Source organism: Stegodyphus dumicola, chromosome 9 (genome assembly GCF_044657685.1).
Source record: "Stegodyphus dumicola isolate Sdum_Otavi_A_Nest chromosome 9, ASM4465768v1".
NCBI lineage: Eukaryota > Metazoa > Arthropoda > Arachnida > Araneae > Eresidae > Stegodyphus > Stegodyphus dumicola.
Genome location: NC_140776.1, coordinates 25,223,366 through 25,467,158, shown reverse-complemented (window position 1 = coordinate 25,467,158; position 243,793 = coordinate 25,223,366). Strand labels below are relative to the sequence as shown.

The following is a 243,793-nucleotide window of genomic DNA, read 5'->3' as shown; positions in this document are numbered from 1 at the left end:
GAAGCTTATGTTAATTGATTAACAAGTTATTTATAATTTCAGTCTTTACTATAGTTTCTCTTTTAATTATTCCTCACCAGAATGTAAATGAGTAGCGAGTATTTAAACTGAGATTTTTTGGATTTTAAAGCAGAGATTTTTTTTCTGGCATCGCCTGAGCGCTACGTTTTTAGTTTCCTGGTAACTCTGATAGTTGCAATCATTCGGTCTTGCAGTTTCTCGCTGCTGACATTTTAATTCTGACTCTTAGGTAGAGTTAATGAGCCAGCTTCTAGTATGATGTCTTTGGCTACTGTTCCATATTTAACTTAAATTTGACTGCCCTAATTTGCATCATCATGAGTTGTGGTTATATTGTACTACAAGAAAGTGCCCTTGTGTTTTAAGTCCTCTTTAAATAAAAATGTTATTTTTAACCTTCTCACGACTTTCTTGTTGTTTCAGACATAACGATAATTCGCTTCAGATCTGTTAGGGTTACTGGACTAAATAATACTGCCAGACCACGTGTAATTCTATAGCTTTCTGATTCATTAGTTTCTTGTAGATGCATTGTTCTTTTTCTGGTAGGTTTCGGTTTCTATTTATATGATTACCGGCCTTACAGAGTTTTCAATCGGGCGTCCGAGATATGTCTAGTACTTTCTGCTTCCTGAAATAACTGGAAAGCAATATGAGGGTAGAAATACGGTTGCAGATAATTTAGTGATCGATTACATTTATTCAATTACAATATCTATTTTGGTGATACAGGGACCGGACCGAAATGTTGCCAAATTTGACGATTTTGGGCCATTTCTCGCTAAACTTAACGACAAAATAAATCGCCATAAAATAAACTGCCACAAATAAAATAAATCGCCAGCTTGGCGATATCTCGCCAAATTTCCAAGATATCCATTTATTGAATGTTAAATGCACGTGCCTCTGTATTCTTACTTTTCTGGCATAGCTCGTCTCTTTAGATTTTCCATGTTACATTACGCAGCAAAATACAACTATTTCACAAAGGATCGCACTAAAATCATGTATGTACAAAATTCGTAACAATACTTTTCAACTAGTGTAAAATATTAAAGCTTTTTGATTCACATTCAGAGGAGAAAATATATCTTAGATTATAACTTACACCCGCGATACAACTGCATATCGAGACTGAGTTTCTACTCTGCAACGAAATAAAGGAAAAATATAGCGCTCTTAACAATGAAAATAGGTTAATGAACATAATTTCCAGAAAACTTTTATACAGATTAGATGTGAATCAGTTAAAACTTTGAGCGGCATGTATCAAATTACTAAGAGAAGTGAATGCAAGCTGATGGAGGAAATTTTTGTTCCAAATGGTTCGCTTTCACAGATTTTACTCCATCTGCTTTGGTTGAATGGTTTTGGATTTAGAACGGTTAAAAGGGACATAAAGGAATGCAATTTCACAACTCCGGCTCGCATTAACATGGCGCCGTCTATGCCATGAAGCATCCAAAAATGGAAATCGCACCGACACTTCGTGCATGAATACAGATATGCAATTTAAAATAGTATAAGAATATGGAGATAAGGGAAACACGAATATTTCGAATCTGGATTCACGTTCAAGATAAGATTCTTATTATGATTCTTTCCTAAATGCATTGCGTTATGCCCATAAATTCGTTATACAGAATTCGCAGAAATGAAAAATTAAATGCTTTGAATGCAATCCAGTTCTTTGAAAATACTACCCCACCCCTTCCACAGAAAAGTTACAAAATTTAATATTTACGCATAATTCGAGGTCATAGAATCGAAGTATGGAAAACAAATCGATATATCATTTCAGAAAAAGCCAGATTTTGTGTCAAAATGCCTATGTTAGAACGGTGCTATATATAAATCGAATATCGCGCTTTCGAAACATGAAAAACGCAAGTTAAATTTCGTCAATTGGCACAGTAGAATGGAAGATTTTGCGTCGAATCATTAAAAGCATTGCATCATTTTTCAAACTGTTGTCACTAAATATTAATGCCCTGTACTACATTTAAAGAAATTAAATAATGAAGAATCTCCATTAATGTATGTCTGTTTCTAGCATTCTGGAAAAACAGCGGTATATAGAGCCATCAAATTTTGAGTAACTTAGTCCTCCATCCGAATATCGGCACCTGGAAGCCCGAATTTTGAATTTGTTATATCATCTATTTCATATTTTGTAAAACTTTAATGAAATTTTGACTAAAAACTCCACGATTTCAAAGTAAACAGTGGTAGCACTGGGTGGAACAAAACATTTTTATCTCCAGCGCGAGAGACTGTCTATCGGAAATTAAAAGCATAAGCTGTTTTCAAATATTTTTACCCAAATGCTCTCGAAATATGTATTTGTGTATAAATGTAAAAGAAAGGCCTCTCGGAGAATGATATAAAATCTGAAAGCTTTCAAATTTTATTTATTTATTTATTTATTTATTGTACGCAGTGTACATGTATTGAAAACGAAATTGAAAACGAAACGCTTATAGGAGCTGAATGTTTTATTCAGCAAATACCGTTACAAGAGGGGGGAGAATCAATAAGTAGTTAGACCACCTCTGCCCCTGATACAAGCTACCCAGCTGAGCACTGACTGTAGAGTTGGTGGACACCTTCTAGCATGATTGCTTGCCATACACGTTGCAATTAGCGAGTTAGATTCCGTGAACCAAGGAAGGTCGGTGAGGCCTGCTCATCAGAGCCCAAACGTGCTCTGGTGCAAGGATCTAGCGATCGCGTCAGCCGGGGAAGTATTGGAGAAGCACAAAGACAAGCAGTAGAAAAGCATGCCGTGCGCAGCAGGCCATTATCCTGTAAAGCACATGAGTCGAATGAAAAGAAAGGCTACAGGGCCATTCACATTACGGTTTATCTGAGCTAACAGATGTTACTAGCAATTCTGGTCTCAGAGGCTTTTCTATCGATGGATTCCTATACAGGAAATTGGTCGCCAAACTATGGGCTTAAATACGAGTTAAAGAGGTAAAGAATAAGAACCTTTTGCTTTCCGTGTTTGTTCTAGTGACAATAAAATTGTTTCCCTTTCCCTGATGAGACCTTGGCCACGGGGTGGTCTGCAGGAATAGCCTTTTGATAGACTCTTATGGCGATGATGTGTATGCTTCGTAGGTTAGACTGTTTATTGTGCAGGCGGTACCTTTGTAAAATAAGTCTTGAATGAATATTGGTGCTAGTCTTTGTTATGTATTGCTTGATCTGTGATGCAAACAGAATACGTAGAGAAAAATGTATTGTTCATCATAGGAGACGTTTTGTTGGGGCGCGTTGATTTTCGCTTTTTTTTTTCCCAGGAAGAGGAAAGTACCCTGAAGTTTTCGCACGAAGTTAATAAAGAAGGATGTGCGGCGCCTACTCAAACTTTTACGGAGTTATTATTGGCTGCGATTCACCAATTAATTTGAGATGAGGCGTGGTTACGTCAATCGTTGCTGTAATCGTTGATCGTTAATTATGCGTCTGATCCAATCATCAATCAACGTCTGATCGTTACGTTAATTAGGCGAGAAGTTAAATGAGGAAGATTTGGTTGAAAGGGGGTCAGACTTTCCTTGAGCTACTTGTTCTGAGTTGGATGGTGAGAATTTTCGTCAGCTACTAGTTTTCAGTTGGATGCAAAGTTGGTAAAACTGAAGAAGAAAAAAAGGAGGTAGATTTTGTCGAAGATGGTCGGCTAAGAGTTTCCTTCAGCTGCTTGTTTTGAGTTGGATGCTCAGAGTTTTTCGTCAGCTAGTTTTGAGTTTTACGCAGAGTTAGCAAAAATAAAGAAGAAAAAAAAAGATAGATTTTGTTAAAAGTGGAGAGCTCGGTGAGTTTCCTTCTGCTACTTGTTTGAATAGAGACAGCAGTTTTAGATTAAGGTGACGTGTTCCAGTTTCTACATTTCAAGAAATGATTTCGACAATTTACGAATAAAGAAAGATCATTGGCTGAAAGTTGTGCACGGAGTGAATGGAGAAAGAACTATTTATTGACATTGTCTAGAAATAAACAGATTGACAATGAAGAAGAGAGCAGAGAACTATGGTGACGACTCTCCAGCATATGTGAGATAGAAATAAACTTGCAAAGCAGTCTCAGCCTCGAGGAAGATGACAAGCAGTATTGAATGAATAAATGTGTAATGTAAAAAGAACACAGGAACTCATAAAACGCCTGAGAAGATGAGACAAACTGTGCAATGTTCTCGACAGATGTTCCAGTTGCCGAAGCCTAAAGAGACATTCCGGACCCATAAGATATCAGCTTCTGTTTCTGATGTACCTTTAAGAACCAGTTCTGAACTGATATTTAGCATAAGAGAGAAAATGGCTCCACTCTGTAAGCAATATCAAACAGCGTTATGTACAAAAGGTATTTCTCCCGCCTTCGTGGTGTGGTGGTCTGCATGTTGGGCGCGTATTCCAGAGGTCCGGGGTTCGATTCTCGGCGGTGTTGTTCATTTTTCATCTTTCCTGCTTCCAAAAAAATCCTAATGTCTCTACAGTGGTGGCCGATCTAAAAGGGTGTTGTATGATGATTCTCAACGCCCAAGATTTGGCGATTGGATCCCCTAAAAACCTCAATCGCCCTTTAAAAGGGGAAGTATATAAGGTATTTCTTCCGCCTTCATGGCATGCCGATTCGGAGCCGGGACAGCGGAGGAAGTAGGTTCGTCGTTCGAGATTGTGCCTGCCACTCAGATCCTGTCGGCGTATACGTCCGTCTTGCGCAATTCGATAGTACAATCACGTGCATTTTAGAATCTGATTGAATCAGCATTTTTAAATGCTAATCGTCGGTTTGTATTAGTTGTGAAAGTTATTTATGCTTTCACTTATTTTGTATTTGATCTTATTTAACAAAATTCAGAATTATTTTTCACACGAAAATGCTAAATTGGCTGATTGCTGGCTAGCGCGCTAGTTAGCCATTTTAAAGTATTTTGAGTGATTTTCTGCTAATAACCAGATAAAATTAATTTAATTTAATTTACTTAATTTGATTATTTTGGATTGGATAACACACGTAGTTACCCCAAGCTCTCGCTTCAGGTGATTGTCAGGGACCTCGTGTGTTCTTCACCCACACATCCGTCTGTGAAGTGTATAGTGTCAGGCTTCATTCCGGGGTGTGAGACTCCGATTATTCGGGCGCTGGATTTTCTCATCGTTTCTAATCGCTGGATTTTCCCACTGCAAGTAAAAGTCTAGAGGAGAATGACAGGGCTAGAAGCCCAATAAATATTAATGATAATTATGACACGAGTGATACTCACGAAAAAACATTAGATGAAGACACAAGTTCAGAGGATGAAAAACAACATAAATATGGCGACAAAACAGTTAGAACTAAGTATAACAGGGCGAGTATTAAGAAATTTAAACTTGATACTCACACTCAGATAATATCACCGATTATCGCTAAAAATCAGAATAATGACAATACTGAAGTACAATTAAGTAATGTAGTTACAGCAGATAATGATGTACAATCTGAAATCATAAACATGGACAGCACGGCCGCTGATACACAGCTAAATGACTCAGAAGAGAATAAATCCGATGCACATAATGCCCAAACTGCCGTAGTCAATGAGCAGAAGGCTTATAGACTTCATCCGATTATTTTAACGGAATCCAGATTTACTCTGGGTATAAAGGGTATATTTCACCAACATAAATTTGATTTTATAAGAAAAAGAATACAAGGTGAGATAAAAGTTACCACTAACAGTCTGGAAAGTTATAAGGGTATAATGAGGATATTAAAGGAACTGAAAGTGGAACACCACTCTTATATACTACCGCAAGATAAAAATCTTAAAATAGTCATTAATGGTTTATTACTCTTTACTGAAATTGAAGAAATTAGGACTGAATTACAAGAATTTGGCTGTAGCATAATTAACTTAAAACAGATGTCGAGACGTCGTGAGGAAAGAAGTTACCATGGTTCCACTTTTCCTCGTCACACTTCCCAAAAATGACACTTCTATACGAATTTATCATGAAACTCATTTATGTGATCTCGACATCAAAGTAGTAGAATACAGAGGCAGACAAGGCCCGATACAATGCTATCGGTGCCAAGGTTTCAATCACACCCAGGCAGGGTGCAACTACGAGCCGAAATGTGTCAGATGCGGTTAGAAACACACAATTAAAGACTGTCCTGATAAAAATAATAAAGACAAGCCATTATGCTGCGCAAACTGCGGCCAAAACCACACTTCAAGTTATAAAGGTTGTATTAAATATCCGAAACCCAACATTGATAAAACTAGAACATTTTCTAATATAATAATTGAAGGCAAATCTTACGCCAAAGCCCTTTCCGCAAGAATATATACCGATACTATAAGCGCGGAGAAAAAGGTTTTACTCGACTTGCCTGAATTGGTTACAGTCATCAAAAGCGCTGGATTTCTCCAGCTAACGCAACATGTTAAAGAACTTAATAAAAGCAATCAATAAAACACTTCTACAAACAACGATAATGGGTCCAACACAATTAATCAGGCTCCCATCTTGATCATGGCGTGGAATGCACGAGCCGTGCAAAATAAAATTCATGAATTATAAGATTTTTTACTTACATATGGCACAGGTATAGCTATGATCACAGAGACGTTTGCGTGCCCTAGCTCTAATATTAAAATTATCGTTGCGCTCGTATGAGTCACAGAGGTGGGGGGGTCGCCATTTATGTGAAGAACACCCTTCAGTCTTGTCTGATGAACGAGGACCGCAGTAATGGACACGAGTCTATCAATGTTTCTGTTCGAGTCCCACTTTATGGCATTGTGTACATTGTCGCACTGTACAATCTGCCTAGAAGTGTTTTGGATAAGAAAATTTTGGAAAATTTATTCCCAAGCAATAAGCACGTTATTTTAGCTGGCGATTTAAATGCCAAGAACGTTGAATGGGGATGTAGAAAATCTAACTGCAACGGTGAGAAGCTTTATAACTTTATTAATAACAATCCAGTCTATTTCTACGTTTCAAATTCCTACACGTATCTCCCTAGTAATCCCCGGTGTGGATGTATTTCTGACTACTACCTCCATCCCAATGTACTTGGAGACGAAAATAGAAATGACTTCTGATCACATACCAGTTGAAGCCACCTTAGGCACCAACAAAAGCAATGAAAAAAACATAGAAAAGTACAAACTGGGCAGTATTTAAAGACGCCATTCTTAATAATCCCCTGGATATCACTAGCCTCAAGACGACAAAAGATATCGATCATGCGATAGATAATTTAACTAATTGTATCAAAATCGCTTATAATGCAGCCACAAAGAAAATCCCCTGGGATTATGACTCAGATAAACTCCCGAGAAGAATTCGCGACAAAATTAAAGATAGAAATAAAATACGCAAAAGGTACGTTACGATACATCCTGGGATCCCAGCATCAAAAGGAATCTAAATAAATTAAATAAAGATATCTGAAAAGAAATTAGCGCTTTCCGAACAGAAAAATGGAACGAAAAAATTAGTAGTTTTAATGAGCCTAACAATGAATTCTGGACATTTGCCAAAAATCTCAAAAGAAAACCTGCATGTAATAAACCTCTGTATGGAAATAATACTATAGCCATGACAACCAAAGATAAAGCGGATGTTATGGCACTGCACTTAGAACAACAATTCAGGCCCAACTTGGATCCTTGTAATCTCAATTTTGCTAATGATACTTGCAATTTTGTTAATGACTGGCTTAGCGGTCCCAACGTGAAAAACAAAACGGACTATACTTCTTCCAGAGAAATTCAAGAGATTATTCGCAGACTAAAAAACAGAAAAGCCCCTGGCTTTGACGAGATTACTAACATCTCCATCAAAAATCTACCACTGAATATTATTGCAAAACTTACTAGCATACTGAATACATGTCTCGAAAATAACTACTTCCCAGGAAAATGGAAGACTGCAAAAGTGATCCTGCTTCCCAAACCGGGAAAAGACATAACAAAGACTGATGGGTTTAGACCCATCAGTCTACTCCCAGGCTTCAGTAAAATTTTTGAAAGAGTGATTCTTAAAAGACTAGAGCCCTATTTCTGCAAGATTCCCCTGGAGCAATTCGGTTCCAAAAGAAACTCAGTACCACAAAAGCAGCTAGTCAGACTAGCAAAGTTCGTCGGCGCTGCCATACACAATAATCAGACCGTTGCCTTACTCATGCTAGACATGGCGAAAGCTTTCGACCGCATCTGGCATGAGGGGCTTATTCAGAAGCTTATTTCTCTCGACTTTTTTTGCTCATACACTACTTTACTACGAACAGAAACTTCTTTGTAAACATTGGAAAAGACAACTCTGACAGCAAAAAGCTCAATGCCGGCGTCGCACAAGGATCCGTTCTAGGTCCTGTTCTATATATTTTCTAGGTTGCAGACTTCCCCAGAATGAGAACCAAAGAAAATTTTTTCCTTGGATGTTACGCCGATGACACGGAGATTGCGATCAAATCCTTTAACTCTGATAATGCTATTAAAAACATGCAAAAATTCACCCCTGAGATCAAAAATTGCTGCAAAACATGGCGCATAGCCATTAACGCAGAGAAATCGCAATCGATAAAAAGCAATTGAGAACTCCTTCCAAAAGAAGCCTAAAATTTTTTAATATTGCAGCCCCTACAGTTAAAGAAGCCACGTATCTCGGCACTGATTTAAACAGACAGTTTAGATCAGACCACATTATTAAAGTCAGAAGTAAGTTGCACCATGTCATGAATCATCTTGCACCCTTACTTGGCAAATCTTCAAAGCTTGACCTTTCACGAAAAAGACATTTGTATACTGCCATAATAAGGCCTATTTTATCTTATGCCTCCCCCTCATGGGCGACATCACTGAAAAAGACATTTACAAGCTACAAGTATTACAAAATAAATTTATGCGACTCATCACTAATGCACATTATTTTGTGTCCAACAATACCCTACATAGGGATCTTAAATTAGAAAAAGTTGAAAACTACCTGCATAAAATGAACAAGAAATTGTTTCGATAAAGCACTGAACTGTGACTTTCTACAAAGCTTCAAAGTTTTCGATTATATACCTCTGAAAGAGGACAGTACTATCAGACCGTAAGCGGCCCACCTCACCCGTGACGCTAACTTTCCTACTTAAGATCGCACAGGATTTCAAAATGTTGTATATAGTGTTAATATTTTTCTCTTATTTACGCTTATTTGTATTTATATTATTTGTATATCAGTATTTTCATATTTTTATTCTTGTATTCATGTACTCTTAAGATATCAGATGTTGGTATTAAAATTATTTCATTGTGATCCTTTTGTTTTCCTGCCACTTACATATCACGAGCCCACCAGCGGCCGAGCGGTAAAGTCGCTGAACACTGGTAGTTCGGTCCAAGGTTCGAATCCCGCGAACGAGCTGGCTGCATGGGTGTTTTCATGGTTTTCCCCATGTGTAACGTGCATACAAGCCAGTTTCCCTTAGAAAGTCCTCCACGAAGGCATCCCTCCCCTTAGGCAGATAGCCCTAGTGTGCTTTGCCATAATTAAATACACCACACCACCACATATCACGAACCCATACTTCCAGATTTCCACTAAGTCTTAGCCTCTATTTGTTTGCGGCAATCATGGTTCCATCTCCTCCTTGTGACTTTGGTCACCTCCCCTTTTTCAATTCCGACTCCTCCCACTTTCGCGCCCTAACTGTTCCACGTCATGTGCCCTTATGGGAAAAATGTCATGAGTCGGGAACATCGCTTTTAAAATAGTGACAGTTCAGCATAAGAGTTTATTGATTGATTGATTCATGGCATGCCTTCGTGGTGTGGTGGTCTGCACACTGGGCGCATATTAAAGAGGTCCGTGGTTCGATTCCTGCCGAAGGTGTTGTTCATTTTTCATCTTTCCTGCTTCCAAAAATACATAATATCTCTACATACTGTAAGTGACTATGTTAAGGACAGATTACATGTGCTCATTCACAGCCTGGCTGTCAGAAAGTCATCATACTGCATTTCTAAATTTGTTCTGTTTCTTGAATGTGAGGAACCCTGAAGTCGGCAGTCATAAGTACTCTTTAGTTGTAGAATTTTATTTGAATGGTAAACATTTATTCAGGAGTTTAGGACAAAGTTTTTATTTGTATGGTTATTGTGACTCTAATATATTCTAGCAGAATGTAGGAAAACATATTTTAAAAAGAAGAAAGAAATGAATAATTTTGTAGCTACAAAATGTTTTTGTTTCGAAATGTATTTTTTGTCCATGACAGATCCAGCTAATGAAATGTAAATAGAAATATGTAAATTGAACCTGGGTTAGTAAATCAATTTCACTTGTACTGTGCATAATTATCAAAATGTTCATTAGGTAGTAAGATCAAAACTTCGTAGTTATCAAAATTTTTGGCATTCACACCAAAAATAATTTCAATACAATACTGAGACATCTAACACAGCCGATGCTGCTCCATGGTGCGGTAGAACACTTTTTCTTTAATTGAAAATATAGATTTCACATATAGTGGAGCTAGCCAACATATAAGAATGCATCAGGGTCTGAGAGTGTCAACTAGACAATCACTCTATCCTCATATTCTGTCATCGATCTTGTTGACCACAATATTCTTGACACTCTGCATGGCCAATGGTTCACACATTGCTGCCAACATTGTAGAATGATAGTAACACCCCACCCAAAATGTCTAGCGATCTTGCAATTTGACTACCCTGTTTCCTTTAGTTCATTTATGCATCCTATGCATCCTCTCCAAATGGTAACATCCTCATACTGTCTACAAGGCAATGATGCAGTCCATGTGGGTTGAAGAAGCCACATTGACATGGAAATCATGTCTTAGCACTGGAATGTCTTCTGTTTTATACATTATCGGCATGCTCCATTGTAATGCAGTGGAGCTCCAGCTAGTTAATCTTGGGCTGCCAAAAATTAATCATTTGTATATTCTATCATAAAGTACAGGCATATGCAATTTTTGTTCCATTCGGATAATTCCTTCTTGATGTGCTGCTTTTTATGTTTTAGAGCATATTCTTAATTTTTTGTATTTATTTTCATAGTTAAAAATAGTGGTTTAGTGGTACCATCTACAAATTAAATACATAAATAAAAGTTGTAGATCACATTCCACATCATCACTGATAATTTTTATAAAAATTTCCATTATCTTTTTATAAAAATTTCCACCATCTTTTCCATTATCTTTAACTAATAAAAGTATTTCTAATGATAATAAAATGTATTTGTAACAGAATAATCATTTGCATGCCGCGTAGCAGGAAGTCTTAATGATCGAAATGTCATATATGAGACTTTTTCAAATGCAAACTACCTAAAATTACTACCTACTACTAATTTTATGTAGTATGCCTTTATTATTATTAACCACTTTTCTCTCATCAATGTGATTGTCATGTGTTGCCAGTGTACAAAACATTAAGATTTTTAATCTATCTGCATGCAAAACTGCAAATAGCAAGTTCTTAAAAATACTAAAATATATCAAATCTTAAAATATATCTTAAAAGCTTTAATTTACTTTTTATAAATAATACTTTTCTAATTTCTTAACAAATTGTGTGATCTGAAAGGGAAAAATATATTTATTAATAATTTAAATTTGTAATTTTTAATAACATATCAAACTATTTTGAAAAATATCAGTGAACTTGAACACCTAGACTAAATAGAAAAGATGACAAAAAGTTTGAAGAAATTAATGCTCAACATGTTAATTTCTCCCTTTTTAATGATGTTTATTTTTCTGTTATTTGTAGTATGTTCTTTTTATTTTGAATACAGATTTAATTTACATAGATAAATAAACTTATTATACACATCAAGTTGATTGAAAAAATAGATAAATTATTAACAGAATTTTTTTGTTATAGCTTGTTATTAATATGAGTTATTACTCTTACATATGCTTTTAACTGCTTTCAGATTAGCTGCCATTTTGAATTAACCACAGACATCAGTCTTGGTATTATCCTAGTAAAATGGGATTTGAGTGAATAGACACATACACACAGTTACATACATTAAACTATAAGCTTCCCAACACATTCTTTGTAAAAATATATTCTTTATTTAAAATTAGAATCAGGGAAAAACAGTCAATCATTAATTGCTTCTATACAGAGATGCAACTTACTTAGAACACTATCAAAATAAAACGTCCTATAATTAAGTTTTTCAATACTTTCTATTAATTTCTTTGCTTGGCTTTTGAAACCCGACAATGTTTTTGAGAAAGGAACAAGACTAATTATAGCTTGAATTCGCTGACATATCTGAACAATGTCCTGTTCAAAAAGACTATCTATAAACGGAGATAATACTTTGCGATTAATAATATGCTCAGCAATTGCATTTGCATCTGAAACACAAAAATTCAAAGCATCACTTAAAGTATATTGTGTCTTCTGTGTCTGAGATTTCCAACAAGATATTTTATCAGTTAAGATAAAACATTCATCTTCCTTCAAGGAATTAAAGTACTCAGATATATGTTTTGATGCAAGTTTTGTAATTAATAGATCTTCTGCAAAAACATTCATTTCTCCTTTGTCAAATGGTTGCTCATCTCTCTAAAAATATACAAAACATGAAATGCATGGTTATCACAATTTCTAAATAAAAGTTTTTATTTTATTTTATTTTATATTCTCAATGTTAAACATACTTTTACAATCTGTTATTTAACTCAATGTAAATTATGGATGTCTTTTAAAAGTATAAAATAAATAAAGCAACTGAGTACCAAATAAAAACTCACAAATTTTACGATTTTTGCATTAAAATTTAACACATGACTAAATAAAGGAAAATAATTAGAACATACAAGTAATAAATTACTACCTTTATATGAAGATAATCAACTCTGATAAATGATTGATTTGAATAGCATATTAGTGCTAATTTAAACAGAATGTTAGATGTGTTTCAAAGAGAGGTAAAAAAAAAAAAAAAAAAAAAAAAAAAGAATTTCTGCTTCAGTATTGAGAGTAAACCATGCCCAAATACTGACTGAGGGAAAAGAAAAAAAATGACAAGAACTTTTTGCCAATGAATTTATTAGAAATGGTTTAATTAAGGTAGCACTAAAATTCCTAATAACAGAACATGACTCTAAAACTATGAAAGCACTATGAAAGGAAAAAGAAATAAAATATCTAGATTTTACCATGTGTAATTTTTCATGCTTTGAAATTGAAGAAATAATCTCTCTTTTCACTGTTTTATTATAAATTCAGTTCAGACTGTAAATCAGCTCACTTTTGACCTCAAAATTCAATTTTGAATCTTAATTATACATAATAAATTCAGTTATAATTCTAGAGTAGAATCAAACCTTTTACTTTATTTCTTCCTATTTAAAATTTGATACTCTTTAAAAATAGGGGGAGTGTTTTTTTAATCAATAACTCAATTATTTAAGAATTGCTTCTATTGGCTTCTTATTTGAAATTATAGTGCCCAAGCAGTGAAGAAATTTTCTGTTTGGCAAACAAAAACAAAAAACAAATCAAAAAGTTTTCCTACCTAAAAATTTTTTATTTTATTTTGACTCATTAACAAAATTTTATGTTTTATTCTCACAGTTTACAATGGTCTTAAATTACTGTGCTTATAAGACAATTATTTTGAAAAAATATATATTTTATTACTTAAAGTTAATATTTTTAAATTTAAAAAAATTATTTAAAAAATTTACATTTATATACAAAAATATTATTTACAAAAAATCACATAATTATTATTTATTACAAAAAATCTATACATTACAAAAAAATTACAAATTACAAAATTTATTACAAAAAATTACAAATTACAAAATTTATTACAAAAAATATTTATTTTTATTACTAAAAATATATTTATGACAAAAATATTTTATTACAAAAAATTACATAATACATTAATTCACTAGCTAAAGATAAACTGCTTTCTTATCTACGGAAACTAAAATAAAGGGAGGAATTCAATAATGTTAAAATATACCATGTTGTCAAAAGAGTCCATCTGACAAGAAAGCATCCAGTTGAGAAGCATACTGATGCAGTAACTTGGCAAAGCAGAATTTGCTTTCAAGAACAATACCATCATATCATCCAGAGCAACACAGGGAACAAAACATAAAATTCTTGTATCTGTATTAAAAACATATACAATATTAAAAAATAAAAAAGTAAAATGATATTTCATGCAAGCATTGCAACATCCAAAATTTTCATGACACATATGTAACAGCTTACTCATAACACCTTGTGTAATTATCAAACTTCATAAAGAATAAATTTCAAAACTGTTTTAACTGGAAAATTTTAACCAAAACAATTACTAGTGTAATTTTTTCATTAACAGTTGCAGTTTTTTTAAAAAACTTTACATTTCTTAAAAGGAGATTACCACACTGCTCCAAATGCAAAATGATTTTCTTCTTTACTTAAAGCTGACCTTTGAAACCAATACTTACCTTCAAAACCGGCATTATGAAAGCTTACCTTTAAAATAAAGGTATATTTTTAAATGCTAGACTGTATTCAAAGCCTAGCATTTAAAAATATACTAATATAAATTATAAGTTTTAATTTAATTAGTTTTATTATTATATATATACTGCCTGGTCCTCCTAAACTTTAATCTCAAATGTAAGTACTGCCCTCTAGAAGAAGGTAAAATATGAATAGGAGATTGACTCACAGGAAAAGCCGGATGTTCAATAGATCAAACTATGTAACCAGCAATTCTGTTTCTGTTTGTATAGGTTTTTTTAAGTGTATATAAGCTATGTAGTGTGTAGTAAAGAAATGAAAAAGATTAATCTTGTTATCATTGACTGCATACAAGATATCACAAATTAAGCTTATGTTGATACAGTAGGATGTGAATCGAAACTGTATGTCTCAACTGAGAAAAGATAAGTGATTTAAGCTTACCGATTACTTTTAAAGAAACTCTGATTGCATATTATAGTTACAAAAAATGTACAGTGAGATAAATTAGAAGTTACTATAATAATTTGAAGTAATAAATGATATTTTAAAAAAGCATAATAAAATCACAAAATGTTCACTGTTAAAGGTCTCAAAAAACAAGATTTGTTGCTATTGGCTAAAGATTAGATGAGGATGCTGTTGAAAGTCTTAAATTCATGGAACTGAAAGATAAAGTTATTAACAGTTGATCAAATCAATGCTTATATCCATAATTGATGATAGAAAATCCACTCAAGATTGAAAAAAATAGAATCACACAAAATAGAAATCACACGATTTTATGTAATTCTAACCTCTCAGAAAACATACTGTTAGAAAATTTAATTAAGAGCATAAAAACTTTAACGATATCCATTCTAACTTGATAAGAATCATGGACACTTTATTTCTCTTCACTGGAATGAGCATTTAAGATTAAAAATGGGTCAGAAAAGTGAAAAATGCACCAAATGCTTTGATTTATGTTACTGGAAATGCCAAAAATTACGAAGTATTTAAGAATGAAATCTTAAAAAAAAGAATATCAGCCAACTGCTCAAGTATGTTTACATATTTTTTGAAAAGCTAAATGCCAGTCAGGGAAAACACACACAGTTTGCAGCTCTGTAAATGGCATAGTGTATTATTGCACGTTAAGGAATGTGAATGATTTAAATGCAATTAAATTGATGCAAACTCTTGATCATGAGACAGTTGGTTAATACCTGTGGAAACTAAAAAAATTTGTGATACATTCTTTTCTTGCAAAAGAAAATCTTTAAATGAGACTGGTAAATATTCTCTGAAAACGAAAAATATTGAGACCAAAAGAAATCACTACATACCCCCATAAAACCCAGATGTTTTGTCCCAAAATAAAGGTAATTATATTTGTGGATCTTTCCAACATGTGGCTAAAAATTGTCAGAAAAAATTTAAACCTGAAAATCAGAATAAAACTAGTACATTATAGAAAACTGATGTTGTTGTAGCCAAAATCAATACAGAATACATCGACCAAAAAAGTTGAAATTCAGTCTCTGCAACATGTGAAAATACTATTTGAAAATAAAAAAATTGATGCTATTATTGACTCAAGTGCACAAATTCTGATATTAAACAGTAATATTTTACTGCAAAGTGATCAAGATAATAGAAAAATCAAGGTGATATCTGCACCTGGTGAAGAAAATAGAAACAAAAGTAATAAGATTTATTTATATCTTTGAAAGATGAAGATTCTGATTTTCATGTAAATAAACTAAATTCCTACAAATGCTTTTAACACTTCCATTATGAATAAATTAAATTTCTGAGCATCAAGTGGTAGGGTACACTTTCTTCTGCCTAGGCTGTCAGCTATTTAAATTATGATTGATTTAAAATCCACTGGCATCTCCAACATTTTGCAGGTAAGAAAGTGTGCTTGGTTCCAAATGTTCACATAATTTTGGTATTGCAAAATATTTCATCCCACTGTTGACAAAGTCTTTCTTGAATTTAATATTTTTATACTTAAAGTTATAATTTATTTTTGAAATAAATTCTTCACTCATAAATAAAATTCTTCCATAACACAAAAATTCGTGCATTAAAGTTTAGGTACTTAAAGTCTAGCAAGGTGCACAGCCTGCTAATGAAGATTAGTTTATTCTTTCTTGGACAGATTTACAGATTGCTGCACATTCAAAAGATTTTTTGTTACTCAAACGTAATTTTGCCGAACGGGCTTTTGCCAATCTCTGTTCATTAATTATTTTTATTATTAAATATATATGGTCATAAATTTATGCATTAACCACTATCAAAAACTTTGGGCTTATTTTTGCTTACTTATTTTTTCATCATAGCCTGCTTTTATGTTAAGTTTGACTGAAATAAATTCTTCACACTAAAGAAAAGGAAAAAAACATGTGTCTAATAGGATTAGCATCCTTATGTCTCCAGACTCTGCTAACACTGTTCTATAAGTGTTATGATATGAATTTCCAGGATGTGGTGATAGCTTTTATGGATGTATATGTTCATGTTTGCACATATATATGTAAGTATGAATGTATGTGTTTGTACATATACACACATGTGCATACATTCATACATTTCTGAATCTGGCCCTAATAACAGAACAGTACCTCTCAACTTAGAGCTTTACTAAAATGTTTACCATACACTAAAATTATATAGTTTATTATAAATATATAAGATTTTTACTGTAATAAAATTGTGGTTTTGTTGAATAAATCATACATAAAACAACTCACCAGAAAATTCACTGCCTTTTATAGAAGCAACAATTTTAGAAGCTGAATTTTTAATTTCAGGTTCATCATCAATCAGTAGATTCAGAAGAGCCTGCCATAAATATGAGGTTCTAGATCCTATGGAAAGAAATATTTCTTTATTAACTGATAGAAACAAAGCACACATAAACTGAATAATAAGCAAGTGAAGAAAATGTAAAGAACTACATATTATTAGAAATTCACTCAAATTTCTATTTTGTACATTCTAAGCATAACAAACAAATAATTGACATGATGATAACTGATGCATTAATAACAATATTTCCCCCCCTAGATGTATCCCAAAAGGATGAAGATAATTTGAATACATGCTTTCATTTATGATTCAGTTGATGTTGCTTGAAATCTGCACATATCTCTAACCACACCCTAGTTAATCTCAATCAATACTAAAACATTTTACAGTTATTTTATAAGAACAGTGTAACATTCACCACAAAAAATAAATTCAAAACATTTTTTAAATATAAAGCATTATTTATTAATATGTTTATTCATCAATTAATTATTAAGTAATAAACGTAATGCAGTAATTAATGCTATGGAAATTTTATTTAGTCTATTACATATTTGCTTGAATTTAATATGTACTATAAGTTATGAATGCATAGGTAGATATTTATATACATATTTGGTCTACCAGAAAGTTCTGACTGTTTTGGGAATAAAACAAAATACAAATTTTTCTTACCGTCAATAAACTTTATTAAATAATATAATTGACATTATTATTAATGACTTCTTGCCAGTGTGAGGGCAATTTGTATATCCCATTTTTGAAAAATGTTGTATTTGATATAAAATACTGAACCAGTGCTTGTTTGATGTCTTCTTCATTCTTGAATTTTTTGTCCTTCAAAACATTTTGTAAGGACAAAAACATATGATAGTCGAAGAGTGCTAAGTCCAAGGAATATGGTGGATGTGACAGAATTTCCCAGCCTAGTTCTGCAATTTTTGATGAGTCCCCAAAGCAGCATGGAGTCTGGCATTATCATGATGCCCTTCCTATTGAACATCACTAGCCTCTTTTCTTGGACAGCTGTTTTTAAATTATCCAGTTGATGACAATACTTCTCCGAATTGAATTTTTCATTCGGTTTTAAAAGCTCATAATGTATTATTGGTTCTCGATTGTCCCCCCATATACACAACATTCTCTTATTCATAGTCAAATTTGGTTTAGAGGTGAAAGGGCTGTTTTCCAGGTTTACAATGTGCCCTTTTCCTTACAATGTTTTCATAGGTAATCCACTTTTCATCGCCAGTTATCCAATTCAAGAAGGGCTCAATTTTGTTCCAAGCAAGCAGAGATGTGCGTATGAATCATCCAAATTCTTCTGACTTAATTCATGTGGCACCCATCTTGAATACTTCCAAACCAATCCTATATTCTGAATATGGTCCAAAATGGTTTGCTGAGCTTTCTCCAATCTCCAGTGTTATCAGAAAAGGATCTTGCTCCAGCATAATCTCAACAACTTTGTTGTCAATCAAAATGGTCGCCCAGAATGTGGCTTATCAGAAGGGTCAAAATCACCTGTTTTAAATTTTTTGAACCATCTTCTGCATGTCCTATCAGAAACTGTACCTTCACCAAACACTTTCAACAAATTTCTACATGTATTAGTAGAATTTCTTCCTTGCTGAAATTCATATGAAATAAGCAGTGTAAATGAACTTTATCAGTAGCCATGGGTACACTATCACTTCCCACTTAAGACTAGTGTGAATCAACTTTTAGTTAATTTGCTCAGTATGTATACATTAAGAAATAAGTATAGAGAGCCAAACCAAATAAACATGTGCTTACATGTCAAAAATTGTTGTTATAGAAACGGACAGAACTTTCTGGTGGACTGAATATATAGGTTCAAGTTTTGAACTATTTTTTACTTTGTATTTATTCATATATATATATATATATATATATATATATATATATAAGATATGGCAGAATATGATAGCTGTTTCAAAAAAATATAATTGGCAACTTCAAAATTAACATTCCAATTTGGTGATCTGCCCCTAAATTCATCTCTTCTCACAGGTTTCAGATTTTTCTATCTTACGTAACGTTTTAATACAGATACCTCTTGTCCAATCAGATTAATTGTAAATCAAAACTCTGAACTGAAACTTTTCTGACTCCCACCTTTCTTCTTCTGAAGCTCTATGATTCTCTCCCATTTTTCGCATAAGCTCTCCTGCTGGCAAGACGCTTTTAATCCATGCTGCTGCCACTTACTTGCACAAGATGATGTCGTACTTCAGATTGGAACTTACTGTATTCAAATATAATTAGGAAACATCTTATCTGCAAAAGGATGTTTTGATATACGTAAAATAATAAAGATTGTGATTTTTCAAGATACGTTGTGCTAAATTGCGTCATCATACTTTTCACTCTGCCACCTTCAAGGCACTACGGTCTTCTCGGTCATCTACACAGTATCCAAGCTGTTAAAAGTTCACTGTTTTCATCTATGTATTTTAAAATCATTACATATATACAAGGTCCTGCTATTAATTTCCAGGACTCATGGCATAACTCGGAAGGAAAAAAGATTAAACACATAGCCATTTAATATGATTCAAAGTAATCCCCATCAGCCGTAATGCACGTCTGTGCTCGGCTGTTCAAATTTCAGAAAGAAGTTTTGAAGTCCTCTTTTGGAATGCTCTTTAATAGTGACATTACAGTTTTCTTGATGGCTTTGACATCCTGAAATCTTGTTCCGTTCAGCAAATTTTTCAGCTTAAAAAACAGGAAAAAGTCTGTGGAGGCTAGGTCTGGAGAATATGGTGGATGCCGCATTTTAACAACACTATGCTGGGCTAGGAATTGCCTCACAGGTAACGCAAAGTATGGGCAGGCATTGTCATGTAGCAGCAGACAACTCCCATTTTGTTGAAAATGAGGCCTCACTCTATGAATTTGTTTTCGAAGTCAGTCAAGAACTTCTGTGTAACTGTCCATTGATAGTCACGTTAGGAGAAAAAATTCATGATGAATGAGTCCATCGCAAACGAAAAAAGCGATTAACATGACCTTGATTTTGGACTTTTCAAATTAAAATTTTTTCTCCCTTGGTGAACTTGGAGACCGCCATTCGGAGCTTTGATGCTTGATATTGATAACACCAAGACTTGCCTCCCGTGACCATCCTATCTAGGAACACAGGGTCAGCATCAGCATTGTTTATAAGTTCGCCACATGCATCCAGTCTCAACTGCTTTTGTTCGTCCCTTAAATGGTGAGGAACGAATCTGGAACAAATCTTGCGCTTGCCTAAGTCTTGCATCAAAATTCACCAAACCGTCTCTTTGTCCATGTTCAATTCATTGGCAAGTATTCGAATAGTCAATCAGCGATCACATTTCACCATATCCCGAACTTTTTCAATTGCTTCCGGCGTGCGTACGGACTGCGGCTGACCTGTGTGTGGATCATCTTCGATGCCTTCGCACCCATCCCGAAAGCATTTAAACCATTCAAAAGTTCTTGAGCAGGATAATGCTTCCTCACTGTAAACTTGTTTTAACATTTTGTAGGTTTCCGCAGCTGTCTTGCCCAATTTGAAGCAAAATTTAATGTTAATTCTTTGCTCCATTTTCACTTCGGCAATAGGAATTTAAGAGCTACGTTTTAATGCGTCTTTCCACAAGAACCACTTACTTCAGAATGGCACCGATTGCACTGCACATGCACAAGGAAACGCTCTTCAATATGCAATCATTAGCACCATCTTCTGACTTTTCGCTCTCCTACAGTTACGTCAATCCTGGAAATTAATAGGCGGACCTTGTATATATATATAGTTAAGGAAAACTTTAAAATTAGCGAATTTTAAAATTTATTTAATAGGACTAAAAAGTAAAATCCTGCACTATGCTGCAAAGATAATATTTAATTTTATAAAGCAATAGAGACTATAAATGAAAATTATCTTCTAAGAAGTGTGAAGAAAATTTAGAAAACAAATGTGTATTACTGTGATAATTATTAATTGGAATTTGTAAATAAAATAACACTGGAATTGCCAAATATAAGTAAAATAAAAGAATAAATTAAGAGAACTATTGCTGATTCCATAAAAAGATCCTGATTTATCAAGTGGACCTAGAACTTCTCCAGACAACAATTTCTAGCATTTTGATAATACTCATATTAAGGTTATAATTTGTAGAAATAGTCTGAGAAGTAATACATAAGTAGGGAAAAAGATTAAGTAAAATTAGTTAAAATATTTTCCCTAAGAGGCAGCCAATTAACGACTGCTCACTAAATATTAGTGCATACAAATTGGGTAAGGAATTTTTTAAGAAAGTAAGAGATTTTTTACGTGAAATTCTCAGGAAAAATTCAATTCGCACTTATGCAGCAAAATTAATTAAAATATTAAAATTTTCATCAAAAGCCTTTTAATATTTTCCCATACTTTGTTTTACGCCTAATAAAAATTATAAAAAAAAACTTCTTAGTTTAAATTTTATGTTCGATTTCCCCACTTAATTTTAAGAAATTATTCCAGCAGTTTACATAATTTAATGTGCATTTTTTCAAGCAGATATAAAATGTATTTATAAAAATTTTAATATTATTAATATTCTATCATTATATAAACAATTTTCATGTGTGTGTGTGTAATTTGTATGCTCCTCAGCAGTAGTGAAATCAACCATGACCTTAGGAGTACATGCAAAGTTGCTAGTAAATAGTAATAAAAAAAAATTAAAAAATCTTACTTAATGTAAAAACTTTTTTAATGTATACTTTACTACAATGAGCTTTTTTAATTAGAGGTCCTGACAAGTCCACTGATGGTATATGCTGAACATAAAGAATAAAATATACGTATAGTTTATAGAACTTAAACATAATATTTATATCTTTTAATAATACCTAGTATACTTGATTTAAATAATGATGATTCACTGAGAACGCTCAAAGTTGAAACAACTGCTTGTCTTTTTAACACGCTGTTTTCAGGTTGAGAAAATTCTTCTATTAATAGCATCCACTTTTCAACGACACTTAATGATTCTTCCTGGTGGGAAGATGAATATATTTTTTAATATCAATGTAAATACACATTTAATTGCAATAATAATAATAAAGTATATACATAGCCTTAATAAGTAAAAATTTAAGGGGGAAAAAGTTACAGTATAGTACTAGAATTCTTAGAAAAAATCAAACAAAAATATCTTCTGAATTAGATAAAACTTGAAAAAAATGTGAAACAAGATTAATATGAATTTAAACTGGGAAATAAATGTGAATCACCAAGTCCTCAGCAGTAGTAACTAATCAGTTTTGTTGTAACATTTCAAAAACTGGCAAAGGAAAGAACTTCTTTCTTTTATTGGAGAAAATAAATATGTTCTTAAAATTTGCAACCAAAGGGTAAACCAAGCAGGAGAAAAAATGTCAGATTTAGATACATAAAATTACTCAAATAAATGGGTTAAATTTAATTATTAACTACTAAAACATCAAAATTAAACAAAGACTATAATCTAATTCAATATGTAACTGATATAAAATATTTAGAAATATTCAGTTACCTTTTCAGCATTCGTGTCTAAGCCAGAACATATGTCTAGGACAAGTTGCGCAGAAAACAACAGTATGTAGCAGGAAACATCGTCTCTACAAAAAAAGAAATAATTTTACCTCTACATAATTGTAAAATAGATGTTTATAACAATGTATCATTGCTCTTTTCATAAAAGACCTTAATGATACAATAAAATAATTAAATAAAATAAATAAAATTAATCATACTAATTTTAGTTACAATGAGTTTTTAACAATTATAAATACAAATAATAAAACAGAAACAGCTATCAAAGTAGCATACTCTTTAACCATATATGAGTAACAGATAAAAAATTTCCATGAAGTTTTCTACCATTATTTTCACTTAATATTTTTAATATTTTGTTCCACTTTTGGATTCTATGATGCACATATTTGGTATATTTTCTTAATTCAAAAATGCAGCTGATGTCACATTCTGTCACATACTTCTTCAACGAATTAAAATTTTTAAGTTATATATGCAGAACTTTTTCCCTGAGGAGATTCATATGAAAATGTCTCCGGCCCAAACATTTTGTAAATTTAATACAAGAAAGTAAAAATTTTAAAATGCTAAGCTAACTCCAAACATATTACAATATGATTTGTTAAGCTTTACACAATACATGCTAGCAACAAAAATACACTGGTCATCAAATTAAAAGATAATGATAGAAATAAAACTTAACTGATACCTAATGAAAAATTATTAATAGAAATTTGTATAAATGCATTAGTTAACATAAATTATAATGTTTAGCAGTTGATTATTTGCAAAATATTGAAATTAAAATCAAATTCATGGAAATTGAAAAATAATGGAAAAATTAAGTCATCTCTTATGGAAAACATTTTTCTTTAATGTGTATGGTCACCTTAGACACATATGCATACTTCACATCTTGATTTCACACACTCTGACAAAGTCTCAATCAAGTCTTGTGAAACTGCATGCCACTCTTCTAAAAATGCCCTTTTCAGCTCTTAGAGGGTCCAAGGAGAAATTTGTCATTCTAAAATTTGGCACCATAAGACATCCCACACATGCTCAACTGGGTTCAAGCCGATTGAGTAAAGTGGCCAGTCCATTCGTGCGATATCTTCTATTTGCAAGTACTCTGTCACCACATATGCTCGATGAGGCCTAGCATTGTTATCCATTAACAAAAATTTCAAGTCAACAGCACCCCTAAAAACAGTCTAACTTGGGGTTCCAATACTTTGTCCACATATCTGCGAGCGGTTACAGAACCTCCTTGAAAGACATAAAGCTTGGTGCAGCCATTTGTCATGATTCCTCGCATAACCATTAAACTGCGGTCATGGAAATGAGATATATCACAGACAAGTGAAGGCAAGTTGCATGTTCCTTCCTCTCTCCAGATCAAAATACATCTACAATCATTGTCAGAATATATCTGGACTGGTCAGTAAAACAATACTCGGTCAGTAAACAATACTTGGATCCATTGAACATGACAACAGCACTAGTGCAAACAGGCTCCTCTGTAACCTGGAATGAGTGAGACACAAATCGCATACAGTCCAATCTTATTAAGATTCCGTGCAGCAGTAGAATGAATAATTTTAGTTCCTGTGGCAGCCTGAAGGTCACCAACCAAATCTCTTGTAATCACTTTGTGGTTTCTTTGAGCTGACAACGACAGAAAACAGTCTTCTGATGCAGTTGTTGCTCTTGGTAGCCCTTGACCAGGCTGTTTGTCAAGTGATCCAATGCTTAAAAAGAGGCTTCAAACTTTTGATATGACACTTGGAGGAGTATTCAAATCTTCGGTGACCACCATTTTTGCTTAGTTTCACATGATTCTACCAATTATTCGACATTTTTTACCTTCACCTATATGATGCCGTTGAGCCATGACTACTGAATAATGATCACTCTCAGAAACTACAGTCACTTTAAACAACACTTCAGACCCCAATTCCAATATATGCCCAATGTGCACCACATTTGCAATCACTGAATTTGCATATTCTGGCATTAAGATATGCATGGAAGTGCAATTTTGTGTTCAATTGTATTTAATTAGCATAAATAATTACAGCATCGGGCATTGGTTCCACCGTAAACTTGGTGAGTATACTTTATCTCATTATCCTTTAATTTTGATGATCAGTGTATTTAGTTACATTTAAGCTTGGAAATCAGAATTGAATTACGAAACTTTTAAGTTTCGCAATTCAATTCTGATTTTGTTTTAGATGTAATATTTTCATGTATATGCATAGTCATACTTGCCAACCTATGACACTCAAAAATCAGGAGTTTTTTTAAGAAATCGGGAGATTTTTCACAATGTTAAAAAGACTTTTTAAATGATAAAAATACGGTTTTTAATAATGAATTAACTTTAAATAGTAACTAATTCTTAAATGCAAGCAACACAAAAATACCTTACACATAAAAAACATTTTTATTACTTGCATCGTTTAAAGGGGGAAAAAAAGGAGGGAATTTTAGTTTAGAAAATTAGGAAGTTTCTTTCAGAAAGAAACTTCCTAATTTTGTTCACTGTAATTGCCACGTAGGCCTGCTTTCGCTAAGAAAAGTTTTTCTAATGTGTCATCACTAATATTAGATCTAAATTTAGTCCTCGTTTACGCAACAACACTGAAAATCCTCTCATACTCTGCACTACTATGGGGAATTGTCAAGATGGACAACACAGTTCTAGACAGTTGACTATATTTTAAAATTCCATCAGCACCTTTCAGTTTTCCAATTAAACTCCACTGGGTGTCAATCCTAGCTGATTTCATAACTTCATTCAAGTTTTCTAATTGTAAACTGCTGTTATGCAGCTGTTGGAACTGTTTCAATTTTTCCTTCCTTTTAGAACTCCTTTCAAGATAATAATATCAACAATGTGTTCATCCACATTTATTGGTAAAGACGCTGCCCCTTTTTCAGCTGCTAAATTTAAGAGGTGACAGGTGCACCTCATAATCTGCAAATCTGAATTTTCCTTTCTTAAGATGCTTGCAACACCAGTCTTCAAGCCTACCAATACCGGTGCATTATCGGCACCAAGTGCTAAGCAATTATCCAGAGGGCCTGCATTTTCTTTTAAAGTTTAATAATTAACTGTGGTATATTAAAGCCTGTCAAATGTCCTTCTAAAATGGGGACAGAAAGTAAACTGCACTCAATTTCTGAAGAATCTGGATTAAAAAAAGAAACAACAATTGGATACAGTTTTGAATCGGTATTATTGCTTCCATCCGTAGAGAGGCAGAACGGAGCTATTTTGTGCAATCAATAACTGAAGATTTATTTTTCAAACCCATTTCTTTAACAATTGCACCTGTTTTGGTTCTTGCACTTGAGTATTTCTTAGCCATTTCACTATCGGGAAACATTTTTCTAAATAAAGCTGCAGCGTGATCCGATGCATTCAGTGGCAGGTTGTGCTCCAGTAAAAAGGCAGAGAACAGACATTCTGCATTAATAACTTTTTGGTCCTTTGTTTTCGTTTTTTTAAAAAACAACTCATGTTATCCTTGTGTTTTTGTGTTCGCACATGTTTGAGAACATCCGCCCTTCCACACTGCGAATTCAAAAAATCGCAATGACAGACGGTGCACATCGCAAATTTATTACATTTCCTTGAGGAAATAATGGAAGGAAAGTCAACTGTACAATTTTTGAAACGTACACGAGTATTTCATTCTCGCAGACATAACAAAAGATGATAATTTCTAAAACTATTTCCTGAAGGCACGTGCACTCACACAACTCAGCACAAATTGAACGAAATAACTAAAGAACATCCAAATAACAGCTTGCCTTGTCCTCATTGGCTAATATATGCCAGCTGACACGCAGTGGAGTTCGATGCCCATTGGAGAACTGGAGAACGATGTTTCTGGGATACGTATAATGCTCTCACTCACAAAGCAGAAGTTATCTGATTCTTAAGGTTTTGTTTTAGATATAACCTAGAGAAAATTCAATTGCTTTCAGACGTCCAAAATCACTTTTGTTCATATAACAAAGTATTAAGCCAAGTTCCATAAAAATCGTGAGAAATTTTAAAAATAAGAAAAAGTCGGGAGAAATATATTGTAAATCAGGTTGGCGGGAGATCGGTCGAAAATCGGGAGTCTCCCGCCTAAATCGGGAGAGTTGGCAACTCTGCATAGTGTTACGAAATGTAAAGGCATGGTAAGATAGCTTCCCCGCAAAGCAGTTTTAGGGTTGCCATAAAATAGAAAGGGAAGGCAGGGTTGCCATATTTGGCGAGAAATCGCCCATTTCGCGACAAAATTGGTGATATACCATGGACGGTTGGAGAACCTTCTGGAACGAATTCTTACCGGTTTAGCCCAGAATGTTGTCGAACACCAGTCAAAAGCTATATAAACCCTGCTGGTACGCGGAGAGTTAGTTACGAGTTAGTGTGTGTCTCGTCTAGCAAGTCAATCCCTGCGGAGTCGATCAAGTTGACAGACAGGCAGCAAGTGCCGAGTGGGTCGTTGAGTGCACCAAAGAAGTCTGTTAGTGTATCGTGGTTTGTGCATCGTCGAGAGAGTGTGTTGAGCTCCGGGAACGACTGAACTGAAGAGTCAGGAGCCGTGCTCGTGTGTCGTCAAGTGCATCATGAGTTGTAGCGTGGAGAGTCTCGAGAGTACGTGGAGTTCCGAGAACGATCGAGGAGAGTCGGGAGCTGTATTCTGGTGCTTTGCAGTGAAGCTCTCTCCACCGTGATAGCCTGATAACCTGAAGGCTATCACGGTGGAGAGAGCTGATTAGGCTGAGTCACTGATTGTTCCAGCGAGTGTATATAGTAGATCTCCGACGACTGTAAAACGTGACTTTGGAGCTGTCCTGACAATACTGGCAAATAAAGTGTGTTTCAATACTTCATCAAGTGTCGTCGTTATTCACTCTAAATCCACACGAACATGAAGGAAGAAAATAACATAACAACTGGTGTCAGAAGAAAAGAAAAATGCAACAATATCTATTTGCGAGTGTTCATTTCTTTGCATATAGTATCAAGAATAGGGTGCAAATGCTATTATATGCAATTTTAAATTATATGCTATTTTAAATAATCATGCAGAAATAAATAGTATATAAGCTTGAATCAATTTCCCAGATTAGTTCAGTAGTGTGCCAACAAATAGCAGAACAAGGTTGCACTAGCAGCTATAATAATTTTCAATCTTGAATTTCTTCAATCTAAATTTACTCACTGCTCCACACATCGTGAAGCTTTAGTAGCCAAAACAATTCCTGAAAGCCTGAAAGTTGTTTTAAATCAAGCTGCGAAAATTTTTAACTTTATTAAAAGTCGAGCTTTAAATTTCAGAATATATATGATTTTATGCCAAGAGATGGGCAGTGAACATGAAATGCTTTTGTTACATTCTGAAGTAAGGTGGTTATCCAGAGGCAAAGTTTTAAATTGTCTTTTTGAACGTCGATCAGAAATTCAAATTTTAATCTGTGATTGAAAATTTGAATTGCAAAAATGTTTATTTAGTGAATTATGGTTGGCGTGTTTAGCATATTTAGCTGATATTTGTGGAAAGTTAAATTAATTAAATTTAGGATTACAAGGACAAAATTTTAATTTGTTTACTGTTAGAGATAAAATAAAGGCAATGATAAAAAAACTCGAGCTAATAATCAAAGAATTGGATAATAAATATATAAGCTTTTTTCCACTTTTAGAAAGTTTTCTAATGAAAAATAAGTTCAAAAGAGAAGAAGAATTAGCATCCAACATTAAAAATCATTATTTTTCACAGATAAATAATTTCAATATGTATTTTCTCAAGGATTATGAAAAGAAAATTGGATTAGAAATCCATTTTGTTCAAATATACTTGAAATTTCATCTCATGAAGAAAAAGAATGATTGATAAAAATTTTCTGTGATCAAACTCTAACTGAAGATTTAAAAAAAAAAAAAAAAAAAAAAAAAACACTTAACTTTTGGCCTAACAGAAAAAAAGAATTTAGAAGCATTTCAAATAAAGCTATTCAATTTTTATTGCCTTTTTGCACAACTTACACGTGTGAACAAGGAGTTTCTTCCAGGTTATATTTTAAAAATATGTACAGAACAAAATTAAATGTGGATTCTAATTTACACTTAAAACTAAGTGAAATAAGACCAGACATAAAGAAATTGATTTCTCTTAAAAAGGCCCAAATTTTGCACTAAATGTTAGAATTAAATTACTATTTTAATTTTGATAATTAAAATGGTAGCCAATTTTAATCTAATATTTTCATGCGTGTACATTTAATTCAAACAGCCAATAGGTTGTACAAATGGCAAAATATTTTTTAGCTCAAGAGGCGTTAACCCAGATGGGCAATTAATTTCAAAACGGCATTTTGTGTCGATTCACTTTTCAAACTGTTGCCAACAAATATTATTGGCATGCATTATATTTAAAGAAACTAAATAATGAAGAATCTGCATGAATGAATTAATGTTTCTCACCTAGTGAAAAAACGGCACCTACAGCCATCAAATTTTGAATAAAGTAATCCTCCACCGAATATGGGCATCTGGAAGCCCTAATTTGAAATTTGTTTTATTATCGATTTCATATTTTGTAACACTTTAATGTGTTTTTATTAAAAAGCTCAACAATTTGAAAGAGAGCAATGGCAAAACTGTACGAAAAAAACATTTTTATCTCCAGCGCACGAGAATGTGTATGGGAAATTCTAAAGATATGCTCGTTTTAAAATTATTTTGCGATATTGCTGTTAAATTGAATTTTATGGTTTAAGTGCAAAGAACATTATATTTAATAAATAAAGGTACACACAAAAGGTTAAAAAAAAAGATCCCTTTAAGTGTAATGTAGAATCTGTAAGCTTTCAGATTATTATTGTTTTTGTTATTATTTTAATATTTCTATTCATAAATTGAAAAATAATTATTGTAAAATTATTGTAGTGGAGGTACTAAAAGTTTTCATTTTTGGTTCAGATGATATGTGTTAATCAAAAGGTTGAGAACCGCTGCCTTAGAATATGCTTCCAATATTAAACAAGCAATTCCTGTGCAACCTTAACCCCTTCAGGATGGGCGTCCCATATACTCATTCCCTAAGAACGTCTCTTACAGCCGGCATCCCATCCACGCATCGCTAGAGATTGCATTCAGAAGACGGGTGATGCGTATGTGCAATTTTAAGCTGGAACGTTTTTCTGAAGGCCACTAGATGGCATCCTATGCCCATTAATTTTGAAATTAACACTTTTAATTCCTAACCTTGAGTTTGATATATTCTGCTTGACTTTGGTATTTTACTCATCAGCTCTTGCGAGGGTGGGGAGGGGAGGGGAGGGAAAACATAAACAGAGGAGAGCTCTTTAAATCGCTGCGTGCTAATGAAAACATATGCATGTCTGATTTATATCCAATTTTTTTTATTCTATTTTTTCTTTACTATATACGGTCTTTTAGGGTTAGTATGTGGAGTACTGTTACGTTTTGCATTGCCCTTCAGATATATTTTCCGTTTCTGCTCTTTTTATTTCGGAAAGCCTCACCTTTAGTCTATTATAGCGGAAAGGCGTTATTTATCAGAGGAAGAATACCCTCGTATGGTCAATGAACCATTTAATTAATGCAGATGAGAGTGATGATTAATTTTCTTAAGTGTTAGAAAGTGATACTTTTTCTAAGAGTTAGAAAGTGATATTTCTCCATACTTTGAGATTTACCACAGTCTTCATTTTAAATTTTGTTACTTCTTACTGTAATGTCTCTATGTCTTGTTACTTCTTACTGTAAGGTCTTTATGTCTTGTTACTTCTTACTGTAATGTCTTTATTTAGTCTTTATTGTGTTGTTTTATTAATTTAAAATTTTATTGATGGATTTTATCAATTAAAATTTTGGAATAATTTGAATAGTGCTTCTGAAAATTGTTTTACAAGACAAGCATTTTTTTAAGTATATTTTCATATAAAATAAAGAAAAAAAACGTTATTAAGTGCTAATTTTAACATATATAAAAGCTCACGTAATAATCTAAAAGAATACAAAAAATTACGATGCTAGAAGCGAAACTTTTTTTTTTCTAATCTTTTTTTATAAAATTAGGCTTAGCGATGCAAAACCTCCATCCTGTACAGTGACTGCCTTTGATTCCCTTCCATCCCGCACGAGCGTCTTAAACAAAGGTGAGCTGTCGCAAAAAGGTTAAGAGAGATTAGAATAAAAGTGAGAATACAAATGAGATAAATAATCAAATCAATCTCTTGCCAGCACTGAAGAAAATAAAAAAGTCTGACCCTTGAAATATGTAAATGTGCCTATCTCATTGATAATACTGGTCAATGGGGATTGTCACAGAGAGAAATCTTAGTGTCATATTTTGTGATGCTGATTTCAACTATAAATTCAGAATTTCTCATTCACCCTGATGGTTTTTGGAAAAGAACTTCCTACCAATACTATTGTTTTGTATCAGAGGTCTATCAGGCTTCTTTCTCAATAATGACTTACACAGTCTGTCGTCAATCTGACTTAAAAGACACTGAAGGAAATATATATATACATTCAGATTTAAAGGAAAGAAAATTGTTAATTACTTTTCGAGTGAGTGAAGTGACACAAAAGTGAAGACATTTAAAATTTAAAAACACAATTTACAACCTGCAATTTAAAAAGAATAAAAAATCTCCTTCACAAGAAATTTACAAATTTCTTGTTTCAATTTTTTTAACACATGTGCTATTTTATGGTATGTGTTTCTACTATTTTAAAGTACAGCTTTTCAATGAAATTTCTTTTTCTATTTAAAAACGACATAAAACAAAAAAGCAATTATCATTAACTTATATGGGATTTCAGGTCCAAATGATAACTTACCAAATTATACCAAATATCAGTAACATATAAGTGTAAATAAATGATAAATTATCTATTCTATAAAGCTTTACTTATATAAAATAAATAATATACATAAAATGCAACAGAAATAATGTATTTACAACCCGTATATAAAGCACACATAATATAGTTTTTAATATCTATATATCCAAACCAGAAAGATAGTGGTTTCTGTCTTGTTCAGCAATATCAGAAACTCCTCACTGGTATTAACATAATATTATTTAATAATAAATCAATTTTAAATATTGCAGTTAATGACAATGAGTTTTAATATTAATAACAGCAATAATTCCTAATTAGTTCATATATATTCTAATATACTTTTAATGAGAAAGGTTTCAGAATTTCAATCAATGTGCCATCTTTAATTTATGATTATGAAAAAGTTTGCCAACTAAAAAAGACAAAACATTTTTAAAGCGGATATAATAATTAACAATTATACAGTGCAATCAGTTTCAAAACTCTTCAGTTTAAAAATATTTTTCTTCAATAATTAATATGTTTCTTTTAAAAGAATTTTTTTTAAAAAAATAATAAACTGACTTAGGTAACTAAATTAATATTAAAAACACATGCACTTGTCAGGATCTAACAATAAAGTTAATATTGCATTTATTAAAAATTCAAAAAATTACAAATTTCTTCTTTAGGAAAAGAAAAAAAAAAGTCATTCCAAAAGCATATTTACCTTCTGCATGCTTTTAAATGGGACAGGATATATTCTAACTTCTACAGAATAAAATACATAAATAAATAAAATGTAAAAACAGAACAGATATTACACAACTAATTAACAAAAATGATATTCAAACAAATGATTCTAAACCATAATTAATAAGTCTCATAAAAACATAAAAAGTCAAACAAAAAGCTAAATCTTACATTTATTTGATGAGAATTATGTCGTCCATGAATAAATTCCCAAACTTCAGTCACAGCACTTGGAGTTACACACATAAGCTCATAAATCTACAAATAATGAAAAGTGAACACACATAAGTTCATAAATCTACAAATAATGAAAAGTGAATCATATATCCCAATCTTTCAAGCTACAGATTAAATCCTCGGAAATTAGCTTAAGAAGCAGTTTGAAATCATAATGGCAATAAATACAAAACCTAGTATATTCCCTTATTTTATACTATGCAATATTTTTACATAAAATAAATGAAATTTTAATTTTTTACTTTTGCCTTATTTGCTTATGATTACTACCAGCACCTAATAACTGTCCTGTTAAGTCCATACTTTTAGTACTCATTTATCAATGCAAACAAACTTTTAAATGTTTCATTTTAGCAAGATATTTAGCATATAACACACATCCCCATCCCCTAGCTTGTTAGTACCAGGTTTTGCAAATTTTAAAAATATTCACATAATTTTCTCCTTCTTAAAGCATTAAAAAAAAAGATTTAATTATAAAGTTGTTAATTACTATATGGGCTTTAAAAATGTTGTCTTTTTTTAGTTGGCAAACTTTTTCATGATCATAAGTTAAAGATGGCATATGGAGAAAATAATTAAGAATTATTGCTTTTCCTAAGTGTTAAAATGGATTTGTCCACATAATGATTGTTTTCACCTTTAGTAACAAAAGCATAAACTACCTGTGAAGATCATTCAAATCTTTTCTTTCTAAATGTTAAACTTTATGCCAACCTAATACAAGAATCAACCAATCACAGCAACGTAAACATGAATTGTCATTCAATATATGATTTGGATGATTCAATTGTTCATTCAACTTCTCTAATTATTTACGGATAATTTGAGGCCTAAGGAGTAGCAGAGACAGCAAGAAGAATGGGCAAGATTTAAGTAACAGGAAAGTAAAAATAAAGATATCTTATTAAGTAATGTTAATATTGCTTATTATGCACTAGTCAGGAGTAGTCAGAAAGTGATGAAATTCGGCAAACAGAGAGAGACAGAAACGAGCAATAAGCAATCTTTATTTCAAAATGATATGCATAATACAGAGCGAGAACAGCATTGGCTCATTACATTGTATGACCACATAGAATGGTGATACACAAAGCAAGATGTATAGGTACAGAGTAAATGAGATTACAGATGGTGTCTTGAGGAACGGCTCTCCATTCATTGTAAACCATTTGCCACAGTTCATCTTCTGAATGCGGCAATGGCAGGGTCTGCAAATGACATTCTTTCACATTCAAATGTGTTTGATTGGTGAGAGATTAGGAGAGAATGCTGGGCATAGAAGTATCTGTACATTTTTGCAGAGCAGGTTGGCTGATGCGACCTGTGTGAGGTCGGGCATTGTCCTGCTGATAAAGAGCATTGGGCACTCCCTGAAGGTAGGGGAGGGTCAACAGCCACAGCACATCATCCATGTATTGTTGGACATTATGGTGCCCTGAATACAAACTAGAAGTAACCTGGAATCATACACAACTGCGCCCCAAATCATGATGCCGCATTGTCACTTGGTGGGGATGTTCTACTGTTCCTGCTGGATTAGACATGTCTCTACATTGACACACACTCGTATACGGCAATTATCATTGGAGAAACATAAACATAACTCATCTGAGCACATGACTCTGTGCCACTCCATCTTCCGCATCCCTCGAGCCCAGCATCATTGCAGAAGTTGGCATCTATGATTTGGAGTCAATGGCAGTCTTCTTAATGGCCACCATGAGTGCAGGCCACTATCCATCAATCAATGGTTCTTGTCAATATAGGAATATCCAAGGAGTCTTGAACATGCTGCAGAATGGAATTAGAAGTGGCTTAAGAGTGCCCCACCGCTTATCGGCAAATCCGTCAATCCCTGTGTGCTGACGTCACTTTGGCTGCACCAGCACTGCCCGAACTTGCCACATTTCCTTGTTCCAAATATCATTGCCACAGCTGGTGCACTGTAGACGCATCCAGGTGTGTGTGTAAGCTGAGATTTGCCATATGGACCAACCTTCCCTTCTCAGTCCTATCACCATTGCCCCTCGTAAAATCATCTGTCTCCTAGAACTGCCTATGTTGACAACAGTTTGGCATTCTCTGCTATTACATGTGTCCTCTGAGAGAAGAATAAATTTTCTATGATGATTTCCTGAGCAGAAATAATAGCACGAAAAGTAATCATTCTGCAGGTTCCTTCCCTTATATCTTCTTTCAAAGTATGCTGGACAGCTGCATATTTCACATCATTTGCATAACTCAGTGGCATGCATCTACCGTGAAACTAGCATAAATTTCGAGCCACTCCTTCTTGGTGTTATATTTTCGATGTTGGGTAGTGTATATTGTTAATATTGCTTAATATAATATAAATTGCAAAGTTGTTTATATTTCTCGATATCTTATTAGAATATAAGTTTCTTTTGAAAAAAAAATATTCTGATAATTACCCGCAGTTTAAACATAATTATTTTTCATTTATTGTGCTCTTAATGTAACCCCATCCTTTCAAATTGAATTATTTGTATAATTTTCCATTCTCAATTTCAGGACACTAAAATTAGTAAAGAAAAGGGGGAATACAAGAGGAAATATGGTATTTCAGTCATACAGTTCTGTATCTCATTTATAAAAACTTTGAATACTAAATACAAATTTACTTACTTAGAAATCTTTATATAGATAAGCGGCTTAAGTGTGTGTCACCGATAGTTTATTGTTGCCACTCGGAAAAATGAGCATGGAAATGAACATTTCCGCTGTTTTTAATTAATATCTCGGTTGATTAAAGTCATACGAAGATGAGAACGCTATCGATGGATTCGGAGAATATTTTGGAATCCGAAGATACGCGTCTTGAATTTCAATTCGACGCCGTTTGGTAGATATTCGAGAAAAAAGAATTTGGCACATAGCCGAATTCCTCTAATAGGGAACACCCAAGAAAGAACGTGGAAAATGTAGGGAAAACGTAGGAGGAAATTAGTTTTTAATTAATATCTCCGCTAATTAAAGTCCCAAGAAGACGTGAATGGTCAAAATGGTGTGCCACGGACCTGCGGAATCCAACAGTGTGCTTCGCTAAGCCCGGGAACCAGCCGTTTTGGAGGAGATGATGTTACTTCACCCCAAATATATATGAGGCTTAAGTGTCTGTTTGTTGCCGATAGTTTATTGGTTGCTTGCGTAACTGTACTAGCCAATGGAGTGAAGTTGCGACAGCACAGGGTTGCCATTTAATTGAGATGTAGACAATTTCCTGTAAAACTTGCCTTTGCTATGATCATCAATAAGTCTCAGGGCCAAATGCTTAAGTGTGTTGGCATTTTTTTCCCCTGAGCCTGCATTTGGACACGGTCAACTTTATGTTGCCTGTTCAAGAGTTCGTGAAAGAATACACGTAAAATTAAAAATAATTGATGGTTCTCTGCAAGGTGAGCTTAAAAATGATGCCAAGATCTACACAAGAAATGCTGTGTACAAAGAGATCTTTGACATGTGAATTAATACTTTATTATTTAAATCGCCTTTATGTATTGAACTAGCGGTGGCTCTTAAGAAATGTACTGTCAGTGGTTTCCTTCACTGCACTCTAAACAATTAAGCAAGTAGAAGGAGGAAACACCTCGGGGCAGTAAGCAAAGGGGTGTCCTCTCTGCCTGCCCTGGGTAATTCAGTTTGAATTAGCAGACACTTTTGCACAAATCATTTTAATTATAATTTATAATATCTAGAATGACGGTCATTTCGTATGACAGCAGGGTTTTTTAGTTTATATATAATGAGCTATACCACATCAATCTAAATACAAAGAACACAACTGAATGACTGCAGGCCTCAATCATTATAACAAGATAAATTATTTCTTGGAATGCACTGAAATCATACAATCATACCAAATAACTTTACTTGCTGTAAAATGATTCAATTACTTTATGAAATCTTATAAAATTTCTAGTAATTACTTTAAACAGAACAGTCTGTAAGACTAATTAAAATCAAAACTAATTCATGTTTAATGAAGTATGCATTTTATTTTATCTTTGAAAATCTTTAAAAAAAACTAAGCTGCAATAATTTATTACATGCATATATATGCAAAATACATAATTGTTTATTACATATTGCTTGTAAAATATTATACTCAAATCAATTATTAAAATATCACTAGGGAACTGAATAATGAATTACATGTCTGATTAGTATCTTTTTTAATTTAATAAAAATATAACAAAAAATAATTTTTTAATTATAAAAAGACTAACACAGTATCTTCTAACCAACTATGGAAATTACTCATTTTTTGTATTAAGAAACATGCCATGTGGGAAACACTTGCATAAATTTGCTAGTATGCTTGCTATTTGGAAGTCTTTCTATATTTTTTTTACTCATTATGTTTCACTCATGTTAATTGTTTCTACATAGGCTAATCATATATAGATTATGTCTCAGAGGTAAACTACACTCTGTTACATTTAAAATAGGAACCTCAAGGTTATTTTCTGCAGCCTGGTTTGGCTCATAACCATGAGTACAACAGCTGAAGATAAAAAGTTAAGTCATTTAATCCCCCCCCAAACAAACACACACTTGATTTCCATTTAGCATGTTATATTTCATAAAAAGCACACATATAGAGAGAGGCTAACTTTAACTAGAGCCTCAGATGATGTGGAGAAAATAAATGCTGTTCACTGATGAGGACATAAATTATAATTGCAAATTAGAGGGCAGGTAATAACCTTGAAGTTCATATTTTAAAGTAATAGACTACAGGCATGAAACAGATTATGCATGCATAATTGATTGAGAAAATAGACTATGCTTGCAAAACTGACTCTGAAGAAAGTAAGGGAAAATGAATAACAAACAAATGATTATTAAATGGTGATTGGCAAGGACAAACAAACTTTAAAATAAGACAGGAACTAAAATAATATTTGAAAAGCAGTCTATCACAAAATACTGTAGAAAATATGGTATAATGTTCAGACACTTGAAAAATTTCATTAATTCACTATTCAGTATTAAAGTACATCTATATCCCAAAGAAATTGCAAAATTATTCAAAAAACTGTTTAAAAGTATTTTCTTCAGATTAAAAAAAAAAAATTGCTACTGAATTTTCTTAAAAAGGTTTATTAAATACAAATGCATTTAAAACAAAAAGTTACATTGCACTACTATATAATTTTCTCCTAAATGAAAAAATAATCTAACCTAGCAACACTTACTGTTGAAAAGGCCAGAAATTATAAATAGCAACTTTCGTATTCAAATATTTTATCATGGTACCTAAACGAACCTGTTTCTTATGAATGTAGAGATTATTAATCATAATTCACAAAAACACTAATATTAAGTGCAGGTCTGGGCCACTCCACAACACTCATATATTCGACAAGCTGATCAAACTGACTATACAGGAAGTACAATGAAATCTAATACTGTTATGGTAATGAAATATATTTTAATTTGAAAACCAACTTCAACAAAATACTGAATGAAAATTCACAAACAATTTTAAATTTGATGATACAAATTGTTTTTGAAAATAAGATTCAAAGAGACAAAAAGACTCACCTTTCCAATGTAAGACAAATTTGACTCTTTTCCTAAAATTTTTGTAATACTTTCACAATAGTTAACATTTTGAAGAGATTCACATCCTATGACTTTATATTTCTCTATTAACATAGAAACAGAGTTTGATAAATCTCTTAAGAAAATATTATCAGCAGAAGAATCTAAAACACGCATAGGGAAAAAGCAGCCATCCTGACAGATCCATGTCAATAACTGGATAGTTGTGTATCTTACAACTTCAACATCACATTCTAAAAATTTTAAAATTAAAGTCGAAAGCTCAGAAGCACTAATCTCATTCTGGCATTTCATTTCACTTGTTACTCTGTGTTCAGTATCTGTGCATAAAGGCATATTAGATGATGATATATTTTGTAGCTGAATCATTTGAAATAGTATATACACAACAGCAAACGTTAAATAATGATCTTTGTCAGGAATAATAGAAATTATTTCAAGTTCTGTTAATATAGCATCCAGCACTCTTCTCATTAAATAGAAATCTAAAAAAAAGAAAAGTACATATTTTTTATTATTTTCTCAAGTATTAGCAAAGACTAGCAAGAATTATAATACAGCCATAATCAATTTTGCATATACAAAATTAATATTTTTAATCAGTACTTAAAATAAAAGCACATAACTCTCTCAACAGTGAAAACATTTTAGTTTGCTCCTAAAATATGTATTCCTTTCATAAACATAACCTTCAGAAATATATTACTCTCTTACTTTCTTTAATGATCTTTAAATAATCTTTCTGTAATTTGTAAATCATTCTCAAGATAAATAGGTTGTCAAAATAAACAGTAAAATATCCTATGAATTAAGGTATATCAAGCATATAATTGAAGTAGCTCATAAGTGGTTCCTTTAAATTTGATTCTTGAAGGGATAAAGAGAATTTTATATGAAATATATTTCGCACGAAATAACTTACCCAGTGGCACAATATTTAACATCATTACAATGATTAAAATTTCCATGAATGCAGCTCTGATGCTGTAACATGCATTTGATCTACAAAAGAGATGTAAGAAAAGATCAAAAAAGTTGTTCTTAATGAACTAGCACAAATGTAATTGTAATTGCAAAAAAAAAAAAAAAAAAAAAAAACATATGTAAAAGCATAATGCATAATGTATAACAATGAAAATATAAGCCAGTGATCATAATGAAAATACAGTTTCTGATTTCTGAGATCATTTCTCTTATAGACATGCTGAGCTGATTATAAGTCATCATATAATTAGAGCCTGCACTTAATAAAATTACCAACGTGTTTACAAAAATGTAGATTTAACAAAATCTATCACACATGCTTAGATAGCATGTTATTTACTTGCTCTATGTATGACCTAAAATTCTATCATACTTTGATACAATCTCCTTTGCTCATATACTATTATTAAATTCTGTTACAAAACAGCAATGAAGTCATTGGTAATCATGAAATAAAAAAGATGACACAATACCTCAAATAATTGCATCATTCTGTAACTGATATCCCTTAAATAAGTTTAACCTTTTAAAGTCCCAACTGTAATGTTTATTTAAAATAACAAGTCATAAAAGTATTATTAAATTGATTTCATAGAATGTACTGAGAGAAACTTTTTACAATCTTATCAACTTATGTTGCTTGGATATGGCAAAAGCACATTAGGCTAAAACACATACCAACCTGCGGGGAAGAGATACCTTCATGGAGAAATTTCTAATGAAAACTGGCTCATACTCACATTACGCATACAGAAAACCATCAAAACCAGTTATGTGCCAGCCTATTCACCTGGAATCAAGCTCCCAGCATTCTTAACCCATGGATGAATCCAATCTCATTACCATGATATGATTACAAGAATTTTATTCTTGCCACATGAATACATTTACTTCAAAATTAAATATGTACATGAAAATATTTACCTCAGCATTACATCAAAATGTGATGAAATCCACAACTGCAAATTGCATTCCAAACCTTTCCTTTGAAAAGATGGAATATTTAAACATTCTTTCAATATATATAAAATCTGCAAAGACAGACAGCAAATTATGGAAAAGAACAGCATAAGTTATTCAAATAATAATGTGGAACTAAGCATATTTGAATTTGCAGAATTACGCAAATAAAATATCAAAGAAACAAAAATTACAGAATTATGCAAATACACAAATAATCAGTTGTTCAGTCAGTGTTCATATAATAAAATGCATGCTCGTTTATTTTCAAAATTATCAGTAATTAAAAAATATTAAAGGCCTGGTGGCGGATAGTGCATCGCAAAGCAGCAACACGGGTCCGGGGTTCGATTCTCAGGCTGGGCAAGGTCGACTCAGCCTTTCATCCCTTAGCTCAATAAAATGAATACCAAGTTTGCTTGGGGACTAAACACTGGGGGTCCTGTGACAAGCTGACCACTTGGTCAGGGCATATGCTTACACACCCCAGGGCCCAAGGTCAAAAAAGCAGATTTCGGGCACTGCAGGCCTTGGCCCATTAGGGCTGTTACGCCACTGGGTTTAGTTTAAAAAAATATCAAAGTCCATTTAATAGCGATTATATACATTAGTCTAATAAGATTATATAACATAGCCAAAAAAGGGAAAATAATTCAATATATAGCATGTTCCTGAAGCTCTCTTTTCCCAGATCTGAATACACCAATTAAATATTAATATGAATGCTACCATTTCGATAATCATGCTGCTATTATTGCTAAAATAGATAGTTACATAAAAAATCCCACTTTAAACTGAGGATCCAGTTGAATGGAAAACTATATATAGACTCCTGCAAAATATGATATACGGCAAGAGAGTAAAGAGTGAATATTAGCATGTATAAAATGGTTACCATGAGACTGAAATTTTTATAAATCTATTCTCAAAGCACTTTGTGATGTAGAACCTATATAACAATAATAATAATAATACACTATATATGAAAGGCCCATTATTTTGAATTAAGCAATTTATTTTAATTACAATAACACCTAAAACCCATTCATTCTTTTAGAGCTGGTACATTTCTCACCAAGCCACCCAGACAGTTTAGTGGTTAGGGAAGCCTGACCTGTGATACCGAAGGGCTCAGGTTCAAAGCCCAGAGAAGGCATGAATATAAAATTATCTGCCCCTTCATTCCCTTCCTAAAAGGTAGCAGTGGCCGCATATTAGGTGCCTTTACAATAAAATGGCCAACACTTCTAGGCTTAGTAGTGGCCAATGCTGTTATAGGCAAGTGACTGCCATTGGCAGAAAAAAAATTTTACCAAATCTTCACTGAATACACATTTTTATACATGTGTATTTAATATATAATGCATACATATGCAAAACGTTTTTAATACTAAGAAATATGCATAGGGTGGTTTCATTAAGCTTTAAAATTTTTTCAATGACTATGTTAATATGTGATATTAATGCAATGCTTGAAATAAATTGATTAAAATAGCTTTTAAAAGAAAACATTTAAATTTCATCAAAATTAAACAATCTTTACGTACTTGCAGTAATAATCCATGAATCATATTGTTGCTAAAATTTATTTCTGCATCAGAGGGTATAGAACAAAACAGAGATTGGAGAGTAGCAGTTACATTTTCAATTGAAATCAGAGGAACTAAAGCTTTTGCTGACAAAATTCTAGTCTTCCACACAGGACTACAAGCACATTTACAGAGAAGAGGAATGAAAGATGCTAAACGTGGATCAGATTCTCCAGCAGCTGGGTAAAGTCTTCCGAGTATCAGAAGAATTGGATACATAGTGGGCTCAGTAGAGATACTAAATAAAGAAAAAAAATTTTATGAAAAACTGCATAACTATAACAATAATAAGTACAACAATCACAACAGCAATACTCTGGCACTGACTTTATTAGACTTCTAAATATAGTTTAAATATCTACAAAATATATATGGCTATATTAAAAATTTCCCAGATTAGTATGCGAACAAATGACAGATCAGGGTGGTATTAGCCACAATAACCTTAAATCTTGGTAAACTGATATGCCAAGAAACACTGTTTGTTAGCACTGGAAATTATTATAGTGGTGATTTTGGGATTATGAATGTGTGGTAGTCTGCATTTGCATCATAGAAAGGTAAAAGAACATCCCTTGAAGACAATGAGTAATATGGAAGACATTCTAGGAACATCATATTAGAAAAAAATGAGGAATGAATTTGAGAACTTCTGCATGCCAAATATTAGAGGATGATCCATGACACTCGTATGAAAATCATATTAACAGCTTAAAGATGTGGCATGTGCAAATAGATTCTCCATGCCAGTAATGGACCATATCAAAGTGGTCCTAATTCATATTTTTTTTTTTTTTTTTTTTTTTTTTTTTGCCAGCCACAACATTTTATTGCTTATGCACCTGCTCTTCTCACCAGATTTAGTTCCTGTTGACTTCCTCCTTTTGCAAAGGTGAACATGCAGCTACACCATCATCAAGATTCAGCTTGAATCATAAAAGATTACGGACTTGTACATGCAAAATGACTTTGAAGTTGTATTCTGGCAGCGACGGGAACACAGGGACACACGTATATTGCTCTCCAAGGTGAAAAAGATTCAAACTGAGGTAAATAATGACTTCTTTGCAGGGCTATGGAGTTGGAATCAGAGTTGGGTAGATTTTTGGGTAAAAGGAGTCGGAATTGGAGTCACTAAAAACATGTCAACTCCAATTCCAGTTTTTGCTGGAGAGTTTAAATTTGAAATGAAATTAAAGTGAATTGGAAAAAAAAAATTAATGACAAACTGAGTTAATATTTTTATTTATGGACTATATACATTAACAAATAGTTATTTTCTATTTTATTGACATATTAATAAATAAATATAAGGGAGCAGGATGGACGTGATATTCGCCATTATTGATTAAACTGATTCATTTAGTTACAAATCTCATTGTTAAATTTAGGTAAGCAGCAACAGCAGCAAGAACTCTCAAAATTGATGCCATTTTTAGGAAGCAAGCAGAAAAAGGAGCTATTATTGATCGAGCAACGTGATGAAGAAGTACATGTTTGATGATATGGTGGTTGTTAGAATTAAGAACTTTTTCAGAAGATGTAAATAACCCTAATGTTTCACTAACAGAAAGACTGTGGAATGATCTTGCAGAATTGGAAAATCTTCTTTCAACACTGTATATAGCCACAAGAAAGCTACAATCTGAAGAAGTAACAGGAGGCGAGAATGTTATAAGATGTAGATAACCCTAATGTTTCACTAACGGGAAGACTGTGGAATGATCATTTGAAGAATTAACAGGAGGCGAGAATGGAAGAATGTGATGTTTTTTTCTTTTTGAAATGGAGGGTTAATTGCAGAAGGAATCCTTTCTTCAATGAAGAAAAGAGAAACTAGTTTGCTAGACAATAAGATCTTGCTGGGTTCAGTAGATCCAAAACGCCGAATTTTGTTGGATGATGAACAAATTAAAAAATGCAAAGAAAGCCACCTGTGAACTTTCATTAAAAATGAAATTATTCTCAGAACAACTGGATTATTCAAATCAGGGCAGTCAAACTGCAGACATTGCAATTGAGTCTCTATCATCCTTCTTCCACTTAGGAATTATATTTTGAGAAATATTTGGATAATATTGAGGGTAAGGAAAATAAAGAATCAAGAGCCTTTAGATATAAAAATGAAAAAATACAAACAAGATTTATACATGGCAGAAGAGAAAGAAATTGAAATTGAGAAGAAATAGAGAAATATGATTGCTCTTGCAAGACACCTCTTTTAGAACTTATAAAAATTATTTAGAACTTATAAAATTACTTAGAACTTATAAAAAGTTAAAGGAAGTTTTTATAGTACAGTAACAGCTCTTCCTCCTACTCAAGTTAGCGTGGAAAGACTGTTCTCAGTTCTGAAGTTTATCAAATTGAACGTATGGTCCTCTAACAAAGAAGATCTTGAAGTTATACTATTTCTTAGAAATTACTAATGCCAGTTTTTCCATTTCACAATAAATGCTAATTAATAAAATAATTTACTATACATCAATTTTTTCTGTAGCATCTATTACTTCTTTTATATTAAAAAAATAAGCTGTAACCCATGTTTACATATATATGAGGGAGTCAGAGTCGGAGTTTTTAAAATTCCAAGAGTCGGTGTCGGTCATTTTCCTTACCGACTACACAGCACAGCTTCTTTGTTGAGAGAGCTAGGTCAAGAACTTTTTTATAAATCTGAATAGATCTACTACAGTAGAACCTCTCATGGAGACAACATCCGGACCTCAAAGCCACCACCACCCAATTTTTTTTAAGGATTTTTTTTTTGGGGGGAATGCCTTATGTATGTGCATTTGATTCTTTCTTCCTCTTAATAAAACATGTGGAGGGTCCCAATTCTTAATCTCACTTTGTCACTAAACAGAATGACTCATTATGAAGAAATAATCATTTTTGCATAAATTTCTGTGATCAATAATTTAACTCCGTAGCAACGTATCTGCTCGGCATACATCTCAAACCGAAACATTCTACTCAGAAAATATTGCTACAAATAGTGAAGAAAGTGGCAAAGAGGTTACTGAGAAAAAAAAATTTGATTGACAAGTTAGGCAGAATTCTTGACAGAACAATTCAAGGACCTGAACAATTAGTAACTGAACAAGAAATTATACATCCATAAAATTAAAGAGAAAGTGTTAGCACAAAAAACAAAGGGACTTAAACAACTTAAATTGAAAGAAATGTTTAATAAAGTAAACACATAAATATTAAGCTCCTTTTTTAGTCCAAAGGGGCTTTGTCCCTGAGGGACAATCATTTTCGTTTTGGCATTTTGTGTTGAAATACTTAAAAGGCTCTATCAATTTTCAAATTGCTGCCACCAAATATTATCGCCCTGTATTATATTTGAAGAAATTAAATTATGAGGAATCTGCATAAAAGCATGTATGTCTCTCGCATTGTGATAAAACAATGTTACCTAGAGCCATTAAATTTCGAATGACGTAATCCTACTGCAAATATGGGCATTTGGAAGCCCAAATTTGAAATTTTAATTTGTTTTGTTATCAATTTCATATCTTGTAAAACTTTAACAAATTTCTGATTAACAAACTCAAGGATTTCAAAGCGAGCGATAGCAACGTTGTACAGAAAAAACATTTTTATCTCCAGCACGTGAAACTGCGTATAAAAAATTCTAAAGATATGATCAGTTTAAAATTATTTTGCGATATTGCTCTTGAATTGAATTTTATGGTTTAAGTGCGAAAAACATGGTATTTAATAAATAAGGGTAACACACAAAATGTTGAAAAAAAAAAAAAGCCCCTTTGGATGTAATTTAAAATCTGAAACCATTCAGATTTTTATTTCATTTATTTATTTTTTATTTGATTATTATTATTATTATTATGCCATCTTAGTAGATTTAAAATGATCTACTATCCAGAAAAATACCAAATCCGGGATCACCGAAGTCCTGACGAGTCCGGATCTCGGATTTCGTACTGTTCAGAAAAATTATACATTCAAGACTTTTTAAATGAGAAAGTTAAAACATATATTTTTACTGAATTGCAAATAATATTGAAATAATATAATAATATAGACAGCAACACAATTAATGCCAAAAAAAGTTGCATTAATTTTAAACTTTTTTATAATTTAACTTTTATTCCTTTTAATGAAGTAAAATCATTAGCAGTTTTTTTAAATGGTCTATGTCCGGAAGTTTTCTTGATGAAATCTTGAATATTCTTGATCTTCTTGCTCTTATGTAATTTTTTTAATTACTGTTATTTTAAGTGCAATGAAACATCTTTCCCTGTAAGCAACATTAAAAATATTTTTAATGCTGCTTTCATGTTCAGATACCATTGAAGTAAACCATAGTTGTGAATTATTTTAAATGTTCTAAGCTTTTAAACATGTTGTTTTAGTATCTGAAAACAGTAAAATAGTTTGGTTTTTAATACTAGATATTTCTGACTGAATTTCTATAGTACAGTCAAATACCGAAAATCCACCGACCCCAAATCCGCCAACTCCTGAAATCCGCGTTGCCTCTCAAAACATAAACATTCAGTTTATAAGTTTATAGGTTCTGGAAATCGCAACATGGAGTACGAAATATCGAAGAAAAAATACTTACCGAATAATGACATCATAATTACTGAATAATAATGAGTCATAACAGAAATATCAAATTATTGACATCATGATAGAAGTTTTTTTCCTCTCCAATCTGCATCGAGGTAAATAAGCAGACGATTTGCTCAACTCTTCTTTCAAGTTCACGTTTCACATTCTTGTATTTTCTGAGCTGTTATTTCATGAGATTGCTTAGTGCTGTCTTTTTTTTTAATCCAGATATTTTGTGGATAAATTATGAATATTTTTAATTTCAGCGCTTTTTAATACATTGAAAGATAAGAAATGCACTTGTGGTTTTACTGCTTGAAACGTTGAAAAACATAAACACGTGGCATTGACAGTGATGCAAAAAGTGGAAATTCTGCAAAAGATAGAGGCAGGTGCTTCTCCTCGGTTTATAGCAGAATTGTATAGAATTGCGACACAGACTATGTATGATATATGGAAAAATAAAGACAAGCTGTTAAAATTTTAGAGCAACAGTGATTCTAACACTGGAATCTGAAACCAGAAATCTTTGCATGAGGGAAAATCAAAAAAACCTTGATGCTGTCTTCGAGTGATTTTGGCAGCGGCAGAGTGATGGGGTACCAATTTCAGGACCGCTCCTGAGAGAAAAGGGAAAGCAGAATCATGCTGTTTTAAAAAAGAGAAGCTGTGCTGATTTAAAAATAGAGGAGTCTAATGTAAATGAATAATATAATCAATTTATATATATAATAATAATTTAATGCATATAATAAATTATTGTAATATATATAATAATTTAATTAAATGCATCTAATATGCCTTATTTATTTTGCACTTTTAGTCTGAATATTATGATTTATCTTTTCTGTCCTGAAATCCGCAAAATCCTAAAATCCGTAAAACCTCTGGTCCCAAGCTTTGCGAATTTCTGGACTTCTACTGTATTTATATTATCTGGATAGTTAAGAGTTAAATACATAAGTTGCTGTCTTTAAATTATCTAAATCTAATTAAATTAATTTTTCATATCATGATTTCAATTCTGAGATTAAAACATATAGTATTTCTTTAATTTTTTCACTATGAAAAACTGTCATTTCAATAATGGTAAAATTTTTCTGAACATATAAAATATCTCTATTAAATGAATTATTGGCAATAATTACTTTGAAAACAAGAACACTAACTTAAGACATAAGAATAATACCCTTAATTTAAAAGTGGCTAATACACAACTCTCGTACATTCATTTTTGTATAAAAAAAATTGTTTGGCCATGCTACCTATAGCAAATTATATCTCATGCATCAATACTAGCTGTGGTTTATTAATGCCTCAAAATCCATAACAACTCTTAATTTATAGTAATAATTTTATGTAGATTATAACATTAATGCAAAATGATTATGATTTTCATGGTTAAAACCATTTGATTTCTGAAAGGTATGAATAAACACATGCAAAGTAAGCATGATTTTTCATGATAAAAGCATTTGATTTTCTGAACGACACTCGAACATGGTTTGATCTCTGATTTGAATTCTGTTAAGTGCAATGAATTCTACATCATCTTCGTTTTTCTTTAATTCACCTTTATTACAGATCAGCAAATAATCCCTTTCAATATATTAAGCTTTCATTTTAAGAGATATTCCTGATAACAAAAATCCTTTTCAGCAACTGCTACACAATAATAAGTTCTTGCTTTTTCATTAGTATTCGTGTCCACAATTAGCTGAACAGGTAACACTGATAATGTTTCTTGTTATGGCTCATGACAATTGGATTGGCAGAATATAATTCCCAGATTTTTTCCCAATATATAACGTCAACAGAACATCCTTCATAAAAGTATCCCTCCTAAAGTAACTAGCCCCACATGCTTCATTATAAACAATTAATCAAAAAAAAATAGTAGTTAATATTTACAACCTTTTATCAGTGAAATGAATATTTATTGTAAGAAAGGTTTATTAGTTTCAGCACAACTTTATATAACATCTAATTTAAAGATGGCCAGGACAACAGCTGTCAGATAATACTTTTATAGATTGAGGTTCTGATCATTTTTTCACAATATAATCAAAACTTAACAAGATTTAATCAAAATTTTAAAATTAACAAGATTTAATCAAAATTGTAAAATTAACAAGATTTAATAACACTTCATACTTTCTCTTCAATTTTATCTCACCTCAACAGATAGCTCAAGGGGCTTCAATGTATTCATGACTAATTTTTTTCACAGCAGTAAACAGATTTGCCACCCCTGCTCTAATTAACAACCTAACTTTCAATAAATACATTCTTTCTATCAGTTATCTTATAAATAATAGAATGAAATTTAACTTTTTAAAACATGTTCTTTTATATCGATATCAGTCATATTAGAATTAGCCAGAATGATTTTTCATACATTCCACAAAAACTTAAAATTCTAACCTCTTTTTTTTATAGTTCCTTCATATTAAACAACTCGATCTATTATTTTATTACAAATGACTGAACAACACATAAAGAGAATTCATGGTTTACCTTATAAGTTTAGATTCCATTCTTGACAAAAAGTGAGAAATTTGAATAACGAGCCCATTCTTTAAAAAATCTGTCCAGCAACATGTGTAACTGCTCCAGATATGTAATTATCAAGCTCACAGTGCTGGTGCAACAAAACAAACTCTCGAACTAACCATTTTGTTTGGTAGCCAAATTTACAGCTACATTGCATTTTCAAATATTCTTTTTCTATGCATTCCTTGTGGGTAAACTGTAGGCAATTGAGTTGCCATCCATAGTCGGTTACAGGACTTTGGAGAGCTTGTTATAGCAATATAAGATCAATAAAAACTATATTTGAAACTACAGGGAGGTAGTGCAGTATTACTAATGCTGGCAGTAAGGTGATTTTTAAGCAAGTTTAGTCTTTTGCATTCAACAAGTGCAAATGAACTGCAGTAGTTTAATTCCAACAATAAATTTTAATGTTAGAAAATAATATATATAATATTGTGAAACCTCAGCACATTTCAAAATAAATTAATGTGATTAATTCTTCTCTTGATTTAATTGTGTTAATTATGACAAACTTCTTTTGATGCATCTTGATATGTTCAAAAATTGAAACTTAATAATCATAATTTCTTCTTTACAATGAACTTCTAAATTTTTATAGTTAATTTGCCACCCCTTCTAGTTGTTCAACTCAGGCAAGTGCCTCAATTATCTTGCCCTTGTTCCGACTCTGTAAAGGCAAATAAAAAATTACCATGAACTGAATAAAATAATAATATCAAGAGAAATAGTTTTACACTATTACTACTGCTTTGAGAGCTCAAAAGCTTTTTAAGTATTTATTAATTTTTTGTGACATTTAAATAAATTCACTGTAATTAATTTTTGGCATTATATATTTTAATAGTGTAATAATCCATTAACTCTTACCTTCTTGTGTTACTCTGATTAAATGAGAGCACACACTGCTCCAATTCATCATGCAGGAAAAAATACATATCTTTATAATTTGAAAAGAATGCTTTCCCAGTTAATCTGTTTTTCTTCCCAGCCTCATCATGGGATCGGTTAACACCAAATATTCTAATCATTAATGCACTAAACAGTAAAGTTGAGGAATTCCGTACCTATAAAAAAGACACTTATAAGTAAGTACTTTAGTAGTTACTGAATACTGTATAAAATTACATGCATATATATTTAAAATGCTTATTCATAAATTCAGAATTATTCTAATCATGTAATTTAACAAGTAACTGCTTCTATATATTATGAGACCTTTAAAATAAATTATCAATTTCCCTTCAAAAATTTTACCTAAAAGTATTGTTTCAATTAGAAGAATAAAACCCCAATACTTACTTTCTGACTACATGATTTATTTTTTGAAATTTTTACATATGTAGAAAAACTGCAAACTTCTTCCTGATGTAAAAATTATCAGTCTCCTTTCCTGCATAATCAGCCTGAATGCCACACATAAAAGCAATAATTTTGAACTAATTACTCAGAAACACTTACTGTGATGTCATTTTATGACTTCATTACATTACACATAACCGCATTATTTTACAAAAACAAATACTTCTGAACAGAGAATTTATGTTTACATTACAGAGATTATTACAGGGTCAAAAAGAAAAACTTCACTAAGGAATACTTCTTATTTTACAAAATCAGGAATTTTTCATGCAGAATTCTTTCTAATATAATTCAAATACAATATAACTTAACAAACTAGCATTCACACAGAACATTAATTCATATATTAAATTTCAAGAATCAATAAGAAATATGAGGATAATTACATTGTTGAATATGATAATATACTTTCATTTGAAAGCTATACATGAAAAATTTAAATAAAAAATTGCATTTCCATTTTTATTCATAAATATTTTAAAGAGAAAGCATTTAATATTTGAACAAGAAAAATTCTCTCAGAGAATATGAATGTAAACAATAAAGAAATAGATCTGCAAAATAACAAAGCATTTTTAAAAATATTGTTTAGTTGAAAAGAAAGATTAACTACTCACTGCCCAAAGAGGAGACTTGAAACCTAAAACAGATATTTTCAATCCTTGAGATACAAAAGGCATTACCACTTCTCCAAGATTTGCATCTCGAAACAAAGCTCTTAATATGTTTAAAGCATGAACCTACAATTTAAATACATTAGTTCATCAATGAGTATACAAATGTAGTATAAGTTACACTCAATAACAGAACTGCAAATGATACAATTTATATTTTGACTTAACATCTTTAGTGGAATCCTTTTTTTGAATCACTACTTACATTACAAGTATGTTACATTGTGCTACTATGACTTGACAAAAGTAGCAAAATATGTCATTGCTGATAATATGGGCATACACACAAGTAGTAAGTATTGCTATTGCAAGGGCCATAGCCTTTACCATTCACATGGCCTGACAAGCAACCAGTTTCCAGAATGTTGCCATTTGGTGCAATGTAAAATTTTTATCTTTCAAATTATATTTGCTTAACAAGCTGATCAATTTGAAAGCAATAAGCGTCTTAATAATTAAAATCACTATTTCATTTAATTTAAAATGTATTTAATTTATTATATATCATATAATGATTATGAACATTTGCATTATTTCTGTAATTAATAAAAAAAAGTCTCTAAATCACATATTATGTACTTCAGTACAGAATCTTTAAGAGGAGGAAGATGCTTCTATTTAAATTTTTAGAAGAAATTTTACTGGATTTCTTGCTTAAAAGAAGTCATAAAAATGTTACTGAACTGTGAATGATTATTCGGGTTATATTTGCTTTCATTTACTTTTATATTCAAAAACTATTCATTCCACATCATTGCTAATTTATTATTCCTGATATAGAAATTAACGTCTGTAAATAATCTGCTGAAATTACAATCACTTTACTTAGCTTTTTCAGTGATTATTTAATTGAGTCATACATATCTCTACATAAACTTATATAAACGTTAAATGCACTCTTCTGCTATACCATACATTTTCCAACAAATTATAAAATAAGAGTTTATTCTTAATATTTCAGTCCCTATAATATTTTATGTTTCTTTTCCAATGTTTATCCAATATACAAAATATTACAGTAACCTACAAATACAGGGTTTGTACACATTTCTGCATGTGGAAATTAAGTACTTTTAAAAAAGACTGAGGACGTTCTGCTAATAGGAAGTGAATAAACTAAAGCAATTATCTGCACCTACACTTCACTTTTGTAATTTTTAAGAATAAAGTAAATCTGCAAATGGAATGCATTGTTATTAAACTTATTCTAATATCCAAATTAATAATAAAACAAAATCAAGAATAAAATTAATTTCATAATTTTTTCAAGTAATTAGCATTAAATTATAAAAATTTTTTTAAAGATTTATATTTTGCATTTATAACAGTCACACATATTTTAAAGAAGATTAGTGATTTTTTATTTAAATTGTACTAACAGCTAGCTTTATACTTATTCTTTCTTTTATGCCTCATTTTGTCAGACACTTGCTCAGGCCAAAGATTTATGCAAATTTATGTCTGAGATAAGTTACATTGAAAGGAAAAATAAGAATTAACATAACTCATAGCAGAAGTTTAGCTGCTGCCTCTGGCTGCTTGCTTAGAGAGCCACTGTTCAGAAAAGACAAGTATGCCTGACGCTGATACGGTTGATAAGTGTTGAAATTTAGCTGTGCTTTGTCTGACTCAGTTAGTGTCATTGCTTTGTGCAGGTCTGCTGGAGTTCTAACCCAGTTAATAGTATAGAGTATTTAAAACAAAGTTCAAATAAGCTGTTGAAGTACCAGAAGTGATAGATTGTTTTGTATTACTTCCAAGTATCATTAGTTATAAGGAATAAAGTTTTATATTAATTTTTACATTTTTGTGTTGTATCTTACATCCACAGTAAGGATTAAAGAAAGAAAATAACTCACTTTAACATAGAGAGATAACTTTAAGGTAAGAAGTTAGTTATAAATAATTAAAGGTAAGAAGTTAGTCATAAATAATTAAATTACGAATCCTTAGTATTAAATATCCTTGATCATAAGAGATTTACACAGTTACAATTATGATTTATTTTTGTTCCTAAAATATATCCCTTAAAAAAGCACTAAGAACATTTCACAGTAGTTATAATTGATTAATTGGCCAGTTGATTGTAAATTGATACTCGTACAAACATTTAAATACATTAAAAGCTACAAAACATTTATATTTTGTACAGGAAAATATTTATGCATTTTTTTTTTAATTTGGAAACTCTCCAGACATTTTAGGTTTGGTTTGGTTTAGTTTATTATGGCAAAGCTTGTTAGGGCTATCTGCCTAAGATAGGACTTTCTAAGGAAAACTGGCTGGTATACATTACACATGGGGAAAACCCCGAAAACACCCATGCAGCCAGCCCGTTTGCCTCGATTCAAACCCAGGTCCAGACATTTTATGTCAATTTACTTACATCAATTTCCTTCACTTTAGCATCTTCTTGCTTATTTGTTTCAATAAATAAGTCAAGGTTCCAACTAGTCTCTGCTTCATCTCCTAATTTTGTAATGTTTCTTTGAAGTCCCTGAATGCACCTCTGAAGAATAACTTATTCTCTTTTATAAAATATATTTCTTCTTCAATGAATTTCTCCTTAATTTCAGAATTTTCTAATTTAATTAAAGATTTCAGTTGCTTGTATTTAGAATGCATAGAAACAACTCTTAATAATATGAGTATTACGAATAAATCTGAAATAATATAAGGTCAGGGCCGGCAAGAGAGCCAATAGGGCAGAACTTTTAGAATTTAGTGAAGCACCAAGCAACAAAATCTAGGGATACCAAAAACTTTAGAATTTAGGGCAGGCACTGAGGTAGGTATAGTGTACTGAGACATATAAGATAAATCTTTTAATAAATTGTTAGTTTTCAATTTCTTTGCATTTTTTAGTGCTTCTGTCTAATGGAAAAATAAGAAAATAAAGTAAACATGCTAAAAGAAATACTTCTCGAATCAAGAGGAGAAAATTGAAATAATTTTGTTTTCACTATTTTCCCAAAAATTCTTCAAAAGATAAGAAAATCATCATAAATTTTCTATGAAACACGTCCATTAAGTGTTAATATCTTGAAATTTTTCTGGAATTGTACATCTATAAATCCTGCCTTTAAATCCTTCTAAATCTCTTGAGATGCTAGGTTTAAAATTCTTACCAACTCTGTAAGATCAAACAGCTAAATGATATTTTTAGGGGTAAAAAATTTATGAAAAAATTTAATTCTGAAGAGAAAACTGATACACATTTAGATATTTTGACACAATTACAAGAAAACTCTTATAAAAAATATAAAAGAAGACAAATGAAATTAAAATATTCTCAAGAGAGTTTCAGAAACAGCTTTTTATTTATAGCATTTATTATTTTGTTTATTTTTCAAAATCAAAATAATCCTAAATCACAAACATTAAAAGTAATGTCAATTTAAAATAAGGCAGGAGAAAATAAAAATATTTTATTTTAGCATTATTTCTTTAATATAATTTTAATATATTATCATTATTTATTATGATATTTATCAACGTTATTATGCTTGTAAAAAATCGCCCAAAAATTCACAAATCTATAAACAAAACATTTTGTATGCAAACTGATCATGAAATCGCCAAATTTAACACTGCATAATAAACGAACTCATATTTCAAAAACAGGGAAAAGCTTTCTTGATGTAATATTTTATGAACTATTCATTAAAAAAATTAAATAATTTCAAAGTGTTTATGTTTCAAACAAGGAAGGGCATCGTTCCTAAAACTCAAGTATTCATGATATTTAGTAAAGAATTCAAATGCTAACCCATCAAATACATATTTTTCAATGCATCGCCAAAAAATCCTCAAAATGTTAATTCACACTCATAATGTCAGTTGTAAAAAAACTGACAGAAATGTCCGATAAGTAAAATTAAGGACTTTTCGCCAATTTTGGATGAAATTAACCAACAATTATTTCGAAAACATCTAAGGACTTTTAAGTACTTTTAAAGATCATATGGATCCTGAAATAACAAACATCCAATCAAATGGTTGTCTTATCCTATTTAATAAAATCTAAAATAAAAACTTGAGAATTTTTATTTTTTTTTAAATTCTGAACTTTTCCCTCCCTACTAAAGACTGTGCTTATATAACTATTTCTATGGGAAGGTAAAAGTTGAATATGAAAAATGTATTCTTAATCTAAATGAACCACACTTTTCTTAAATTTTTAGAAATCTTATTCATGTCAGATTTTTACATTTCTCTGCATCTTAAATAAATACAAAAGTTATGAATTTTTGCATGAAAAATTAGCAATTCAACAAAACATTTTGAAACATTTGAAAGTGTTGAATATAATTTGTAATACGTACCCTTAAAGAAAACATGCTATCTTAGAGCACAGATGAATTTTAAGATTATTTAGACATAATTAATCATTCACAGAACAATAAAATATAAAATGCATCATGTTCGTTTAAACTACTTTATTATAACAAAGTTAAAACTGAGATTTATGGGAAAATTTCGAATTTGAAAATTAGTCTAATTTGAATAAAATGTTTCTGCAGAGATAATACATAAACATTAATAAAAATCTTTTAATATCTAAAAGAAAAATGAAATTATATTATAAAAAAATAAAAAAAGCTTATTTCATAAACTAAACTAATTAGTTAGCTAAATTTAAAACAATAATTAAAATATTTTACTATTTTTTACACATTGTAACATAAAAGCAAGCTGTAAAAATTGTAATCAAAAAGAAAATGAGAATTTAAGCTAAAAAATAAATCAAATAACATGTTAATCAATTTCTTGAAATGCTTTTTACTTTTCAGCTAAAACTAAAAAACTAAACTAAACTCGGTGCCACAAACATGAGAGCCATGGCTGGCAGTACCCTGATATCTGCTTTGTAGACCATGGACCCGTGGCTGTACATATTGCCTGGACAAGTGGTCAGCTTGTTACAGGACTTTTTAATACTATATAAAAATAAATATTCTTAATCTATAAATGCTATTAATTATAGCACTTCAACATAATAATAATACTTTATTTTATAATTATTGGTTGAAAAGAGACTTACAACTATTTATCATAATATTAAGCTTTGAAAATACTAAAAATCTAGAATGCAAATTAAATTATTAAAATAACAAGACTTAAATCTGAAAATTACGAGGAAAAAAAATGAAAAAGAAAGAAATAGAAATAAAAAAAATGTGAGAATTTTTTTTTTTTTTGAAATTATTTTGATTTTTTAAATGATTTAAAAATACTTATGTTACTCACATGCTAATTTATTTTTAACTCATTAGGAAAATATTTTAATATTGCTTTAAATCCATTCTAATTTGATAAAAACAAAGTTAGCAGTTGTATTCAATAGCTGCCCAGATGGGATAGTGGTTACTGATGTTGACAGCCATACTGATAGATTCAAATGGCAGGGAAGGCATGGAAAGGTAAGTGTATAATATCTAGCACTTAAAATACATGATCAATCTTCTCAAGAAGTTAGTGGTAGGAGAACAGGGGTGAGAGACCCTTGGAACACCCCTCCCCCCAGGTGTTCCCTCTCAGAATTCCAAAAATTGAGGCAGAAGCTTAACAGTTAGCTAGGTACAGCAACACCTTAATCACCTAAGACACTACAGAAGTGCTAGCCTAACTTCTACATGTACCTATTCAAGAGTCTGAATTTATATTAAATAAATTTTGAATTCAATTAAATAAAATCTTGAGTTACATCATATTACAAAACAAATATATTATTAATTAATCTTCTTGCACTAGCATCATTATTAAGATGATTTCATAAAACTTTTTATCTAATTATGAATTTTAAAACATATTACATCATACTTGTAAAATGAAGAAGATACAGAGTCAACTGCTATTTTGCAGAAAGTTGTTTAAATGAGGGATGGATAAAAAAAGGCTTACCTGTGCATCAGAATTATTTTGGTTTTCATCGTCAGCAAGACTGAGGAAAGTAGACATAGTTTCCTTAAGAAATGATGAGTTTCCAATTCCAGGTTCAGATGCTAACAAAGCCTACCAAAAAAAGAAAAAAAAAATTAAATGCATTGTCTGCAAATTTTATTTTTGTAATTATGGGCTATAGCATATGATTATTAGTTTACTTTTCTGTATGGAACTGAAAAGCAGAAATTACATGCTCACTCATTTCTGCAAAAAATTAGTGTTTTACATATTGTAATTGATATAATGTTTAATAAAAACACTTAAATGCAATTTTTCATCATTTCTGATTACTGCCTGAAACAATATCAAGTGAAGTTAACTACAGAATTTCTTTGCAAATGATTAGTTATTATTCACTATTTAAAATTTAAAATTTAAATAGCAGATTAACTATAAAAATAATTAAATAATTCTTAAAACATAGTTCTATAAACAATGAAAATATCATTATAAACATGTTATTACATGCAGAAATCAAGTACAACTACAAAACTCTACATGCATGTACACTCAAGTTCCAATTTCACAAATTTTTATTTATTGGAAGAGAAACATGCAAGTTAAAATTTTAAATCTAGCAAAAAAACACCCTCCCTCTCCCCCACAGAAAATTTGGTACATATTTTGAATAAACTCTATCAGTTTCATGGGTGATCAGACATAGGTCTCTCTTCTTCAGAAGGAAAACAATGTATTTGCTCCTGCAGAAAGCATGGATATCATTAAAAGTGGTGAATTACATTCAAACAAATCAGCACAGATAATTTTAAAACTTCAGTTAAAATGCCACTGTTAAGCTTAAAAAAATCTTAAGCTGAAACTTTATTATTCATTTTCCTATAAAATGTGATAACAAAACTGGCTAAAATAAATACAGGGACATTATTCATCTGTATGGAAAGAAGAAGAATGACCTGCTCCCGATTGCCCTTGAAACTGATAAGAATTTTATTCAAAATCTACACCAAGCTAAGGTTGCTTCGTTTTCTTAACCCATTTCCAAATTGTATTTACTCTTCTCAATTTAATGAATTTTTTGGTTATAAATTACAACAAAAAATTTCAGTGTAATAAATATTTCCCTCCAATTTTACAAACTGTCAAAATTTTCAAAACTTTTATATTTTTAGGGATTTGTAAAAAATTTTGCTGAAAGTAATCTAAGATGTTTTCCTAGACTGAAGATGGCCTTGCTCAAGACTTATGCAACTAAATGGCATCAAATGCTGTCAAGAACAATTTCAAAAAAGCATGATTTTATTACAAGGTCAATCAAATATGATTTACTTCACTATAACAAAGAAATGTGAATATACTATGAAAGAGCAGAATGAAATTTCACAGGTCTATCAATTTTCAGATCATGCATCATTTGATACATAATTTATCAATTCTGAAGATATAGTGTGATGACAACAAAATATGCAAAGAATCTGATATTAGGAAAGAGCAAAATTATATTAGGAAATGATATTAGGAAAGAACAAAATATGCAAAGAATCTGATATTAGGAAAGAGCAAAAAACATAATAAATCACGCAAACAGCTTACTTCTAAAGACTGAAAAAAAAATCCATAATGAAATAGGAAAATGAAGTATTTAATGCCTTCTCCCTCTAAAATAAATAATGGCAAAGAATTTTGGAGAATAAAAATCCTGAAACAAGTATACATATATAATGATTTATCTGTAAATAATCTGATGATGAAAGATAGCTTGAAACTATTGAATAGATGGAATGACATTTGCTGAGTTCAATACATAATTTATTCCTGGACATTTTTTATATATATTTTCAATCACACATTATTAATTTCTTAGGACACTTATTCTCTATTTTCACAACACTGTGGATGCTATAAGCCCCCCATAATTATATATATATGCATATCTTTAAACGCTAGATGAAAACAGTGAAGCAATTAATTACATGTTTTCAAAGCAAGAGCAGCTGAGAAAAGTGACTGCATACATTGCGGCTGGGGCATTTATGGACCCAACTTCTTTGCTTCAGTTTTGAATGGTGATTGGACTATAGCATTGCAGATCACTGCAGATGAAATTAATGACATAAGTGATGCAGTCCAGATTCCAAGATGGGCATGTAGCCAAATTAAAAGAGCTATTGTCAATTAAGTTAGAAATTTGTTAGTTTTCTAACATATATACATAAAACACTGTAAATATTTTCTTAAAAATTAAATACTTATAGTATAAATCTGAAATCTTATACATATATGTGTAAGATTTATAAGTATTTACAGTATTAAGCAAAAGTTTATGATGTAAATAAAAGTGTATCATTATGTTATATTTCAAATATGTTTCTTTTATTCATTTTATTGAAAACTTAACAAGTAGCTAAGCCACAATTCTTTGTTTCATTTCATAGCTAAATGACTATTTTAATTTCACCAAATTTAACAAATAATTTCGATTCAAAGAGTTTCCGTAGTTCATTCTGGGTCATTCATCAAATCTCAATTCAACAGTAGGCACACTGTATTTCTTTTAAGAACTGTACCTGTTCAAGCTATATTTTTGGACAAATATGTGAATGAATATTCTAATGGCCGATTCTAAATACACAGGGAGATATATTGCCGAACAAGTGTTTCTGCAGAAGTTGCAGATGTTGTTGAACATCTGCAACAGCCCATCTACACAAGGAATCATATCTCTGATACGTCAGATACATGTCTACGGTGCCTGGGCCAAAAGTAGTGCTCATTGTTCATAATAGGATACAAAGTTGTGGCACAGTTACAGCAACAGCGAATGAAAGTGCATACGGAAATCACATGTCCAAAAAGCAATGATGAATCAGCATTTTGCTTACTAAATAAATAATGCCACGTATTGTTTGGAGTTTTGTAACTAATTTAACAAACGTAATTTATGATACAATGTTTATTTCAAATCATAATTTCTGATAGATTTCTTTAAAAATGATAGAATATTTTTTATCACCTTAATGCAAGTGATTTGTTATTCTAAGTTATAAAGCAGATGTTCTCAACCAGAAAAAATTATCCCCCTTTTCAGGAGTAAATACAGTCAGCCTTCCATTTAGCTGTTAAGCATTTAGTTTTAATTTATGAATATGAAAAACTACTTTCATTCAAGTTTTGATATTTATCAACATTTTTGTTTTTAAATTTATAAAATATGTTAAATAATAATCTATATTTAAATACATGTATATATGTAACTTTCAAGTTTAGAAAGGAGTAGTATGATCTAACAATGGTGATAGGGCGAAAAAGGCTGAGAACCACTGCTATGGAGAAATGTATTTTTTTACCTCATTTGTTAACATTAACTAAATCTGGTAGAATATTTTTTCCTTTTTAACCCCTTCCAGCGTGCATCCCATATATACATTCCCTACAAATGTCTGTCCTAGCTGGGCATCCTACCCAAGCATCCCTAAAAAATTCGCCAGGATGGGTTTGTGATGCATATGTGCATTTTAAGCTGAATCCTTTTTTAAAGATGATGGCATCCTGTGTCCATTACTCTTGAATATAGCATAGTTTTAGGATCCTGACCTTCAATTTTATCACATTCTGTATACCATTGGTGTCAGCTGTTGTGGGGAAGGTGGGACAACATAATGTAAATAAACAAAGCTCAGCTCTTTAACTTGTTATGCGATATAAACATCCATGCTTCTGATGTCCCCTTTTAATTCTTTTTTTCATTATTATGTAGGGTTTTTTAGGGTTACCATGTGAGATTCTGTTATGCTCTGCATTGCTTTTATCGCTTACATTTTGTATACTTCCTTTTTATTATGAAAAGCCTTGACTTCAGGTAATTATGGCAAGCTAGTGTTATCTATCAGAGAAAAGATTTATTTGCAGGATAAATGAGTTAATCGGTGACATGCATGAGAGTGATAAATTATTTTCTAAACAGTGATATTTTTAGTGAATCTGATACAGACATTTTGTCAGAGATTGAGCTCACTAAGTGCCTGCCTTCCATAGTCTTGAAGTAGTTTTATTAATTTTAATGTTTATTAATGTACTACTTTGTCAACTGAAACCTTAAAATAATTTCAATAGCATTTCTAAAAATTATTTCTCAGAGTAAGCAATTTTTTTAGTAATTTTTATTTTTGATTTTCTGTTCATATTCTGTTGTTAATGATGATTTTTTCAACTTTTGGACTACATCTATGTAGCTTGATCACTTAGTATATCTACTAATTAATTAAATTTTGCATATACCAGCAGATTATGAGTTTGAATTCATCTGAGTTATACTCCGATTTTTCCACTGAAAATAAATGTTTTATTGTTTCAGCAATTAACAGAATTCTCTTAATATAAAAATTGTTTACATATAATGTATAATAATGTTATGTTATTTCACTAATGCATAAAATTTTATATAATTAATTCCAATAATTACATAATAATTTTATATTAATTGTAAATAATTATTTAATAAACTGAAAAAATACAAACTTGAATAATAAAAGGAAGACCTGCACTTCTTCTTGTTGGACACAACTGTATGTTTTCTTTTAATCCTCTAATTGCTAGCAAAAGGTCCCCTAACCACACTTTTGGCAATTCTTGAAGTTTCAGAAAAGGTGATCTATAAAAAGACATCACAAAACAAGATATGCCTAAAGAGTTTAAAAAATCAAATATGTATAACATAAAATACCATCATATTATTATTTTAATCAGTTTATTACTTAAAAGAACTAATCTAGAATTATAATCCACTCCTTTTCTTCATATATAAACTATAATTGGTAAAGTTATGCTTTAAAACATTACATTATTCTGATTTAAGATCTTTGCTCGCTCCCTCAATTTCTAGTCATATTTCGTGACTTTCTTTTTTAAATCACAAATATTATTTAATTCCTTTCTTCTATTTTTATGCAATGATATATGAGAAATATAAGCAGCCATAGGGCTGATAATTATTAAAAGTAGCGAAATAATTTTCAGAATAGCAGATATTTTATTAACAATCTTATAGCCATTAAAATGTAATACATTTGACATGTCATATAACTTTATATAAAAAGGTTCAATTTTTCTACCCAATTCAACAAATAAACTATATACATAATTTCCTCATAAGTATAAATACAAACAATCCTTCATAAATATCAGTACGGTAAGGGGGGAAGGACAACTAGTGTATAAACAATACTGTACACCAATATTCAAATCATTAATAAATATTACACAATAATATCAAAAAAATTAATGGATAATAATAAAAAATATAATTCTCATAGTTTTACTTTTGCATACTTTAAATTAGTAGAAATTATGCATAATATCATTAAATTTAAAATTTCATAAATTAAAAAAAAAATTCTTACCTCCAAAGCTTACCACATAACTTGCTGAAGCCAATATATGCTTGTTCAAATGCCCCCTTGTGTTTTACCAAGCTCATCTGGCGAGTAAAATACTCGCCAATTTTTTCAACCTGGAATAAAGTTCAACATTTTACATAATTTAAACTACCTTCATATAAAGTAATACTGAAATAATTTCAAATACCTCAGTATAAAGTAATACTTAAATAATGAAGTTGATCACTGATAATTCAGGAATAAACACATAATTCAACTCCCATTTTATGACAATTCAGTTTTTGATGTACCAGACATATGCTGACTTAAAAATGAGCACGAAATGGGGAGAAGGGGGGATTCTACTTAAAATAAAAAGATTAGGGAAAAGAAAAAGTAACACATTAAACACCAAGCCTTTCCCCCCCCCTACAGCTGGTCTCTACAAATTGACACACTATTTAATAGGCATTTTGTGTAAAAGATTAATTATGAACCTTGTCCATAGTCAACTCTTAACAGCTAAAGTCTTTGATAACCTATCCACGTCATTCCAACCAGCTTAATTTGAAATCATTCAACATCACAATTAGTGTTCAGCTGTAAATGAAGGCATTAGCTCAACCTGTCGGATTTCAAAACAATGAGGTTTGTATTTTGTATTTACTTTCCTTTAAATTATACTTATAATTTTACAATACTTATTACTTTTACTTTTTGGCCACTAATAATTGTTGTTAGTTTAGTTTCATGAGAGTGGCAGCAGGGCAATTCATAGAATTAGGTAAATATGTTTCTTAGTTAGTTAGGCTTATTGAAGATTAATTATATGTTATATACCTGAGTGATGTTTTATTAAATAAATGAATACTTTAGAATATAGTAGTCTCTTTAGAGTCCTTGATACGCTGATAGCGTAATAGTTTGATGTGTAAGTGAACATTTTAGTGGTACCCTCGGTGGGACACAAGAGATGTTAGTTTGGAATTCTAAAGTATAAAAATGGAAGCTATTAAACTTGAAAAGAAGATTCACAGAGCTGCTTTTACAAAAGCCTTCAATGTTTTAGAAGAAATTTTAAAGAAAAGTGACATAAATTCTTCTGAATTACAGTCGGAGCTTAATGTTTTCGCTTCGAAAGTTCAACGTTTGGAAGATACGCACGTACGTTATCTTAGCACGCTGTCCGGAAACGAAATTGAAGCAGAATTCGATATTATTGAAGATTATTGTGACAAGGGCGTTAGAATCGAAACTAAAGTGAAAGATATTCTTCAGAATCTACGAAATGTAAGTACTTCAAATTTAATTTTGAATGAATCTGTTAATGAGAATGCATGTAAACGTACATTTAAACTTACAAAGCTTGAATTACGAAAATTTGATGGTGAAATTAAGGAATGGTTATTTTTCGAGTCAATTTGAAAAAAATAACAAAGATACTATGATTTCTGATAGTGATAAATTTCAATATTTATTACAAGCGACTGTTGAGGGTTCGCGTGCAAGGGAGGTTATAGAAAGTTTTCCTCCAACATCTGTTAATTATCCCAAGGCCACAGAATGTTTGAAGGCTCGTTTTGGTCGAAATGACTTGCAAGTGGAAGTTTATGTGAGAGAATTGTTGAAATTGGTCCTGAAAAATGCAAATTCTAGTAATTTCTGTAATAACTTATGTGCATTATATGATAATTTGGAACAACAAATTCGGGCTCTGGAAACCCTTGGCATCACTACAGATAAAAGTGCTGCATTACTTTATCCTTTGGTTGAATCTTGCTTGCCTGAGGATTTTTTAAGGGCCTATAAAAGAAGTGCAAATGCTGACCATGGTCCAGACCCTAAATGTAGACTGGACAGTTTATTAAAATTTTTGAAATCAGAAGTAGAATCCGAAGAATGCATAAGTTTAGCTATGGCTGGTTTTGGTTTGAAGAACGAAGACCTGGGGAATTAAATCTATGAAAACTGTTCACGATCGACCATCAAGTGCGTGTTTTGCTGCGGAAAACATGATTCATTTAATTGTTTTAAGGCTAAAAAAATGCCATTTTCAGAGAGGCAAAAACTCTTAAAAGATACAGGGCACTGCTTTCGCTGTTGAAAGGCTGGTCATTGTGCAAATAAATGCAGAAGTTCTATTAAATGTGCAATTTGCCATAAAAATCACAGCGTAATTATGTGTTTAGAACTGCTTAAAAATAAAACAAATGTTAAGAAGCCTATGTTAAACAGCAATGAAAAAGAAACTAGCAAGGAAGAAAGTTCTGTAAATCTTTCTAGCATTACCAACACACCACAAGTACTTTTGAAAACCCTGAAAGTAAAAATAATTGGAAATAATTCTACACTTTATGTTCGAGCTTTATATGACACAGGATCTCAAAAATCGTATTTAAGGATAGATTTAATTTCTACTCTAGGCCTGATACCTTCTAGACAAGAGATTTTAAGTCACGCCCCTTTTGGAGGAGAATGAACACCTGAAAATGTGCATAATGTCTACAAAATTAAGCTAAAGAGTTTAGATGATAATTTTACTTGTACTTTTGATATTTATGAGCAAGATACAATTTGTGATGCTGTACCTTCTGCCTTAAATGGACCTTAGATTAAAGAGCTCCAGTCCATGAATATACCATTTTATGTCACTGAAGATTCATCAGGGCCTATTGATCTTTTAATTGGTGCAGATGTGGCTGGTCGACTTTTCATCGACAGAAAAAGAGTACTTTCTAGTGGAATTGTAGCCATAGAAAATTACCTGGGCTGGACATTGATCGGTAAAACATCAGTGAATGCTGAAAGGGAAGATATGGTGATGACGGTTGTAACAATGTTTGCGAAAGATGCCAATATTCCTGACCTTTTTTCCTTACATAGCTTAGGAATATCCGATACAGTCGAAGTAAAATCACGAAAGGAAAAAGAATTTATTATGAAGAAATATTTTCAAGAGAGACTAAGAATTAAGGATGATAGGCCGTACGAAGTTGCCTTACCGCAGAAAGATGATCATTTGCCTCTCCTCACTAACAAAGATATAGCGATAAGAAGACTTGAAGTCTCAACAAAAAGTCTGAATTCAGAAAAATTATTTGATACCTATGATGATGTCTTTAAAAAAGGGACTGAATTGGGAATAATAGATAATGCCAGAGATGAGCATTCACACCTTCCTGGGATCCAGAATCCAGCTGATTTGTCTTCTCGAAGATGTTCCGCTAGACAACTGTTATCAACCAAATGGTGGGAGGGACCCACTTGGTTATTAGAATCATCATCTAACTGGCCTGTCACAGAACAAAATATTGATGAATATTCTATAGCTAATGAAAAGAGAAAAACAAAATCTGATGAGCACTCTTCTATCTGTTCTCCAAGTTACTCAAACACTTGTAGCCTCAAAACTGATGAAAAGTAAAATAATGGATACAGACATTACAGATTAAGTTGGTACAATTATTATTTTTCAAGCTATGACAAAGTGACATGGTTGATTGCTTTGATAAAAAGATTTATCTTTAATTATCTAAATGCAAATTCTTTGCGAATTATTGGCGAGTTTTCTTTGGGTGAACTGACAAAATATAAAGTCAGGAAAAAAAATTGTGGCCCCATCCAAATACAGTTGAAATGTATTTTGCATTTTGCTGAAGCAGGTCCTTTTTCAGTGATTGATTATTCAAGATCAGATTTATGGACACCAGGAACAGTAGCATATGGAATATATGGAGGACCCAATCCTTTTCGTTCGGTAAATTCTTGTTTGAAAAATGACTCATATGATGAAAGTGATTTACCTCCTCTTCCATCAAAAGCACCACCAGTAATACAGAAATTTGGTCAGAAGTATTCTGCATTGAAAACCAGGAGTGGGTGAGAAGTCAGGACTATCCAAAGAATAGACTTATAGACTTGACAAAATTATTGTACTTTAATTCAGTTCTTTTATGTTTTTCCATTAAGTTTTTCTTTAATATTTCTAATAGGTTAAGTTGTTTCCCAACAACTTAAGGTGGGAGGATGTTGGATTTCAAAACAATGCAGTTTGTATTTTGTATTTACTTTCTTTAAATTATACTTATAATTTTACAATACTTATTACTTTTACTTTTTGGCCACTAATAATTGTTGTTAGTTTAGTTTCATGAGAGTGGCAGCACGGCAATTCATAGAATTAGGTAAATATGTTTCTGTAGTTAGTTAGGCTTATTGAAGATTAATTATATGTTATATACCTGAGTGGTGTTTTATTAAATAAATGAGTACTTTAGAACATAGTAGTCTCTTTAGAGTCCTTGATACGCTGGTAGCGTAATAGTTTGACGTGTAAGCGAACCTTTTCCTGAACCTTATTCGAGAAGGCAATAACCTATCCATGTCATTCCATCCAGCTTAATTTGAAATCATTCAACATCACAATTAGTGTTCAGCTGTAAATGAAGGCATTAGCTCAACCAATATTACAATTCCAAGCATACATTTAGCACCCTTTTTGTTATTACAAAAAAAAAAAAAAAGTACTTTTTTAAAAATTGTTTCATAATCAGAAGCTAAGATTTTTATTTATTACTTTAAAATATAACACACACATATATTACAAACAGCCTTAAGTTTTCTGACTAAAAAACACTAAACCAGTCACTCTTTGCTACGTATCAGTACTCTAAAAATGAAGAAAATTGAAATGATAGCTTATTATTAATACCAATCTAACAGAAACCCAATATGTGGATAATTAACTCTATTAATTACTATTTGAAATCAAAATACTATTTTGTTTTTCGTCACATACGACTTTGTGGATTTGGAGTGAATGACAACAGCACTTGATGAAGTATCGAAACACAATTTATTAGCCAGTATTAATCAAGACAGCTACAATAACATGTTTACAGTTGTCAGAGAAATACTATAAACACACTGGAACAATCAGCGACACAGCCTCCAGGCTATCAGGCGATAACGGTGAAGACAGCTTTATGGCAAAACAGAGTACAGCTCCCGACTCTGCTCGGTCGTTCTTGGAGCTCAACACATTCTAAGATAAAACTTGACAATGCACTAACTCACGATACACTAAGAGACTCTCTCGTTGCACTTGACAACCAACTAGACTACAAGACACTTGCTCACTGACTCTTAGCTGACTCGACTAGTCACTCTTTGACTGACTATCATCTCGATAGACTCCTCACTCCACATACCAGCAAGGTTTATATAGCTTTTGGCTTGTATTTGAGAACATTCTGGGTAAACCAGTAAGAATTTGTTCCAGGAGGTTCTCCATCCGTCTATGGTATAACGCCAATTTTTTCACCAAATGGGTGATTTCTTGCCAAATATGGCAACCCTGCCTTACCTTGCCATTTCCTAACCAACTTTGCGGAGAAGCTATTTTACCACGGCTAGACATTTCGTAACACTGCCCCTTCAAAGGACTGCATGTTCAGGGCAGTACAATCCTTTGTCAGAAGCCAAATTCGATACAAACAAAACGTAATAAAACAAATAACATAACTAAAGAAACAATATTTACACTATGTACAAGTTATATACACAGATTAACCACAAAACAATTTTAAATTATACAAATTAAAGTTCAGAATGACTTTCAGTCTCAAGCTTTTCATTAAGTTATACCCAGATCAAATACTTTTTAACACTAGTTCTCAGATGTATTTCTGTTTTGTATATCACAGTCTGAAGATTCAGTCCTTCCAGAATTTTCATCCACAGGAAGATCTGAAACAGTTTGTTCACCACTCTGTAGTTTATTCGCATCATGTAAACAGTTCACCTCGGTATTTTCAGCAGCTGATACATGCTCATTTTCCCCCTTTTTCTGGGAACCAGCTCCAAATTCTGCATCAGAGTCAAGAACTGAATCTGATTCTTTACAAACACAAATATCCTGGTTAAAAATCTGGTCCGTATCTGCACAGTCTGTATTTAGGAGACACACACTTAGTTTAAGGAGTGGGTGAATTTTCTTGCAATACTAGAGCACACTGCTTAAGTTGCACACCAGCTTCTCCCATCTCTGCATCACATGCCCTTTCAGATGGTTCAACAGTTGCTGCCAGCAACTTCATAACTTCACTATCAGTTTCTACCGACTTAACAGTCGAATTTTAAGATTCTTCCATTTCTAATTCAGGCCCATGAGAATCCAGAACTACTTTCCTGTCTTTCATTTCTTTATCTTTTCGATCTCTGTCTTTAAACTCGTTAGATGTTTCATCCTTCATTTCTTGATTTTTTTATTCTTCAGATGCCACGTCCACATCTTCTTTTACGACTATTAAACTTTTACGATGTCATGTCCACATCTTCTTTTATGACTCCATTTTCTTCTGCAAGCTCCACTTTCATCTGTTAGAACTGCTCTTACACCTTTTCTCGGCCGGCTTTCATCTTATCTCGTCTGGCCGTCATCTCTCCCAGTGCAGCTTTCATCTCAGCTGTCATCTTTTTATATCCAGCTTTTATCTCATCATATCCGGCTTTTATCTCAGCCAGTTCAGTTTTCATTTCAGCCTTCATCTCTTCTCGCCCAGCTTTTATCTCTTCTTGCACGGCTTTTATCTCAGCTTTCATCTATTCTCACCCAGCTTTTATCTGGGCTTTCTTCTCTTCTTGGAGTTCATCAAAGTCACCAGCCGGCTTAATAGTTTTTCCATCACTCTTGTCACTGGCATTCACCCTCAAATCCCACTTCAGATACCAGTTGTTACGTTTTTCTTCACGTATGGGCTCGGGGATTCGGTGTGAATAATGACAACATCACCTGATGAAGTATCAAAACACAATTTATTAGCCTGTATTACTCAAGACAGCTCCAATAACACATTTACAGTCGTCGAAGATCTACTATAAACATGTTGGAACAATCAGCGACATAGCCTCCAGGCTATCAGACTAGTGAAGACAGCTTCATGGCAAAGCACCAGAGTACAGCTCCCGACTCTCAGTTCAGTTGTTCTCGAAGCTTAACACACTCTAATATAAAACTCGACGATGCACTAACTCACAATACACTAACAGACTCTCTCGGTGTACTCGACGACCAACTTGGCACTAAATTAAGAGACTCTTAGCTGACTCAACTGACCACTCTCTGACTGACTATCAACTAGATAGACTTCGCACTCCGTGTACTAGCAGTGTTTATATAGCTTTTGGCTTATGTTCGAGATCATTCTGGGCTAAACCAGTAATAATTCGTTCCAGGAGGTTTTCCATCCATCTATGGCATATCGCCAATTTTGTTGCTAAATGTCACCAAATGGGCAACTTCTTGCCAAATATGGCAACCCTGCCTTCCCTTGCCATTTTCTGACAACCCTAAATTTGCTTTGCGGGGAAGCTATCTTACTGTGGCTATACATTTCATAACAATATTAAAGAATTCTCAATTTTCATAACCTCATGCATTGCTTTGGCCATGAAATGGCTCTCTCAGTGTCCAACATGACATTTTCAATCCCTTGTGAGATTAGTCACAGTTAGAACTACCATATATGCTAACCATTGCCATTGAAAATTCCAGTTTCCTTATTAAAATGTTTCTAGATTATTTTCTATGTTTCAGTAATTAACATTCACTATATATGACTGTTACGTCAAAACTGAAGTCTCTGTGTGTCAAGATGTGATTCCATCCATTCAGAAAAATAAAATGATTCCGCTGAAAGGCTTACTTACTGAAATGTGAAATGGTTGCAAGATGAATAAGTCATTCATCATATGCTGCCTATTATTTGTTTCCTCAAAACCACATCTGGCAAAATAGATAGAGAAAAAACATGCATGGAAAAATAGTATACAATATTATCTTCCAATAAAATCAAATTTTTTTAACATTAAATAAAAGTCAATTCTAAAACCATTTCAGTTTTAAAAGCTGAAACATTTACTTTATTTCATTGCATTCCCTTATCACATACTGCATCACAAATATTAATAGCTTAACCAATAGCTCATTTTCTTTTCATGTCACCATTACATTATATTACTACATTTATAATCCCCATGGCTGTTCAAGTGTTGTCATTTCATAAGGCATAGATTTTTCATTTATCATCCATATGATTTGATAAACAGCCATTTTCAGAGGCATCACCATTCAATATTCTATAAATGTCTTTATCATTGAAATTAAATCAGTATATTGTTTAACTACCTCAGAGTTTAAGTAATATGCATATTTCCAAATAAGTTATATCCTTTATTTTTAATGGTACCTCTAACTGATATAATTCATAATAAATTTAATTCATAACACATCTAAATGATAATTCTTATAAAATTGTAATCTACACACAGCTACAAAATTTCACAAGTACCACTAGATTTTATTTAGATGCAGATGATACTGAATGCAAGTAATCTTAGAAATTTCATAACCTATTGAGATATACATAGGTTGTTCGCACATTTTTTAGACGATTTTGGTAAGCGGTAATAAAAAATCGTTTGCTGCAAAAGAAGTAATTGCAATTGTACTATGTTTTTGTCAAGTCAAAATTATTGTCTGTGGCTTGAAAGTTTTGTTTTTATTCAAAATGGTGAATTTAACAAAGCAGTGGTTTGAAGGTTACATTTATGCTCTTTCCGAAGAGAAATATGCATACTCCGTTATCCAAAAACGATGTGAGAGTCATGGTTTTGTGAAATCTAAAGCATTGATAGGTAATATCATCAACAAGAAAGGAAAAAAACGTCAAATTGGAGCCTCAAGTGAGACAAAAATTTCAAACAAGTATCCAAGGAAAAAACGGATATCTTCGACTATTGCAAAGATACCTTGTTTAATGTTAAAAGAAAATCCTCCTAGTCAAAGGACAGTTGCAAAATCATTAAAATGCTCCTTGTCCACTGTAAACAAAATGATAAACGTTGATTTAAATCTTAAGAAAGCGAAAAAACGCAATGTGCATCGTCTTCTTTCAAAGCATATTGCTCAACGCAGGACACGCTGCAGAATTCTATATGAGAAACACTTATCCAAAGAAAAATGGAAAACAATTGTCACAATAGATGAAGCATGTGTGTATTTAAATGATTGTAGCAAAGAAAAAGAGCCATTTATTATCATAAAAGGGGAGATAAAATTTAAGTACATGGTTCAAAAAATCGAAAGAAAGTTTTTCTAAGGGATTCATGATTGTTGTTGGTTTTTCTTATAATGGCAAGTTAAAAATAAAGAGAGTGCAAAAAAATTTCAAGATTAACTCCAAAAACTATCAGGAACATATTTTATCGCCAATTTTTTAGAATGAAATACCATCGCCTTACCCACAGTGTCATCAATCTGTGAGACTCCATCAGGACAAAGCTAGAAGTCACACATCAAAATCCACTGTAAATTTCCTAAAAGAAATGGAACAAAAAACTGGTATCAAGGCCATACCCTTCACTGATATCCCTACTAAATCTTCCGATGTGTCACCTATGGATTTTTGTGCTTTCGGACTTTTAAAAACTGCATTATCCAAACGTTGTCCCAAAACCCTAACAGGACTCTGGAAAGCTGTTCGGGAGGAATGGGAGAGAATATCTCTTCTGCCACTTCAAAAGGCATTCCTGGAAATTGCGGTGTCGAAAGATAGTTCAGAATAAGGGATGTCAAATAGAACATTTAAAACACAAGAATTTTATGTAATTAGTTTTGTGAATACAATATACATCATCTAAAAAATGTGTGAACAGCCTCTGTATAACATTACAAGGCTTTAGAAACATTAAATATAGCAAGAGCATACAGTTAATAACACTTGCTGAAAAATATTATTAAGTATGTATTCCTTTTGAATGATTCATTTTGGTTGATAAACAATGCACATTTCACATAAAAATAGACTATTATATATATATAATAGTATATTTTATATAATAGTCTATACATAATATCTATATAGACTATCTATATTAAAGTCTATAGTCCCATATAGTCTATATATATATGTGATGTATCAGCTTTAGTCGTAGCTTAAATAATCAGACGATAGTTTTAAAAACAGGATCCATTTATTATTATTCAGGAGAAATATCAGTTACAAAAATCAGATATCCAGAGTAAATAAAAAAGAATTACTAATAACTTTTTGTATGAAGTTTACCGCATCGTGACATTTAAGAAAAAGCTACCGATATTCCTTTTGTGAGTCTTTTTATAGCCTCTGGAAAAGGGAAGCTTCCAAGAAATGACGTCAGCCTCGTCAGCCAATCCAGTTCGCTTTAAATATCTCCAGAACATTCTAAAACTGTACGTGTAGAAAAGGCGGGAAAAACAACTACGGGGCTATGGATTTAATTCCACGTACTTTCAAATAAGAGAACGTCGCCATTAAAAAATAAAAGAACATACAGTTAGAATTTTAAGTGTATTCTTGACTAAGGAATTATATTATTACATATATATATAATGATCTTGTGCTTCATCAATTGGCAATAATTTTGTATTTTGCCAGGACACAAAGTTTAACTTTCAAGTAGTAAACATAATAATACTTGATTGCAGGTGCTAGCATGACTTTACTAAGAAAAAAGAAGGCAAAAACAAGAGACCTTTTGTTTGATCTTCAGCAAAACAACCAGGTCTTCACATCCCACTCCATTTTCTGATAACCCAAATGATCCACAGTCTCTTCCTCCATCCAGAAACTGGCCTCTCAAATATTTGTGATAAATGATTTTTATTAAATTGATTATTTAAATTTTAAATTAAATTTTTTTCGTGGGAATATTTCTCATCTTCCACTTACATAACAGATTTCCTTACAGAAACAGCATCTGCATAAAATGAGAGCTGGTTATATATTTATACTTCAGAAAGCCATAGTTAAAATATGACTTCATTTAAATATTTATACTACACTACAGCTTTCTAAACCAAATTTAAGTACTATTTTAATAAAGCTAATTTATTCAATATAGGAGAGCCTCTGAAAAGTTTCCGACCTCAATATGTAGATCGTAACTGAAGGGGATTCTGAATCGTTATTTACTACTGTGAAATTTTGGGCAGCTAAATTTAAACGTGGCCGTACCAGCTTGGATGGTGATGAACATTCAGGACAGCAAAAAAATGCAACCACTGAAGAAAACATTACTAAAATCCACCAGATGGTGCTGACAACCATGGAATTAAGGTTTGAGAGATAGCAGAGGTTATTAGTATGTCCAAAGAATGAGTTTGCCACATATCAAACCAAAATTTAGATATGCGCAAGCTGGCTGCATGTTGGGTGCCGCATTTGTTCACTTTGGACCGAAAACGTGTCCGAATGAACATTTGCACCATTCTGTTGGCACAATAAATCAGAGTTTTTTCTACTGTTAATTATTGTAGATGAAACCTGGATTCATCCTTACAGCCCAGAAACAAAAACACAGTTAAAACAGCAGACTGCAAAGAGAGAATAGGCTCCAAAAATGGCAAAAATTCTTCCTTCTGCTGGGAAAGCTTTGGCAACATTTTTCTAGGACAGCCATGAAATTGTCTCAATAGATTATCTTAAAAAGGGAAAACCATTACCGAAGCATACTATGCAATGTTACTTGACAAGCTGAAGGCAGAAATTACGGAAAAACGGCCACATTTGCTAAAGAGAAAAAAATTGTTTAACCAAGAAAGGCTCCATCTCAAACCTCAACAGTTTCACGAGCGAAAATTCATGAATTACGATTTGAACTGCTTTACCACCCATCCTATTCACCAGACCCAGCACCAAGTGACTTTTTTTGTTCCCTAAGCTAAAAGAAGCACTTGGAGGGCAAAGATTTTTGTCAAATGAGGAGATATTACTGAGAAAGATTCCACATATTTGGGCTGGTTAAAAGGATGGGAGCATCGCTGAAAAAAATTTATAGGCTTACAAGGAGACTACGTCGAAAAATAAAGTTAATTTGGAGAAAAAATGTCTTTTTTCTTTGTTAGGTCGGAAACTTTTCAGACAGCACACGTATGTAACATATTTTACATGAGCAAACACAATAATTTGAAATAAACCTGAGTTGCATTTAAAATGCCATTTTCATTGCTAACTTCAGGAAGGAAAATAGGAACTAGTTCAGCTATTTCCCCAAAAAGCAGAGAAATTTCTTTATGGGTTCGCCAACAACAAAGGAGTAACATCTGTGCTGTCACTGCATGGGTTTTTACAAAATCTAAAACAACTGCATCATCCACTTGAAGACCACCGTTTGAAGATTGTTCTGATGGTTGAACTAAAGCAGATTGAAATCGACATCCAATTGCTCTACGAACAGCAGCTTGAAGTTGTATAATATTTTCTATATTAAGCAAAAACAAAAGAAATAAAAATAAAACTAGTTCCAAAACTTACTATATTACTTTTATGTTTTCATTTTATGAAAAATATTTTAATAGAATAGTATAAGTTATCCTGTCCCATTTTTAAGACGATGAAATTATTTCACAAATACAATAAATATAAAAATATAATGATAATTTCATATTTTGTGAAGTTAATAAATATGTAAAAAACATGCATTTTTTACATGTAATCTTAACAAAATAAATAAATGTTGACATAAATTTCATAAATAAAAATTTACTGAAATATGTATAAGAAATAAAATTCCATTTTTAAGAAATAGAAAATTTAATAAATTTGCAAATATTATGACTTATAATAAGATAAATTTATTTGTTGTGAAGAAACCATATTTTACTCACAAAGATTAATCTGTTAAGAATAATCTATACCAGTGTTTCTCAACCTGATTTACTTGTAGGACCAGTAAAATATTTCAGTTTTTTATTATTGTTCAGTGTTTTGGAGCAGTAAGATTGGCAATTTGGACAATTGGCATAATCTTTACATATACAGAATTGTGGAACTTAAAACGATTGGAAGGACCAGCAAATAGTGTTTGCAGACTGGTTGCAAAACAAAAACACTGATTTATACCATATAAGGTACCTAGGTAGTTTCATTTAATAAAAATCGTATTGAACATATTTCTTTAAAATGACATGTTCTAAACTAAACAGAAACGCTCATAGGTTTGCCCTTATTTTATTGTCTAGTTTGAATGCCTTATCTGCAATACTAAAAATTATATTTATTTTTAAAAATTAATAAAAACTCAAAAATTGTGTAAATGCTTAAAATTAAAGCTAAATTTTTAGAATGAAAAAATAGTGCAATTTTTAAATTATATGATTATTAATAACATAACTTATAATTATATATTTAAAATATTAATAAAAATATATTAGAATTAAAAATATAAACACATTTTTAAGATATAAAATGTAATTATTTTTATCATACAATTTTCAAGAAACATATAAATTAAAAAGTTAGTATATAATATAAGTAAACATATAAATTAGCATAAAAAATTACCGTGGTCAGCATCCATAGGCAAATGCCCTTCAGGAGAAGAATTGCATACAACAGGTTCAACTGAGCTCGCAACTTTAATACTTAATGTAATCAACTCCAGTATCAAATCATGCCACTGTTTTAATGAGTAAGTATCTTTAATATTGCTGGAAAATAATTAAGTTTTTTAAATTAATGCATTTGCAAATTGGAGATGTATTAAAAATGAAAGAAAATATATTATTTCTTAGATATAAGTTATACATATATTAAATGTCTTAAATGTCTTTACTTCTAAGATGATACCACTAAATTGCTATTCTTAAATTTGAATCTATGATAAAACAATGTGAAAAAGAAATTATTATAACAACAACCAATTTTAGTGCCACCATCTAAAAAATAAATAAATAATTAAAGTTATAGATCATATACAACAATATCACTAATTTTCGAAAACATTTAGACATTACCTGAGCAACATCCATTTGCATATATTTCACTAGCATAAATTTTAAAGTCACTTGAAGCACCCAGGTATTGCCCAAGAGTCACCTACTTAAGAGTGCTAAAAGGTTAAAAACCCTGTTCATAGATACATTAATAACCTTCATTTTTCTTATGCTAAATTAAACATAAAAAGAGGGAAAACAATCAGAATACCTAAAAACTGATTATATGAAAATCAGCTACATGAAGCAAAGCCCAATCAGTGGTTGAGTGGTTAAAATCAGTGAATGCTGGTATAGTTCGACCGTCTGAAGCGCAACGCTGGTTGGCATTCTGCCAAAACACATAGACTCGTCCTAAAGGGGCGGTATTACTTGCTGCGACATGAAAGGTCTTCTCTGGGAAAAGCTATACTGGAGGGAAAGAATGTCCCCATCCTTCCACCCATTTTGAGAACAATTCAGTCCGAATGGCGCATGCATGTTTGCGCTCATGGTCGCGGATGAGGCGGTCGAACTATAATTTGACCCAAGTTCAAACCAAGGCAAATGGACTACCTGCATGATTGGGCTTTGGGGTTTCCCCCCAGTGCAACATGGATATAAACTAGTTCCCCCCCCCCAGAGAGTCCTTCACAATGTCACTCTTACCCTTAAGCATATAGTCTCACTACATTTAAATACCCTAACCTAACCTTAATTTAAGTGCAAACTTTTAAACACCATAAAAACAAGATAAATATATAGATTTTTTACAACCAATACAATTCAATCTTTATTTTAAGTAATCCTTCTTTAACTTCAAATGGAAGAGCTTTGTATATTTAAAAAAGTAAATGATCTGTCTTCAACAGAGTAATTATTTTCTGTAAATACATTGCTTTAATCACCATTTAAAACAAGGAAAGGAAGATTATAATAGAATACCATTTCAATATATAATATAACAGCTTTTTAGTGAATTAAATATAAGTTGAACGGTATTTGACATGATGTGACATCTCTGTAAAATGAAAAAGAACTTTTTTTTACATAAATTAATGAAAAAGATTTTTGGAAAAAGATTAAATTTGATTTAAAAAATAAAACAAAGTGGAAATTTTTAAAAAAATTATTACATTGTTTATTATTTAACTTTTACAACAATATAACTTTTTACTTAACTTTTACAACAATATAAATTTTCTATAATTAATAAATAAACCTAGCTATGTATTTCAACTAGCTGATTATGTGTTAATATAATTAGGTGAGTATGTGTTAATTTGTTAATTAACATTTAAAGATAACTGCAATATAAAACTGCCTATTTAATTTGGATTTCAGATCTTACTATTTAAACATAGACAAAATTTTCAGATTATCCCTCCCCCAAAAGCAGTATTTTTCATGCCATTAAATTTAGTTAACATATAAAAATTCAAGTACAAGAGTGAATATTATGAAATTTGGAAATATAATAAATGTGAACTTATTAAAACAAAAAGCATAATACTAACCTGAATTTCACCTGACATAGAACACTTCGAATACAAGTCAAAATTCCATATAATGGAGCCCGAATAGCAGCTTCCAGTAAATTTTCTAGGGCAAGTTCTAACTGCTTAGTTAGCTCACACATCAGCATTAAAATTGTAATAAACAAAGTAGAAGAATCTATTTTATCCACACTTTCTTTCTCAAATTGTAAAGGACAAAAACCCATTTTTATTAAATATAACAAATAATCAAATACCAATGAATAAAAATTATCACACTGCACCATAAAGGCATACATATAAGCTGCAGTAACAGTATCTGGTGGTTTAGCACTTGAAGCAAGGATTAAAGCTGTTTGGAATAGAGACTTCCTAAACCTCTCATCCTAAAAGAAAAATACACGTTTTGCATTACTCGAATAACACAAACATTTATACTGACACAATTTAATACAAATATTACGTATATATGAAAGTAAGCATAAAATCTCTATTACGCCACTGTGATTAAAAAAGTATCAGAATTAGAGCCATTAAAAAAAAAAAAAAAAAACACTAACATTTAATCTTTTAGAAAATATCTAAATATGCTGTATTTTTCGGCATATTATGTACACTGGTGTATAATATTCATCTATAATTTCAAGCTACATTTTTTAATTTTTAGGTATATTCGTCATAAACGTGCACCCAATTCTTCATGAAGAAACCTAAAAGATACATGTGCAATGCTGTTATCTTTTGAGGTCACTTATTCAAACATTTGTCCTAGACTTTCAAACAATTAAACTGCACAGACAAGCGGTAAGGGGAACAATATGTGTGTGGGTTGAACGCTTGAGGGAGTAAATATTCCAGCAAAGAAGGTGGATTGTATTCAACGTAATCCAAAATAATGCTATTGTAGAGCACTTCCAACCTGAATGAATTCGTAGAATTAGGAGTTAACCTGTTTTAATAATTAATAATGTTTTCTCTTCCTATAGTCATTTGAAGTCGAGATTTTGAAAAGAAAATCTCAGGCTTTAGTAAACTGCATTTGCTTTAGTTGAAATACAGTTGATCTGGTGCTCCTTTCAGTAGTAAATATGGCTCCTGCAAAAAGAAACAAACACAGGTTTGTTTCAAATAAAAAAATTTGGTTTCAAATAAAAAGCCATTCATTTTGCGAAAGAAAATGGAAATCGTGCTGCAGCAAGGTGTTGGTGGTGTATTTAATTATGGCAAAGCACACGAGGGCTATCTGCCTAAGGGAAGGGTAGCCTTTGTGGAGGACTTTCTAGGGGAAACTGGCTCGTATACACGTTACACATGGGGAAAACCACGAAAACGCCCACACAGCCAGCCCATTTGCGGAATTCAAACCTCAGACCGAACTACCAGTGTTCAGCGACTTTACCGCTCGGCCACTGGTGGGCCTGCTGCAGCAAGGATGTTTGGTGTTTTGTTAAAAGATGGAATAGACAACGATTATTTATTTATGGATCAAAATAACAATAATGATGAAGATGAAACAAAAGTCTATGATACGCCTGAAGATACAATGGAAAATAAACATGACGAACTCATCATATTATCCAATAATGAAAATGTTTAATTTTATAAGGTATGCCATTTCTTTTAAATAAGCAGCATTTTGGTGGATGTAAAAATCTAATTTTTTTCCTTATTTTTAAGCTATCATTTTTATATCCAGCATATAATGCGCACCCATATATTTTGATCCTATCTTTTGTTACCCATATCTTTTGTTACATTACCCAGAAAAATACAACAATTTTACTTATAGTTCTACTAAAATTACCTAAGTACAAAATTTGTAATAATGTTTTTTTTCTTTAGAAGAAATTTTTTCTTTAGAGATATATGCACTAATTTAATACTTCTAGAAAGAAAATATACATTCAATATACAATATACTTTTAGAAATAGAAAATATACTTTTTTCAGCTCATTTCAACTATGGTCAAAATTTTCTAAACATAAATGTATTTCTTAGGATAGTTACAAAGAAAGAAACAGAAATGGTATACTTAAACAACCTTTTATTGGCAAGACTTACTTTGGAAATATGAATACTGCTGCAAGTGATAAAAGAAATAATTGAATTTAATAGTACTAATAGGAAATGCTGGCACATTTAATAGTACTAACAGGCAATGCTGGCACATTGGCATATATCTTTTGGTACATTTATGTTATAGCAGCTACAGCAAGAAATAGAAACTGGCATGTTTCAGCCTTGGTAAGAAGTAAACAGTTACTGATACACACAAGGAATTCATTCAATGTCTGTTGTACATATGCACGCAGTTTATGTTTTTCTGTCTAGTGAAAATTTTTTTACTGTTCTGTTATCAGGACCAGATCAGAAATGTATGGATGTATTCATATATGCATATATATATTTAAGCACGAATGCATGTGTGTGTATGCATATACACATATATTATTCATACATATCTGAATCTAGTCCTGATAACAGAACAGTAACAAATTTTCTCTTTTTCTTTCCTAAATACTTGATATGTTTCCTATTCATAACTAGTCAAAACAGTTGGCTTCAATTTTCAATAAAATTCCAATGATTTTGAGGGTGATCAGCCACATGTCCTTCTTCTACAGCAAAAAGAACTCTACAGAATGTCTTTTGTTTCTCTTGTAATTTGAAACTTACTATTTTCATTCTTCATCTTATGAGGATCAACAAAATGGCAATACAAAAAGCATAGGAGAATATGGCTCATCATCACCTGCAGTCCTACCTAGAAGAGTTTAAAAAGACATCACATTGGCCAGGATAATGTATTTGAAGCTTTATCAACAACAATTATTAAACTGTAGCCACCAGAATGTATTGTTTAAAATGAATTTTGAATATGTTTCCATATGTTGTTTATTTGAATAAATTTCTTATAAAACTGTATTAAAGAAAATAATAAAAACAAACTTATATTATACTTCTATGTGTGTATATTGGTGCATCGTAGACATTAAATGAATTGCTTATCTGTGTGCATAACAGACTGTATCTCAGCAAAACTGATTCCTTTTCTCAACACATGGTTACTATAATATACTATCTCAACATATGGTTACTACAATATCTTACACATGGTTACTATAATATAGAAGTAATCTTCACACATAATATTGTTTGGCATTTGTTGTCATATAAGAGAAAGACTCATATCTTCTTCTACAAATACCAGGATAAGAATCATCTAAACATATTACCTCTAAATATGTGGAAGAAATTTTGCTGGATGAAAGAATTTTCATCACTAGCAATTTGTTATTCTCATAAGTGTCTTGAAGAGCATACAGTAGAGTTTCTGCAGCAGTTTTAGAATCAACTATATAAAGCAAAAAGAGTAGGAATTTCTTAATAAATATTACAATTACATCACCAGAATCAAACTGTTAAATTAAACAAACACAATAAAAAGAAATAAATACTAACTTAAACATACTGACTGGTGAAGAATTGAGTTCAGAAGAAAGAGGAGATTCAAAGTTGTCACACGACATGGGAAATTTGCACCAGGATGCAAGCATGAATAGAGATACTGCTTTAACCAACACAGAAAGTCCTGAAAAAATAAGTAAATGAATTAATTACATTAAATAAACATTATATACATTAATAATGCAGAATATACATTAATAATATGGAATACAAAGATAAAATTAAGCATTCAGAAACTTAATATGTCTATAAACCATAATTTACTATGCATTTCTTCATTCATTGCCAAAAATGCATTCTAGCAATATAATAAATATCAAATTTTTTATAAGGATTAGTTTTAATTGAACTGCACAATTCCTTTAGATCACTTAAAAGCTCTTACATTATATATAGATATATATATCACCCCAACCTGTTTTTAAATGAATTAATATGATGAAGAGAAACCACTCAGTAGAAAATAAAATATATTTTCGAAAAACTAAATGTTAATTTTGAGTTAGCTATGAAAGTAAAATCTTGTACTTTATTTTCAAAAGTAATTCTGAAAACCTAATAGATTTTAAACCATATTACTGCAATATGACCGCAAACTCAATTCAGCAATTAACAATTAATTAACAATTTATACAGATCACGGATTTTCAAGCTAAAGTTTTTGATCCATTGGAAAAGGTAATGGAAAAAAATACTGGGAGTTGAAACTTTTAAATTCTTATTTTTATGAATTAATAGGTAAGTAGATGTTTTAATCTATTCAAATAATATTTATGGTGCAAATTATACTTAAGATATTTACAAAAATGTGAGTTTCCATACAAGAAAGTGATTTCCTTTTACCTCTTCACAAATTTACGAGTTCTATAATAAACAAACTGCCCTTTTCAACCAATTAAATAGTTGGTTCTCAATCTCATGAGTTAATCAGAAATAAAATAAAGAAACTGGAAAAAATTTTCCTTGATAAAAAAATATAATGAGTAAAAAAAACCTGAGAAACCTTAATATCAGGCATATGAAACTCAGTATCTCAAGAAGGCTAAATGTTATCAGAATACTAGTCTGGGTCGTAAGGGGAAAAAAGCCATTTTCATGCTTAATGGTCTATTTACAAAAGAAGTAAATGTATTCATACCTAGTACAGTCAAAAGTCGTTAATTTGGACACCCATAATCCGGAATGATCTATAATCCGGACCTCAAAGCTAAAAACTTTCTGCACATGCGCATAGGCGTTTACGCGTGCGCGTAAGACCTTTACGACTGTGCATATGCGTGTGCGCAAGTGCAGAATACGTTTTCGCATGCGCGTTTAATGTATAACGGACGGTATAAGCTAAAATTATCTAATTATCTATTTCAGTTAATGTTGATGATTGCATTGTTCCTTAATCTTCGAACTAGATCTGGCTTATTACTTTTTTCAGACTGTAAGAGCAATTTTATAAAAGTAAACTTGAACTTTCGATTATGTCAAATAGAATTTCCGATGCTGGAGCTCCCAAAGGATCTACAAAACGAAAGTATGTTTCGATGTCCATCAAACAAAAAGTGCAATTGCTGCAAAAAATGGATAAAGACATGAAGAAGGTGACAGAGAGGTTAGTGAAAACGAAAAAATTTCGATTGACAAGTTAGTCGGTATTCTCGGCACAGCAATTACGGGACTTGAACAGCGGAACTTTGTAACTGAACAAGAAATTATGTCTGTTTATAGAATTAAAGAGAAATTATTATCACATAAAACGAAGCAACTTAAACAACTTACATTGAAAGAAATGTTTAATAAAGTAAACAAATAAATATTAAGCTTTTTTTTTTTTTTTTTTTTTTTTTTTTTTTGTAAATTTTGATACCCTTTAGATCATAATTGTTCTTTATTTCATAAATTACAGTTTCATAGTTTTAATTTTAAAATTTCTACATGCCATCTTACGAGATTTAAACTGATGATCTATAATCCAGAAAAATCGATAATCCGGAATCGCCGAAGTCCCGACAAGTCCGGATTAACGACTTTTGACTCTATTGTAGTTCTGTAAAAAAGCAAGAGGAACATAAAGATAGACATCTATTGTTTCTTTCCCTACACCTCGCATCATTTCCTGCAGATGGCTTTTGAATATCTGAAGACATGTTGTTCGAATGAGCAGGTTTCAGAACAAAGATCGGATGAATGTCTGTTTAGCCAGAATTTGCTGAGACTTGTTCATTTTCATTTGTTAGAAAAGTTGGTCATACTGATATATACTATAAAACGTGAAAATCCTCTGAATCATACCAAAGATGGAAATCTACTCCCACCAAACGAAGGAGGACATAAAGATGAACACCTATTGTTTCTTTCCCTACACCTGGCATCATTTTCCTGTAGCTGGCTTTCAAATAAATACCTACAGACATGTTGTTCATATGAGCAATTTTCAGAACAAAGGTCTGATGAATGTCTGCTGAGACTTGGTCATTTTCATTAGCTAGAAAAGTTGTTCACCTGATATGTACTATCAAAGATGGACCATCATGTATTATGCAAATATGCAATAACCCGAAAAATCCCTCAAGCAAAATGATAGGGTATCCTTTTCACTAAAACTTGTTTTAGAGTTAAGTTGCACTGAATCCCTCTTAATTCTAGCAATAAATGGTCAAAATACTTTTGTAAAAACTTTACAAAAATGCTTTATAGCAGTGGTCTCAAATTGCAGTGTTAATTGTATAGCAGTGGTCTGCAGAGGGCCACATGAGGCCCAAGAAGCAATTTTATTCAGTCTGTGAATACTCTTCTTGTAAATTAATTAGCACTATTATGACAAGAATTTGAAGAAAAACATTTTAATGGTTTTGAATGCAATTTTACGTTACTTTTACCACCAAAAATGAAAGTGAGTAACCCTCCAGAATGAATAAATAGAAGCTAATTAATCTACAGTCATACAAATCTTATTCAAAGATTTGAAGATACAAATTTTATCTACTCTTAGTAGGACTTGTCAAATATCCTCAGCTATGAATTTTTGCAATAAAAATAATCACTTTGTCTGGCAGTACATTTACATGTGAATAGTTTTTGTCAGAGTTCAAAATTAATACGTCTATGAAAAGAACCAGACTGCCAAGGAGTATTTATATATATATATATTTTCCTTCCAAGATTATGAACCTTATGAAAATCAAAACACCATGAGGTGTTGCAGGTGAAAGGGGTAGTAAGAAATAAAGAAATTTATACTTATTTACATTCAAATATTATTTGTTCTTTATGCATCATAGAAAAATTTAATAAATAAAAGACAGTAAGTTTGATTATTTATCCTATTTAGTCTACCTTTCCGAAGTTTTATATATTTCTTTTTAGTTCAAGTCAAAAGTAAGTTACTTAGTGGTTACTTTAATACATTAAAATTATTTAAATAAATATCAATCTGAAAATTTTAATATTTAGCTGTTAATGCATTTGAATTACAAATTGTGACCAATGAAATTGCTTGCAGATACCCCAACACCTGGCATCATTAGACTTATTAATATTTTTAGATTTCAGACAGAAAATAAGCATAAATTAATATTTTTTTCTTTGCATTATTTTTATGTTTATGTTTTGACAAATGTACAGTAAGACTTTTTAATTAACAAATTTTGTTTCGTTTAAAAAATTTCTTTTTCTCTTTGTCCACCCCGCCTTTTATTGCAGCCCCTTGGCTACTTACAGATCATACATTTCGCCTATGTGCAATTTGAATTTGAGATCACTGCTTTAAAGCACCTAAGTTAGTGAATACACTTGAATATTCAGTGAAATTCCAATTTTTATTGGTTGCACAGTGCATTCAAAAAGTTCCAAGACTAACTGCATACAGATCATAAAACATGAAGTGCACTTAAATCTAATATAAAGCTTCTACAGTCCCCTCCTAATTTGATCCAATGCTCGGAATAACTGCACGTCTCTAAATGCCTTCTGGAATATCTCCAATTCAACACTATTCAGTTTTCATATCACAGCTACTTCAATCTCTTTTCTCAATTCATATCACTTCGCTTTCATCTTCAATTTCAGTTTAAGAAATTAGTTGTCTGGAGGGATACCTTTATAAGTATGAGGGGTGTTTGATGCTCACAACCAACCTCTTTGCCAAAAACTGCTGCATTAATATGGATTTGTGAGATGATGCATTATCATGCAAGAGGTACCAGTTTCTACCGCCCAACAAATCATATAGAATTTGCAGAATGCCCCAAGCCATAGTGACAAAATTTTCAATGAATGATGCTCCGACTGTCAAAAAAAAGTGATCAGTATCATTTGTATTTTTGATCACACAAAGAGTTTCTTTTTCCCTTCCTCAAATCCTCCATCATGATCTTGAAAGCAGATTTAACACTAGTGCTTAATGACTATGAAGTATTTTTTATTGTTATTCAGCACACAGATCTCGCCAACAAGCTCATCATTTTAACTCGAATATTCACAACCTAATCTCTCATCATCTTCAGTCGAATCTCTTCCAGCTTTAAATAAAACAACAATAACATAATACTTGCAAACAACTTACAGATTCATCACCATATACAGATTTAATCGTTTCATATGTTTCTGTGAAAAGTTTTCAATTTAAAATAAAATTTGATGTTCCTTCAATGCTCCATTTTTTTCAATGACAATGACGCACACACACTTTATGCAAATGAATGCTGTTAAGTCAAAAACAAGACAGAAATGAATGTAACCACTTGATATGAATGGCTAGAAGTCATTGCTACGTCAGATTTTGCCCATATAGCACCACTTGTACTTTTTTTACAAGGAGGATTCTGTAACTTTTTTAATACACAGTGCATTTTACGTTTTTATTAATATTATTTTATTGAGGTAAACTGAGGGCTACATAAAAATTAGTCAAGAGCTGCAAGTTTGGCAATGCCTGATGAGGATAATTAACACCAAACATAGTTACATAAATATTGCAAAACATTTTGCAAAAAATGAAAATATAAATTTTACCTCATAATTTCTTAGGATGCTTGAAGCATTGTTATACTCAACTGCATTTAATGTCTCTTTCTTCTTCAGAGCATAACTGCTCTCAGCTATTCGAAAAAATAACTGTAAAAAAAATGAACAAAAATACATACATAAAACTCATATACATACATATGTATATATATATATATACACACTTTTTATTAAAACAAAACTTAATTTTTACTAATTTTACCTTCTTCATATAAGAAATTAGCTGCTGCCTGAACGATGGAGACTGACAGTTGATGTTACGTGGGAGGCTAAATTTAACTAATTTCAGTGTTTCAAAAGGAACAGGAGCAGTTGTTTTTTGAGTTTCACACAATAATGAAAAAGCAGAGAGGCGTATCTATATTTTGGAGGGAAAAAAGTACTAAGAGTGATGCAGTTTATTCCGAAAATAAAGAATACATTTCTAAAAGATATTTAACTTTTAAATAACAAGATTTAAAACAATGTAATCATTTATTCATATTTCAGTTATAAAAAATAACAAAAAACAAGCATTGAACATAAAATTTATAATATAACAAGATTTGAAACAAAGTAATTATTTGTTTCATTCATAATAAAAATCAATCTATAAATTCTTCACTAAATCAGATACAAAATAAGAAAACTGAAAAACTGTTTAAAAATTATATTTTATGATGTTTAATAAATAATTTAAAATGTATTTCTTTTTTATATAACTTAATTTTATTGGAAGAAATCATTCTGAAATATAAAACTTTGTATATATAATTTTGTAAATATTAAAATACATTTTAATTGTATTTTTTTTTTTTTTTTTTTTTTGTTGTTGTTGTTGTTGTTCATTTTGGTGTTTTGAATTTGTAGAAGTTTCATGGTGAGGCAAGACACAAGTATAAAATACATAAACTTTATTTAACACATCAATAATGACATTCTGGTGAGAAGGGGAATTCCCGCTTCATGCACATTGCTGTCTCCTCGCCATCTGCCACTCTTCCGAGGCGGGCATGCGCAAAACTCACAAAACTTTGTACGGTTTTTCCATAGTAACACCACAGAGTATCCTTCCAGTGAGGGAGACCGAACGATACACAGAAAAATATACAGAACTTATATTATACAATGATAAATGTGAAGGTAAAAGGTACAATATAAAACACATAATAAATTAAACTGCATAATGAAATTTGAATAAATAACAATATATATAAATTATATATAGTAGGTGGTAGACAGATGTTGAGGGAATTTCACATATCGTCCAGATTTTGTGATAGTTTTAGGAACATGTGACATGGTAGGTTTCAGTGTGTCTGTCTTATTGGAAGGTTTAGTGTTAGGGACAAGGATTTTATCACTAATGAAAAATGCAGGTTTGAGTTGATCAATTGAAACAGTTTGATTTTTACCATGCACAGAGCTGATAAAGGTTTTATCATATCGCTCAATGACTGGATGAGGACCTGAGTATGGTTGTTGAAGAGGAGGCTTGATGGAGTCAATTCTCAAATAAACATGAGAGAATGATTTTAAAGATGGATGAATGTGGATAGGCTCTGAACAGTGTTTTGATATTGCAATGGGAATCAGAGATTGCATGCTAGATCGTAAACGATTTACATATGTTGGTGTCAGGGATGGCGGAGAAAGCTGATCTAAGCACAAAATATCTAAAGGCAGTCTTAAGGAAGTACCATAGAACTCAGAACTCAGAACTAAACTCAGAACTCAGAACTAGAACAAGTTGCTTGGATGTTGTCTTTGACGGAAGATCTAATACCCAAAAGTATAAGAGGTAACGATTCTGTCCAGTGAGGATTCTCTTGCGATTTTATGCTGTTTTTCAGTTAGCGATGAAAACGTTCAATGATTCCATTTGATTGAGGTCTATAGGCAGTGGTACGAATACGATGAGTGCCCAGCAAGTTTGTGAACTCCCTGAAAAGGTGCGATTCAAAGTTCTGACCCTGGTCAGTAGTGATAGCGGAAGCGCATCCGAAACGAGCTATCCATCCACTAATGAGAGCTTTACAAGTTTTTTCAGCCGACATATCAGATGTGGGAATTACTTCCGGCCATCGTGTGAAGCGATCGATTATGGTAAAACAATACTGATAACCTTCAGAAACTGGTAATGGGCCAATAAAATCTATGTGGATATAAGAAAATCTGGCATCAGGAAGTAAAAATGTCGAAATGGGTGATTTTGTATGCTTGTGTATCTTGCAACATTGACATTTCTCACAAACCTTCACAGAGTTTTTGATAAAAGTGTGCAAGTTAGGCCAAATGTAACGTCTGTGTATCAATTTTGAAGTGGCAGATATACCTGGATGCGAAAGGTTGTGAATACTTTGGAAGATTATAGGTCTAAATGAAAAGGAAATGAAAGGACGAGGGACATCGTGAAGTCACAATAGAGATAAATATCTTCAAGCAGAAAATACTGTTTGGAGAGCTTCAAAGAAGATTTAGAAGTTAGTAATTGTTGTACTTCATGGTCTGTGAGTTGTGCTGAATCTAACTGTTTGAAATCTAGAACAGGTGAGCGAGAAACAGAGTCTACTTCTATTCGGGAGAATGTGTCAGCAATAACATTTTCCCTACCTTTAACATATTGTATATCAGTGGAAATTGAGAGATATAGTCAAGGTGTCTCAGTTGTCAAGGAGAGCACTTTTCTGCTTTTTGTCTGAAAGCGAATGTTAGTGGTTTTTGGTCGGTAAATATGATGAAGTTGCGACCTTCTAACAGGTGCCGAAATTTCCTGATAGACTCATACATTGCCAAAAGTCCGTGGTCATATGTAGACCATTTCCATTGACTGTTATTAAATTTTAAAGAAAGGAATGCTATTGGCTCCCATTAACCATTTTAGAGTTGTCTTAGAGAGCTGCCTATAGCAACATCAGATGCATCGGTCCAAAGACTGAGTTGAACACCAGGAATTAGGTGTCTTAAGAGGGTAGCTTTTGTAAGAGTTCTTTAGCTGCTAAAAATGCCTTTTTGGCATCCTCGGAACACAGGAGAGGATTTTCAGTCTTTTTAGTTGGACAGAATGATTTCTTTTTGTTAGAATGATCTTCAAGAAGCTTAATTAAAGGTGACAAAATGTGCGCTGCATGTAGCACAAATCTGCGATAAAAATTGAATAGGCCAAGAAATCTGCGAAGCTGTGTTAAGCTTGTTGGTCTAGGAAATTTAGAAATGGCATCAACTCAATCCGGAACGGGAGAAATACATTTTTTAGAGACTTTATATCCTAAGAAATCTAAGGTAGGAATTCCAAATGTACACTTTGAGGGTTTGATTGCTAAACCATAATGATATAATCTTTGAAAGAGAGCTCTTAGATTGTTAATATGCTCTTTGTGGCTTTTTGAGGCAATCAAAATATCATCAATAAATGCATATACACTGGTTAAACCTCTCGTCACTTCATCGATAAACCTTTGAAAAGTGCTTGATGCATTGCACAAACCAAATTGCATCTGAGTACTCTCGAAAAGTCCAAATGGTGTGCAGATAGCAGTTTTATGGACATCCTCGGGAGCAATCGGAATTTGATGAAATGCTTTAACTAAATCTACATGGGAGAATATGTTGCACCCATGGAGTTCACTTGTGAAATCAACAATACTAGGGATTGGACATTTGTTTTTTTTAGTCTGAGCATTAACTGCTTTAACATCACCGACAGGACGCCAATCAGACCATATGCAATGACGAGGCAAAATTGCTGTTGGATGGGCGAATGGGGCCTAAATCTAACAGATGCTGAAATTCCATTTTGGCAATTTTCAAACGATCGGGTGCAAGCTGGCATAGTTTGGAAAAAACGGGAGAGCCAAAAGTTTCAATATGATGCTGAACTGAATGTTTGACAATTTGGTTTGCACAAGGAGCTTGAACAATGCGAAGAAATTCATTTGACAACTTAGCATAATAATTATTACAAATTACACATTTTATTGAATATATACTAGCAACATGTAAAATACCATAAAAATTTAATTTCGTGTAAGTATCGTTTAAGCGACGGTTTCTAAGATCTGGTTGCAGGTTAAAATAATGCAAGAAATCTGCACCGATTATAGCAGTTTGAACATTGCATACATAAAAAAAAAAATAAATAAAATAAACAAACTGTTTCTTAAACCTAAATCTAAAGATAATAACTTTTGTTTATATACATTTATCTTAGTACCAGTTGCAGTCAGAAAAGTTTGAATAGTAGTCATTTTATCAGATCTTGAGGCTGGAATTAAGGAACACTCACCACCTGCATTAATTAAAAAATTAATATTGGTTTTGCGATCACGAACAAATAGGTGAAGAGAACTAGAAGGCAAGGCGTATGTCGCCATTACTCCTTGCCCTGGAAATTTCCCTGAAAATTGCACGGTGGAGTACACTTTTTTGCTCTAGAAGCACATTTTTGGTGGTACCAACATAGATCAGACAGAGGATTTCTCATGGTTAGTTGCATGACAAAAATTACGATTACGACAATGACTTCTTGAACGTCATAGAAATGCAACTTCCTTGCAAAGCGATTTTATCTCTTTAAGCAGTTCAGAGTTCGGTGTAACATTAGATGATGCACAAGAATCAGAAACTTCACTTACCTGAGCAGATGACACTTCCATTATTTTATCCGCTACTTCAGCAGTCTTTTGTGTGGTTAGACGGGTGATTGATGCTAAAATAGATTGCACATTTGTAGGTAGTTGCTGCAGAAATAATTCCAAAACAAAAGTATCCGTCACATTATGATTTTCTGCACGCCGCTGCATAAGGCATAAGAGTTCAGATGTCTTTCGATCCCCTAGTTGCTCACCAGCAAGTAAGCAACATATTTCCTGCGATTTACTTTCACCACAGTGAGAAATTACTTCATTCTTCAGTTTCCTATATGAATCCGTTTGGTCAGGAGAAATGATGATATCCCTCACGGTCATAGCGATGTTGAGAGGTAAATGCGCCACACAGTGGTTATACTTGGTTCTGGATTCTGTTATAGCCTTTGGAACCGCTAATTCAAAAGTAGATTTCACCATCGTGAACCATAGAGATGGATCAGAAGGAATGAAAGGAGGTATTTTCACTGATGATATTTCGATGTTTTTGTTTAGTTCCGTTTTTGTATTTTGTCCAAATTCCAAGAAACGATCAAAAGATGTGCGTTGTCCAACATCGGTCACCAATGTAGAAGTTTCATGGTGAGGCAAGACACAAGTATAAAATATATAAACTTTATTTAACACATCAATAATGACATTCTGATGAGAAGAGGAATTCCCACTTCATGCACATTGCTCTCTCCTCACCGTCTGCTGCTCATCCGATGCAGGCATGCACAGAACTCACAAAACTTTGTACGGTGTTAGCAACACCACAAATTGTTTTATTTATTTACTGTTCTTACATTGATAATTTTTTAGTTTATCTTGTTCTTAATTTAATTAATAACCACATGTCTTGCATTTAAATGTTTATATGTAACACAGAGTCCTAAATCTTTTAATTTTGAATGCAGAAATGTTGGAATGATAAAAATAGCTGAATTAAAAAGAGGATGGAAAGCTATATGTGTATGGAAAAATATACTGAAAGAATCACAAAAACACATTTTTTAAGACCTACTGTTGCAGAGATTTCCAAAGCCCAGGCATAAGTACAAAAAGAATACAGAGAATAGAAGAAAGATGGAAAGCAAGTTCAGGTGTGAATCAGCTATAAGATTTAGCATTTTAGTCAAATTACAGGTTATCTATCATAAGAGTGATTTGAACTCTATGAGATAAGCATTAATTGCTGAACACTCCTGTTCTCCAGTTATTTTCAGCTACTTATTGTGCTGTATATGCTATTTATTGTACTTATTTTCACAATAAATTGTTCCTTTCTTCCAGCTTATCCAGACTTATTCAGAAGTCAAACAATAAAAATCAGCGTTATATTTACAAAATTTTTACAGGACTAGTTTCGATGGTTTTACCGAACCACCATCTTCAGCTGCAAAACCGCAAATGAAAATTTTGTAAATATAACGCTGATTTTTGTTGTTTGACTTCTGAATTAGTATTTATTCGGCATGTTATTGTGTCTTAATTATCCAGACTTATTATTTAAAGAAACATCAATGATCCTATAGCTTGCAGCAATGTGCTGCACACACACATATATATGTGCATTGAAAAGACAAATTTGTACATACACTATTCACCACCTGGTCACTTCACCTTTTGCATGGATAACATAGCAAAACATCTGGGAAGGAATTCAATGAACTATTGAGGGCAAGGTAGTGGTATTGTTACCCAGTGATCCTGCAGTTTCTGCCATAAATTTATCCCAAAGCATGGTGTTGAATACAGAGAGTAAAGAGACCATTTCAGCTCATCTCACAAATGATCAAGAAGTTTTATATTTGCAGACCCTGCAGGCTAGATGAGTATTCCAACCTCACTTTTAAACTTGACTAATGTGGTGATAGCTACCATCCAATGGTGGCATGATTTGGTAGACTGTAGTCATAGCAATTAATGTTTTACCATTAGCAGTGGAACCAGAGATGGTCATCAACTATTTAATCGAGTTGTATCAGTCACTGACAAATGACCTTTGTGCAAATGACCTTTTCAAATCTACAGTAATCTAACATACAGTTGAGCTTCTTGCTATCAATACAATAGGACTGAGTATCTGAGCACCTCAAAACATCAAACTCTAATGTGTGGCCACATTTTGCACAATTCCCACTATTTTTCTGCTTTTAAGGTATTTTTGGTATACCCATGCCACAGTACTGCACAACATGCCCAATAATTCACTGGTTGCTGATACTGAACAACCAGCCATGCAAGCACTGACAATTTGTCCAAAAACAAATTTGCTTAGATTGCTGATTTCTGTGGATACAGGGATCTTCAGTGCATCCAACGAAGCTTTGATATTTATACCCTGTAGCACCAACAACAGCCAGACATTCACAAGTCATTCATTTCCATTGTACAAATTTATATGGTCGCAACACAGCTGTATATAATAATTTGTCTTCTTACTGAGTGTATATGTGCGTGTATGCGATGATTTAAAAGTTGTTGACATGGAGGTATAGGTAGTTGAGTAAGATGTTAGCAGTCATGTCAATTTCGCATTTATTTTTTATTCTTAAGAAGTATATTTGTAACTTGAAATATAAAGTGCAATAGATGCAAACTGCACATTCATTTCAGATCAGATTTGTGTTTTTTACACCATTAAAATAATAAATTTCAGTGGAGTAAAGTAAGTGTAGCAGCACATAGAAAACAAGTTCATAAAATGGAAGACAGAGAGAATGCAATTTATTCAAGACATAATCCCCACTTGGAGTGATTTATTTTTTGGTTCACCTTTATTTTGCTTGGTAATTTCAAATGTCTGAAATCATTATTGGTTAAAACTTTATATATGTATGTGCATCATTAGCACTATGCAAAACCCATATGACATGGATAAATTTCAAAATGATGCAATTTAGAGGGATTTATTACATGCAGTTATTGTTATTAGAATTAAAAGGGAAAACACCCAAATAAACACGTAAATTTAAGACACTATGCAAATTAAAGTAAGAATTTTGATTTATATATTTTTCGTCTTACACCCACAAACACACACATATAAAACAAAATTCTAACTTTAATTTTGCTAACTCTTTAAGTCTTCTTTTTATTTTGACTGTTTCCCTACATATTCTAAAAAATAATGATATTCTTATGAAAACTATTCCTCAAATGTGTTATTTTGAAATTAATCATATCATATGGTTCTTATACCAGTTCATAATATACATCACATAATTGCTAGACATAAATCTAATATTTATCATAAGTAATTACGTTGAGATTCTAAAAATTATCGCAATAAGTTTTGTTGATTGGGCAACTCAAATTATAAACATAACATTGTCCCTGCCCTTTTCTGTGGATATTTCTTTTAAGAAAATTAGTTGTAACTTAGTTGAAATTAATTATTTATTTTAATACATTATTATCTTTCTAAGACAGGGGAAAATAAAAAGAAACTCATATAATTAAAACTATAAAGAAGCGATAAAAAAAAATTCGTCACCTGATCATCAGCATGACACAATGCTTTCATTAAAATTTCAGTTGATAACATCTCATTACTTTTGGAAATTTTGAGCTTTTCAGAAAATTTTACACAAGCGATTAAGGCACTAAAGCAGTTTCCTGTAAAAATTTATACCCCAGTTACAAATTAATATATAATCTTATTTCAATTAAAATTTTCAAGCTTACAAACAAGAAATTAATTTTCAGTGATAGATAATAATAAGAAGGAGTTAATCCTCCAGATCACAAAGTTTTTCTTAAATGATGAGAAAATAACAACAAAGAAAAAAAATTTCATCTATAGTTGTCGCTTCTTGATTCCTTTCTTTTCAAAATACCAGGTGCATCATAAATTCATGCAAAGTTCAAAAATTCGTAATAAAAGAAGGAATGCATGGAAAAATTTTCTGTTTGCGCCAATATGGTCAGAAAGACATTGGATTTTTTTCCATGCAAAAAAAAAATAATAAATATATGTTTCAGTAACCAACAGAGGGTGCTCATACGTCATACTGAAACGTTTTATTCAAATCAAGCAAACAGAAACAGACAATCAAACAGATCACAATAACATGACACTATGCATTTATTTTATGGTAACAGATGTTCAACATCGCCATCATAAGGTAATAGGCAAGTGAGGCGCATCACTATGCCCATTAGAGTGGAGTGTAGCATGTTGCCATTGATGGCAGCGACAGTCGGTCAAATGGCATTTTTCAGTTCCACCAGTGTGGTTGGGGAATACCGGTACACACAAGACTTTAAGTATTTCCACAACCAAAATTCTGCAGGGTCAAGTCTGGTGAGCTTGAGGGCCACTGAATCTTACAACGCTACTTATCACTCGGTCTTCGGTTAAAGATTCCAACAGAAGCGTCTTCACGTCGCGTGCAATGTGGGACGGGGCACCATCCTGCATAAAGGTGACAACAGCTAATACATGTCTTTCCTGCAATGCAGGCACAATGTGGCCATGCAAAAGCATAAGATACTGTGCTGCAGTGACTGTACAGGTTTTCACACTGGATACAGGATAGGGTTCTTCAAACAAGAAAGGGTTCACAATAAAAGATGCGGTGAAATGACACCAAACAGTCACATGAGAAGAATGCACTGGCTGGCTCTGGTACTCACGAGGGTTTGACAACAGAAGAAATTGAAACAGAAATTTTTTCTGCACATTCCTTCTTTTATTACAAATTTTTTTAACTTTGTACGAATTGTGGGTTACGTTCCATTTGTGCCAGCACACATGTAGCAAACTTTTGTCTTGTGTCTGTATCTGCCGGTAATAACTGGTGAAGTCGCAGGATTTTGTATGGATACAGATCGATCCAACATTCCGTGCAGAATACGTCAAATCAAAGATTTCGGAATCCCCCATTCTTCTCTCAGCTTCACGAGCACTGCTACTCCCCGTTGATGTCTTGGCTGCCATATCTTTCATGACACTTGGACACGGTCCGCTCTCAAGGGTGGTCTGTCACTTCGTTGACAATCCTTCAAACTCCCCATTTCCTCAAAACGTCGTACTAAATTCCGTATCCCATTCAATGGAATAGGGCTTTTTTGCGAATTCAGTCCTTTCTCTGTGCAAAACTTTTGCAATATAACAGTTGTGGATTCACCATTCTTGTACAACAATTTCACCACCAACGCCCGATATAGCATACTGCCGGCTTCGAATGACGAATCCGCTTCCAGCCAAGTGTTTTACTGACAACCTGATTTGCATAAAACATCTCAGTATGACGTGCGAGCGCCCTCTGTTGGTTACTTTTGGAAACTTTTTTTTTTTTACATGGAAAAATCCAATGTCTTTCTGACCATACTGATTGAAACAGAAATTTTTTCTGCACATTCCTTCTTTTATTACAAATTTTTTTAACTTTGTACGAATTTATGACGCACCTCGTACATTTACAAAAATACTTTCCTGAAATTTCTTAAATAACTAAAGCAGAAATATGTTACAAAATTCAATTTTTCAGATTATAACAAAAATGCCAATACATAAAAGGACATAGCTATTATATAGTGTATGTATTTAGCAAAACAAAACACTATTAGTAAAAAATAAGTATTTGCAATGTTAATAAATATTTGTAATAAAAAATCTGCTGAAATATGAGAGAAAGAAAGCTTGAACATATATATATATATATATATATATATATACACACATACACATACATGCATATATAATTTAATATCAATCGTTTCAACTGAGATAAATTCATGCAGAATAACAACTCTTACTTTCATTCAATTCTGAATGTTATTCTTGTACAAGATAGGGAAGCAAAAATCTGATCATGCAAAAGGAGAACAGATTTGATGATACAAAATTTTGATTTAATAATATTAAACAAAATGCAATTGGGTATTAATTTAAAAGATAATTTATTTCAATAAAAAATATTTCATTTTTTGAGAATTTTCCCTGCAACTTACTTCAAATAATCTCAACTACATTTAAATTTATTATTAAGTGCCAACTGATTTTATCAGCACTTATTAAACTTTTTAGACTGAGCAGAAACAACCTCTTTAAGCAATTAGAATATATACAAAACAAAGAATAATTTTCATAAACAATATCAAAATACCAAGCAGCTAGTGGTTTTACTTTTCCACCTTACTTCTCTTAAAAAATAAAAGCTATATAAATTCAATTTTCAACATAAAAAAGTATGCTAGTAATACTTACCAATATTATTTTCCCACATGTAGGATAATTCAGACATTAAGAAATGTATTGAAAATGGCTTGACTTTCAGAAGTTTAGGAAAAATATGCTGAAATGAAACTATTACATAAAGATAAAAGCACTTTTTTGAAGAAAATACTTTTTTGTAAATAAAATCTAAATATTATATATATATTGATAAGACTATGCCAATTGCATACCAAACATTATATATACTTCTTCTTTTCCTTTACTGTACAGTATATAGTAACAAAAACCACACCATTTCATTTAACATCAGTGCTATAACAGTCATTTAAATAAATTCATCAAAACAAAAATTTTCAAACTTAAATCTAATAAAAACACACTTTTTTAGAGTTATGTAAACTCTTATTACATAGACTATTATTAAAGTTTTACATAGTTATGTAACCTTTTTTAAAACTACATAGACCTGCAGCATAATTTGTCCGTAGTAACTGCCCAAATGACATTTTTACAGCTTTGAAAATGTGCATTTTAAAGTACATTTTTAATTAATTGTTTATTAATTTTTAATTAACCATTAAATAAAATTAATTAAATTATATTCAACTTAAATTCTATAAATATAAAAAATGAATAATAAAAAATATTTCTTGTAAATTATATGCACATCTAGTTAGAAATGTTATTACTTATTTATTAATATTGCTTATACTTATTTAAGAAATTTTATTAATTATTTATTTATGTACATATAATCATCAACAAAAATATTTATAATTCTTTTATAGCTTACAAATGTAAAGATTTATAAGTAGTATGATTTGCAAGCTTAAATTCTGGATTAGATAATTTTTTTCTACAAAGTTCATTTGTCTGCAAGTTAACTTTGTCAATGAGAACAGCTTCAAGAGTTTTTGTATCTGAACTTAGTCATGGTCGAAAGCAGAAAGAATTTTATACAGTTCATTACAGTCAGAGCAAAGAGAGTAAAATTTTAATTAATAATTAATTTCAAATCTCTGAAATAATTTAATTACTTCATCCACAGCAATCATTTGTTCTTTACTTCCAGAGCACAAACATTTTAAAAGGGGATTCAGCCAAACATGCTGAAAGTTCAGTTCATCTGCAGATGAATGTTTAAAGAGGCTTTCACAAACATCAGAAATCTGCAAAATATATGAGTACATAAGTTTTAGTCACATAAAAATACATCATTTTTATTTTTTACATTTAAAAAAAAAATGCTTTTTATCAATATGCACATAATATTTTCCCACTACATACATTTTTTAATTAAAGAAAACTTAAATGACAATAAATTTAAAATATTTTTAAAAAATATGTAAATGAGTGTAAAATTTTTGTTATAAGTATATTCAAATTGACATGAACAACTCCAACAAAACTCAAATATGCAGACACAGATCAGTCACATTCCTCATCACTTTAGTAGTTAACTTGTATAACACTATTGTTTCATGAAAAGCAGTTCTCATGCTTTTGGGTCAATGATTTATTACTACATTTTAAAAGGATTTTTTTTTAAATAAATCTGAAATCATTAGTTAGTAATAATGTTATAATACTGAGTTATTTTAGAATTTTTTTAATTTCTTCAGTATTTTGGGAATTCGTAAAGATACAATATTATATACAATGTTACTTTAAAAAGTTTTTAAAACTTTGGAAATATTTTCATAAGAAAAATATTTGCAATCAAACATATATTTATTAGATACATACATATAAAATATACACATAATTAAAAAGGTTATATAAAATGTTGTCAATACAAACAGAATTAAGCATCTTAAGAGTTACATGGAAAATCATTAAAATTAAAAAAGTGACAATTAAGGATCTCTTCATAAAAGATTCAAGAGAAAGTAATTTAAAAAACACTTTAAGTGTTACAAGGGTTCATGCTTAATGTCCAAACCTGGCTACACAAATGCATTTACACTTTTGCTAAAAAATAGGAAGGAAGTGGTTGTTTTTGATGAAACTGAAAATGTGTATAGTTCATACACAGATAATACAATGATTAAAAAATCAAGGCCATAGTACCTGTTCACGGCTCACAATTACCCATTGAGTATTCAAATTAGTAGTTGATCAAAACGCCCCTGGCGTTAATACATGCTTGAATTCGTTGAGGCAAGGAGTGGTAGAGGTTGCTAATGTCATCCTGCAATACATTCTGCCAAGCATTCATCAGTTGTTGCTCCAGATCTGCGACATTTCGACATTTTGTGGTGCCCGAATCTGGCGGCCTACCATGTCCCAAACATGTTCGATTGGTGAAAGGTCTGGTCACATTTCTGGCCAAGGAAGAGAATCAACAGCATGAAGACAGTCCATAGATATGAGAGTGGTATGTAGCCTGGCATTATCTTGTTGGAAAATGGCCCCAAGATGACATGCCCGGAATGGTAATGCAGCCAGCCGCTGGATGGTATCAACATATCATTGAGCTGTTAAAGATGTACGGAAGATAACTAAAGATGACCTGCTGTCATAAAAAATAGCACCCCACACCATCCCACCAGGGGTTATGGCTGTATGCCTTTGTAAAACAAAGGCTGTTTGGAACCCCTGGCCCCGTCCTATCCAAACACGAACACGGTGGTCATCTGCTTGAAGAGCAAAGTGGATTTCATCGCTGAACACTATACGATGTCAGTCTGATAACCGCCATGATGATTGGCTACGATAACACTCCAGAAGACTCTGACGATGTTGTGGGGGTCAAAGGCAAACATCTTAAAGGCCTCTGTGAGCGTAATCCTGCCTCAGACATGCGCCGTGAGATGGTGGACGGTACCACAGAAGATATAGATGTGGCTGTAGTGTGTTGAATACTCAATAATGATACCGTTGGGGCAGTTCGGGCCTGGCGAACAATCGTCCTATCTTGCCTCGCATTTGTGCTCCTTGGCCTTCCAGAGCCTTCATTTCATCAGCAATTTCCTTGTAGCAAACATTGCTGCCAACATCTTTGCACAGCAGTGTCTGTACACTGCAGGTGGCGCCTATTGCTTGGCATAACAACCCAGCTTCAAGCAACCCTACAATGCGACCACATTTGAAGTCGTTTAGTTGTCTGTAAGGTTTTCGATATTGTCGTAATGGCATCTTTAGTTGCTTCTTTATGGAAATAAAATGGCAGAAACAAAAAAAGATAAATTTTCCACCTCTGTTACTGGTTTTACACTTTGCAAATTGTACACTGGAAATGTGTGCTATAATCGCAATTCCTGTTCATTTGCCTTGAAACTTTGATCATTTGCATGTTCGATCAAGATGCTTTTGCATACCAAATTTCATCACGATCGCAAACGTTCTTCTTAGTGCTTCGATTTTTTTTGGAAAAGAGTGTATTTAATAACCTCTTTTCTAAAACAAGGAAATACTTATAACGGCATTAAAAAGATACACAAACTATATCCTTTTACATAACAATATATAGTCACATCACAATATAACTAGTGTATGAAAAGATAATGCATTTTTACTCATATAGAATGCTGCATGCAATTTCTGACATTCATAGTTCCTAACTTCTTTTCTTTTCTTATATTCGTGTTTTTTTTTTTTTTTTTTTTTTTTTTTTTTTTCCCAATAAAGTGTCATTATTTTTCCCCTTCCCTGTAATGCAGTGAATAAAATACAGCAGGAGTATCAAAGATATAATTTTTTACATCAGTAGAACCTGCATATTAAAATTTAAAAATATGCAGGCAGCTTTTTTTTAACAGCCCAATCTCGAAATTTAAATAACTTCAAAAATATTAAAAATATTTGTGAATAAATGAGAAATCTTAAAAATAAACAAAAAGGATTCAATATTTTCTAATGATTTTTCACACATCCCCAACCTATAACTGTCAACAAATTTTATTATGAGAAAACTAAAATAAAAAAAAGATGAAATATTCACTATAACAATGAAACAAAACAAAAAAATTCTAGAAGAAAATGCATTAATCTTAAAAAGCATTACAAATAAATTATCATAATAAAATAAATGATTACAAAAAGTGTAGCATGTGTACGTGTTCATAATAGCTTGAATGCACAAGTTCATAACAGCTTAAATGCACAAGTCCAAGAAAAAGTTAATAAAATTTTTTCTTATCACAAGAAATATAGCAAAATGCTGGAATTTTCCTCAAAGATATTCATACAATATCACAATATCATGCAATATAATCAGTAGCTATACTTTAAACTGCTAAAAACGTTAAATAGAACACAAAGCACAGAGAAAGCTATTCTGATCAACATAAACAACAACAGCTCACTAAACAAATGAGCTGAGATGTTCTCTCTCTGGCTTTTTTAAACCAACCGCACGAGACAGTTCTAGCAATTTCTGGAAAGCAAAAAGAGTAGAATTATGGTTTCAGCTAACATAGGAGTCAATTACATTTATTCAAATTAAATATCAATTACAGAGTTAAACTTTTCTTCAATGTTAAATGCATATGCTCTTGTATTTTTACTTTTCCGGCATAGCTTTCCTTTAAAATTTGTCACGTTTTTCTTTGCACAGGGTAATAAAAAGATTTTAATTAAAGTTCTACTAAAAATATCTAACTAAATACAAAATTTGTAACACAGCCCCCTTTTTAAAGGACTGCATGTCCCAGGCAGTATAATGCCTGGACAGAAAGCCAAACTTACAACTAAGGCATCAATGCAACAATAAACATTACATTACAATAACAAAAAACATAAACAATAATTGCAATAAGTAACTTGAAACAAATCAAATACTAAATAAAAATCAAATCGAATACAAAGTTAGAAACAAAAAGGACCATGGCCTTATACTGCTAACCTGTTGTAATGAACAACTTTAGGTTTAGAGTTTGATGACCACAACGTCGTTCAACCTGTTTAGGACTGTATGTGTATGGACCATCCCAAGGTGACTGTAGCTTAGGACAGAGTCCTGGACCATCCCAAGGTGACTGTAGTTTAGGACAGAGTCCTTTCCATCAAGTCGGATTCCACAATCACAACTTGTCTGCTTCGTTGAATCGATGTCCAGTGGCTCTCATGTCATATAGGGGTCTTCATTTTCTCTGTCGCAAAGTTGACTCACTCTCGTGCAAAATTGTGCATCACTTCAAACCAGGCCTGGAGATCTTGGATGTATTCCTATGGGATGAAGGCACATCTGGAGGGCGACCAGACAAGAGATCATAAAGCAGACAAAGATCATGACCGATGAGCATCTGAAATGGAGAATAGCAGGTAGTCTCGTGCTTCTCTTTGACCCTAGTATGATTTCAGCAGCTCCCTGAGCAGGGTCTTGCAGACAAAGTGTTGGCATTTCCAGATGAGGATCCCTCCTAATGATGGATAGTTATGTCCTCTGATGCTGAAAGTAGTTTGTTATTTTTGAAGTCCAAGGAAAACTTGTATTTCCTTAGAAAGTTCAATCCGAGCATGCAAGGATCTGTATTATCTGCTGCATATGCCCTGTGAGAGTAAGCGGCACTTCCAAACATGATGTTCACATTTAACTTCCCATCTATGTTGATTTTATCACTAGAGGCAGTCTGGAAGGTAGCACAGCATGGCGTCCAAATGAGTTTATCTTTAAACTGTTCAGCTAAACCTTCAGCAATATTAGCTCTGTGTCAATGGTCACATAGCAAGGAACTCCATCTATTGATGAATAGTCCATTAATGTTGCCACTCACTGCAGAAATCTTGAGCACTTTAAAATAGGGTTTTTCACTATCATTCAAACTCCACTCCATGATATGGTCATTAATTTGTTTCCTGCATTATTGCTGAGAAATGGTCTTATTTTCTGTGCCCTGCAGTTCCTTCATGTGAGGCCTTGAGCTCTGCAGTTCCAGCACTTCTTTCACTTCTTTCTCCAGGTTTCTTGTCACTCCTTTTCTGTCTTATGTCATTTAACTGTCTGTTTAAATCGTCTGTGTTCTGGGGTGTTCTGCAGTTCCTTTGCATGTGGCCTTCAGCACCCCGATTCCAGTACTTAAGGGTCAGTTTCTTGTCACTAATATTCTGTCCCAAGGAACTGACTTGTCTGGCAAAATAAATTGTTTTATTTTCCGTCCCCTTGGGTGTTCTGCAATTTTATCGCATGTGGCCTTCAGTGCCATATTTCCAGCACTTTACAGCCAGTTTGTTCTCACTCCTACTCTGCATCAAAGCACTGACTTGTCTGGATCAATCATCTAAACGAGCCATCAATTCTCCACTGGCTCGTGGACTTGCACAGCTCTCACTGGTTGGCAGTCTCTACAAGTTGCTTGCTGAGCTGCCTCTAATTTCATGGCATACACCAGAACACTTTTTAAGTCCTTGACATCCAACATTTGTAGAGCTTTCTGTACTTTAGGATCCCGGATGCCGTCGATATTCCTTGTACGACAGAGCACACTCTGAAAAGGCAAGATGTGACAGCCTTTTAACATCCGTGGCAAGTTCCTGGAGTGTTACCGTGGGGTTCTGTTGATGGAATTTCTGCCTATGAGGAAGAATGTCTTTATAGAAAGCTTTCTGAGGGAAACTGGCTCGTATTCATGTTATTCATGCGAAAAACCAACCATACAGCCAGCCTGTTTACCTGGATTGAAATCCAAGCCATGTCAAACTACTAGTATTCAGCAGTCTTAACTACTCAACCACTGGTGGGCTTCTGTATTCAATCCAAAAAGAAATACTACTAATAAAAAATAAACACTGAATTTCAATTCAGTTAATCCAAGTGTACTAAAACATACATGTGCAACAGATATCCCTGGATTGCCCCATAAATTATTTTTGGTGATATTATGGCATAAATATTTGGGGTGCAGATAATAAGAAAGTATCAAATAATAATTTAGTTTTTGTAACTAATATGACAACCAACATAATGGAGATATGCTACCCTTAAAACATTTAATTTAATAAATATAATCTGGACCAACAGTTATATGTTACTTTTCCTACTGCAAGCTGCAATTATGGCATACTCATAGTATGCTGCCCAACAAGTATAGTGGTTAGTGTCGCTGACTGCCATGCTGAAGGGCCCGATCCAAATCCCAGAGAAGGTATGGATGGATGTTTGTAAATGTATAGTGTCCATGCGGCATGGAGGCACTCTATGCAGCAAGTCAAAAGTTCTCTCAAGAAGTTGGTGGTAAGGGAAGAGAGGTGGAAGACCCTTGGACCTCCCCCCCCCCGAGTGCTCTCCATCAAAATTGAGGACGGAACTGAGCTCTTGCACTGTCACCTGTAAGGTGCTCAAGGTTGTTGTCAATGACCAGGCGTATCTTGCACTCCTTTCCACAAGGAATTTCATTAGCTTGGGTTGACTATAGGTCAGACAAGTGAGCATTAGTCAACAACAGCAACAAAATCCATAGTATTATTTGGAATGATCTAAGACAGGTTTTTGGCACCATTTGGTGCTGATGTATATGTCTTTGTTGCTGTCTTAATAGGTGACATTTATTTAAACAGTAGCTTTGCTATGGTAGTAAGTGATAAAAATTGAATTCTTTATCTTTTGTTTAGCATTCAGTCAATTAGCACACAATTATGAATATAATGCAATTTAAAAAACTAAACTATTGTTGGATAAAAACATTTACTATAACATAGCAATATTTTCTTGTAATTTTTCTTGACTGTAATTGTTATTTAAAAAAAAAATTCTTGTTACAACTCAATCAACATTTAATGAAGCAAAAATCTCTGTTACTACCCTGAGCTATAATCACTTATGTCTATTGCACAACATGAGCACATAAATCACATTTTCAATCCTAAGCAAAATTTATTTGCCTATTTTAAATATAAAAACTCTTTAATACCTTCAGATCAGCACTGCTCAAACAAACTAAGTTATGATTATGCATCTTAAAATAAGCTTGGCATAAAGTAGTCTGTATGCTAATAAAAAAATATCAGTATTACATAAATCTGTTTCCCTGATACTTTTACTTTTTTACATAAAACATATGTCGTAACAATTTAAGATAACATTACGAATTGTTTGAAAACTTAAATCTTATAACATAAAACAATGGCGATAAATTAGTCAACAATCTATGCCAAATATGATACAAGAATTAAGCACATCACTAAAGCAAATTACAAATGTTGAGTACTTACATGGGTGACAAGACTGACTTCTGTTAATGCTTTATACAATTCTTCTGGTAATGATGGATGCCAAATGAGAATTTGTTCAGTTCCAATTATTTCAACAATGCAACTTACCAAACCATACTTGCCACGGTTATGATATGGTAATTCTTTTAACAAGAAAAGTGCCAGTTCCTTTATCAATGGACTTTGGCATGCTTCTAAATTTTAGGAAGAAAAAATACACAATAGCTTAGGTATTAAAATGCAAATATATAAATTACAAGTGGTAAAAATGGTAGATTAAAAAAAAAATTTAATTAGATTCAATACGAAATAACTATATAAAAACTATAATATTTTTTTAGATATATTAGAATCTATCTGATCATTTTTGTGGGCTGATTAGTTACTAATGCACTTATTTTTAAACTTTGTATACATTAAGATTTTACAGCAAAATAATCTGATGAATTTAGGGAAAGGAAAAGTTGTTGCACTATTGTACAAATCAATAAATTTTAAAGAAGTAACAGTAAAAGAATACTTTTTAAATTTTCTAATTACTGTAAATGGCAACACAATTTGATTCAGAATTTTCAAACCATCTTATGTCATTAGATATTGCAAATATTTAGCTTAATTTAATTTCTCGATTACTGTTTTATTTAAGATTTTTGGCCTTTTAGGCATCATCCAGGTGCCAACCGTGTGCCAATGGTGTTTATTAACGATGTGCCAATGGTGGTATTCTACTAGAACAGAGGATCTCAAAATCTTGTTTACCTCACACACTCCCTTTCACCATTCCTAGATCATCATGCCAAGTTTATTTGCCCAAGTTTAATAAAAACTATGATTTTTAAATATGTAGACTTTTAAAATTTCATAACATTTATTAGTACAATAAATTATAAATAATTTTTAGCAAATATAACTAAAAACATCCTGAGAAATACTTGTAAATTGTGATTAAAGAAATAATTATAAACAATAAATACACAGTGGATGATCTAAAAATAACAGAAAAAGTAAAATTTTAGTAATCTGAAAAGTATAGATAGTAGCGTGAAGTGGTTTGCATTTTGCATTTCTTTAACTATATGTCATTCCTTTAAAACTAATAAAGAATCCATTTCTTGCTGGATGTTTAATTTAGCATAAGTATTTTAGGTAAAACATTTATAGACATACTTTAGCAATTAAATTTATTTTTTAAATAACTGACTATCACTATTTCTGAATGAAATGCATTTTATGTCACAAATTAGCATTCATTTTATACAATTTTTTTGTTACGGTTCTATGCATTACACCTCAGAAACATTTGCATGTGAATACACAAGGAATGAATACTCATACCAAATTACATGAAACAATTTATCAAGCTCATTCAAATATACAGTACAAAGTCTGAAATCTGAAATGGTTCAAAATTCTGACCACCAACTTTTTTTTGTTTTTTGTTTTTTGTATGCTTTACACTAGTGCATTTGATATTTTTTCATAGTAAAACATGGAGAGCCTCAATTCTTAATTTCACTTCAACACTAAATAAAATACCTCTATATTGAAGAAGCAATCATTTATTAACATACGTCTGTATAAACAATAATTTGACTTCGTAGTCACCTTTCTGCTTGCCATACATCTCAAATTGAAACATCACCAATTTTACGCCTATAGAATAATTTATATCCCTGACCACAACATAACAAATCATTATTTATTATTTTTTGCTTTCATCACTCCATGACTATCAACACACTGTAGCTTCAGTAATGATTCATGCAGTGATGTCCACAGAAGTGACTCACACAATAATGTTTAAACATTTTCTTTTTAAATACTAGTAACTAAACAATAAAGAGCATGGTAACCTTTTATGTTGGCATTATGCTTGACAACGATTACAGACTTCAACTAACTCCACTGTGAAGTGTTATGTTGACAAGAAATTTAACAGAAATCTTTCCATATGAAAAAAAAAAAAAAAAAAATTGTAAATGATACTAATAGGCCAAAAGATTAAATCTGTGTTGTTTAAATTCAGAATGACAGATCTGTTATATTCAAATAGCAGATTCATAAAATAAGCCCAGAACCAGTGGCAGAATTTAGGGAAGGCAAAATTTTTAGAATTTAGGGAGACACTTGGCAGCATAATTTAATATCCATCAGGCCTGGATAGTCCTAAAGTATACAAGAGCATTTACTTATTCAGGGCTCAGATGAACCTTAACCCCTTCGATCCTGACAATGGCAAATGAAGTTCCTCCGTGTGCCTGTGACCTTAGCCTAAAACATCACTGTGTGCTCAAGCACATTTTGGAATTAAACCTAACATGTGAAAATAATTCCTATAAAATTTTCAAATATTTGGAATCTTGCATATGTTATTTAATTGTTATTTCTTGTTACATAAACAAAAAACCCTAATATTTAAAATTCAGAATAAGTTTAATTTCAATATTAAGAATAATGAAGATATCCCCACATTTAAATTATTTCGTTACTATAATAAAGATATTTTAGAATAAAAAAATTTTGATTGACAATTACCGTAATTTCTGGAAAAAACGCCGTGACGTTTATGTGTTTAAAACTTAAATTTTCAGTGGGGGCGGCGTTTCTACCCATGCGGCGTTTAGGTGCACTAAAAATAAAATATTTCCTATGATGGTCATTGTACATAGTTTGGATGGCCTTGTCATTGTGCATAGACTGGTGCTGTTCCCACACAAAAGACCACTCAGTTGCTTTTTGCGAACGTTATTTTGTTTACATTCTTTCCCTTGAACGGACCTACATGCCTTATTCACCCTAAACGAGATCTCAGAACAATAACATTCTTCCCCCTTTCAAATCAACATTCTCATCAGTTTGAATAGTCTCTCTCCTCTGCCATTCGATGAATCTTCCAGGACCCATCGTCTCCCCACCCCTGCCTTTTCTGCAATTTTTTTCAAAGGCGGATACGACTCCACCTGCCTCGCAATAATGAACTCTGATGTATTTCCCCTTCAGCATGAATGGATTTTTCTTGGCATTCTGCCAAATACAGATCCCATCAGTTTGAGTACAAGTACAGTCAAAAGTAGTTAATCCGGACTCGTCGGGACTTCGGCAATTCCGGATTATCGATTTTTCCGGATTATAGATCATCAGTTTAAATTTGGTAAGATGACATGCAGAAATTACAAAATAAAAAATATGAAACCGTAATTTACGAAATAAAGAACAATTATGATCTAAAGGGTATCAAAATTTACAAAAAAAAGCTTAATATTTATTTGTTTACTTTATTAAACATTTCTTTCAATGTAAGTTGTTTAAGTTGCTTCCTTTCATGTGATAATACTTTCTCTTTAATTCTATTAAACAGACATAATTTCTTGTTTAGTTACAAAATTCCGCTGTTCAAGTCCTATAATTGTTTTAAGTCATATCAAAGACGGAGTACATCGACATGAAATACTACATTTAGTAAGGAATTATAAGCCAAATAAAATAAAAACATCTGCCGTGAAGATAAGGATAGTGCTGACAGATCAACTTCCAATTCATTATGCGTCACGGCGTTTCCCGCCCTCCCCCCGCCGCAGAGCAGCGTGAAATTGATAAACAGATTTCGGATTTCGAAACATACTTTCGCTTTGTAAATCCTTTACATATTAGTAAATATATATTGGAAATTCTATTTGACATAATCGAAAGTTCAAGCTTACTTTTATAAAATTGCTCTAACAATCTGCAAAAAGTAAAAAGCCGGATCCAATTCGAAGATTAAAGAACAACGCAATCTGCAACATTAACTGAATTAGATAATTTTAGCTTACCTTTTACCGTCCGTTATACATTAAACGCGCATGCGCACACATATATTTGCAGCCGTAAAGGTATTACGCGCACACGTAAACGCCTCTGCGCGTGCGTCAAAGCGACGCATGCACAGAAAGTTTGTAGTTTTGAGGTCCGAATTAACGACTTTTGACTGTACTTGTTGAATAGTTTTTAAGTAAGAAGGGAGCGGAAAATTTTTGAAAATGTCTCTAAACGGCACAGAAGCTATACATTTCTTACCTTTAATTTATTTTCGAGTTATGGTTTCATTTCATGCATTTTTCATAACTGGTATGTCATATATCAGGACTTAGGTTGAGTTTTTGCATCTATACGGCCCATGACGATGTCACGCGCAATTTAATCTATTGCGGCATTTACGCTGATGCAGAGTTTCTGTGTAATTTTAATTTTTTTCCCGACATTTTTCTCGAGTGCGGCATTTATGCTGATGCGGCCTTTCTTCCGAAAATTACGGTAATAAAAATTCTCAATGTGGCAATTACATGATTTGAACAGTGGAACTCTGTAACTGAATAAAAGGTTATCTGTAAAAGAGAAAATATTAGTACAAAAATACAGCAACTTAACTAACTTACATTGAAATAATTTTGTTTTTTAATTTTGATTCCCTTAAGATTGCAAATTCTTTATTATTTAATAAACCATTATTTTATACTTTAATTTTATAATTTCTATTTGTCATCTTCCTAGATTTAAACTGATTATCTAATATCTGGAAAAAATCTGAACTCCAGAATTGCTGAAGCCCCAACAAGTTGAATCTCAGACTTTGTACTGTAGTAATCAGTTAAAAAGATTATCTATAAAAACTTACCGATATCAATAATTAAAATATGCAGGTTGAGGAGACTTTTAAACAAATCTCTACATAAATGCCGCAAACTCTGAAACAAATTTTTAATTACATCTTTATTTAAAAGACAGCAACTATTCAAAATTCTGCAATTTCAGCATTAAATAAATATATTCAAGAACAAAAACTCAAGAATTCATACAGTCAATTTAATTTCATATAAGTATAATATGTAATTCAGAAAAATCTTTATAATAAATTTGCAGTGATAAAACTTTCAAGAATACTGCAAATCAAAGTTGATGTTTAATTATACTGAGTCATTAGGGTATTTTTTGTTGTTGTTGTTGTGTTCATATTACATGGAACAATGGTTGCTAAAGCCTACTTCGAAGAGAGGGTGGACTTCTATTTTCCACCCCCAATTATGAGGGAGAGCACACTAGGGGGTCTCTTCTTAGTTTTATTTATTGAATTTTATTTATTATTTTAAAGCAGGTGACATGAAACATGTCAAAGCCTTTACTGCAACTGGAACTTCCTATTTTTAGCCAAATGTGCTTTGAAATTACACCCAGAAAACATACCATAAAAACAGTGAATTACAAAATAACGGTGGTGACGAATTATAGTCCACCAGACTTTTCTTCAACCACAGCTGTCTAGTCATTAGGTTTGTCAGTGCAGGAAACAAGGAAAATTAGTGATGCCTTTGTCAGGATTTGAATGCCTGACCTTCCAAGTGCCACCCAAATGTGCTTTCCAATTAAACCATAAAGGCACATGGTAAGATGGGAGAAAATACCTTACATTATCCTCCACATAAATATTCACTGGGTAGGAAGGAATCCAATTGCCAAAGCTTGGTGAAGATAAATTGTCTACCACATTTTATTATGGATACTTGTAAAGTGACTGTAATTTTTAGAAGCCAAGAAACTACAGAAATGACAAGTGCCCTCACTGGGACTTAAACTGCAGACCTATTGCTAGCCAGACATGCCCCAAAATTCACTGTGCAAGCATGCTACTAGGAGGGAGAAAATACCTTACAAATGCTTTGGGATCCAAATAAAAATTCATACACTGAAAAATTTTGTATTTTTGCATGAAAGGGGAGATATAAAAAGACCTGAGAAACAAGAATCCTTATTTCTGAATACAACAATTTTACTAAATGAAAACTCATTATTTATTTTATTAAAACATTGATATAAGAAAACATTTGAAATTACATTTTTGAAATCTAATATGAATTTATTCAATAAACATTTTCATGCATTATTTTTCTTTAATAATTCTTGATCTTAATAATGTAAACTACATGTAAAACTAAATGAACAATGAACTAATAGAAAACTTTAAATGTTTCAAAACTCAAAATCATTTAAACAAAAACAGACTTTACAACTTTAAACTCATAAATGCTTTATCAACTTCTTTCCTAAATAAGACTTCTCATTATTTTCCAGTTTTATAGGTTTGAAACTAATGTCTAAGATTACTTCATTCTCATAATAAACTCATTGATTAAGTGTTCTGAGAAGTATGGCATATTATTTCAAACATTAAAAAAAATGAAATGGTTTAGAAATCCATATAAACATATTTCAGCAAAAACTAAATTTAGCTATATATATATAAATAAATATTAAAATTTTTTAATGTCAACATAAAACAGTGATTTTTTTTAAAATTTTAACAGCCAAAAATCCTTTTAATTAATTTTTTTTAACAACACACTCCAAATATCTCTTCAAAATCTATTATAAAATTTATATAATGTTTATACCTACATCGATAAAATGCTCTCTGTGATGCACAATATATTCAAAAAGTAATTTCATAAGGCTCTTATTTTCTGACAGCATGTATCTTAATTCTTTAATTCTTTCAGCATCTATTACCTGACTGCTAGTAGAACTCAGTATATTTCTGAAAAAAAAGGACAAAATAAGAAAACGAATACTTTAGAATAAGTATGTATTATTCTTGTTGTCACAAAAAAAAAAAAAACATGTTTACTTTTTATACACTGCATAAAAAAAAAAAAATCTGCCATTAAACTCACCCCAAGACATTTGTCCACTGAATCAGATCACGGACACATAATAACAGTAGTTCCGGATCATTAGCACTAAAACAAATAATTTTATATTTTATAATACAAATTACCTTGATATACGCCTAATAAAACGCACAATATATTTATTAATTACCTTTTAGAAATATTAAGTACCTCATGTACTATTTTGTCAACTATACAAAAACTACTAGATTTCATAATAAATTCATTGGGAGGAAAGACAGCCATGATACCACTGAAAATGCAAAGACATGAAGAACATGGAAATTTCTTAAAAGCTTGAAAACTATCTTCTTCAGAAAGAATTTCCATCTATGAATGATAAAAGATTCTTTCTTTAACAACTAGAAGCATAACAATCAATAACAATGTAAATGATCAAAATTCTATAAATTTTAACAAAGGTAACAAATATATATCAGTTAGCAACAAATATATATCAGCTGAAAAGTTTTTCAGATAATGAAAAACTTAATAAGATTCAAATTAGAGATGTTTCAAACAACTTTATAGATATCTTTTGAGTTAATTTTAAAAAGAATGAAATTTTACACTCCAATCTTAATATATTTTAATAATTATTTAATAAGCTATGACAAGAAATAATTAAAAGTAATTTTTAACAAGCATTCAAAAAAAATTATTAGCAAATAGCATAAAGTATTTATAAAGATAATTTTACTTTTTAAAACAGATATATATTTACTTAAGGTTCATTACACTTGAGTGAATATATTAACATTCAATTTTTATACAATGTACTTTATCAAAAATGGAGCATAATAGCAAAAATTATATTCAAATGTCAACATATGACAAAATGTTTAGCAACATGAGAAGATGTTGAAAATTTTCCTTATAAATTGATTATTTAGAGATTTAATAGTTTAAAATACATACAAGTACTTTTAAAACATTTTCCAGTTTGGTTTTCGTCCAAAATAACTGAGGTAATTATAAATTTTAAATTATTAGCAAATTAATATACAACATAACAGCTTTCTTTCCTTAATACTGTTCACCAAAATAGATCAAATCAAAAAAATCTACAACATTTTCAATCCAGAGTAAACATAAAATAAGCATGCCAAAGTAAAAAATACCGAAGCTCTAAACTTTTTGTTTACACATATACATCATAAAACAACAAAATATAACACAGAATATTTAAAAAATTTTACTACATATCTTAAAAAAAGATAATGCCACTTATTAGCAATTTTAACACAGCTGTTATACAGTTTATTCTCCTCAGAAACAAAATATTAAAACTAAAAAGCTTAAACACACTGAACAAAAATAAAGAGTTGAGAACACTTTTTAAATGGATAAATAATATTACGGTGATGAAATCCTAATCACTCTAGTTTCATTTTTTTTTTAACATTGAAAATTCTTCATCTATAATTTGATATATAAAGAATAAAAGCTTTAAAATTGCTAATAAGCATATTTAATTATTTAAATAATAATACTTACATACTTTCTCATTAACCATTTTCAATAAACAAAAACTGTTGCCAAACAGTGTGATTCTGAAAATTAATAATCGACAAATATGGCATCACAGTACACACATATGATCTTCACCTTAGTTTTATGTAAATCTTGATAAATCCTTGTCAGGATAAAGAAGAGTCTATGCTGCTGTTGTTTACCTAAGCAGGGTCTAGATTTTTCAGCCATTAGTTTCTTTTGGGCAGCTTAATATGGTCTTGAAACAAATAAAAGTTATCATCTTCTGTAGAATTACTGCCTGCAAAATCATTAAGATTTGGCAATAGTAGAAGTGATAGGTAGTCATATTAGCCAGGCCAAATAATGAATGCACCAGTGAGTTTACCAGACCTAGAAATTTTAATATGGAACACTATAAGACTATCCCCAGCTAGTTTTTCAAAATGGTTTCATCAATATAGACATGACGCAGGATTTAATAAGGTCTATTGACTCTAGGAAACAAAAAAAAAAAAAAAAAAAAAGAATATAGCTGAGGTTGAATCAGAATCTTTGGCTAAGCCATCTGTCATGTCATTTTCAATAATGAAAGAAAGAAAGCAGACAACATATTACAATGGCTGGGGACCCAATGTAATATGTTGTCTGCTTTCTAATAGAGAGTGAAGACTAGTCTGACAGTCATAAAGTGATTTTTTGCCTTTAAGAAACACAGGAGAAAGTGTCTCAATGGCAGCATGGGAGTCAACAAAGATAACATTTAAACTCCATTCTTTTACCAATTTCCTTACCAACTAAAGAAACATCAGCAACTTTGCTGTCAGTTATTTCAGAATTTACCAACAGCTTTACAGTAAAATGTTCTAAGTGTACCTAAGCTCCTGTGTTTTTAATGCTATACACAGCGAGACCATCTGCATAAATATGTAGCAAATATACAGAACTTTCATCAATTGTAGCAAGAGTGGCCATCTTAAGCTTCACATTTATAGAAAATTTTTTGCTTATGGAAAGAATTAGTCTAGATTATAGTTGATGGCACTGATATGTCCACAATACATGATTCACTTAAATAAAGGATTTCGTTAAGTAGCAATTAGCAGCAAAATTCATCTGACTGCTAATTTTTTTGCCAAGCTCAAAAAGCATTTCTAAATTTTTAATCTAAGTTGAACTAGTATATATGTTGACAAAGTTTTTCAAATAGTTTCAAAGCATATCTATGCCTTCAGTCAACCAAAGGCTCCATACCAGTCTGTAAGTGCATGGCTTCAGTTGGGAGTACAAGTAAGTGCCAATAACATTGTTTTGAACCATTTCCAACTCTTTCTGGGTGGTCTCATATGTGGTAACCTATAGCTCAGCTCCATATTCAATAGCAGGGCTGATGCAGGTCTTAAAGGTAAAACAAAACAAAGGAAGTGCAAAGATTAAAGAATCCATTATTAAAAGTGCAATTTCATTTTTTGTACTCACGGTAAAAACTTGATAATTGGTTTTATTAATTCCTACAATTATTTTATTTTAGAATACAAGTTCATTACTGTCTTTTCATTTTTCTCCCAAATTTGGAATAAATCATTTGGCCCTGACTGATTGAAGACTCCTTCTTTAGAAAAGCATGCAGAGTATTCTTAATGTCATCAGATCCTGCCATCAGAACAGTATGCTTTAATGGATAAAATATGGACTTTATTTGAAAGCAGATACACCCATTCAAAAAAGAATGTGATTCAAGGGCACAAAATTTACATCTATGACTGCATTTTGGTTTATTTGCAATGTGCATTTTTTATTACCTAACTAAATAAAGAATCACCTGCTTAAATTTCCAGCAGAATGACTGATGCAAGTTTGGCAAATTCTCTGCCATCTTTTATAGTTGAGAAGAAAGTATGTAAGCATCTCGATAATAATCTAACAACATAAATGTCATCCTTACCTTAAATTCCTTCTTATCACAAAAATAGTTGAAATAACACCATGCAATGGCAGCATTCAAACGGCAGTTTAAGAATGTCTTATCTGGGAAAAAATAACATATAAATAATATCATAATAATAATAAAAATAAATAATAGACTGTACACTTTGGTTAATCTGATATTTATCCTTTATTAAAAAAATTATACATTATAAATTCAACACTTCTTTGAATATTTATTATCTAACTTTTCTGCGAAATAAAGAATGTTACAAACTGAATGTTACATTACAAACTTACCACTCATTAGTAGATCATCCAGAGATTTTTTTATATTTTCTGATGCTGAAGTAAAATTTATATCTTCTTTATATTGTGTGAATAAATTCTTCTTACAATTTTGAAACATAAGAATAATCATTTTCAATACTGACTGACAAAGAGAATATAATTCTGTTGTTTTCTGAAGACTGTTTTCGACTCTGTAAATATTTAAAAAAAGGAAAAAAAAAATAATGCAGGCACAAATGCTTCGTAAAATTACTAAATCCTAAATTCTAAAAATATAATGTCAACTATACAGATAAATATATATATAAAAAAATTTCTTTTATTATTAAAATCAGCTGACAAGAATACACTATTTTTGAAAAAAAAAATTTAATGCAAGAAAACATTTCATTATTAAACTGCCAGTCGAATTATTTCATTAATTTAAAAGTTTATTAGACTTCTTTCTGTGAACTATTTTAATTTGATTTTATCTTCAAAGAAACATTAACACCAAAGGAAATTTGTATTTGGCATTTACTTTGAAATAAATGCATCTTGGTAAAGGCCTGTAAACTTGTATTGCCCACCTTTAATAACACCTTTGGAAATAATAATAATCACTGCAAATAATTCACACTCTGTATGAAGCCTCATATTGCTTACAAATACAAATATCAACTTAAAACAAAATTCAGAATGATATAAACTTTAAAATAGACATAAAACTTAAAATAAATATATGGAAATAACAATTAAAAAACTACTGTTTTCAAAATTTTCTCAGAGTTTTAGAAGATATTTTAATATGTTTGAAAATGTCAAGCATAGTAATGAACGTGGATTTAAAAAAGTCTTCAATTAGACTCAAAGATAACAATGGATATTTTTGAAGCAAATCTCTCCTTTCAAAATTTTTAAGAAACACACAAAATTATTCTTTTCACAAAATTTCCATCTTTAAATGATGACAAGCTAAAGCTATACCCCCCCCCAAAATGTACACAATTTTATTAGAAAAATGATAATGACCCTTCTGCTTCACAAAAAGTGTTTAAATTAACATTTATTTTCCTTCGTGAAAAATTTTTTTGTAGTATAAGTTTATATTACAAGAAATATACACTTGATATACTTGATATACAAATATTGCATAAGCTTAAAAAATATGAATCACAATATATATATAATTACCTTAAAAAATTTAGAACAGCAATAAGAATATCGCTTGTGGTTTTCCAAACTGAAATATGTAAAAGAATTTCTATAGTGAAAATTGTTTATCTTTATGCAGAAACACTTTAAAATAAAATAAAACTATTAAAATATTAATGAAATATTTTTAGATTTTCATTAATTTTAACTAAAAATTTCAGATATGTCAAGTATATTATCACTTATGGAAAACTAAAGTGAAAAAAAGACACAGAAAACAAAGTTTTTTTTTTTTTTTTTTTTTTTTTTTTTTAATTAGGCATTGAAGGTTTCACATAATGGTATTTCGGATAGATATTTTATTTAGATAATTAACTTGATTCTATGTGGATTGATTTAAATTATATAAGTAGAAAACAAAAAATAGAAATTTAAAATTTAATCTTGCAATCTGAAAAACATCAGATTACAATCTAATGCCTTAAAAAAAAGTAGATCATTTAAAAAAATTCATAACAGTTTTTAAGTATATAAAAAAAAAACACAAATACAATGTATTCACATAATGAATGTATATTCCATGGCAGGATTTATCATGCAAAGTGGTCATTATGCAACCCTTATGAATTTGTTCTTAAACAAAATTGTTAAGTAGTTTTAAAAAATATTAAAAACATTGCCAATATTGGAAATGATAAGAATTTACTAATTTATCAGTTATGAAATTATTTGCAAACATTATATAAGGTATATAATCTTACAGTTTGCAATTGTTTAGTGTGAGGCATCCAAAATTTTCAGCGAAAATGCAAGACTCAATTATTCTTTCCTTCCAGCACATTTATCTTTGATTTAAGGAGGGAGAGAAATCTAAGTTTGACAAGTTTAAGAATTGATATACAAGAAGATGATCCTGAAATACAGTGCTCCATAACCAGGACCCTCGACCTGGGATTCCTTACGAGGTTAGATATCCAGGTCACGTAGGACCCCTCAGTGGCGGCGCAGGCCCCACGGTCCCTGCCCGGCTTTATACATAGCCCCAGCAGGATGAAGAAGAAAATCGCTATGACGAATTAAAAACGCTAAGACATCTTTGCCTCGGGGCACCACTCCCTCAGCACCAGACGAACAATTGGTGCCCTGCCTTACTGTGTCAGTCCCCGTCACTGAGACTCTGAGGGCTGATCCCCCATCGAGAAGGCCACAAAAATATCTACAATATAGCTCCACCACAGCCAGAGGAACAGACATGACAGTACCAGTATGGTCCCTGCCAAGCCTGAACCAACCTAAGTACAATACTTGGGTTCTAGTCCTGTGAAGACTGTTTGTATACCCCCGTGGTTGAGACTGTCTAGGTACAGATCCTAACCAGTACTTCCCAGTCAACCTTCGGGGGGAATCCTGAAATACACCATGACGCTGTTAATAAACAGATCAGTCCTTTATCACAGCTTATTGGGATACCTTCATTTGGCTATGATTTGGATGTCTGCCCATTTCTAACTAACTAAATTTTTGGTACCAATGGATTATCTGCAAAACCTCAATAAGAATCGCTGGACAAAGTGCTGTGTTGCAAAATAAGGCAAGCCAGAATTTAAAAAATGTATACCGGTCTGGCAATCCACTAATGTATTCCCCCCCCTTGCAATGAGTCATACGCCACTGTGGAGTTTGCTTGCTAATAAAAAAGAAAGGTGTTGCCTTTCTTTTTTTCTTTTTCTAAGAAATATGGCATTTTGCCTAACATTACAGAGTACAGAAAAGTACACTCCGTGAGTTAATTTGGGCAATTCTCTGATCTTTTTCAAGTTAAAATTGGTCAATTAGTACATCAACAGCAGTTCCAATTTGCTCTGCAAAACAAAAAATTCTATAATTCTCTGATGCTTTTTTAATTTAAAACATATCGCTCTGCACATTGACAGAAGACAGAAAAAAAAGAAAGTTTTACTATGAATGTAGTGTTTTTAATCTAGTTAATTTGTTGCTGTTTTATGTAATTTTTAGTGTTTCATTATGGATGTTTCTTTCATTTTTATTTTCTTTAATTTGTTGCTGTTTTGCGTGATATTTTCCATACAGGCATTTTTTAAAATGGCTACTGTTTTTGACATGATATGTTGGCCAAAATTAACCACCAACAATTGCCAACTTTGCAGGAAGGTTAACGGATAATAAAGAGTACCTAAATTTTAGCAGTAAGAAATGTGGATGTCTCATTTCCACTTCTTCTGAATGTACCTGATGGTTGCAAAAAAGCTGCTGTTGGCAACTTTTTGTTTCAGGTTAGTATAACTGACATGATACATTAATGCCACGTTAATTCTTTAATTGATATTCAGAAAATACTGTTATTACAGTACAAAGTCCGAGATCCGGATGTCCTATATCTGGAATGACCTAAAATCCAGACCTTACAGCCACCAACAAAAAAATTTTTTAGGAAATTTTTTTTATGCTGTAGGCATGCGCTTTTTTTTTTAGGGGGGCCCGTAAGAAAACATCTGGAGAATACCAATTCTTAATTTCATTTCAGCACTAAATAAAATACCCTTCTTATTGAACAAACAATCATTTTAGCATAAATTTGGCTCCATAGCTGCTTATCTACTTGGCATACATCTCAGACCGAAACATTCTACATTAAAAAAATTGCTGATTTTACAACTACAGTCAAATATCGAAAATCCACCGACCTGAAATCCGCCAACTCCTGAAATCTGTGTTGCCTCTCAAAATATAAACATTTAGTTCATAGGTTCCGGAAACCGCAACATTGAGTACGAAATATTGAAGAAAAAATACCGAATAATGACGTCATAATTACCAAATAATAATGAGTCATAACGGAAATGTCAAATTATTGACATAAAAAAAATTTAAAAATAAGATAGAAGTTTTGTTCCCTCTAATCTGCACCGAGGTAAAAAAGCAGATGATTCACTCTTCGTTCAAGTTCACGTTGTTGTATTTTCTGAGCTTTGTTATTTCATAAGATTCTTTAGTGCTGCCTTTTTTTAATCCGGATATTTTGTGGATCATATAAGAATATTTTAAATTTCAGCCCTTTTCAATACAATGACAGATAAGAAACGCACTCATGATTTTACTGTTTGCAACGTTGAAAAACGTAAACACGTTGCATTGACGGTGACGCAAAAAGTGCAAATTCTGCAAAAGATGGAGGCAGGTGCTGCTCCTCAATTTATAGCAGAATGGTATGGAATTGCGACACGATTGTGTATGATATATGGAAAAATAAAGAAAAGCTGTTAAATTTTACCGCAACAGAGATTCTAACACCAGAATCGGAAATCGGAAATCTTTGCACGAGGCGAAACCAGCAAACCTTGATGCTGTATACATAATACAATGAATAATATACTGTAAAGGCCTTTATTTTCGTAAAAATGAATATATCGGTGATTTCGCGAGTAGAAAATTTCGCGAATTTTATATGAACAGAGTCAAAAGTTGAAAAATTTCAAAAGTACCTAAGCAAAGTTGAAAAATTCCAAAAGTACATCTTTTGCATAAAGCACTTTAAGAAACTTCTTTTTGTCCAAAAAGTTCTTCCCCCCCCCCCTGTTCTCGTCTAAATGGCGAGTTCAAGCGTTTGCTCAAGAATGAGTTTATTGAGTGGTATTCTAATGAGCTTCAATTTCTAGAGGAAAAAGAATCTGTGGACTCGCGAATATCACAACGAAAACTGACTCATGCTTTTCGGTTTGTGTGCGTATTTAACGGTATTGAAGCCAAACATGAGATAATTTAGAACGGCTTCAAAGAAGCTGATATAAAAAGTATTCTAAGTGAATGAGCTGCCTTCTATTAATTTTATTGTTTTATATTTGAGAAATATAATTGTATATTATTCAAAAAATAGTTATAAGAAAGAAAGTTGTCAAGAAAAAGCTTGTAATTGTGCAATAAATCATTAAATTTTGGGTAAGTGAAAAATTTCTGATTTTTTATCATTATTTGAGGCAGAAAAAAAAAAAGTATTTCGTGAGGCTTAAATTTTCGCGATTACAACGGGCTCGTGAAAATCACGAAAATTAAAGCCTCGCGAAAATAAGGGCCTTTACAGTAATCAATTTATATATGTAATAATAATTTAATGCATATAATAAATTACTGCAATAATGTATATAAAAATTTATTTAAATATATCTAATACGCCCTATTTATTTTGCACATTTAGTCCGAATATTATGCTGTACCTTTTCTGTCCTGAAATCCGCACAACCTCTGGTCCCAAGCTTTGCGGATTTCTGGACTTCTACTGTACATCATTATTTATTGTATTTCAAATCATCTGGAATCATTATTTATTATATTTTGCTTTCAGCACATGACAGCTTGAGTAATGACTAATGTAGTAATACTGAAACTTTTTTTTTAATTGAGTAGCAAAGATTATGAAAACCTTTTATGTTGACATTACGCTTGGCAATGATTACAGATTTAAGTTAAATGTACTAAATGTTGATGAGGAAAATTTAACAAAAATTTCTTTCCATATGCTAAAAATAAATTTTGTTAATGTGACTCATAGCCCAAAAGATTACATTTAGTGCTATTTGAATTAAGAAGACATTTTTTCAAACCCAGAACTGGTGCCAGAGCTCACATGGCTGCATCAGGCGGCAGATTTTGGGAAAGACAAAATTTTTGGAATTTAGAAAAGCACCAAGCAACAAAATTAAGGGATGATAATGTTTTTAGAATTTAGGGAAAGCACTGGGACCCAAAATTAAGGGGCGGCAAAAATTTAAAACTTAGGGAGGCACTTGGAAGCAGAATTTAGGACCCAGAAAAACTGCATCAGGTGGCAAAATATCTAGCACCAGACCTCAGTAAGCTTAAGTATATATGGGAATTTGTTTATTCAGGACTCAGATAAGCATGTGCAAGAATTAGATGTAAGTATAATAAAAAAACTAAATTAATACATATGTAGTGCTTAATTGTCTCAGAAAACAATAGAAGCAAGGCAAATTTAATGGAATATTCTGTCGCCATGCTGTACAGCCAATCATGTATAGCGTATGCTGTTAAGCTAGCCTACAATTATACTTATTCAAAAGAATTTCAGTTAATATAGCAGATTGCGCTGCTAATTAACTTTTTGGTTAGGTCCAGCTTATAGTTTTTTGCAGAGAAAAGTATTAGCACAAAAAAATTAAGAAACTTAAATAATTTACATTCAAAGAAATGTTTAATAGAGTAAACAAATAAATATTAAGCCTCTTTTGCAAATTTTGATACACTTTAGATCATAAATCGTGATTTCATATTTTAAATTTTATAACTTTTACTTGCCATCTTACTGGATTTAAACTGATGATCTAATCTCTGGAAAAATCCCAAATCCGAAACCGCCGAAGTCCCGATGAGACCAGAGCTTGGAATTTGCACTATATTACATTAAATTTAAATTCTGATAACATAAGTAATAACCTGAAGTGTCAAAATGTTTTGCTTACTGGTTTGGAAATAAAAAAATTATTTACGAATTGGCTGTTGCTTGGAAAGAATGAACTGATTTCATTCATACTGAAATGTTTCTATACATTTGCTTTTCAGTGAAACATAGAACTTATAAATTTTGGTTTGGCTGCAGCCCGCTCATCTGGCGGGCTTGCCCACTAGTATTTTATAGCTGTGCTCAAGGTAAATATTTTACAACATAAGTTAACACTTGATAATCGAGTATTAATAATGATTATTAGAAATTCCCAGTAAAACTATTTTTCAAATGATTAATTTATGCTACATTGAGCAATGCAATTTTTTGTAATATTAAAGAGGAATTTATTTTTTCAAAAGAATCTTATGTATCATTGACTAATAACAGGGTCACTTTTATCACAGAGGTGATTTGCCTTAAATTGAAAAGAATAAACATTTCGAATAAGTTTCTTTTATGATGCTTAGTTAATCTAATCTAATTTGATTCAATTTAAGTTTATATATGAATAAAGTATGCAGGAATACATTAAAATATAAAATTATGCTGCACATTAATTAAAGGAACAGACCATATAAACAAACATAATTCAAAATAATTTCAATTTAAATTTTATTAAAATTAAAACATTTTAACTTTGAAAGAATTTTTTAGGTACTTAAATCTAGTATCTCACAAAGAATTTTTTAGGTATTTAAATCCAGTATCTCGCAAATGTTAAGCAATTTACTTTCATATATTTTCGAATCTAAAAACCCCTGCATAATTACTAATGAAAGTTATTATTAATGATAAATGGTAGAAACATAGTTTAGTATCATTTAACTACAGATTTTGTAAAGTTTTTCTTTTAATTATCCTAGGAAAGTTAATTTTTATAATGTTTTTTATAGATAGCCAAGTATAAGTTCATAGCTCATTTCCATAGAGCTTCCAAAATACTTCTTAATCTTTAACATTCATTTCAGATATAAATAAAGCACACAATACTTACCAAACAAAAAGTGCTCATTAATAACCTTCTTCCCTTTAAAAAATGAGAACACAGATCAGTTAAGTGTATCCTAATTAATTAAAAACTATGCTAAATTAACTACATTCCATTACCACTAATAATGAAATATTAATATAAGATTGCACATAATATGAATAAGTTGGAATTACCTATTGGTAAATTATCCAAAAGACCCAAAATACAATTAACATTTTTGTCTGTTTCCTTCACAGAGAAAGTTGCAGATGTTGTCATATTCAGTTCCAAACTTTCTTTCAACAAAGTTGTTAACTTCTCAGGATATGTTTCAGATAATTCCAGAAGAATTCTACAAGTGAAAAAGCAATAATAAAAGAATAGGGGGGAGAACTTTTTCACTTAAGGGAAACAATCTTATTATATAAAGCTAAAAGTTAATACCTATGCACAGCCTTTTTATGTGAGCTTTTCAAAGGTGACTGGTAAAACATGGTGCACAGTATTTCAAGCAGCATTTCAAGAAGAGTTAAATCACTAATTTTTGAAGATAAAATTCTGTATACCTAAAAATTAAGAGCATATAATAAAAACTGTATTAATACTTTTTTCTGAAAGAATAAATGTAGCTCTTTCATCAAAAATATGCTTAAAACAATTAAAAGTATAGGAAAAGGAGAATAATCTTAACCATAAAAAATAGTTATTAAAAATAAGCTGACAGTAAATTAAAGTACTAATTCCAAAATGATTTTCCATCTGGTCTGCAATGATAATCAATTAGATACACGGCAGGTACAGTTTAACGTAATCATTTTTAGCATGCCTATTTTTATAACATTAATAAAATAACAATATTAAACAGTGGGGAAAACATTACTCAAAATATAAAATACAGTTTTATTAACTTAATGGAAATATGTGAAAAATATATAAAAGCATACTTTAACATCACATTTAACAAGAAGTAAAGTTAAAATTCTTTAATAACACACTGCTTACAGATGTCACTCTAATGTTCAGGAAATTTTATTATTTATTTATTTTCATAATGTTTCTAGAAATTTTCTCACCAGATCTCATATACCAGTGTCTAGGAACAAATTTCTTCCATTTCTTATTAAACCTGTTTCTTCTTAGCACAAATAGAGAGCTCAGAAATGTGCTCTATCTTATTACTTCAATTATTTATTATACTGGCAGGTTTTTTCTCCATACATATTTATCACCTTTGGAGAATTCCTTGCATGTTGTATTTGGATATGTTTGAAGAAACAATTGGCAGATATTTTTCCCATCATTAATGCTAATACTTGAACTATTTCAGCAATGATCCACACAAGTGCTATTAAATGAAGACATTGCCTTTTTGTCCCCATTTAAAATGTCACTTGCTATTTTTTATAAATGCAATACAAAAAATGCATTTTGATCGTTAGATACAGCATATCAAGTGGGCTAGTTTTCCTTGCATTTGCATCCATATCTTCCAGGCTATTATAGATTCCAGCATTCATTTCACACTCATCGCATTTAAAAATTTCTTGACCAGTTGAATAAAGAATGAAGAGTTTGTTGGAAGGAATAACAATTTCAGTATGTTTTAAACTGCTATCACATCTACAATAGCTATGCAGAGTAGCATGTTGAAAGAAAAATTTCTATTTCCACAAAATCTATGTAGCCAAGTTACCATCTTCACTTGCTAAATGGACTTGAACACCAAAGAGAAATTATTTGTCACAGAGATTGGCGAAAGATATGTTTGTTTTCAAATTTCACATTGTACTGCTCACTCATGGAAGCATTTCAGTACTTTCTTTTTTTGTTTGTTATTATGGCAGATAACAGGCATAACAAGTGATAGCCATCAAACAACAAGTGATAACAAGTGATGGCCATCAAAACTGATCAAGATCAAATCAATCTTGACATTGGCAATTCTGATAAGTAAAGAGAAAAACCATCCAAAGAGGTTTATTTATTTAATTACCATAAAGAACTCAGCTATCTGCTTAAGGTAAGTGCCTTTGCATAAAAAACACATATAGATTGGTCATAGCACTCAATTATATCAGTAATGGCCAAATTCTGCACATATGACCAATTTAAAATGTATGCTGGATCTATGTACTTATCAGACTGTGTATATCTGGTACTTTATAATATGCGCACTCACATGAAAAGTTGGCAGTGCACTGGCTAATTTGTGAATAGGCAAAAACATTTCCTTGACTAAATTTACAGCTCATAATTACTGTTCTGTCCACAAATAATAATTTAAAAAGTATTATAAAAAAGAAATTTTCTGATAAAAATCAAAATGGCTGATATTTACATCTTTACAGTCATTCTAAGTTATGTTTTAATATAATGCAAATCATACATATAGTATAATTATGCATTATCTCCAAAACAAAAAGTATACATATCTTAGTGTCTGTGTTCATCAGTTTTTTTTTTCAACTGTGTATTCCATAATCAGGATAATGTGCAAGGAAATGATAAATACAGTTGATGTCAATTATATGATCATTATGTGAATTTGAAGCAACTTCAAATAAATATTCTAGCAATTTTAATTTTTATGTTCATAAACACTTCTAAATATAATACAATAAGTCATATATTTACATATACATAGATAGAGACTGATGCGATGATTTAGAAGTTGTTGATGATTTTTTTTCAGTACTGATATAATGAATAAGATGTATATTAACTAAATGTATAGGAAAAGGTTCATTATATATAACTCACTTTGTGTTTTAGTGTATTCAAGATACTAATTTATTAACTGCTTTTCATATTTGTAAAAAAGATAAATATCATAAATTACAAACTTTTGCAAAAAGAAATGATTACTGTGTTTGGAAGTACAGCCCGTGAACAGCTTTATTTTTTTTAATCAGCTGAAAATTAATTATTCTAAAAGAGAACCAGATTGACCAATGAACATCTACAATTCATAATAAAGATAGTTCTTAGCAATGTTTCTCTACAGTAACTTTGGCAAAACCAGCATGTTATGAGCTGTTAAGTGGAACTGCAATAAGAAATTTATAATTATTTACATATAAGCATACATACTATGTATTCTGCATGTCTCAATGAAAATTTTAAGTAAGAAAAGATGAGAATAGGATGTAATTATTTATTCTGAAAGTTTGACCCACTTGGAAAGCTTTCATAATTTGTTTCTTTTTATTTTAAGATTAAAGCAAGTTATTTAGTGGTTTAATCAACATATAAGAGTTATTTAAAACAAATGCCAGTCTGAAAATTCAATATTCACTTGTCAATATGTTTGAATCCTGAGAATGAATGCAGAGAGATCAGTCCTTAAGACATTTAATGCAACTCTTGTTTATGGACGATCAAGAGGAAGAAATAAAAAATGATGGAAGGACTGTCTGGGTCAGGATTTTGGCATTCTAAAAATTAAGAACTGGAGGTCAATTGCTAGAAGGAGAGTGGAATGGGAAAGGCTTCTAAAGAGGACCAGGGGCCATAAGAAGCTGTCATGCCAATACAGATGATGATATGTTTGAACTATGGAGTGTAATTAAGTTCTTGCAAACACCAACCTCAAAATTTAATTAAAAGTTCTGCTTTGTTGTGGGAACAACATTATTTTTTAGAATGGGGTGGAATTTGGCCTTATCAGCTACTTTCAGGTCATGCATTCAGCCCACTGATTTAACTCACACAGAATACCTGTTAAATACCTGTTAATAAATTAACCTGTTAAATACCTGTTAATAAATTAATCACAAACTTGATTTTATTTGCCTTAATAAGAAAAACAAATATTTCTAACATATGCAGTTATATTGCATGTGAAATCTCAGGCAATATTCTAACACTACGCTTGTTTAAATTTTGTAACAATATTTTCATCATTAATATATACATGCATAACAAATTAAAGTATACCTCTTTCAAAGCATTCATTTGATTAATGCCATCTGCAGCAAACATGAGATCTTGGATATGTTTTAAGATATCACAATAGTTTCCTTCACCTGAGAAAAAAGAAAAATATATGTAATAATTGACAAGAGGAGATATTACACGTAATTCATATGAAATTTTTTTTAAAAATATACCAATAAATTAAAAATTTATAAGTAAAATATGAAAGTGGAGAAAGAAAATTATTAATATTGAAGATAGTCAATTCTAAAATAAGATTTGATATTTCTTTTTCCAACCTCTATGCAAAATTTTTCAAAAATATATAAAGTAAAATAAATTATGTATCTAGAATTCATGGTAACTGTTTTATAAATATTTTTATATAAGAAACCTTAATTTTATAAGCTTTCTTTGAAAGCATTTATATAAAAATACTGTATTACTATTATAAGTGTAAAAAGTGTATTGAATAATACGATCAATGAACCTGTGTTATTCTTTGCACAAAAGATAGAGAGCAATTAGCATTTACTTAACAGATTTGGATACAGTTCAAGCTTAACTATTTTCAATTTCCTTTGAAACTCACTTTAAGAAAGAAAAGTTTAGAAAATAAATTCCAATGAAATGTCCTAATTTGCTAAAAATATATGCAGTTAAAGTGTTCTGTATGTGGGAAGGATATGTGTCTAGTCGAACGTAAAAACCGTTTAGATGGATTTGAATGGGTTTGTAGGAAGAAAGGTTCAGATGGTCACTATGTGAAGCGTTCGATCAGAAAGAGTACCTGGTTTGAAAAAAGTCATTTGAGTATGATTGATATTTTGATTTTTACGTGGCTCTGGGTGTACGAAGCGAATTCGAAAATCATAGTAAGTGAATATTTGTTTTTGGTAGTGCTTAAATGTATAACATATTTTTCGTTTTTCATGTTATTTTATTGTTTGGTTTAAAATGTATTTTATTAAGATTGTGTATTTTTTGTTTGCCTATATTGTAGAATTTGGTGCTCCTTTGACTTTTCAAGTGAAAATATATTGATGTGTACATGGATAAAGTAAAGGGACTGTGCAATGCAAGTTTGTGCGATTCTGTGATTTTTTTTTTTTTTTTTTAAGTGAAAATAGGTCAACGTATACATGGATAAAGTTAAAAGAGTGCGCAATGCCATTTTTGTGCAATTCGGAGATATTTTTTTAAGTGAAAATAAGTCGATGTGTACATGGATACCGAGTTTGTGCAATTGTTTGTCTTGTTATTTTGGCTTTGTGTAGCCAAAATAACGAGTCAAAGAATTGTACTGAATTGGTATCCATGTACCGCCAAAAATCGCCAAGGGGTACCCTAAACTATACTTTTACCGAGTTAATTTAACTCAAAGAAGTACAATAATGAAAGTAGAAACATTATAAAAACTATATTTATTTAATAATAAAATATGACTGATTTTAATATCTGTAAAAATATCTTTTAGTTAGTACAGTAACACTCCCAATAAATTATAAAATCAAACACTACACTTTCTGAAATTGGTTAATCTTTATTGTGTAGCCCTTGGTTTTGTTCTGAAAAAATCGCCAAGCAGTATTAGTTGTTCATGAAATCTGGAAGCCCGTTGCATTTTTTGTAATAGTAACCCTTTCCCTTTCATACGGACTCATGTTTTTGGTTCTTACTGTTTTTTCCAGTTGCTGTGTTTGCTTGCACGTGTATGGTGTTGTCTTGGATTTTGAACTTGCTATTATTTTGCTGTGGGTACCATCACTTAAGTATGTCTGAGGTGAGTAAGAGGATGAATGTTGCTTAACAGTGGATGAGCCGAAGCAACAAAAAATTTAATTGAATTAACATACCTGGAGGATGGAGGAGATGGTGTTGGGAAGCCTTAACGTATGCACGTGTATGTTAAAAAAATGACATTTTATTTATTTATTCATCTCTGTATGTTAATTTTTGTTAAAAGATTCGTTGTTTAATGTTTTTATGTTAGGAAATCAGTGTTTTTGGTTATTTATTCCTCTCTGTTTGTGTATTTTTGGTTATTTGTTCATCTTTGTCTGTTAAAACAGCTGCAAATTTTTTCTGGTTACCATGATAGTTTTAGCTTCCCGATTTAAGTGAAAATAGATCAACATGTACATAGACAAAGTTAAGGCAGAGCGCAATGCCTAGTTTGTGCATTTTTCCAATCTTTTTAAGTGAAAACAGGTCAGTGTATACATGGACACTGAGTGTGTATAAATCTTTGACTTTTTATTTTGGTTTTGTACAGCGGCTATCTTGAAATTGCTGCCGATCCTTCCTGGTGCTGATCTTCGCATCAAAAAAAGAAATGATTCACCAAGGAGTACCGTAAATTTTTACCATGAAATTATTTAAAATTGCATATAACATATCAAAAAAATAACTGCCAAAAAATAACATATACCATGCATGTTAGTCTATAGTTTAGGGTACCCCTTGGTTAGTTGTTGTTTTATTTGTCGCCAAGTTTTTGTACCATTTATGATAAACAGAGTATTTTACACTGAATGCTATGGAAACCCTATTATGACATGATTGCAGCAATTTTAACAGTTCAGAAAATATTTGAAAGGGCTTATTTATGCATTGGATGTTGGTTAGTAAGTACGCTGCTTATTTTGTGCTTTACACCATAAAATGGCTACCAGTGGTAAGTTTCTGCATGGTTTAGAACAAATGGGAAAGAAAACATTGATTGACTAGTGTAAATGAAGATTTAAATGGCTTCATTCACTTCTCGGTAAGTTATGCAGCGAGATTTAAGCATTTAGAAACTGGAGCTCATATCAACATTATGGAAGATATGTGGGTGTAATAAAAAAGGATTTTCTAAAGAAATGCCGCCAATAGTCTGGCAGTATGGAGGACTTTTTTTTTTTTTTTTTACTTTTGTGAATTTATGTGGCGATGGCAGTATACAGATTATAGTAAATTTTGAACAGTTTTTGGCTCCCATTAAGGAATTCTTCGTGTCACATATACCAAAGAAACAGAAATTTTTATATAAGGTATGTCGATATTTCCTTTTCGTACTGCGTAGATTAGAGAACATGTATTTGAGATTATATTTTTTGTCTTAATTATATTTTATTGCATTATGTTTCGGATGTCATTTTACTGGGAAGGGCATTGGACGTAAACAGGAATGGTGCCAAAAAATCGCCAATTTTCACCAAGAGGTACCCTGAAATCAAATTTTACCAAAGAGCATTTATAAAAACAAAATTTTTAAATACTCATAAAAATTATTTTGCTTGAAATTAATCGGAAAAATTTGAAGAAATACATATTTTCCTACCTCATGGATACAAATTGTCAAGTTATGCAACTATAAAATCATGTTTATTGAAATAATGTAAAATGGTTGGAAAATATGCAAATAAAACTGCTCATGTTATGGCTGTGTTCATTTTCAATAACGTGCCAATGAAGTAACTTATTGAGTATTGTTCAAATTTTCTCCTCATATTTAGCACCCAGAGACAGCTGAAGATTTCGTGCCTCCACCTGTTTTCTAAGAATGAAAAATATTTTATTTAATACTAAAATTTCGTAACATCAGTTTGGCTTTCCCTGGATGCTACACCCAGGGATAGGCATCCCCTCTCTAGCTATGCCGCTGTTTCAGGATGCTAATAGTTGCATTCTTACTTCCCTAAGTATTTATAAGAGTAAAAATATGAAGTATATAAAACTAAAAGCAGCAGTTTATGTAATCAAAATTCTACAGTTAGTAAAAAGGAAGGATTGTTCACAAAGCATCCCTTGCTAAAATTACATTAGCCGTTCGGAAACACGAGAATTCACATTCCAAAAATACATCAAATCTAATTTTTTTCATGTAACATCAAATTGTATTTTCCTGACTTTCTACTGTATATGAATGGAAGAGGAAAATAAGAAACATAATTCGATAAAACACTTCAAAAATCTGAATTCACATTAGACATCTGAAAACTTTTAAGAATTCACAGGGAAAATAAATAAAGCTTTATTACTTTTCACGTAATTCAAAATTTCATCAGGAAAAACATAAATTATTTTTTCTGTTTTCTTCTTTTTCCCACGCATCTTTAATCAGACTTTCGGTAAAACTACAATACAACTCTCTCTTAAAAATTTTTGCGTAACGAAAATTCACACAAATTTAAGAAACATCAGTAAAACATTACACGTTAAAATAAACGACAACAAACCACATATCATAAAAACTGATTACGTATTTCTAAAAATGAGGGCAGATGAAAAAACTTTAAACGGACAGAATATAAACTGTTCTTTAATTCATTTCTATTTGGATAATCATATATATTCTATTCATTTTAAACAAATAAGTTCATCGTAAAAAGAAAACACGTTAGACATAAACGGCTCTTTTTTTGCATCCGCTAAGTCTTTCTGCCCTAAGGGCGAAAAACCAAGTTTAGATGTGAAAAGGCAATTTTGTTTGAAAGAAAATAATTTTCAAATATTCTTCCCTATCATATTATACGAAAATGTTAAAGCCAGGTTAAAAAAGGGTTAAATAAAGAAATTTTTAATAAGGATTAGACTATATAAAAATGATGATTATTATGGGATAAATCTCAGATGAACCTGGTGATATTTTTGTTGTAAGTTTCACAACATTCTTTGTAATCTCTGAAATGCTTTAAAAAGAGGTTTCCTAGTTATGATTTCTAATGACCGATGAACAGTTTCAATCGTAATACGTTTGGCACATATATTCATAAAATTTATAACATCCAAATGTAATAGCAAACAAATATTCTCCCTGTTCTTTTGACTCTTTACTTCTGATACATGCTCTGCAGTTCAGGATTTACGTACAAATTACACAGGCTTTAGCTTACGGCCCGCTTTCTTGGGAAAAACCCCTCAAAAAACCTCAAGGTATCCGAAAATCATATTTGGCACTGACATATAATATCATAATATCTGTATTTATAAGGGGTCTCATATCTCAAACAGCTTAGGGCCTTATCCAAGTCTAAATCCGGCCCTGATCAACACCTCCAGGCCTGCATCAGGGCCACACCTGTTAGGAGGTGTGGTCCTGATGCTCTGAATAATTATTTATGACTAACAAGTACAACATTTATGACTAATAATGATGTATTTAAAGTGTTTATTAAAACCTGGAAAAGTCTTATATTTTATCAGAATAATAAGAGGAACAGAAAATGTCTGTCTCGTTCAATACGGTACTTAAAAGTTTGCCCTGAAACTCAAAAAGTTTAATGACACGAGCGCCATCTAATGGATATTGAGCGCACAAATTGAAGCGATAGGTAACAGTGCCTGTATATTATCTATGTTTGTTTCACTAGTTGTGTGTAACAATTTGCATGAAGTGATTTAACGTTTTATTTGTTTACTTTGAAAAAATCTTTGTTTTTAAACGGATGTGTTTTAAAAGCGCTCTACTATGCATTTTTACTATATTGAAAAACACAGACCGGTGCGAAGAACTTGTGGATAAGGAGTTACAATGTTATTCAACTAGTTGAGGTTACTAGGGCGGCGAAAGGTGGGATATTTTTTGTTGTTATGTTTGAAGGTATGCCTAGGCGTAATACGCTCTTGCCGTGATTCTGATAGCTCAAGACCGTTTTATTTATGATTTAATTTTTTAAATATAACTTTCTTTACATTTAATTGTCTCGTTAAGAGTTCCAAGCAGGTCATTTATGCTGTTTATAATGGAAATGCTCAATTATTTTTTACCTGTGCCTATGAATGAGCATTTTTTATTTCTAGAATGTATGAAAATCACTAATTTGCTGATCGAGCAAATTTTTTTAAAAGTAGCTCATATAATGTGTAGAAATAAGTAATTATACAACTAAGATATTTTAAATTAAATGATTAATTAACCTAATGATGTTTATTTTTGATTTTTTTTTATAAATAAAGTAAGTCATAGAAAGTCGAAATTGTCGTATACACTACCCTTAAAAATTTAATAAAGCGTGAATTTTTTACTGTATAGTACTGGCCGTGGTTACTAAATAGTCTGTAAATTTGACTTGTTTTAGCACTGAACAGTAAAGTGAATTAAGTAGGAAAGTGTAATGAATGGAAATTTTCCCTTATGTCAGAATCATAGGAGATATTTAATTCATATTCGTGCACAATGTATTGATAATTTTTGGTGAAATGTCGAAAATCTGTAACTCGTAGGAAGAGAATGCATTATTCTACAATATTTTAAAACACACCTAACAACAATTACTCATCCATGTACACATTGACCTATTTTCACTTAAAAAACATCCGAGAATTGCACAAAAATGACATTGTGCACTCCCTTAACTTTATCCATGTACACATCGACCTATTTTCACTTAAAAAGTTAAAGAAAATTGACAAAAATACAATTCTTCTTGCTCTTGTACAAAGCGGAAAACAAATAAGTGGGCAATTCTGCACTTTGCTGCAAATAACTTACGAAGTTTTTTACCAGAATTAGAATGCACTTTTTTAATGCATAACCTAAAAGTAATGGAATTTTTTCATATTTTTTATTTCGCGTATCCATTTGAAAAGTTCTTATGTGGACGTACAATTTGAGATTAACACCTGAATCCTAGCCAAAGGTTCTACTTACTCGTGTACTTTTCTGTATACTCCATGCAGTAAAGTTAAATTTTCACCATATATTTAACATTTACATTAAAAATCTAAAGTTTCATATATCATAGTTAATAATTGCATAATTTTCACTCAATTTAAGACAGAAAAGTCTGCTTAATATGAATTCAATATGTGCAATAATTAGTGAAGTAAATGACAGTGAACTCACTCCAAAGACAAACTATCTGTAGTTCTAGATTTTTTTTAATAAATTATCTTTTTATGACAAGTAGTCAATGTAAGAAGATTCACTTTAGAACTATTTTGCTTAACTGATTATTACAGCACAGTCAAGTGAAATATAGTCAAAAGTCGCTAATCCGGACTCGTCGGGACTTCGGCGATTCCGGATTATAGATCATCGGTTTAAATATGGTAAGATGGCATGCAGAAATTATAAAATTAAAAATATCAAACCGTAATTTATGAAACAAAGAACAATTATGATCTAAAGGGTATCAAAATTTACAAAAAAAAAGCTTAATATTTATTTGTTTACTTTATTAAACATTTCTTTCAATGTAAGTTGTTTCGTTGTATGTGAATACTTTCTCTTTAATTCTATAAACAGACATAATTTCTTGTTCAGTTACAAAGTTCTGCTGTTCAAGTTCTATAATTGCTGTGTCGAGAATACCGACTAATTTGTCAATCGAAATTTTATCGTTTCCAATAACCTCTGTGTCACTTTATTCACTATCAGAAGCAAATTATAATGAGGAGGAATTTGATATAAATCATATCAAAGACGGAGAACATCGAGATGAAATACTACATTTAGTAAGGAATTATAAGCCAAATAAAATAAAAACATCTGCCCTGAACATAAGGATAGTGCTGACACATCAACTTCCAATTCATCGCGTGCTGCAGCGTTTCACCCCCCCTACCACCACCACCACACACACACACACCGCAGACCAGCGTGAAATTGATAAACAGATTTCGGAATGCTTAGAGAAACAAAGGATATGCCTTTATCCATTTTTTGCAGCAATTCCACTTTTTGTTTGATGGACATCGAAACATACTTTCACTTTGTAAATCCTTTAGTAGCTCCAGCATCGGAAATTCTATTTGACATAATCGAAAGTTCAAGCTTACTTTTATAAAATTGCTCTAACAGTCTGCAAAAAATAATAAGCCAGATCCAATTCGAAGATTAAGGAACAACGCAATCTGCAACATTAACTGAAATAGATAATTTTAGCTTATACCGTCTGTTATACATTAAACGCGCATGCGTAAACGTATTATGCACGTGCGCACACACATATGTGCAGCCGTAAGGTCTTACGCGCATGTGTAAACGTCTATGCGCGTGCGCATGCGCAGAAAGTTTGTAGCTGTGAGGTCCGGATTATAGGTGTCCGAATTAACGACTTTTGACTGTAGTGCTGTTTTTTACATTATGCAGTATTTACTCAGTGGATATATTTTCCCCACATTATGCAAATTATTCTGTGGTTAATTTATAGGGAAAAAAATGTTAAAATTGTTGAAAACAGTAATTATTATATCCAGAAAACTCATTACAGGCTTTGTCATTTCAGTTAATTTTAAAACACATAATCTTAATTCATGGTTTAGCTGTAACAATTAATATGATTTATTAGTAAAAATTGTTAAGTAACAAATTATATTTTGATCAAATGTACAGCTTCTGGAATTCACCAGGCCAAGTAGAAAAGTCACTGAAAACTGGCAGTGGTAGTTCAATCTGGACTCAAATCCCAATGAGCAGCCCGGCTACATGGGAATTTGAGTAGTTTTTCTCATGTGGATACCAGCAGTGCCAGGTTTACATATAAGCTGTAGCTTAGGTCCCTCCCAAAAAAAATTGTAGCATGTCCAATATAAAAAAATATTGACTCATATTCCTCATAAAGCGCCATATATCTCAAATAGCTTAGGATCTCACTAAATCTAAATATGGCCCTCGGTACCAGCGAGTTCTGCATGAAGGCATCCTTTCCCCTTTTTCTATCTGAGATAGATAGCTCTTGCGTGCTTTGCCTCAATCAAATAAACCAAATTAAACTACAGCCTCTAGTGACATAAACATAATGGTAAATTAACAGATGCATGCAAGGGGAAATCCAGTATGGATTGAGTATTCAATTTTTATGTTTGGGGGATCTAGATATTTTGATATTGCTATTATTGTGCATTTGAAATGAAGATTTAAAACTTCAGTAAAGTACGTAGGCAAATTCCTTTTGTCAGAAATATGACTTAGGATGAAATTTGTGAAAATTTGCAGGGTTATAAGTCTAAGCTTCAAAAGTATAGTCCTGAAATTTACTTACAGTATGGCAATTTCTGTTGCTAATTAAAAGTTGCGGTTGATCTTTACATTATGGTAACTTGGCGATTTTTTGGCGAAAACTTGGCAACCAACTCTCCTACAGCAACCCTCTATTTTTTTTTTCCCCGCCGCCATTTTGTCTTCACGAAGTAAAGACATGTTTCTTTTCTTTTTATCTACTGAACACTTCTTCCAACAATCCACTAGCCGAATTACACTTATGCTAGAAATTTTATCAAACAAAACTGTTTAATCATGACGAATATTCACTGTAAAATTGGGAAAAAGTGCACAATACCATACTCCTTACGCGTTTTTCAAAATAACACATACACATAAACCATGTACACGCCGACTTATTTTTACTTAAAAAAACATCCCAGAATTGCACAAAAATGGCATTGCGCACACTGTTCACTATATCCATGTGCACTGCTTTTTTCTCATAAATTAGAAAAATTTCACGAAAATACATGACAATTTTCTCAATCTTTAAACCCGGTAAAAAGAACATATATGAAATTACCTGATTGCGAAAAAGTATTTACCCTTTACAAATATGAACATTTCCACATATAAAATAAATAAAATATCCAAAAACTTTTACCTCTAAATCATCTATTACATTATACACGTCACCAACGAATTCATACCGCAAGCATAACAAATACTTAGTATCAAATATTTAAATTATTTCCATGCACGTTTATTTCAACTTAAACGTATACCAAATTCCAACAAACATAAAATTCACAAAATAACTATCATTTAATTAAAATATCACTAAACCATGTACACGTCGACTTATTTTTACTTAAAAAAAACTTCCCAGAATCGCACAAAAATGGCATTGCGCACACTCTTCACTATATCCATGTACACTGCTTTTTTCTCATAAATTAGAAAAATTTCACGAAAATACATGACAATTTTCTCAATCTTTAAACCCGGTAAAAAGAACATATATGAAATTACCGGATCGCGAAAAAGTATTTACCCTTTCCAAATATGAACATTTCCACATATAAAATAAATAAAATATCCAAAAACTTTTACCTCTAAATCATCTATTACATTATACACGTCACCAACGAATTCATACCGCAACCATTACAAATACTTAGTGTCAGATATTTAAATTATTTCCATGCACGTTTACTTCAACTAAAACGTATACCAAATTCCTACAAACATAAAATTCACAAAATAACTATCATTTCATTAAAATATAATTAAATTCAAAAACACTACTTAAAATATAAATGAGCACATACATTAAATTAATAAAAATTACCTTACAATCCTAATTACTTTAAACTAAATCATTGCTAATAACAATTTTCCCAATAATACCAAATTCCTTTCCACCTTACATTTAGAACAATGCATAAAAATAATATCCTCAAATAATTAAAAATACTAACTTACCTAATCTTCTTCAGAATCTTGATTGCGTGGCGGATACACTTTTCTAATTCATTCAATAAAATTATTGAAAGATTTTTTCTGCGAATTTTTCCTCCGCTAAATAAAAAGCAAACTTCTCTTTATCACAATGCCTAAATACCCATTTCGAATTCACTTTAGTTAGGGCCATGGGATCCAAAAATTAAACAACACTGTTTCACATAACACAGAATAAAGCTAAATACAAAATTTCCACATTTTTTCCCGATTTCCCCCCTTTTCCGATTAAAGAACCGTAATTCGTCCATTAATATCACATGACATATCCCATGATCTCTCATTTCCCTCACGCAAAATAATGCGTAATCGGAACTGAGTACTGCTCACATTATTACCAAAGTCCCAGGTAGTAACCTTTATCGCCTCCAAAATGTCGCCAAACTACCAGTTACCATATTGTAAAGATCAACCAAAGTTGCTTTAATCTTCAGCGTGTTATTTCTGCTCTACAATTATTATTTACAATGACTTATTTGCATAAAATTTCTCAAAGGATGACTTGTGTTATTTGCATAAAATTTTGCAAAGGGTGAATTGAGAACTCCTGTAAACCTAAGCACGATTAAATAGCAAACATTGACCTACAGTATGTTTTGTAATACATGATTGGATTTGCAAGATTCTGATCAATTCATCATGGATGATAAAGGAAGAAATATCACCTCTGAATGGTACCAAAAATTCTTTAAATAATCATAGTTTTGTATGTTTTTTCCTCCATAATTTTGAGTATGAATCTTTTACATATGAAATAAATTAATATTTGCACTTAAAATTTAATCTTAAAAAATTTTTTTGGTATAATTTATTATAATTGCTATATATTACAGCATGTAACACATACTTTAAATTAAAAAAAATAACATTAAAATTTACGGGTGTGTGTTATATACCGGATATAAAAATGAGAGAGGAAAATGTGAGCATACAAAAATTATATTCTACATGTATCTAAATGCTGTTTATTTAAAAGAAATTATATAACTTTTGAACTTCAAAATTTTCATTATTGGATAACATGAAAAGTTTGTCATATTCGTCTTCCGCTATATATTCAGATATATCATCGAATTCGGCAAATTGCCGCCCAGACAATATAGTGGTCAGGGGAGCCTGACTGTGATACTGAAGGGCCTGGGTTTGAATCCCAGAGAAGGCATGGTTGTAACTGTCCATCCCTTCATAGAAGGCAATGGTGGCCCACCTATTAGGTGCCTCCATAATAAAGAGTCCACCACATCTGGCCTTGTATAGATTAATGGACTGGGTTACACTGTAACCATTCACAATCTGCCATTAGGGAGAAAAGAAATATATCATCGAATTCTGTTTTGTCTTTGTGATCATTGTTACTCTGATTCATAAATAAATAATCATTTTCCGCTCCATCTACATTGTTAAATATACTACATTTTTATGCCTTTTGAATTACGTTGGGTTTAATTTTATTCCATGCTTTTTATAATCCATATACACACTATTTCTAGACTGTCATGCTGTATTTGACCTCCTTTTTTAAATGTTTTTCACTCTCTAACGTGCACGTATTCCACTGTCATTTTAAATTTCTGGTGAATGATTTATTGGCATGCATATCTAAAGGCTAAACTAATGGCATTAATCCACCCGGAATAACTGCCATGTCTGTATTATACTTATTAGCCCAAAGGGCTATTAGTTTCAAAACGGCATTTAGCATCATTTCACTTTGAAACTGTTGTCACCATGTATTATATTTAACCCTCTGAGTGTTATGACCAGCATTATCCAGTCATCAGAAGTTTTGCTACTTAGCATGTATTAGCTTATAATTTAAGATACTTTACAGGCTTTCTTACTTTCTTTAATAATGTAAATATCATCTTAATGATTAATGAATGTAAGTTTATGAAAATACAGACTAAAATCAGTAAGTATACAAACTCAATCAATAAATGCTGTTTAAATACCTATCTTCATGACGGATCTAAACTCCTGTGCCGCTCAGAGGGTTAAAGAAACAAAATAATGAAGAATCTGCATGAATGCATGAAAGTTAGGTGAATAACCGACAGTACCTAGAGCCATCAAATTTTGAATAACATAGTCCTCCAACTGAACATGGCACCTGGAAACCCGAATTTTGAATTTGTTTTATTATCTATTTCAAATTTTGTAAAACTTTAACGAATTTTTTTATTAACAGACTCAACGACTTCAAAGTGAGCAATGGCAACACTATACAAAAAAAGAAACATTTTTATCTCCAGTTGCACAAGACTGTATATCGGAAATTCTAAAGATATGCTGTTTTTAAATATTTTCTAATATTGCTGTTGAATTGAATTTTATGTGGCTTAAGTGCAAAAAACATTATATTTAATAAATAAAGGTAACACACAAAACGTTAAAAAAAAAAGCCCTTTTGGGCGTAATTTAAAATCTCAAAAGCTAAACAAAATTATTTTTCTATTTCAACAATTTTTTTATATTATCTGTTAGATGGGATCTGAACGTGCCCAAACTTAAAACAACAGGCTGCTTTTGCCAAACTTTTATTATTCACAATTTCACACTGTTTTCGTCCAACCATCCTTTCGTATGAACATGAATGAAAACATCATTTTGGAAATTATATTTTTGCATTGTCTTTCTTTAAAACATAACCATAATTCTTTTTCGTCCACTAAATAGGTGAATATTATCGGAGGAAGCCTTTGTGAAACTTTTTTTTTTTCCTTAGTGAAACTAAATTATTCCCTGCCATAAATTGATTGTACCAACTAGAAGTTGCTTTAAAGTTTTCACTTTCATTTGCATTCTTTTTTGCCCTCTTAGGCAAATAAACATGCATGATTTCTTGTTACTGTTGTTAAATTAATTGTAAAATTTGTTATAATTAATTCATTCTGGGATTTTTTAGGACCCAGTTCACAACACTCTCTTCTAGGATAGGTCATTTCATTGCTTTAAACTTATGCACATTAATTTTTAACATATAAATTATTGTTATTTCATTTCTCTTCCACTCACATATGGAACTTTTACCAACACCAAGCATCCTTGCCGCAGCATCATTTCTATTGTTTGCAAACTGTATGACATTTCATTTGAAACCAGCACTATGTTTTTTTCATTTGGCAAAAGTTGTATTTAGAATTAAGCACTAGATCAACTGTATTTTCAGTTGAATGCAATTTAAAGCATTCGATGTTCACTTCAAAATCACAACTTCAAATGAATGCAGAAAGAATCTTCTGTCTTCTAATTCATTCAGATTGGAAGTTCATTCATATCTTAAATCAGTTAGAGTAGACTGAAAGGTACTCCTTGTGTTATCGTGAAATTGTTGTTTTGTTTATTGCCAAGTTGTTGTTTCAGTTATGGTAACCTGAGTAGTTGAATGTTCCTTAAATATACTTTTAACCTAGAATAGTGTGCTCCATTGACCTTTTAAAGTGAAAATATATCGATGTGTATGTGGACAGTCAAGGGATTGCACAATGTCAGGTTTGTGCAATTTTGTGATGCTTTCTTAAGCGAAAATAGGTCGACGTGTACAAAGTCAAGGGAGTGCACAATGCCTAGTTTGTGCAATACTGTGATTTTTTTTTAAGTGAAAATAGGTCAATGTGTACATGGATACCGAGTTTGTAAAATTCTTTGACTTTTATTTCGTCTTTGTGTAGTGGCAATTTTTGACACTAAAATCACCACTACACAAAGACAAAATAACAAGTCAAAGAATTGCACAAACTCGGTATCCATGTACTGCCAAAAATCACCAATTGTCGCCAAGGGGTACCCATAAATATACTTTTACCATAAAAAACTCCTTTTCATTATAGCTACAATATCAAAACCATCAAAAACATTTGTAGGACAAGCTGTGCAGTTGGAAAAAGTACTATTGCTTTTTTCAAATAAATTATTGGTGGTTCCACTTTGAACCAAATTATGTTTTGCAAAATGTGGAACAAATTATCAGTCTCATTAGAATTATCATGTTTGTATCATTTAATAAAGTCTTAGAAGCTGCACAATTCTATAATTATCCATTCAGCATTAATACCAAACTGATGGTTGTTTACTGTAGTGTCAGGTATTCGTTTGCATTAAAATGTATTGCAAATTCTAGCACTCTCAATTCAGTTTAGAGAGCAGGGTTACGAAGAAATTGCCAGTGAACTCATGCTGAATTGCTTGAAGCATTATTTTGCAGATTGCGTTGTTCCTTAATCTTCTAATTGGATCCGGTTTATTATTTTTTGCAGACTGTTAGAGCAATTTTATAAAAAGTAAGTTTGAACTTTCGATTATGTCAAGAAGAGTTTCCAATTCTGGAGCTGCCAAAGGATCTACAAAGCAAAAGCATGTTTTGATGTCCATCAAACAAAAGTGGAATTGCTGCAAAAAATGGATAAAGGCATGAAGAAAGTGGCAGAGAGGTTAGTGAAAACAAAAAAAAAATTTCGATTAACAAGTTAGTTGTATTCTCGGCACAGCAATTACAGGACTTGAACAGCAGAACTTTGTAACTGAACAAGAAATTATGTCTGTTTGTAGAATGAAAGAGAAAGCATTAGCACATAAAACGAAGCAACTTAAACAACTTGCATTGAAAGAAATGTTTAATAAACTAAACAAATAAATATTAAGCTTCCTTTTTTTTTTTTTTTTTTTTTTTTTTTTTTTTTTTTGTAAATTTTGATACTCTTTAGATCATAATTGCTCTTTATTTCATAAATTACAGTTTCATATTTTTAATTTTATAATTTCTGCATGCCATCTTAGCAGATTTAAATTGATGATCTATAATCCAGAATCGCCGAAGTCCCAACGAGTCCGGATTAAAGACTTTCTACTGTATTCACTTTAAAGATGTCACTTATGGGTGTTTAGAGTGGTTCCTCAAGAATTGTACCAAATAACCAGTGAAATATGTTACGAGGGTCTGATTTTCTAGGTTATAAGCTTCACTTGTACATAGTAATTTTGAAACTTTTGTTCTTAACAGAACATTAATGACTGATATAAATGTTCCTTGTTTTGAGTGGTCCAATACAGAATTTGCACTACTGTAATGTTCAGATCCAGAATCTTCCGCTGAATATATGCAGGTCTGCTTTTCATGTTTACACTTATTTATATTCCTGCCTTTACGATTATCAAGTTGATAATTATTCCAGTTAAAAAAAAGTCTCATAATAGCACTATCAGTTTTTGGCCAGTAAAGTTCTTGGTTTCTCAAAATGCCACAAAATTTTCTCTAATTTGAAAGTGTTGATTGCTTAAATGTCTTTTACAGTAACAGACATTAATTTCTTATGAGTCACATTCAGAGTTGATTGGCAGTTGGGTATGTTTGAGTAATTTCTGTCAACTTTGCATTTATTTTATTGGGAACTTATATTCTCATTTCACTTTGAATTTTATCTCTATTATTCTTTCCTAAATAGTTAGCTATTTCATTTGTCCCACAGCATTTTTTTGGATATGCTTTTGCAGTATATGATCAACTTGATTGAGTAGCTGGGCTAGTTAAAAAAGTTTTTGTTCCTTTCTTCAAATAAGTTATAGGTGGTTTCACATTGAACCACCAATAAAATAGGCATTATTACATTTGGCAAAATGTTGAAAAAGTTATCATCAGTCTCATTAGAATGTCTCTCTAATTTTCTCTTCTTCCATTAGCAGTTTATTTATGTATATTCAAATGAATGCCTGCACTCCTTTTTCATTTTTTTTTTCCTGCAGTCCATTAATTATAGACTGTGATTATGACTCAAATAATGTGAAATAATAATTACAGTTAAATTTCTGTTTCATATTATTTTAAACTCTTGCATTTGTTTTCCAGCTATTGTTTCCAGCGTTTACAAGACTACTGCAGTTTTCTCTTCTAAATAATTTGCAAACGAAGCAAAAAGCAGTACAGTCAAATACCGAAAGTCTGCCGACCTGAAATCTGCGTTGCCTCTCATACAAACATTCAGTTTATAGGTTCCAGAAACTGCAACATTGAGTACGAAATATCGAAGAAAAAAATACTTACCGAGTAATGACCTCATAATTACCAAATAATAATGAGTCAAAACGGAAATACCAAATTATTGACATAAAAAAGTTTTAAAAAATAAGATAAAATAAATAAGTTTTTTCCCCTCTAATCTGCATTGAGGTAAAAAAGCAGACGATTCACTCAAGTCTTTGTTCAAGTTCATGATTCACGTTTGTAGTTGACTGTCGTAGTCGTGCCGAGACAGATAAGCATCGTTGTATTATAACGTAGCGTGGGGTTCTTTTGCTTCACACATGTAACTGTCGATCAACACAAAGATGATACCCAATTTTTGTTTGTTTAATAATAAACTTTAATAAGTAAATAATTCTTGATTATTATACAATATAGGTATAAGCATGAGTAGGTAAGTCCGGCATTGTCTCCACCAGATGAGAAAAACAATCTCTGCATAACCAACGAAAATGGCGACTCCCCTTCCACCAAGAAATATCGGACCGTCCCGTTCGACAACCTGGTCCCATCCAACAACCAGGGTGCAAAGTTCCCTTCGCCCCCCCCTCGTCTTCTTGTTCCTTCTTTCTCCTTCTGTCCAACAAACCACCTCCTCCATCGGACTAATTATTCCGCTGGCTAGACTTTTCCTTCTCCTTCTCAGGTTATGGGCATTACATGCCCCCACCAAGATGAAGATTTGCCTCTTAAGGCTAATTTTCACAAGAGGTTCAACAGAACTGTTCAGCGTTCATTAGAAATAATGTAGAGTTCATCATATACAAAACACAGCGTTCATCATAAGCAATTCCGAATTCGTCAGAATCAGAGTTCACAGTTTTATTAGTTGACACACTTGATTTCATACAAAATGTCAAAGTTCCTGATGGCAGACATGGATACTGAAATTTTTCAGCCCCCTACCTGACCAGGTGCAGGGGGCTACTTAGAAACAAAATCTGATCAGGATACAAAAGTCTTACCAGTTTTTTTTTTTCCCCCATTTAACAAATACCAATATTGCACTAAACATAATTGCATAAATACATTCTACATTAGACAAAGATTTTTATTTACCAACATCATTTAAACAAAGAACCTCTGAATATCTGTGGTTCTTTTTTTCTAAATATTACTATTATTCATATCAATTGTGACAACGCGTCTACGGCTCGATGTTGTACTCCTGGATGATAAGTGATTTTTAAATTCAATCTTTGCAAAGAGAGAGCCCAACACGTTGATTCTGGACTCCTAGGTGTAATTTCGGTGAGATATTTCAAAGGATTATGGTCCGTAATGATTTCCACCGTCCCTCCGAAAATCCACTTATCAAATTTCTTGAGCCCGAATAAAACCAGCCAGGCCTCTTTTTCTATGCCTGTCCAATTCTTCTGCTCCCCCGAAAATTTTTGGGATGCAAAAGCTATTGGTTTAAAATGCCCTTGTGCATCTCTCTGAGTTAGACAACAACCGACGGCAACATCTGATGCATCCGAATGCCCCTGAAATGGTAAATTAAAGTCAGGCGTGGCCAAAGACGTCGCCTGACACAGCATATCTTTCAATTTCCGGAAAGCCGCGTCTTCAACTTTACCCCACCGTACATTATTCGCACATTCGTTTTCGTCAAATCCGTCAAATGTTCGGCATAGTTCGGGATATATGTGCGATAAAAGACCCAATACCGAACTGACTCCCTTTTTATTCGTGGGTCTTTCTAGCAATTTAATTGCTGTAATCTTACTAGGATCTGGGCCATGTTTGCCGTTTCCTATCTTATGTCCTAGGTAATCTATTTCCTTAGCTGCAAAATCACACTTACTGAGCCTGACAGAAAATTTTAACTGTTCCAGTATCTTAAGAATCGCTTCTAGATGCTTCAGGTGTTCTTCAAACGGTTTTGAAAAAATTATAATATTGTTGATATATGCTTGGGAGAAATTGCTGTACCGGAAAAGAACCTCATTTCTCTTTGAAAGGTACCTGACGCTCCTGCCACACCAAACAGCATGACGTTCCACTGATACGTCCCATTCTGAGTTGAAAATGCTGTCAGTGGTTTACTTGATTCCTCCATTCCGATTTGCCAGTATCCTCTGCGCATATCTAAACTGGATAGCCATTTTTAATGCCCAGCCACATATATTAATTCATGCATATCCTTCATAGGAAATGCCGGCACTTTAATGATCGAATTCAAAGCCCTAAAATCAATGCACATCCTGATTGTCACGTCTTTCTTGACCACACACACAACCGGATGAGCTATGTCCGCTTCCGACGGTTCTGTGAGACCCAACTCTAGAAGTTCCTTGACTTGTTTGTCCATCTCCTTGCGATATGCCATTGGAATGCCATAACAATGAGGTTTTTTCCCTGTCTACTCTCGCCATAAGATCAATCAATGCAATGTTGTCCCACTCTAGCAGGTTGAACATGTCTCAGAAATAAGTTCTTGTACTTTCCCAACAGTAGTTTTAGATCATTAATCTGCTTGATGTTAAGATTAGTGGTATTTAGATTATTTAACATACTTTTAAAACTACTATCCTGGTCTAAAGTAGAGGGAATATTGTCTACCTCCCCGTCAAACATTACATTAATTGCATTTGTTTGCACAATGAATTTCCTCATTTTATTTTGATGTACATGCTTAATGCTCCCATCTGGTAGTTCTACTAAAAAAAGAGTGCGGGTTTTTCCTTTCCTTTATCACTGCAGGACCCTGCCATCGAGCATATAATCTGTTGCTTGAATCAGGTATGAGGACTACAACCCTATCTCCTATTTCAAAAGTTTTACTCGGGGAGCGCAAATTATAATACTGCGCCTTCCTACCTTGCTGAATTTCGCTCGTAAGATCAGCTTGCTCAGCAGCTCGTTTCAACCGCTCCTTTAAATCTTGCAAATATTTATGAATTGGCTTCAGATCGAATTTCAATTCGTCATGCTCCCCTACCATGTAGATTTTAAAATAGATAACAGTCCTTGTGCCGGTCTACCATACAATAGTTGGAAAGTTGATACCCCTGTAGTACTGTTAGGTATTTCCCTTATGCCCATAATGCGTAAGGTATTTGGACATGCTAAACTCAACCTTCCTCTCTAATAATATGATGCAACATATGTTTCAAAGTCTGATTAAACCTTTCGACTAAACCATTTGATGGAGGGTACATGGGTGTCGAAAATCTCGGACTGGATCCTAATCTTTTCTCAAATTCCTGTGTTAAGTCTGCGTTAAAATTGGTACCATTATCTGAAGCAATCACATTAGGAATTCCGGTGCTGGAGAAAATCTGAAGCAACATGTCGCAAGTAGTTTTTGCCGTCAGACTGGTTAATGACACTGCCTCGTCCCATTTAATATGCTGGTCCACCAAACACAAAATATATTTATGCCCCTTCGAACTAGGAGGATCAATAGGTCCGATTAAATCTACATTGACAACCTGAAAAGGTAACCCTGGTCTTGCTACTGGAGTAATTGGCGCTCTGTCCTTCACTTTCACTGGCTTTGTTAATTAACAACTTTCATATGATTCACAAAATTTCTGGACATCTCTTTTCAATTGTAGTTAACTGTCGTAGTTGTGCCGAGACAGATAAGCATCGTTGTATTATACCGTAGCGTGGGGTTCTCTTGCTTCACACATGTTACTGTCGATCGACGCATAGATGACACCCATTTTTTTTTTTTTTTTTTTTTTTTGTTTTTGTTTAACAATAAACTTTAATAAGTAAACAATTCTTGATTGTTATACATTATAGGTACAAGCATGACTAGGTAAGTCCAGCATTGTCTCCGCCAGATGAGAAAAATAATCTCTGCATAACCAACAAAAATGGCAACTCCCCTTCCACCAAGAAATATTGGACCGTCCCGTCCGACAACCAGGCTGCAAAGTTCCCTTCGACCCCCTCGTCTTCTTGTTCCTCCTTTCTCCTTCCGTCCAACAAACCACCTCCTCCGTCGGACTAATTATTCCACTGGCTAGGCTTTTCCTTTTCCTTCTCGGGTTATGGGCATTACAACGTTGTTGTATTTTCTGAGCTTTGTTATTGCATTTCACGAGATTGTTTAGTGCTGCCTTTTTTTTTTCTGTATATATTCACTGGTTTTAACGTAATTCGATTTACAGACTGAAACGCAACATCGTGCAGGCATGAAAGTAGACTTAACTCATTTTAGCTCTTATATAGAAGTCGATAGCTATATTTATTAACAAATACTAAAGAAATAAGTAAACTTAACTACCATGTGAACTTAAAAACCAAAACAGCATAACTGCTTTACTTAAATTACTTAAATTTAGTAATAAAAAATAAATGAATAATGAAAAAACACAGTGCAACGTTAATGAACAGTACACAAACTAACATAGGAATTCTTTGCTTACAGTGTCCACAGAGAAGTGCAAAGGGTGAAACTTCAGACGCCTTTCGTGATGTCAAATCACGTGACTTTGAAGCTGACCAGGCCATCTATTCACGAAGGTCACGCCTTAACTCTTTGCAGGACAGTGTGTCCGGTCTGGACACACCTTAAAATTTCCTTCTGTACGCACAGAAAAATTGAATGAAAAAGGATTTATAGGTTACTCTGAACCTTCTTTATTTATAGTAGATGGCAGCTCAACACAGACCAGTCCATATATTTTAGCCATGTTTAGTTTTTTAAGACCCTCATTTTTCAAAGAAATCCTCCAGATTTTTTTTTAGGTTATAAAAGGAGTTGTTTGAAAAGAAATTTGTATGATATTTTTTTGGCTGTATGCTAATCTCCTTATTCTATATTAGTTTTAAATTTTTACCTTGAAATCTTGCTTAAAATCAAACCGGGAGCCCCAGGTGTGCCCAGACCGGGCTCACCGAAAATCTAGGACAAATGAGAGTATGTATTGTTTGTTTCTCCGCATCTCATCGGTCAGTTCATTGACAACAATGCTCGTTTCAGCACTCTTTTCGAAGCTCTGTTCAATCAGTGTGCCATTTTGGACACACCCACAGTATTAAAACGATAAGTGCTATCTTCACAAAATTTTACTTGTGTACTCCTCTAGGCCTAATTAGACGGCCTACCTTTTTTTTTTTTTTTTTTTTTTTTAATAAAAACAACTTTAAAAGGTAGCTTGCCGGAAAGGTTTAATCCCATTGAAAATCTTTGGGATGCTGTCAGCCCTGCTGTATCGTCACGTTTTCCTCCTCCAGCCACTCTTATTGAGCTGGAAACTGCTTTACAAGAAGAATGGCAATTGCTTAATTGTGCGGTGTTTGACAACCTAATTGAAAGCATGGTCACAAGGTGTAAACTTTGTATGCAGGTGAGGGGGGATCACATAGCCTATTAATGTCTTTTTTTTTTTTTTTTTTTTTTTTTAATTTATTTATTCTAATGCTGTTTATTTTCACTTTATACATAATTCTGTTTAAATCTCCAGTATGTCATTATCTGATAACTTACAAAAATTTAATATTGTTTTCATTTCTGTATATAATTATTGATTTTGTTTTATGCATAAATATATATGCTTTTTTTCCTGCTGAATTTTGTGTCAATCAAAGCAGTATTTGTTGATTTTTTTGCATTTTACATCTTTGTGCTCAACTTTTGGAATTGAGTGTATTTCCTGAATAACTAGGGCTCTTTGGAGCTTTCATACATTATGGAATGTTTGGGGCTGATAGTATTTATATTGTAGTTTTAAAATGTTGAAAAATGGAGACATAAGAATTGAAAACAGGGCTATCAAATTCATATAGTGGTGCATTTGTTATTTACCTAAATGCTTCATAAGGTGAGTTTGTTTTTAACTACGCCACATTTTTTTATTTCATGGTTGCCGACGCTGTTTTATCAGTTTCGTACCTGCCGTTACTCTGAGTTAATTTAGCATTTTTTGTTTTTTAGCTTAGATGGAAAGGAGCAAGCTGTTCATTAAGTAACAATGCGTCGTAGTACTGAAACTTGGTACAAAAATGGATTGTTACTCAAATACGATTCGTAAATTTCGCGCGATCTTCATGCCTAAGTATCTCGATACCTATGATAACAATAGGAGCTACCAGACACATATCCATATACTTCTAATAGTTTTGTTTAATGAAAAATTTCCTGACTGTGCGATCTGACTTCGTGGCGATGATTAAGAATGAACAAGGAAGTCTTCTGATTTTATTGTAACTTCTTTTTAATAGGGTTATATCAAGATAATGTTTACATGAACAATCAGAAAAATCCCGTAACTTAAGGGCGCTTGTGTGCATATACAAAGGTACACTAGGCTTAGTTTGAAAATTCTATAAAATTGTTTCATAAAGCAGCTACAGTTATTTGAAGCTGTGAAACTTGTAATTCGATTCAATTAATATAAAAATAGATTGTTGCTGTGAACTTTTTTTTTTTTTTCGCGCTACATCTCATCTGTTCTATGTACTATTCGTATTGCTGTAGATGACTACAGTGGGAGACTTAATAAGGTGATTTATGATTTATAATATTCTTGCCTATTTTTCAGATTACATTTTCATCAGTTCTATTTAATTTTCGATGGCCAGAATATGTAGCTTTCGCTTTTCGTGGTTTTATTTGATATTTTATATTTCTTTGACCGAATCTATCAAGCATGGAAATTTGGAAAATCTCCAAATTGCGCTGTATTGCCGAATTTTGTTACATTGTGCAATTAGTGTAATAGCCTACCTGTAGAATATTAGTAGCTAAGTTTTTACTGTTATGTATTTCTAGATGAGCAGATTCATTTATATTTTTTGCAGAAAATTTGACAGTTCAAAGACTCTTTTTTAGTAATTGTAGATATATCCGAGGAATGAATACTGATAGCATCTTCTTCTGTTGTGATTTTCCCACTGTGAACCCCATAAAAAATATAGTTACGTATTTTCTGATAAAATTTTTTGTTCCTTCATAGATATTTATTGTTATACATTTATTATTATACATTGCCAGTATAAAGGGCGAAAAGATTCGGTTATAAAGGCGAATAATGTAGTCCTTTCATTTGCTATATCATATAAATATATGATGGTGTTAATTTCATTTTTTTTAAGCGCTTAGGTGATATTAATCTCCAGACTCATATTTTTTTGTGTATCACTTTTGTGTCCGAATCACTTTTCAAATAGATGCCCCTTATCTCTCTCCTACCTGTGTTAAGTCACTCCGGGGGGGTTGCGCCCCGCGCTGTGGCTGACAATAGGTAAACGTTTCTTTGTCCGTAATGAAAGTACTATCTTATCGATCTCTTTCTTAGCCCATCGGCTCTCTTTCATTTTAACTTAGCTTATGCTTATTCTAAACCATTTTATTATTTAATAACGATGATGTGGAGGTTATTGCAGTAATTTGCAAAGGTATTCCGTAACATAACGCCTTGGTCCAAATGTTCTCGCCATGTTTTTTTTTTTTTTTTTTTTAAATAATAAATAATGAATCTGTACTGTTTGTCTACTAGGAGAATTTACTTTCACCGTTATATCTAGTTGGTGGCGGTTGCTATGGCAACAGGGTTAATATATTTTAAGTAGGGTTGAGGTATGTGAATGATTTATTGTTATTTTGCTTTTGGCAAATGATGGCTGTTGGAAAGAAAGTTTACAGAAAGTGAATTCGTCTTAAGTGGACTATGATGGCAAACGGAAAAGCAATTCTGCAAGACATATCTATGAAAAATGGGTTGGGACTCGTTTTTACGGCTGCAGACTATTTGTTGAGAGCCGTCTTAGTGGTAGATTGACAATATATGTATGTGCGGTTTTTCGCTTTGTGGAAATGCTGTAGTACATATAGCCACCAGTTTTTTAATGCACGTAATTCTCCCCCCGAACATGTGCACATCAATAGCTGAATTTCGAATTTGTTTTTATTTATTTCATAGTTTATACCAATTTAAAGAATTTTTTATTAACGAACTCATCGGTTAAAAGCAAGAAGTAGCAACACCATTTAAAATAAAACATTTTTATCTTCAGCACGCCGGACTCTTGCCTTGAAATGTATTAAATAATTAAACAAACTTAGTGGTCTGAAGAAAGAATCCCATAAAATCTCTTCACATAGTAACATTAGTTTATTAAGTAAGAATAAAATGTAATGTAATATAATTTACTGCTCTAATCTTAAATATAATGCAAGAACCAACTAAATTTTAGATTTTTGTGAGTTAAATCTAGTTTCAGTTCTCTTTTGTATATGTAAAAGAAGACTGAAATTAAATGATTGCGATCTCTCATAAATGCAAAAGTTCTTTTCTGCTTTTATGTTAAATCGCAGCCATGATCCGTCAATTTTGCATGATGATGAAAAAGTTTATGGGAAGTCCTTTTAATTGAAAAATGTTTAGCACGCTCTGTGGTTTAGCCTAAATATCTTTCTTGAAATAAATGTCTTAAGTCGTAGAAATGTTTTCAATTTATATCTGCGACTCTGAAGCATGACAGTAGGTTTCGGAATGAAGTATCCTAAGCTCCTGAAGACCAAAGATAACAAGGAAGTAGGAAAGCTGTGAAGACTACGTTAGCCCTTCCGAGAGGAAGGGGTTTATGCTCTGAGAGTATGTTCTTCTGAAGTTTGACAGCTAATCTGGAGTATTTTAATGTGTAATTAAATGTTTTGAGGCACTTGTAAAAGGCTGTATGTTGCCCCCCCCCAAAAAAAAACAGCTTTGCCGGAATTAAAAATAGTTATACTAGACATCAGGTAATCATTTTGAAGGGCATGGAACTATATTTAATTTGTGCAAAATTTAAATGTTTGGTGCTGTTGACCGATTTTGAGGGGAAGATTAGATGTATTAAAATGTATCTCTACATGGACAGAATAATAAAAGCTGTATTTCTTGTTTACAAACTAATTTTTGAAGAGTCTTATCAGATACAAACTTCTTTCGTTACAAATAAAAATAGTTCTTTGTGCGAGACGGCAATTGCTTTTCCAATAATTTTAGGCGCAGTCTATAAATGATATTTTGAATAACGTCCAAAGTAGTCGCAGTAGCTTTTTAACTACGATTCGTATTATTTTAAAGCATTTACTATCTAAATAAGTAAAAACGTAATTGCGATATTGGGTTGAACTTTCATTACGCATAGAAGTATAATTCATTTTTATATTTTGTAAAAAGTGATATTAATTATAATAATATTACTAATGACTCGGTTTTCGTACATTTTTGTTAAAACTAAAATAGTAGAAATAATTTTCAAATTTTCTTTTTTAGGGGAGGTCGGGTAGGGGGTGGTATTTTGAACATTTAACTCGAAGCAAGCTCGTAGTATTTGTATTGTAATCATAAAAGAGCATTTTCAGTGTATTTTTTGTATCCTGTTTGAAACTGAAGTATTTTTATCGTAAACGTATATACAATAGCGACTTGGAGCGAAACAAAATATTCAGCCGTATCAACTAGTAGATTGTTTTATCGGGATTTAAGTGGATAGCACTTAGCTACTTCAAGGCTCGTTTATTCTGTGCTTGTGTGTCCGCGTGCTTGTTTTTCTCTTGTTCACATCTTTCATTAACTGCATTCTTAGTTGAAAAGAACTGCTTGTTATGTTGCAGCAAGTGTAAACGATGGCGGACCCTTTGTGTAGCTTCATTACAATCGTAATTCCGTTTGTCATTGTTTCAATTTTTTTTTTTTTCGTTTCGTTTTTAATTTGCGTTGGGTGATTAAAATGTCACTTCTGTTTTGTCGTACGGATGCATCGGAGGTATGTTAAACTGGGCAACAATTCCTTGTTAGTGATGCCTTCGATAGCAAAGGGCCCGGTTTCAAATCCCAGAGAAGGCAGTGCTGTATTTATCCATCCCCTCATAGGAGGCGAAGGTGGCCTACCTGTTGGGTGCCTTCATAATAAAGTGACCAGCATTAATATAAAGTAATGAGCTGACCAGCGCTTCTGGCCTTAGTGGACTGTTTGTATCCGCCATTGGGGAGGGAAATATATGTTTGGAAATGCATTCGTTGTATGTGATATTTGATATAAATATTCGTAATATTAATTCGAAATTTAAATCCTTTTTGATAAAATAAAATATTCTTTGCGAAGCGAATATAAAATTCTTTGTAAAGTTGCTTGTTCGTACTATAAGATGACTCATATATTTTTTTTTCTTTTTATTAATTTCAATAGGAATAAAACTAACCATAATTTATGACATCTCAAATGTAGAATATCTGTGGAAGACACTAACTTTTGTCTTCCTCGTTTCGATCGCACGTTCCAGCTATATAAATGTTGTTTCACGTGTCGTTCGTTAGAGCATTGTTCTGTTAATATCATTGACTAAATGTATTTGCTACGTGCACTAGATCGTTGGAATCCTACATTATGTGCATAGGACAATGTGCACTGAAGTAGAACTTTACCAACGAAGTCAACAGACTTGATAATGGACAATGGTCCTAATTCTTGCGCCGCCGCGTGTGGCCTGTAAAACGAATTTTATACGGCATGCGAATACATTTCTTGCAAAAACGATGCTTATAGTTTTAGAAAATAAAGCTATGTACTCATATTGAAGGAAAAAAGATGGAGTGACTAGGTTGAGGGGTATCTTTTTGTTACGCCGTGCTTGTACATTGGCGCACATTGGCGCAGTTGTTAAATTTAGTTTGCCAACCCACAGCTGGTGGCGCTTCATTATTCCAAAATTTTCGGTTTTCCTTTTAACCCTCTGCGGCACAGTGTGTCCGGTCTGGACACACCTAAAAATTTCCTTCTGTACACACAGAAAAATTGAATGTAAAAGGATTTATAGGTTACTCTGAACCTTCTTTATTTATAGTAGATGGCAGCTCAACACAAACCAGTCCATATATTTTAGCCATTTTTAGTTTTTTTAAGACCCTCATTTTTCAAAGAAATCTTCCAGATTTTTTTTAGGGTATAAAAGGAATTGTTTAAAAAGTTTTTTTTTTTTTTTTTGCTGTATGCTGATCTCCTTATTCTATATTAGTTTTAAATTTTTACCTTGAAATCTTGTCTAAATCAAGATCCCTAGGTCAATCATCCCTAGGTGTCAATCATCCCTAGGTGTGCCCAGACCGGGCTCACCGATAATCTAGGACAACTGAGAGTCTGTATTCTTTGTTTCTCCGCATCTCATCGGTCAGTTCATTGACAACAATGCTCGTTTCGAAGCTCTATTCAATCAATGTGCCACTTTGGGCACACCCACAGAATTAAAACGGTAATTGCTATCTATCTTCACAAAATTTTACTTGTGTACTCCTCTAGGCCTAATTAGGCTGGTTTTTTTTTTTTTTTTTTTTTTTTTTTTTTTTTTTTTTTTTTTTTAATCAAAACTTGAACTTTAAAAGGTAGCGTACCGGAAAGGGTTAAGGTTAAAAGTAAGTTATTTCGTGTTTGAATCAACATATATTGGAATTACCTGAAATAAATGTCATTCAAAATTTTATATTTAGCTGCCATTGCGTTTGAATTACAATGCAAAGCCAACAGAAATTTTTTCAGGTGCCACCCTTTCAGACGGAAGAAAGACTTTTGATAGGAAATAAATATAAATTAAAACTTTTTATGTTAAGTGTTATTATTGTTTGTGTATATTTTGATAAATATTCAGTGAGAGAAATTTAAAATTAAGTCTTTTTTGTTTTGTTTTGTTAAAAATATTTCAAAATTTTGTTAAAAAAGCACAGTACAACTCCAGTTATCCGAACTCCGCCTATCCGAATCGCTTTCAGAGTTTAAGAAAAAAATTAAGATAGAAACGTAGTGTTGGACAATCAACGATTTCGAACATTAAAAGGAACAAACCTAAACTTTTAAATTTCGAGTCACTGCTTGAAAACGAAGATAAAAGTTCTTCAAGAAAATCAATGCAGCAACAAAAATTTAGGAAATGTCATTTTCAAGTGGTTTTTGCAGTAATGTATGGGAAACCCAATTTCGGGTCCGATTCATTGTGAAAGAGAAGTTTGGTTGTTCATTCTTCAAAGCAAATAACAGCTGGCTAAGAAAGGCACGGTGTCCGTCAAACAGCTTACTTTGCCTGAGATGTTCAGCGTAAGCTATGTAAAATGTACGGCAAAGGGTTGGACTTTTTCATTTTAATTAAAACCTCTTTCTCCTTAAAAATAGTTTTTTTCTCCTATTTCTAACATACAGTACATACAGTAATTAATTAAAGTGTACGTAGACCCTTTCTTCGGAAAAAAATCCAGTCGTCCGAATTTTTGATTATCCGAATAGGGTCCGGCCCCAATTGATTCGGATAATTGGATTTCTGCTGTATTCTATGCATTCTGAATGTGAAACTACTGCTCTGGAGAACGGTCAAGAAGCGTGGAACAACGTGTTGAGCAATTTTTTTTGGGGGGGAGGAGGATATTTTCACTATATACTGAAAAATGTCAATTATCTGTGTTAGATATTCTGAATTTGAAATGTAATAAATTATTGCTAACCTTATCCTTATTTAACCATTTGTTTCGCACGGTTGCTAATGTGAGAAGCAACAGGCAACACTATTTGCCAATTAAAGAGTTAAAAAAAAAAAAAAAAAATAACCCGTAAAAGCGTCAGCTTACGTGTACCATTCTATAGTACCTAGGATATAACTTATTTACGGAACAAATTATTGAATGAAAATGAAGTTAGTCCTAGAACAGCGCATGCTTTAAATTGTCGAATTGCTAATTGATAAACAACTTTTTTTATTAATGGTGGTTTGCAGTTTGGGGAAGGAGTTTATCCCATCCAATTCCTTTCATCAAAGGGTTCATCCAATTGGAAGAACAAAATAATCATTTACGCCTGTAGTCATTTCTGTTTTGGACTTCTGTTATCCTACAGGGGGAATCCAAGTACTCGATTTTGAAATATGTGATGTAATGTTATTGTGAGATGAAACACATGTCTCTCGGAAAGTATGTGAAAATTGATGTCGCGTGTTGGAAGTTACGAACCTCGCATCTGTGTCGCAGATTGGAATGAGATGTGAATGTTCAAGGACGTATGACATATGGCGTGCTAGCTTTTACCCAGCTTATTGTTATAATTGATTTTAAATCCATATTCACATCCTTTGTAAACGAACATAATTTTTATGAAGTGTTCATTTGGCTTATTATTCATATTATCTGAATGTTGTTCGACATTCAGATAATTTGAATTCTACTTTGCATGAAAGAATTAATGAAAATGAGTAGTTTCCTTACGATTTATTGAAAAATCTAATTAAATAAATTAATGTTTTATCTTTTACATAAATCTACTCTATCATCAGCTTGAAAGGTTGACTTCATTATTTCATTCGTTTTAGAGCAATGAAACATTATGCTGTGTGAAAAATGTATTTTTAAATGTTTCATCTTATTGTTGAGGGTATATATTTTATATTTTGTAAAGACATTAGGTATTTTTTGGAAGCAGGAGAGATGAAAAATGAGCAACGCCTTCGCCGGGACTCGAACCACGGGCCTCTCGAATACGCGCCGAGCGTGCTGAACACTGCACTACGAAGGCATGGTAAGAAGGCGGGAGAAGTACCTTATAACTTGGAATATAAAAGTACACTTCCAAATCTACGTATTAATTTTCAGCTATCATTTGATGAAAAAATATATAAATTAAAAATTGTATTTTTTGAAATCAAGTTTATAGTTCCTTGTACAAACTTACTTGATTTCATTTTCTTTTGTTCAAAATATGTTGTTGTAGTTACATATTTTAGTGTTAAGATCAAGATCATCGGAGTAGAGGGGTCATTGAATAAAAAGAATAAAGCGCCCTTACAGGAATTCTTGACTAATTAATGATTAATAAATGCGAATAATTATATTGAGGTATTACAATGAAATAAACTTTCTCAGCTACCGGGTAATGTTTGTAATATTTTTAGAGGGAAAGGTCAAGAAAATGTAGTTTGTTTTGAGAATGCAAGAATAAAAAACAAAAATTTAAAGACTTTGAATTTTTTTTTACAGAATGATTACTGGAAAACTCTTGTTAGACACAGTTTACTAATCATTGTCGGTAATTTATTTTTGTCAGTCTTAGGATCGTCAAAGGGGCCATACAAAATTGAACAATGATAATTTTGGGGGAATTTTTTAAAACCAATGACTAATAATAATTCAACCTGGACTTGATTTCCATCGAATTTTTATACATGGGCCTTTCTCGTAGTTTTCGCCGCTTGTAACTGAATAGAAACTGGATTTTCTTTGGATAATCCTTCCCGAAACTGTCCCCTTTTTTTAGGCAGAATGTTCTCATGTGCTGTGACATTATCAGTTAAAATAACACTGTTATTTTGTTTCATTTCGATTCGTATGATTTTTCTGTATATTAATATTGCTTAAATACTATTCGGATAATTCGTACCATATGAGCTTAAATCGAAGCAGTTTTGGAAAGAATGTTTTTCATGAAACATATTTCATAAAAAATATGCTATGAAGGAATACTTTAAGGCTATTGTTTCCTTTATCATTATCAGTTAACTGCCGAACTTAACATTCTAAAAATTTCCTGTTTAAAATAATGGCGGCGCAATATTCCGTCTGTACTCGTGAATGTTAACGATGATGTAATGGCGATAAATGCGATATATTCGTTTTAAACTTGTTTTACCTTAATAATTCTTGCAGTTTCAGGGAAGCGAAATATTTTTAAAAATTTTTTAACTGTAATTTATTACGAGTTACTATCTTTTAAACTGTTTCCTTTTTAAAAGGCTTCCAAAGTTCTTGAGTGCTTTGCTGTGGCTAGTTACCTTAATTTTTTTCTAATTTTGCCCCGAAGAGTGCTTACTATAGACATTTCATTTCATCTTCGGCAACGAACTACGATTTCCGATAGATTATGTTGTCATATGATTTTATATTATAATGTAGCTGCCTCCGTATATTACAGAATGGCTATAGATGGTCGTTACAATTTAGTTCTTGGTTTTTTTCAAACTATGGCTGAAATGAATCGGAAATGTAAAATTTGCGTTCGCCACCGAAAATCTTGGTTTTTCGGAAAATTTCTGGCTTATTAATTAAATGCGACTAAAAAATTCAAGTTTTTAGGACTAACAAATTCAAGTTCATCTTACCTTGGTATTTTCTCTCTGTTATATCCGTGAACTACTTTTATGGAATATTTCTTGCTGTTTCGAATACTCACGAATAGAAAAAGAAATCCCATTCACAATCGTGGAAACGCGCATGCATTGTGCCGTATGTCATTTTGTGGGATGGAGTGCCATGCCTGTTGCTTTTAGTCATTCAAGTCAGCAAAGGCCGTGCTGGTTGTGGATGACGCTGGATTTGTCGTCCACTGATATACCATACGTGCTTGATGGGGCAAAGATCGGGTGATCTCGCATGCGAACATGTCGACACCCTGAAGAGCACGTTGAGGGACAACAGTGGTTTCGAGACGAGTGTTATCCTATCCTGATGAAAATGCCCGCTGGTATATTGAATAAAAATGGCAGCACAACCAATCTAGTCTGATATACAAATTTACTGTGAAGGTGCGTGGGATAACGATGCTAGTGCTCATGCTGTCGCAAGAAATTGAACACCACACCAGACTATAACTCATGGTGTAAGTCTAGTGTGTCTACACCGCAGACAAGTTTGTTCCAAGCGCTCATCTAAGCTCATTGACAGCCAAGAAAGGGCTGTCATCTGAGAACACTACAAATCGATCCTCTCTCCAGTGAGCTCCAGCTTGACAGTACCGTACGACCTCATTCATCTTCATAAGCTGTTGACACTGGCTTCTTCGCTTGCAAGGCCCAGTTCAGAAGATAATAAAGCACACGAAGTTTAATATCGCGTATTTAAAGCAAAATGAATCCCATGTTAATAGTGGCGCTACTAGCCCCATACTTATTCGTCTATCGCGAAATATGAATGGACGACAGCTTTCAGATGTGCAAATAGAGCTTCCAAATTTCGTTTATTTAGCACAGTTCTTTCTTGGTGTTGGGATATTTTTGTCCCTCAGCGTATTTACCTTTAAGGCATCGTGTGCGAAGTTGGTTAATTTAAATGCTATCATATCCTTATTCTCGTATAGTGCTTTATAGCGTAAACTGCAGTGTTTAGTTTGCGATTTTCTTTTGCAAATACCTCGTCCAAAAACTTTGGTTTCTTTCTGGCACCTTTAGCAAATATATAGTATTAAAAAAATATATTTTCTTTCTGGCACTTCTCTTTCGTGAACTTCCGTCAATTATATTCTTTTAAATGAAACACCAAGTAGAAACAACAGAAAGTACTCTTTTAAAAATATAAAATGCTGTTTACATCAATTCAATGAGAATAACCATGCTTAAATTCCATTCTTTCTGCATGTTATTTTGCGGTGAACGGATACTTTTTACCTGTTCAATTTTAATCACAGCAAAGTTTTTAAAATTTATTATATAGCATATTGATAGTATTCGAAGTGACCCCATATGAAAAACTAGATTTTTTTTTTTAGCCCAAAAGAGCAATTTGTCCAGAAGGGCAATTAATTTGGTTTTGGAATTTTGCTTCATCCACTATAAAACGGCGTTTCACTTTTCAAACTGTTGCCACCAGATATTAGCTCTGCATTATATTTAAGGGAATTAAATAATGAAGAATCTGCATGAATGTATATTATATATTTCTCGCATTGTGCAAAAACAACAGTACCTAAAGACATCAAATTTTGAAAACGTAATCCTGTACACGAATATGGGCATCTGGAAGCCCAAATTTGGAATTTGTTTTATTATCTATTTCATATTCTGTAAAACTTTTAATTAACGAATTTTCGATTAACAAACTTAACGATTTCTAAGCGAGCAATGGCAGTACTGTGCGAAAAGAAAAACATTTTTATCTCCAGCGCGCGAGACTGTGTATCGAAAATTCTAAAGATATGCTCTTTTTAAATATTTTGTGATATTTCTGTTGAATTAAATTTTATGGTTCACATGCGAAGAATATTATATTCATTAAATAAGGGTAAAAACTAAACGTTAAAAAAACGCCCCTTTGGGCGTAATATAAAATCTGAAAGCTATGAGAATTTTATTGTGTTATTATTATTAATGCAGCGAAAACACTGAGGCTAGGCGCTTTTGTTATGTGTTGCACACATTAAATTGATGTTATAAATATAACTCACTAATATAAACAGAAATTTCTAAATCTGTAAATTACTACGGCTACTGACTTTTTAAACGGTAAATTAGTGTGGAATATCTTCCGTTAGCAAAAATTCTGAGCAACAAATTACGCTGAATAGTGAAAACAGATGACACCAAAGAGAATAGATATTTTTCAATAAGCGAATATTTTTCCGAATGGACGGTTGTATGATTACTGTTTGAAAAATGATCAACGGATAATTGACAATTTTGGTCAAATATGTGTAATTTTTAGTAATTGTATCCAGTTATTATTATTTCCAGCCCTATAATGTTAGATGCTTAAAATATGTTAGGAATACCATTTTCCTGAGGATGCTGTAGGCATTTGTGCCATCGAAAATGCTGCCGGAATACACATTGAGATGGAACGAGATGGAAATCCGGTGGTCGCTTTCTGATTAGGGTGAGATAACCTCGGAAAAGTGTCTCGTTTAGACTTATCAGAGCGAAACAACTAGGTGGTTAATTTTAGGGAAACATTTTACCACACAGAAAGGTTTGCCCGAAGTTTTGCGGATATTTCTGTCAATCATATTATAAACTAGGTGTACCCGCCCGGCGTTGCCCGTGCATTTAGAAAATGCAGATAAGTGAATAGCGCAGGAATAGTAGTGTAGGACATGTAGACTGTCTCTCTCTCTTCCCCCCCCCCACAAGCTACAAAAAAGAAATGAATTGTAATTAATCGATTTAATGTATCGTCAAAACAGCAAACTAACGCTAGAATAAAGAAATCAATTGTTACAATCGAACGTTATTTGAAAACAAATAATAATATCAGTGAGTCAAAAAAACCGTGATTAATAAATTATAAATAATTTTTTAAAAATTTTTCTAATTCAAAAATCGAAAATCGGGCTTCGAGGTCTGGTGGCCAGCCCCTTTGTGCTTCCGTATAAAAAATTCCAGGTCCCTGCGTGCGATAGATTTGGCTGGAGAGCTCGGTCAGACAGACAGACAGACACATTACACTTGCTTTTATTATTATAGATGTAGTTAAAACGGATTCCTTATATTGAAAACGAAGTAGCGAGGAGATTTGTTTAATATCTGAGTGACTGTTAATCTAAGATCGGTATTCTAATTTACATAAATAAGATAAAGGTAATAAAAGATAAAGATAATAAAGTTTTTTAGAATCTTATTAATTAAGAGAAGTTTTAATTAACTTTTAAATCAGAAAATAATTTTTCGATGGAAGCGACGATGCAGATTTTTAACTTGAGCTCTAACTAAACTGAATGAAATCACATACCATCGATAATATCCCGTGAAAGAAAGATGATGTCACATGTTCCGTTTTGGGCTGATTAAAAATAGTAATTTTATTGGTACTTATAGATGCTGTTTATTAATTTTGCCTTTTTTAAACTAAAACGTATGTATAAAAGCTTTCTTAGCTTCTAAATGCACTAAATAATAATAATATTAATAAGAAAAATCTGAAAGCCTTCAGATTTTATATTATGCCCCAAGGAGATTTTTAACGTTTTATATGTTATCTTTATTTATTAAATATCATATTCTTCGTACTTGAACCAAAAAATTCAATTAAACAGCAATACATCAAATAATTTAAAAAGAGCATATCTTTAGAATTTTCGATACACAGCATCGCGTGCTGGAGATACTCTTTTTCCCCCCTCCCCCCATACAGTGTTGCCATTGCTCGCTTTGAAATCGTTGAGTGTGTTAATCAGAAATTCATTAAAGATTTACAAAATGTGAAATAGATAATAAAGCAAATTCGAAATTCAAAATTCGGACTTCCAAGTGCCCATGTTCGATTTGATGGCTAAAAGTGCCGTTGTTTCTTCACATTGCGAAAAACATTCATGCAAATTCTTCATTATTTAGTTTCTTTAAATATAATCATGGCGATAATGTTTGGTGGCAACAGTTTGAAAAGTGAATCGGCGCAAAATGCCGTTTTGAAATTAATAGCTCTTCTGAGCTAACTCGGGTTTCAGCATACTAAAATAATAGGTTAATATCCCCCCCCCCTCCCGATATACAACAACTGATTTGAGGAAGAGTATACGGAGGTTACAGCTGGCTGTAAATCATAGAATTTTCTCATTAAATACAAAACAAACTGATTTCAAATAATTCCCTCCCTCTAAAATATAATTTACAAGAATCCGTGCTATATTTTTAGTTAGATCCAAGATATATCAGCTTAGCATATTTGGATTTATTATATTTTTAAGTTGTCCTGATAGCCACTATCCATTCGTCATGGCATATCTTTTCGCCACGGCAGTAAACCAGCTATTTATTTGTCTTTATTAACCCAAAGAGGCGTTAAACCCAAAGGGCTATTAGTTTGAAAACGGCATTTTGCGTCGTTTCATTTTCTGCGTTGATTCACTTTCCAAACTGTTACCACCAAATATCGTCGCTATGCGTTATATTTAAAGAAACTGGAGAATTTGTATGTGTGCATGAATGTTTCTCGCATTGTGAAAAACAATGGTCCTAAAGCCATCAATTTTTGAATAACGTTTTCCTCCAACAGAACATGGGCCCTTGGAAGCCCGAAATTGAAATTTCGGATGTGTTTTGTTATCTATTTCAAATTTTTTAAAACTGTAACGCATTTTTGATTAACAAACACAATGACTTCAAAGCGAGCAATGGACTGTACGGGAAAAAAAGAAAAAAATTATTTCCAGCGCGCGAGACTGTGTATCAGAAATTATAAAGATATGCTATTTTGAAATATTTTGTGATATTGCTATTGAATTGAATTTTATATGATTTAAGTGCAAAGAACGTAATATCTAATAAATAAAGGTAACCCACAAAACATTAAAAAAAGTGCCCTTTTGGGCGTAATATAAAATCTGAACACTTTTAGATTTTCTTTTTTTTTCCTTTTTTTAAAAATTAATTTGCTGCTTGGCGTACAGTGCACGTTTTAAAATTATTAAACACATGCAGTTTAATTAAATTACGAAGAGTTAAAAATCGCATCATAGCACAGTATTTGTTTAAAATTATATTTCAAAAGTAAAAAGATTGTTAAAACGTGAGTTGCATTAACGAGCCTAAATATCGTATGCGTTTGTGGTTTGGTCATGTGTGCTAGACCTTGGAGGCTGAAAATGTGTTCATTATGTCTCATCAGTTTCGCTGCTGCAACTTTTCTTATTTCTTCACTTCCTTTTAACTTTTTGGTGGTATATTATTATCCGTGCACTACTATTACAATGAGTGTTGTAACTACGAATTAGCTCTTTAAAGGAAATTATTCATGAATTACTTTCTTTCTTAATTTGGCATGCAGCATACAAGTATTTAATAAGTTTTGTTGGCCCTTTATTGACTACATTGTTAGTGATAATTTTAAAACCTCTTTTGTTAACCATTTAAAGCGTAATTAGTTTCGTGGGATATTTTTTTCGATCCTATCCAAATTTAAATTTGTAGTCTCGTGAAATGTGAAAGCTTTTGCTTTCTAACCGAGCATTACTTATCAGTAATATGATTCTTACCTGGTTTCGAGTATACTTATGCCTTTGTTGCTTCCTTGTGCGAAAAAAAGGAAGTATTGTAATCGCAAAAAATTCGGGTATCATGTTTCAAAGGAAATACCCATTTTGATCATTTCCGAATCCATTTCGAATACTTTTTTGCGTGACGTCTGTACGTATACGGACAAAATAAAGGAATCTTTTTTTTTTTCCCTTAAAAGAATTGTGAAATTATTTCTTTCATGACGTCTGTACGTACATATCTAACGCCCGTAACCCAAAAGTGATTAGCCGTATAAAATTGAAATTTTGTGTGCGCCCTTTTTTATTGCAATCGGCAGCACCAAACGACGAATGAACTTGATGAAGTATCGAAACACACTTTATTTATCAATATTAATCAGGACAGCTCCAAAACCCTTTTACAGTCGTCGAAGATAAACACGTTGGAACAATCAGCGATACAGCCTTCACACTGTCATGCAATAACGGTGGAAACAGCATCACTGCAAAGCACCAGAGTACAGTTCTCGACTCTGCTCGGTCGTTCTCGGAACTCCACGTACTCTCGAGACTCTCCACCCTACAACTCGCGATGCACTCGACGACATACAGAGCACAGCTCCCGACTCTTTAGTTCAGCCGTTCCCGGAGCTTAACACACTCTCTCGACGATGCACTAACCGCGATACACTAAGAGACTCCTTCGATGCTCTCGACAACCCACTCGGCACTCGCTGGCCGGCTGTCAACTCTATCGACTCCGCACGGACTGACTAACTCGAGACTATCTCGCACTCTAGACGAGGCACTCTGACTCGCCCTCTCGACGAGGCACACTCACTGACTGCGGGCCAGCAGGGTTTATATAGCTTTCGGCTTACGTTCGAGAACATTCAGGGCTAAACCGGTAAGAATTCATTCCAGAAGGTTCTCCAACTGTCCATGGTATATCTCCAATTATGTCGCCAAATGGACGATTTCTCGCCAAATGTGACAATCCTATCATCCCTTGTTATTTTATGGCAACCCTAAAACTGCTTTGCGGGGAAGCCATTTTACCGCGCCTTTACATTTCGTAACAATATGTTTCTGGCATGTAATGCATTGTAAATATGGAAAATAATGCAAAAAATGTGGATGAGCGAAGTTTAAATTGATAATTGTTTGTAGCATTTACTATTCCAAAAGATTGTGTTGTTAAAATATCGTTACTAAGTAATCAGATTCCCTTGAGGGGAGGGGGGGAATTTTTTCTCCTCATCTGAAAGCATATTTTAGGTCGACCAACAATCGCCAGACATGTCATAGATGATGAAATTGAAGAATTTTTTGACGCATCAAAATTCTAAGTGCATTAATTTTCACAAGATCTTTTAAGAGAAAGTATGTGAACGTTTGATTTCCCGTAATTTAATACAAGCTGAAGAAATGCTGGTATCAAATGGTGGAGGAGGAAATCTCAAAATATTCAATTCCCGTGCCTCAAAGGCTTTTTCATTGTGAAAATTGACGTGGATATGTTCTTATGAATCTGAAACGGAACATCATTCAACTGTTTAGATGTTTCAAAATGAATCAAATCAAGAAAGTTCATATTTTAATTTTGGTGAATTTGGCTGCTATTGTTTTGGATGCTCTTCAAGACAGTTAGACAGTTAGAGAATGTTGTGAGTTTGGTATGGAGCAACCATATAATGGATTAGTCTTTTAACATGTAGAGTCATCGGGTATTTTTTAGAAGCAGGCAAGATGAAAAATGAGCAGTCGCCTTCGCCGGGAATCGAACCACGGACCTTTGGAATACCGGCCCGGCGTGCAGAACCACTACACCACGAAGGCACGCTAGGAAGGCGGGAGAAATACCTTATAAACAAAAAGAAAAGAGATTATAAAGGAAAACTGTGAGATTGCTGTCTGATGCTATTGTGTGGATGTGTAGTTAATCATTTGCTGTCAGGCTTTATTAATGAGAGTTAAGCAAAGAAATATAGTAAAATTATGTTTTTAGAAGATCGTGACTATTAATTCAATGTAAAAGATAACTTCAAAAGAACTTTCAAAATCATGTGCTGCCGACTTTCATTACTGAGGCTTTTTTCGTTTACATAATTTGTTCATGAGCCAAAATGTTCGTTAAGTGAGGCTTTTGGATCTGAGGTTCTGCTATACTAGATTTACTTGTGATTCATGCTAAATTCGCTGCCATTTGCATTCGATTATAGAGATGACTGCGGCATGCTACTTCTGTCAGTCCCACTACCCGATTTCTTACTTCTAATATAATTTGTAAGCAGTTAAACTGAGTCGATATACAGTGGCGTTAATGGACTATACAGAAGTAGAGAGGGGAGGACTGTCAAATATTATATCCACAAAAATGACGATTACTCAAAACGTTACATGTAGAATTTAATGAAACTTATCCGCAGTATACAACACATAGTAAGGTATAAAAGTATAATGAAAAGAAATTACCTGGCAGTTATGGTGTTATAGAAATTAGCATTTCTATAAAATGAACAAATTGGATGTGTCAGTTTAGTATAGGAAAATTACTCTCAGTATGGAGTATGATCTCCCTTAGAAGCAAAACAACACATACAGTGATGCTTGATGCTGTCAATTATGCAGTCTATCACTTCCTACGGAAGTGAGAGCCATTGCTCGTGCAAAGCAGTTGTAAGCTTGGCAGGGGTCGTCTTCATAAAGCATCTCAAAATCGTTGATAGGTTTCAGGACTGATGATCGAGCTGGCTACTCCATATGCTGAATTGTTTGTTGCTGAAGCTAATCACCCACGATGCGAGGCCTGTGCAGTCTAGCGTTGTCGTCTTTGCCCTAGCCTAAGGGCGCACATAAGCATGAAAGATGCCTTCTTTAGGTCTAAGCATTCATGCTTCCCCGTGGAGCGACGTGAAGGTCTGCGCGTCCACCCAAAAAGATACCACCCCAAATACATACACTGCCTCCTCCGTATGCAGCTCTTTCATGGATGTTTGATGGATGGTAACCGGTTCCAGGTTCTTTCGAAATCAAATAACACCTACTATGGAGGATAAACCTGCACTTATACGTAAAGAGAACAGCGCTGTCCAGTGAGCATGTTGATGGGCCCACCTCAAACGTTCCCTTCTCTAACGTGACTTGAACGGCACGCAAATGGCTGGTCGCTTCGCGTACAGAATTCCTTCGTGAAGCCTTCTACGTACGGTTGACATTGACACCAACCTTCCAGTGGCTGCAGGATTAGAGAATCTGAGTTACGTCGCATTTTAGCTTTTATTCCTTCGTGTGCATAACAAATATCGGTCATCAGCGCTCGTCGTAGCGGTTGGCCATCCTTGGCTGAATCTCCTGTCTGCCGAATCTGTGGTTAGAAATTGTTGTCCAAAGTCTCTGAACTACAGAAGGAGTCACATTTAGCCATCTGGCCACTTCTGTCTGATTTTATGCTGCCTTAGTCTCCCAATATCTCTCCATCGCAGTTCTTCGGGCAAATGATGCGTGGAAGTCATTGTTACAAATCGGCTATCCCAGATTTTTTATCTCCAGTATCACATAAATCTGCCTGCTTGCCCTGAAACATGCAATTTTATGCTCCTCGCAGGTGACCTATTTCGATTACAGTACCTAATTTTCGTACTGCAATTTTACTCAGCGATTCTTATTTGACAGCATGCTCAAATTTTATATGGATTGACTTATGTTTTAACGAGTAATCGTTATTTTTGTATTTTTCTTTAATTGTTGGAAACCAGTGTACTTTTCCCGCGGCCCCCGAGAAATTTCCATCACCTTCCATTTCTCGAAATTACTGAAAGGCATATACGGTTAAAGTTTAATATTAAGGGTCGGATACGGTAGGGATTAATTACAGTTATACAGGGACTGAACTCAAATTAATTTGACGATTTCTAGCCAAATTTGGAGACAAAAATTAGTCCCCAAAACCGATCTCGCGAATTGAGCGAGATATCCATTTACCTCAATGTTGCCACTGTACCCTTATTTTACCGGCACAGCTTCGTTTTTTCAAGCATTTCATGTGACGCTATGTAAAAGATACTGCAATTTCACTAAAGTTATTCACCTTCATAACACGGGAAATCAGAACTGCATGACTGTTTGCATTAGATGGCTATTTTGTAGAACTGAAATTATTTAGAAACTAGTGTGCTGAGTAGATGTGTTTCGTCAACAAGGAACTTCTGTTTGTGATCCTAGCTGTGAGTCTTAGAAATGCAAGAGTCACTTCTCGGCAACAATGATTGGACTTTGTATGTAGTATTTCATGTCTAATTGGTTTTAAGAAATAACGTCAATTTCATTTGTTATTTATGCAGTTAAATAAATGCAAAAGTGCATTTTCTGTTAATTCATAACTATTATATTCAACTTTTGTTTTGTTATCGAGTAAAGTTATTGCTAACAAATTAACAGTAGAATCGTGAAAAATTTATCAGGCGACTTTCTTAACGAAAATTTGTACCCTTGTTTGTAAAAATTGCATTTGACGATGCAATTAACCCTTTCTGTCCCAAATTACTTGGGTTTGTAACATTTTTTGTTATATATCTTTATGTATGAGAAACATCTCACATGAAACTTACAAAAATGTTATAAGTTTTCCAATTTTTTTTTTTTTTTTTTTTTTTTTTTTTTTTGTTTTTGTTTTAACTTCAAAATGGGGCTTAAAAGTCTCGTCCTGCAATAAAGGGTTAAGTTACCGAATCGCTGAAGAATTTTACCTATTCTCCAAATTCTTGCATTGCTATCACTTCCAATAGAAAATAAATTCAAATTCGTGATGAAATGGCAGTGAAAGTGGAAACATTCTTCCGATTTTTCAAGACCTGTGATATGAGAAGGGAAACTATGAAGCCATTCGTTATAACAGAAAACTATATAATATCATTTGTTGTATAAATATAATTTGTTATAAATAAGTGAAATTTTAAATTCTGTAATGTTAATCTGAAGGCGTATTATTTCCATGGAATGGTGATGTGAAAGTGTGCATGGTCACTTGTTCGAAATAATCAAAAATGTCTGTTTTCATTTGAGGAGCAAAATTTGAGATTAATATAGTGTGCTGTAAGGAATTTGTGCGTTATTTTTTATTCACAGCTGCTATGTAATCCGAATTTACACATCTAATTCTGATCTCTTAAATTTTCCAAATCTCAGATCTTTCGTTCATAAATTTGTCTGCCTGAGGGATGCCTTCGTAGAAGACTTTTTTAGGGGAACTGATTCGTATACACGCTACATATGGGAGAATCCAAGAAAACACCCATGCAACCAGCCCGTTCGCTGAGATTCAAACCCCGGAGCGAACTACCAGTGTTCAACGACTTTACCGCGCGGCCGCTGGTGGGCCTGTCTTTCAGATAGTGAAGAAATCTCATTGAATATTTAGTTCTGGATATTATCTGTAATAGCGATATTGCAACGAGCATTTTACTTGAAGCTAAATGAAAGAGGCAATTATCTCCAATTCGTCTTTAGTGCGCAAAAGGACAAACGCATAATGTTTTTTTCTTACGTCTGCTGCAGACTGCAATACATTGTTTTTAAAATTGTAGAAACTCGCTCACTTAAAATTTTTTTATCATTTTTATTTTTAAAACGGGCGAAAATGTGTTTATATATATATATATATATATATATATATATATAATCTGTGAAAATTTCAAAATTGTATGTCCGATACATTTTTAGATATTGAAATTTTTAAATAATGTAAAAGTCTAAACAATCGATTAATTTTCGAAGATTCAGAAATTAAGGTGCAATTTTCATACAAATTTCGTTGAAAGTTCCCCCCCCTTGCTGTGTTTGATAGTACAAACAGTAAAATTTCGATGTGCTTAGTTTGTTTATTAAACGGAGATATGTTCGCAAAAACTGTTTAAACACTAAATTAAAACCAAAAATCTGAATCAAATTTTGAAAAAAATCGCGTGACCGTATTGCATTGTCATTGACAAACAGTGTGCATACAAAATTTGAATTCCATAATTGATCTCGAAGTTGGTTGAAAATCGCTGACAAAATTCCATCCACATTGAAACATCATGAGTGAACTAAACAAAAGCTTATAATAATACACGTGGGCAGGAAAAATGTTATAAGCAGTGCAAATGAAATTGTCATTTATTTCAAAATTTAAACACTTTTTTATAAAATTTTCAATTTCCATTTTCGTGATTTTTTTAGAAATATAAGGAAACAGGCTTCTTTGTACGTATTTTTAATAATAATTCATGTTTTTAAAAAATAATTTAACAATATAATATAGGCTCGGAAATTTCATGCCAGAGTACCGTAGCTCGTTGATGATTGGTCATCACGCGTCGTTATAACTATATATCTAAATAAGCCATCTACATAGAAGCTATATTGAGAAATATATTATGTTTGTGCAGGAAAAGCTTTACCCGCCTACTGTACTGAACTCGAAGTAATAAAGATTACTTCAAAAGAAGTGTGTATCAGTTTTATGCCCGTTCAATCGCTCAGTTGTGGGAACATAACGAAAGTTAAGTGGCTGTAAAACCTTGGGATAATCCCCTTGCGTGCAAGATATATCATGCTTTAACCCTAACATAACTGTCTATATGCTCAGGCTTTGTAGTCAAGAAAATATTTTGTAAACTAGGAAACTCCAACATTTCGGGGGTTTTGAGTTGCATGGAGCAATAAAAGAAATGTCGTGCATCGGCATTACAAAAATATGCGAAGGGCTGCAAATAGAATTTTATGTTTATTAATTACCAAAATATGACCTATATTGCCACCACGTTTGGTAAAATTTGATTCATTTCAAAAGTTAGAGGACAATTATTAGAGAACATTAAAGGACAGTATGGCCATGACATACATAATGTGAATGCCAAGTTTGATTTTTTAATACCCGTGTATGTTTGAAAGGTATGGATTGTTTGCTGAGAAATGTATTAGATATATGTACGCAAATATAATGACAGGAGCACATCCTGAGTGTATGTGTATTAAATCACATATATCTAAGGCTCTACCTTTGATCCCCCACACACACCTTATTAACTCAGTAAAGTTTTCTTGCTGGAAATACCCAAAGATATATCTGCATTTAAAAACTGACGTCATGAACAGGGAATGCTCTTAAAGCATTGAATATATTTCCTCAGGTAGACAGAACTTGGAGATCCACATAGTTGTTGTTGCCCCGTGACATATCTAATTGTATTTTCGTGTATTACGATTGCAAAATTGTAAATTTGAAGTCAATTGAGAGTAGAATAGCAAATGAACTGAAATGAGATGAAGTTTTCTAAAATATATTTTAAAAATCTCCTGACAGAATGGCAATTACTGCTGCATTGAGGAAAATTTTGTGGCACTACGAACGATAAACCCCATTTTTAATTGTCGATCAGCTTCCACTGACTAACATAGAATTTTGTGCAAGTAAGCCTATCGAAATCCACTATCCACGAACATCCCCATAATCATGTTTTTTTTTTTTTTTTTTTTTTTTTTTTTTTTTCCCCAATCAAGACGAGGCATCGATCGCTCAGTTATTCAACAAAATCTTAATTGATTTGAGTTTCCGTCTGCGAAATGCTTCTGAAATGTAATAAAACAATAATTTTTTAAGTAGATAGGTAACTGGTGATGATTAGTTGGTTGTTTACAGCAGTATGATGAGGAATAAATTTGTAACGTCGTTCGCCTCGTAAAGCAAGACTACATTCAAAGAAAATTTTGTTTTGCGTTTAGTGGATCTTTGAAAGTAAGTACTGTTTGTATTTGAACGGATTATATTGCAGCAATTAAAGGAAAAAGTCTTCTTTCTCTGAATAATATTCGTGTTGATTTCCAACGGAATAATGTTAAAGATCATGCTTCTTTAGGGTTGGGCCTAAAGAACTGCTGGAGTTTAGATAGGATATCTTAATAACTCCAAGTTCCATTTTTTTTTTTTTTTTTTTTTTTTTTTTTTTACCGAGATAGAAATTTCTTAGATCTATTGTTCTTCCTTCGGCTAAATGGACAAAAAATTTTTGGAATTTCGAATCTTAACTACACTGCCCTCCAAAAATTAAGGAACAGCGTGTTTTTTTGTGTCTAATTTGAGAATGAAGGAACATAGAAACAAGAAATTACCGGACATGTTTCACTAAACAGTTCTTTAATGAATGCGACATAGAATGTTCCTAAAGTTCAACACAAACATGAATTACACCAAAAAAATTGCACTCATGGCAGAGAAATTCAGTCTTGGAGAAGCAGTATATCACAGTGTTTTGAGGAAAAATGGGGTGGTAACATAACTAAATGGGTTCTGATAGGGAATGTATCCACCCTAGTTGAAATACGTTGGCGGCAGCGACGTTCCATGCTGTCAATTAAGTTGTCGGACATTGAAATGGGAAGCAACGACCAGAGACGGAGTAATCTTTGTTCAGACTCATCTAACGACCTTAGAGGAGAAAAAGCAGCAACCTGTCTTCCAAGGTAGTCCTAAAGATGCTCTTCTGATTCAGGTCTGGGGATTGAGCTGGCCATTCCATTCGCTCCATACTGTGACCCTCAAGATATTCTTCAGCACCCCGAGCTCGGTGCGATCGCGCATTGTCGGCCCTCAGAAGAAATCCAGGACCAATAGCAGCGGCATATGGGCGGACATATTGATTAAAGATCTCGTCTCGATATCTCAACACCGGTCAAAGTTCCTCCATGGAACACATGTAGGTCAGTGTGACCACAAAGAGATATATCCCAGCTCAAACTATTATTCTACCACCTTTGTAATTGTGTCTTTCCACAATGTGGGCTTGGTTGTATCTGGTGCATTGTTTCCTCCAGATCAGCTGACGACCAGAATCACTCTCCAATGTGCACCTGGACTCGTCTGTGAAGAGAAGAGACGCCAATTGTTGACTGTTCCTGGAGACGTGTTCTCTTGCCCAACATAAATGGGAACCTTAGTGTGCTTGGGTGAAGGGAACACAAACAACTGGTCGTCTTGCATACAGACCTATATTGTGCAGGCGTGTGCATACTGTAGTAGCTGAGATTCTTTATCCTGTTGCCACTAAATCACCCGCCATGAGCTGAGACACAGTAATTTTACTCCTCTTTCTGGCTGAAAGAGCTAAATAACGGTCTCCCGTAGGTGTTGTAACTCTACGTCTGCCTGGAACATATCTTCTAGACAGAATCCTCGGATTGAAACTGATTACATAATCGGTGGACCACACTACGAGAGACATGGTGACATCTAGCAGCATCAGCGTGTGACATCCCCATTTCCATCCATCCGATTTCCCGCCACCTCAAAGTGTTGGGCAAACGACTCTCCTGGATATTTTCCGCGAAACTGTAATAACAACTAAAAATCACCACTCGTGAACAAAAATTACAATTTTTGCATTTTTCTCCAACTCCTATATAAGTATTCATTTCTATAAAATAAAAGTGTTAATTATTGTTTTTTCATATGTTTTCTTAAACTTCGATACTGCCATGCATATGACCTGTGAATTTAAACGTTACTGACTTTACTGATTAAAACTGACATTTTTGTAGTAATGACCTTTGAAAAACCTGCTGTTCCTTAACTTTTGGAGGGCAGTGTAACATGAAAGATGGCAAAATGTTGCACAATAGGAAGATCCATGTAGTTTGAGTTCAAATAATACCCCGAATAACGATTATTGGAAATACTAAGAGAACAAAAGTCAGCGTCATTTCTATAAATTTGAAGAATTAGTTTCAAAGATTGAATTTAGGATCTTTTTTTTAGCTACAGGAGGGGGAGAATGTACCTCAAAGAAGAATGTTCCTTATTCAAGTCTTTAGAACTAGCAAAGAATATGTATTGGTTCATAGACGTTCTTTGGAACTAGTTTCTGCTGATTTATGAAAATTATGCCTTGGTATTTAGCTTTTAATTAGAGTATATGTATTATTGGCTCAATCAGTGTTTGTTTTTATATGCTGTATTTCGGGCAACCTGATTTCAGTTTGAGGAACAGCATTTTTATACAGGTGTAGAAATCATTGAAATATTAAATATTTTCTCAATAAGAAAACATTTTGACTGTTTTCTCTATTTTCCTCAGTTCATAGCATAAGCACCGTAAAATAGAACTGTAAAATCGTTGAACATCTAGTAATGCCTTTAACGCGAACACTACTGAGGTGTTAAGTAATCATTAGTGTAATAAATGCTTGAGTGACTGATTATATTAGCGAAGTTAGTTGAGCACCTAGACGATGGCTTATTGATGCTCAAATAACTGATTGTCTTTGATAGGCGCACAAGTAGTATCAAGAGTTAAATGGAGTAATATACTTGATCATTTAATTTCAATCATAAAATAATTGTTTTGTTGAAGAACATTAAATGTGAGCATTACGAAAATATTTTATTTATATATTATTATTATAATTTTATGTTATTTTTCCTTTGTTCTTTTTCCATGTCTGTATTGCATTGAAATGATTGCAGTGAAGTATTTATTAAGCACGGTACATCAACTCCGATGTAGCGTCTCCAATAGCTTCAGGAAACATATCGAACTTAAGATTGAACTTTATTCTCCGTTAAACAACGCAACGGTACTCTTTGACAAGAAATGTCGAGGTCGCGTTTCATAAATCCTTTCATTGCAAAAGGTATTTAATGGTCCTAGCGAGGCATAGCGGGGCCTCAGCCATGCGTGTCTCTCACGCCAACTTCGACGTCACGTTCTCTATTCTCTCGCCTTGAAATAGCTCGACAAATGAGTTTGCCTATTTCAGGTATCTTCATTTAATCCTGCTGTGGTAATAGTTGTCTCCTAAGTAGAAACTTTAGTTCGAAGAATCGATTCACCAGATTCCCTAAATAACATTCGGTAGAATTAGTTAAAAGCCAGTATGTAAAATTTTGAAGGATTTGGTTACATGAAATAATGTAATTTACAATTTCATAATTACATGCTTTTCTTTTGATGTGAATAGTAAACTCTCTATTTTTTCTATTCCATTAATTAGTAAACTACGCAACTGAAAGCATTTTACCAATGAGGAAGGAGTTCAACGATTTATAGAGTTCAGTTTTCGTTGTTTTCCCGTTTGCAATTTTTAATATTAGATAAGCCAAAAGGCAAGTAATTTTACGCGCTTTGTCTTAGTTTATTAACTTTCAATCTAATTAAAATTGCCTCATGCCGCAAAGACAATATACATTTATAAACATCAATGCCTTATCTGAGATTCGCACCCGGGCTCAAGGCTATGGCAGCTATTACCACCATGCCAACATGGCTGCGAATTGTGAAACGTAGAATAGTTAATTTATAATTACATTTAATCAGCTACTTGATTTAACTTGATTTAACCATTCACGTCAGATTGCAATTCGTCTGCCACAATAAAAAAGCTTCTTGATGTTTTGTATCACTAGATCAGAAATCAGAATAAAACTTTCAGGTGAATCTGTATATTGGCCATTAATTGTGAATGAGTTAATTATTACTTTAATTTCCATTTTTGAAGTAATATTTTCCTGCAGCACCTTATAAAACCTGATGACTGTGCAAGTTCGTAATCCTCGGCTTCATTCCTCGCTAGAGATAAAAATGGTTGAAAGTGCAGACAAAGTCTTTGGAATTTAAATTCGTGTTCGCCTGCCGATGTTATGTTCAGCTTGAGGTGTGCTGCTTCTATCTAATTAACGTCCTTAATTAATTTGAAGAATTTCGAGTAGTATAATTATGGTTTTGTGTGAAAATGGAGGTTGTAAGGTAACGAATGTGGTCAAGTTTGGATGTTTTCTAAGTATCGAATTCGAATTTCAGGTATAATAAAATTTAAAATGCTTGCAAAAAATAAAAAACTTAGGCGTAATTTTTGCATTTAAGGACATGCTATTTCTCTTGTTTTTACCTAATCCATAAATTTTAATTTTGAAATATTGAGAATTTTTTGTGACGGTGCTGTTTAAGGAAATTGATTCTTTTCCCGTTTATATTGTATACTAATGTCGTCTGCTAAAAGATTTAATTTCTGAATAAACGTTTTTGCATATAAATATGCGTCCAATTAGTTTCAATTTGTTCTAGTGGACGATGATGAGAGCTGCTGTCATTTAAGTGATTGAAATTAATAATAATAATACTTAAAATAAGGAGGGAAGGTGTTCTGTATATTTCCCGACAGTTCACTACATTTCAGTGATTTTTAATAGATTTTCGTGTTTCAGGCGTAAAAAGGAAGTATAATTTTTTGGAATCAGTTTCGTAAATTTGATCTTTTTGTTGATTGTCAATAAAAAGTAGGATTGGATTGGATTGGGTTGGATTATTCAATTATGGCAAAGCACACGAGGGCTATCTGCCCTCGTATGAAAATTATGCCTTCGTGGAGGACTTTCTAAGGGAAACTGGCTCCTATACATGTTGCACATGGGGAAAACCACGAAAACGCCCATGCATCCAGCCCCTTCGCGGGATTCGAACCTCGGACCGAACTACCAGTGTTCAACGTCTTTACCGCTCGGCCGGTGGTGGGCCAATAAAACGTAGGACAGCTTCCACAGTGAAACTGCGTTAGAACGATCTCCACTTGTTATAAAAACTACTATAGGGAAAAGATTAAAAATACATAAAAAAGATGGTTTTGCATTTATTGTAAGAAAGGAGGAAGATCTCTGAATGGTGAATAATAAAGAAAAGAAAAAGTGTAAAGTTTAATTTTATGCATTGAAGTTCAAGTTAAGAGTCAAGTTATGTTTTGGAGTTTTCCTTTGTTTCCAAGCATTTAATAACCATTTATTATGTAATTAAACTTCCCTGCATAGAAATAGGAGCGACAGGATTTTATATACTATTTATTTAGTTTGACACTTTTATGCATGTCCTTGATTTGACATATAGCTTTGTAGTGGGACTTCGATTATCCTTCAATCTGGGGTCATCGTCGTGACGGATAAAAGAATGGGTAGATAATAAACCTCCCCTTCCCATAACCACCAGATAAGCTCAGTCAGTAATTATGATCTGGGTATAGCACAAAGCATTTACGCATAAAACTCAAGCGTAGAAATCAGAAATCAGTTCGGCTTATAAACTTCGTTAGCGTGCTGTATTATGCTCAGTAAAAATATAGTAACTTTTATTTATTTGCAACACATACACGTTTCGAGAGCATTTGCGCTAATGTTCCTTTTAGGCTAAAAAAATTTTAAAACAGCATATCTTTAGAATTCCCGATAGACAGTCTAGCGCGCTAGAGATAAAAATGCTTTTTCCGTACAGTGCTGCCATAGCTCGCTTTGAAATCGTTGGGTTTATTAATCAAAAATTTTTTAAAGGTTTACGAAATAGACAATAAAACAAATTCGAAATTCAAAATTTGGTGTTCAAGGTGCCCATGTTTGGGTGAAGGATTACGTTATTCAAAATTTGATAGCTCTAGGTATCGTTGTTTTTTCACAATGCACGAAACATACATACATTCATGCAGATTCTTCATTATTTAATTTCTTTAAACATAATACAGGGTGATAATATTTTGTGGCAACAATTTAAAATGTGATACGCCGTTTATAGTGAACGAACCGATGCAAAATGCCGTTTCGAAACTAATAGCCCTTCTGGTCCAACGCTCCTTTGGGCTGATAATTTCTAATCACAGAATGGATAAGTAGGCGTATTTAGTATAATTTATCCTCACCGTATTGATCGGTTTTATTTCTTATTCTCATTACATGCCGAGAAATTTTTTGAGCTTTTAACAGATGTACTCTTGTACATGAAGTTTTACAAAGTGCCAGGTAAATTATAAAATAATGATAATAATCATGACACCATAATTCGTAAATTGTATAGTATCATTGGTATTTTGGCTTTTGCAAAAATTATAGCTAATAGCATTCTTTTGTGTCATATTGCGTATCCTAATAACAAAGGAAATATATCTTGAATATTAGTAACTCGTTAATTTTTTATACTAAATGTTATCTTTATAAACGGTATCTTGATACAATTTTTGCATTGCTCTGATGTTATTTGAAAAAGTCCGCTGTTTATTTATACGTATACTACTAAGTTTAGCTAGCTAATAAATTATTAGTTAATAAAAAGTGCCACCCTTACTGCAAAGACTTCATGGAAATTTCGTTGGAAGTTATGACCTTAAAGTAGGGCGAAGTCACCTATCCGTGAATCAAAATAAAATCGCTTTATTCAAACCACTCGTTTTCAGTGCTACTTGTATTGTTTATAACAGTCCTTGCATAGCATGCGATAAACTAGTTAGACGTTGCAAAATACCACTTAAACGTTCGATATCTTTAAAGAGAAAGTAACATTCAAATCTAAGCATTTAGTTGTACATATAAAAATTTAATCGAAAGGAAGTGTTTCTTGAAAATATTTATTTTATATAATTTTAAAAAAGTGCACTATTTTCGTTATTTATGTCCTTTAAGATTGATTTCAGCTTATTCGAGAGGTCAGGGGCAAAAAAATATGGGAACAAACAAAGGCACCTTACAAAGAAATAAAGCATTCATCCACGAGCTCTCAGTATTTTTTTAAAAATATTGTTACGAAATGTACAGGCGCGGTGAGATGGCTTCCCTGCAAAGCAGTTTAGGGTTGCCATAAAATGGCAAGGGAAGGGAGGGTTGCCATAGTTGGCAAGAAATCGCCCATTTGACGGCAAAATTGGCGATATGCCATGGACGGATGGAGAACCTTCTGAAACGAATTCTTACCGGTTTAGCTAGAATGTTCTCGAACACAAGCCGAAGGCTATATAAACCCTGCTGGTCCGCAGTTAGTGTGTGTGTCCCGTCTAGCGATAGTCATTGAGCGAGTGTCTGGAAGTCTAGCGCCGAGTTAGTCGTCGAGTGCATCGAGAGAGTCTTTTAGTGCATCGCGAATTAGTGCTGAATCGAGACCTATACTCTATCGTCGATTGCATCGCGTGGAGAGTCTCGAGAGTACGTGGAGTTCCGAGAACGACCAAGCAGAGCTGGGAGCTGTACTCGGGTGCTTTGCAGTGAAGCTGTCTCCACCGTTATTGCCTGACAGTGTGAAGGCTGTGTCGCTGAACTTGTCAGCGTGTTTATAACAGTTCAACTACTGTAAAAGTGATTTTGGAGCTATCTGATTAATATTGGTAAATAGAGTGTGTTTCGATACTTCATCAAGTACCGTCGTTATTCACTCCAAGTCTACAAACCCCGTACGAACGTGAAGGAAGAAAATAACATAACAATATGCATGTGAGTATCTATTCATTCATTGTGGTAAAAATTAGCAGCTATGTTGAGCAAATAAAAATATGTAAGTTAAAAAAACGATATTTGGCGATTTTCCAAAAGTTCTTTCCCCCCCCCCCCCCCCGATTCCCATGATCAGTGATCTTAAACCGTATACGGGCCGAATGCGCGATCTGAAAACAACAAACGGGCTGGGTTTTTTTTTTTTTTTTTTTTTTTTTTTTTTTGGGAAACAAATGAAAAAATGAAACATGAACTTTTTTCATTGAACAAAAGGAAATATTGATAAAAGGTTACAGTTGGGTGCCCCTTGTTTTTTTAGACGCCAAGATCAGCGCCACGGAGGCAGAATTTCAAGATGGCCAGTTTCACAGACCATGTACACATCGATCTATTTTCACTTTAAAAAAAATCAGCGAATTGCACATAACTTTGCCTATGTACACATCGATCTATTTTCACTTTAAAAAAAAAAAAAAAAGTCAGGAAGCTAAAACAAAGTTAAAAACCATCATGGTAACCAGAAATGAGGTTTCATAACAAAAACTGAAAAAGATTTCTTGCTAATGGTTTTACACTAGAGCCAGAAATTTTACACTGGAGCCGAAATGTTATTAATAAATTTAAAAAAAAAAAAAATTGAAATCTGAAAGGTTAACATTTAATGGTCATTAACATTTAACATTTTAACGGTCGTCCAAAAAGGTTTGTTAAGGTTTTTTACACTTGTGCTGAGCTCGCAGTCCACCAGTCTGCTGTTACACTCTCCTACTAACCTTTTTTTTTTTTTTTTTTTTTTTTTTGTGGTGGGGTGTCTTTTTAAGGTTTGTTATTAGGCATCATTTTCTTCCTTCCACTTACGTCATATATAACTCAACAGTAAAATTACAAAAATTTTAAAAGCAGGATAGCAGTATACGTTTAGAATTCCCTATGCAGCTTTAAGCGTTAGTGTACATACCCCACCCCTTCAGTTTTTTATCAATTTATCATAACAGTGTTCAGTTTTCTTTATAAAATGTTTTAGTCTTTTTATTATTAACATTCTATTTGTTTACTTTATATATTCAATCTCACGTTTTTGGCGCTTACGTCACATAAAATTCGATTCAACAGCGAAATCACAAAATATTTAGAAACAGCGTATCGTTAGAATTTCCGATAGATAGTCTCGCGCATTGGAGATAAACATGTGTTTTCCTTACTGTTATAGAGTCATTAGGGTTTTCTGAAGCACGAGACACGAAAAATGCGCAGTGCCGTCGGCGAGACTCGAACCCTGGACCTCTCGAATACGCGTCGAATGTGCTAGTAGCACTACGAAAGCATGCTGAAAAGTGGGAGAAAGTACCTATACAATGTTGCCACTGCTCTCTTTGAAATCGTTGAGTTTTTTAATCCGAAATTCGTTTAGGATTTACAAAATAAGAAATAGATAACAAAACGAATTCAAAATTCGTGTTTCCAGGTGCCATCTTCGGGTAGCCGACTAAGTATATTCAAATTTGATGGCGGTAGGTGTTTTTTCACAGTGCGCGAAACATGCTTACATTCATGCAGATTCTTCATTATTTAATTTCTTAAAATATAATACAGGGTGATAATATTTGGTGGCGACAATCTGAAAAGTGATAAGTCATTCATAGTGATTCAACCCAGAATGCCATTTCGAGGCTAATACACCATTCTTGACTAACGGCCCTTATTGGTTAATATTTTATATTTCGCTTACTGAATATTTGTCAGAGCATATACATAAACAATAATGGTAATATCGCAAAGGGGAAAACTTAAATTTATATTTATTTTTAATCTGAAACCTAAAGTTTAGTATCCAGAAGACCATTACTGAAACGGATTCGCAGGCCGCCTAATTGAGACCTAATTGGTACGCGTGCGATATATGTGAAGGCATAGTCAGCGGTGCATGAAAAAGTTATCAGTAATGGCGGGATATAAATGTGTTACAATAAATGCTGATAAAAATAGAAATATTCCCAAAATTTAAATTTGATTAGAAAGATTAGAAAGAAAATCAGTTTGAAAAATTCCGATGTAAATGTTACTATTCGAAATGTGTTTGAAAGCAATGTAATAAGTTGCAGTTAGTCCCACTGATGCTTGTCGTATTACTTATCATATTATTATTCCGTATGCATCATATCTAAATATTTTCTTCTTTGTTATGTCACAATGAGTGTATACGGTGACTGTATTTTCGACCCTGACTGTCGTAGCGACGGGCCCGGGTTCGAATCCCGGAGAAGGCTTGGTTGCAACTGTCCGTCCCTTCACAGAAAGCAACGGTAGCCACCTATTAGATGCTTCCATAATGAAATAGCCATCACTTCCGGCCCTTGTAGTGGCGCAAGGCTATGGCTATTAATATTATTATTATAGTATCATATATAAATTTAGAACTTGCTGTAAAGCCAGAAGACCTCTCTAAAAATTTTTAAATTGTAATATTTGAATGCTGAATAAGTTATGCCTGTATTCTCTTATACGCTTAATCCACTGTCATTCTTCCTTTCCCTTAAACTGTATGTTTATTTTTTCCTTCAGCGGCAGCGTTTTCTGATTAAGTTACAATTTCTGAGTGTTCACTTTTCTTTGATGAACGTTTATTTTATTATGAAATTTTAAATCGGGTGTGTTTATGTAGACGTGTTTTAAGAAGTTAACGTAAAATCGTGAAATCATAAGTATTTTCACGATAGTCGAAGCTTGTGAAGGGGGAGGAATAAAAATTTAAATTACTGTTTTGATATGGATATTATTTTTCGGGAATAAACCAGCACAAACATTCGAAAGAAGCAGAAGAATAGGAGATTTCTGAGTTTCCTGATCTCTATGAAATCTGTGTGGGATGGATTTTGAGTAAGATCTTACAAATGCAATTTCGCATTCTACATTGAAATATCGCTTAAACAGAAATTTTACGGCAAGAAAGTCTGGTTGTGCATTTTTGGATATGATGAAAAACAGATGGCTTTGAATGGTTCTCGGAACTTTCTGAAAGGTCTGGCTAGTTTACGGGCAAGTTTCTTATTTAATCATAATAATAAACAAGTGAAAAAGAGAGTAACTATTAAAGTAGGTAGATGCGAAAAGTTGGGGGAGTTCCGGTATGATTTTTGGAATGTGTAGTACGTCAGTGGATGACGTAAGAATTATCCATCAAGTGGGTTTGTTGGGAAACGTGATTTTAGGAGGATATCATGTGGAAAATTCGGAATCTATTTTTTGTTAGGCTCTACTTAGCCAGAAGGCAACTGTAGGTCTGAAAATACTCTTGAAACTTACTTGCTGCTTGTTCTTGGTTTTTTTAATGCACATAATTTTGAAACTAAGTGGCGGTACATTTCTTAAAAACAATGTATCACGTGTTTTACTCTTAATGGTTTGTAAAAATTGTAGCAAATTTTCAGTTAAACAGCACAACCGTTTACTAGCAAAGTTTAATTTTGGCAGAATTACAGATTCTATAAATTAATGATTCTATAGCTTTTTTTATTAATTGATGTTTTTTTTTTTTTTTTTTTTTTTTTTTTTGTACTTTTATAATTTCGCCCCTTTCATGGAATACCATTCTATTATAAATATTGTAAAGTGGCAAACTATTTCCACATTCAGTGTATAATTTCTGTTTTTATGTAACCGCTGTATTATTAGTGCTCGCAGGCCGTACTTTGGAGACCCCTGTTCTAGAACTTATATTTGTTGATAAAAGTTAATGAAAATTAAGGGTATTACCGTGTTGATGTTTAATTGGTTACAGTAAGAAACAAAAGCTATCTACCATACATAGGGTGACTTCATAAGGGCGGCTCATATTCAATTTATATTTGAGAGAAAATCATAAAAAAGATCTTATAGCTTATCCATTCACAGGGAACAAAATTCGGGACGAACTAATGTTCAATTGCCTTTTTTACTGTTCGGCCATTTATGAACTCAGGTTAGGTGAGAATAAGGGCCGATTCATAGAGCCCGATGTTTTTTTGGGGGGCGAGTTATCAGCGCGATTACTAAAAGTGTATTTTACTCTAGTTATTAATACGTTTAATTTATAAGGGGCGGCAACTTAACAAATCGCCTAAAATTCCAAAAATGTTGGAGTTGGGCGTGGATTAAATTAGATATTACAGTTAAATATTCTAAAAAACCAGATGTATTACAGGCTCTATCAGATTACAGATTTTGATAAAACATAAGAGAGCTGTTTGCTATATGAAAAATGCCTTCATGGAGAGCTTTCTAAAGGAAATCTGTATTCACATTCTAAGTAATGCAATAAATGCTAAAGACTTCGGTAAATTTAATTCTTAATTTGTTTTAAATGTTTAGAGATCTCTATGTTCAATATAAACTAAAACTAGAAATTTTAAAATGCACAATGATTTCAGATCATTTGTGAAAAGAGAAAAAGATTGTCCTTTGACCTTGAAAATAAGTGTCGCACTGAGGAAAGGAATCAGTGTCGCTGTGTTTTTCCACACAACGTTTAGCACCCTAATCATTTTCTCCCACCTCCTTCGTATAATCACACAGACACAAATACTCCGAGTTCGAGGTCTTGTCTTTTGAATGGTTAGGAGGCAATTAGAAGCCTCTGCTGCTTTAACCACCGCTTTTGAAAAAATGCCTTTAGGCGTTGGTATATATGATTGCAAAAATGGGCGTGTAACGCCGCGCCTACTAGGCGAAGCTGAAGCAAATACAAAGGTATGTAGAATGAAAAAGCATCTGGGAGCTGTTCGAGCTGTGACGAAAGATATAACTAGCTGAAAAGTTTGTTTAATAAAGCATTTGAAAAAATAAACATTAAGTAATTTAAATTAAGTATGCTTTTGAAACAGGTTCAGAATGAAATGGATCGTAATTATACTGGTGGGAGCGGCTCAAATGAGGAATAAGTCAACAGTAACATATTTCTGGTGAATTTCAAGAGTTCTCGTACGAGAAATGTTAAAGTCATATAAATTAACAGTATTCACAAACAGTTCACCCTGTACAAAGTCCTGGAATAAACACACTTTTTAAGAAACACTTGTAATTTTAAAAGACACAATATTTCAGCATAAGTCACAGTTTAGAAGGCGGGATGGTGAAACACACATAATTAAGTCAGTTTGTGTGTCCCTAACAAAGTCTTTTTATAGGAACACTAATAAAATATAAAATTCTTGAAAATAATGATATAAAGTAGTAATCCACTGAGCTTTTTTAAGTCCTAAATAAGTTGAAAAAAAAAAAAAAACACAAAAGTCTCTAGTGGGGAAATATTTACAGTATGTACAGCTATTTACAAGTTTCACCACCTTGGATTATGAAAAATGCTCCTAGGACGCTTAGCAGCATTTTCAAGTGTTGGATCATAATTGATTAGTTCCTTAATATGATCATATTGAGACTGTTCAATTTTACTATAAAAGTTGTGGCAGGTTGAAATAATTTGGTCAGCAATTGGTCTGATTTTTAATTCTTTGTGTATTTGCAAATTTCTAACGAACCAAGGAGAATTAACTATTTCTCTTAGAATCTTGTTTTGAAAGACTTGTAACTTGTGTCTGTACGTTTTGAACACTGTAGCCCATATGGGAATTGCGTAAAGTAGTGTCGGTCTAATCAGCATCATGTAAACTCTTTTCTTTAATTGAATGTTTAATTTTGAGTCTCTTTTGATGAGAGGGTACAGAGCCATTTTTGCGACTGTAGCTTTCCGTAAGGCATATGCAGTCTGTTCCTTGAAGAGGAGTTGTGAATCGAAAATGACACCCAGGTATTTAGTACTATTGACGACGGGGAGTGGCTGATCTTCTATCTTTATATTTACGTTTACTGGAGTAAATTTTCTATACCTTCTAAAGAGCAGAATTTGACATTTAGCCGGATTGACTTTAAGTTTCCAAGATTTGAGGTAATGTGCGATGATGTTAACTGCTTCTTCTAATTTGTCTACGCCAAACTGTGGTTTTAAAGATTTTGTAAAAATAGCGGTGTCATCTGCATATTTCACAAGTCTTGAATTTAGTGGGATTGGCATATCATTAGTAAAGATATTAAAGAGAATTGGCCCCAAAACACTTCCCTGGGCGAAGCCGCTTTTGATTCTTTTTCTTGAGGAGTTCGAGGACAGGGTGTGGGTGTTAGGAATGCCCACAATGCCGTTCACATGACGAATCAAGGCAGCAGCTGTCTTCTGGGAAAGTGTTTGTTGTTGCGCTGTTTTTTCGCCAAGTTGGAACTGTTTTCTGGTAGAAACGATAAAAAAGATGCAAAACAAATGGCTTGCAAAGAAACAGTCGATTTTCGTTCCCTGACAATCAGTACGGTTAATGCATTATGGAAATTAACATATTAACAATTCACAGCAAAATTCATGTTTATTATTGTTATTTAAGCTAACAAACACCCTCTGAAAATTGGTCTATCAGGTGTTAAGTTCTGTAAATGAAAGATTTGTTTTCCAAACTTTTACCGTAAGTTTTGCTTATTAAAGCGTGGACTTGGCACGGTTAGCCAGAAGATATGGATAACTCAACTATGTAGTAGTAGTTGTAGTAGTAGTAGAAGTAGCCATTTGATATTCAAATTGATTCTCGAATATCATTAAAAGTGAACTTTTCAATGAATCACAAACGATACAAACTGAAGCTTTAATGGCCACTATCTCCGACAGACACCAGCACTAAATGTAACCTGTATTTTTGAAAATAAAATGAACTACGGTTTTGCCTCCACAAAAGATCAATATCATATCTTAGAGAAATTTCACTAGTTTGTGTGAAACATGATTTAATTAAAATAATAATAAAAAAAAAAATCTGAAAGCTTTCAGATTTTACCTTACGCCCAAAGGGGCGTTTTTTTAACGTTTTGTGGGTTACCTTTATTTATTAAATATCATGTTCTTCGCACTTAAACCATAAAATTCAGTTCAACAGCAATATCGCAAAATAATTTTAAAATGAGCATATCTTTAAAAACTTCCATATGCCCATATTAAGGTGGAAACGTACGTTATTCAAAATTTGGTGGCTCTAAGTACCGTCGTTTTATCACAATGCGAGAAACATGCATACATTTATGCAGATCCTTCATTATTTAATTTCTTTAAATATAATACAGGGCTGTAATATTTAATGGCAACAGTTTGAAAAGTGAACCAACATTTAAAGTTTTCAACGCAACATGCCAAAAGAAATTAATAGCCCTTCTGGGCTAACGCCCTTTGGGCTAATAATTCTTTTATAGATATTCAGCTTTGCTTTTGGAAAAAGATTTGTCGTTTTCTCTTTTTGAGAAATAAGTTGATATTCATTCCAATAATAGACTAAATTACCTAGAGTTATGTTGTCATTAAATTTGCACTCACTTCGTTCACCCATTGAGTGTTAATCGCTTGTTTATACATTCCAGTATTCCACCATGACCATCCTTGCTATTTTATCTTTTCATCCAACACGCATTTCTATCAGCTGGTCTTGAGCCATGGCATTGAAATGTACTGATCTGATAAAAGTAGCCATCTAGTCTCTCTCCATCAACATATCGGTATTTCAGTCATTATATTTTCAAACCGTAAGTATGCTAATAATATTTTGATGGTGTTATGTCTTCGTCAGCTTAATGTTTTTGCTTTGCAATATCAGGGATTACTTTTTCCCAGTAATAAGTAACGTTTTATTATGGTACTTATGTATTATCACAACCGCCTTAATAAAAGTCGCCAAAGCATCAGAATACTCCAAATTTTGGTAGCCATGCACATAACAATTATTTAATGCAACCATGCACAAGAGAAATATTCAGTTTCCAACGTCGCCATTTTCGTATGCATTATTTTTATTGCATTCCAAATTCCAAAATCATTTATAGAAAAATTATGCTTACTTTTTTTTTTTTTTTTTTTTTTTTTAGAAGAAGAAGAAGAAAGGGATGTGAACTTTCTTTAGGAATGCATTATTTTGTCGGAAAACTGCTTTTGTCGCTTCGAACTCTTTCTCAAAGCGATCGGCTACGAAATTTCCACCACAACAAAAATCCGTTTGTGGCTAGGTTTACCGATTTTCTTTTGGAATAAATATATAGTTGAAACACAGAACACGTATGCCGTAATATGCATTTATGCAACTTATAATTTTTACGCTAAAAATAATTCTTTTTCTTCCGTAAATTTAGCCTAACATCGCCGAGATGGTTGCGATAATACGTAAGTATAGTATTTATTTATTCATTACGCGCTCCAGCATTGAGCACTACAGAGAAAGGGAAAGATGCCTTGCGAAGTTTTTTTTTTTTTTTTTTTCCCAAGGGAAACTGGCTCGTATCCACGCTATACATGGGGAAAACCACCCATGCAACCAGCCTGTTCGCCAGGACTCAAACCCCGAACAAAACTACCAATGTTCAGCGGCTTTTACCGCTAGGCCAGTAGTTGGGGCTCAAACAATAACATTTAAGTTTTAACTTCATTCCTGGCCTTAGCAGTGATATTCACTATATCAAATGTACCAGTATATTTTTCAAAATATGACAGTCCCTTTTTTTCTGCAAATATCAGCATGAGAACTTTTCTAGGAAGCACTGCACAGATATCCGAAGTTCAGTATATTTCAATAGAATAATATATTAATTTACGCTTTTTTCTCGGATATACTTTTTAAACAGTGAAATAAATTATCGGAAATATAGAAATTTCTGTGAATGTGTTTCAGTTAATATTGTTACGGTTTTCGTATTTAGTTGCTATTTTTAGTAGTATTGTAATTAAAATTGTTTTATTTCCCGTGCAATGCAGAGCGTGACGAATTTTAAGAGAAAGCTGCTCTGGTAAAGTAAAAATACAAGAGCACGTGCATTTAACATTTAATAAATAGATATCTCGTAATTGTACTCTTTTTCTTTCCAGAAACCTCAAGAAAATACCAGAATGTTCTCGTGCATGATTAAAAAGCTTATAAAAGCTAGAGAAAAAATCTCAGTTCTGTTGTTAACTAAATTTTTGTTGTTGATTGTAGCGAATTCGCGGTTGAACAGATTAGCTTTCTTTGTGCTTTGAATTTTGTTCTATTTGACGTTTTAGTAGTTTAAAATATAACTACTGTGTGATATTGTACGAATATATGTGGCGGAGATTTCAGCATTTTATTTCTTGTGATAAGCATAAATTTTATTAATTTTTCATCAGACTTGTGCATTCAGTCTGTTACGAACCCGCACGCACGCAACATATTAACTTATGGACTTTTATAAGTTTCTAATAAAGTAGTGTATTATTTTTCCGTCTGTCTAATTTAGTTTGGAATGTAATTTTTTCCTGTCTACTTATATTTAAAAATCAGATTCTAAATTTAAAATTTATGCATTGAGAGGGCTCATTGTTGACCGAGTGGATAAAACCAACTAAACACTTTGACCAGAGTTTGGATCCCTGCGCACGCACTGGCGTGGTGAATCGAGTACTTTTGTTTTCATTTTTGTAACATGCATGCTAACCATCTTTCGTTTGAAGGTTAGTACACTAGTGGCCAAATGGATAAAATTTCTGAACACTGGTATTTCATTTGGGGTAAAGTTAGGTCATTCGAATATGGCAAAGCAAGCAAGGACTAACTGACTAAGGAGAGGGATACCCAAGTCGGTCTCCCCGTATTCAGGTGTCTTTAAGCACTCGGACGCAGATGGAGTTCAGTGTGTGTTCGAACCACGGTGAATGAGTTGGCTGCATAGGCGTTTTCATTGGGTTCTCCATGTGTAACGTGAATACGAGTTAGTTTTACCTTAGAAAGCCTTCATGAAGGTAACCCTGGCCTTAGATAAATAGTGCCTTGCCGTAGTCAAATAGTCTAGTCCAGTTCCTTTGAAAGTTCTCATCAGAAGTATTCCTTCCCTTATGGAGATAGTTGAAGATCACAAAGCATATCTAGAGCATTTTAAAACAATATTAACGTCAAAAACGTAGCATACTAAATTTATAGCACTATATACTGACCGACCTAGCACCCTGGGCAGTCTCAAATATAACGCACCCCTTTGTTATAATCAGTGCTTAAATTGCGCCGGTGCTTCTCAATTTTTTAAATAAATTACAATTTTAGCCGGAGCGCACCGGATCCCTAAATAAGATAAGCTCCGGTATTTCTTTTTTTTTTAAACTGAATCACCATTTAAAAGGAAAAAAAAATTAGAATTCCTAACGTTTTAGTTTAACAATAAGCAGACTTTGCAGTTGTGTATTTCCCTAGAAATAGGAACTCATTAGAACATGAGACGTTCAAGTAAAGTCCAATCACTCGCATGCGGAAACCTTTCCCTTTAAGAAAAGCAATAAATTTGGGGGAGTTTGTGGGGTAAATTTGGGGGAGAATGCCTAAATTTCTCGCCATGCCATTGTATTGTTATCCATGATTACAGTTAGTTATCCTCGCAGGAAGGAAAATTTCTGTTCTTAAATGTGCGTTAAGTGACAGCGAGTACAATAAGAGTGAAATACTGAGATAAACTGCTCAAGCACGTCCTATACATCGTCTTCCCACAGTATCCACTAATGGGAGGAAGCGCAACCAGCAACTTTACATTTAGGGAGTCCGATTCAGGACTCATATACCCCTGACACTCATCTGCTTGATGGCTATAATTATATCAACGGAGAGCCGCGGTCAAAGAAAATGTTCCCTCTCACCAAGATTCCCCTCATTTTTTGTTTCCACCCACTCATATCCTCATTATGTTTCGCCCTGGAATTTTCATCAACTATACTTTTAAGTATATTTAATTTTTGTGATGATAAAAGAATTCCCCCCCCCCCTCCCTACGATCAGAACTTAAATTGGGCCGGATCTCGGCACCGGTGCTTCTTAGTTTTTGTAATAAATCATAATTCTAGTCGGAACGCACCGACCCCTGAATAAGAAGGCTGCGGCATTCTTTTACGTAATTGAATAACAATTTCAGTAGAAATTTTATCTCGAAATTTTTTTTTATTTTAACAATAAAATTATATTAAAAATCGTGTGTTAAATTTCAATTTATCTCTTTACATTTTATTTAATTTTAATTAGTTAATTACTTCAGTCTTTAATTATTTCAATAAATAATAATTAATTATCTAATAATTATCGATTAAATTATAAGTATTTAATAATATAATAATTATTGATTAAATAACAGTTTATAAACATTAATTAAATAGCTATTAATTAATTTGATAATAATTAACTATTTAATTTTAAAATTATTAATGAGTTTTAATAGTCATTTTATTTATTTATTTACTCTTGTTCCTCTCTGCTGACGGTCTTCCATAGGGCTCCGGCACTTCTAATCTTAGAAATTAATCCCTGGTTATAATCGATTAAACAAGTTATGAATGCAATAATGGAGAGAATCGATTACTCGTCTCTCTCTGTCGTAATTAAATTGTTCAGAGAGGCTGGTGCTGTACCATAGTCGTAACTTCGTCAAATAAACAAGACCTGTTCTAGGCTAAATATTTACTTATATATACAATTACATTTTTATATGTACAAATTACATTTTAAAAAAACTTTAAAATACATTTTCATTACCACTTAAAGTCGCTGAACACTGGTAGTTCGGTCCGAGGTTCGAATCCCGCGAACGGGCTGGCTGCATGGGTGTTTTCGTGGTTTTCCCCATGTGTAACGTGTATACGAGCCAGTTTCCCTTAGAAAGTCCTCCACGAAGGCATCCCTCCCCTTAGGCAGATAGCCCTAGTGTGCTTTGCCATAATTAAATGCACCACACCACCACTAGTAGAGCCCGCAAACCAGCGTCCGCTCTTTTCTCCTCCACATCTCAATTTCTTCTTACTCCCACCTGCGACCAGGGGGGGAAGTCCGGTCCCCTCTTCTGGACGAGGCGAGAAGAGGGTTCTCTGTCCCGTCTTTGAGGGTGGGTGCCCAAGTGTTCTTCAGAGAAAGGAGACGTTACAGTGTCAAGTTTTCTATAAAGCTGACACGAGTAAAGATTTACCCAATTTTAAAATTTCAAACTGATTTTCCCTCTCGTTTATTAAGATAAAATTATTCTATTATGTTCTTGCGGTAATCCTGATGTTATCTCTTAACGTCAGTTAAATTTTAGTTCGATACTACCAAACTACGCCTTCATTTAGAATATTTATCTGAATTTGTTTGATGTTTCAGGAAATTAGAATACATTAACCTCATTGTTTAATTTTGAAGAACTTTAGAAGTCGCCAACAAAAGCGAGTAATGAAATCTCTGTATTGCAGGTACGTTCATGCCATTGGCCGTTTTCAGGGTTACTTTTGTCGCGAGGCGTCTCGTTTTCTTCTCTCGACGGTTCGTTTATTCGTCTAGTGCACGAGAATATACCTTTCCCTTGGTATCGCCGGAGGTGATGTGTGCTTGCTCTTCGCTATTGCAACAGGGAGCCATAACAGAGGATAGACCGCGCATTCCACGAGTGCGAGTAGTGTGTATTTAACTTTTAAATTTCGTGTCAGCATGATGCTTAGCGACGGAGGAATGCCAACTTGCGCATCGTGAGTACTTTTTGTTTATGTCGCACGTGGCAGTGTTAATTTGAATATTTTCCTAGCCTCCAAACTTGAATATTATTTTCTTAGACCTCTTGTTTAGTTATTTGGATGAATTAAATGTTTGTTTACTGATTTTATAATAAATCTACGCGTAATAGAAAACAAAAGTGAAACATACTTAAAAGCCATTAATTAACGTTGGAGGGAATATATTCATGTCATTGCGTAAAGATTTCTGCGGGACAATTATCAATGTTATTTCATCATAGTTTGCATATTCGTCATATTTCGCATTGCTCTCGCTTTCCATGGTACATCAGTTATTGCCTAAAAATAACCTACTATTAAAATGGAAAGACTATCATATGCGTGTCATGGAAATACGTGCATTATTTTTGTTAAAATGAATGTTGGAGATATGATTTATTAGTTCATTGCACTTTTAAACAGTTTTCACAAAATTGAACCGAAATAATAGATAAATATTTTTGTTAAACAGATTGATATCTCGTTATCATGAAGTCATTCATTTAGCCTTCCTTCAATATTCTTTAAATGTACTTCTCATTTAACGTTATGCAAAAATGTGGCTTTTCGTGGATGTAAATGCCTCAAGTGCAAAAAAAAAATTCAGACATGTCACATTAGTATTTTGATAACTTACGCAAGCGAAAATTCGCGACAAGAAAATTTTTTAGAATTTATCTTTCAGGGGTTACTACGTTACTAAGTAGCGCGTTTAAAGATCTGTCCTCTGCTCGTATGTCTTGTTCGTTATTCTTTTTATCGGTGTCGGCTGAAGGAAAGGGTCAATACTTCAGAAGTTCATGAGATTCCCCCCACCCCCCATCAAACTGTTAATCTGGGACATCTCATGCGTGAACGAGCGTAACGAATGTATCCTACAGGGATTACTTTGCCCATTCTGCTTTGATCCGTCAGGGAAAAAAGGGGAGGGACTAATGTTTACACATTTTTAGTGGTCGCGCGATTAATTAATTTTAAATTTTATTCTTATAATTTAATATTTAAGTATTTTATAATTAACGTTTTAATCTTAAATTTGTTTATTTAAGCATTGAATAATGTGTTGACAAAAATGTCTTGTTGAATCAGTTTGATCATGATAGGGAGACTACCAACTAATGTTTATGAATATTTTTAGTGATCATGCAGTTATTAATTTTTAAAAATTTTATCTAGACATTCTAAAACTGGTTAAAGAGCATATTTTATTGAATTCCTTAGATTAAAAGTGAAACAAATAATAAAGCATAAAATAGAAATATTACAGTGAAACATCCCAAAGGAAAAGCAAACATATCATTTCATCTTTCTTTGTATCATATTGCACTGAATTATTAGGTGTATAGTGAAGAAATTAATTTAATATTAGCTTTCCTCTGTAAAATTTTAAAAGTGGTGATTTTATTACTTTGGGACATAATAGAACTTAAAAACATTTCAAGTAAAAAAAAAAAATCTTAAAATTAGCGGATGTATTGATTTGTATTTCCAGAAGAATTACGGCTGAAGAGTTTAAACAATTGAAAGCATGCATTTAATGTTTGGCTGATTTCTCATACAGTTTGTTATAGATCTTATTTGGGTACTGTTCTGTTATTAGGATAGGATTCAGAAATGTATGAATGTGTCTGTATGTATATGTACACACACATACATTTGTACATACATATATTTCTGAACCCAGTCCTGATAATAGAACAGTATCCTGATTTGATTAAATTCTTTAACTCATTTGAATCAGCAAAAAAAAAAAAAAAAAAGGCCGACGGCCGTCAGTGGCTTTGCATAGATTTCTGCTATGTGGAACAAATGGCAAATTTGCTGCCCCATCCCACAAAGTATGGTATAGGTGTGTCTTGCATCTCCTTACATTAAGTCAGGATGGTTGTCTGCACTCTGTTTGGAAAGTTGACACTTGTTGATCTGTCATCTGACACAGTAATGCACTGACAAAGAATGAAATTTGTGAATCCAAAGTATTTTTAGATAAGCAGTTCTGCATGTGTTGTTAAACAATAAGAATTATGGAGAGTAGTGAGGCAGATATTTTGCACAGGAGGTAGCTGCTGCACAGTGTATTATTGCAGATGTTTTCAGCTTCACTGTTTTTATGGAGTTGAATCTCCTCTAGTCTCCTTAATATTAATTCAGTGCTAGGGATTTTGCTTTTCATAGCAAAGTCGTCCCTTTGCCCTCCTTGCTATGTCACTGATGATTATGGCTTTTATTTTATAGGTTCAGATCTCCCGAGCAAAATTTTGCAAACAATGGCTTACTCTTAGTTATTTCTCCACTGAATACTTATTAATGTATTTTACTCAGGGCTGGCCCTATCCTTGCTGGCACTCCGGCAAGTTGAAACTTTTCAAGTATAATCATAAAAATTTTCAGAAAAAAGTACTGAAACTATAGAAATGAGTTCATTTTATTTGTTTTTAAGCATACAATGTGCAAGATCGTTTTTCTCTACCATTACTTGACAGTATGAAAAATTAGCCTGCGTAAAACATTTTTTCCTAGCCATATACATTTCAGCAGATATTTTCATGGCTTTTTCTACCTTTATTTATTTGTAATATCATTTTCTATGGACAAAATTGCCAAAGAATTCAATCTGTCTCAAGATAGGGATGAGTGTAAGTATGTTTTTATAAGCTTTAGTTTACTAAGGCTTCTCTCACCAGTTGCCACAGTAATAGGTATTGTAAGCATTATTCTTAATGCAATCCACAGATCTGGCATGACAATTTGTTAGTGTTGATGAACCTGCCTGTTTTTTTTTTTTTTTTTTTTTTTTTTTTTTTTTTTTTTTTTTTTTCATGGCGGGTGAGAACTTTACGTACTTCTTGTGTTTATCTGTAATTTATCCCTTAGAAAAAAAATAATTTTGGATGGACATCAACATATTGTTTCTCCTTTGTTGGGACTGAATTGTAAGAATATAATGTAAAGAAAAAGTATTTAATATTTATTTAAATAATTTATTGTCCTGGGGTATTTTAGTTATAAAATTGTAAGGTGTTCAATCTCATAGTGAACCTTTTATAAATTTCTGTGTGTTAGTATATTTATCTGTCAAATAACATTTTTTTTTTAATGCAGGTATCATACAATGTTTTCTAAAAAGAAAAAGAAGCCTATCATATCTGCACCCACAAATTTTGAACACCGTGTTCATACTGGCTATGACAGGAAAGAAGGAAAATTTGTTGGTCTTCCTCCTCAGTGGGCAAGCCTTATTCAACCACATTCAAACCGGCCTAAACCTATTATTGATCCATCCCAGATTACTCCAGTTGAGATGATGGACATCAAATCACATGTGAGTGAAATGTTTTCATTTTCCATCTTAGATTACAGTGCAACTCTTGCTATGTGTATAATAGGTTTTTGCTATTTATATATGCAATTTCTAGACCTTTTTGTGCTTAAAATGGTGTCGCCTTAGCACTGCATGTAAATGTTTGCATGAAATTTAATTAAAGACATGAATGGAAACCCTTATGAATTAAAACAGCTTTATAGAAAAAAATGGCTATCCTATCAAATCAAAAATAAATGCAAAGAACAAGAGAAAAAAAAAAGAAGCAAATACAGAAATTTACATAAGAGTACCTTTAATTATGCAAATTGACAGTTCTACTGCAATTCGCTCTTAGTTGCAGATAACAGAATTTTTTCTTGACACCAGTGGTAAATGAATCAAATACTCGTAGCTATCAGAAAAGAAATAGCCCAAATTTTAGAGCTACCTTCCATTCTGTAAATCGTTCATCTGATGGCACTATCTTTAATTGCAGTCCCTTTTTAGAGCTTCAGTAGTAATAAAACTTGGTTACATTTTTGTGGTGTTTCAGAAAAATCTGTCAAAAATTTTGTCAGAATGAAAGATATATTTTTCTTGAAAGAATTCAGCCCCAGTTGTTAAAAAAAATTTTCAATCTGGATAGGAAAATTACTGGATCAATGTTTATTCTTCATGTTTGCAATGACATGTTGCATAATGTAATTCTCTCATGAATAAATCGTATTCTTAACTCGTAATTAATGCAGTCATGGCAATAATAGCATGCGCATAAATGTTAGTATTTATTATGAAATGATTGTCAGCTAATTGGCATTTGTGTCTGTAAGTCCTTTCAACCCAATACTAGTCAACATTAGTATCCACAGCTTATTATATATGAAACTGTTGTCAGGATTTATATTTAAAATTTCTCAGGATTACTGATTGTTAACATGCAAATAAAAGAATAAATATATTTGTAAGTGAATTTTTTTTTATGTAACTAGTTATTCTATCATAATTTTTCTTTTGATTAATGTCATTAATATAATTTTCATATTCATATACTGGAAATTTGTTTTAGGTAGAATTTCCAGATTCTTCACAATTTTAAACCTTTCAGAAAGAGAAATTTTAATACTTAAGAATATCCGAAAGCATTTCTTTTTTATATTTACATTAATCATCAGTAACATTAACTGTTCATAAAAGATAGCATTTTAAATAGATTTTTGTTGTATTTTGAATTTTTCTGCAAATATATATAATACAGTACAAAGTCCGTAATCCGGACGTCCATTATCCGGAATGATCTATAATCCGGACCTCAAAGCCACAAACTTTTTTTTTTTTTTTTTTTTTTTTTGTATGCTTTATGCATGCACGTTTAATGTATAACGGATGGTATAAACTAGGCTAAAATTATCTTTACTTATTCTAAGGCATTTCAGTTAATGTTGCAGATTGCGCTGTTCCTTAATCTTCTAATTGGATCCGGCTTATTATTTTTTGCAGACTGTTAGAGCAATTTTATAAAAATTAAACTTGAACTTTCGATTATGTCAAAAAAAGTTTCCAATTCTGAAGCTGCCAAAGGATCTACAAAGCGAAAGCGTGTTTTGATGTCCATCAAACAAAAAGTGGAATTGTTGCAAAAAAATGGATTAAAGATATATCCGTCTCAAAATTATGTGAGGAGTATGACATTGGAAAGTCGACTGTATATGACATAAGCAAAAAAAAAGGAACTTTTTGTGGATTCCGACACCCCACTTGCAACGAAAAACAGAAAAATTTTGATATCCTTTAAATCATAATTGCTCTTTATTTCATAAATCACGGGTTTCATATTTTTAATTGTATAATTTCTGCATGCCATCTTACCAGATTTAAATTGAAGATATATAATCCGGAATCGCTGAAGTCCCGACGACGGACTTTGTACTGTATATATATTATATTATATTTGCTGAAAAATTCAAAATACAATTGGAAATATAATATTTAATATATATAAAAAATATAAACAAATGTTGTTGTTGTTTTCTTGGCCGTGAAATTTATGAAAGAATTGTTGGCAGAGTTTCAAGGAAGTTGGACTTCTTCCACTCCAGTTTTGAGGGAGAGCACAATGGGGGGGATTGGGGGATCTGAGGTTATCACATCCCTCTCTCCTACCATCAAACCACACAAGAGGACTTTCAGCTTGCCATATATTTAGAGTGCCCCCATATCGCAAAGACACCATTACATTTATAAACATCTGTGCCTTCTTTGGCATTCAACCCAGGCCCTTTGGTATCCTAATAGGTACCTCAGGTGCCCTTAACCACTATACCCTCTGGGGGATGTAGAAATAAATACAAATATATAATGAAATATGTATTTTTATGATGTAAATAAAATACAGGGTGTTTCATAGATCATGGGACAAACTTGGAGGGATGGTGGAGTGTACTAAAACATGCATTTTTTTTTTTTTTTTTTTTTTTTTTTTTTTTTTTTTTTTGTTATAGGAATGTAGGGTCTAAAGTGACGGGTTAAGGCAGGAACACAAAAAAACAACATGAGAGGAAAATGTGTTTATGTACAAAATCAACGCAAAGTGCTTCTTTGCAGCAGTACAGTATTCACAATAAATGTTCAAAAAAGGGAACAGTAACAGTAATAGGAACTGCAGCTGTATATGGCTGGCAGTGCAGCGGTGTAGTGAGCCGGACAAACCATGCATCAGAGGATCATTCACTACTCTGATGGCTGAGTTTACGCACAGAGAAAAAGCTGACATGCATCTCATGTATGGTGCTGCTAATGTCAACGGCAGAGCAGTGCTATGGTTGTACCAGGAACGGTTTCTGAACAGGCGTATGCCGTAGCACACAATGTTCGAGAGGTTGCATGGGTCTCTGTGTTAAAACGGTCATTTGCAGCCACCTCTGACACTAGGAGTAGAAGAAGAAGTGCACGACAACCTCACATTGAAGAATCCATCTTGAACATTGTGCATGAATCACCTCAGGCAAGTATAAGAGCTATTGCACGTTGTCTGCAGCTGAGTCATTCCACCATTTGGAGAGTATTGCATGAAAATGGTTTGCACCCATACCATTTGCAAAGAGTCTAAGTCTTGAAAGAGACAGATTACTCTCTTCAAGTTCATTTCTGTCATTTGTTCTTGCAGCAGTGTGCGGCGCAGGCGGATTTCCCATTGGATGTGCTATTCACGGACGAGGCAACTTTCTCACAGGACGGCATCTTCAATAGCCATAACATGCATGTGTGGACAACTCGTAATCCACACAGCACACGTCCACATGCATTCCGAACCCGCTTCTCTGTGAATGTATGGGCGGGTATTGTCAACGACTATCTCATAGGCCCATACCTCTTACCTGCACGTACAAATGGCTTATGTTATCATATTTTTCTGCAAGAGGTGCTACCGGAAATGCTACAGGATGTTCTGGCTGCCATCCAAGATCGCATGTGGTTCCTGCATGATGGTGCACCAGCCCATAACCACGTGTGGGTCTGCAAGGACTTGGGTGGGACATTTCAGAGCCGATAAATTGGCCGTGGTGGACCCATTCGATGGATACGCCGTTCTCCAGATTTATCCAGCTTGGATTTTTTTTTTATTGGGCCATTTGAAGAGCATGTATCATTTACAAGACTCCCGTTGACTCACTGGAAGACCTCGTTGCACGACTATCCATTGTGGCTGCAAGCATGTGTGAAATGCCTGTCGTTTTTCTAAATGTTCGTCAATCCCTTCTGCAATGTTACCAAGCATGTATTACTGCTGTTGGTTACAATTTTGAACATTTATTATGAATACGGTATTGCTACAAAGAAGCACTTTGCGTTGGTTTTGTACATAAACATATTTTTCTCTCGTGTCGTTTTTTCCGTTCCTGCCTTAAACCGTGAATTTAGACCCTACATTCCTATAAAAAAATGCATGTTTTAGTATGCTCCACCATCTCTCTAAGTTTATCCCATCTATAAAACACCTTGTATATAATGAAGATAGCTTTATTTTTCTAAATTTTGCATGTATAACTGCCATTATATGGATATCATATAATGTGTTAACATTTGTATTCTCAGTTAATTTGTGTGATAACACAATTAAACAGTAACACACACACACACACACAAAAAAAAAAAAAAAAAAAAAAGGAAAAAAAAGGAAAAAAAAAAAGAAAGAAAGAAAAATATTTGTTAACTGAAACAAAATTTCTGGCAATTCTTTATTTTTTTAGACTGAAACTGTAAGGCTTTATCACACATCCATTTGTTTTAAATTACCAACTTTTTCAAATAATTTTTTTTACCTCATTCACCATTGAAAGAAAGATGTGTGATTTTTTTCCTTCCTTTAGCCAAAAAAAAAAAAAAAATTGTAATTACCAATTAGCTATCAACATCGAATCCCTCATCATCTTCTTGGAGGCCCACCAGAAGCCGAATGGTAAAGTCACTAAAAACTGGTAATTCAGTCTGAGATTCGAAACCTGTGAACGGGCTGGCTGCATGGGCATTTTCGTGGTTTTCCGTGTAACGTATGTACAAGTCATGTATATACGTTACACGTATATACATGTATAACGTATATACAAGTCATGTATATACATAACGTATATACATGTGTAACGTATATACAAGCCAGTTTTCCTTAGAAAGTCCTCCACGAAAGCATTCTTTCCCTTAGGCTTTGCTTTAGTAACAAAAACAAACCAAACCGTCATCATCATGATTGAAGATGAGTTTCCCCTTTACATGATAACTGGTTGTTTTATATCGTGTGACAATGCAGAAAAATTGAACTAAACAGTTGTTCTTCCAAAATGTTATAAATGTGCGAGGCACCCATAAAAGAATTTAGCATTAATTTGTAATTAGATAATTCATTGTTTTATAATAGATTTACTGTGGCAAATTTCTTTCATTTTCCATTGACATCAATCTAATTATTTCTGAGTGTGTCTAAAAGCATATTCAAAACTGAAAAATAGAGAATAAATTGTTTCATATAAACTTTGTTCTATTAATTAAGCATGTATTTTATATACTTGCACATAAGATTTTGATATTTTTAAAATTGGCAATATTTCTGCTATTTATCATTTAAAAGCTCATTCTGATTTATTGTCAGAACTACAAAAATAGGAGAACCATGTGGGGATATAAGAGTGAGCCATAATGAGATGACCAAAATTAATATGTAATAAATAAAATACTGTCTGTCTATGGTAAGAACAGCACTCGCCAGTTTGTCTGCAGCTGTGTGTTGCCAAAGAAACGAGCCCTAACCCATTTTTTGTAGGGGTGTCTTGAAGACTTGCTTCTGAGTTTGCTACCTTGGCGCATTTAAAGATGATTTGGCGATATTCACATTTTGTTTTAGTTTCAAGTAAAATGCTCGTTGACCCTTTACATCGACCCCCAACATCCAATTTCCGAAAATAAAAATTCGATGGCATAGATAAAGCTTTTGCAGTCAAGAAACAGTCTTTGATTTTGCCGTGTGAGGTACAAGTTGCTGAATTTGCCATCCCTCTAGATGTACAATGAGTAAAAATATATCAAAATAAATTGTAGGGAAATAAATTTAAAAATCTGTGCTTATTTTTGAAGAAAAATTTTAATGTTTACATTTAAAAAAAATCATGCTATTATGTTGCTTCTTTTTTGTTTATTTGTTTGCTTGCAAAATCATAGATGACTGCTTAGAAATCTACTTGATTGCCCCATTCTCTAATACAGTATAGACGCACTTCATAAATGTAAAATAAATTAAATTTTTATAGTTATTCCCACTAGCTAATCTACTGTGAACATTCAAAGCAATTTCTTCAGTCTTTAAATGACGTTCTGCTATGTTTTTATTTCAAAATTTTCTGTTACTTTATTGCTTGTGCTTTAATAATGTCTAACAATTTCATCATTAAATGTATATGGAATCATCTTGAAGATAAAAGTTTTTATTTACATACCCATGCTCTCAATAAATACTTTTTGCGAACATATCTTCTTTTCCCATATCTTCAAACTAAACCAAAAGCTGGTCAATTAAATGGCGGAAGGAAGCGAAGGTGAATTAAAATCAAAACTCCTTTTTCCTTAATTACCAGTGGTTTGAGTTGGTTTATATGATTACGGAAAGCCTCCAGGGTTAAGTGCCTAAGAAGAGAGAGGCCTTTGTGGAGGGCTTGCTAAGGGAAACTGGCTGTGGCCCAAAACCGTATCATGCTGCCAAAACTCATTTCTTCCAGCAAAAATTTATTGAAACCAAAACTTTGCACAAAGAGTCTTTTTGCCATGGGAAGTCATATTTTTTGCCACAAGACAGGCAGTAATTTCCGCACAGATGGCACTTTCTTTTCTTTGATGTAAAAGTCTTGTATTGTCTGCCGTATAACGCATTTGTCAAAATTGTCAATTTCGCACTTATGATTAACAGGGCTTTTACGTTTCTTTCCAGGTGTATTCAGAAGTTTATTTTCACCCATTGTTGATACTTCGCGCTTAATTTTTTTAATTGTATACTCCGATACTCCAGTAGCTTGCGATGTTCTCTTCAAAACTTAAGGAAGAGGAACTACTAAAGATTTCGCCAAAGCTTCAGAAGCGCAAAATTCTGTGACATTATACACGATTTGACGTGCCTGAGACTTTAAAGCTTGATCTTTCTTAAACTATAAGGGCATTTTAAAAAATTGACGATTTACAAAGCACTACAAAAATTAAGCTAAATAGAAGCAAATTTGAACAAATACCAGTACAAAAGATATAACAACACGAATAAAAATCGCTAATAGTAATAATATAAGGCTTAAGAAAAGATGCGTGCAGCTGGAATGAAACCGAGAAGACTAATGATAAACTCTTTTCCCCTAAGCCAACGTCGCCAAACTTTAACAATAAAGCAACCCTTGATTCGTCCCTATTTGAAATATACTAGCCCTGTTGCTATAGCAACCACCACCCGCCAGTCACCGTGGCGGGAGCTGTTCTTACCGTAGACAGACAGATAGTATTTATATCACAGTAGTTAAAAAGTATATAGAGTGTGGCCTTCAGATTTGCCGAGGGTATTATAATCCATCAATATGGATTTGATATCTTTTTTTGATCTGTTATATGTGTTCATTTAAAGCATCTTACTATTAGTATCTATCAGTTTCATTCTTTCTTGAATAAGAGAAATAATTGCATTTCCTGATTATCTGTGTCCTAGTTTCAGCATTTCGTACAATTTCCACTTTTTTGTGTGTGTGAATTTTCAAGCATTATACGTAACAGTAGCCAACCCATGACTGAGTGTACCATATATGTGTTGGGTATATATGGATTCATTTTATATTTAATCATCATTTTACCGATTAGTGTATTCTTTTTTATTGGTGATATGGATTTTAATTATTCTCATAAAATTTCTTTTTCCTAATAAAATGCTTCTTATTATTATTCATGAGCTTGCTTGTAAAGTTTATCCAAGTTTTTAACAGTTATCTTTACTTTCCTGTCCCTCCTAATTTCAGCTTACAATTTCCTAACAGAGTGTGTTTTTAGAATCGTGGTTAATGCAAATGACTAAACGTGGTATTTAAGTCAAAGTTCCTTTTTCTTCGTTAAAGAGCCAAAGATTGTGACTAGCACACATTCAGATTTGCCAAGGTTTGGTTACATTCTGCCTAAGCTATTACTACGCTCGGCTATATTTCCGGCCCTAGATAACTTTGCCAGCTTAGTTGCTGTATAGAGGCCAACTACTTGCAAATCTTGATAACTTCGGCTATATCTTTTTAAGTTAAGCATTAGTTAAGTTTCACTTCTTGTTTCTTTAAGTTCAAGCACAAGTGGAGGCTTTGCTGTACGCTCTGAAGGAGCCATCTCTTAAATTCTTATTTTGGGAAATAAAGAGTAACTAACCCTTCTTGAGTTTTACGTGTCTGTTTCTGACATAAAGCAATTATTCACGTAAGTGTCCACGAGGTTCCTGCACATTTAGCTGTTAGATAAAAGGTTGGAACCCCACAAGCTTAAGAGAGTAGCTGTGAATAGTAAAGATAGTCAAATAAGCATTTTTTCTGACTTATAATGTTGTTGGTAGGTTCCCGATCCATTTGGGAGGTTCGAATATTTTGAAAGTGCTGAAATAATTCATATTTTCCACTTCATTTAGATAACTAACATTGATATGGGGACTTTGTGAAAGAAATATATAAAGTCAATTATTTTAACCAATTCAGGTTTTATTTCTTTTAAAGGTATTTTACTTATTGAAGATTTTTATTTTTAATACCAAATAGAAATTTCAGTTCCATCTTCATTACGCATTTTTGCTTCTCTTTTGCCCAAGTAAACTCGCCTACTATTTAAAAGAATCTTATCAAACTCAGGAAAAATTGCTACAACTCTGAGTGAGACTCAGTATTTCCAATATTTTATGTATGTTTTAGCTTGAACTGAATAACAGCAAGTAGAAATTGGTTGCTGTTTTCTATGGTTAAAGAGAGTTACTCAAGATTTAGTCATTGTTGCCTAATTAACTCCCATTTGTATCATATATAAAGCTTATACTAAGCATTAATGTTTCTACATTTATTATGAAGTATACTTTGATTTATGTATTTGTCAAATATTAGTTAACATATGGCATTTTTTACAAATGTAAGCAATTAGCTTAAACTGCTTTATAAATTTGTAAGCTTTTATTTTCGTTGGTCCATTTAATCATTAAGTTTTGCTTTCCATTTTTCTCATGTAGATGTTTTAAATTACTAGTTAGGGAATTTAAAACTTAACGTGTTTTTTTTTTTTTTTTTTTTTTTTTTTTTTTTTTTTTTTTTCCCCCACAGACTATTGTGCGTGGAAGCTATGTGTCTGGAAGTACACATCGAAATGGTCCAGTTTCCGTAACTAGGTCAAACTCTTTAAGAAAAGAAAGTCCACCCCAAATACGCAGAGACTACCTAAGCCGCCTTCCTCCTCCTGTTCCAGAAGATGAAGTTCACCATGTTGGTCCACATCCTCCTCCTGGAGGCCCTCCTGTTTACCAGGGTCATTATCCTCATCATCATGGGCATCAGCATTTAGGTCATATACATTTACCAAACAGTGGTCACATGCATCCTCTAGGTCATCGAAATGAAAGCAGACGAGATGCATCTCCATTTGGACAAGAAAGAGTGCCAAAAGGTAGTGGTCCTGTTCCGTATGAGGCACATGGAGATCATACACGTCCTCCTGAAAAAGACAGTGAATGGGATCATGAGCAAGGATATCACACAGAGGTAAAATAGTATAAGATTTCCAGTCACATTGCTTGTTAATTGTTAATACAAAAATTCATGATCTTCTGGGTATTCTTTTAAAAGGTGTGTTACAAATTTTCTTAACATCATGTTTCGTATGTGTGTTTGCATGTAAGAACTCTGACTGACTTGTAATTCCTAAATTTCAAGTTTCTGAATATGTTTTTATCAAAATCATAAGATGTTTGCTCAGTTGCTTTGCAATATATATTATTTAATTTTTTAATGCTGTAAATTTTTTGAATTTCCCCCCCCCCCTCACTGCTAGTGAAATTTTGGCAAAAAAGCATTTACTTTGGCTTTTTACTTCCTTGTACAAAGTAAAACAGAAGTATTGTAATCACAAAAGATTTCAGGTATCATATTTCAATGAAAATATACATTTTGACGGCTATTGAATGCAATTTAAGGATGTTTTTGTGTGACATCTGTTTGTAAGGACAGAATAAAGAACTCCTTCCCCCCCCAAAAAAAAAATTATAAAACTGATTAAAAATGAATTCTGAAGAGAATTTTTCGTAGTGTCTGTGTGTACGTACCTCGCATAACTCTAAAACGAGTAGCTTCAGAACGTTCAAATTTTGTATATAGGACTGCTATAACATGTAGATGTGTACCTCATATTTTGGTTGCAATCAGCCGCACCAAAAGTATATATAAATATATCTGATTGAATAAAAATGGATTCAGAGGAACGAAATAAATCCTGTTAAGATGATAATGATGCTGAATGATTCAGATTTGATTCAACAAGTATAAAAACATGTTTATGTAAGAAATACTAAAAGTTATAATTTGAATTATCTAGACATTTATACTGAAATAAAAATTTTATTATAAGGGTATCAGAAGATGATTTCTCATACCAAAGTTTGTAATATTACCTTTGGTAGTTAGCCCACCAGCAGCCGAGCGATAAAGTCGCTGAACACTGATAGTTCAGTTCAAGGTTTGAATCCCACACAAACAGGCTAGCTGCATGGGTGTTTTTGTGGTTTTTTCCGTGTGTAACATGTAAACGAGCCAGTTTCCCTTAGTCCACGAAACCCTCCTCAAAGGCATCCCTTTCCTTAGGGAGATAGCCCTCGAGGCTTTGCCATAATCACATAAAACCAAACCTTTCATAGTTGCTGTAATTGGATGTATAGGGTATAGACTAAGAATTATCTCAAATAATTTCTTATAAACTGAAAAAATGTCATTTTTAGTTCCTCTACAGATTTCTCATATGAGGGGCCTGTTGATGTAATTTGGTATTTAATAATATTGGTCCAATAATAAATTAATGTAGAGTCATTTGTTACAAAAGATGTGTACAAAGTGATATTAAAAGTGTACTTTTTTATGGTGTTCTAGTTAAAAAAAACTTTTGTGTCTTCAGTTCTAAAAATTTCCATCCATTCACTTTGCCAGCTCACCTGTGTTATTTGTAATTTATGATCTCAGGTGCAGATAAGATATACAAAATAAATTTTATTTATCTAAATATATCTTAAGATAACAGAATATTAATTGTTGCAAGAGGTCATTTACGTCAATAATTATATTCTGTATCTGTATATTGCGAAATACAAAAAGATCAGATTTTGTGCAGTGAGAACAGACTTTAATACCAAAATGCTAAAAATACTGAAAACATAAATGCTGAATTTTAACTGAAAGCAACCAAACCTTACTTGCATAATCATATCAATGCCAGTATATGGATAGCATTTTTCCTTAATTTTAGCTGATAATTTATTTCTTTTTTAATCTTCGTTATGATAATTTATTATCAACTGGTGTAGATCTGTAACATTTGCAGTTGAATTTAAACTGAATTCCTGTTTTTTTATGTTAAATAAAAGAATGTTCTTCATGTATTGATTAAACCAAAGGAATATCCTTTTCTTTGCTGTATTATGTTTAATTGTTTTTGATAATATTAGTTGTATTTAAAAGTTCATTTATATGTAGGTTCCATCCAAAATGCCACCTGTACCACCTTCCCACCAACCTCAGTATCCCTCTCACCCACCACCTGTGCATCGTGGACAGATGCCAAATGGCAATCCTCAAGTGCCTCCTAAAAGTTACCCTGATACTCAGTCAAGTAATCAACAAAATGTCTTGCAAAATAATAACCAGATCGATAAAAGTAATACTTTGTCTGGTGGAAAACATTCACGGCCTCAAATTCCTCAGTCACAGCCACCAAAAGAACTCCCTGTAGCACCTGTAGAACACAAAGAAAATAAAGTAAAGCCATTTTACTTATTAATTTTAAAATTTAATTTTTATGACTTGTAAAGCTTTTTTCTATATCTATATAAAACATTTTATTTTTATATCAAACTATCTTGCATAAATTTACTCTTTTAATTAAGCTTTAGTGAAAATAGTGTTACATTGTATATTATTTAAATTCATTATGTATTTGTTGCAAGAACAAATTATTAAAGTCCAAGTTTAAATTATTTTCCTTACAATTAAAAATGCATACTAATAATGCACCAGAAAAATCTAGTGGAGCTATTAATTTACATTGTGATATTATTTTTTTTTAAATACTTGAAGATATAGATTTTATTATACTTTTATTTTACTTATCAAAAAGTAAATTCAGTTATGATTTTTTTTTAAACATTTGTTTGGGTGCCTACCAAAGAAACAGACTACCTATCCAAAGTAATTGTAACTGAAAAGGGAAATATAATGTATGAAGAATTCATTTGCATTAGAAAATTGAAATTAATATTGTTGCGGTTTTTTTATTCTTCTGATACCAGTTGTTACGTTATTTTCTTCCTTCACGTTTGTACAGGGTTCGTATGGATTTGGAGTGAATAACAACGACACTACTTGATGAAATATCGAAACACACTTTATTTACCACTACTGTCAGGACAGCTCCAAAACACGTTTTACAGTCGTCGATGAACTACTATAACATACTGGAACAATCAGTGACACAGCCTTCATACTGTCAGGCAATAACGATGGAGACAGCTTCACTGCAAAGCTTCCGACTGTGCTTGGTTGTTCTCGGAACTTTATGTACTCTCGAGACTCTCCACACTACAAGTAGCGATGCACTCGACGACAAACGAGCACAGCTCCCGACTCTTCGGTTCAGCCATTCCCGGAGCTCAACATGCTCTCTCGATGATGCAGTAACTGCGATATACTATGAGACTCTTACGGTGCACTCGATGACCCACTTGGCACCCGCTGCCCGGCTGTCAACTCGATCCACTCCACAGGGACTGACTCGCTAGATGAGACACACAAACACTAACTGACTGCGGACCAGCAGGGTTTATATAGCTCTCGGCTTGTGTTCGAGAACATTCTGGGCTAAACCGGTAAGAATTCGTTCCAGAAGGTCCATGGCATATTGCCAATTTTGTCGCCAAATGTGGCAACCCTAAAACTGCTTTGCGAGGAAGCCATCTCACAGCGCCTTGACATTATTTTGTAACAATATCAAAAACTCATTTAAATTATAATTGAAAGAGAATTTAATGTTACAACTATGATATTTTGTTAAAATTAGATTTCTAAGATATTCTTCAGGTGTAAGCAGACAGTTAATTAAATGTCTTGAGATAATCTGTTGCACAGAAAAATTAAACTCCTGGTAATTAAATAAAAAATATTTATTCTAATAAAATTTTTGAGTATATTTTAGTTAAGGCTCATTTAAGTTTAATCTATAAATGTTACCTTTACCTTCTTCTCAACAAGTTCAATTTTACATTTGTCTTCTATCTGTGCTAAAGATGCTAATGTGTGGATAGATGCTAAATGACAACTGTCAAGTCTTCCTAAAATTGCTATAAATCTTTGATGAGTCAACTTTAAATTTTCTTACTTCTAAAATTTATTACTGTTATATGATTCTTAATGAAATATAAAAGTACTTTTTGGCTTAAATAAATAGTTTATTGTTTGATTTTTTAAATAGGAGTTAGTAAAACCTGAAATGCGACCTTCTAATAATAATAAACAAGTTGGAGGGCAAAACCATATTGAACAGCAGAGGTTATCTCATGAGCAGGTAAGTTTCATCATGTACAATTCAGTAGTTTTATAATAGGTTTTATCTTTCTGATGGATTTTTGATATTGTAGTTATTCAAAAAATATCGAGTTATTTGAGATATTAATTCAATGTTAAAGCATGTGAGCCTCTTATAACAAAACATATAGAGATTGTCTCCCTGAGGATGTGGATTCGTCAGAATTAATCTAGAGGAAATTCTCTTATTTATATATCATTTGCAAAAATTATAGAAACTCCATTGAAACCAATCCATTCAATAACAGAGAATATCATCCAAGCAGAATTATGAGCATTCCATTACCTAAGCCACTATTAGGATTCTAAACATAAAAGTTATGTATTGCCTTCCCAAAAAAGGAGCTTTGCCAGCATTATTTAATCTGTCTGTATACTTGTGATTCTTGTACTCTATATACATCACTCAATTTGTGTTATTACAATGGTAAAAAAACATTAATGTGAAAAAAATTAATTTAAAACTGTAAAAAAACAAATCAGTCATGTATGATTTTCAACTTTTTTACTTTCAATTTGATTTCTGTAGATGTTGATTATCTTTAAGTCAATTACAGCATGAAATCTGAGATCGAGATTCTTTAGGACTTCGGCGATTACAGATTTGGTTTTTTTCCAGATATTAAGATCATCAGTTTAAGTATAATTAGATGCCATGTAGAAATTGTAAAATTAGAAATATGAAGTAATGAAGAATTTATATGACCTTAAGAGAAAGTTTACAATAAAAAAACTCAATATTTGATTGTTGGCTTTATTAAACTTTTTTTTCAGTGTAAGTTGCTTCATTTTTTATGCTAATACTTTTTAATTCTACAGATAGATATAATTTCTTGTTCAGTTACAAAGTTTCATCCTTCAAGTCCTATAATTTCCTTGTCAAGAATTCCCTGTAAATTGTGAATCAAAATTTTTTCATTCTCAAATATTCTCTGTCATTTTCTTCATTTTCGGTACTGATATTTTCTGGGTTTTGAACTATAATACAGATTTCGCTGTTTGTTAATTGATTGATCATTGGGGCATTTTCATTGCAGAAGAATCTTCTAGTATATCATCTTCATTTATTACCACTTTTCCATATTTCTTCACAAATTCAGTTAATTGGATTTATGCAGCTGTCATCATAAAGCTTATCTAGCTTCTGCTATACACTGTTGGCAATTCAGTATAAGATTAGTAACTAAAGACATGTTGTCCTGCTAAATCTTGTCTTGTTTCTGTTGCACACTGACGCATCTATATGTGTGTGTAATCATCATCAACATAAACCAACATTAAAGGTTACCATGGTCTGTGTTATTCAATTACTGATGTTTAAAAAAATGTTTAGACATCACTGCAAGTCATTTCTCAAGCAGCAGTGTGTAGATAGGGAGCAAAAAGTAATAAATAATGATTCATCTTGTTGTGATTCGAGGTATAAATTATTTCATAGATGTAAAATCAGTCATGTTTCGATGTAGAATGTTTCAGTTTGAGATGTATGAAGACCAGAAAGGCGACTACAGAGCTAAATTATTGATCATACAGATTTATGTTAATAAATGATTGTTTCTTCAGTATGGAGGTAAATGCCAAAATGAAATTGAGAATGTGGACTGTCCACATGTTATACTATGAAAAAATATCAAATGGGTGTGCATGAAGCATACCAAAAAAAATTTCTAAAAAAAAGGTTGCTGGATTTTGGCCTTTGTACTTTATTTTGTTTTATGTATTATGTTCTTTTATGTATTGCTAAATTTGTAAGAGTGTTTAATTGCTTCCTTAACCCCTTCGCGCCGACTGTCACGTATACGTGCCAGCAACGAACACACTTACCTACCGGGCGACACGCAGGCGTGCCAGAGGATTGTTCCGTTCTCTACCGACTGTCACGTATTTGTGCCAGTACTTTGGAACGTTTTTCAAACTATAATTTCTGCCACAAGATGGCACTGTATGTCCATATGGTTTCAGATACATGTAAATTAGACCTTCTACTTGAAATGAGAGAAGCATGACTCACATACACGTGTTTTTGATTATATAAACAAACGGGGAAATAAATGTTTCCGAATGGCGTGATTTATGACGTCTCTTTAAATCGCACTTTATTCGCACATGGTAGTTGTTTACTGTAATTAGAGAAGTTTTATTTGCTCTAAAGCGTTGGGTATTTCGGTTTGCAGTTCAGTTTTTAGAAAATTATTAGATCTTGTTAGACGTGAATTCTTTGTTTTTACCGTTGCAATGTCGAAGCGTTGAAAATGTTTAACAGAGCATGAAATAGCAGAAATGATGCAAAATATTTCAGATATTGATTCTGAAATTCTGATATTCTGATATTGATTCTGAAAGATTAACTGAAAGACGTTTTCCAAAACTTTGTTCAGAAGAGACTGATAAGAAAATGCGACGACGATGCTTCGTTTGTTCACATTACCGGAAAAATCCTTCAAAACGGCAAATGAGTTATTACGAGTGCAAGGAATGTAACGTAGGACTGTGTGTAGATCCCTGTTTTCAAATTTTTCATACGAAAAGAGAATTTTAAGTAATATATTTAGTTTTCAGATGTATAATGTTAAAATTCATAAAATGGTGAGTAATTAAAATAAAATGTGTAAAACATTTAAACAAGAAATAAGGTAATTAAAGTATATATATAAAAATATTTATAAAGCATAAGCCGTTTAAATACTCTATAGAGCATTATTAAACAATGCGTTGATACTTCGGAAATTTCATGGATTTAGGCTTAGTAGCAAAAAAGCCCCCGGCCCTGGAGAGACGCTCGCGTAAGACACTGCCAGCCTCAGCGATAAGCGCGCTTTTTCGCTACCCAGCTCGAAGGGGTTAAAAAGGGCAATTATGCAAATGTTTACAGTCAGCTCCTGACTTAGGGGATGATGTGCATGTTAATTCACAGTTAATCCAAAGCCAGTTTAAAAAAAAAGTCAAGATAAATAACTATAATATATAGCAAGAAAAATTCTATAAGGCAATTTACGTGTACAGTAATTTCAGGAACTGTGGTAATAAAATTTCAAATCAGCTTTATCAATAAATAAATTAAAATACAGTAAATGCAAAAAAAAGACAGTTAAAATATGCATAAAATGGTCAGTCAAAACTTTATTTCTTTGCTGAGTGGGCTTTTTTTTAAGATCGATGATCTTATCTTGTGTAGTGTCATTTTTGTGAGTCGGCAGACTATCTTCTTGCTCTTCCAAGTAGTCCAGAAAGCATTCAATGTGATAAAGTGCAGCTGCATGCATGACCTTATCATCAGCAGACTGCTCCTTGCCTCCACTCTGCTCCCCTTCCCTGTCACTTGATATTTCTTCCACCCCTTGCATGAACAGATTGCTGTTCTGTGTGGAAACATTTAGAAATGTTTTCTTCATCCACATGTTCACTATTAGGCACACCTTTTGCAAGCAATCTGAGCAAGAAAACCTGGTGACACCTCCGTGACTGTATCAAAACATAAAATACTTTCATATTCTTACAAGTCCAGAAGAGTTGTTTTCCCAAGATTTAATTAGTGTTGAGAATTTCACTTTCTGCCATGCAGGACAACTCTCATAGATAGTATCCAGAATTGAAAAGTTTTGAGATCCTGATCTTCCTCGATCAATTTACGTAACACAACAGAACTATAGTTTCACTTGACTGACGCAATATCACCCCAGTCCATTGTATCTATTAGAGCTGTCATGTTAGGCAGCAAGTACTTTTCAGGAAATTGTCCATCTCTTGATTTTAACGTAAATTCACTTGAGTGGGTGGTAAATTGTATAAAATTAACGCTGTTCTTTCAGGAAGGCCCTGTGATTTTAAAAACTGTCACCCGAGGCACAAATTTTGTATCGCCACTGCTGAAATATGATTCTATTTATCCATCCTTTTTTTTTTTTTTTTCTGATTGAAATAGTGCCTTGGTAAGTTGGCTGCTTCCCCTGCCTTTAAAAAACTGATTTTTTCACCCTTCCAATCACAACTAGTTTCAATTTGTGGCTCCCTGCTGCATTAGAGCATGTCATTATTGTCCCCTGAGATTACTAATTGCTGGAAAAAAAGTATTTAGCTTTTTCTGCACAAATCGGTCCATTTATTGGGTTTCCCTGTGGTCTCGGCTGACGAAACCACTTCAGCATGACCTTATCTAAGTCCTTGTAAGATGACCTTTTTCATTGCTTTCCTTTCTTTCATTCTTACAACAGAATCATATGCACATGCAAACCACCTAAGTTGATCCTTTTTCTATAATAAATCATGCACAGTCTGCTCACCAGCCTCATACTGCAAAGACACTGATTTCATGTTTGATCCATTCTCTACTTTACTTACTGTTTCTAGCATCTGATAAATGGAAAGAACAACATGCGTCTGTTTTTTTTTTTTTCTGACATTTTGCAAGCAATACTAATTACAGTAATTCATAGCCACTTGTAAATTAAAAATCTAAGTTTTCTCTTGAAGCATCCAAGCAAGTTCTAAAAATAGCAATTTCCGTTTCAGCAAAAGTAGAAAGAGTGTTTGCCTACCAGAACTTCTTCAATTACTGTATCTCACATGTTTAATCAGGAGGAGAATAAGACATTTGTTAAAAATGTGTTGGAAATGGGAAAGGCAGATGGAGAAATAAGCCACAAAAGTCGTCAACTAAAATAATAATATTTTTTGCACCAAAGCTGCTTTCTCCTTCACACTCTCTCTCTCTCTCTCTCTCTTTCTTTTTTTTTTTTTTTTTTTTTTTTTTTTTTTTTTTTTTTTTTAAGCAGCTCCCGGTTAAGCCTCATTCCAGTTAATCTGACCCTAATAAATCGGGAGTTGACTGTATTGCCCAGTGATATTTGCTTCTTCCAAGAAAGTCGTAGTATTATATCTGTATGTACTAAGTAACTAAGAAGATTTTTTGTAAATTTATATTTTTATTTATAGTTTCGTGCTGCTTTACAAATGGTTGTTAGCCCTGGTGATCCTAGAGACAATCTCGAAAATTTCATAAAAATTGGTGAAGGATCAACTGGAATTGTTTGTATTGCATCAGAAATTTCAACTGGTCGCCAAGTTGCTGTTAAGAAAATGGATCTGCATAAGCAGCAACGACGGGAGCTGTTATTTAATGAGGTTAGACTATTACTTTATTCACATTTTTCAGAACTACTGAAATATTTCTCATTTTCTGTTATGAAAATAAACTAATTTTAAAATACTTGTTAGGAAATAAATATTTTAAATGAATAATGTCTCACATAAACTATTTACAGATTTTTTGCTGTACGGTCATATTTAAAAACAAATTTCTTTTCAAATATGAAGGAATTATGTTATCTGTTTATTAAATTCGGTATAATTTGGTTAAAATGGCCTAAATTGCTATTACAGGTTGTAATCATGAGAGATTATCATCATCCAAATATTGTTGAAATGTTTGATAGCTTCCTTGTGGGTGATGAATTATGGGTAGTAATGGAGTTTTTGGAAGGAGGTGCTTTAACTGATATAGTGACACATGCTAGAATGGATGAAGAGCAGATTGCTACTGTTTGTAAGCAGTGTCTCAAGGCTTTAGCGTTTCTTCATTCTCAGGGTGTTATTCACAGAGATATCAAAAGTGATTCTATTCTACTTGCTAATGATGGCAGAGTAAGTGATTGAAATTTCTTTTGAAGTGGCTATTTCTTGTATGTTTCTAGCAATTTAATAATCTTTAAAATTTGTCAGTTTCTTTTATTGTTTTCTCAGAGATTAAGTTTTTCATGATTTTATATTAATAATTGTGTATTATTTAGGTAAAACTATCTGATTTTGGCTTTTGTGCACAAGTTTCAAATGACCTTCCCAATAGGAAATCACTTGTTGGCACACCTTATTGGATGGCTCCAGAAGTAATATCTCGTTTACCCTATGGCCCAGAGGTAATTAACTTACAGAAACCTTCTTCTTTCTTTAGTTTTTAAGGGGAGGAGCTAAAAGATTACATAAGTGCACTTAATTTTTTTATACTTTAGATGCGTTTCCCAAAGTATAGAAAATTATTTCAGAATATAGCATTTTCCAAAGTATAGAAAATTATTTCAGAATATAGCATTTCCCAAAGTATAGAAAATTATTTCAGAATATAATATTAAAAAAAAATTCTTTTACATGTGTTACAAAGTAATCAAGGCTAAATGGAATGGACTAAAAGTTCCATTTTCCAGATATCAGAATTAATAGTAAAGTATAATTTTATATCAGAATCAAAAATTTGTATTATTTTGATAAAAAATGCTCTTGTATTATATTACAAATTGTTGTAAATATTTGTGTTTATTTGATTGAATGTGGGTTTTATATATTTCCATATATATATGTATTCAATGTCATATATTATCTTTATTTATTTAGTAACTTTATTGTGTATTTTTATTTAATCAAATTTGTGGTCAATTCTTTTGCTTATAAGTATTGTTTGTATTGTGTTTATGTATTGTCATCTATCTTTTAATTAATTCTTAATAGATCAACATTTGAGTTGTAAATATAGTTCAGTTAGAATTGAGGGTGTGAGGAAAAGTTCTCTAACTGGGTTTCAGTGGCATTATGGATGTCGGGGGAAAACTCATTTTTAAAATCATTGAGCCTTATACCTGTCACTAGTCCCACTTGTCTTTGCACACATTGCAAAAAGCATGTTTTAGCTTGACAAAACTTGAATTTTTTGATTTTTTAAAATGTCCAAAAAGCACTTAAAATATTCTACAGTAACTTCTGTGCCATCCTGTATTGTTTAAATTTAGAATAACAAAAGCTCAGGTAGTTTTCATTGTAGGTATTTTTAAGCAAAGGAATTTTACCTACCCCACTCATGAAGTCTCGCATTTCATAAATAGACATGCTTTCTGTTCTTATAATGGGTTAGTGGAACTTATTTTGTTGTGGATTCTCTAGCTACAGGTATACCATTTCATATCAGTGCTATATTATTATTTTCATTTACGGAGGAATCACTTTTGATGATAGCAACCATAAAAGTGATCCTTTAATTTTATGCTTTATTTGTTAGACTGAGTGAATAAGAATAGAATATAAAAAATGTAGATGCTACTTATAATCACTTTGTTAAATTGTGCAATTGTTTGCAGGCAACTATAAGGATGTTGATTTGATGAATTGTAGAAAAATTTTATGAGCAAAAATGAACACTGTTCTTGCAAGACAATTTCCTTCACATATCATGTGTAATACAAAATTGATAAATGTATTTTGACAAATTTGGCATAATTAACTGCTCTGTAGACACTGAAATTTTTTTAAATTCAAAAGATGCTAAAGAACCAGCACAAGCACAATCAGAAAAGAAATTGACCAAAGTACTTAGAAGCCAAAGCATTAGTATTAGTTCCGGGGAGAATATGATCTTGGGGAACTTAAACTTTTGGATGACTGTACAGTGAATGGGATGAAGTTGAGCCATCCCTTTCCATGCTTAACAAAAGGGCTTGAGCAGATGATATAAGCACTCTTATTGGCTGTTTATGATCTCTTGAGATTATCATGGTTTCAACAAAAATCTTGTTCACACAGCACATAATCAGTGACCATCATTCTATTTACTTTGCAGTGCAAGAAGCACCATTGAAACCTGAACAGCAATTCAAACTATAAAAATGTCTTTCGCAAAAAAGATAATCTGTGCATTGATTGTGTCTTCATTGGTGTTAAGTCTTCTGACCTTGCTTGACTATCCACTTAAAGTATTTCTCTAGCAACCTGTCTTCAAGCTGTCATTGTGTATATGGTCTCACAGTGAGCACCTTAAGTAGCATAATTTGAATGGATTAACAGATCAATACCATATATCCTTTTTATTTATAAGTGATATCAATAACCACAATCCTGTGTGGGGGAAATCTAAGGTAAAAATGTACATGATAGGTAAAGCATCATCATCATCAACCTTTGTACCCCTTAATAACAGAGAGCAAACACCAGTCTGCAAGAACTTTTATTAAACTTTTATTTAAACACCAGTCTGCAAGAAGTATTGATCTCATTACCTCTGTTTCTGTTCTGCAAATTAAGGATTGGAAATGATCTTCATGACAGTGCTAACTTTCTTATTTTTGTTACTTTTGCAGGTAATGAAATTGTAGATCCCCAATGTTTCATTTTGAATGAAGTAGATTGGTCTCTTTTTCTCCTTTTATGATATCACTGACTGAATGGTAAATTTTGATGATATGCCTGTAGACAAAGCAATAAATAAATTTAAAAAAGAAATCTTAAAAAGGTGTCCTACGTGTTATTGTATTCAAGTTAAAAATAAACCTTTTTGAACCGCTTGCCTGATTATCCGAGGTTCGTATGTTTTGCAGTTGATTATTATCCCGAGAAAACTCGGGCAAAGCAGAATTTGTCAGTACAATTTGTTTTATCATGGTTTTACTCGGCTTAGAGGAAATAAAAGGAAATATTCAGCTTTTATTGGCTGTTCGCCAAGTTTTGTTGGTTTCGTGGTTCTTTTTGGATTGGTCACGTGTTTTCCCTATCGTCTAGTATACGTCAGCTTGTGAATTAGTAATGTATAAAGAATGATAGTTGCATTGAAAAAAGTAAAATAATGGCGATGATGGCAAGATAGCGAAAGCGATAATTTTTCAGATGGTGATTATAACCTCAAGGCATTTTCCAGATGTTATTCCTGCCACTGGAGAAAAAAAAATCAAAACCAATGAGACAGTGTTCTATGTGCTCCTGTAAAAGAGATTCCAGAGGTAAGCGAATAAGAAAAGAGACCAGATACCAGTGTATAGAATGTCAGGTATCACTTTGTGTTGTCCCTTGTTTCTCATACGACTAATATATAATTTTTTTTAATTGCCCAAGATACTCGGGATAGTAAACTAATATTAAAACTAAATGCTTTTACACCTGTAAAAAATTAAAAATTCAACTTAAAACTTACATATTTTATTTTGTTTCCTTGTATTTAATAATAAAATAAAAAAAAATGTTTTTTTTTTTTTTTTTTTTTTTTTTTTTTTTGCAAAAAAAAATGTGTAAGGGAAGCGGTTAAAGAAATTTTTCCTACCGTTCTGGGTTTATTTTATGTTGGTGACTTCCAGATAAGTTGTCAAAGTGTGATATGATATGAGACATGTAAAGAGAAGTCTTAGCAAAAACACCTCCTGTAGTGCAGATGGTTGCATTGTATGTGCATTGTTCATTCTAAATTGAGTTCAGTTTTTCATATATAGTTGTCAGATACAGTTGTTCATACAGTTTTTCATAGTAACTGATTTATAGCTCAGAGATTCTTTTGTTTTTGTTTTATCATTTTATTCTGCATTTTAACAAGATGGATTATTATATACCATATATTTTGTATTTTATTATCTCTTTTTTTAAGGTTATATGCCATTAAATATACTATCCAACCATCTTATATTTTAATCCCATTAAAAGGAACAAATTTTCTTTTAAGTGCAATTTACAAAAAATTTCTGTTTGATATCTCTCTTGGGTGGGGGAGTTTTACATTTTTTTTACTTTGTGCCAGAAAGCAGAATTTTACGGAGAGAACTGTGTAATGTTTTAAATGCTTTTTTTTTTTTTTTTTCCCCCAGACGGGCTATTAATTTCATTTTGGCATTTTTCATTGAAAACTTTAAATGTTGGTTCACTTTTCAAACTGTTGCCACCAAATATTACAGCCCTTTATTATATTTAAAGAAATCAAATAATGAAGATTCTGCATAAATGTATGTATGTGTCTGGCCTTGTGATAAAACGGTGGTACCTAGGGCCATCAAATTTTGATGTAATCAAATAATACCTCCTGAATATGGTCATCTGGAAGTGCAAATTTGGAATTTGTTTTATTATCTATTTCATATTTTGTAAAACTTTAACAAAGTTTTGATTAACAAACTTAACTATTTCAAAAGCTAGCAATCAATGGCAACACTGTATGAAAAAAAGTTTTTTTTTTTTTTTTTATCTCCAGTACGCGAGACTGTGTATCGGAAATTCTAAAGATATGCTCGTTCGAAAATTATTTTGCGATATTGCTGTTGTACTGAATTTTATGGTTTAAGTGCGAAGAACATGATATTTAATAAATAAAGGCAACCCCCCAAAAATGCCCCTTTGGGCATAATGTCAAATCTGAAAGTTTTCAAAAATTTTTTTAATAGTTTAATTAGATCCCAGTTCTACACTGGTGCGCAAAACTTAAGCAACAGGTGTTCTTTTTGACATAAATCTACGAGACAGCATTTTGTATTTAAACGATGATGAAAGCATAATTGCGCAAAAATGAATACAATGCACACAGTATGGAATTAAACAAAAACAGGCTTTATTGAACTCATAGTATCGTTACACATGATTGTCTGTATAAGAGGAAGAACAACAAGCAGATGTTCCTTAGTATGGGATATGCCCTCCCCTTACTGCAATGGTTGCTTCTCACCATCTCCCCACACTCAGCACCAGATTGTCCAACAGATCTTGAGGTGAGAGTGCCCATTCCTCAATCAGCATCTGTTTCAGTTGTTGGGTGTTCGCCGGAGGATGTAACCGTGCCTCAAGGCGTCTCCCCAAAGCATCCCATACATGTTCTATGGGATTTAAATCAGGGGAGTACACTGGCGAATCCATTCGAGTGATATCTTCACTTTTCGGTAGCTTCTGAACAGGAGGAGTCCGGTGTGGCTGTGCATTGTCATCCATAAAAGCGAAGTCTGGTTCAATTGCACCTCGGAACAGATGCACATAGGGAAGGATTACCTCCTGACAAAAACGTGTCGAAAACGTGGAGCTCTGTCCGCCCGCTCAGCATAATGCCTCCCCAGACAAGATCTCCAGGACACCGTAATGGTCTCTATCCGTGATGTTACTGAGATTACACTGTGTCCTTACCTCTCTCCAAATAAGTTGGCATTGAGAATCGCTTGGGGCACTAAAGCATCTCTCATCTGTAAGGAGGACACGACTCCATTGATGAGATGCCTAGTTTTTGCGCTCCTTGCACCACTCTGAACGGTGGCGCCGATGGCCAACTTTCAAAGTGATGCAGCGTTCAGGATGGCGGGCAAATAGGCCATCTTTGTGAAGGTGTCTGGACACAGTAAACCACGACAATTGTTGCCGGTTGCTGTACACAGTTGCTGAGCTGTGGAGCTTGCTGACTGGTTTGGGGCTCTTTTTGCCTGCAGGACGATATATCGGTTATCTGCTGCAGTTGTTGTCCTGGAGCGGCCACCACCAACCTTTCTATAAGCTCGCGAAACGACACTTTTGGTGACTTCGAAATCTTCAGCCACACTGGTCACACTAATCCCCTCCTCCAGCTTTCTGATCATTCTTCCACTCGTGAAGTCATCCAGATGATTTCTTCTAGCCATATTCACGAAAGATTTCACTTGTACTTGCAGCGAACGTCTTTAATTGCGTCTTCGTCCTTCCTTTTATGGTAGTCTTGAGTGGAGCTCGTGCGTTTTGCGTACGATCACGTAGCCTGTGATGTTTTTTCCCGGACATTTGCATATGCATGACCTTTCTACTGAATTGCGTGTTCATTGTACTGATAGCACGAACCCCTTTTCTGCAACTGCATGGTTATCTGATTAAAATTTGCATTGTTGCTTTAGTTTTGCAGACCAGTGTATATTGAACAAATGAATGGTTTCTTTTTTTAATCTGATGGAATCTTAATGGAAATTTTATTTAATTAGTTATTTTAGAGCTTGTTAGATTTTTCAGTGCAACTGGGCATTCATGATATCTGGTTAGTATCTTTTAAATCAGTATAATATAGAATATTGTTAGGAAATTTGTCACAGGCTAAAATATAGGAACCTAATATATTGTTCTGAATATTTATTCTGAAAATCAATCAATAAACTTGTAAAACAGATTTCTGTGGCTTTTCTTCAGGTTGAAATTTTGAAAAATAGATTCAAAGCAATTATTCCTTTTAGTGATGTTTTGCAGAAAAATACTATATTTCTGCAGAAATTAAACTGCAGTTTCTTCCATTGAAAGCAAATTCCGCAAGTTCAGTTTTAAAAAAGAGTTTGACAGAAAGAACCACCATTTATGCATAAAAACCAGCAAAATAAAAAGAATGCATAGGAAAATGGCAAGATTGCATGATAAAAACTGATTTGTTATGTGCAAGGTTGCTTAAAGGTGCATGTAGTTGTCATAGTTCGGCACATTCTGAAAATTTGTCAACCAAAAAGTTCACAAAACTGTCCTTATTACTGTGTGCTTATTCAGTTCTAGCAATTTGTAGGGTTACTATTCATTAACAATTAGATGTGTGCTTATTATAATATTTTGTTAATATATCATTACTGTCAACTTTGTCAGTTTTACTGGGAGACTCCTGTTTTTTCATCACATTGCCCAGTCTGTTGCGAGATCACCAAATCTTCTGGTTTTCAATTTTTACAGCAATAAATTAAATTTATTGAGAAGCTTAAATGAGGCATTTCCCCTATTCAGTGGGGCTTCCAATCCCCCACCTCTAATGATTTTCAGAATAGTTTTTCTTATTTTATTTCATTTGCATTGTATTCCCCCCCCCTGATTATATTTTATTGATCTTGTTAAATTTCATTTGATCTAAGTTCTCTTAATTTATAGTAGACATAGATTTTTTATCAAGATTCGAGCAATGTTGAATCAGTCAATATTCATATATAATTTGTTTACTTCAATATATGGTACATCACTAATTTTCTTCATGTAAAATATTATGAGCATTAATTATTATTTTTGTTTCCTCATATTTAAAAATACTTTGATAAATAAAAGCTTTCTTTCACTACTTGGGATTTTCACAGTATGAAAGTGTAAGAAAATTAAAAAATTAAATTAACCAAAGAGCATACAATCTAAAATGTCCAAATAATGCTAATACATTTTATGTCAGAATTGAATTACAAATAGTCCAATAACCTGAACCTTTGGAGTTCCTTTGAAATGATATCCCCACAGTGTGAAGCTTTTAAGATTTCAAGGTTGGCAGCTATAAAATATGTATATAGTTTGATTTTATCAGCTGATTAACCTATCATTGTCTAAGCTTCGTACTGAATCTCCTATATCATGATTTCCCAGTCTATTTTGGCTCACTGTCATGTTTTCCAGGTGTATAATTATTTAAAAACTTACTTCCTTTATCCCTTCTATTACAGTAGTGCTATGTAATTTACTCTGTATATAAGAAATTCTCTGTTACAAGAAATGAAATAAAATTCTAGAAGTAATTTTAAGTAGCAGTGTTCTAAGAAAGTGTATATGCATTTCTGTGTGAAATTTAAAGTGTAAATGAACCTTTATAGTTTAATTTTGTTTAATAACCTCTAGTTAAAATTTAGGAATATTTTCATTATGTTAGGTGGATATTTGGTCCTTGGGAATAATGGTAATCGAAATGGTTGATGGTGAACCTCCATTTTTCAATGAACCTCCACTGCAAGCTATGAGAAGGATACGAGATATGCCACCACCAAAACTTAGAAATACACATAAGGTAATCTCACTTTATTGCTACATACTAATAAGTTGTAATTAAACCACTGTCATTTTTCTGTTTCTTTATTAAAAAGTTCTGCATGCAGTATTTACAAAGCACAACCATATTATCTGAGAGTTTATAATGTAGTAAAGTATGTGCTCCTGTGTGTATGTGTACACTGAATGATCCAAAAGTAACTGCAAAAAGTAAAAATTCAATAATTTGAAATATGTACAGTAGCATAATGTTCGTTTTCACAGACCAACAAGATTTTATTTAATAATGAAAAATGTTATTGTCAAACTGGTTATATTTTTCACCACCAAGTGGAAGATGTCAGAAGCTTATACAAGTGAGGCCAGCACTTGTTCATTATTATAGCTATATATCAAGTATAACTGGGTTAAGCTTTTGTCCCATTTTTAAAAGAGAATATTCTGGAGAACAGTCTAAGGATCTCTCATCCCTCTTCCCTTACCATCAACCTCTCTAGAGGGCTTTCGGCTTGCAGTATATTTTGTGTGCCTCCTAGCTGCACAGATACCACACACTTACAAACATCCATGTCTTCTTTGGGATTCGAATCCAGGCCCATCATTACAAGTGCTAGAATCACTAACCATCATAGCAGCTGGGTGGCCAAAAGTTTATACAGATAAAAATAAAAATGTGCTAGACACCAGAATTTTATACAAGTATAGTCCTTGTTCTATACTTGCACAGGAACAAGTATAGTCCTGTGCAGCTCTGCCCCAGTTTTGAGAGAGAACACCTAGGGGTGGAGGCTATCCGAGGTTCTCCCACCCTTCATCACAATGCAGATTGAATTATAAATGTCCAATATTATGATGTTATTCATGAGATTGGCTGTCAGACCACGGTATGAAGGATGTTTAGGCTGTAATTCCTCTCATAAGATGGACAATAACATTTTTCAATATGGTCAGTACATTGTCTAACCTAACACCAGAGCTGTGTACTGATGTGTCTTTTTGAAGGACTTTCTGAGGGTAGTTGATTTACATTACACAAGAAAATCTAATTAGTTAGGCTGTCCATATGCTGCAAATAGAATTTCAAATGAACTTTCATGGTTTCTAGGCACATTGCCATGTTTTCCCCTTACCTATTGTGACTACTTTTAATGTTTATTCATTGTAATTGTTTTATTTTTAAATTGTGAAAGTGTAAATAATTAGTAATCTTGTAGTTCTCTTAGTTTAAAATCTCTCTCTGTAAAGGTATTGCATTCTGACTGTAAATTCTATAGGCCTTCTATACCTATGAGAATCTCAGCCAGAGTTTAATTACATATGCTTTGTACTGAAATGCATTAGAAACCTTTTCAATGATAAGTTTTACCATGAGTTTGAAAACATTAAAGAAACAAGCTAACCATTTTCGAGTATCTTATTTACTGGTAGAGAAGTTTAAGAAAATATTTTCTATCTATATAGTTCTGCAACTTGAAAATTTTAATTTGGTAATTACTATTAAGTGATAATAATTAAAAAAGTAAGTATATCATTTGATTTTTAAAATTCTGTCCCCATTATATTGCCAGTTGTTGTTATACTACAAGAGGAACTTTAAGCTCGTAAATGAAGCTTTCTTATTGTGTTCGGGTTCATAATGGATTGATTGCACACAGAACTGATGATAGCTTGATTAAATTTATTTTCCCTAAAGTAACACTTTACAGTTCTGGAATGTTTCACAAAAGTACTCATGCAGCTCTTCTCAGTATGACCATGCTACCTGGAAAACCGGAAAAAGTCAGGGAATTCGAAAATTGACCAAAAAATTCAGGGAATTTCATACAGCGATCCCGCCAAAAAAGAAAGGGGAGTTTTGCGTCTGCGTTGAAGGCGATCACTTTCTTGGTGAATTGTGTATATCCTGTGAGCGTCATTTGGGCAGCTGGCATAGAGGCAGTTTTCGCAACTCCAATTAGATTGTCTTTTAGAAAGGCAAAGCAAGTTTCCAGTTACCTGGAGAATCGCATGTGCAGTGCATGTTGAATTAAAGAAAATACTTATTCACATATTATTTAACAAAATGGGTTTAATCCTAGTATACGATACCATGAAGGTGAGAATCAAAGAATATGTATTGTAAAGAAGGAAAACCTCTCGGCAACTGGTGTGGCTCTGTTCTAGCGTAGAGGGGAACAGCTGTGCATGCACGAAATATCTGTCGCCAAAGCTCAAAGCTGGTGTCGAAGTTCAAAGGTCACTTTATCAAGAGTTCATAAAATAAATATCGTTTAAAATTTCTGTAAACTTTAAAGGAAAAGAAAATATTTTTTGTTGCAAGTAAATTAATTGATGGATTAGTTACTTTGAGAGAAAAAAAAAAAATCTACGAAAATACATTTTTAAATTATTGCAAAAAATCATAGAAGAAATGTTTTGTCAAAGAACATTTCTTCTTAACACGTGTTTCTCAATTTCCTGTACACATCACAGAGAGGGAAATTCTAGCTGCCAGGTTCCGTCGCCAAATCCCTTGCAAAATTTTCCCTTCGCTTTCTAGCAGCGTAATAGCATTATGTCTGTGGAACCTTTTCTTCTTTACGTAGGTTGCATTTGGTTAGAATAACCTCCATGTATGGTACACACGGAATTTGGTGACATTATGATGAGCAGTAAACAGTTCATTTTGCAATTGGCGTCAATTTTCAAAATCGTGCCAAGGCCTAACTGTGTACTAGGATCTTACCACAAAAATCTTTTTGTCGTTTTGCAGTAGGCCTACCAGCGGCCGAGCGGTAAAGTCGCTGAACACTGGTAGTTCGGTCTGAGGTTCGAAACCCGCGATCGTGCTGTCTGCATGGACGTTTTTTGGGTTTTCCCCATGTGTAACTTGTAGATGAGCCAGTTTCCCTTAGAAAGTCCTCCACGAAAGCATCCCTCTCCTTAGGCAGATAGTTCTCAAGGCTTTGCCATAATCGTAAACTTACACACTAGACACTTGTTTTATCTGGCATAATCCTGAAATTAATTCTAGCTGTATGATGACATAACATCTCGAAATTTAATGCACATATTTTTTGCTTATGTATGCTGCGAAATAAATATAAAATACCTGAATTTATTTTAAAAATATCATTAAATAGATTTCTTTCTTTCGTTTAGCTGCAAAACGTCTGAGGAAAAAAAAAAAAAAAAAAAAAAAGCCTTTTTTTCCAGATTGGGCAGATTCTAATCTCAATCTTCAGTGGAGAAAACAACTCCTATTATAATTATAATAGTAATGCTTTGGGAATATAAGTCTTATGTACATAAGTATTGGCAAATTTTTGTGTTCTCAAGTAATACCATAATTAATTTACCTCTTAGTACAGCTAATGTGCATTACGCGGATAGATTGGAATTTTCTTAAAACACACCTGGAAAACCTGGATAAGTCACGGAATTTCATTCTCCAGTTTGAGTGGCAACCCTGGACAGAACACAATTAATACTTACCACTGTAAACTACTAAGAACATTAAATACAATGCAAAGCTCATCTAAAGATCAAAGCAACTTGCATGCAGATCTCTCTATACTCCGAACTTAACTCTGAACTAAACCGAGAACTGATGCCCGTCTCCATTTTTATATAGTTTTCCCCTATCTGCCAAGAAATTTCCAGTACCTTCAGTTTCTTGAAATTGGCAGACGGTATATACAGTTTCATATAGGACTGGATTCAATTACATATAGGGATTGAACCAAATTGACGATTAGGAGATTTCACAGCAAAAATTAACCCAGAATTATTGCCAACTTGGCTAGCCATTTACCTCAATGTTAAATGGACTTGCCCCTATAATATCATTTTTCCAGTGGAGCTTCATATGTTTGACATATTTCATATTACATTATACAAGAGATACTGCAATTTCATATAATTTCATTAAAATTATTTACATATACTATATACAAAATTCATAACATTAGTTTTCATTTCTTGTACTGTTGAAGTAAAACAATGTAAATCTGTTTGTTAACCACTTAACAGTTTCTTTTTTCCGTCATATTATGACAAAAAATAAGCATATTTTTATAAACATTTTTATGAAGAATTTCATTATATAAACCCAAATCAGCAGTCAGAACTATAACAAGTGTTGAATTTTTATTTTCATTGTAAAAAGCACATTTTTCCTTAAAGTTTGCTTTTTTCGAAGAAGTAAGCGAACTGGAAAGAACACTTTACAAAAATAGATGTCAGAATTTAAAATGTTTGTTTTGTTATTACATTAATTTTTCTTTTAAAATTCAGTTTTTGTATAATAAATTTTAAAACGGGGAGACAAGCATAGTCCGACATCGCAATCAGGACAAAAATTTTGTGTTTCTTTTCTCACCCGTTTTCCAAAATCATTTCTTTTCGAGCAAGACACAAAACATTGTCCTGCTGGTCTCAATTTTTTATCAGTGGGAGAAATCACTTCCAAAAAATGTCTTTCCATCAATCGTAAGAGATTGGGCAAAATTCTTGTTCGCCCTTTTTTCTCATTTACTGTTCCATATCTTTCAATCAGGCGATCTATTATATCAAGTCTAAGACCTAACCTTGAAACCAGTAGTCTCGCAATTCTAACTTTACTGGATTACTAGTGCCATCTGTTAGAAACATTGCAAAAAATTCGGGCAAATCAGTGTATTAGACTAGAAAAAAATGTTCGCTCGGGAAAGTAAAAAAAGTGCCATTTCCAAGTACCCGAACGGAGTGGTTAAGGTATCTTTTGTGAATGACTAGTGTTTATGGCAACTTTTTTGTAAGTGTTTTATGATTATTATGAATTAATAAGGGATTTAGATCCAATCTAAAAAGGAATTTTTTCAAAACACATGCATCTGATATGTTTGTAAGTATGGTAACGCTGTTTTATATAATGTTATAATATTGCTTAGAAGCTAAATTGTAAAATTCCTTGGCAAAATTCTATGAAGTATAAAAAGTATATAATGTGTATTTTAAGTTTTATGTTATGTGGGGGAAAATGGGCTGTAATTACATTCATCTGTTTTAAGTACAAATCTTATAAACTTATGAGAGGGGGGGAAGAGGAGTATTTATGAGCTTAATATGCATGGAATTGAAAAGAGTAGAGATAAATAATTTGTAGCATAGCAAATTTATTTTTGTTCTTAAAACATATGTGATTTGTAACTACTAAAAATATCTCTCAAAGAATATTGATAAAACTATTAAAAATAGTACTACTTTACTAAAAGAATAATGATTTGAATCTCTTACTATGCATGTAATGGAGCAGATATAAAATATCTTTGAGGCAGATATAAAGGGATAAATTTGATTTTATATATATAGTTATAATTGTCTTCCCAAAATGAACTTGTAAAATTATTTAACAAATAAATTATTGTATATGCATTATATAAATACAGTTATAATGCTTTTAATCTTTAGACCTGGTTATTTTCAAAAACTTTTCCAATATATTACCAATTTTGTTATTATACAATAGAAATGTCTCATCTATACCTAAGAAAGGCTGAATGAGAAATTATACACATTTAAAGAATTTCACTTGTAAATTAAATGTTTTTTCTTGGACAAGTATAAAGAAAAAATTTTGCTGAATTATTTAAAGAACTAATTTTCATGAACAGTGTGAATTTTAAATACTTTTAAATTCATGAACAGTATGAATTTATGAAGTATTTTAAAATTTGATTGTGTAACAGGGTTCGTAGTGGTCCTAACAAGTGCTTATAAGTCCTTATATTTGAAAATAAAATATAAAGGCCCTTATAGAGGCTTACTTTTTCTTTAAAGCCCTTATTTTTTTGTTTTTAGTGCTTATTTTTTGCTTTTAGTGCTATTTTTAATGAATGCGCATATTTCCCCCTACCAAAGCCGAAACTAAATAAACAACTTTTCTTCCTTATGTGGAACATCAGATGGTGAATCATACTCCCGGAAATAGCTGTTCCTCCTTTCTCTGCATTAGCGTAACCTATAGTGCGTGAGAGTACAGACAGATGCACGTCATTCTATTGGTCTAAGAATTGTGAAAACCGTAGAAAATTCCGGTGCATTCGGTATTCTTTTCCTTTCACCCAAATACTACACACGTTTGAATTTCTATCAAGATTTTAATAATTTGCATTCTCGTTCCGCGTGGTCAGTTCATATTCGTGTTTATTATGATCGTTATGCTTATATTATGAGCATATGTATGAATATTTATAATAATATAGTTGCAGTAGCTGCTGAAGTGTAGATAAATATATTTCCCCCGATATATTATACAGTACGGAGGTTGAGAGGTTCTACCGTTGAAGCAGCAGACTCTTTTTTTTTTTTTTTTTTTTTTTTTTTTTTTTTTTTTTTTTTGTCACTGTCCAATCTGGATTGAATAGGACTAAAAGTTTTGTGGTCTACCCAAGCCAAGCGAAGAATGATTCTGTTCCGGAAATTTAACGCAGTCTGTTCAAAATTAGAATCTTAGAATCAAAAACACCCCAGATTAGTAAGTCTCTTCCTTTTTCCTTTATTTAGTTCTTTATTCTCCGAATACTGGCACCTGTTGATTCCGACTGCATAATAACGCGTATGGAAGAATTACGCCACACGTATTGCGCAATAACATTTACGGTATTTTGCAGAGATAATTAATTTTGATGTTCAGTCTGAGATTTATTTATGAACACTTAAAAGAGTTTTACTGTGCTTTTTAAGCAGAATATTTCTCGGTTCCGTTGGTCTATTTTTATATGATGCACATATTGAAATGTCAAAATCATTTATTTAGCCGAGAAATCTAAAGAACGGCTACAGTCTCCCCCCACTCCTCTTTTTCCAGTTACGCTCGACTATACGGAATATTCGGCAATTTCCGAGTATGCGGGTTAGTTAAGCTTTTACTGTTAAAGGATGACTGCATGAAGCAATTTCCCATCTCCTGATTTCAGAAATGTTCCTCTTTTTTACTTAAATTACCTTGCTTGGAATATGTGTTAAGGGAAAACTGTTATGCAATGAAAATTTAGAAAATGTTCAGAATTTTGATTTAAGTTAAATTATTTAAATATTAATATGAGTGAAAAAATAAATTGTATTTATTATTTATTTTCTATATTTTGAACTGAAATTTCATCATTAAATCTTGTAATATAGTTTAGTTCTGCATAGTTTTTTTTTCTCTCATTGTAAACTAATTCTGTAAATTGAACTGTTATTTAAAATTTTAAAAAAAAAAAAAAAAAAAAAAAAGTTAATTGTTTTCCATGGTTGAAATAATGCTCATTCTCTTAATAAATATTGCATCGCTCGTATTTTAAATTGCAAGTCTAATTTTTCTTTTAAGGTTATGCAGTTGTATATAATGTAGACAGGTGCTTAATTTTTTTCTTAAAATGTGCTTGAAAAGTGCTTATAGGTGCTTATTTTTTTAACTAAAATGTGGCTATGAACCCTGTGTAATTTTTTGGAAAACAGCATTGATGTAAAATGCAGAGATCAAGATCTGTAAAATTTGAATGATTTTTTTCTTTACAGGTGTCACCAAGACTTCAAGGCTTTTTAGAAAAAATGTTAGTACGTGATCCATCACAGCGAGCTACTGCTTGCGAGTTACTGCAGCATCCTTTCCTTATGCAGGCTGGTGCACCTAGCCTTTTAGTGCCTCTTATGCGGAGCTTTCGACACAGTCCTTGTTAAAATTTTCCTTAAAATTTAGAGTAACTGTGTTAAAATATGTTTCTTTAAAATTTATTTATATGTTTTCTTTATTGTAAAACATTTTTTTTTTTTTTTAAATCTGTGCCATGACTTTTGCATCTTGAAAGAAAATATTGAATTGATAAAACCTCTGCATACAATAGTTATGGACACAAATAATGTACTGTATTTTTGCATTATGTATCAAAAAATGGCTCTGAAATGTGCCATTTATTTTTGTAAATACTCATGGTTTTAAAAAGGTGACCAGTATGCTGTCAAATCTCTGTTTAAGAAGAGAAATGCTGGCAATTTATGTAAAAATTTCACATTAATGCAATTTTATCATCTAATTTTTTTACCAGACTTTAACATTCATTTCATCTGAATGTCGGATGAATTCATTTGTAATTAATAATGTATAAATAATTTTGTGGTGGAAAGTGTCTTATCTGGTATTTAAAACTTGATATGTGCAGACTGTAGAAACAGAAATATCTTTAATGTTTATATGAAATACATGATATATTTATTGCTGTGAAAAATTACTTTTTTATGAATGAATTAGTATTTTTAGCTTAATCTTGCCTTTTAGTATTATGCAATGTAAATAACATTTTAAAATTTAGCTTATGGTAATAGCTATGTAATGTATTATTTAAAAGGCTGCTGTTTGTTATGTTCATGAAATGAACGTTTTCCTCCTCTGACCTGCCATTTTAATATTCTAGAATTTCTTTTACTGTATTTTCAAATTTTTATTAGTTTTCCTTGGCTTTATCATGTTTACTGGTTACTTTTTGTTTTGTGGTCCATGTTTTGATTTGAAATCATTTAACTGAACTTAAGTTCTTTGTCTTTGTTAATAAAGAATTTTTCATTTGAAATATTTTAAATATATATCATATATGTATCAGGATATCAAAAGAGATGGAAATACGGTACCTTATGCTAAATTTATCTTTTAAATACCTGATATATTATGTGATTACATATATATATTGATAAATATTATAAATACTTATCAATGTATGAATCCTAATTATATTACCATAATTCATAAACGTGAAATTTGCAAGTAATTTTTATATATTTATAAAGGATTGATTAATATCTTTAATTCTTTATTTGATGAATCGTATCAAGATAATTTATTTGGAAATTCTATCATTAAAGTCTGATGAATTAGGATTATTCATTTTTAGGCTTATTTTAAGCTGTTTATCAAAATTGTGTAATTCTACAAAGCAGTTTAAAATTAGCAGAACCATAAGTTGAGATTTGGTATCAGTATTTAAAAATGGAATTGAATTTTTTGTACATAAAACTTATTAATAATCTGAGTATTGATTGCATAATATATAGGTTTCTCCAAGAAGGTTTTTAGTATTAGAAATTTAGTAAATAAAATGAAATCTCACGAAGAAATCAGAGAGGAATTCCATGTGCCTATATAATTATAAAATGCCTTATTTTATTCTGTAAATTGTTTGAATCAAAATTTTATGCATTAATATTTGTACTTGTGTATTAGTATATATGTGTGCTTTTTGTTAGATACTGAATATTAATTAGAATTTAAATAATTTCCGTCCTTGCAATCTTGGAAAGTGTCTTGTTAAATATATATATATATAAAGTAGTTAACATCAGGAAATGATTTTTGTCTATATTGTTATTATTAAATACTTGTTAAAATTTTTGCAGCTGTTATATACTGACCTATTAATGTGTAGCATTATGGCTTGTACATTTAAAACATTGACTCTAAAGCTACTGAAGTTTAATTTTCATTGCAGACTAAAGTTAAATAACTTTTTACTCTAGAGAAAATGTGAATCTATAATAATTTTGAAAAATATAGGAAAATAAATTTAAAATCTGTGTAGTTTTATATAAAATTATAAAGAAGTTAAAAAGAAAAGGTTGTAGGAAATGGTTAACTTAGTACATTGATAAATATAGATTAATAAAAGTTTGAATGAAATAGTTCTATTTTTAAAATTTCAAAATACTAATTCTCATCAAAAACAGAACTTTGCAGACATTGCTTCCAAGTGTCCTGTATAACATACTTGGATACATAAGCATAATTTAAATAACTTAATTATTTCCATAATTCCTGCACATCCTACATTACTACTTCTTTGGTAGTATAGTGAGCAAAGTTGGCAATGTGTTTAAACATTTCTCTGTAAAATTAAAAAATCACATTGCAGAATATTCACTGATTTAGGAAGTCAGTTATAGTTCACTTGTAAATGATCCTATGCCAAAGATTCATTTAAATGACAAAAGTCATTCCTCTTACATATTATCTAACTTGAAGATTTCCTTTTTCATCTGATATATCAAGTTAATAGGTACAAACTTGCTTACCTAAAATAATGCTTATCTGGAAATGGAGGTCAATCATCTTGACTAATCCTGCATTTTAGATTTATTTAAAATACATAAAAAATGTGAATTATGCCAGATGTGTCTTGCTTATTTATTGTGCCTTAAGTAAACATCAAAATATATGGAATTTGGTAGATTATTTTTAATCTTTGAAGAAGTGGGACTTGGTGGCTTTCTCAAAATCAATGCCATTTTTATATAAAATCTGTGTTTGATTTTTGCCTATTTTACAGATATCAGAAATTAGTAAATATGTATGGGTAAGATACATCAGAAATTAAAATATTCTTATTGAAAAGTGTTATGTATTTTTTAAGATATGTTTGTCTTTACTTTTCATCAAAATCAGATGAATGTCACAATCAGTGAGCATCTTGTCTGATCCATTTGCAATTATTTGAATCAATTATCATTCACCTATATTATGATGGCATGGTCTTGTTAAGTCAAACTCATGCATGCCATTACTGTTTTTATGTTCAATATAGTTAAAAAATATTGAAACACATGTTTTAGAAAGTACTTGTTTTCTGTCCTAAACTAATTTAAGTAGACTATTTAGTTATATAGTGTGAAATTTATTTGTTCAATTAAATGTAAATTTTTTATTTGTTTGAATTATCGTAAATAAAATATTTGAAGCTTTATGAGGAATATTTTCTAGGTGAAGATTACTGTTATTTAATTTATTGTGAAAATAATAATTAGTTTTGCTTAAATCAGATATATGATATTAATTTATTTCTTTTATGAATTTGTTCATTATTTAAAAGAAAAGAAAATGCTATTTTTTCTTAAAACATTCCACATATCTATAAGTGTGATTCTGCAGCAATTTTCATTTTTTTGCTTGCATGTTTTAAATGTTAATTTCTCATTTTTTTAATACTAGCTTTTATTCCTTAAAGAATTCAATATTCAACTTCTGTATATTTGCTAAGCATTAAAATACTGTATGTAGCAAACAAAAATGAAGATTAATTTGTGTGCTGTAATACTTTATTGGAACAATGAGTGCACTGATAAAATATGTGTCTGTAAATATTACCATTCATTTCTTAAATGCCATGCAATGAAAATCATTCATTCACTTTTCATATAACATTCCATTATATTGTATATGATTTCAACTGTGCAGCTTTTCTTATTGCCAGCTGGACTGTCTTTATTGTGTTTTGGAAATGTCTCAGTTGTATTTATTATTGGAAAATGTAGATGTTTTCTTTATCTTCTAGAAAGCCTTCAAATTTCAACCTTTTACATATAGTTTATGAAAAGCACTATATTTGTAATGGTCTGCTTCTGTATTTTTATGCAATTTTTTATGTGCATACATTTGATAAAATTAAGAATTGTTTTATCTAATTGTTGATAATATACATACATCTTCTGATATAAGAATGTATCATAGTTTCACTTTCAGTCATAATATTTGTGTTTCATGTAGTTCTTATATCATGTGGAATGACTCGTAATGTAATAGATTAAACGGCTAATCTTTGGAATATGGTAACAGGTAGTTTGGCAACATTTTGGTAAGGCGATAAAAGTTACTAGCTAGGACTTTAGGAGTGTACATGGATAAAGTCAAGAGTGTGCACGATGCCATTTTTTTGAAATTCTGGTATGTTTTTTAAGTGAAAATAAGTCGACATGTACATGTATGATACCGTGTATGTACAATTCTTAAAAACGCGGCAAGCAGTTTGCGATTCTGTACTTTCTCCCAATTTCGCACCTAATCTTCGTCATGATTAAGCATTTTTGTTCCATAAAAGTTCTAGTATAAGCGTAATTCGGCTAGCAGATTGTTGAAAAAATGTTGAGTAAAAAAAAAAAAAAAAAAAAAATGCCTTTACTTCGTGAAAACAAAATGGCGTCCAAAACAAAACTAGCAGGTTGCTGTATCAGGGTTGGTTGCTAAATTTTCGGTGAAACATCGCCAAGTTACCATAATCCAAAGATTAACCGATTAAACCATTATTATTGGAAAACTCTCCTTGTTGTTTGCAATAAAAATGAAAACCATGTCAGAATTAAGTTTTAGATAAGTTTAATTTGATTTTTGCAATGAAAGCAGCTATGAATAGCCAGTCCTAAGAGTGTTGCCATTCAGCAAAATGTAAAATGTTTTAATATTATTTCCAGGTGTTATCAGTTTGTAATTGCGTAACAAGCTGCTTTATTTAAAATCAATAAACATGTCTTAATAATTTAAATCTTTATTTTTTTAATAATAAATCTGGTTAGTTTAAGTGCATTTAATTTATGATATATCCATTTGGCGATTTTTATATACATCTACAGCACTGCTATAATAAAAAGTACTTCTGACCATATATTATATACCTTGATACAGAATCATTTACCATCTCTCTACATGTTATGTTTCCAATTTTCAGGGGCTGATGCAAATTAAACTATGTCCTTTCTATGTCAGGAGTTGAACACTAGAATATTTGCATTTCTATCAGTGCTTGAGGCTCAAAAGTCTTTTGAGACTTATTTTCTGTAACTTAATTTTTTTTTAAAAGTTGAATAGTACTTTTACTCTTTAGGGCAGGAGATGTTATTCAATAAATGAATTTTGGGGGGGGGTGCATCTTGTGATAGATGCTTTAAAATATGAGCAGGTATAAAATAAAGTTGTTCATAATTTCAGGTAGGCTATTAAACTTTTACTCTTTAGGGCAGGAGATGTTATTCAATAAATGAATTTGGGGGGGGATGCAAGTTGTGATAGATGCTTTAAAATATGAGCAGGTATAAAATAAAGTTGTTCATAATTTCAGGTAGGCTATTAAACTGTATGCTCTGAACTATAATACAAGGCAACAAAAGCATGTTTATAATGTGTAGATTATCATGAAAAAGTTGGAAAAATTTATTCTCGATTCTGGCAAGAGCAAAAGGAATCGTTTAATAAATTGAAGATGACATATGTTTAAATATAAGCAAAATTGTTTAGGAAAAAAGAGTATTATGCCTGAAAAAAAATTGAAAGATCCAGTTATCTTAAGTTTCGAGTGTAGAACATTTGGTAAGAATGGTGTAATTCTTTGTTGACAAAAATAACTAATTTGCTTTTTATCAGGTGATAGAACAGTATGTATTTCACTTTAAAAGGAAAAGAAGGAAAGTTTATGGTGTTTTGTTCCAGTTGTTAAGTACAGTGGCTAGAATATCAAATGTAGTGATGTTTTCAAACTAAGGGCATCAGATAGTTGTTATTACGCAACTATCTGATGCCCGACATATGTTTAAATATAAGCAAAATTGTTTAGGAAAAAAGAGTATTATGCCTGAAAAAAAATTGAAAGATCCAGTTATCTTAAGTTTCGAGTGTAGAACATTTGGTAAGAATGGTGTAATTCTTTGTTGACAAAAATAACTAATTTGCTTTTTATCAGGTGATAGAACAGTATGTATTTCACTTTAAAAGGAAAAGAAGGAAAGTTTATGGTGTTTTGTTCCAGTTGTTAAGTACAGTGGCTAGAATATCAAATGTAGTGATGTTTTCAAACTAAGGGCATCAGATAGTTGTGTAATAATCACTATAAACAGATTTGTTAATGAAGTCATGCTTTAAAATCAAAGATTTTGAAAAAAAGATCCAAAAATTTTGCTATTTAGTATAGTATAAGGTCTTTGGAATTAAAACTATTCATTACATAGCAAACTGAGAAATTTTAATTTAATATCCTTACCTCTTAATACTGTAACTTGTAATAATTGAAAGATTTTAAAAACAGTTAATAAAGATTAAATTAATAAACTTATATTTATTGCAATTAATAACGATATTTCCTATGCCATGTATTACATATCTTGGTGAAGAATATTTACTTGTTTAATAGTGAGTTTTCAGCAGTAGAATGATGTGTAAAATGGTTCAAAATTTGTGAACATCATAGAAAAATTAGTTTTCCAAGAGCAAGTCTTGACTAATTCTGTAGGACATTGATGGGAAGGTCTTGGCAGATGAATTAGAAATCAAAACTATTTAAATCTCTGCACTTTATTGTTTGTTTGAGGAAAGAATAAGAATAAATTTTCAAACAAAATAATTTTTAAAAAATTTAATCCACACCCAAAAGATGAATGGCAAGACTTGATCCAGTATTAAGGCCATTTTATATATTTTCTGCTCTCTAAAATGTCCTTACTACATTTTATTCTGTAATTTAAAAATTAAATAGACAAATAGAGTTCTTGAAATAATCAGATTTATTTCTGTCAAAAGTCTTTTTAAAGGTACTGTAGAGGTCATTGTGTTCTTAATGATAAATTGAGTAATCTAAAATTAATATTCTTTCTATGGAATATAAATAAATATACCAATACCAATAAAGTTCATAAGCAATACTGAAAAGTTGTTAACACCCCAGTTGTTGTGTTGAAAATGTTGCATAATAAAAAACACTGCAATGAATATGGTGGTTTTTGAAGCAGCTTATGTTTGAATATTTTGAGGCTTTATATTATTCTGTAGCATGCAGCTATTTATTTGATCATGGGATGTATTTTATTCTTTGAAATTAGTTATTAATTTTCTGTTTTATAGGAATCTCTGATTATTTAAAATTCTGAAGGTATGGAATTATTCAAAAGAAGTTTTACCAGAAAGTGCTATTTTTCATTGAATATGTGCAGTATATTATTGTGTGTGTAGTGTTTTTGATTAAAACCATATTAAGCCAGAATGAATTCATAAAATTTCTTTGAAATTCATACCTGTTTCTACTGAAAATGTTGTAGCTAGTGATGTCTGTGTGTGTATATATATATATGTTAAAGGATGAAATTAAAATTTTACGTATGGTATTTTAATAAACAGTTTTAACACTTACTTGTTCTCACTTATTATCTTAAAAGTAAAAATTATCTATTTAAAATCGATTATTGTTTTGAAAAGTTCTCATAGAAGTGAATTGATTTAGGCATATTAGATAGTTAAAATGACCTTTCTGGCACACTTTTCCGAAAACCTGAACGAGTCTATCACATGTGAAGTTTTTTAACATATTTATTAAATATGAGAGACTCCAAATTTTTTCATTTTTCCTGCATTTATTTTAAAGTTTTGGGAATAAATTGTATATTTTTCAGATATGAAAAATGCAAAAAAAGTTTTTAGAATTAAAATGACTTAACAATATATGTTTTTTAAAATAAAAGATAAAAATGACTCAAAGTTTAAAAAAATTAATGCATTTTTTAAATTATTTTTCTAATGTGAATATTTTCCATCAATCAAGCCTTCATAGTTGAATATGTAATTTCCATTTCCTTTATTAATTTTTTGATTGCATTGTCAGAAACTTTCCTTTTTTTTTTTTTTTTTTTTCTTCATCTTCTATTTTTACACTTCATGAATCTCTTTATTTAGTTTGAATTTTTCTCTATTTTTTCAACAAATTCTTCTGTTAATTCTTAATATCTAGAAATACATTCCCAATCAACCTTATCCTTAAGTTTTTCAGTAAATTCTTCTGTTAATTTTTGATATTTAGAACTATGTCTCCAATCGACCCTAAATTGAAATTTTTCTGCGAATTCTTCTGTTAATTTCTATTATTTAGAAATACATGTCCAGTAAACCTATCTTGAAATTTTTCAATAAGTTCTGTTAATTCTTTAAATTCACAAATACATGTCCAACAAACGTTATCAATGCATTTTTGTGTTTTAGAAAAATCATCCCAATGAATGTTATCTTGAAATTTTTCAATAAGTTCTGATAGTTTTTTATAATTTTGAAAAAACTATGGAATCAACCTTATCTTGTAATTTTTCAATAAATTGTGATAATTTCTGATGCCTAGGTATTAATTCCTAATCAACCTTATCTTAAAATCATTCTATAAGTTTTTTTTTGGGGGGGGATAAGTTACAATATCCATATATAGGTACTCAATTAACATCCATTATTTAGAATTACTTTTAAAACATTTTTATAATTGTCTAATGCTCTTGTATGAATACCATCTTGTGATATAAATCTTTAGTCATCTTTTTGAGATAAAGTTAATTTATTTACTTCAGTTGAATGCAAATCATATTTTTTATTTTTAATAAGATTTATAGTTCATATATTGTTCATTTTTATTGAATAAACAGTTATGATTTTCAAACGTAATTCTATTTTCAACTACACATTTCTTAATGCCTTTAGATTTTTTAATTATTTCTTCAACAGTTTTATTAGCATACATTTTTTTTATCTTAATCTTACAAATTTAATAAATATTTTCTGATTGGTTTTAACTTTTCATTTTACCTAATACTTCTTTTTTTTTTTAAAGGTGTACCTCTTTCCTTTAGGATAATCTGATATATCCAAATACTCAATCATACCTCTTGTATCTTCATAAAAATCATCTGTTTTAATATATATAAAACTACCGGTATATATGTAAAGTCTACATTTAGTTTTCATTATGTAATGAGTATCATACAGTAAATATTTTGATAAATATAAAATACACATTCCTACACAAATCGTTTTACTAATTTTTACATCTGTTTTATTCATATGAATAGTGGCTAGATTTTTACTGAATATTCTGCCTTTAAATTTGGTTTAGAAATTAAATTAAATTGATTATAGCAGGTGCATAATTTGATATCCATTCTTTTTTGTAACGTTTTCAATAGATTTTCCATATGGTGCATTATTCATTAATTTATAAAATTATTTCTCTAGATCATTAGCAGCTTTTTTCCTCATTTCAGTATTTAAATCTGTATATTTTGTTAACCAATCTGATTGTCTGAATTCTAAAATTCTATGTGTATTTTAAAATTTTATTCCCATGTCTAAATACTGTTTTAAACTTTTTTATAATCTATTATGTAATTCGTTTTATCATGTTGGTGCATGCGTACGGGTTCGTAATAAATTGAATGCACAAGTCTGATGAAAAGTGAATAAAATTTATTCTTATCACAATGAATAAAAACAAAATGTTTAAATTTCCTTAGAGATATTAGTACAGTATCGCAATATCTCGCAGTAGTTATATTTTTAAATTTTTTATAGAACACAATTCAAAGTAGAGAAAGCTAATCCGATTTCATCGTGAATTCGCTAGGATAAACAATTGAATGTTTTCCTCTAGTATTTATAAGCTTTTTAAATGCACGATAATTTTCTCTATTTTTCTGGATAGCAAGAGTACAATTGCGAGATATCTATTTATTAAAATGTTAAATGCTCCTCTATTTTAATTTTTCAGCCGTAGCTTTCTCTTCAAATAATATAAAACAATTTTAATTACAAATTCTACTAAAAATAGCTAAATAAATACAAAAACCATAAGACTGGCTCCTTCCCAAGCGCTGCACGTTCCAGGCAGTACAATCCCTGGACAAGAAGCCATACTTACGACTAAGGCATCAAAGAAAAAATAAACATTGCATTACAATAACAAACAACATAAACAATAATTGCAATAGTAACTTAAAACAGTTCAAATACTAAATGCAAGTCAAATCAAATACACATTTAGAAACAAAAGGACCATGGTTTTACACTATTTACAATTATTTACACTATGTACTATGCCATAGTAAGGTGCTAACCTGTCGTAATCAACGACTTTAGGTTTGGAGTTCGATGACTTACGGATCCGAACCATGACGTTGTTCAGCCTGTTTAGGACTGTGTACGGACCATCCCAAGGTGACTGTAATTTCGGAGAGTTCTTTACGTCGAGTCGGATTCTACAACCACACCTTGTGTCCTTCGTTGAATTGATGTCCAGTAGCTGTGGTGTCGTATCATGTTTTCATCTTTTCCGTCGCCAACTCGCTCTCATGTAAAATTGTGCATCACTTTAAACCGGGCCTGGAGATCTCGAATGTATTCTTCAGGGAATGAAAGCGCATCCGGAGAGCGACCAAAGAAGAGATCACAAGGCAGATGAACGTCACGGTCGAATAGCATCTGAGATGGAGAATAGCCGGTAGTCTCGTGAACAGCACTGCAGTAAGCCAGTAAAACCGGTGGTAACTTCTTGTCCCAGTCCTGTCGGTTTCTGGAAACCAACAATGAGAGTCAGTGCCGAGTAGCTTGCAGAGTTCTTTGATTACAGCCGAGGTAAAATTTCTTCCCTGATCGGAATGTAACTGAAAAAGCACTCCGAACTTGGAAATCCAGTGCTGTATCATTACCTCTACTACTGTGACAGCCTCTTGATCATGAATAGGATATGCTTCAGGCCACTTGGTGAGGTAATCAATGATAACGAGTATGTATTTGTTGCCATCATCAGTTCGTGCCAGAGTTCGCAAAATGTCAAAGGCGATAAGCTCAAAAGGTGTTCCTACATTGTAACGCTGCAGCTTGTCTCGGCTGCGTTTTTTCGGTCCTTTCCAACCTGCATAGGCATCGCAAGATCGGCACCACTTTTGTGCGTCATCCTTTGCATTATTCCAGTAGAAGTGCTCACGAATCTCTCTTACTAAGTCGTCATTATTCCGAAGTGACCACCTGTAGGGCTGTTATGTAGTTCTTTAACCCTTTCGCCGTCCTCTCCTGTCCGCGAAAATTTCTCCCCAGCGGCCCTTTGTTTTTCACAGCGTGTAATGTTGTTTTCTCTGTACATACATAACTTTCGTAGTGGATGAATGTAAATGAATATTAAGTAAAATTATAATGAAATAAAGCATAATGGAAAAGTAATAATATCTGCTTATTTCTAACAGGATTTATTTGATAACATCTGATCCAGGCGGTCCACTCCTCCCATTTTGTTGCTGTAATCTTTTACAATTATTGGTTTTTTGACAGTTCTTTTCCGTGTTTTAATATCAATCATAGAGTTATTATGGACTGTACTAATTAAACGTATATCTTTCTTGCTTTCCAATTCACAAACTCACTTTTTCTCTTTTTCTGCTGAGTAGTCACTGTCTTGTATCTTATGTAAAATGGCGCGAATATTCATGAAACCCAGGGGGAAATTCAATTAGAAATAGAATGCCTGATTAGTACTGCTCTATAGGATGTATTAGGACAAACGAAAATAAAAACTCAACCAAGTAAACATTTAGAAAGCGTTTTAAACGTTTAAAAGTTTTAAATTGTAGAAGAACGCTTGAAGCGCGTTACAGCCGCCCTGCAGAAGTTTCACTTGAACGCGCCAGACGCGTTACGGACGACGAAGAGGTCATGAATCCGGGATCTTGGAAGTATCAATTGCCATCGGAAAGCCTTTCCATCATCCGATTCGAATTTCCGGTACAAGACGCCGTTTCGAATATGGAGTGAGTCCCAGAGTGCCCAATATTGTTTTGTTGTAGGACTATAGATCGAAATGTCCTGCCAGGTGGGTTTTTCTGTTTGAAGACTCCATTAAATCAAATATGGGTTTAATGTTCCTGTCTTCCAACTGGTCTTTCCTGACTTCATCATCACTCCACGGGTCTCGATCAGCCGATGTTGATGTTGTGGTTTGTCTTGCGACCGGACTCAGCAGCCCATATTTCCCTTCGACCCTGGAAAAATACCGGCAGCTTTCTGGGCAAGGTCTTCTAGACCAGGGGTCGTCAACCCTTAGAACTTCACGGACCACTACATATATAATTTTATATTTGACGGGCCACTAATAAGAATTATTAAAAAAGACCTTAAATCAGAGCTTAAAAACAACATCTTAATATGCAAAAACAATATTAAACTTTCCAATACATGTAATTAATTTTCATTTGTTAATATTGTTACGAAATGTACAGGCGCGGTGAGATGGCTTCCCCGCAAAGCAGTTTTAGGGTTGCCATAAAATGGCAAGGGAAGGCAGGGTTGCAACATTTGGCGAGAAATCACCCATTTGGCTACAAAATTGGCGATATACCATGGACGGTTGGAGAACCTTCTGGAACGAATTCTTACCGGTTTAGTGCAAAATGTTCCCGAACACAAGCCGAAAGCTATATAAACCGTGCTGGTCTGCAGTCAGTAGAGTGTTTCTCATCGAGAGTGTGTAAGTCTCGTCTAGCGAGTTGACAGCCGGGCAGCGAGTGCCGAGTGGGTCGTCGAGTCCACTGAAGGAGTCTGTTAGTGTATCGCGGTTAGTGCATCGTCGGGAGAGCGTGTTGAGCTCCGGGAAAGACTGAACCGAAGAGTCAGGAGCTGTGCTCGTGTGTCGTCGAGTGCATCACGAGTTGTAATGTAGAGAGTCTCGAGAGTACGTGGAGTTCCCAGAACGACCAAGCAGAGTCGGGAGATGTACTCCGGAAAGTAGAGTTGGGTGCTTTGCAGGAAGCTGTCTCCACCGTGATAACCTGATAACCTGAAGGCTATGTCGCTGATTGTTCCAGCGTGTTTATAGTAAATCTTCGACGACTGTAAAAGTGTTTTCGAGCTGTCCTGACAATACTGGCAAATAAAGTGTAAATTGATAAATAAAGTGTGTTTCGATACTTCATCCAGTGCCGTCGTTATTCACTTCAAATCTACGATCAGCCGATGTTGATGTTGTGGTTTGTCTTGCGACCGGACTCAGCAGCCCGTATTTCCCTTCGAACCCCGTACGAACGTGAAGTAAGAAAATAACGCAACAGCTGGTGTCAGAAGAATAGGAAAAACGTAAAAATATAATTTTCGAAACATTTGGTGTTCAACAGCATGCTTTTATGGAAATTCAGGTTACGCCCCTGATTATGAGTAACAATTAAAACACTATTAACATCTCACTGATGCACATATTTCCTTTACATTGAAAAATTATATGAAAAGTACAAAAGTCTTACTTCCTTGTAGAGAAAGCTTCACATTTCCATATCACTGTAAAGGAACTTCATGAAAAGCAAGAATAAACCGGCAAACGCAAAGCAATATCAATAAACTGAAAATGTTATGCCCCCAATTTTTAATTATTGTAAACATAATTAATAATCATCGCTTATTTCGCAATAATGTCATCGATCAACAGTTAGACAAAATAGAAACGGAAACTTCCAGTGATGCAATTATAAACAAGAATGCAGATGGTTCTCACAAAAATCCATCAAGTTGGCTATGACACCGAGAAAAACTGTGTTATTAACGACTACAATAGCATATGTTTGTAATTCAAAAGGAAAGAGAATTCCATTATTAATAACAGCAGCATATCCATGGAAACCAACTCTCCCTTTCAAACGTTGCTACATACGCCTGCAAAAAGAGCTAAAAAGTCACTAAATTCAGAAGGAATTTCGCTAAATTAAAAAAAAAAAGTATAATCCATATCTCATAATAGGTTTTGTTACTCGTCCTTTTTTAAACTGAATCTTCATAAAAATATAAATGATGTCCCAATTTTTCTGCGAGCAATCAAAACGTTTTTACGGACCACCGATTGGCGACCGCTGTTCTAGACAGGGTGTCGGCGTTTCCGTATGATGATCTCTTCCGATGACGGATAGTGATGTCATCGTCCTGGAAAATATGTATCCAGCTGACTATTTGACCCTCAGGATTGTTGAAATTTAAAAGCCGGGCCAATGATGCATGATCCGTGCGCAGCAGGTACTTTCTGCCGTATAGATAATGATGGAAATGTTCTACTGCTTTGACTATTGCGAGCAGCTCTTTTCTGGTGACACAGTAATTCTTGTCCGGTTTAGACAGGCACTTGCTCCAGTAAGACACTACACGTTCTTGGCCGTCTATTTCTTGGAA

At 32.5% G+C, this 243,793-nt stretch overlaps 2 protein-coding genes and 1 pseudogene across 3 annotated transcripts; 1 reads left to right on the top strand and 2 right to left on the bottom strand.

Moving 5' to 3' along the window:
* Positions 1-12,103: 12,103 nt before the first annotated feature.
* LOC118189848 (tRNA (32-2'-O)-methyltransferase regulator THADA-like) lies at positions 12,104-131,359 on the bottom strand. Its single transcript, XM_035360529.2, has 39 exons — positions 130,976-131,359; positions 126,972-127,060; positions 123,480-123,601; positions 123,230-123,387; positions 123,060-123,092; positions 116,623-116,671; positions 115,459-115,640; positions 115,178-115,260; positions 111,911-112,089; positions 111,763-111,828; positions 111,488-111,626; positions 109,713-109,782; positions 105,059-105,252; positions 97,945-98,076; positions 96,938-97,025; positions 94,220-94,341; positions 86,316-86,471; positions 86,102-86,203; positions 81,092-81,221; positions 80,866-80,984; positions 77,650-78,014; positions 75,723-75,868; positions 74,357-74,640; positions 62,362-62,471; positions 61,481-61,613; positions 56,963-57,073; positions 51,002-51,124; positions 49,893-50,089; positions 41,841-42,120; positions 40,258-40,364; positions 39,272-39,351; positions 38,329-38,834; positions 32,692-32,778; positions 32,498-32,538; positions 22,894-22,978; positions 22,229-22,373; positions 17,281-17,397; positions 14,043-14,191; positions 12,104-12,628 (listed from the first exon to the last, which is right to left on the bottom strand). The coding sequence occupies exons 1-39, from the start codon at positions 131,046-131,048 to the stop codon at positions 12,155-12,157; spliced, it is 5,826 nt and encodes a 1,941-aa protein (XP_035216420.1). The 5' UTR covers positions 131,049-131,359; the 3' UTR covers positions 12,104-12,154.
* On the bottom strand, positions 86,894-93,101 carry LOC146995315 (uncharacterized; annotated as a pseudogene).
* A 936-nt stretch (positions 131,360-132,295) lies between the features above and the next one.
* mbt (serine/threonine-protein kinase PAK mbt) lies at positions 132,296-236,974 on the top strand. 2 transcript variants are annotated; one of them, XM_035360531.2, is made up of 10 exons: positions 132,296-132,507; positions 194,968-195,187; positions 204,019-204,453; positions 206,431-206,712; positions 208,421-208,513; positions 213,466-213,654; positions 213,913-214,173; positions 214,320-214,445; positions 221,924-222,058; positions 229,564-236,974. In XM_035360531.2, exons 2-10 carry the CDS (start codon positions 194,978-194,980, stop codon positions 229,723-229,725), a joined length of 1,893 nt encoding a protein of 630 aa, XP_035216422.1. In that variant the 5' UTR covers positions 132,296-132,507; positions 194,968-194,977; the 3' UTR covers positions 229,726-236,974. The 2 variants fall into 2 exon arrangements, with proteins under 2 accessions (XP_035216422.1, XP_035216421.1); XM_035360530.2 differs by lacking the exon at positions 132,296-132,507 and adding an exon at positions 191,666-191,841.
* The last annotated feature ends 6,819 nt before the right edge of the window (positions 236,975-243,793 follow it).

Excerpts from the sequence above, each read along its gene's own strand:
- LOC118189848 (XM_035360529.2), bottom strand. The coding sequence starts at position 131,048 with ATGCGTGGGAAAAAGAAGAAAACAGAAAAAATAATTTATGTTTTTCCT. Across the intron at positions 123,388-123,479 it reads CATAAAAAGGCTGTGCATAG|AATTCTTCTGGAATTATCTG; the intron begins GTATTAACTTTT and ends TTTCACTTGTAG. Across the intron at positions 62,472-74,356 it reads GCATTTTAAATGCAACTCAG|GTTGAAAAAATTGGCGAGTA; the intron begins GTTTATTTCAAA and ends ACTTTATTCCAG.
- mbt (XM_035360530.2), top strand. The coding sequence starts at position 191,804 with ATGATGCTTAGCGACGGAGGAATGCCAACTTGCGCATC. Across the intron at positions 191,842-194,967 it reads GGAATGCCAACTTGCGCATC|GTATCATACAATGTTTTCTA; the intron begins GTGAGTACTTTT and ends TTTTTAATGCAG. Across the intron at positions 214,174-214,319 it reads TACTTGCTAATGATGGCAGA|GTAAAACTATCTGATTTTGG; the intron begins GTAAGTGATTGA and ends TGTATTATTTAG.